Source organism: Plutella xylostella, chromosome Z (genome assembly GCF_932276165.1).
Source record: "Plutella xylostella chromosome Z, ilPluXylo3.1, whole genome shotgun sequence".
NCBI lineage: Eukaryota > Metazoa > Arthropoda > Insecta > Lepidoptera > Plutellidae > Plutella > Plutella xylostella.
Window position 1 is genome coordinate 6561786 of NC_064012.1, and position 234232 is coordinate 6796017.

General features: G+C 38.2%; 13 protein-coding genes across 20 annotated transcripts; 6 read left to right on the top strand and 7 right to left on the bottom strand.

The window, feature by feature from the left end:
• The first annotated feature begins 1623 nt into the window (after positions 1 to 1623).
• LOC105398054 (proton-coupled amino acid transporter-like protein CG1139) lies at positions 1624 to 41915 on the top strand. 2 transcript variants are annotated; one of them, XM_011570110.3, is made up of 8 exons: positions 1624 to 1796; positions 33077 to 33159; positions 35138 to 35269; positions 37405 to 37677; positions 37983 to 38340; positions 38626 to 38801; positions 39151 to 39326; positions 39606 to 41915. In XM_011570110.3, the coding sequence occupies exons 1-8, from the start codon at positions 1728 to 1730 to the stop codon at positions 39911 to 39913; spliced, it is 1575 nt and encodes a 524-aa protein (XP_011568412.3). In that variant the 5' UTR covers positions 1624 to 1727; the 3' UTR covers positions 39914 to 41915. The 2 variants fall into 2 exon arrangements, with proteins under 2 accessions (XP_011568412.3, XP_037977768.2); XM_038121840.2 differs by lacking the exon at positions 1624 to 1796 and adding an exon at positions 29402 to 29517.
• On the bottom strand, positions 41594 to 51366 carry LOC105398044 (E3 ubiquitin-protein ligase UHRF1). Its single transcript, XM_011570100.3, has 16 exons — positions 51091 to 51366; positions 50858 to 51017; positions 50363 to 50705; positions 50128 to 50271; positions 49715 to 49914; positions 49459 to 49559; positions 48954 to 49155; positions 48008 to 48096; positions 47455 to 47539; positions 46951 to 47077; positions 46076 to 46225; positions 45531 to 45669; positions 45006 to 45228; positions 44577 to 44800; positions 44280 to 44378; positions 41594 to 44095 (listed from the first exon to the last, which is right to left on the bottom strand). The coding sequence occupies exons 1-16, from the start codon at positions 51238 to 51240 to the stop codon at positions 43946 to 43948; spliced, it is 2586 nt and encodes an 861-aa protein (XP_011568402.3). The 5' UTR covers positions 51241 to 51366; the 3' UTR covers positions 41594 to 43945.
• Positions 51367 to 51811: 445 nt separating this feature from the next.
• Positions 51812 to 72415, top strand: LOC105398023 (ankyrin repeat domain-containing protein 11). 7 transcript variants are annotated; one of them, XM_038121807.2, is made up of 16 exons: positions 51812 to 51978; positions 52098 to 52260; positions 52338 to 52493; positions 52947 to 53204; positions 64692 to 64865; positions 65131 to 65329; positions 65558 to 65735; positions 66215 to 66422; positions 67604 to 67758; positions 68142 to 68264; positions 69594 to 69660; positions 69936 to 70105; positions 70440 to 70624; positions 70892 to 71000; positions 71359 to 71520; positions 71823 to 72415. In XM_038121807.2, exons 2-16 carry the CDS (start codon positions 52122 to 52124, stop codon positions 71994 to 71996), a joined length of 2457 nt encoding a protein of 818 aa, XP_037977735.2. In that variant the 5' UTR covers positions 51812 to 51978; positions 52098 to 52121; the 3' UTR covers positions 71997 to 72415. The 7 variants fall into 7 exon arrangements, with proteins under 7 accessions (XP_037977735.2, XP_037977736.2, XP_037977737.2 ...); XM_038121808.2 differs by having other exon boundaries at positions 65134 to 65329; XM_038121809.2 differs by lacking the exons at positions 51812 to 51978; positions 52098 to 52260; positions 52338 to 52493; positions 52947 to 53204 and adding an exon at positions 63576 to 63741 and having other exon boundaries at positions 71823 to 72414.
• A 645-nt stretch (positions 72416 to 73060) lies between these two features.
• LOC105398032 (surfeit locus protein 1) lies at positions 73061 to 75241 on the bottom strand. The gene is made up of 5 exons (XM_011570089.3): positions 74926 to 75241; positions 74554 to 74675; positions 74158 to 74352; positions 73770 to 73943; positions 73061 to 73435 (listed from the first exon to the last, which is right to left on the bottom strand). The coding sequence occupies exons 1-5, from the start codon at positions 75082 to 75084 to the stop codon at positions 73219 to 73221; spliced, it is 867 nt and encodes a 288-aa protein (XP_011568391.3). The 5' UTR covers positions 75085 to 75241; the 3' UTR covers positions 73061 to 73218.
• A 568-nt stretch (positions 75242 to 75809) lies between these two features.
• LOC105398014 (prostaglandin E synthase 2) lies at positions 75810 to 81031 on the top strand. The gene is made up of 5 exons (XM_011570066.3): positions 75810 to 76209; positions 77367 to 77576; positions 78377 to 78579; positions 78954 to 79166; positions 79877 to 81031. The coding sequence occupies exons 1-5, from the start codon at positions 75934 to 75936 to the stop codon at positions 80139 to 80141; spliced, it is 1167 nt and encodes a 388-aa protein (XP_011568368.2). The 5' UTR covers positions 75810 to 75933; the 3' UTR covers positions 80142 to 81031.
• A 745-nt stretch (positions 81032 to 81776) lies between these two features.
• LOC105380153 lies at positions 81777 to 85646 on the bottom strand. The gene is made up of 7 exons (XM_048632856.1): positions 85544 to 85646; positions 84582 to 84734; positions 84081 to 84211; positions 83490 to 83745; positions 83063 to 83247; positions 82432 to 82633; positions 81777 to 81907 (listed from the first exon to the last, which is right to left on the bottom strand). Exons 1-7 carry the CDS (start codon positions 85644 to 85646, stop codon positions 81786 to 81788), a joined length of 1152 nt encoding a protein of 383 aa, XP_048488813.1. The 3' UTR covers positions 81777 to 81785.
• A 3512-nt stretch (positions 85647 to 89158) lies between these two features.
• On the bottom strand, positions 89159 to 139569 carry LOC105380142 (dendritic arbor reduction protein 1). Its single transcript, XM_048632857.1, has 8 exons — positions 139434 to 139569; positions 136589 to 136663; positions 92439 to 92840; positions 91925 to 92053; positions 91466 to 91634; positions 91167 to 91226; positions 90728 to 90966; positions 89159 to 90422 (listed from the first exon to the last, which is right to left on the bottom strand). The coding sequence occupies exons 1-7, from the start codon at positions 139476 to 139478 to the stop codon at positions 90776 to 90778; spliced, it is 1071 nt and encodes a 356-aa protein (XP_048488814.1). The 5' UTR covers positions 139479 to 139569; the 3' UTR covers positions 89159 to 90422; positions 90728 to 90775.
• Positions 139570 to 149685: 10116 nt separating this feature from the next.
• On the top strand, positions 149686 to 155806 carry LOC105383041 (transposon Tf2-1 polyprotein). The gene is made up of 2 exons (XM_048632620.1): positions 149686 to 150052; positions 150594 to 155806. Exon 2 carries the CDS (start codon positions 150603 to 150605, stop codon positions 155235 to 155237), a length of 4635 nt encoding a protein of 1544 aa, XP_048488577.1. The 5' UTR covers positions 149686 to 150052; positions 150594 to 150602; the 3' UTR covers positions 155238 to 155806.
• Positions 155807 to 163861: 8055 nt separating this feature from the next.
• LOC105398003 lies at positions 163862 to 168251 on the top strand. Its single transcript, XM_011570055.3, has 2 exons — positions 163862 to 163973; positions 166601 to 168251. Exons 1-2 carry the CDS (start codon positions 163950 to 163952, stop codon positions 167813 to 167815), a joined length of 1239 nt encoding a protein of 412 aa, XP_011568357.3. The 5' UTR covers positions 163862 to 163949; the 3' UTR covers positions 167816 to 168251.
• A 795-nt stretch (positions 168252 to 169046) lies between these two features.
• On the bottom strand, positions 169047 to 175149 carry LOC105397996 (peroxidasin). Its single transcript, XM_011570041.3, has 7 exons — positions 174942 to 175149; positions 174206 to 174421; positions 173886 to 173957; positions 173090 to 173313; positions 172393 to 172677; positions 171935 to 172204; positions 169047 to 171843 (listed from the first exon to the last, which is right to left on the bottom strand). Exons 1-7 carry the CDS (start codon positions 175103 to 175105, stop codon positions 169130 to 169132), a joined length of 3945 nt encoding a protein of 1314 aa, XP_011568343.3. The 5' UTR covers positions 175106 to 175149; the 3' UTR covers positions 169047 to 169129.
• Positions 175150 to 175632: 483 nt separating this feature from the next.
• LOC105397987 (failed axon connections) lies at positions 175633 to 200722 on the bottom strand. The gene is made up of 6 exons (XM_011570030.3): positions 200176 to 200722; positions 185508 to 185643; positions 183568 to 183770; positions 181223 to 181360; positions 180627 to 180857; positions 175633 to 180276 (listed from the first exon to the last, which is right to left on the bottom strand). The coding sequence occupies exons 1-6, from the start codon at positions 200488 to 200490 to the stop codon at positions 180154 to 180156; spliced, it is 1146 nt and encodes a 381-aa protein (XP_011568332.2). The 5' UTR covers positions 200491 to 200722; the 3' UTR covers positions 175633 to 180153.
• A 6399-nt stretch (positions 200723 to 207121) lies between these two features.
• Positions 207122 to 219441, bottom strand: LOC105397969 (mediator of RNA polymerase II transcription subunit 23). The gene is made up of 16 exons (XM_038121974.2): positions 219224 to 219441; positions 217036 to 217280; positions 216643 to 216775; positions 215573 to 216528; positions 214931 to 215325; positions 214412 to 214586; positions 213310 to 213485; positions 212812 to 212930; positions 212019 to 212206; positions 211263 to 211446; positions 210766 to 210911; positions 210189 to 210412; positions 209603 to 209842; positions 208698 to 209142; positions 207963 to 208169; positions 207122 to 207692 (listed from the first exon to the last, which is right to left on the bottom strand). Exons 1-16 carry the CDS (start codon positions 219257 to 219259, stop codon positions 207554 to 207556), a joined length of 4008 nt encoding a protein of 1335 aa, XP_037977902.2. The 5' UTR covers positions 219260 to 219441; the 3' UTR covers positions 207122 to 207553.
• A 301-nt stretch (positions 219442 to 219742) lies between these two features.
• On the top strand, positions 219743 to 227464 carry LOC105380131. The gene is made up of 6 exons (XM_048632530.1): positions 219743 to 220009; positions 220818 to 220961; positions 221163 to 222278; positions 222365 to 222530; positions 222954 to 223152; positions 225059 to 227464. The coding sequence occupies exons 1-6, from the start codon at positions 219881 to 219883 to the stop codon at positions 225174 to 225176; spliced, it is 1872 nt and encodes a 623-aa protein (XP_048488487.1). The 5' UTR covers positions 219743 to 219880; the 3' UTR covers positions 225177 to 227464.
• Positions 227465 to 234232: the final 6768 nt, after the last annotated feature.

Sequence of the window (234232 nt, forward strand, 5' to 3'; positions counted from 1 at the left end):
CAGTGGTCTCAATGGCAAGAGGCACAAAAATATAGCCGCCCGCAATCAACTGGCCGTATTTGACGCACTTCTGTCGTGCAGCCGCCTCGGCAGCCGCACCCACCGTGCCAGCAGTGGACCCCACGTGGGACGGGGCAAATGTGCAGACGCATGTGGCGTCCCAGAGCAGGCACCGACCTTTTTCCCACGGTATCAAGGTGAGACCGTCCGGACGCCTCCCATCACTGCGACTCAACCCCGGCGGCTCAAGAACCGCCGGAATGTCAGCAGAAATGAGAGCCCTCCGAACGATATCATTTATTGAGTGATGCCGTGAGATTCTGCCTGCACTTCGGACACAATGTAGCCCATGGCGCCCCTGCACGTCAACGTTTGCACCACAAACACAGCGATGCGGCTGACAGACGTCACAGCCAAGACGAAGTGCCACCGCCACACGCAAGGAATTGTCATCTAACAAAGTCCCCAAGTGCGGCGATGGCAAAGCGTGAAGCCACAGCCCGGACTCAGGGCGGGATACAGCCAGCAGACGCGCACGCTCAGCCCCCGAGCTATGCCCTAGGAGTTTTGAGATATCTTTATTTCTTATTAAGTAAGGTGAGATCTTGGTTTCACTCAAATAGCTATTTCACTAAACTTAATCTAGTAATATAACTATATCACTAAACTTGGTCCGTTTTATAACTATATCCCTAGTGAGATAGTAATGAATTGCTTTCGTATAACTATGTTCCGGTATATAATCATATCCCTAGGGATATAACTATATTACGGCTATAACTATCTTACTGCGACATATACAAAGATACGGACTAAGTACAGACTTATACCTAAGTCTGTGGGACTAAGCCTAGTTTGGGGACTACTATTTAGAGTCCATGCAGAAATCGCTATAAGTGATAAGACCGCCTTTTGTGCCCTAATTAAGTTACAACTTGTTAATTCTATTTTAGTGTTCAAATAAAGAATATTCTATTTATCTATTTTTGTAAATAATTATTTACTTACGAGTACTTATATGTATATGTAACTTAAATGCTATGTAATATCCGTTACAAATCAGATTAGCAACGATTTGCTTTGCAATATATTTTTAAAATAGCAATAATGCCTTTACTGTTTACGTACAAACGACGAAGGTATGAAATTGAATTTTTTCAGATAAAATGTATAGTGTAGGTAGTTTTGTTTCAGTCGCTTAGAGTTAACTGAACTTAAGGATCACCTGTAAATGATATTTTATTTATTTACACAATATCAAGTACCTAGGTAACTAACATATCGAATCAAATACGAAGTAATTAGGTCTAGATACGATACAAATAAAACTCTTAAAACCGCGTCTGTGTCATCAACTCATCGCGTAGCGAGCTTCGTAAACAATAAACAAATCTATGAAGGACCGATGCACGTGCGGCACCTACACTTGCACGTTTGATGCATCTTCAGTACATAACTGTGTATATAATATAGTGTCGCAAGACTAATAAGTACCTACCTACAGCATGAGACGTGTTGGGGGCTGGGTTGGAGTCCCTGGCAGGCTGTAGGGCTGTCGGAACAGCTGAGCAGGTTGATCTGCGTGACGTCACACGCGCTCAGTTATAAACCGCGAAAGCGCGCCCGCGCACGCTCATTCGCACGCCTGCGCGCACACCGCGCACCTCGCCGCGCCGCTAACCAGTGCTTCCGTCTCTTGACCACACGAGTGCCAGTGTACTAACAAAATGCCGAAGAACATCCTCGCCGAGATGGGCTCCCAGGTGGGGCTCACCCCCGGACGACAGAACAAGAAGGTAAGCGGACGGGCGAAAGACTTTCCCTACTTCTGTTGATACGCTGAGCGACAAGAACATTTTCAATGTGAGTTAGCAAGAGTATGTTTAATGGGAAATGTACCCGACACGTATTTTCCCTGACAGTCGCGCCACTGTTTATTTTTGAGCAAAGCGCGATTTGCGAAGGATTGGTCAAGTGGCCGTGCCAGTTGCGCGCTGTGGTTCAGTAATTACAATTATACCCACTTTTATCAAAATTTTAAAGTTACAGGATACTTAATATAACTGTTTGTGCATACAAACCTTGGCATAGCATTTCAATTAAACATACTTATTACAAATCAATCAAGACTGATGCTCTTTGCGGTAGATTACAAAGATAGTGACGTTTATTACGGCCACCTTTCCCGTGCGGAACCCTAAAACTCCCGAAGCCCATTGAGCGACTAGACGCTCTCACGGCCAGATATAAATACACGAGCCAAATGTAACACTTCTCATACCTATACGATTCAGTAATGCTGCGATTTATCACGAAGATCCCGAAAATGTGTCCGATCCGAGTGCTGTGTTTACACTGCCCCTCAAGTATTTAAACGACTGGAAACTCTTGAAATATGTGCACGATATTACTTAATAACTAATGGTGGATTGCGATTTCGTATTTCGCAAAGTCGCGATCGGTTGGAGAGCCGCCAAATATCACGTTTTATGTTCGAATATGAGCTACGGCTGTCACCCGGACACCCGGAGCCGGCCTTCGGGCGGTCCTTGATTTATTCCTGACATTTCGCGAATTCCTTCAGTTTTCAGCGTCTCCGCATGAATGCGTTTAGATATATCGTAACATAGTAACACTCACGTGCAATGTAAAAGTTCAACCTTCCATTAACGTCACTCACTGAAACTTTTTCGTTGAATGCAAGTGCTTTAAAGTTTGTATACGGATACAACCAAGGCTTCTTATTGTCTACTATTGTGTTAATATAAATAAAATAGTGGTTTTAATTAATCGTCAAAGACCATAGCATGTCCATAATTTGGTTCAAGGATAATTACAAGTACAAATTCTTTAAAATCATTATCATACAGCAGTAGTCACTCCGCTAACAACTTGAAATACGTACTTACTTATGTTAGAAGAACAAACCAAACAGACTTTCGCATATTAGTACGGACAACTAGGCTTGTCTTCACTCTTTTGTCCCGGGGGATATTTTAAAAGTACCTACACTCACGAGCATTGCAAAAGTTCCAGTGACAGGACTGAACAAAATTACTCCTAAACGGAAACGTCTATCTATACCTAGGTAATATTGAAGTAAGGAAGTATCAAAACTACCAACTAAAAACGTAAATAGGTATTGTGTTCCAGTTTAGAATTCAATATTTTGAAAAATTTGGTTATTTCGTGGCGGCATTTTCTGGGTGAAACTTTTTCATGGCTTGCGAGTGTAAATTGTCTATCTACCTACCTGGATTCGGTATATTATGTATAGTGAACAACGTTCGTCATCCACCTAGCTAAAGCTAAGCCTTAGCTTACCTTAGCTAAGGCTAAGTTACTAGCTCAAACAGTGTTGAATAGGAATTTTCATGTACAACAACTAACTACAAATTAGAGCCTCATTCATTAGTACACCTAATAGGCACTACATTAAAGTGTAAATTGCGCTACCCAAATCGTTTCTTTGTAATTCATAAGTAGGAATTGTAAAAAACAGCATTACCATACCATACCGTATATTACAATAATTAGCTGATAAGCTGTCAGTAAAGACACAAAAAAAGACTAGACGCAATTTATATTATTTTTAATGGCTTGGTGGGAAACAAAAGCGGTTTAAAGATGTATGTGTCAAAAACGGATTTACTTTACAAACACCAGAGCCCGCGTTGTTTATGTTTACAAGTTATATTGTCTTAGATTAACAATAAACTAACAAGATGGAGAGTCAGTACAAACGAAACGTCTCGACAAATAACAACCCACTTCCACCACTGAACTTTTATTTTGATGTAGTTCGGTTTAGAAGATTTGTGACATTATTCATTGGTTACAAATAGTGGTCAGTATCAGTAGGTTGAACTTAAAACGATTTGGCAGAAAACAAAATGTGGGCAGTTTTTTTGATTGGGGCACCAAATACCCTGCAATATTAAAAATTACCTACCAATATGGCTGTTCTTAGGGCGGCTTTATTTAAATAGGTATACTTATGTATAAGCTTTCATAAAGAGTAATAGTGACGATTTAACAGTGGCCAAGTCGGAAGCAGGTCAACGAACCGGGCACAATTCTAAACACTCCGTACATTATATACTTAGAGTTTGATTTCAGAGGTCCCTAACTCCCAACATCTCGGGTACTCTAAGCTACCAACGGGAGTACACTGATAAAACTGCACCCTGTAACACGGTGTGCACACATGACAGTAGTCTGATCTGTGTCTGATCTGATGTAGTGGTGCGCCGAGGTGCCCGCTTCCTGCTCAGCAACCTTGGGCACCTCAAGGCGATGCCTTTCCATCTCATCTACTAGTAGATAGTTTTACGAGGTTCTTGCTATAAATCCAGTAGCGCTTTTTTATTGATCGGCAAAAATCTGTAATTTATATTAATGTTGGGTACACTGCATTTGTTCATACTTGGCATGGCATAAAAGGTAAACAATTTTAGTGTGTGTTTTAATCAAAATATTATGTAGTATTTCATTGGCTCCGATTAAAACCTAGTCATAAAATAAATTCAAATAAAAAGGCACACTAAAGATAGCTTACTTTTTATGAAAAAATTAAAGAAACTTTATGCAGCTTGGTATGATGACATTTTTTAAGGAAATAAAATTCAATATAATTTAATAAATCACTTCAGAAATTTATGTCCCGAAATGTTACATGAAGGAATAACCCTCTATAAGAGCACAGCATAGCCCCCCTACTCTTGAAAGGCAATGTATTGCTCCTGTTTTGCGTACTCAACATTAAAAAAATCATAATGGGGTACAGACTACAGACAGGCCGTTTTAGAAACGCGTAGATTACGGGAACGCGCGTCTTCGCCGCCTGCTGAGACGCTGCCGCTGAGCTGATAATTGCTGCGTTTTCATTGATGATGATGCTTAAAACGTGCGTATACCTATATACGCGTGATTAAATCTATACGTATGAGGTATGTGTCAGTAGTTTATTTATTTTACGGTTAGAGTAGGTTTCGGTAGTGGGACTAGTGGCAGTGGGTCGGATTCGCTAGATTTGCATTGACATTAGATTGAATATTTGAACGATTGTTTGTTCCCGTCACAGTCGGACGGTGGTGCGCCGTCATGGCTGGTTAGTTGCCATGTCGGTAATTATGCACGCATTCTTACGCTATACCAAGGTCTATAGAAATTTTTGTTTTTATCATTTGGAAATAATCTAAGGACATGTTGCAAAAATGCAAACAAATCCCAATCGATACATTTTTACGAAATTTTCAAGAAAAACTTTTTTTAACAAAGATACCTAACTCTCAGGGGATTACAGTCGTGAGCATATGTATTTATGTAACTATTTATGTATATGTATAACTCTCAGCAATATTATTGAATTTTTACAAAAAGGTGATGTTCAATCTTAGTAAAAGGTAAAGTCTAGAATGGGTAACTTCACCACACATGTGATGTGTCATGGCCGCCCACACCGCTCGTCTCGACTCCGCGCTAGTGCAAGTATGGTAATTAATAAAAATGTATGTACATGAGACGTTATGTATTTATTTAAGAGTTAGTATAAGTCAAAGAAAAACGGTTTTACAACCGAAAAGGTTTATAATTTTATATATGATAAAGTCGTATGTATTTGCTAGGGTAGATATGGCAAACAAAATGTTAGTCCTGCAGTGCTGTCCTTCTCATTTTAAATTGTTTTGCACTGCAAAAAATCATAGATTCAGTTTGAATAAAAATATTGTACGTATAAAGGATGATTCACACTAGTGATGTAACGAATGTGTGTTTTTGAACATTCGCGAATGCGAATGCGAATGCGAATATCTGATATCGATATTCGCGAATGCGAATGCGAATGCGAATATTCAGTTTGTGTTCAAATTTGGAGCCATTTGTATGGTTTGCTGTTCTAGGCGCATACCGAATCATACTAGCCAATACTAGACGCATTTTTTTTTTATGGGCAGTTCTTCTTTTTAACCTACATAATGGATAAAAAATTATCCCGAATTTGAAAAAAATAACTTTAGCTTTTTGGTGAACTCTAATAATTTTTATGATAGCTACATTTCTATTCTATCGAAAAAGGTGGTTGGCCGCGAAGTTTAAGTATTTTTTCAAGATTTTCAGAACATAATACGTGGATAAGGCAAAGAAAATTACACCTTCGTCACAGAATCTTTTATTTTATTTTAACGAAATAGTCTTCGTCGATTAAAATGAAACTTTTTTGATACGTTAATAAACAAAATACCATTTTAGAAAACATATGAAGGAATGGATTTTTAGTAATAACAAAATATTTATTAAGTAGTTATTACCACTCTGTCACAATTCCAGCTAAAATGAAGCTTGTTTTTGCTATAAATATTTTTTCGCTACTAATTACAGTCAAAAATTAACAGCATAGACGTTAACATCAATGACTAAATTTAATATGATTTTTCCAAAGTTGCACTATTTATAACAGAACATATAAACGACCAAAAATAAGTTGACTACCAGGAGACACCAATCGTTACAGAGTGGTAAACGATGTGACATAGTTGTTATTCTATTAAATATGCGGCAGCGTTTTGGAATAAAACAGTTTAATTTAAAAATAATAATTTAGTAACTTACTTATAAATCATTATGGTTTCAAGTTAGTCACAAAAATTACTGGAGATATCTTTATTATTAGTATAACTAATGAAATCACACTTGAGAACCTCTGGAGAGTGAAATATCCGTATTTCAGGAACTTAAAGGACAAATTTGTTCCAACTACATAAAATTGTGTTTATCTGCACAAATAATATTTTCGGCAACCTAAAATTTAAGTAACATAATGGAAAATTACGTAATTTGTTAAAGTTTTAACCAGCCATATTTCGAAAATACAGCAGTGGCTCTTAGAACTTGAAAAAAATACTCTTTCCTTTTTTAATTGCCTTAGAAGCTGGAAGGACTTTAATGTTATCATCAAACATCCGATAAATCACTCTCCACCATATTAAACAGTCTACCACATTCATCGTCTGTTCTTGAGAACAATAGCACGAAATTACCTTTTTCACAAACGAAACTTTTTATTAATGCAGCGCAAGTGTATTGGACGTTCCTTTCGCTTCTTACTTTAACCAAAACGTGTAGTTTCTCTTAAATTTTTCTTTGATGAATTTCCTCAGGTTGGAGTGTTTCGTAAGAATGTGACAGATTTGTCGTGTGACGGAGGGGTAAAATGTGTTGCAAAGTCGATTAGCATCTAAACAGTAACATAAAGTGTAATATTCACATGTTGATTGCAAAGTAATTGTTATTACCAATGAGTAAATAACAAAATAATAATTTAATTGTATTTTATTTTAACAATTACCTACGTGACGAAGTTGTCGCCGAATAAACACACGCACCTCCTGTCACACTTTGCGGGTGGCCGATACGCGGTGTCTGGATCTCAAAGGGGAAATCTTACCAAGGGGAAAAGGAGACCTTAAACTCTGATCGATGGCAATAAGGACGAGTGGCTCAAACAAATATTTTAAATGGCAACCTACGTGACAGAATGTAACTACTAAAACATTAGGTAGTAAGAGACAAATTTTCAATATTTCTTTAAATTATTTCTGAAATCATTTAAAAATATATATTTTGTTTTACTAAATAGGTAATATCTTCTGGTGTTTAAATAAATTTTTATATTTTATGTCGTCATATATATTTTTTGTAACATTATCGAATATGCGCAGGATGAAGTGGCGGGAGACAGCCAAGATTCGTATGAAATACACCTCTGTCACGCGGATTTACCACTCTGTAACGTAATTTTAAATACAAAAATATAAATTTATATTTTTGTAAACGTGCACAGCCGTTGTGTTTTTAGTACAATGCACGCTGAAATATAAATAAATAAATAAATATTTGTAAAACTCATGATTTTTTCTTCACAACTGATGGAGACTAAGTTATGTAGGTTAAAAAGAAGAACTGCCCTTATAAAGTAGTTACACTTTTTGGAGCATCCGTGGTCGAGCTAGCTTCAGTGATCGCAACTGATCACTGAGGTTAAGCAACACATGGCACGGTCAGTGATTGGATGGGTGACCGATTTCAAGTGGTTTTTTCTGGACGCTTCCTTGCTTCGAACGGCACTCGTTAAGCCTTATCAGAGGCCTTCGGGCAGCTTGGAAACATCTGACAGTCGGGTTTCCCACTTAACCGACAACTTTCTCAGCCCAAGCTTGCTTGTGTTGGGGTCCACCAACCTGCAGTAGGACAGCGTGGTGGACTAGGTCTAAACCCCTTCCTTCATTGGAAGGAGACTCGTGTCCCAGCAGTGGGGACGTGATGGGTCGTGACACTTTATTTAGCCCCGCAACTGTTATGACACATTGCGACTGTGTGCGGTACGATTTCTGAGTGTGTAATACCCAATAGGGTGAGAACCGTTACACACTCAGAAATCGTACCGCATACAGTGTGTTGTTTTTCGGACCCGATTAACTTTAAGGGTGGATTCTACGAGAAATTTCATCGAGAAAACATCCCCATATGTGGGGTCAAATCTCAATATTCTAGAAATGGTGACTCAGGTCGCCAGAAAACACTCAGGTGTTTTCTTCCTCATAAAAAAATCATATCTCGAGATTTAAACAGTCTACGGATATGAAATAAAATGTTTTTCTCTGCAAATAGTCATTTCTATCCAATAAAAATAATATCTACAACTGCTAAAATAGTACATATAATAACTTCAAAGCACATAATCTAATTTTTTTAATGCAAAAAAACATAAAAAAACTACATTTACTTGAATGATTTTGAAAATATCCCCCTTTGATAATAATTATTATTACGTGTATTTTTTAAAATTATTTGAAATAAGCTAAACAATGATACCAAAATCGTATCTCTACGTCGAGGCAGTCAAGAATTATTGCAAGTTCAAAACACACAGTATAGTACGTAGTCTCAATTTTGTTCCGAGATTTGCCGAGCGGATATTATGAACTCATCCGATAGATTTATCATTTATAAATAATACCAAGTTATAAAGTAAATACTGAAAATGTGATTAAGAAGGTTACTTGTAAGGTTATAAACGATTGAGTTTGTTAACGTACAATTTTTTTCAATTCGTTTTTTCTAATTCATACGACTTACTCACATTCGCAATACATTCGCACACATTTTTGCGAATGCGAATGCGAATGCGAATATCCAAAAAAATGCGAATATTCGCGAATGCGAATGCGAATGCGAATATTCGTTACATCACTAATTCACACTACACCGTGTCTCGACCGGGCCGTGACGGGGCACTTTTGTATGAAGTTTCATGCTTGACAAAGTCTTCATCATCATCATTACGACCCCCCTTCCAATGAAGGAAAGGTTTAGGCCTAGTCCTAGCTCTAGTCTATGGTAATTCTGTAGGCACTAGGCACCTTTATTTTAACAATGTAAAATGTTAAAATTCCAGTCTATGATTATTTACGTATTATATCTAATTTTTCAGCAACAATTTTTTTTTATAGTTAGTTTTTAGAATCGACTATGTTATTAATCATATCAATGTTTAAGTATCGTCTAGTTCACTTATTCAGCAACATTGAGCCATCATTTGCCCTCTTCCTGCACGCACTGACATTGAGTAGGTACCTGTAGGTACACACCACTTCAGACTCACTTCCCTGTCTTGAATCAAACTACTCGCAATCGCTCACGTGCTCTCCATCAAGTCTATTATTATTAATCGATCAACAGTGCAGTGCATTACAACAGCATAGTAAAATGAATAGGTACAACTTGCGATAACATTTTATTGTGAGAAGAGTATGTATGCAGGAACCGTTTTGTTAGGTTAAAAAACTACCTATGACACTCACTCAAACACATCCCGTAATACTGCACTGCAGGATATGAGCCTCCTCCATGACTTGAAGATTTTTGCCAGAATCTCCACGCTTGGCAGGCGGTTTGGGAATATCACATACTTACTTAATACTCCCAAGACCCGAAATCAGATATTTCACTATGAATATTTAAATCTCTGCCTCGGCCGGAAATCGAACCCGAGACCCTCTGCCAGAGTCCCAATCAGTCAGAGTCTATCAAGCTATCAATTCGATGTTGAGCTTCAACTTTTGACCGTGTTAAAATGATTGGACATATAATGTATTCTAGTCTAGGGGGTTATACTTACAGCATCTATGTACATATACTGATATTACAGAGACCTAACTAGTCAGTATCAATAACTAAGTGTGAGCACTTACATCAGGCAGGACTTACGCCACACGTGCTAACGTGAGCTAATTACCACTAAACAACCACAAACTTGAACAAACCGACTATGTATCATATCAACGACAGTGGCCGGCAGCAGTGGCCACTGATTTTTATAATCAAATTAACATTTGGCTTTAGTTGGGTTATTTTGTGATTAATATTTAGTTTTCGATCTAAGTACCGATGCTGTGTAAAGCGTGGAAAGATATAGTGGGGTTTCCAGGGAAAGTATCTTAAGCCCCAGTTTCATTATACTCGGTTAGATCATAACAAGGGATTAGTTCATCAATTATACGTCATCTTCATATTAATTTCTTGACAGATGTGTCAAAAGTCAAAAACTAATCCCTGGTTATGATCTAACCGAGTATGATGAAACTGGGGCAAAATCTTCAATTATACAATTTTGCTATTTTTTTGCAAAAAACTTATTTAGTCTCAAAAGAATCATATTGTAGGTACCATAGGTAGGTACTTGTGGTAGAAAAGTATATATGAGTAATAATTACCTTTATTCATTAGAAAAGTACTTATTGCAAAATCTAAGATACAGGTACTTAGCTGATTAAATTCTTTAACATTGTTACGTACTTACCTAATTCTTTTTCTAATTAAACCTTGATTTCTTCAAGATTATTTCAAGATGTTTTTATTAAGTAGCAAACAAAACTATTCTAGTTAAATATTATCTGAAAACACTTGAAAACTGGTTCTTGTAAACATATGTTTCAACTTTTCAAGTACATACTTATGTATATTCAATGAAATAGATAGTAATTATACCTACATGAAGTCCTATAGTAGCGAGTGTAGTAACTACTAGTACTTAAGGGAAAACAGGTGTAAAATTATAATAGGTACCTACTGGTAAAAGCTTAGCGAATACCTAATAATAAACTGCAAAGCGAATGTTATAATTTAAAAAAAAATTTGAATGTCAGCGTATTACAGATTGCTGTAATGTACCAAGTAATTAAAATACCCGAGGACGGACCGTACTCACTACGCTTTACATTGCAGTCTACGTAGACTGCAATGTTACGTAACAGCAGTCTGTACGCGCCTTTACATGAGGGTTAGTTTATACTGACGAAAAACGAACGAACGAGAGAGGCACGTTTAGGTTCGTTTTATTGTAGACTGACCCTCCTGAATAGTAGATGAATCAAAGTTAGCTTGTCGTGTAGAGAGCTAGTTATCCCATCAAAAGGACACCTAATTGGGCTTTGCAATCTGACTCGTCAATGATCAGATTGTCGTCTTTGTGTGCGTCGTTCCTTATTCACTTATTGTTGTGAGGTCTCGGCTATTGACGTATTGCGTTACGACGCTCATTGAGCGAATAAGCGTTTTGATCGCCTAAATTAATATAAAATGTTGAGTGTTCAATGGATATCTAAGTAGGAAGAGACATGTAAGTATTTTCATTTTGAAAGACTTTCACTGTGATCTCTTTTTGAGAGCTTTTCGGTGAAAGAAATATTAATTAGCAAGGATATGCTGTACACATATTGTACGTAAATATTATTATAACCGACCTACAGCGGCAGCGGTAAAAAATCACTTACTAAATACACGCGTGTGTATGTTGGTCAAGCCGGTCTGATGGCGTTTTTTTCCCATACAACCGGGTAGGAAGAGATAATTATTTTACAGTTGTTCCTTACGTCGAAAGGCGCAGACATGATTCGCCTGTGTATCACGTGCGTCTTAAGGTAGCCGGTCCCTGGTGTAGCAATTAGGTACCCTTTCGGCCTTTAGTAACTCACCTAGTCCGAAATGTTATAAGTCAATGTTCTCATACCTAATCTATTTACGAACAATAATACGTTTTAAACTTTTAGTTTAAACTCGTCTGTATGTTTTTTATTTTGTATTTAATTGTAAGTACCTATTAGCTTTACCTGCGAACTTCGCTTCGCCAAAAGCATACTACATTTCATTAAAATCTGTTTAGTAATTTTACTTCATAGGGTTACAAACATACAACCATCCAATTATACGTTAAAAAAAATACACTGCTTACACTCTAATCCTTTATCAAGACCAAAACGCAAGAGCATGCACCACAATACCTACCCACATTATGTATTTGCCTGAATTCCTTGACATATACTTACGCATAATCTATCGCATGGAGTTCTTGTTCAGAATTAAATAAATAATTAATGAATGAATAGAATGAACCTACATATAAGAATAATCCAAAAACCGTATCGTAGCAGTAAATCAACAGTGGAGCGAGCACGAGGCCAGTAAGGTGCTTATTTACTTACTTACTTATGTATTTATAAACTTAACTGTTACCAAAAAAAAAAGCTAGCTTAACGGGTGTTTAACCTTACGAGAATTGGGTGTGTCAAAATTGATATCAATGAGACATCCAGCATTGGTATTTTTAACATCCTAAAATATAGATAAAACAGATAAAGTTTACGGCTAAACATGAACATGCTTAAAGTATAATCTAGAGTTTGTTCCATGCAACTGCGGTAAGCATTAGTAAAGCTAATAATACTTTAAATGTTTAAGAAAATTTTGAATCATGAATGAAAAATATAATCTAACATACCTATCGGCATTCCGCTTAACAATACATTCGGCAATAACACAGCAATAAAAATAATGTTTTTTTTTTCACAAAATTAATACATTCTTGACGAAAGACAACTATAAATCGTAAAAACCTCATTCTGAAAGAAAAGGGCTCTTATATTCTAGGAGAAGAACGGGGGCAAGGAACGCAAGAATAATGATGACTATAAAGTCTATAAACATTGCACAATTTCGATAGCAGTCAGGCTGCGAATTAAACTTGTGAAACTTAAGCCGGTCTTAGTATCTACATATACCTAACAACCTTCTAGACTTTTCCCGTGAGTTTAAACTTTTTCACCTATTACTATATTATCTAACTATGTATATTAATATTGAACTGCTCAGCTTCAAAAGTCAGTATTATTCTTAGAATAACAAATAGATTTAAATTTATATATATAAAAAAGCTCATGGCGCTTCCCTGGCGTTTACTTCTTGGCACTAAATAACTTTTTTATGTTTTCTTCTATATCGTAGCGTGTCGGTGACGTAACTAGGGTTTGTCACTTCAGTAAGGCTCCTTTTCAATGACACCCCTGGGCTCTGTAATAGGGGCACTGAGGTCCATTTGTCTCTACGGCAGCCCAGCATTTTACCAATTTCATGATGCCTAGGGCTCAGAGATGCTTACTACTTCATAATAGCTCATATGCGCCTGCGCATAGTGAAAATATCGCGACACCCGACAGATTCCTGGACCGGTCGCACAACCGGTCGACGATAGAGTGGAAAATTTTCGCGCTTTCCTTCATTGCAGACACTTGCCGTGGCGTGTGGGGATCAACATCTCAGGCTGAAGCTAGTGGAATTCGCACTAAATTCTTACTTACAAATATATCACGAATAAATGTATAAATAGTATAATAGAGGTAAGTACATGCCGCTCCTGAGAGTCAGCAACGATATTTATGTTTAAATAAGGTTAACTTGTTATTAGTATAAAGCTGTCGGTTTTCCATGCAATAAATAAATAAAAATAAAATATTGTGAAGCAGGAATACTTAGCTACAGGTTACAGTAGCCATACCTACCTACATTTTTAAAACTTCGGTTTCGAATCAAAATATTTCATCAGTAGAATTTGGAAGTAAAACGCTACGGATGGACACTTATTTTCTTTGCTGACTGTACTTCACCTTATTGTGTTCTTTCATCAATTGGATTGAAAAGTACAAAGGCACATTACCTTTATAAATACGGGTGTAATTACCTTTCGTCAATGCCATGATATTTTGTGTACACGCGATCTATTCCATACTAATTGTAACAGATTCTAATAAACCCTACTTTGTTATGAGTTACCTATTGGTACTCAGTACCTACCTAATGATAATCGGTTAAGTAAATCTATTGCAAAAGTGTCTTGTTCATTAAATTTTTTTATCCGGCTTCATTTATACTTATTACTTACTTATGCTTGAAGACAACATATTTGAGTGTAAAGAATAAACACAACAACAACTCACATGATTTTCAATTATTGAAATGCTTCAACATGCTGTATTTAGTGATTTCACACATCTCAGATGTTGTTTTTACTAGAAGTACTTACTTATATCATGTCATGTTATATATTATTAGGTATGTATTTTATATTTTAATTTGGAGGTATATCGTATATATTTTGAGTAATACTTTTTTTAAGTAGGGGCATTTTTCAGCATGGTCACTCACTCTCTGCTAGGTATTCTGTAGATAACGGTTAAGTATGAATGTATGTATACAATCATGTCATATACAAACATGGAATTCAATTTTTATATACCTACCTACTTACATTATATCATTGAATTATTATTTTATTTTATGATTATTTTTTGTACCGACTTATACTTATAGTTTTATGCTATATGTTAAGTGAAACAATATTGGCGAAGCCTTGGACCACCTGTATTTATTTTATAACTCATAATAACATAAATATGCGAAGCCCGCGTGGTAATTAACGTCTGCGGCTAATCGTGGCCATTGTCTTTGGCTACCGAACGACACTATTGTATAATAAACAGCACTAGGTACGGAATGAACTGTACCATAAATCCATAATTAATAATAACATAAAATAATCTATCGAACGATCACTGTCTGCTGTTTTACGAACACAAATAAAACCACTAGTGTCAATTAATAAAGTTAAAACGAAATATAATGATTAATGATAGTACCTAAGTGGTAATTTATATAATACCTCCTAACTCACCATTATCACTCAACAATGTTTATAGGTAGTAGTTTAAAGTATGCAGGGAGCTTAGTGTACAACATTAACTTAAAACGAACTCTCAAAAAGCTATTTCCGTTATTTGATCAACTGATCAAGGTCTTAAATTTATCAAAGTAAGTAGATATAAATAAAGACGTGGAGCATCAACCGTCGAACGCAGGCATCCCGTATTTTTGGACCAAATGCAAAAATATGTCAGTTGAGAAGACGTAGCACGTATAAAATGCTGGCAAAGCTTAGAACGCCGGATTTAGAATGGCTAAGAATTGGTACAAGAATGGCGAATGTGTGGGCACGCCATTGCCAATAACTCTCACACTCTTCTGCTGCCTTGACTTTGACCACGCAAAACTTTCAAGCTATACGGAGCAATAAAGTTTGTTTGATAAATTATTATTTTTTGTCAAGATATGAGACACTTTCTTATTGTAAGTGAAAAATAACAAAGTTGTGACGTCAGTCCTTTGAACAGAATGTAGGAACACAGTAATAGGGAGGATACCTTCTTTTACTAAACATTCTAAACATTAATACACAAAAAAAAAAAAAATGATTATAGGTGAATGCTACTTTTCTATTCGTTTAAATATGGTGTAAGTAAATAGAATTTTATTTTTTATGCGAAGTAAAGTAAAGTATAGTATTATAAATATAATAATTATAGTAATCTTGGATAATTTACTAAAATAAATACTACAACAGGATATTTTACTGGATTCTATTATTTAGACTTCAATATAACACGTGTTTTATACGTGGACAACAATCTATTAAATAAATAAAGTAAACTTGACCGGAAAATTCCGTGCTAAATGTTGTATATCAACAACCACCACTATGTTTTCCTCATACTTTACGATAGGTAGGTATTTATTACAGGTAGACATAGTTTAGTCACATGTAAGTGAATACTTTATTGACATACTTATCCATTAATTGTATCTTCCGATAATATTATTTAATATTAAGTACCTACGTACATATCCTAGGTACCAATAGAATAAATTTTAAGTCAGTCATATTGGTATTTGCTATTATTAATTCCGAAAAAGGCATATTATATTTTTCAAGAATTTGATATTTTTTTACAAATTTAAATCTTAAAACTAAATGGTCGAAGCTTAAAACCCTATTCACACGCAGTTTAGTGGGATTGCAAAGTAAACGTACATTGCTGAAATGTATGAAAGATTCAAAAGTTTGACAAATATTATACACCAAGCCCAGCAATGTACGTGTCTACTTTACACTCGTATTAATCAATGTGTGAAGTGGCTTTATCCATACATATTTTAATTTCAAAAAATGCACCAATGACCTCCTATAATACTTCACGCGAACTTGCCTACGGTAATAATAACACACCAGTCACTGGACACCGCCGGCACAGTAAAGAATTATCCGTATCCCGCTCACATCACATCACAAGGTCTTCCGGCGACAACTAGGTTATCCTGTGTCTAGAACTGCAGATTTACTCATTGTACCGAAATAACTTATCTGGAGAGGCTACACGCCTAGTTAACCAACCCTAACAAGAATGCGCCAAATATAGATTTATCTTTGACGATTCGTCGCGGTGAAGGAAGCTTTCAAGCCATAAATTTTATGAGGACGTGATTGGATGATGCTATTCACAATCAATGGCGAAGTACTTACAATAGAGTACATAAGCCATGAAATCTACCTAATTACTCCTGAAATAACTGAAAACTGGATTTGTTGACGAATTTGCCTAATCTTTTTTGTGATGTGATCGTGAATGGTCACCCGAGTCCGCGTTTTATAAGAGAACCGTCCTGCTGTCTTGTGTGATAAAAATAATGTATTTGTCGTGAAAAGATCGTACCCTATATTTTGGTATGGAACCAAAATACCTCCTGAATAGAATACAAATTTCGTAAGGCGAACCGAAGCTCGCGGGCAGCAGCTAGTTAAACTGTCTGCGTCTGCGCCTGCGCAACCCGTCGTCAGATTCGCGGCGTCGATGAGTTCTGATTGGTCTCAAGGGCCATTCCGCAACCAAGTAGGATGTCAACTCTTCAGTTGACTGCCAATGTCAGGAGGGTGGCTGTCTCGGGTTATCATTCAATTAATGAGTTAAAATAGCATATTTATATATATAGGCAATAGATACCCGCAAGTCGTAGTTTTCTTTAGTGCACATATTTGATAATAAACAAAAACTACTCAGATGGAAATCGAAGCGTCGAATTCCGGGGCCTTAAACAGTCAGTTACTAAACGCTGTGCCATACGGAGATCTTGTAGTAAAACCTAAAATGTCGATGGATCAACTTTATTTGACCTAATAAATAAATAATGATGCAATGCCAAAAATCAAACTTGTTGACATTTAGACCATTTGTAAATTAGAAGAGAGAATTAATTATTTCAATCGTTCATCTATAATTTCGTGATTTCACGGCTTTTATACGTAGGACTTACATCAATTAAACACCCGCTTATACGCAATAATTACATAGTTAGAATCCATTTCCGTTTTCAAATCTGATAAGATTATTACATCCTTACTAGTCCTTACTATATAATATTATAAATGCGAAAGTAACTGTGTCTGTCTGTCTGTCTGCCTGTTACTCTTTCACGCCAAAACTACTGAACGGATTTGAATGAAATTTGGTATACATACGGTCTAGACCCTAAGAAAGAACATAGGCTACTTTTTATCCCGGAATTCCCACGGGAAAACTTTTTAAGGCGAAGCGAAGCGCGCGGGAACAGCTAGTATTTTATAATTTATATTACTATAAAAAAAAAAAAAAAAAAAGCTATTTATTATACCAATCATTTGCACTTAATTTAGGTAATTATTAAGATAAAGTAACATTCGTTATAATGGTGCAATGGATTCTAATAAAGTAGTCGCTCTGACACCTAAGGTAAGATAAAATCTTGAGATTTAGGTGTCAGTGCCCTCCAGTATTTGACAAATTTGTGGATAATGACATAACAAGCTCAAGATAATTTACAAAATTCATTAATTAAATTTTTCTTCCTGAAATTATACATTTAAATAATTTGAGTAAAAAATAAAATAAAATAAAAATAAAATTACAATAGTTGATGTTACATTACAATTACAATTTTAAAATTACAATTATTTCATCCTTAATAAAATAAAATTACTGTATTTATTCATTTATACATATTATAGTTAATAAGTAACTTAAGTTCTAGTTATCTAACATGCATAATGTTAGTTAAAGAAGGGAGGAGGAGGTGGGGGGGGGGGGATTAAATAATGAATAAGTAGGTATATGCGTAAATTGGATTATGTGTTTTTATTTATTTTTGGACAGCAAGTATGTTTTCCGTATCTGCATAGTTTTTTTCTAGCAACCATTTATTCAGAGTTAATTTACAGTTTATTTTGTTAAGTGGGTAAATAACTACGTGTTTACTTATTCTGTTATATAAAGAAGTGAACTAACCGCTGCAAAGCTTCGTCTAGCAAGTGCTGTATTGCTGGTAGGTAAATCGCAAATAAGGTCTTTTCTACGTTTTTTGGCCACTAAGTTGTTAAACGAGAGAGACGAATGCTTACGGAGGATAGTTTGCAAAATAAATAGCTGCCTGACTGTGAGAACTTTGCATTCTGCATATAATAGACTGGTGGGATGGTGGATGGGTTTGCGAGTCATAACCTTCAGGACTGCTCTCTGGGCACGTTCCAAACGTAACATGGCCGACTTATCGGCACCACCCCAAGCAGGGATACAATAGCTCAAGATCGATTGTGCAAGGGAAAGGTACACAGTCTTAAGTATATCTGGGTTTGCAACCTCTCTGAGTCTCCTAAAGATATATATGAGCTTACGCACACGTGAAACCAAAGAGGAGATGTGCTGATGCCAATTGAGTGAGCTGTCCAGTATGACACCAAGGTACTTAGTGAAAGGGACTCGGACCAAGTGAGGGCAACCACAGATTCCAGCCGGGCGGTCACACGAATGAACAGCCACGCTAAATTCATCTGATGACGGCTGGGATGAGACCCTGTGCGAAAATGTGATGTAAGTAGACTTCGATGGATTGAGTGTTAGGAGGTTATTCCGTAGCCACTTGCCAATCTCATCCAGTGCCGCCTCAGCTCTACTCTGAGTCTCAGGCCAGTCGTCACCATGAACGATAACTGCTGTATCATCCGCATATGTGACTATTTTTGAAAATGATAAGGGAAGATTACAGAGGCCGTTTATATAGATGAGAAATAAGGTCGGTCCCAAGACGCTTCCTTGAGGCACACCAAAGCTCAGGCATTCATCTTCGCTAATGTGTTGCTCAATTTTTACACGTTGAGAGCGATTAGAGAGATAGCTTCGGAAGATGTCAAGCGCAAGCCCTCTCACTCCAATATGTTCCAACTTAGACAGTAGGATAGGGACAGAGACAGTGTCAAAGGCTTTAGAGAGGTCGAGAAAGATCCCCACACACTTCTTGCCTGAATCAAGCTTGTTCACAATCTCATTGGTAACTGCAAGAACCGCGTCCTCAGTAGACAGCCCTCTGCGGAACCCAAATTGTCTATCGGATATTATTTTGTGTTTATCCAAAAAGTTAACAAGTCTTGAGTTTAATAACTTTTCTAGGACCTTAGAAACCGCAGGGAGTACTGAAATAGGCCTATAGTTAGTAACACTGTCTCTGTCCCCACTCTTGTAAATTGGATGAACAAGTGCCCTCTTGAAGCATTCCGGGAAAATTCCAGTCAGTAAACAGTTATTAAAAATGTGAGTGAGCGGGGTTAATAAGGATCGGCGTGCATGTTTCAAAACGGTCGTCGAGATCCCGTCACATCCAACAGCAGAGCTATTTCGCAGGCCCAGTATGATGCGTTCAACCTCCATTTCAGTAGCCATGACAATAGCCATAGAATCAACAACACTACCCCGAGAACATGCAGAAAAAAGGCCTGAAGATTGAATAGTTCCATGCTGTTGCACTTTTATGGCTAATTCTTTCCCTATGGTAGCGAAAAAGGTATTTACTTCATTCACTGCATCCTTAGGATTTTTGGAAGTTTTTAATAAATCTGTTGAGGGTGATGAGGTTTTATTTAAGTAAGCTATCTTTTTAATGGCATCCCATGTTGCCTTAGGATTATTTTTGGCAGCATCTAATTGTAGTCTTTGGAAATTAAGCTTTAGTTTTCTCAATAAGTTATTACAAAAGTTCCTGTAACGACAATATATTAGTCTTGCATTAGAGTCGGCTGGATTATTTTTAATATTTTTTTGTAATTTATCCCTATGTCTTATACACCTCAGGAGGCCGGGGGTAATCCAAGGTTTTAAAATACGTTTTTTTCTAGGAATTTTTACTATGACAGTATGATCTTTGACAATATCAGACACAATTTTAACCAAAGTATTTGCAGCTTCGTTAGGGTCTTTTATTCTAAATATGTGAGAGAAGTCCGCGACTTTTAAGTCGGTGATTACCGCTGCGGTATTTGTACGGGTGCCCATACCGGGTGGTTTTCTTAAATTGGCCTTTGAGTCAAAGACTAGATTGATAAGTACTGGGTCGTGATCAGTTATCTTAGTGTCAAGAACAAGAGTTGTATTGTCAATATAACGAGACCTAAGAGCAATGTGATCGAGACATGATCTATCGAGTCTGGTAGGCAGATAATGCGTGGGCATCAAAGCGTGAGATGCAAGCATCTCGAGGTATTCATCACAGTATTTGTCTTTATTATTCACTGCGATATCAATATTCATATCACCAATAACTATAACATTATGAACAGACTTTAAGGAATCCAGCACATTGTTAAGACTATCTATGAATTTGTTAACAGATCTATCAGATGCCGGGGAGCGATATACACCAACGACAGCTAAATCATTATTGTACATGAAAACCAGACAGTTTCCATCTAGTAAATCAGGTTCAACCACTAAATTAGAGGAGAGACTAGAGTGAATGTAGAAGACAACACCTTCATTTTGTGTTAGGAAATTTGATCGGAATGAACTGTAACCATCCAGATCAGGCAAGACATCAACTTTACTTAACCAACATTCCGAGAGGACAATAATATCACACAATACTTCCATTCTACTCAAGAACACTCTCAGGTCGTCAAAGTTAGCGTTAATGCTTCTGATATTTACATGCAAGATATTGAGTTGATTATTGCTAGGGCCTAAATGTGTCTTACAGTCTTCAGCAAGGCACCTGTAGAACTTTGTATCAAAAGAGGACTCAATGTCCTCAGTAGTATCGGTAATTACGTTCATTTAATGAGAGCCTTAAATGTTACAGTGACGCGGGACAAGTTGCACAGCCAAAGCCAGACCCTATATTTAAGCGAAACTATATTGTTCGGTTTGTGGTAGAAAACATCTAAAGTACAGGGAAAACACATTATCATAATAGTAAATATATTTGGTTGATGGGGTATGGACAAGTAATTATATTGATTATACATATACCAATGAGGGGAAAGGAACAGTGAATAGTTAGTAACTGGGTTAGGAACTTTAAGTGAAGTGTAGCAGTAATGAAGCAAAATATACATGCAATATATGACCCTATAGTTGCAGGATAGTCATTTAATGAGTTTTTTAAGGTCGGTTTCCGAATTAATTTGGAACTGGGGAGATCCTTCTCGTTTACGTAGGAATATCTTTCCATGCGAGGACCAGCAGAAATTGAAGTCGTGAGCCTTTGCGAAGTCTCTAGCTAGGAAGAACAACTTTTTTGCTTTCTGTGTTAAGCTCTCTGATATAAAAACAGGTTTAGTTGGTCCTTCTAGACCAAGGTGCTTCGTGTTCAGTTTATCAGTGCCTTTATTTGACTTGTTGAATGTTTTAGAGGCATGGATCACCTTATCCTTTATTATAGCGCTATTGAATTCAACAATTACAGGCTTGGTTTCAGGATTTTTGGTACTGATTCTAAAGATATCCCGTATATCAGCAGTCTCTATGGTGGTGTTAAGTGAAGTACCAGCATCCTTCACCATCTTTAACAGATCATCTTTTGTTTCCGGTTTTCTTACTGGTACATTTCTGAACTCAATACTTGTTGACTTGAACTTCCTTTCGAGATTCTCAATTTTATTCTCAAGCTGTAGTACGTAGTCCTGATTTTCATTTCTATCTTTTTCTAAACTATCAAGTTTGGCCTTAAGATCGTCATATTGTTTGGACAGAAAGTTAATAGATGCGAGTATTTCCTCATTTTTCTGTTTGACCTCAGTTATGTTGTTATTAAAGTTTCCTATGATTTTTTCAAATTTTTCATCTTGTTTCATTACTATGGCTTCTTGTTTATTCTCTAATTTACTTATTAGTTCTTCCATACGAGATGTGAGCATATTTAGTGTTTGTTCGCAGTCACAGTCTCTCTCCCTGGACCGTTTAGTATTTCTTTGTACGAAGTGAGTATCAATGTTTTGTAAGTTGCTAACATCAACATTACTCCGTGAGAATAATTGATTTCCTGGAGTACCCATATTGGAAGTTTCATCACGTGACGGTTTGATTTTGGTAGGTGTTCTCTGGACATTTGACATTTTTATAAGTTATTTTATCTTATAAAAATTGAAAAAGAAATATTGACCACTGTGAGGATTCGAACCGACGCCCTTCCGCAACTTAGGCGACGCCTCAACGCATGCGCTATATGTAATTAAGATATTGATGCGAAAATCTCGATATATTGGCAGGCTAATAGGAGGGACGATGTAAGTGTGACGTAGTGGTCTATCGGGTTTGAGTAGCGGCCACCTCACATTCACACTGATAACGCAAGTCTCTATTTCGTTTTAGCACTTTAAATCTTGTATACCATTTTCCAGAACCAATGATATGGGTGACACTTTAAAATTTTCCATTTAACGCATGAATACTATTGCAAAATGTGTCATTTTATTCACAACGACCACAGATAATATATATTTCTTGAGTACACACTTTGGTAAAATGGAACGTACTAGAGACGGGACACATCAAAGTCGACGTTCTGAAATCGATAAAATATTAGAATTTTTTACATTGCATTATAGTAACTCAACAGCTTTAAAACAAACTATGATGTTTTTAATCAGAGTGCATATCTCTCTCATGCTGCCTCTCAGAATAATAACAATTTTAATATATTTTATTAATAATCTAACTTCATGTAGTTCATCGATATCCTTCGTATAATTTGAGTGAAGTTTAATTTATGGTTTTATTATACAATTGTTGTTGGAAAATTTCGGTCTGTTTTTTGTCATTTTGTTTGTTATTTTTGTCAAAATGCCGAGAAAGGCTGTTTTAAACTCGGAATGTCGTGAGTTTGTAATTCATTTGAGTTTGGTTGATAGAACAAAAAGAATTATATTACAGGACTGTGACTATTTGGCTCGGATAGATTGTTTGCAAGATGAACTGATCATCAATGTCGGTGTTTAATCTGACACATACAAATTGACCCGTACAAATATCGATAGGTACAAGTCTATAGAATTTTTTTCTCGGACATCTCTAAAACTGCCAAACTCAAAACGTCATGAAAACGTCCCCCATATCATTGGTTCTGGAAAATGGTATAGTTCACTTATTTATATGCACTTTAGGACTGAGATTATTGAGTAGGCCGGCTTAAATACGTTGTATTACTGCACTTAGGTAGAACTTTTGTTGAAATTAATGTTTAAATCAATTAAAAGATAAACAAATTGAGAGCGACACATAAACACGTCTACTCGGTTGCGCGGCGCGCGGGGGGGGGTAATGGTAATTTAGGTAATGCCAGGTAAATATAACTCTACCCATGTATTATGTAACTAGGTATCTGCACCTCTGGCTCTCTCGAATGGAACCTTTATGCATATCCCCATGGTCATAATCGCACTGTTTATTTTCATGACTTCATAGATGGACTGTACTTACACAAGTACTTACTTATATTTAAAATGTTATCGTTGGATCAGGTAATTATTCCGCATTGTCGCCAGTATCCGTACTCCGTACAATATAATGCTGGGGCCGGAAGAACTCTGTATTCCACAGGAATACAGTAAAGTGTGATTCACACAGTATACAGCAAGTACAGTACGTTTGATGCATGATGGTAGGTACCTTATTTATAATATGGTATAAGTACAACTGTATTTAAACAATATAAAAAAAGACTTATTAAAAAAACGCTACTTTTTTATATATACTTAAGTGTAATGCTTATTTAAATAATAATAAATGAATAAATATGTGGGAACATCAAACATATACAAATTACTAGCTGTTCCCGCGCGCTTCGCTTCGCCTTAAAAAGTTTTCCCGTGGGAATCCCGGGATAAAAAGTAGCCTATGTTCTTTCCCAGGGTCTAGACCATATGTATACCAAATTTCATTCAAATCAGTTCAGTAGTTTTGGCGTGAAAGAGTAACAGACAGACAGACAGACAGACAGACAGACAGACACAGTTACTTTCGCATTTATAATATTAGTTAGGATGTAGGTACCACCACCACAGTGCACTGACACTGATCATTAGACATGCTGTAAGTAGATTACCAATTACCATAAGCTTTTGTAAAATCCGCTTTAAAATTACTTAAAGTGTAAGAAAAAAATACGTTGTTACGAACGTATTTCCAGACACAACACACAAAATTACTTATGCTTGAACAATATAATGCAAATTTCCGTCATAATATCAAAGTATTACTTACCTACTAGGTATTAACTTTTGTATCATGTTTGGGTAAAAATTTATGTTTTTATTTAATTTTAATACTTAACTGAATAGACCGTCCACGTTGTGGGCGGCACTCACGCGATTTTCAACCAGTTTGGTCCGGTTGCGTGAAATCCTTATTCGGAGATATTTAGCAATATACTCCAAGCAGCCAAGCACTGCAACAGTAATGCATTCAGAGATATATTATGTTACCTAGCTATATGACCTATACTATAGTAATGTGGTAAATTCATAATCACCGAGTTTACACGATACATAAAACTGGGTATACCTACTTAAGTGTTGTCTATGGACATTATGGTTCTATCTAGTATATTTCTACAGTGTTTAACATTCTGCTCGTACTCTCCGATCTAGGGGATGCAAAAGTCGGAGTGACATTCTATAGAGTAAGATAATGATGATGAGTACAAAAAAATATGTCCTGCCTAGTCGTTTGTTAGTTCGGATTGGTTTCCACATCTCGATCGCTTTGGGATCGTGGCGAGGACAGGAATACCCTGGACCCTCCGCAGCCGCCACTTATGATACGACAAATGGAGCCACTGCTTTTGAGAATATTCCGCAAAAACACATCAGCGGCCAGAGTATGGCAGGTGCCGTGTTTTCGAGGTTCCAGATTCCGTTATTTGCCAGTTTGCCACTAAATTTGGTAAGCAAGCTCACAGGCAGTCACTCTAGCTTATGAAACACTAACTGTATTACCACAAAAAACTTTAAACACTGTTTAACAAGTGGTTAAAACAAAATTTGACAGATTTTGTAGGCGTTTGACAGCACTAAACATCTGTTAAATACTGTCTAAGTTTTTGTGGTAGGTAAGGCCCTAAGGTTCGAAGCTGCAGTAACCTCGACTATATCGCGGTGTATTATGTATTAAATGTGCCGATTGCAAGCATACTATAATTTGTTCGTATTTTGTAAAGCAAGAGTAACCCTCCAGCTCCCAATGTCAACAAAATTGCGGTGCTTCCGACAGTGAATTTACTTTCGCGAGTTTTCCCGTATATGTAAATTTATATTATACACACTAGGTCCAGCCAGTGTCACAATATATTATTCTCAGGAAGCTAATGAAGGATTCGGTACTTACTTAAATAAATAAATAAAAGCACGGATCAATATTGTATCTACCAATCATTATAACGTACTTAAATGTCGATATCGAGCTTATTTAACTGGCTTTACGAAGAAACGGTATACACTTCTAAGTTAATAACTGTAATTATATACCTTCTTACCTAAATAATATAGTTATTTAAGTACTATTAGTTATTAGTTAGGTAAGTACCTGCAATATCTCTGGAGCGACAACAACAACAAAGAATATAATTATATTATTAAAATTATATTTAATGTGAATGTAATTTTTTGAATTATTTTTTCCTATACATATTCATAGTCATTCAAATCTCTCGTGGGTCCAACCTTGTCATTTCACGGTATTTATCGGTTATAATGGGGGCACAGCCATTTATGCAAATGATTTAATACAACAAAATACAGAATTAATGAGGTTGTTAAATACTAGTTTAAAGCCAAAACCGGTTCCTTACGATACTAGTTATTTAGTTTACCTAATTACGGATGACGTGATTATGTGATTTAGTTATTAATGCACCCATAACTGCACCTACAAGACTAGGTATAATGTATTATATAAAAGGAATGTATGTAATGTGTCAATTGGCGATTGAAATAAAATACACATAAATTACGTACCTTCACAAAGATATGGTGGTAGGTAATATAAAAACAAAATTACGTTTATGTTTACGTTGTATGGTAGGCTCCATGACATTCAGTTATTTACGTAGGTATACCAGTTATACAAAATATATTACCTATTTATATTTACTAATCAATGGAATATGCCTTCGTATTTCATGCTATATTCATATACTTATATATAAGTATTTTATTTTTATTATCAAAGTTAAAATTAGCAACTGAGGTGCTGCACGAAAACGGCTCGTCAAAACAAACTATTTATTTGAAAAGTAAATACCACAGTAAATAACGTACTATGTTAAGTATAGGTATATATTGTATATGTATCTACGTACTGTACATAATTTATACCTACCTTCAAGACGACTTAAAATGTAAATAAGTTCATTAACGCATACACTTCGTGCTTTATCGTTTAGAGTTAAAAAAAACCTTTGTGACAACATAGTCACTACAACAGATTTGGTATCCCGGATGTAAGTTAGGTAGGATGGAAAGAAACTTGATCAATTCATACATAGGTAACTACCTAATAAAAAATCAAAAAATATATAAATATCTAACCCGAGCTCTTCTTAGTGTGTCGGTGATAATCTCTAGGGTTGGACTAGGGGGGTGTACCACTGTAGTGAAAGAATTAGCCAGAGAGCGTACAGGCCAACTATAAAGTCGTGAAAACGGAAGTGGATCCTAACTAATTGTTTAAGATCGTATGTAATCGATCTGTTATACACTCGCGAGCAACCAAATCGACTCAAGCCTTCACGGCGCACATATACATTGATTTTCCTAAAACGATAAATGGTAAATATAAAAGTGATATGTCATTCGAAAGCTGAAGAATTAGGCTTTCAATTAAGATCAATACCATAAAAAAAAACTAAGCGCAGATTTAATAACGCATTTTAATTGCCCGTCAGTGTTAATTACCTCATTAGGAATCCACGCCTTGCGCTACCTGATCCCGCTATAAAACCTTTCCACATCCGGTGTACCTTATCAGTCGCTTGTTGCAAGTAGACCGGTACACATCTCGTTGCATTGTATTCCTTGTTTTCGCAAACCCATGGATACCACACCAGAAGAAGCTGCTCAAGTTGTTGCCTTGCTGCAACAAGGGTTAAGTCAGCGAGCAGTCGCTGCCCAGCTCCACTTGAGCCAGTCTGCTGTATCCCGAGTATACAGACGGTTCCAAGAGACTGGTGCCTTCAATCGAAGACCAAGAACGGGCCGCCACCGCTGCACTTCAGAGAGAGACGACCGCTTCATTGTCTCAACCTCGCTGCGCAATCGACACCTTACGGGCGTTGATGTGCAGCAAGAACTGAGACGTGTACGACAAGTGGCTGTCAGCGAGTGGACAGTGAGAAGACGCTTGAAGGAAGCCAACTTGACACCAAAAAGACCTGCATCAGGCCCCAAATTGACTGCAGGCCACCGACAAGCGCGTCTTCAGTTTGCTCGAGAGCATCTCGATTGGAGCATTGCGCAATGGCGGTCGGTCCTGTTTACTGATGAGTGCAGAGTGTGTCTGCATGGCAGTGACAGGAGAGGCCGGGTCTACCGGCGTCCGGGGGAACGATTTGCCCAATGTTGTTTCGCTGAAACAGTAGCATATGGCGGCGGTTCCTGCATGATGTGGGCTGGTATTTCTCTAGAGGGAAAAACCGCACTTGTTTTCGTGCCTGGAGGCGGCCGAGGAGGCGGGTTAACAGCTGATCGGTACATCACCGACATTCTACTCGGTCATGTTGTGCCCTATGCAGAATTTGTCGGTGAAGACTTCGTGCTAATGCACGACAATGCCCGCTGCCACACGGCACGAGTCAGTCGGCAGTTTCTGAGAGAGAAGGAATTGCGCACGATGGACTGGCCTGCGCTCAGTCCTGACCTGAATCCCATCGAACACTTATGGGACGAGCTCAAAAGAAGAGTTCGGGCCAGGAATCCAGTCCCTGCAAGCGTGGACGAGCTGAAGACAGCTTTATTAGAGGAGTGGGACGGCATTCCTCAGGAAACTGTCAAAAAGTTGATAAGGTCTATGAGAAACAGGCTGCAGGCTGTAATTAGGGCAAGAGGGGGCAATACAAAGTATTGATTTAAATAAATAAATTTTTATCTTAACATTTTTTGTTTAATTTGTATAATACGATACCCATACCCTTTTTTCCTAAATTCCCGTTTTTCCTACAATTGCGTTCAGACATCATTTATTTCAAAAATGATGAATGGATTTCAATAATAATGATATCAAATTAAAGCTGACATCTTAAGCTTTTAAATGACATGTCATTTTTATTATTTCTATTCATAATTTTACTTGTATTAATGTAGGTATGTTTGCGCCGTCAAGGCTTGAGTCGATTTGGTTGCTCGCGAGTGTATTTATTAAAGGACAAATCCGTTAAAAATTCATAATCAATCGGTATTTTATTTTTAAAATGTATGTAAAAGTAAGTAAATAACTAATGATCATAAAAAGTCTTAGCAAAATCGCACTCTTTGGTGTCAGGACTTTATAGTTTGACTGTAGGTAGAGTACGAGTAACAGTCAATACGTCACTCACGGGCATCATTTCCTATAGCTATGAGTTGGCCATACTTTATACTCTGAAAGAAAATGTAGATAAGTAAAATGTTATTATAATGATATCGCCCCCTATTTTTGGGCCGTGGTGAACATTTAAAGACCGTTTAGGTCCTCATGAAAATAATCTAAGCGATATTATTTTATTACATTATTATAGCAATTAAAACCTAGACGGAATGTTTGCTATCGTTTTATTTGCATATTTGTACGTATAATATACCTACTACCTAGCCAGCCTGAATACCTGAATACCTATATGTGTCGCATTGCCTTGGCAACGGAACCAAAACAAATACATAGTAGTGTAGTGTTTGAATTTCAGTGATGTGATTGCAAGTAATAGTATTACACGGCCATATACTACACAAGTTCAGCGACGAACTGAGTAAGATTGTATCTACTATGTAATTATACTCACTATAAGCACTGCACAGGACCTATCTATCACCCATAAACCATAAAGTTTATAAATACATCAAAGAAAATATTTTTTTATGTCGTACTATTAAAGGCACGGTCCACGGTAAATCTTGGTCATCCGTCACATTTACAAATAAATTTTGTAACACCCTGTATAATAATATTAAAAAAGTCTTGGCATTTTTTATTTAATTCACCAGGCAAGGATAAGATACACACACCCGTACCGTATTCTTAGTTGCGTCCTTAACGACAAGTTGACCTTTTTGCTATACATTGCATAAGTACATATATATAATTATTTTAGTATACTCACGACATGGCTCACGACTGTAATCTCCGAAGGGGTAGTCAGAGGTGACTCGCAAGCGAGCCACTCGCTTTTCGCTGTATATTTGTACTAACGTGGTACGTTGCGAGCCGTATCGCCATTTTGTATAACGTAACAAAAAATCAAACACCTATCCACTTTAAAGATACGAGTAAGTAATATACTTAAGTAGTATTCTTGGTAAAATCATTAAGATAATTTAAGGAACTGGTTTGTTTTAATAAAAGAGTCAAGGAGAGGACTAAGGATATGGTCAATACTTTCGTATAATGTTGCTGCCTCGAGACCAGTCATTGACCCCATTCAGTTTTTTGTTAACCAAGAAAGACCAGTGAGAATTGGCGTCATCGACAAAGATCATGACAAAATGTAGTATAAACTTATAACATAAATTATTCTCATTATAATTAAGTACCTATATATAAGATAGGGAAGTACATACTTACTAATACATAGGTACCTAATTACTTACCCTAAATTCAAAACCAAGGCAGAGTTGACTTTCTTATGTATAAGTACCTACTTACTTAATTTAATTCAAATACTTAGATTTATTTTGGGGTGGCCGAGATGACGTCACAGAGCATGGGTAATAAATATTTATAAATAATGTTTTGAACTTAATAATAAACAGTTGAACTGCGCAAATTAAAGATTCACATTTTAAAATCATAGTTTTTTTCCGTCAAAATATTTTATTTATGTGTAAGCATGAAAACTTCATTATATTGCTTACTTAATTTAGAACCAGTTATTCTTATTTTCGGATTTTTGATCCGTAGTTAATTAAAAAAAAAACGTAACTGTAGCTTTGTAGGATACGAGTCTCATAGAGACACCTATTTATGATTATTATTATTACATACTCACTTACCTTTGATAATAAAATTCTAGTCAAAGTCAAATTCACTGAAGAGATGCGAAGAAGTTTAAGTGGCAGCGGGCTACATAACTGACCGAATCTTAATCTTAACTAATAATATAAATGCGAAAGTAACTGTGTCTGTATGTATGTCTGTTACTCTTTCACGCCCAAACTACTGAACGGATTTGAATGAAATTTGGTTTTCATATGGTCTAGCTAGCTAGACTCTGAGAAAGAACATAGGCTACTTTTTATCCCGGAATTCCCAAGGGAAAACTTTTTAAGGCGAAGCTCGCGGGAACAGACATTACAAATAATTATTGTTTATTTGTGAGACCCTCTCGTGTAGGCTGTATGAGGAAGGCTAAGGACAGAGGGGTCACTATATGACGAAAAACTAAGTTTCAAAGTGCTGCTACGCGAACTACGACTGGTATCTCGTTATATTAAACGTGCCAATTGCACGACAGCTCTCGTTTGTTATACAGGGTGTTGCAAAAAGGGTATACTAAGCCGAAACCTACATGTGCACCATGGTATATCTAAGCCTGAATCTGAAAATTCGCGATTTATTTTTCCATTTTCCATAGAAACTTTGTTGGTCACGTGACTTTTTACTATGGGAAAATAATTTTTTTTTTCGCGAATTTCCAAATACTGATTTCAGATTCGGGCTTAGATATACCATGCTGCACATGTAGGTTTCGGCTTAGTATACCAATTTTGCAACACCCTGTAGAGTAAGCCTCCAGAGTACAACATTACACAGCGCTGAAAGGAGTATTCCTATGTGACCGTATTGGCAGATAATAATGATTGTATCACGATTCCTGTTACAGCTATTTTCAGCTGAAAAACTTTGTTGTTACTCTTCATTCACAAGTATAAGTACTAACATAATGGCTATTTCGGTCGTTAATGTCATCAGACTGTGTTGTTGGCGCCTTCCCTGTACTGGTTATAATATATACTCATATATTATATACATATAACAACAATGTTTTTTTGTGTCATTCTATGTTATACAGAGTAATGTGCATTTATCATGTTCTAGAGCGCCGCTTTCGTGGCATTTTGCCAAATATTTTTGCTTTAGTGCTATTGGCGAAAATTAATTAACATTGTTTCTGGTTGCGAAATAATTATGTTATGTAAAAAAGATAAGTGGTCATAGCTACCAAGCTTTGCGTCATTTGCGTATAGACGTTTTTTTTCATCTCGTCTCACTTTATACATATGTATATTCATGCATCTGGTGAATATTATCATTTGTAGTTACCCTGGTCTTTCTCGGTCGAAAGTTATTTTTTTAATAAAAGCTCGGAAGTGTCAGTTTGTTGTTTATTCCGAATAAATTATAGAAAAATTCGCAAATAGTTGGGGCAGAGCGGTAGTTCCAGACGATAAGTAGGACCCCTGAAATAAATCCTAGGGCCGTATACAGAAAGAAACCTGGAAATTTATAAGCGCTTACTTTTTCATACTTTGCCGAAACGGATATTCGCAACCAAAATATCGATACTAAAGTAAGCTCTTATCATATGTTTCCAACTTTCTTTCTGTAAATGGCCTAAATTGTGATCTTATTAAAACGCGTGAAAAAGTGTAAAAATCGTACCTTATACTCCTATTCTTTACCACCAGGAAAACAAGTTATTTTGGTGCTAAATTTTAAATAAATTCAGTTTTATTCAAGTTCTTATTTGTTTATGGTAAGGTGTATGTGATACGTATAAGTATACGATACCAGCATGTACATAGGTAAAATATACCTTAGTTATATGCATACCGTCTCCGTCTGCTATTATTACCCACCACCAACCATATACACAGCTCAACAAATACTCACAAGTAAATAATTACATTACTCGTTATTCTACATAGTTTTTAAATTCCTTATGTACGGCTTACAAAGAACGATGACGCAAATGAGTCACTTTCAGTAGTTCTTACTCAGGTTTGGCCTATTTTATACCAAATAAGTATTTTTTAAATTTAATTGAACAAATATTTAAAGTTTTGCGGAATGTATAGTATGTACTTACCTAAATGATGTCGATTCTGATGGCACTTTTAATATGATTGCTGTGAAAACCTTAAAATTAATTGTTTAAAATTCTACTCTAACTATATAGCTTTCGTAAATCTCATTTTCCAATGGAAAAATGCGTAGTTTGACATCGCTAAAATTAAAGTTTATCAGAATCTAGGTACATTTATTTCGTTTTGTACCGACTTCTAAGGGAAGAGGAGTTTCTCAATTCCTCTATACATATAGGTATATTATTTGTTTTTCATCGCAACAACAATCATTTGCTATTGTTTCAGAACGATGCCGTGGAATGGGGGAGGCGAGAGAGCGGTCCGATGGTCAACCCCTCGTTCGAGCCAGACGACTTCCTTCCACAAAGGTACCTACGCAATGTAACTATAAAAAATATAGTATGTATATGTCGCAGGCATCTGGTTTAATCTCCTTTTTGATTGAACCACTAGCCCGTTCATTGAATGGCGCTACTCAATTGTACGACTAGGCCGAACGTTGATTGTACAAGCGTCACAAAACGTCCAACTAGTTAGCTGACTTAAAATCAGTCAGGTGGTGAATAAAACAAATATGGCGTCTTTCTAACAGCTAACAGCTGACACAAAAACACCTAAGTACATTAGCTTTAAAGTGCGTTATTTGTGTTAAAATAGTGTGACAACATGGATTTACCTATTAGTACGCCGCGGGCGGATAGTTTCAAAGAAAAAATTGTGGCGAAACTGGATAATTATGAACAACAATATGAAGGTACGTTTATTGTTATTGTTTAGTTAATTTGTGAGACAAGAGCTTTGTAACATAGTCTTTTTGTTGACTCTTGTCTGGTCATGTTCACCCTAACCAGACATTACAAAGTTGCTATACTATATCCCATTCAACGACTTCGCTGAATGACGTTCAGTCAAGACGTCGAACGTTACAATCAACGACTTGACGAGTTGTCCTTTAGTCATACAACTGAATAGCGCCATCCAATGAACGGGCTAGTGGTTCAATCAAAAAGGAGATTAAACCAGATGCCTGCGACATATACATCAGCATATTGTTTAAAAGTATATAAGTACATAATTAATTATGTAGGTCGAAGTGGCTACAGTGTATCAGTGGTACACAGTGAAACAGTGATCCACTGTTGCAATTACCCTATATTATGTAAGTGTACCTAAGCACTAAAGGAACACCCATATGGATTCGGGATAAAAGTAGCATAAAACTTTAGCACTGCATCATACAACATTACATTAACATAAACAGAAAATACTGTTTAATTCGTTACAAAACAAACATAGGTAGGTACTAGGTACACATAATATCTTTCCATATAAGCTCCGATAATACCCATATAAGTATATGTAGTATATGTAGATACTGTAGCAATATTAGTAAGTTAATATGGTATATGTATGTAGGATAACCAGAAAAATCCTCCTTACAGAAACTTCCACGCCATGTACCTAAATAAGCGAATATACGCCGCGCCGGTTTCCTCGCGATATTTTACATAAACGTAACTTCTTAGTATTCATCATCATCATCATATCAGCCATAGGACGTCGAATATAGGCCTCCTCCAATGATTTCCACCTTGTCCGATCGGAGGGTTAATAAACTAGCCCGCATCCAGTGCTAGTTTACTAACATTTTATTTACATAAATTCCAAACGGACTTAAATCAACCTGTACCACTGGATTTAAAGCCAAACCATTAGTTTTTTGAGAAGGGGCGCTTTTCAGGTTTCAGGATCTGTGGTGCAGTTGTGAAGTGTGACTGGTGTGAAATTGACTGTTTTTTTTATATAAGTAGTCATTGTCGTGTGTGTTTATTTTACTTAATAACACTACGCCAAGTCCTGTTATTACAACTAAAAACAAAGTACAATTATGTAATTAAGACGCCAATCACGGATAGGTAGTTTTGTAAGTGACCCATTTTAAAACGGCCCTTTTCCTCGCATGCCCTAGAAAAACGATAAATCAATAGGCATGTAGACATAGATTGCCTACACTACTTCATTCCAGGTAAGAAAATCTAAATATAGAATGATACTTGTATTGAATGAAATCAATAATACCAATTTCACGACGGTTTCCTAGCAATGGCGTGTGAGCTCGCGAGTCGCGGGGCTGAGCGGTTGGGCGACGTTTGAAGAAAAAACTTTTTTAAACTTTTCTTTCTGTCAACATGAGTTTAGCTCAAAAATAAATAAAAATATTTTAACTTGTGTTCATTTATAGACATAATGGCTGTCGAGTTGAGTATCGTAAAACTTTATTTTCCGTGATTTCTGTTTAACATATTGTGTGTTTTTTTGTTTATGTTTTCTTCTGTTTTTTCTCAGCCTGTCACCGGTGAAGGATGAGAAGAGGCCAGGAGCTGACAAGGGCATTTTCCTGGTGAACATGAAGGAGAAAGACATGCAGGAGGAGGAATATGAACCCTACGACAACAGAGAAGTGGACCACCCTACCACGTAAGTTTACTGTTGCCTGCATTACATAATGAAGTTCAGCTTTGAAAGTGAAAGAGTCATAAGTTTTGATTTTGTTTGATAAAGCGAAATGTTGGAACTGAGTTAGATTTCTCAAAAAGCATCAGTATTTTAAACATTAACTATAATGTAAAAAATGAATTTATTTAGAAAGTAGTTAGTTAAAACTACTTACAAGTGATTTTAAAAGAATGTAAAAAAAGTTTGGTGGGAGCTTAGAGATCATTATCAATCAGTTAGGAAAATATGGCCTTTACCTACTTAACTAAAATGTAAGGAACAGCTGTTTTACGAAAACGGCTTAGTGTTTCGAGTAGCTACATTCACCGGACCGAAACTGATAAAATTCCATACTGTCTGCATATCTCTGTTTTTTGGTAACTATGTAGAAGGTATAAACCTACTTAATAGGTATCTCTTCCTAGGGCGTAAATTTTCCTCACTTAGCTTATTTTTATACTTGTAAAAAATCCCAATATACACTCACGGGCAATGAAATAGTTCCACTCACAAATAGCCGACACCAAATTACCCCAATTTTTTCCAACATTTAATTTAAAATGTGAACATGCGAAAGTCCATCTGATTGTAAATAATGAAAGTCCATCTGATTGTAAATAATTACATTTGTATATTGTGCAATAAAAGCATAAATAAATAAATAATATCCTGAAGCTCTGTTAAATGTACTTACTTCAATGATGCAGAAGACGTCATAAAGCTAAGAGCTTTTTCCGTTTATGAGTGTTTTGGTGTTTTTCTCAGTGGAATCTTTTCATTGCCCGTGAGTGTAATAACTTATTCTGGGTCATTCTGCTACATCTCAAGTATATATAATATATGTGTAATTGTGTAGGTAGGCTCATCAAAGACTCATTAAACACATCAAGTACGGAAATTTTTAATGAATTCATATGCCCATTGCATATTATGGAATCTTCTATTTAGTGTGTCAACATGGTAATCTATGCGACGACCGAATGGTGTAGCGGTTAGTGAACCTTACTGCTATGCTGAAGGTCCCGGGTTCGATTATAGATAGGTATTACTCCTATTACTTACTCGTGTCTTGAGTGTTAATATGCATCTATCTATGTATCTGGATATATCAGTTGTCCAATACCCATATTACTAGCTCTGCCTAGTTTGGGTCTATACGTTAAGAAGTTACAAGGTAAGTTAGATAGGTAAGTACATTGTCCTAGGACCCTATAGGTTATTAAAGTATTTGCTATGTCTAAGTACCTATATTTTTAAGTAGGAAACTTATACCTTGATATTGGTTAGGACTTACTTAATGCTTACCCTACAATCTTATAGGTTTGTACAGTCTAACGTACAGATATTACCTTAACTGGTTAGTTCAGGTTTGATCTAGAAATAATATTTGTACATAAACTAGGTAAGTAATTAAGTAAGTAGATACATTTATTATTGCTATATCTGCTTGCCAACCTACTTCAATCTTGGTTTAATTGCTCAATCCATTAAGAATCGGTATTATACGGGTTAAAATGATTGATAGACTTTAAAAATGCGTTCAGTTTGACAATACCTGTACGAGATAGCTCTTAGCGATAAGGCCGCCTATTGTGCGTGCATGTTAATTCCTATTGTACCTAATTAATAATTCCTAAATACCTACTTAGTTACATATTTAATTTTGGACTAAAAGTTTTTACGACTTAAGTTCATTTTAAATTTAGTAGGTGTACCTAAGTACCTACTTAAAAGATCCTCAGCTTAGTGAGCAAATAAATACATTTCGATTCTTGCCAAAAGAAAGCTGGACATGAGGACATTCCATCATCTACCTACCTACCGTTCAGCTTGCTGCCAGTTGCTGCGCCACTTCCCAGGAATCACGTATCCAGATCACATAGGGTACTAAAATGACGAGCGATCGCCTTGGCCTTGACAAACGGCGATAGGTATCAAGGAAAACGTCTCAACTTTCCGCAAAATGGCTCTCCGAGATATCTACGCTTCCTAGTAGGTAAAATAATGTAGTTAGGTAAAGTATTTAGCAATTAAATTGCCGTATTGTCTGTTGCTAGGTTTTCCTTGTCTTGGCCGACAAAAAATCATTGGCTAACGCTTTTCATTTGTTTCAACAGGAACACAGAGACGCTACTGCATCTGCTGAAGGGCAGCTTAGGCACAGGCATCCTGGCCATGCCGCACGCCTTCTCCAAGTCTGGCTACGTGGTGGGCACGATCGGCACCATCGTGATCGGCGTGCTGTGCACCTACTGCATACACATCTTGCTGGACTCCTGCTATGCGCTCTGCAAGCGGCGGAAAGTGCCGTCGCTGACGTATACCTCTGCTGCTGAGGCCGCTCTGTCTGAGGGCCCTGATTGGTGCAAGGCGATGGCTCCGTATGCTGCGTAAGTTGTGGTTGATTCGTTTGTGGAATAGTGATAGTGGATACTGTTCGAATACCTCAATCATTCTAGTAACTTCAAAGTGAACATCTGGCAAAATTCATTAGTGCCTGCTCTAAACAGAGTTCAAGGAAGGATCTCATAAATTCTCTGTCACGGAAAATTCAACTCTAGATTAAATTTTGCACACGGTCTATCTCAATATTTCTACAAACCTTGGCACATACCATTGCTAATTTGATATCACTAGTCATTTCACAATCAATTACGCTGTTGCACTAAATTAATCAACAACTAATTTGTTACAGGCACGTAGTGAACGCTTTCCTGCTAATATACCAAATTGGCACATGTTGTGTGTACGTAGTATTCGTGGCTGAGAACCTTCAGTCGGTGTTGAAACACTTCGGGGTGGAAGTGACGGTGTTCCAAGTGATGCTGGGAGTGCTCCTGCCCTTGATCCTGATCAACTGGGTGCGGGACCTGAAGTACTTGGCGCCGTTTTCGGCCATAGCGAATGCCGTGACGATCGTGGGTTTCGGCATCATCCTGTACTATATCTTCCGCGAGATGCCCACGGTGGAGGGCAAGGTACCGGCCGGCAAGATCACAGAGTTCCCGCTCTTCTTCGGGACAGTACTGTTCGCGCTGGAAGCGATTGGAGTGGTGAGTTGTTGGTTGTTTTATTCTGCTAATCATTGCACAGCGTGCTCATTTATGGAAAGTTGAATAGAATGCAAGATTAAATAACGCACGTAAGAAGGAATAATTCCGTTGAGTTAGCGTATCAGTTCTGACCTTCTTCTTTCCTATAAAAGTAGTCAATAAAGGTTTTGGAATCGTTCTACTTACCCCACAATACATCCCCTATCGAGGGATTGATAGCGAGGGTGGGATAGATATCTATCCCCCACCACAAAATCCCACTCTAACAATCCAAATCCTCACCAGATCCTGCCCCTGGAGAACGAGATGAAGACGCCAAAGAGCTTCGTGGGCAAGTTCGGGGTGCTGAACCGGGCCATGGTGACCATCATCGTTCTTTATGTCGGCATGGGCCTGTTCGGATACCTGCAGTACGGCGACCAGGCCGCCGGGAGCATCACGCTCAACTTGCCATCGGAGACGTAAGTGCTGTTGTTGGAACTTTATTGATTGATGATTGATTGAGGAGCAAGTTCCTGAACTACCTACCTATACTACATTGTCGGAGAGCCCAATGAGATGCAGATATTATCAAACATGTAACAGGACAACACGGTTTACTTGCCACTTGCACCGATCAACGATGCATAAGCATAAATAGCGCTGAACGCTGATATGACAGGGTCTAATTCATGATAATTTGCTACTAAGCTGCTCACCTTTTAAAAATGTATCATTGTCACCTGTAGCAATTTCCTATCCTTTCGTATGTTTACCTCTGTATTCCATCTTACCAAAATTTTCACGCTGACCCTTTTTCACTGTTTCCAGGCTCGGCAGCGTGGTCCAGTGTCTATTGGCCTTCGCGATCTTCATCACGCACGGGCTCGCCTGCTACGTGGCCATCGACATCCTGTGGAACGAGTACATCGGCATCCGGCTGCTGAGCAGCAAACACCGCATCATCTGGGAGTACTCGCTGCGGACTGTCATCGTTCTTGTTACTTGTAAGTATGATGCTAATGTGTTAAATTTTGAAGCTTGCCTGTTGGAGGTGTTTAGAGCGGGGGTATGGGTAAGAGTGTGAGAGAGTCAGTTTGTACGTACCTGCGTAAAATTTCCCTCCACACGGCTCCAATCTAGCCAAGAAGTATTGTCCTGTTGACTTTTGATGTTTTTATTTCTTTATTTATATGTACTTATGTATAATAATAACAACCCGTAATATAGTCCCTGACTGCATGGTTATTGACATGTCCTATAATGAAACTCCTTCTGTCCTACAGTCGGTCTGGCCGCGGCCGTGCCTGAGCTGGACCTGTTCATCTCGCTGTTCGGAGCCCTGTGTCTCTCCGCTCTGGGGCTCGCGTTCCCGGCGTTCATCCAGAGCTGCACCTACTGGTACTACGTCAGCGACTCCGAACGCATCCGTATGCTGATAAAGAACATCATCGTCGTGATCTTCGGCGTGCTCGGTCTCATCGTCGGCACCTACACGTCGCTCGACGGCATCATACGCAAGTTTTCCGCCGGCGAGGATCTCGCCAACGTCACTGAGAGCATCCTAGAAGCCACCACCTCCAGCGTGCCCTGAATGCGCGCAGCCGTCATCGCGGCCACGGGACTTTTGTGCAAAGGCCGTGGCCACATAGTGCCATTGCAGTTTCTTTATTAACCGTCCTTGGCTAAGTAAAACACTACAGTATTGGTTAGCGACAGCGTTTTGAACAACTAGAGATGGCATTTATAAGTGTGTGCAAAGTTTTAGATATAAAATCGTCTTTCAATGTTATTGAGCTTTTGCTTCTGTGTTCTATAAGGATTTGGCCTAGTTTTCGATGTCTAGCCATCTCTAGTTACCGCACTTTTGTAGACAATAAGGAGAAAGTTGTAGACATGCCATGCCATACTCCACGGACAATAATAAGACGCTATATTTATGTAAGTACAATAGGATTTTATTATTATCGACTCACAAGTGAAGTTATTATTTTTAATCAGACTATTGATTTTAGGTAAGTTTTAATGATGATGAATTTTGTTTTGTGTTAATTTTATTTTTTAAGTTAGGTAATTAAGTTAAGTCAAGTCGACGCGTTTACGTGTTCGCAAATGTGAGAATAAGTGTACGTTGCACGAGGGTGAAATGATCTTAGTGAGAATATCAGAATATAAACTATTAAGCTGATAGTCACAAGACGCGTGTTACGGAAGGGAAGGCATATGTTGAACAGAATGCTTTCATGAAGACTATTTATTAGCTTTTTGTTGGTTGTTAGTACTCTTTAGGCTAAAGTTTTATTACTGAGTAGTTAGCATAATTTGTCATAGTTCCAATCCTATTACAGTGAGAATGAAGTACATCAAGTTTATCATAGCATTTTATAATAGATTATTTATCTAATTATTAGTACATAATGTCATGAAATTGTTGTATTACTTTGTGTTTTATGAAGCGTTGACGATGATTTAAATATGTTATACGTGAACTTAACAATTCCTAGAAGTGCTTGCAAGATAAACACGTAACTATTAACTATACAAACATGATACAAACTAACAAAGTTACGAACAGTAGGGCTTTTGGCAGGTCCATAAGTTCGTTATTAGTTCTGCTCAGATTGAAATACTCTGGACAAGCACTTCAAAAGTAAAATGACTTTAACCTAATTAATTTTTGTTTTATGAGTACAATAATATTAAAAATAATAATTTATGAGACAGATATCGTTTTACCTCGCAAACTGTTACCGTTAACAGATTGAGGAAACACACAACCAACTACCCTCTTACTTATAAAGTGAGGATAAGGACTTATGTAATTATGTATATCTAATAGCGAAATTAAAATGTATCACAGGAGAAATTTAATTATACACTAATGAAATTATTTATACATAACATTAATTAATTTATAATGTTTATTTAAATTCACAAATGGCATTAATTGTTTATGGTGTTATAAATTGAGTTCTGATTAATTTGAAATCCGTGTAACCTGCCATATGCCATCAAGATAGGAATAGGTAATTTTAGTCGTTAAATGCAACAAACAATAGTAAGATGTACAAACTTTATTTATTATTACTATTTACATATAACAAAACAAGAGGAACAGAAATAGCGAGTTTTATGACCGGCTTTTATTTATAATATAATATGACTATATTCATAGCCTGACTGCAAATCAAGATAAAATAATATTTTTTTTGGCATCTAGGTACTATTACTTTCCCATAATGTTTTCTATATTAAATCATAATTTTTATTTACAATTTCGAATCATTTTTTTATTTTGAATACCGTAAGTACCTTTTATTTTGATACCAATAATTTTAGTTGCAGTGATAAAGTAATGCGATTGTTATGAATTTACAATGCGTAGTCAGGCTTAACTTTAAGACAACTACATACCGACATGTTTTGATTAATCTGTGATGTTAAAATATTAATGGAGTTGTTTTATTTCTTAGTTTTTATTTTGGTTAACTATTTTGGAAAATGTCTAGTTTTTGATGTGTTTACACGTCAGTGATACTGTGCTCAGAGCAAGTTTGGGGTGCAATCCCATTTAATAAATTATACTATTGTATTATTATGTGCGTTTTTGTTCATTAACCCCAAAAAAAATTATACTTTCCTTACGCTGTGTGAAACTTTAAGCTAATGACGTTATGGTATTAGTAATGACGCTAATGATATTAAATAATAATGCATTGCTTTTACAGTATACGTAAGAGACAGACATAGATTTAATGTCGATATATTTATTAATTATAAAATAAAAGAGTTTGTGTAGTATGTAATATAAACCAATTTATTAAATCATGTAAATCAACTGGTAACCGATCTTAAAATAGCAAGTTAAAAAAACACTATACACTCTCACATTATAAAAATCCAAATATGTACCTAAATTAGGGAACATTACACATTTATTTAATTTATGTATGGTGAGGTAATCATTGCTGTTACAGATATAAAACTATTACCTATTACTAAATCCATAACGACAACAAACACTAAATAATTAATTATTACGGAATGTTAAGTGAACACATAGGTACATAATGAGTAGCTTCATGAATCATTTATGTATGTATTTAATCAAATGTAACTACGAGTATTTAACTTTATTCGAATACCTACTTACTTTTTATTTACTGTAAGGAGTATTCTAAACCTATTTGGTCTGCAAAATCATCGATCTGCTCTCATATTGGTTAGTACATAAGCGGCGATTAGATTAAGACTACATGTAGTGCACTACCTCATGTAGTTTCCTACGTAAGGACAAGTGTCATCACATGTAGCCATGTAGGACACTACATATCGGAGATTGGCGGGTCCTAACCGTCCTACATCCCAACTTAGGACAGGTGTAATCACATGTAGTCATGTAGTACACTACATATCGGAGATTGCGGGTCCCAACCGTCCTACATCCTAGGTAGAACCAACTTAGGACAGGTGTAATCACATGTAGTCATGTAGTGCGCTCAGTCGCCGGCCAACGTTCGATGCGTGCGGGTGTGTGTGTGTGCGTTGTTTTGCGGTGAAAAAATGTCGTCACAGAAAGAAAAAGACGTTTTGACAAAAATTCATCCATTCTCAAGTAATTTCTAAAATCTTCGGGCTAGAATGTTCATATGTAAAAGTTTATTTCTTAGAAGTAAATATTTTTTAACCCAGAATTTGCTTCCCTTATTTATTCCTGCTACTGCCGCAAGGGCAACACCAAGTTTTTGATATTTGGATAGCGATGTTGCCATGACGTTCGAAGAGACCACTCGTTACGGATACCGCTTGCCGACTGAAATTGGCATCCTACATAGGCCAGTGTCCAGAACGTCCTAACTTATAGGACGCCAATTTGTAGTGCACTATATGTAGTCTAGTCTAATCGCCGCTATAGATGCACTCGCCATTTTAAGCAGGAAAGTGGGTGTTGCCGTTTGATAACCCACCATTGCGTACTTATTAATAATATTATTTTAAGCCTCTATATTACTTTGAGGTTGTATTAGTACATGAGTGAGTCAGTATCATAAATTAACCACTACTAAAATACTTATTATCAAATCAAACACAAAACTTAACCATTCAATTGACTAAAAATACATAATTTTAAAGACACTCAGCTAAAAAACTTAATTAAAATGAGTGTTTTTATTAACCCTTATTTGTATAAATACAAATCACGTCAGTCAATGATAAAATAATTAATAATTCAGTTGACCGTACAAAGTTGACAGGCTCGCTAATTCAATCATTCATAATCTTACATTACACACAGAAAATGGATAAAAATACTTAAAAATATATTTAAAATTCACAACAACAAAATGAATGCTCGAGTCAACAATAATTTTCACGGGCTTTTATTAAACACAGCAGTGTTTAAATGTGGCGCCGACCTACCGCTACACATCAAATAACTACCGCCGATCAGGGGAGTCACTGTCACTCGCAAAATATGAGCTTCTTTTGCAGTATAATATATGTATATCGCCATCAGGTTTTCGCGACGCTGAATAAACTAACACCATTAACAGAAACATTGAATATACAGAGCGCAGGAAAATTCAACTATTACTATTACGGACAACTCACAGAATCATAAGTATTACTTCCGGCCAGCGTCATACCCTGGCATGATGGTTTGCAGGGCTGCCTTCATCTCACTGTTAGGCTCGAGGTCCACTTTACTGAGGTCGCCTCTGCAAGCCGGGCACGTCTTGTTGCCGGTTGATTTGAATGCCAGCTTTATGCACCCCTGGAAAAAATATTATGTTTCTAATTTGACAATGATACTTTAATTATTCTGTTCTACGCGGGATTGATACCTAACTACCTTTAAAATGGAACTTTAGTACACATCTTCTCAAGTTCTAACCGCCTTCAAAAGCTTCGACCATTGGTTTAGTAGGGATCATGCAGAGAATTAGAATATTTCTCACCATGCAGAAGTTATGGAGACACGGAGTAGTAACTGGGTTCGCTGGCACGTCTTGACATATGATGCAGAGGAACACTGTCGTCACATTCTCCACAAACGCCTGAAACACAACATATTCCCATAAGATTTGGATTCACTGAGGTGAAATTAAATAAAGAAATCATCATCAAACAGACGGTCGGAGGACATAGCCGCCCTCAATCACACTTCCACTAACCCATTATTGATGATTTTCAGATTCAGATCTTTCAGTCATTTATATTCTAAGGTCAAGACATAAAATACATTGTAGTGTTACCGTTTTCCCGCTAGTCTTGCAGATTTCGACGCACCCCTCCCACAGCTTGGCGTTGACAGAGTCTGCCTTGATGGCCTCCAACTCTTCATTGCTCAAGACATTCTCAACCTCATCCTGTGAAACCTTGTTTTTCTTCGCTTTGGGGCTTCCTTTGGCTGCCTTCTCGAAGATACTTGGAGTCTTTACCTTAGGACTTTCGGTTATGCTGGTATCACCTTTCTTAGCTGAAAAGAAGTGTGTCCTTATTATTGTATATGAAGTTATACTACTATGTTGAGGTAGCCTTAGTAAGTTCAATGGAGTTAGTTCAAGCGGATTATGGTTGCAACTAGTTTATTTTATTATATTCACGATTGTTCACTGCTGCATCTACACTTTTTACCCAACCCGTCCAAGAGATCAAGCTAATATTTCAACAACTACAATTACCTTTCCCTCGTTTCTTTTGTTCGGGCGTGGCCTGATCTGCCTTCTTCCTCTTCTTGGTCGGTGGCGAGGCTTCCTCCGCAGACTTCTCTTCCTCCGAGTCGCTCGAGTGGTTGCTCTCTCGCAGGGCCCGCTTCTTGCCGCCCTTGCCCTTCGCCTTGGCCTTACTGCCTTTCTCCTTTAGGGCCTTCTTCTCGGCCTCCGCTTCGAGGTAACCATCGGGGTACTAGAAGTAAAATGAGTTGAGTATAGTATTCTAGTTATTGTAATAGGCTATTAAAAAGCGGATCACCATAGATAAAAAAAACTCACGAATAATACTGCCGGGCTTACGGGGTAGGCAGGCAGATATGCATAGCTCTGCATTTAATTTTGTTCACAGTCACACTGGCAGTGTTATTTTAGTCCCAATATAAAAGGCAGCCAGCCTAATGCTGGCATCTATGGAGTTCATCCAAGTCCCGTAAATCGTTCTCGTGCTTCAGCAGCATAATAGCATTATCAATATTATCATCAACGGCTACTCACAACAATAGCATACTCCTTGGCGCCCTCCTCCCAAGGCGCGGGGTTGGGGTCGTCGCGGCGCAGCAAGTACTTCCACACGCGGAAGCCAGACTTGCCCGTCTCCGGGTAGTATTTCACCACCTTGTATATGCCGTCGTATCTGACATGCAAATAATAAAAAATTACGAATGACTTATTGTACAATATTAGACGAAGTTCGACTTCTACTATTTTAAATAGCTTGTATTGATCAAAAGTGATGAGCCCAATTCATTAGCATTGTTTAGAACCATTATTTGAAGTTCTATCTTGTGTTAGCGACTCTTTATAGTTATAGCGATATATCAATTCAAATCAATTCTTGTTTTGTATGGCACTTGTACTGTGAGTGAATCGCACAGTAAAAAAATCAGACAACTGACTAAGAAAGTGACAAAATTGTATCGCGTATCAGACAATAGAATTTAAAATAAAGCAGTAGGTACTTAGACAAGTGAAATCAGTACCATTTAACGGCTTTAACTCTAAATCACCACCAGATTAATCTACGGCTCTTTAGCTCATACCTGATGCCTTCCTTGGGCGCATACTCGGGGAAGTGCTTCATCATCTTGAAGGAGCGCACGACCCGCACGGGCCGGCCGTCGCGCCACGCCGCGCCCGCGTCGCCGCCCTCCTCGCTCACTGTCTTCACTGCGCAGTTGCGCGCTAGCGCTCTGTAGGGGAAAATAGGGATGAATATAATTATACACACACACATACATCTTGTTCAACCAGTGGGGCTACCACCACCGACCACGATCCATAAGCAGCGGCGCTCGCCTTTTAAACATTTGTCAGATCCAGATCAGACCCATACAAGTTGCACCAGATTTGACAACCGAGCGACGATGTTAGCTTATGGAATTTTAATATGCTTATGTTCGGTGGCAGTACGGTAACAGTAAGAGTTAACTTCGAGACTGGACTGGGCCTTGAAGAGGCCTCGCCTTCAGAACCCTTCCTTCATTGCGGAATGAGCTTCTCACAGCAGAGCTACGGGTTCAATTTCCAGCATGACATGTTTCAAGGAGTTCTTTGGAACTTATGTTCAAACCTAGCAAACTATTACGTGAAAGAAAACATCGTGAGGATAGCTGCTCATCAATCTGAACCGACCAGCGGTAGTCCAAGCTTAACAAGGTAGTTTATTATAAGGTAGGTCCCTATTACATTGGGACTAACATACCACTCTGGCGAAAAGTAGGTGCAGCAATGCACCTCTGCCTACCCCGCAAGGGAGTACATTAGTACAAGGCGTGAGTGTGTGTGTTGTGTTTTTAGAACTTAGGTTAGTTGATATGCACAAAGGTCCTATTAGAGTGAGCCAGGAGCAGAAGTGCCCGCTCCTGACTCACTCTACTTGACATTTTTGCAGAGAGTAGAATAGAAGGGTGCATACTTGTTCTCCCTAGTAAGCGTCTGGTCGCAGGACTGCTCGGCCGTGCGCTTGTTCCCGGAGAGGTCGCGGCCGCCGCTGCCCGTGTACGTGAACTCATCGCCGTTGTCGTAGTCGTCTTCGTAGCCGCCTGCAATGCACAGTACACATTCATTTGATATGTTGATAATACAGAATCTATTGTCTTTGCCCGCATGGGCAATGTATGTACTGTAATTGGGGTAGGTACAAAAAGGAGTCTCCAGGAGTGAAGTATACATGGTTCCTTATATGTATACCCAACCCAGCCTGAGCAGTTAAGAGTTAGGTATGATGACTGGGTTTGTTTCAATCATGGATACCAGCGATTGTTATGTTTCGCTAGTATTACTTCAACCTTTGGTTAGGTTATTTGATAAAATATTGATGTGGATTATTAAGTATTGTTGGATGATGGCCTTGTGGCGCTCCCTGGGAGAGGCCTATGCCCGCTAATCGCCTCACGAGCTGATGGCTGATTCCACTAACCAGACAGTACGATGCTGTAGGCTCCCTCGACGTCCCGACCGTGGATACCGGACACGGGCGGCCTGTGCACGCCAGACTCTGATAACTGTAACAAAATATGGTCATGATGATGTGGTCATTTTGACCTACATAAGTACCTATAGTAAGAAGTAAGTATAGACCAGCAGGATAGCATGAACCTGATCGAGCAATTCAACCCGACGTGTTAATGTATGTAGGTACGAAACATAAAATCACTTTAAATCGCAATAAGAACATAGTTTTATTTGATCAGCTGCTGAGCCTCAAAATAAATCGATAATAAGTACGACTGTAGGTAAGACATCAATACGAAGCAATTTCTGATAGGCAATTTAATAGATAGATGGATATAACTTTTTTTTAACATTAACAGGATACGTTTACATACTATATACTATATTTAGCAACTTAGGACTTCTTATTATACCAACAGTATAAGATATACAGAAAAATGTTTTGTGTTAGAAATGGTCGATTTAGCTAACAGTTGATCACTAAATTATAAGTTATAAAAAACTCGTAAAACCCTCACCTGAATCCTAAATCGCCAACACATGCCAACTTCAATACCAGGAATGGGACCGAAGTGATTGGCTGGCATTGCGCAGGTTTTCGTCTTACCTGAAAACAGAAGTTGTCGGTATTAGGCTGAGTTTAAATAGCGAAATTTATGATAAATAATTAACTCAATCTTAGACTATTTTTTGTTCAGAAACTATAAAATGGGTACATAGGTATTGATTGAATAAATCAGATTTTTTTCAAATATAGCATTGGCAAGATTGGCATTGGACATTACAATGATTTATATCATTGTAATGTCCAATGCCAATCTTGCCAATATAATCCCTCGCGATTGCTCGCTAGCAATGAAAAAGTTCAACCTGGCATTCGTTCCATAATGTCACTGGGTAATTTTCATCGCTCGGGAGCGTAGGTGCAGGAGTACACAGCAAAAAATAGGTAGGTACATCAGTAAGCTTTGCGGTACAAAATGTAAATCGCATTCGCACAGTCGTCTTTGATAGAAAGTATTTAGGAGAAAAGCGCGTCGCAGAGCTTGATAACTTGATATAGACCTAGGAGCATACACGAAACAGTCTCAGTCGCTGGCTGCCCATGGTGCGCCGGATATAAGGAACAGGTGATCGAGAAGGCTCTTTCTGAGCCAAACACCAACAAGAAACTACATATAAAGTATTTTATGTAGTTAAAATTACGCTCATTTTACCGCCACAAAAAGACCAGCCACTCAGCACCAGCTACATGTATGTATGTATTTATGTATTATGATTTTAATGTACTATAATTATAAAGTACAGCCATTTATGTAGGAACATGTGTATACTTTATCTAAGCTGAGATCAGCAACTTTATAATTAATTATACTTACAATCAATACACATTATATTATGCATTTATTTCCCAAGAAAACAAACACATGATAATTTAAGCATACTTAACAAATCAAAACTTACCAACACAGGCCATGCCCCGGCCCCAATCCCTGTTGGTCTTCGAAGCATTGGTTTTCTTGGTCTGCTTGGCCGCGCCTGGCGCCACTATGACGTCGTCTCGCTTGCACGACGGGCAGTACCAGTCCTCATCAGGCAGCTCGCTCAGCGGAGGCGACAGGCAATGCATGTGGTAACCGTTGTTGCATTCGTCACAGAGTATTATCTGCAATGTTATGGATTGTTAACGGATTAAATTTCAGTTACAGCATAGACTAATTTGTATTATTACTATGGTTGCAGTGATAAATGTTGAGAGTTGGTGTTACTGTACTATAGCCTCGTCATACTTGCAGGGTAGGCAAATGTGTATTACTATGAACACTCACTTTTCACCAGTGTTATGTGATTCCCAATGTGATAGAGTGTGAGCAATTTGCCATTATTTGCGAATCCGGCAGTTCACGCATTTAACAGAGCTTAATACATTAGGAGAAGGAAAAAGATGTTGATGAAAAAGATAAAATACCTTTTCTGGTTCATTTTTTCCGAAACATAAATAGCAGCCACATTCTTTACAGGGCACCTCTTCGTTATCTCGACATTTCAAGCAATTCAATGGATAAGTTTCTGAAATTAAAACATGAATGAGTTTTAAATATAGCTTTTACGACCATTTCTAAAAGATCTAAAAAAAATAAAAATTAAGTATACATATAGGTAGAACAAGCATTATGTTTGTATGTATAACTGATATCTTACTATTGTATTTGGTGGGTACTTACTTCTTTCCGTGGGTGTTACCATCATCTTCCTGTACTCTTCAGATCGGTCAGGAAGAGGGGTTTCTTCTATAGCAAATATCTTGTCATGAACCCTGACCTTGGTGTCATTCTGAGGTACTGCATCAGGTCCCAAATACAAAGTGCCAATCAGTTCATGGCTTGTCCTTAACTTTTTAATTTCGTCCACTTTGAAATCATACCTAAAATGTTTAAGACATTAGTATTTAATTAAACCCGTTGACATAGCATCTTGCTAAAGGTATGGTATGCCATGCATTGTAAGATTCAAATAAATTATTTCATACAATTTTATCCTAATAGTAATGAATGAGAAGGAAAACTAAATATTAAATGGTTGCAAAGAATATGAGGTAAATACTACTAGTAAACTGCTTAAAACATGAGTTGCTAACCAATATCCTTTTTCTAAAGCACTCTCGGTATTGTGGTTTATCATGACCGTTCTTCCAACTTCCAAGTCGTTGATATCTATTTCATGTCTTGACCGTGGCCGTATTTCTTTTAATTTGCAGTAATATTTGCTTTCAGGATCTTCCCTGAAATTAAAAATACAACAATAATTGTTATAAATGATTAGCTATGTATAGATTTCATATAAATATTGTAAATAATTAAAATGGTGCATACTCAGCATCCAAATGAACTGTGTAAAGCAGGCCACATTCAGGACTATTTTTTTCTTCCAAGTGTCTCTGTGTGTTTTGTATTTGTTTTTTCCGTGTACTTAGCTTTGCCATTTTACTAAAATACTCAGCTATCCCTTTCTTCTTAGGGGGAGATTTGGAGGAGCTTTGAGATGGAGGCTCATTTTCTGAGTCTTCTTTAGTATTAACTGTTTCTTCTATAGGCTCAGGAGGTATGTAACTGGGGTCTTTCACAATTCTTACTATTTTACCCTCAAACCAGGCCCCTTGCTCTCTGTCTTTCATATCTATTAAATCTCCTATTGAATACAGTCTACTCTGGGCATCTAAAATAAAATAATAAGAATATTTATATTATGTATATCATACTAATAAAGAAGAGGATTAAGTATTACACCATTATAATGCTTTATTACTATATTTTTTATACCAGAATCCCCCTGGGAAAGAAATAGTATTGTAAGATATGAATAAGTACCTTCATAAATGATGCCATCGTCTTTCTTATTTTTCTTGTCATTCTGTTTCTTGTCTTTAGACTTATGTGTGGGCTCTTCAATGGGTTCAGCTCGAACCATAAGTTGAATGACATCATTCAGTTTGATGTTGTAGTCATGGAATGTGTATCCATTCTCCAACTAAAATGTTAAAACACAGTATCAGCATATCACAGTTATGTTACATCATCCAGTACATAATTATTATATTTACCAGCTTTCCTCCATATAATAAACGCTGTAGTTTTGGTTCCACATTGAATTTATCCCGAATTATCTTCCGGAATTGTTCAATTTTAGTCAGCTTAGATTCTACGACAACAATTGCTTCGGGTTTACCGATAAGCCTCACTCGGACGTGCATTGTTTCGACTATTTAATTTAACGATGGTCAATGTAATAAACGCAATATTAGTAAAATAAGCAAAAAATATTTAAAATCGGCACACACAACACAATGAAGTCATGAGTTTTGACAACTGGCTTGGCGCGTAAATTATTTTTTTCTAGCCAAAGGCAAAGAAACAGCAAATGCAAAAATCCTGAAAGGGGATAAATAAACAAAATCTTAAAATAAACATCTTTAATGTGAAGGAGGAGAATCAAGATACTGCTGAGCCGCTATTTATTTAAATAATTATTTTCTATCTACAAGGCATGCATTATTATACCTATTTCTTTATTTTCTGTCTAGTCGCCTAGGTATGAAAATATTGCTAGCGCAAGGCACGTGATATTGTGTGAATCTTCGATGATCTTATTCTTGTTAAATCTTGTTATTGTATTAAGTTTAGATAAATATTATAGTGATGCCAACCACTATGTGTTTGCCAAAAATAATCAGTAAACCCATACTTTGTAACTTTCATTTTAATCTATGAACTGGCTGTATAGCGTTAATCTTTTGCTTTGGTTCGCTGTAAAAAAAACAACAACAAAAAAAACAACGGAGTAAATGTCCTTCTGCAATAAAGTTGCTGTCTCTAACTTATTTATTGAATTATAGAATGAAAATAAGTGTTTTTAACTGGTTAGCTATCTAAGATTGCTAGCCAATCACTTATCTTTCAAATCGTTCATATAAACAATCGCCCTGCATAAGGTAACCGTAAATTTTGGCTTGTTATTAAGATTGGCGCGTACTTGATTCATGTACTCATTGACAATGTTTTTGTGTTTTGTTATCCATCGTGAATGAACGTGGAGTTTGTTTGGTTATAGAATCAGAGAGGTAATGCCAGAAAGATGCCGTCGACTTCAAGGTCGCGGGGTTCGAGCGGAGGGCCGCACGGCTCCCCGCGGACCTCCCTGGCCTCCGGGCCCATGTCCGAGCGACAGCAACTGGCCCTCGTCATGCAGCTAACATCGCAGAAACCAGTGCCAAGTATGTACACCGTAGTCACGACGACTTGTTGTCAATAATACAGGTAAACATTGATTCCCGCCTTTTTTGTTCAAAAGCTGCTACAACTCCCACTGAAGAGAGGAAACGCAACAGACAGCAGAGGAATGAACGAGGTGAAACCCCCCTGCACGTCGCCGCCATCAAGGGAGACCACGATCAGGTGAAGAAGCTTCTGGATCAAGGTCAAGATCCCGATCTCCCTGATTTTGCTGGTATGTTTTCCATGATTTTATACTGACTAAGTAACTTGTTTAAGATATAGCCATCCTTGTTAGTTATAGCCAATAAATTAAAAAAACCTATTTTATCCATACAAAAAATAAAAATATAACAAATCCAAAAGTGTATTTGTTTACGAAGGTTCAAACATAGTTATACACCCCAACAAATCCAACAAATGGGTTGATAATTATGATATTCTTAGTATAAAATAAACACATTGCCCTGGGATTCATCCCCAAGATTCAGATCAAACCTTTACCACTGTATGAACACTGAGCCATACCAGCCACAATTGATGTGTACAGTTTTTATGCACAAACAAGAGAAATCATCATCATCATTGGCAACTGCACCTTGACACATGATTGTTACAGTGGCTGTGGTAGTGTGTAAATCATACAAACGAACCATTATTTTTTCACAACTAATAATAACACCTCTAGGTTGGACTGCTCTACACGAAGCCTGCAGCTACGGGTGGCACCAGGTTGTGGAGGTACTCGTTGAAGGAGGTGCTAATGTCAACGCAAAGGGCCTCGATGATGACACACCTTTGCATGACGCATCAACATCAGGGAACTTAAAGATGGTCCAATATTTGATAGACCACGGTGCAGACCCTTTTGTAAAGAACACAAAAGGCAAAATGCCTGCTGACTATGCTGCTCCACATATCCAGACCTACTTGCAGTCATTAAAAGGTTGGTATTACATGTATAACTCTGATCTTGTTACTTCTTGAAGCTATAAAGTAAGTCATACACTAAAGGTAAACATCTACCTTTCGGCATTGTATGCAACGGACACACAGCAGTCAGTATACTGTGTATAGAAAATCAGACAAATTCACTTCATTCGCTTTGCAGATGCCATTTCTTGATAGATTTATGAAAATATTTATATTTGTGTACCTAATGATCACAGCTTGACCATTGTACCTTTATTATTTACACAGCTTCATACTAAAAAAACTAACATGTATAAAAAAAAGTTGGTCCACATTACTCTTTGTAAAAATATATCAATTTGCCCCATTCAATATTATAATCATAATGTGAAAATTGTAAATATGTAGTGAGTGAAGTAACTCAATTTCCGACAGTTGAAATTGAAAAGTAATAAAAGTCCGCCTGATGGAAACAAACTTAAAAAAATTTACTAAAATCAAAATTGGTTGTGCAAAAACTCTTGGAAGCTCTTGACCTAAAGATTCCTTCAAAACGAGCAGTAATGTGCTGCACTGGCAGTTTGTTCCTCTGTATTATTATGTCCAAGAGTTTATGATAGGATACAGCTGGAACAGGCGAAATAATTGATTTTTTGCTGTGGGCAATGCAGTGGTCGTTATTATAATAAATACATATTTGCTCTTAGAATATCCTTGTTTAAAATAAATTTGCTGTAGATGACTGTAAACCTGTGCTGTAGACAAAGAAAGGTTTGAGATAACATCAGAATAATAAATAGGAACGCACCCAACTCTTTACAGAATCTGTGAACGCATCCGCATCGTCCATACACGCCATCGAATGTCATTGTTTTTTTTTTAAATTACAACGTTCCGTTTCACCTACCGTAATATTATTCTAAGCATAATATCAACTATAGGTTGCTGATTGCTGTGCTATACTGCTACAAGGCGGGCGAAATAACTAGACACCTGGGTTAAATGACATTTGTCTTTAGTACTGAGTGCAAAAAAAGTAATATCGATATTAAAAAAAAATCCTCTTTGCTATCAGTATTTTTATAACTAAGCTCGGCTACAAAAATAATGGACCTCGCCATACTGCGCAGTTTTAATGAACTAATTTTGGTTCTACCTTTTTTGGCATAAGATTTTTTTGCCTAATCTCGTATTGCATAGTAACGTTTGGTCAAAGTCTCGTTACGCCGAAAATCGTATGGCATAAATCTCGTTTAGTAAAAAGTTATTTCGCATAACATTGTTTAGCCTAATAATGGTATGGCCAAATCTTGAATAGCCCAATAATGCTATGGCATAGGTTTATTAGGTTTATATACAAAGTAATAATATTCGTTTGGCTTTAACTTTGACGGAGCGTCTCCCTACATAGCGCAACACTGGTGCCTTGTATTGTTTCCGCTGTTTGGAAAACGCTCCGCTCCGCTTCGCTGCGCTCCGCTTTGGTTTTGATGAACATGTGCACCTAACACGCTCCTCCTCGCTTTGCTCGTCGTCGCACCTATTTTTAGGTTTCGATCTCATGTGGTTTGTAATAATTATATTGGTCGTTAACTTTCGATTTTTTGATCATACAATATCGTGATTTTCGGGATGTAGGAGAAAAATACCACAATTTGTACATTTACTACGTACTTAATATATTATTTATTAAGATAACATTACGAGAAACAAGATTATACATAGGTATAGACGAACAAAAATTTGAGCAAACGAAACTTAGGTGTTTAAAGATTGTGCATAAAGAGTTTTAGACGAAACGAGCCTTATGCCACATAAGTCTTGGCAAAGTGATGGTTCGGCCAAAAAAGTTTAGACCATACGAGTTATGCGAAATGAGTTTTGGTCAATAAAGATTATGCGAGATGAGCGGAACCCACTAATTTTATAAAGAAAATTGTTGCGAGAACGTAAACATAATATACATGTAGCGCCCCGATATTTGAAATTATTCTGGTTATCTAAAAACATACTTACTTACAGTGAAACTATAAAGTCCTGAAATTAATGTTTGAGGAACTAAAATTTTCAGGAGCCTGGCACCATTAGAAAAGAAACATAAAAGTCATAACAATTGTTTATGTCAATAGGCGGTTAGCTGTTTTTTTGAATTTTCTTATTAATTATAAGGATAATCTAGATAAAAGCAACAATTTACGCTTGGTTGCAATTAGGAAGATGAAGAAAAATATTCGTAGTCAAGCTAGTGAAGTTATTTATCGAGTTTTTATACAATGTTTAGCGGAACATCAAGCTGGACACATTTTGTCGAATTTGGAGGATGTTAACGCTCGTTCAGCGTGTATGACGGGTATGTAGCATTGTACAAATTGTAATAACTCATTTTTTATTAGTACCAACGCTTCATTTATCGATAAACCTAGGTTTAGAGCCCAAGTCGAACATTGTTTACATACCACTGATTGTAGCTTTCATCTGGTTTCAGTTGAGTCAAACCTTAACATTTTGATACTTGAAGATATATTTTTTGTTTACTTACTAAATTCACATTGTGTGAATTTGGGGGGCTTTGTGTAACTCAAAAAGATTTTTTTATTTTATTTTATAGTTATATCGGACCAGCGTGCCAAAGAGGGCAAAATATGGAATATTTCTAACTCCTGGAAGAAACAGAACTGGCCGTCCAAAAAGAGAAATTGATGTCTTTACTATGTGTGCCCTTCGTCAACAGATCCAGTTTTTTTATACAGTTGTAATAACGTTATCTAAATAAATATTTATTGGTTTCACTATTATAGCCTTCATATTAACACCTTCTAGCTTGTATAAGAGCTTTTTTGTGGATGGTAGTTAAGTTGTTTTTAAAATACATAAATAGGTAGGAAGCTAACAGGCAAAATTTCAAGTATCAAAGTCAGTTATGTTTCGCTATATAGGGTTGCTACATGAAAGATAGCAGTGCCCTCATTTAATTTCAGGACTTTATAGTTTCACTGTACCTGACTTTTGTTATATTGTAATAAATATGTATAAATATTTGTTTATACAGAGGGTGTTGCAAAAAGGGTATTATACTAAGCCGAAACCAGCATGTGCAGCATGTTATGTCTAAGCCCGAATCCGAAATTCAAAATTCGCGAAAAAAAAACATTCTCCATAATAAAAAGGCACTTGACCAACTAAGTTTCTATGGAAAATGAATAAAAAAAAATACGAATTTCAAAGTTGTGATTTCAGTTTTGGGCCCAGACACAACATGCTTTTTGCAACACCCTGTATAAGTATTCAAGTTGATACCTACTTGTTAAAGTAGTACTTAACAAAAATTATGCGATAAAAAATATTTATTGTTAGGTAATCGTCTGATAATTCTTATGCTAACGCTACAAAAGGACGAGAGCGGGGCCTCGCGCGGGGAAAGGGGAGAGGGGTAGATTTTTGGGCCAGGTGTCTAGAAACTTTGCACTTTATATTTCTTTTCAAGTTTGATGCCTACTTGTAAAGCAATTAATAATGATTTAATGACATATTTTGGCGAAATAAAATGTGAATTTGCATGAGGAATATTTCTGCCGTATCATCATTATATTACTGCAAAACAATGAATCGAAGAAATAGTTATACAAAAATACCCTCAATTTATAAATCTTTCCGAACCATTCGTGAATTGATTCATTCCTGTAACTTTCGAATTATTTATTTTATTATAATTTACTTACAATGAACCCATCATCAAGTGTGTCCTGCCCGCACTGCCCGGGTTCAACCCGTACCTTTATGTATCCACTTGGGCTTAAAATTCATATCGGCAGGATGCACAAAGATGTCCTTAAACAACCTGGTACTTCATCTACAGGTAATCATAATAAGCTTAACGATTGATGACAATTGAGGAGTAGGTACTTATTAAATCACACTCCAAAAGGTGCGGTGCTAGATACTTTGCTGCGGGTAAACTAAGAGCAATCATACTTATGTAAATACTTGTGACTACTGATGATGGACGCTGTTTCTGTTTAGCGATAACGCAACGTTCCAACCCACAAAATTATCGAAAAAGAGATACGTACACACGAATATCATGCCAAACTTTCAACAAAGATCAGTATTTTAATTTTACCGCTTTTAGTTAATTTACAATTTAAAAATGTCAAGCTACAAAATTAAATGATATAAGTCCGAGTAGTCAATACGAATCCTTCAACCAACCCAAACACGAAAAAACACGCACTCACGCCTCGTACTAATGTACTCCCTTGCGGGGTAGGCAGAGGTGCATTGCTGCACCCACTTTTCGCCAGAGTGTTATGTCAGGGTGTCCACTTTCTGGAAAGTAAGGGATAGTCAGGGAAAAGTCAGGGAAGCTCAAGGTGGTCATGGAAAGTCAGGGAAATTGATGGGCCACCTGGAAAGTCAGGGAAAAATGACTAGTAAAGCATATATTTTTGCAAATTGTAGTTCTTTCTTGTACTAGTTATTAATTTTCTTCTTATTTTTTAAACGTAAAATATGTACGTTATAAAATAAAATCTCCAGAAAGCCAGATTCCAGATTCAGTTCATAGTTTGTTCAATAATAAAATGATGATCCCTTAATTAAATTTCTTTCAAAAGAGTTTGACTCAGCTTGCCATTCTGAACAACTTTTGTTTTAAGAGTTGTGATGAAATATAAGTCCCCACACAACGTGTTGGTGCAGACGCGCTGTATCGGCGATCATTCAACTCATCAATTCTCATAATTTGCTACGGCAGCGGGAGCGCATGCAGAAGCGTTTCCTCCACGCGGCACCTAATGATTTTTTTTTTTAATGTCGCGCCCATACGAAAATATTTGTTTATACAAGTTTTATACACAAATTAAAAAGTTTATTTTATCTACCTGCTTCCAAACTCTCATTTAACAAAAAAAATATGAGGAGGCGTATTTCTTCAAAGCACTCTGTACTAATCCTACCATCATAAGTCATAAGTGTGCTTAAATGACGGTCGAATGGCGTAGTGGTTAGTGGCCCTGACTGCTATGTCGAAGGTCCCGGGTTCGATTCCCGGCTGGGGCAGATATTTGTACTCGGGTCTTGAGTGTTGATATTTATATTTAATATTTATTTATCTATGTATTTGTGTAGATATATATATATATATATATATATATCAGCTGTCCGATACCCATAACACAGGCTCTGCCTAGCTTGGGGTCGGATAGCCGTATGTGAGATGTCCCCACATATTTATTTATTAAATAAAATTAACTAGGTCTAACCAACGTCTTTTGCAATAATAACCAGTGGATCCCGCTTGGGTTTCCAAACTTTAAATGACTTTTTTCAAAAGTAAAATGAAATTTTGAAAGTAAAAAAAAAACATATAGTTACCTATTTCTCAATTTTGTAAATACAAAAAAGAAATACATATTATGGCAAAATAAAAGTATTCAAACTTTGTTGTAGAAAAAATTTAGTAGGTACTTATTTATCATTGCTTTCTATACATAATGTTGCAATAGTAGTGACTCAGGGGATCACTCGAAACAACTTTTGTTCTACGTGTTTTTAAAATTCGCGTTTTTTTTCTCATATATCTTCACCTGTTTAACAAAGTTTGTGTGGAAAATCTTTTTTTTTGGAATTTCATGTTGTTCAAAATCATCTGCCTGAGTCACTTTCTCTCTCTGCTTAATATACACTTTTTACAGCCAAATATTTTATGCAGTCGAAGTTTTTTTAATAAGTGTCGCAAATGAACGGAAAACTTTCAAATCAAGCTTTTGGTTATTTTTATCTCTGGTCAGGGAAAAATTCTGAAATGGTCAGGGAAAGTCAGGGAAAAGTCAGGGAATTTTTTGGAGGATTCTGAGTGGACACCCTGTATGTTGGTCCCAATGTAATAGGGGGCGGGCCTATTGCCATTTTACGGGCACATCCAAGACCTGAGAACAAATATCTGTGTTTAAACAAATATCTGCCCCAGCCGGGAATCGAACCCGGGACCATCGGCTCAGTAGTAAGGGTCACTAACCACTACGCCATTCGGTCACCCAAACACGAGATAGTAGGTATATACCGTTGAGGAGTTCCCCTGGACTGCCTTCCGTTTCCATCATCAGATCTGCTCCGGGTCACAATCATATCTTTTTGTATTAAAAAGTATTTAGGTTAGCACCTATTCTGCATTCTAGTGAAAATTAGGATTTTCACTAGAATGCAGAATAGGTGCGAAAATTGAAATTTAGGTTTACCCTGTTTTTACAATTTTATAACACACTTGGGGTTAATATAAAAAAAAAATTAGAACCAACCCTGAGGCAACTCTATATATACAAAGTCCTGGCCCTGAGGTGAGCCCAATGCCATCAATAAAAGAATGGGCTATGTCCGAAAAAATTCAATAACGCTCATAATGGGAGATTTTCTTTTGACGTTTAAAAGCTCCAAAATCGAAACATAGATGGCATCCGGCCTGTCGTTTTTTATGAGCTACATTCTTCTGAGGGGACGGAAGATGTCATAAAAGCCGTCTTAAACTAGTTAACACTTAATTTTATGCATAATAAACAGCTAGTTATTGCATATGGTTGAATGGGAGATTTTCTTTTGACGTTTAAAAGTTCCAAAATCGACTAATAGATGGCATCCGGCCTGTCGTTTTTTATGAGCTGCATACTTCTGAGGGGACGGAAGATGTCATTAATGGTACAAAGCTGTCTTAAACTAGTTAACACTTAATATTATTCATAATATAATAGCTAGTTATTGCATATGGTTGAATTCACATCCATTGGGTTTTTGTATTGGCTGAAAGGACTGGAATCCATGCCGGCTAAAAAAACATGCAGTGCTGTTGACTGTTGTTTTACTAGCGCCATCTATAATCGGTTATAGTCTATGGTTGAAAATCTCCCATTTTTCTGATGATAAAAAAGTCTCTGATTTTTCTATGCGTAAGTAATGGAAGATTTTCTTTTGACGTTTAATAGTTCCAAAATCGACCAATAGATGGCATCTGGCTTGTGGTTTTTTATGAGCTGCATTCTTCTGAGGGGACGGAAGATGTCATAAATGGTAAAAAGCTGTCTTAAACTAGTTAACACTTAATATTATGCATAATATAATATTAACAGCTAGTTATTGCATATGGTTGAATTAACATCCATAACATTGGGTTTTTAAATTGGCTAAAAAGAACTGGAATCCATGCCGGCAAAAAAAAGGCAGTGCTGTTGAGTATGAAGTTTTACTAGCGCCATCTATAATCGGTTTTTGTCTATGGTTGAAAATCTCCCAATTTATAAAAATAAAAACCTTTCAAGTTTTACAAAACGGGGATATGACGGCACTTCAGGACTTTATCCATCATTGTTGAATTTTTTCGGACATACCCCATCAAAATTCGTCCATAACTAGCAAAAATATTGGTAGACATACGTAAAATAAAAAAGAACCTCCTCCTTTTTCGAACTCGGTTAAAAACACCATAGTTCTATGTAAGTAGCACCATAGTCTAAATTGTTCCAACCTGCAAAGCTGTCATGTTAATCTGTAAATACCAAGTACAGTTCCCCAAAATTGATAATGCACATAGAAATCTTCGTCATTGTTCGGCAACGGTCGTATTCCCGAGCGTTAGAAAACTATTATGTATTTAGAGTGGTTAAGTCAATTTTCTTCATGAAATTTTAGTAGAATTATGTAATTGGTGCTAAAAGACATAATTGATTTATCAGTAACGAAATTTGATTCGATAATTCATAATATTCCATAATATTAAAATTTACTTCGAAAATGTTACAGTAGGTACTTTTCAAGTATCTTACTGAAGCTGATGTAAAGATGGATGAAAGAAGGTTTGAATAACACAAGGTTTATATTATAAGGAGAAATGGATTTCAAACACAGGTTTATATAAAAAAAATTAAATCTCAGTTCAAAAGTATTTACAGCACTGATTATTTCACATTAATAAAATTGTTTACATTAAAATCTCAGTTCAAAAGTATTTACAGCGCTGATCATTCACAATAATATTATAATTACAAACTTGGTCTTTTGGGTGTGGCTTTATTGCCAAAGTGAAGTCTATCAATGTGACGCATATTTTATTCTGAATCAAATCATTTATTAAATAAAATACAAAATTTATCAAACGTTAAACATAAAATCCACCCTAGCTTCGTCAAAAATAAAATACAAAAAAAAATAATAATAAAACAAACAAACAAACAAAACACAACTTACTTAGCTAAATAAACCACCCCAGGACGCACCCGACCCAAAAGTCCCCATAACGCTAGCTGCGTTGCCGCGCTGCACGGCAAGGGAGATCCTCTGTGCCAGGTACGCCCCAGAGCGGTAGTCAAAACCGCGGCTCCTCAAGCGTCGCCCAATCTCCCTGACGAACTGCCTCCCCTGTTCCCCCCAAAGGATTTTTTTTATTCTTAAATGTGCCTCATAATATGGCATCGTCAAAAATAATTAAAGTTGAAATTAAATTCACATTTGAAAAAATAACAAGAACGATGTGTAATTGCAGCTCTTTATAATTTCACAAAAGTAATATTGATCTTGACCTTGAGACCCTTGACTGATCGGTGACAGCCACCGACCGCCCAAATTGTTTTCGATTATGTGTCACATGATATTGACTACTATTTCTTTCGAACAAGGATCAAAATGCAAGTGCTTTGTTTAAGGCTGATTCTTGTGTTTCCGGGAATACGACAGTTTGCGAAGATTTGCATGCGCATTATTAATATGGGAGAACTGTAAATACTTATTTATTTATTTTATTTTATTTATTTATACAAAACATTGTGTAACATAGTTAGGTTTTTAAATTAACTTAGTGCAATTTTATAGTGTACAAAAATATTATCCGTACAATATATTCCAAAATAATAATTTTCATCTAAAAATCTCCGTGTAACGGAACAAATCGATGTTGTCACGTTGAGTGAAGTTCGTGCGAACGCCTGCGCCTGCTGCGTCTGTCCGGAGCACAGGGGTATAATCGTGACAGTTCTGACATTGCGAAAAAGAGACGCTTAGCTACATTAAGCGTAAGAAAGAAACGTTAAGCTGTAAATGTTTTTTGTCCTTTTTGCTGTGGCGCCTGTTTACGTCAGTTCTCTGTGCCAAACAATGAAACAAATGAAAAATCTGTGCCAAACAAAGGCTGACAGTTACAACAAAATTTTCTAAATGCTATTTATTTTTGATTTGCTAGTGATTTGTGGGTGTTTATTAAGTTTATTAGACTATTATCATCACTTAGCGAGTGTGTGACATGGGTGGGTGGATTTTGTTCGGTTGTACAGAGCATATTGAACGAAAACACGATGGAATGATGGATGAGATATATTTTCACATGTAAGTAGATACTATCAAGTTTAACAAGCTTACATTCATCATAGTACTATCTATTGGCTCGATTTTAATATAAAACGATACTAATTTTAATACTGTTAGGTCTTTTAGTATCAGTTTTAAGTAAAAATTACGAGGTACCATATCATAACAAATCACATGGTGTTGCAAGTTATTGAAAATTTATTTTACCCACAAATATTATAGTATGCAAAGAAAATACTAGAAATTGTAACGGACTCGGGTTGGGTTTACAAATGGGGCGCACGAATTCGGTTTTTGTGAAGATTGTATTTTGTAGAAGTCATTCTCCTCTTTCAAAAGAGGTGCCTCTCATTGTGAGGAAACGTTCGTTTCTTTTTTTTCTTCCATGTGTGATTTCTTCTGTATAGTATAAAGTTTATTGTATTGATACGAAATACGTGTTTCCTTTAAAAAAAACCCCATCACATATTTGGCCCACGATTATAATGCTCATGCTCATCCATTTATCTCTTTCATAGGTTTCCGAAAGAAAAAAAAATATCAAGAAAATGGATAGACATTACCGGTCGCACAAATTGGGAACCAAGGAAACATACAAAAATTGTGTTCGGCACATTTTGAAGAGGATTGTTTCGATTGGACGAAGACAATGAATTATACAATCCACTCATTTTGTGTATATTAAATAATTATATTGAAATCAAATAAGTATGAGTAAAGTTTTTTTTCTTATATCGTCGGTTGACAGGAAAAACTCACTAAGGCTGATTTTTCAATATTCAGATAAATGTTATCTGGGTAATACAAACATTGAGAAACATTGAGACGCAACAGCATCAAAATTATTTCCCAGCAAAACTTTTGTCTGGCTATTGAAAAATTAGCCTTTTGTGTCTTTTTCCTATCAACCGACGATATACTCAAGTTTTGTTTTTGTTATTATGATAAGTTAAATTTCCCCATATTTAGGTTTTATTTTTTTGTCGGCAACATCTATGGTTTGAGTGAGAAAGAGAATAGTGCACACGGCGATTGCGAATCTATTTGTAGTTGATCTGAGGTCCGGAGCAGTGTCCGGCTCCGCTTTCGTTACTAACTTCGGGGCAGTGAAAATTGGATTTTTGACGGTATCGTTTCAACAAATTCGCAAGAAAAAAGTGGTAAAATCACAACTAAAGGTGTCTTCTGGCGTGAAATGCAAAGGAGGACGCCCTTGCATAACAAAGGCGAGTGTTTTTATCATGGTGAAGCCTGGCGTTAAAGTTCAATGCTCGCCCAAAATGCAAGGGCAGTAATGTCTGTTTATAACCAAATCGGATATCATTGACCCATCTGACGTGACAATATCATTTGGAAGTGAAATAATGGGCTGACCGAGTGGTAAATAGACATCAGCATTCAATATAGTGCTCATAAAGTATGCAGTGCAACGTACTGAATCGTCACAAGAGTGTTGGTTGTTTTTTTTAGCTAGATGTAGGCGTGGGCCTTTTTGTTATTTGTAGATCATACGCAGGATTTATTGCTTTTTGTAAGGATGTTACTCTCCTATTTCTATGTTTAACCCGTTTTCTACCGCAAAACGTCACATATAATTCATAGTACCTAATTCCTACTCCCGTCTTTTAAATGATATACTGAGAAGCATGTAATTCTTGTACAATAAAGCTATCTATGTGCATAATTTAAACGATTGTAATCTCATTGTATCCACACTATGGTACTTAATACATACATGAATAGTTTATTGGAACATGCCAGGAAACTAAATGATTTCCTTCTCACTAGTTAGAGATATCTATTCATATCCACTTCTTGTCTTGCCTCATTACATTTTCCATTTGCTCTCACTCCCAAACGGCTCTGTATACATATACAGGCTTAAAATTGAATTTCTTGAGTTTAATTTAGAAACTCATTTGTAGGAACTTTTTTTTTATTTCTATATAATCATGCCAAGAAGTAAAAGGAGTGGCCAGCGTAGAAAACCTATTGCACTTGGTAAGGAATAAAGAGTAGTATACAGAGCTGACCTCAGCACTCGAAGAAGAAGATGAAGTAAACAGACAAACAGAAATGGATTATAAAAAATAAGTTATCATGGAAATGCAGTAGCAAAACAAGTGAACAAACATCTTAGTAGCTCATTTTATCAACTGTACTAATGCATTTACAGATAACGCAAAAGGCACAAACGTCGCGCGGGCGAGGGATGATAGTGGCAAGAAAGGCGGCAATGCGAGTGCTACTGGCGGCATGGAGGGAGGCAAGCGCAGCAGCATGGATGGCCTAGCACAGGACCACGAGAAAGACGGGGCAGCGCCGGAGAAAGCCACCGAGGGTAAAGATGGTCAGTACTGTTCAGCTTTTAATTTAAATGGGTGTCTTTTTGTGAGAATTCTTTATAGCAGTGTTGTATAACTGAACGGGTCTGAATAGGCATTCAGTGTGTCGCATATTGCATTTGTTACTGTGAATTAGGAGGTGATGTTTTGATAAACTGTAATAAAAAAAACACCATATTATAGGTACAATGTTATTTATTTATTTATTTCAACTGGAACACCAATGTTTTATTTTTGTTATTCTTGTTTCTAAACAATGACTTCCAATAGAAGGTCACAACAACCAGCTGAGCAGCGGAGTAGTCTCCTCATCTCAAGATGAGGCTGGCCCGTCGAAGAGGCCCTTATACGAGGATGGCGATGCTGAAGCCGAAGAAGACGGGAATAAAAAGAAGAAACGCAAAGACAATGAAGAAAAGGAGCCAATGGCTAAGCCAGCAGCCCCCGTGGCCAGGGGATCCACTGGAAGGTAAAAGTCAATAATTTACCTATTTTATAATGTATATCCTGCACACACATACTTTTATATCCTGTAATATTATGGCGTCATGATGAGCCTCTGCACAGGTGAATGGATTGTGTAATAGCAACAAGAAACTGCTTATTTCCACAGAGAAAACTAGTGTGTTATCTTGCCAACACGTCTGTTTTGGACCTCATAGGATACGATTACTACATACATGTGTATTTCCTTTAGGATCCTAACTGGAACAAAGCCGCCTGGTCCGGCGAGCAAGACAGGGGCCACGCCGCTTGGCAAGAGTGCTAGTCAAGGGAGCAGCAAAGGATCCTCAGTGTCGTCAAACAAGAATACACAAGCTAGTCAGAAGGGCAGCGGCTCCGGAGGCAAGGCCAGCTCTCAGGGTGCACACCAGGTAAGATACTAAACATATGGTTGCACAGTAGTGCAACTGTATCTGTTATGATTGGAAATATATGTTTTTTTTACTAAGATGCTTCAAGACTATGATGCAGGCATCGGGAATGGGTAATGTCTCCATTGGTCCATTGTATGGTCATATTATCTTAGTCTACCTTAAAGTTCTGTCTGGTTTCATAGAATAGAACTTCTGAAACACTTTGAGTTTCAGCATATAAATATACCTACTTAAAAAAAGAACACAGGTTCTTTTTATAGATGTAGGATAATTTGTAATGCCTGCTTTATGTGTTATCCTATTCAGTGAAGTATTCAAATGGAAAATATTCACCGTTAAAACTATAATAATGAGTCCCTAAAACAGAAAGAGCCCCATATCCGAACGGAGAGTAGTTTGTAAAAATTTACGTTCATCAGAAAATTTTATATTTATACGATGATTAAAAACTTTTGACTTTGACTTAACATCTCCAGGGCAAGTCGAGCGGCGGCGGCAAAGGCTCGTCCCACTCGTCGGCCAAGCCGGACCGCAAGTCGCCCGTGGCCAGCCCCAAGCCGAGTCAGGCCAAGGACGACGACGACGAGAAGAGCGAGTCCTCGGAGCCCAAGGTGCCTCCGCTGAAGATTGTGATACCAGGCGGCGCGGGCGGCGCGGCCGGTCGCAGCGATCAGGAAGGAGAAGGTATATAGAATATTGTAGAATCCTACTATAATATTATAAATATGAAATTTTGTGAGTATGTGTGTTTGTTACTTCTTCACGTCAAAACGGCGGAACCGATTTTAACCAAATTTAGCACGAAGTTAGCTGATACCCTGGATTAAAACATAGTCTACTTTTTATCCCGGAATTCCCACAGGAAAACCTTTTTAAGACGAAGTGCAGCTCGCGGGAACAGCTAGTTGTACGTTGTACATAATATGTACACCAACTGCAGCTGCAGCTACACGGGTTCATTATCGATGGAGATAAATCGCGGACCGCCATAAATTCAGCGCTGTGATGGGTGAAACGCGCATTAATCGACGACGAGTTTATCGACGTTGATAACAAACCCGTGTTGCCCTACCAGGATCTTGCATGTACGACTATCGGCTGTGAAAATTAATTTATGAATTGTCTTTTGTTCCATACTTACTATGAGCTTGTTTCTTAAAGTGTCTCACAGCCATGTCTTAGTTTTAATTGATTGCATGGTTGTTTATGGCAGATAAAGGTCAGGCTATGAAACGACTTTATTAGCTGGCAAACAACTACAATGTATAATAATCGTTTTGGGTCGACGGGTCAAAGTCATAAACTTTGTACGTATTAGCTTAGTTAATTACAGACTTGCTCCACGATATTCATGATAGTAAAAGTATTATCTGTGTACAAAAAGTATATTAGGTACAGTGGATATGTCACTCGGGCTCCTTTCATGGTTCCCATTTTAATCTTTGGGGTACTCTTCCACCAGACATATTCTATTCTATTCTCTGTGGGGGTGTCAGTACCTGCACCTGGTTCTCTCGAGTGGAACCTTTGTGCATATCCCCAAGGTCTAAACTGCCTTCCTAAGCTTGGACCATTTTCCCACCACGCTGGTCCACTGCGGTTATTATTATTATTAATATCTAGATTTGAATGAAATTTGGTATACATACGGTCTAGACCCTGGGAAAGAACATAGGCTACTTTTTATCCCGGAATTCCCACGGGAAAACTTTTTAAGGCGAAGCGAAGCGCGCGGGAACAGCTAGTATTTTATATAGGTTTTACAGTAAATGTCCCATAAAACTGTTTATATACAGTTTGTCTGTGGGATCGCAGTCTCTTTAATCTCCTAAAACCTCATCATCATAATATTATTAATTTCCCAGGCGGCAGTGGTCAGCGGGGCAGCGGCAAGGGCCGCGGCGGCTGCGCCACGCTGCCCTACGTCATCCCCTGCACCAGCACGGACGCGGGGCAGGCTTCAGACAGTTCTGATGGCAACTCGGATGATAAACGCTCCGGGGAAGGCGGTGGTGGGAAGGTAAGTTGACCACAAATTAAAATTCAGTTAATAGTTCACTGCGTGGTTACGCAAATAAAACTAGAGATTCTAAAAGGATTTCTACTTGATGGATGACAATGCGCAAGAGGATGCAGCAATGCACTGCAAAAGCTTCTTTATACAATAAAGCCGAACGTCCACTGCCGGCTTAACTAAGTTAGTTTGCATTGTTGAGCCAGTTTCTCATATATGTGCATCCACCGCAACCTATGCATTATGTATGAAAAACTGGCTTAACTATGCGAACTAACTTAGTTTAGCCGGCAGTGGAAGATCGGCTGTTTATGGCACGCGAAATAGCCTATGTGGCGGCCTATTATATTTAGCCTACATTTTATGTAATAATAAATGAATTTCCTCAGACGGCAGTCCGCGTGCTACGCTCGCACCGCGCGACGGACGACAAGGGCGACAAGGAGCGCGCGTCGCCGCAGACCGGGCCGTCCGCGCTGCACGCCAACAAGTCGCCGCCGCCCGCCGCACAGGTACCCACTCTGTACACACACAGACAGCGCGACGGGCGACAAGGAGCCGCAGACCGGGCCGTCCGCGCTGCACGCCAACAAGTCGCCGCCGCCCGCCGCACAGGTACCCACTCTGTACACACACAGACAGCGCGACGGGCGACAAGGAGCCGCAGACCGGGCCGTCCGCGCTGCACGCCAACAAGTCGCCGCCGCCCGCCGCACAGGTACCCACTCTGTACACACACAGACAGCGCGACGGGCGACAAGGAGGCGCAGACCGGGCCGTCCGCGCTGCACGCCAACAAGTCGCCGCCGCCCGCCGCACAGGTACCCACTCTGTACACACACAGACAGCGCGACGGGCGACAAGGAGCCGCAGACCGGGCCGTCCGCGCTGCACGCCAACAAGTCGCCGCCCCCCGCCGCACAGGTACCCACTCTGTACACACACAGACAGCGCGACGGGCGACAAGGAGCCGCAGACCGGGCCGTCCGCGCTGCACGCCAACAAGTCGCCGCCGCCCGCCGCACAGGTACCCACTCTGTACACACACAGACAGCGCGACGGGCGACAAGGAGCCGCAGACCGGGCCGTCCGCGCTGCACGCCAACAAGTCGCCGCCGCCCGCCGCACAGGTACCCACTCTGTACACACACAGACAGCGCGACGGGCGACAAGGAGCCGCAGACCGGGCCGTCCGCGCTGCACGCCAACAAGTCGCCGCCGCCCGCCGCACAGGTACCCACTCTGTACACACACAGACAGCGCGACGGGCGACAAGGAGCCGCAGACCGGGCCGTCCGCGCTGCACGCCAACAAGTCGCCGCCGCCCGCCGCACAGGTACCCACTCTGTACACACACAGACAGCGCGACGGGCGACAAGGAGCCGCAGACCGGGCCGTCCGCGCTGCACGCCAACAAGTCGCCGCCGCCCGCCGCACAGGTACCCAGTCTGTACACACACACAGACACACACAAATCTTCTTGGCGTGTCGGTGACAAACACCAGAGGTATAGACTATGTTTTATCAGCGTCGTGAAAGGATTGGCCAGTAAGATTAGCGCCTGTCTCTGACTGCCCAGATTGCGTTGGACGTTTTTATATACATACATGACATGCTCTCTCGACAATGATCGCAAACACGCACACAAAGTACCTAGCTATGACAAGATCGTGCTATAGTCTTTTATTATCTTGAGTTTTACAGTGCTGAAATGGTCGACATAATCGGATAAAGCGATTAGCATAATGTATTCATATCTTATCCATACATTAAGAATATCAAGATCATCAACAAATGTGTACTCGTAATTCATGTTGTAAGTTTGTGTTTATGTTTCGCAGGGCTGTGACCACGACCACCCGACGTCGACTGTCTCCAGCAGCAGCACCAGCTCGCGCTCCGATTCCGGTAATATAGATTTACCTGTATGCCGCCAGACAGATGACAATGAAACTGTACTGTTAAATACTCTTGGCAGAACTTATTGTGCTAATTTTCACAGCTTTCGTCTAATCTATACAAACTATCCAGCCTATTCCAACCTCGTGAAACATCCGCTATGAGCATATCTTTAGTTTTAGATTTTCTCTATAAGTTTTATTACAATTACATTCGGCTTACTACTTCGGAATACCACTTTTGCTACATCGCGTATAAAATATCGATAAAATGCTTTCCCCCAGGCGCCCAAGGCGCATCAGTGGAGCTGCACCCGCGCAAGCGCAAGATCAAGGCGTCAAAGGACAGCCACCGCGGCGACCCGCCCAAGTCGGCCGTCGACACGATCGCCGAGAACACGCCCAACATCGCCAACTCCAACCCCTACCAGATGTATCTGCATATAAAGAAACAGGTAATTTGTACACGAAAATGCAAAACAAGAATTTAGTAAGGATCACTGCCTTCTTCGTCTATTAGGTACATACGATTTATTCATTGTCTGAGACACTTTTTGGTAGCTGTGAAGTCCTATTCTGGAGCGGCATATTCTACCAGTAAGTACTGCATGTGGGGCTCGTGGCATCTCCTTCTCCTATCTGCCGGTGTCCTAAACCAGGCTTAATCGTATCAGTTTGTGCATAACTGTGCAGCACTGTTTATAGCCCCTTGTTAAATAATTTACAATCCAATCATAATCAGTTTACACCAAATTCCCTCTTACTAACCCTCTCTTAACCCCTTACCAGATCGACCGCCGCCAGAAGAGCCTGTTCCCCGTGAAGCCGAAGCCTCCGAAAGACTTCAACAAGTACCTGATGAACCGGTGCACGTACACGCTGCAGGGCAACGTGAACCCCGAGCCGCAGATCGAGCTGCCGCCGTCGCTGCCGCCGCAGATGAAGGAAGAGTTTCTGGCGCAGGAGAAGGAGAGGTGAGATGCAAGGGTGATTGGAGTGAGAGAGTAGGGGAATGAGTGAGAAAGGGATTGAATGGATGGGAGTTGTAATCTTGAAGTGATGTCTAAGGACAATATCGTCGCATAGGAGGTCAACTAAACCCACAAATTTTGTGAAAAATTTGTTAGGTATACCAAAGACAATATTATGGACACAGTGGCCTGATGCTGTATGAATATTACCTTATTTATTTAATTTACTAGAATTTTACCATATTTATTTATACTGAACCTCTCCCGCAGACACCGCGTGAGGGTGCAGCACCTGGTGGAGAAGGAGAAGCTGGTGCTGGCCGTGGAGCAGGAGATCCTGCGCGTGCACGGCCGCGCCGAGCGCGCCGTCGCCAACCAGGTACCAAAGAAGACCTAAATGAGACCTATCTCATCATCATCACGACCTATCACGTCCCCACTGCTGGGGCACGGGTCTCCTTCCAATGAAGCAAGGGTTTCTAGGCCTAGTCCACGCTGGCCTAGTGCGGGTCGGTGGACCGATTGTATCAACCGCAAAACAATCCGTCGTATAAGTTCGTAATACTACCAATAATCGTGTACCTACTGCTGGACATAGAATCGGCAGAATTGACAACCCTGTCTTCATCCAACCACCACCACATCTACAAAACAAAAAGCAATGCTATTCATTTGTTCAAAAACAACTGCCTTCCCCATCCACCCACAACCAATATCTAACAATCTTCTACCCACAGGCACTACCATTCTCCGTGTGCACAATCCTGCGAGATTCGGAAGTGTACAACGTGCTAGCGCCGGAGCAAGAGGAGAAGCGTAACGCTCAGCGGTCGCGCTGCAACGGACGCCAGATCAACTCGTGGCTGCAGGAGGTCGACGACAAGTGGGAGAAGATCAAGGTTTGTTTTCTTTTGTGCTGGTTTTTTAAGACAAGGTAGAAGGTAGGTGATGGAATGGTAGACTTTTTGGCCTGTCGAATACAAAAGACAACTGCGCTACGTTTTCCGGTGCGTTGTTTCCACTACGTAGTTAAAGTCTTCAAGTGCTTGATATCTATAGACTACAAAGGGAATTTAAACCATTAGCAACTGTGGGAAGCCTTAAAAGTTCAGCTGTCTGGTAGCATAATGTGAAACAATTAATTGAACATTAACTTTGCCACCCTATAATCCCGAACCTAACCACTCCCATAACATTCCAGGAAGGCACCTTACGCCGTCAGCACACGGAGGCCGAAGCTTTACACGCCGTGCAACACATGTCCTGGGAGTGGCGGCTCAAGGAGCTCGGCCTGTGCGACTACAAGACCACGCCCCGCATTGACCCCACGCATGTACCACAACTGCACGTGGCGAATTTTGACTTGCCCGCTTGAATCTTTCAGTTGTTGTATTTTGTGTTTGTAGATGGGACATTTTGTGTTTTTGTGGGAGTCTAGGGGTGATACAGTGCAAGAGGTGGTGTATTTATAGCGCTCGTTTGACAAAAAGAAGTTTTACATTTCATATTTTTATTTAATTCATAAGGGCAATTACAGAGTGTATAATTGCATGTGCTAATAGATCATCGCTGAATGAATATTTTATTGTCCTATCATATTTATATCATGGTCCCATTAGCATTGTAGACTTCTTGAACTGTATTACCTCTATTACAATTAACTACCATTATTAGATAGTACACTATTGGCTTACAACTCAAGCGGTGCATACTAAATTATTATTTTGACGACTTGATTATTTATTCCTTACGTTACGGATTGTGATGTGTGGTACGGTGGCCTGCGCCTAAAAGTATACAGGCGGAGTTTTCTACGATTTATTTTGGTCTTTACCTAGTATTGATTCAAAGTTCAAAACCTAAAATATATTTTCGATAAGATAGAACATTTTGCATTAACAGCTATGAGAATATATGTTGTTAGTTTAATTTCAGAATAAAGTACTCTGAGGGAGGGGTACTTTATAAAAATCGTAGATACTACATGCAGGCTTGCGATGTTCAAATTTTCTAGCGTCTAAAATGACACGAATTTCTAATTTAGACTTGTACTGACATATATTGCATAAAAGAGATTTCGATTGATTATTAGAAGCTATCTTTTACTGTACAATTTATTGTGGGTCTTGTACTATTTAGTTTTTTGGACTAAGATGATTATTTAAATATTTTTTCATTTTAATATGTATATATAGACTTCAAATTATGTAAAAGTTTAGTTTTAGTTATATTAAGATTAGGTGCAATTTATTGCCTTTCAAATCATGCTGATCTGACGGCAGTTATTGCCCATTTTAAATACCTTATAAATGTTTAATTGAGATGTTAATGAACCATAGAAAATAAATAACTACACGTATTAAAATCTATACTTTAAATATTGTGAATTACTAATTGAACAATTTTATCTCCGTGTTGTATTTGAATAAAACATTGTCATGATCTCAATAACTCTTTTTATTTAGACAAGTACTTATATATTATTTACAAGAAAATTCTACAAAAAGCTGATAATACCATTAAAATAACACATAATATCTGCAAATCTACTTACACATTTACTTACAACAAACAACTACAACAGTTAGCTTAACTATTCACAGCAAGGGCAGCTTCCTGATGAAGTAGCGATGCCACATGACGGAAGTAAACGCGGACAGAGAGAGCCACGTGACGATGTAGGACATGTGCTCGTTGCGCAGCGTGACCCGGGTCTGGTTGGGCACGGGCCAGCCGGGCGGCGGGTCGGGGATGCCCCGCGCGTCCAGCCACACCGGCTCGCAGCCGATCGTGGCTGCCATCTGATCGAGGTCCCTGAAATAAGAACATGTTATGCTGGTGCTGTTTGGTAAAGTGGTGGTGGTAGAGAGTTGAAAGAAAGAGATGTGTGAATGTTGAAGGTGGATTTTCATTATTTCTTATCAATTAAATTAAAAAAACTGTTGAATATTATCATATTCTGGTCTGGATACATTGATAGGTTTCATAATAGAATCAACTAGTACATAGTAGGCAGATCAAGAAGAGTGGAAATGGCAAACTTAGAGTTGGACACATTTCAGCTCACTGGACTGTCTATTCACCATAACTGTTAAGATAAGGTGTGTATCAGGATATACATCATGTACTTCTCTATATATTATCTTACCTTGTAAACCAAGCTCCTTTCTCAGGATTATTCTTTGGCATGAATGGTGGTCGCTTCTCCGTGAGTCTCACAATGCCTGTCAGCTCCACCTCTCCCTTGATAAAGGAAGCTGAGTGTTGTTCTTTAGCCTTCATCGTCTGCGGTACCCAGCCACGGTTAATTAGTATCACCTGTCTGGAACAATAACAATCAGAAAATGAGTGTATGAATACAGCAAGTATATCCATCCATATTTGTAGGTATTTCCCCAAGAGCCTTAAAACTTAAAAGGAATGTGCTGCAGATATCATGTTTAAAGAAGAAAGACACACAAGAGCACACCAATAAAGTTTAAGTAACAATCAGCAGTTGCCATAGCATAGACATCATGAAAATTAAGTATAATTACCCAGTTTCTTTCAGCTTGAATGGTGTGATGACCAGCCAACCCTGATTCTTCTTAGGGTCGGACATGAGGGACCCTGGGCGGGCAGGGCCTTCTGACTCTATTAGGGCTCTTGGCCCAATTGTAAACTCTTTGTCATGTAAGAATACCCCTCGAACTTTGACAGGCACATACTCCATACCATCAAGATCAGATAAACTGAAAAGAATGTAGGTGGGCATTATATAACAATGTTATTGTACAGTAGAACCTCTTTAGATATCTCAAACTTCAGGAAGAAGCCAAACATATTGAGTTATAGAGTACAGAGTACCTTCTATAATAATCATTAAATAAGCCCCAAAACAGAAAAAACTGAAGGGTGATCATAGTTTACACCTACATACATGATAAACTTACTCATGAGGCAATTCAACGGGAGCTGCATTTGCTTTTGCACTCATAATATCTATCAATTCCAGCTTCCATCTCAGCCTGTACATCTGCCAGCAACCTAGACCAAAAGATGTGACTGGAATAACCTGAAATAAAAAATTACACATAATGACTGTATGAGCTGCAGCTTCAAGTAGATCTCAATTTTTTAAAAATTATTTAGGTAAATGGGTGTCAGCTGGTGTGTTCATTGTTGAATGCCGACCAATGGTTTTATAATTTTGTAAATAATTAACAAAAGCATTAAAAATTAAGCATGTGATGCAAATGGTTAGATTATGTATTGCACAATAACAACAGATGTGATTAAAATGGGAATATGAAAGTCTCACTCACTAAAAGCACCCATTTTATAACTTCCACAGGGGGTTTGTTGCGTTGTGTTCGGGACACAATGTTATACACATTTGAACTGTTTCGGACACGAAGAGCCGAATTATTAGAGCAAAATTTAATTGTGGTTTGTCGAGTAGTGGAACACAATATCCTAAACATTGTGGTTACTGGAAATCGACAGTAAGCAGAAGACAAATCTCGAGAATATCGCTTGTTCAAATGATTCGATTACACTTTGGTTTTGGAAATGAAAAATAACAAGAAATACTGCCCTGTTTTGCGCCTGGTCGTTCTTTTTATTCGGGCTTTTTTTCCACAGCTGGCGGGTCAACAGACTCACCAAACTGTCAATGTCATTATTTTACAATTTGCATTCTGTGTGTACACAGATTATGACTGTTACTTAGAATAATAACGAATTAAGTTGCCGACACACCATCGGACGCGGCTGACGGACGCGGCTGTCAGCCGCGACTGATAAGTGAGCACGGACTTTTGGGACATTTCGTGCCAGATCACTCTCGGACGTCTGAAAGCTGAAGGTCAGTCCAAGGTTACGTCCACGACTTACGACGCCAACACACTATCAGACGCGGCTTACGGACGCGGCTGTTAGCCGCGACTTAAAGGTATCTAGGTAAGGAATGTACATACACTACGCTGTTCAAACTATCGAACGTAAGTCACGGACGTAACCTTGGGCTGATCTTCAGCTTTCAGACGTCCGAGAGCGATCTGGCACGAAATGACCCAAAAGACCGTGCACACTTATCAGTCGCGGCTGACAGCCGAGCCGCGTCCGTCAGCCGCGTCCGATAATTTGTCGGCGCCTTAATTTTCCTGAAAAAGTATGTCTGTGATTAACGTCAAACAAATTTTGACAATTGCTATTCTCAAATTGTCTTTTTTGAGAAAATCAACAAATCGGGAAATCAGGAAAGTAAAAAAGCTAAAATAAAATAGAGCTATTTTCGTTTTGCGCCGATCAAGCACCGAATACCTTGCAAAATGTGGCGTCCGTCTTTTACCTTATTCAGAAAAGTGATCCTAACTTCAACGAAGGAAACCTCCGCCGTTTCACGTGTGTTTTATTCGTCAAGAGGCCGGGCACCAAGGTCAACCGCGAAGCTAACGTTGGTTAGCGCCAGTGTGGGAATCCTCTTGGGGGCTGGATACGGCGGCTACACCCATTATAAGGTCAACTCGAAGAAAACCCAGCTACCCGTCGAGAATGAACAGTACATATTCCTGCCCAAAGCACCAGAGTACAAACCACATTACAGGGTAAGTAAATAAACAAAAGTATAACCCTTTGCCATCCATAAACCTTTCAGCATTCTCCTGTGTATTTTGGGTAAGTATTAAAATAAATGCATTAGTATGGGAAATCATGTTTAGTTTTGTATTGAAGATGCGGTCTTGACTTACAATTTGTCATTACTAATGAAAGACAACAAAACCTTTAAATATATACAAATATAAAATACATTAAGTGTAGACCTCCGAAACCTGCATTGCAGTCATTAATAATAAATACTTGCCACCTGATATACATTACAAAGAAGCTATTGTGTATCTCAGTGATATTACATAAGCATAAAAAGATTACTTTAATATTCATTTCTGGTGTAAGTCGTGACATGCACCTTAGATAATACCTATGTGATAAAGCAAGAAGTAAAGGTGGATATTAAATTGACCCATATCCACTCTGACCTTTATTATCATTCTCTGACTTGATAAACACAAGGATCTTGGTTTTTTGCTGATTTAGTTTGCCATTTCTGATAACGCTCTTACCTATTTTTATAAATAAAAAAGCTTACAATCTTATTATGATTTGAGTTTGAGATTAAATAAATGTCCCCACACTCCATAGATCTACATGAATGTTATCCTTACAATACAACCAAAATATACATATGTAGATACCAATACAAAAAAAAAATCAGTAAATTTATACAGTATAGTCATTGAAAAATAATTGTACAGCCCAACTATAAAGTTGTGAAAATGGAAGTGGATCCTAACTAATTGTTCAAGATCGTATTTAATGGGTCCGTTATATTTACTAAAGCACAAATCCCTTAAAAATCCATAATCAATCAGTATTTTTATTTTTAAAGTGTATGTAAAAGTAAGTAAATAACTGATGATCATAAAAAGTCTTAGTGAAATCGCTCTCTTTGATGTCAGGACTTTATAGTTTGACTGTAGGTACATTTTAGGTAAAACTTGCAATGATACACCATTATGGAAACATTCCATCACTTCACAATTTTTTAAACATTCTTCCCAAGTTCTTAACCTGCTGTAGGGGGAAACTACATATAATTTCAGACACACAAAGGGCTGAGTACTGTGGCGTTAGTAGTAAGAGATCTACATATTACACACATGTATCAATAATAGATCCTCATAATAATCTGTATTGTTAACAGGTGGTCAACGACGCAGACAACAGCAACTTGGAGTTGATTTTCTTCCAATACCGCACATGCCCGTTCTGCTGCAAGGTGCGGGCGTACCTGGACTCGCGCGGGCTGAGCTATGACGTGGTGGAAGTGGACGCCGTGCTGCGCCAGGCCATCAAGTGGTCTGAGTACAAGAAGGTGCCGATACTGCTGGCTAAGGTCGATGGTGGTTATCAGGTAAGAGATTGCTGTGGTGATATGGTTCTCATAGAATTATTAGAAAAGAATATAATATGGTTCGTGATGAGACTACATAGTACTTAATCATCTATTCAATAAGTCATTCCTCCACCCAATTATGGTGACGTTGAAAAAAACGCTTTTGGCGATAGAGCTCCTAAATGTGTGATTCCAACTGTATATTTATGTTATGTTTGATTAATTATTGGATAGTCCCAAATGTCTTATTTATGTGCTCACACATCACTCACGTCTAACCTCTTAGGCTGGCCATACACGGACAGCTTGAGCAGTTTGCCAGTGACCAACATACACGAACTGCTCGAGCAGTCAAATTCAACTGCTTCAAGCTGCCATTGATAACTGCTTGCAGCAGTTGTTATTGTACTTATGCGCGTCACAATCGATGTTGTCGTCCATTGTAACAAATGAAGCGTGCGGACGGGAAGCGTCCCCGACGTGGAATGAAGAGCGCGGGGCCCGGAGGCCGGAGGTAACTACGCGAGACCAGTCGACAGCTCGAGCAGTCAGTGTATGCCTGGCGACTGCTTGACCGCACGATGAAATTTCACCGTGCTGCCGACTGCCCGAAGCAGTCGTAACTGCTCGAGCGGTTCCGTGTATGTGTTTACGTAGAAGACTGTAGTTTGCTGTGCAGTCGCAGCTTCAAGCAGTCTATCCTGACTGCTTCAAGCTGTCCGTGTATGGCCAGCCTTACAATCTGTGTCCTGACAAAACGAAGCAGCATCAACTGGCTCATAACAGTTCTAATCAAACCCATCTCTCAATTCTCCCAGCAACTGATGGACAGCACGGCCATAATCTCGGTGCTCGAGACCCATCTCCGCGACCGCACCGCTCAGATCAAGGAGCTGATCCGGTTCTATCCGGCCACGCGCTACACCGCCGACGACGGCAAGCAGACCACCGAGATCTCCAACAAGTACTTCATCATGCACAACCAGCCCATGAACAATGAGGCTGTGAGGAACGCTGAGATGTGAGTTTATTTACTGTAATTTTACTATTTATTACTTTGATTTTGGGGAGTTGGTTCAGTTGGGGACAAACATAAAGGATAGATTAGAGTTTGTTATGTTTCAATCAGACAAAATCCCATTTGGTCACAATTACATAAAGCAATAAAAACAAAATAAAAAAAATATACTAGGTTGTTCAAAGTTACCAAACTCCCTTACTGATTCAGTAATAGAGCTTTTTACTAGTCCGTCATCTTCTTCCGTTTTGTCAAGGCTATTACCCCGAAAAAAACCTCTATCTGCTGCTGTTTGACATCAATTTGCTATGCAACCTAAATACACATATCTTTCATTATCCGGTTTATTTAATACCATGCTATCCACGTCATTACAGCGAGGAGCGCGAATGGCGCAAGTGGGCGGACTCGGTCCTGGTGCACATGCTGTCGCCCAACGTGTACCGCACCCCGGGCGAGGCCCTGGACACCTTCAAGTGGTTCGAAGAAGCCGGCGGCTGGCGCGACGCCTTCCCGGCCTGGGAGTGCGCGCTGATGGTCTATGTTGGCGCGGCCGCCATGTTCTTTATCGCTAAGCGGCTGAAGACTAGGTTTGTTTGATTTTATTTTGTTTTTTGTGGTTATCGGTATTTGGATGTGTTATGCAATTTGTTTGGGTTATTTTAATTGAATATGCAAAGACTTTTTGAGGTAGCTTTTACAGTCACGCTTATATCCGTTACTGACGATTAATTTAGTCACTATACCTTTTGTCGGGCCAGTGCTGCATCAGTGTGACTGAGGCAGAATGCAGTTTTAGACAAAGGTAACACGATAATTCTAGTATTAGTTCAGTCCATAAGTATGGTCTATATTAGACGATAATCCTCCTATCATTCTGAGCAGACTGTCAAGCCTAATTTCGCCACTGATGTCAGAATTATCGTGTAGCCTTTATTACTACTTGTTATAGATTGATTAATTTCTATAAGATTGAATAAGACAAGCTTGAATTTGCGTATTGCTTCAATATTTTTCTTGAATCATAATTGCGATCGTACTTTGAACTGGCTTCAACTATTTGCGAATTATTTCATCATATTTATCAAATAATTCCTTCGAGGACTTAAGCTCTTGCGAAAAAGTATTATAAGTTTTGGAGGCACACACGTTTAACTATAACACACCCACTCATGCATTAATTGATAAATTCGTAATAACTCTCTGGTCCACCTAGCATGCGAGATACAAACGCGGATAAAATCTGTAGCGAACATGTTCCAAAGCTGCTATTCTTACCAAATGTCAACCAACTCCACAGACACCACCTGAAAGACGACGTGAGGCTGTCCCTGTACGACGCCGCCAACAAGTGGACCCGAGAGCTCAGCAAGAAGGGCACCAAGTTCCACGGCGGAGACCAGCCCAACCTGGCCGATGTCAGCGTGTTCGGGGTGCTCAGCAGCATAGAGGGCTGCCAGGCCTTCAACGACCTCAGGGAGCACACACAGATCGGCCAGTGGTACGATGATATCAAAGAAGTGATACAAAGGCGAAGGGGTCAAGTTATACCGGTTAAGAATTAGACGGATTTTTATTCGTTATTTATTGACCACGCAGTTTATGTTCGACTTTTTAGAGAAAGGGTACTTTTTGTGACACATTAGTATTTTTATGCCAGCAATGCTCAATCGTTTTGCCGTTTTGTAAGTTTAATTGTAATGTAATCACTAAATTAAGGCTTACACCTTGAGATGTAACCTGATGTGCACATAATCACTTTGCAATTCGCAATAATAGTAGAACTGTTCCTTTGAAAATATATACGTAGAATATAGATTAATCTCGCTTCTGATGAACTTATTGGCAAATTAGATAGGTAGTTGAGAATTTTATTGAATTATTTTGTATGTAAATATAAACATTATCTCTTTATTTACAAGTGCTTGTTTAACTTAGAGGATTGCGTCCATAACTTATTTGCTAACGTTGAATTTATTAAGGAGATTATTGTTGTTCGTGATTGTATTAATATTTGTTGGAAAGGAAGGCGTATATTATGTAGACAGCGATTTGAGCATGTGAATAAAGAACACACAAAAGCACATTGTACCTATGATTTTATATGAAAATGATGAAATTAATTAACGGTAATGCTCACCCTTCAGTTGGTAAATACGTAATGTGTGCTTGTCTTATATCACTATTGAAACATATTAGTATCAAACTTTGGGCATTTTATGTACCTCCGAATGGTACTACACAGAATGCTATTATTTACCATGTCATGCTCATATTATTATATAATACAGGATTCATACCGACTATCTCCATCGATTGCTTCTGTTCTCTTAGAACATATTCTTTCTGTTACTAGATTCATAAATACGTTTGTTGTTTAGTTATTACTTATTAATTATGTTGTAGATGTAGATCGTTATTTTACACACTTTGAATAAATAGTTCTTAATGTCTTTATTGGCTTTTCATTTAGTAATTATTATATTTTATAACTAGGTACTTACTTCCTATTTATACTAATAATTATGTCAACACAAATAATTAGTTACATTAGTTTTTGGCTAACTTTCAAATATATTTTTAGGTAACTAATAATTTGAATCTATGATTCGAAAGTCTAGCCAAAAACGTTCAACAAGATAAGTCAACAAATAGAAACATTTGCAATACATAATTATTCGAAATTGGAATATTTCCATCCTAACACATACTGTAAAGCTTATAAAAAACTAAGCCCTGTTTTAGATTTGGAATGATCTGCTTGATGCTCAATCACAATATACAATCGCTCTATTTAATATTTATGACATAGGTGCTATGTAACCAATAAAATGTTAGTACTAGTAGTGGTCCTAACAAAATAGGGTGATAGAGGACATCATTACCAGTAATGAATTATACTAAAGTATGCCCTTTACTTCACTGGTAATGTGGACCTTTAAAACCCTGTTTCGTTAGGACGACGACTTACAGGGCCACCCTCTATAAGAGCTGTGATTCGGGGTTGGTATCTAACAGAGGACATAAGGTAAGGCTGTTTTTAACAGCATGCTGATTACCTACTTCACGCATGCGGGATTGCACGCCATTTTCATATTCCGGGCGTTACAAATTACAATGAATACTTGTATGAATGCGTGCCGGGCAATCCCGCCTGCGTGATCAAGTCCGCATGCTGTTTAAAACAGCCGAAGCTCGTATCAGCATGATTAGCAGGCGACCTGCGTGTAAGCGAGCGAGAAGCCCCGGTTGGCGATGTCGGGCGGCGCGGTGGCGGTGGCGCCCTCGTTGGCGTTGGTCACAACGTACAGGACGAATGGCTTCACGTTGGCTGCAACATACATACAGTAGGTTAAGGTCTGAGGAGACGGCGGCGTGACGTCAACGAGATAATAGCGTGCTGCCGTTTAAAATATTTATACTGCAGAAGGCCTAGCAGGGCGCAAGACGTGGGAAAAGTTTTCCGTCGCACTCGCTCTCGAAGCCGTGCGGTGTGAGTGAGCGCGACGCAAAAGTTTTGTCACGTCTTGGAGTGCGTGTCTTGCGGCCCGTGCTAGGCCTTCTGGAAGCTCCTTGTGGCATCTCGATTGCTGTTCTATGTGTTAAAACACGCAGCGACAGCGTTGCGCTGGCGTCGCGTCATCATCATATTTTATTGGGCATTAAAGTTATAGGGTGATATAGGTAGGTATGAATTACTGCAGTACATCTAGGGTTTATCCTGAAGAATCACATTACTTTCCCTGGATAGAATACGCTAAATAATATGAAAGAACAATGTACTGTAAAGATATCGCTTCCTAGATGGGTTAGGTTCAGTACCACGGAAATACACTGAGTACAACCACTACTCACAAACAACAGGCACGAATCCGATCCCGCAGAAGCGGTCGGTCCCGACGGGCACTTGCGTGGCGGCCACCACGGGGTCAGGAATCACCACGAAGTCTGTGGTGCAGGCCCCGTTGTTGGCGGCCCCGAGCGCCGTGCCCAGCACCGTGGCGTCTGCGCCCTCCACGTCGCCGGTTACCGTGAACGAGTAGGGGTCGCCCGCCGCCTAGGGGAGGTAGAATTATCAGGAGAAAGGTACAGAAGTAGTGATGATAGTAAACTGGATAGAAGTTATTCAAGATTCTATCAGGGTATCTCGACCCTACCATAGGATACTATAGCAACTGCTGAATAGACTTCTCCAAAAGCGTGTTTTTGGAGAAGTCTATTCATGATAAAGATATTGATATTTAGAGATTCCGGAATCGTTTGAAAGTCGCCACTTCTAACTATAGTGACTCCATGATCATGATCACAATATCACATCGAGTCTTCAGTTCCTTTTGTCCATATTGTACCAGATTCCCTTTTTCCATTACTTTCTGGATTTAGCTAGCTTGGCCAGTAACGAAGTTGGGTAGCGCTGTTGTGCGTAGGTTATTAGTAAACACGACGAAACTAAACGGTTACAATAACTGCAGTCACTACGGCATACCTGCGCATACTGTATAGAGCAGTAGCCGGCCTCCATCCGGATGCAGATGCCGTAGTTAAGGTTGACCATCTGTCGGGTGCCGGTGACCAGCGACGTGGACAGCGCCTGGTTGGCCGCCGTTCCGTAGTTGAAGCTCGTGATGGTTCCCGAGGTGCCCGTGTAGTATTGGAGACAGCCGTTTGGAGCTGCCAAGGACGGTTAAGGTGGTTATGGTGCGTGGGAAAGACATTTTGATTGGCATCCTGGAACTTCACAGTGCAGGTGTACTTCCTTAGCTGGCTAGTTCAGTCTGCGTACAAGGAAGGTGGCGCCGAAGACAGAGTGTTGAGGCGCTTCTTCATAGTAGTTTTTGGATCACCATCAAGTCAATTCTTGACAGCGGTAAAAAACATTCTGGGAAACCTAACTATGTTCCTACTAAACTCACCAATGCCTGGACAGTCGCAGCCCAACTGCGTGAGTTTAATATTCCACCGTCTAGAAAACACTGTGGCGGCTGTGGCGGTGATGGTGATGGTGATCGGAGTGTTGCCAGCGAAATCCACGAAGAGCGTCTGTCCGGTGTTGTCTCCGCAGATGACGGGCACCACCGTGTTCCCCCCCGTGATGGTGACCGCGTCCGAGATGCAGTTGCCGTCGCCGTCCGGCTGCGCTAGCACCATGTCTAGGAAGTCTATGCGGAGCTGGAAATACACGTGTTTTGTAGAATTATTGAGTAATATTGGCAGAGTCAGAAGTAAACTCATCGCTGCTCAACCATGAAGGAGGCTACTTCATAAGGAGCCTACCTCTGTGTAGGTGTAAAAGATAATTTTCTTGGAAAAGTATTAAATCGTTACCATCCTTATGTAGGTAGGTAGTTATGTAGAGATCATCTAAGCGGAAAGGTCTCGACTCTCGAATCATACTACTCGTACTATCAGTGTAAAAATGTAATAGAAACCTGCCTGCTTAGCACCGGGACAACAGTAAAGTTGCAAGACCAAAATATCCCTACATATTAAGTTTCAAACCTCACCTGGCACACTTGCGCGTTGCAGCGGTGCACGATGAGCGAGCAAGTGGAGCCGCCGGAATAGGCCGCCGGGTAGCCGGGGCTCGTGAAGTACGTGTTGTTCACGTTCGAGGTAGACCCGCACGTCCGGGACACTGCCGGGGCAAGGGGTTAGAGCACACGGCAAAGGGAGACGAGGCCTTGTTAGCTCGGCGTTTTCTGCCGTGCAAGGTGTAAGTATAGCTGGATCTTGATATGCGGTCTCGCTTGAAGTTGTGAAGAAACTCATTATGTCTAAGAGGATGGTTAGGGATTTTTGATGATGATAATTGATACCTTCATGATCTTTTCAAATTCTAAGTAGTGAAACTTTTAAATCGAGGCATTTAATCCCGGGTGGCTCTGCTGTGATTTCGCAGTAGGTAGCTGTGGCTGGAAAGTACCATGCTGGCTGATAGACTAGATAGTTCTTTCATTTGGTAAAGTCAAATTGTACCAGATTAACAAACTCCATTCCTCACTCACCGATGCAGCACCGGCCCCTCCTGTTGGCGCAGAAGCCGGTGATGGTGCCCCCCAGGTCGTTGCACTCGCGCCGCGCCAGGCAGGTCCCGTTGAGGGTGCTCGCGCTAGAGCACTCGGTGTTCGCGAACCGAACGATGCTCACGAACGGGAACACTGTGAGGAGATGGGTGTTAGGCTGGGTATACTGACCAACGTTACGGACTGTAATGTAAGATTTCCAGCGAGCATGTGACAGCCCGAGTGGAGCACCCAAAGCAAGCAACCAGGGCTCGACGGTTTCCCCGTAACACTACGTACCTACTGACTGCACGAATGGTCGCTGTGCATTTACAATCACACCTCGTAACGTTAACCTTTAGGGTGCGGTATTAAAACACGGCTAAAGGGGGAAAATATAGTGCAACAAATTAAATGTTGTGACATCCTTGATTTGGTCATTTATACTGCTAAAAATTACTTAGGTATGGTCACCCGTCCCTGCACAAAATCCAGACCTAGCAGCCTAGCTTGAGTTTGCAGCACTTTTGAAACAAAGAAGGATTTTGATTATACGAGTATAAATAAGTATTTGTAAAAATAATGTGAATAAATTGAGGAAGAAATTCATGTCTTAATTTTTTTTATTATTTTAGATACGAAACCTAGTTAGTTATTCGATGATGAATTAATGTATGCCACATACTTACTTGGAGTTGCTAAAATAAAACTACCTAAGTTGTATAAACATTTTCACGCATCAGCTAGCATTTAATAGATCGCTAAAGATGATGAATGAGAGAGATCACACACGAAAACAGACAGCAAACAAAAACATATTATTCTTAGTACATGTTATTTTCAGCAGACGTAAAATTACCAATTATTTTGATCAGATCACGCATCAGCAGATATCGAGAGAATACGAACTTGGTTTGTACAAGTATTATACAAACGCATAAAGACATCGCCAATAAAATACTCACAAATCCTGCCCTGTCTCTCTGAATCCTGGCCATCTTCTAGATCCTCGATGTCATTATGGTGACCCTCGAGTAAGGCCACCCCCGCCGCCACCGCCACAGTCATCGCCAAGAGATACCAGCAACCAATATGTGTCATCTTGAACCGCAGTCAAAATGACTTCACTGACCACTAAACCGAGAAAAAGGTTAACAAATGACGACTACAGTTGACAACTTCTATATATAAAGTGGGTAACGGTTGTCTGTTTGTCTAAATAGTTAAAGCTAAGACCGTTGGTCGTTTAGCGGCTCTCGCGACCTCTGCTTAAATAGGTGATAGTTTACACAAATATGAATTTTCAGACATATTTGGTAAAGGTAAGTAGCAATAATGACGTGTTTACCAAACCAAGTGTGGACGGGCTATCCAATCCAATGTTATTTACAATTGGTTTTACCTTAAGGTTACACAAATATAACTAACTACTGTATGAGATTTGGTTTCTCTCATTCTCTTCTTCCCTATCTTAGTTTTCTAGAGGTGTTAGGTTGGAAACGGAATTCTACATCTGACCTATGTACAATGTAGGTACCTATACTGATACAGAATTAGGTATGAAGGTCTGTCTTACCTGTCTAAACCACCAAGTCGAGGGCCGAGGCCTTTGATTTGGATATTTTTCTTCTTAGCACATTCGGTGAGTATCAATAGAGCTGGACTTGTCTGTCTCTGAGATATAAGTTTTCAGCACTTGCTGAATGCCTATGCCCACGGTTCTGGTTACATTTGATAAGTTGCTCGAGAAGGCTCTATTTATGAACCCGGTAGATTGGTAGAGATAGTCATGTGAAGTGAGAATTTCATATCACATCAATAAAAAAAAATCTCTTACGATGAAAATAAAAATGGGCAAGCAAACAGGAGTCTTAAAAAGGGCCAAGGCTCAGTCGGGTGGTGATTCGAAACGATTACGACTCTCCAGGGCAACGATATTTCTTATCGAATGCGTGAAGTGTTTCTTACATGCTGAAGCTGATGTCTGAGTCATCACGAGCCATCACGCCCCCACTGCTAGGGCACGGGTGTTCTTCCGATGGCAATGGTATATCGAGGTATTAGGGTGTACATTATGGTACTTAAAGGTACTTATATAGAAAGGAAATATAATTTTGAGCGTGATTGGTATGTTATTTATTTTTTATATAATTTACAATAAAGTGGGTAATTTAACATTAAAATATAGAGAGGCAATTTTACAGCTATAAACACTAGGTACTTGTTCATGAAATTGTAATCTTAAAAGTAATACCTATGCTTAACAATAGATAGCACAAAGTTACTAGTGACTATGTAAAGATGGCAATCATGACATGATATTATAATGGAATAAAGTAATACACTTTTTGTAAACTTTAGCCTAAGTACTATATTCACTTCATAAAATATGATATTATGATGATGGTTTATTTTCTGTAAGATAGGTACCAAAATTCTTCAATAATAATATAAATATCGTAACAATATGGATATCTAAACACCCAATGTACAGTTAACAAATCATATTGCTTACCACCCCGAGTATAACAGTTGATTCCAAGAGTTGCAGGACATTGATAGGACAACTTCTGTGATTAATCTTTGAAACGCCAGCGCGAGCGCCGTGGGCAGAAGCGCGGATCCTTCCTGAATTTAGAAGCATTAGGTATATAATCTTCTATGGCCATTACTGAAGTCCCCGAATAGTGTGTCTCATTATGATTACCCATCATAGGTAGGTACAAGCGAATATTATTCTTCAGCCTATCTACATTAATAGTTTCACCTGTGACTGCGAGCATCAAACTCGGGGGGTGGTAACTGATATGAATAGTTGATTTTAGATATAGGTACATTTTATTAAGTTAATAATAGGTATAAAATATTGGTAATGAGATACGGTATTGAAATCGGCCATAAGAACTTATAACCGACTTTTATGTACTTACGAGAAATAGGTTGTAAACAACATTTTCACAACGGTAAAGGTTCTGAATCTTTCACAGACCGTAAAAGCAGGTGACTGCAGGGCATGGGCCTCTTCTTTAATGGAGAGGTTTTGACAATTATCTCCAGACTGGCTAGGCGTTTTGGAGATAAATATAGATACTATATCAATATAAATACAAAATAATCCTTACCAACCGCGCCGCTAGACTAGTTAAAATATTGTTTTAGCATTCATTAGCACACGCCCTTAATTATCATAATTTATTTTGAAATAAAAACAAAGATTTTCATTCGCCATACTTGCATTAAATTAAAATTGTAAATTACACCAAAATTAATTATATTTAACTGCGGTGCGGCGGCAGTTTCATTGAATTTATAAAGTATTAAATACAGTTGTTACGTATACATGGTAAGAATATAAGACCATCTTATTCATTTATAATAAGAATATAAATATGTACTTAAAAATCAAAAAGACACGCTGAAAAGTAGAAACTGGGAATCGCAATGGTGGTTCATAGGGTATTTTCAATGGTTAGAAAAAACTTGCGTCTCTTTTTAGATTTACTGTGCGCACTTAATACTTATGGTAGATTATTTAAATAAGAAATATGGCATAGACGCATTTATGTTAAAGATATGTGATTTATAATTTAATTTATAATTAAATAAGGCACACGATAAAAAGCTTAATCTAAATTGTAAGTAAGTACATACATTTGAAGTTTATAAAAAAGGAGAATGCTCATTAACAAAATATTTACGATTATTTCTGTTGAGTTTATCATAGTTATTACTATCCAAAAGATTGTAGGTACACAGTGATATACGAAGAATATCACATATTATTTAAAAAAAATATAAAATTCACAAACATTTAAAACATAACATATTACGTAGGTAGAAGGTTTTCGTTATGGCAACATAAAGTCCATTGTTAAGATATGATGTACCTACTAGCATTTAATTTACACGGAAATTTATAAATAGGTTAGATTTTTTTTTTTAAGTTGGACCCTTTATACAGTTTCAGAGATTTGGTAAATATTTGAAATGAGAATTTTCCTTTCTTAGTATTAAATCGAGACTAGAATGCTGGCTGTGGCATAATTGTTTTAAAAACATAAAATATGGTTTTTATAAAAATATGTGGCTCTATACCAATAAAAATATATCAGGTAGTCAAGTACGAGCCATAGGGGCCTCGTAACATTTAAATTAATAACTAGGTAGGCGCTAAATGATATTTTTCTATAAATCGCTATATAGATTGTAAGGATAACTATAATATCTTGGATATTCCTTGCTCTCTTATCATTATCATATAAATAAAATTATATAATATCTACAGAATACTAAGATCTTCGTGGCGACGGGTGACACGGTGAGCAAATACTGATTCATGTATTCGAAAAGTAAAAGTATAATTAAAACTTATTTATATATGTATACAGGGTGTTGCAAAAAGGGTATACTAAGCCGAAACCAGCATGTGCAGCATTTTATATCTAAGCCCGAAACGGAAATCAGTATTTCAAAATTCGTGAAAAAAAAAAATTTAGCATAGAAACTTAGTTGGTCACGTGACTTTTTTACCATGGAATTATTTTTTTCACGAATTTTGAAATTCTGATTTCAGATTCGGGCTTAGATATAACATGCTGGTTTCGGCTTAGTATACCGTTTTTGCGCCTGTATATTAAAAAAAACACAGATATACGACGCTACATATGCACTGAATCCTTTTCGGTGTGAGGAGAGGAGTTCTTTCCTTACAATGTCTAAATTCATGTCACTTGGAAACTTTCAATTATGCAACTCTAATGGTACGAGTAGTAAATTGTGCATGACTGAAAACGTTTCTTTAATTATACATACCTACATAGTTAGTTACTATGTATTGTAACGGAAGAACTGCAAATTGCATAGTAAGTAATTACTTAAGTTAAGTAACGCAATTGCATTGCTATCACCCGTCCACTAAGCGGATTTTAATCTTACACAAGATTTAAATTGGACTTATGTCCGTAAATATGGCGACGCCATGGTAATCATTTAATAAAATATAAAAGTAGGTAGGTACCTAGGTAAAGCGATCTCCTTGGTAAGGCTGATATAAGTGATGCGATTTTTACAATACTTATCTTATTTATATTACAATAAATAATTTAAATTATGGCTAACTGATATTTTTGAACCTCACTCGAGAATTAATTAAATTCAACGGATTATCGGATTGATTCGTTAATTATCTGCATTTTTATATGGTAGTTGAAGATTCAAGAAGTCTATCATTTATTTTAAGTTTTATGTAAGTACCTAAGTATATGAAAATAACTCCTCGAGTTGTCGAAGCTCTCACCAGAAACTTATTAAGCTACTTCACAGCAAAAGTCTTCATCATAAAATCCGAAAAAAGTTTCTATTTACTTAATATTTATCCTCTCAATGTTCATAAAATATAGTCGACTAAATTCAATATAAATTTACGGCTAAGGCCACGGCATTATGGTGAAGGCACTAAAGTATAGACGACTAGTCTCAGGCTATAAAATAAGGCAGTACACAAGTCTATTACTATTATACGAGTGGGCAATATAAGGCACAACAGATGCTGCTTCTATCTAACTTACGGGGAGATACGATGTGATGATGATTGCTTAGAGGAGGTGCTATTTTTGTAATAAGTAATGTCTAAAAAGGCACAACATTATAAATTACGAAGGCATTTTAATTCACAGTGAGGGCGGGGGAGGGTGAAGGCACGTTCGGGTCACATTGCCCAGTGCTTGGGCAATTTGGGGCATTCTTCTCGGAGTGGCGGTCACAGCATCACAGCACGCTGTACAGGGTGTCCATCAGGTTAGCATCCAGGTCGCACTCCAGAAAAATGCTTTCATTGCATTCCTCCTGTAAGATAGTAAATCTCAAGTTTATAACTATCGAAGTGTTCCAAATTGGATAGAAAGAAATGTCCCCCAAATTAATTTGGAGTTAAATTCCTTGAAAGAAATCAACAGAACAATAATAAATTAGATAAGTAAATAATAATAAAATATAATAATATCTTTGATGATTCTGTCTGTTGATCCAAACGAAAGGTTTAATGTCTCCTTTAATAAATAAAGTACTTTATGTATGGCACGGTATGAAAGTCATGTTGTTGCTACGTAAATACTGTCCGCCTGTCTCCATTTCACCCGCTGCTCCAATACCTGAGCTGAGTCCTGCGCGGGCGGCTGGTCGCCGCCCCGTCTCGCGTGTCATTTGCTGGTCTTCGGGAGGTGCCGCTTCATGTGCAGCGCCAGGTGGTCGCTCCTGGCGAAGGAACGCTCGCAGACCGCGCACTTGAACGGCTTGGCGCCGGTGTGCTTGCGGTAGTGCCGCGTCAGCTCGTCGGACCGCGCGAACCGCCACTCGCACTCCGGCCACTGGCACGTGTATGGCTTCTCCCCTGTTGGTTAGTCGCCTGGGTTAGTGGTAGTAGGCAAACTGGTATGCGAGTCAACAGTGTGATAAGATTGGAAGGGAATTCGCATTGCTACAAGTTGGAGCGTTCGCAAAGGCAAGTTGACAACTAACTTAGTTTAATGGTAACTTGGGTTTTATGATTAATGCTATATAGGTTAGGAAGTACAGTAAGAAAATTACTACCTGTGTGTATCCTCTGATGAGCCTTCAGGTGGGAACTTTTTGTATAAACTTTCGAACAACCTGAAAACAATAAAGGTGGACATTAATTCGGTGATAAGCAGTCATAGGTTCTAGATATTTATCTTAGCGTGTCATGTCGGTGACTAGCACTGAAGCTGAACCGGGGTAGGTCCCCGTGGTGTAAGGATAAGCCAGTGTATCTGTAGGTACGAGTATATAGCGCCAGTGACAGACTGCTCCCTGTACACTGCTATTACGTCGTTTAAGAAGAATAGCCAAAACAATCTTTAACTACTTACCTAAAAAGTCACAATGGTGGACTCTCCGCTTCTCGAGCTCGGGGTTGTTCCGCCGGTTGTACTTCACGTGCGACATGAGCGGGGGCGCCAGGCGGGAGTGCGGGTGCGGGGGCGGGTGCGCGGGGTGAGAGGGGTGCGGCATCGGCGGCGGCGGCAGCGGCGGCGGCAGCTGCTGGAAAAATTACAATAGGTACATGTCATTGTTAGGTTTACTGCTGGAACCAAGTATAGTGACGCCGTGCTGCAGGCTCTACGATAGTGACGGTTGTAGGCATGACACGGCGGTACTTATGCAAATCAGTGCCAAACAGCACTCTAATTTTCTCTCGTATGTTTCGGTCGTCTTATTAAGTTTACATGTGATTACGAGGGTTAGTTATGGTACTAAGTTTAAAAATTTCATCTTTTCAATATCCTCGACTATGCAAATATAAATGCAACATCTACATTGGGACAAACCTGCTGTTGCTGCTGCTGCTGCTGCTGTTGCGGATGGTGATGCGGGTGCGGATGCGGCGCGCGCTGCAGCGGCGGCGGCGCGTGGTACGGCGGCGGCGGCGTGCGGCGCGCGCTCTGCAACATGTGACACTACTCCAGCTGTGTTACACGCACTCAAACAAATACAGACAAAGACAGGCAAGTGGCAAAACAAAGAAAATTGGACTGGTAATTAAGTCAAAATGTTGCGCAGTCGGCAAAGTTTTCCACTGTTTATGTTAGTATGTTTTGATAATTTAAAAGAACGAAAAAGCTTTTTTGAGTTTATATCTCTTGTAATTCGTCGTCGTGACCAAACGACCATTGCAGGTGCTGTATTGCATATTGCAGGTATCTTAATTGGTAAGCTATTCAATAGCTTTTTGGTTTGCGAAAACTATCAAAACTTACTCTGGACAACAAATGAAAACAAAACGCTCAGCAGAGATGGTACCATCTGACGCCAGCTCGCTCAGCCTCGCGGTCTCGGGTTTACCTGCATGGTGTTCCCGGGGCTGCCCTGGTCGGAGCCGGGCGGCGTCAGCGGCGACATGTAGACCAGCCGCGACGGCGGGTACTTGTGGTAGGCGGGCTGCGGCGGCGGCGGCGCGTAGGCGGGCGGCCGCTGCTCCGTCTTGATCTCCAGCGGGCTGAGCATGGGCGTGGCGCACTCCTCCAGCAGCTCCGCCGCCTCCAGCTTGACGTGCGTGGCCCCCAGTGGAGCCAGCATGTTGGCGTTCTCCGGGTCGATGTTGCGGATGGAGGAGGCGATGTCCTCCCACAGCGCGGGGCGCAGGAAGCCATCGTCGCGCGAGGAGCCCCCGTCGAAGAACTCCATGTGAACGGGCGCCAGCGATGCGCCCTCTTGCTTGCACAGCAGCGACTCTAGCTCCGATGTCTGGAATGATCAGTTGTTGCTGTTAGTTGAGTTCAAGCTGGTGGATATTTCGATTGTTATAGCTAGGATAATACTAACTAGTTATATTCAGTTTTATGTCCCTGTTTACTGCTAAATATGACGGTCCATTATTACCATGATTGGCACTCGTGGAATTTATTGCTGTAGTTTAACCAATTAAATAATATTTGTCATAAACCCAAATTGAACACACAGCGCCGTAGCGAGAGCCGGTTTCGTGATCACAATGAGCCAATGAGAATTGGTGTTACTAAATTGATTATCCCCATTCATATTTATCATCGTGTCGTGTCTCGGGAGTTCTCGGAGCGAGTCATAAGTCAGATCGGGCGATCAGTCTCCGGGGACGGCGAAAAATGTCGGACAGATTGTTGATAAGCAGACGACACTCAACTTTACGACGCAGTTATGCGATTGTTCTGCCTAATGCTTGGAATATGTAAAGGTACAGAAGCTTAAGGAGGTAGACACAGTTTGTTTAAGAAATATATCTTCCTACTAAGCTATTTTGTGTATACTTATTTTTAAATCGAGCTCTACAACCCCTCAATATACAATTATATTATACCGTTTGTTTAGGTAAAATGTAGTTTGAGCAATAAAATTCATAATTTGCAAATATTTTAATAATCTAATAACTTTTACTAATTTCTAAGTGTATTGGAATACTATTATGTTTCAGATAGTATCTACATAGAAGTATATATAGACATGAATACAAATTAATTTAACATAAGCTGTGAGCAACTGCTTAAAATAATTAGGTATTCGGAATTTCAGTCAGTCGTAATAACAGCTCTATCCGAGCCCTCAGCTTTCGCCCCACATTCGCCCAGAGCGTAAAAGCGTCTGCACGCTGATGCGCTTTACTTGCGCATTAGCATACAGTACGGCCCACGCGCGCGCAGGTGACGGCGACGCGCACGCGCATTCTTGAACCACGAGACTGTGTTGCCAGACTGACGATAATAGATGAGACATTGATTTCACTTCAGTAAGCTCTCACATTGATAAGGAAAGATAACGGGCTTAAGGCGTACCCTGTGGTGCCGTATAGCATATTCTAATAAGTATTTAAGACGTAAATACACGAGCAGCAGCCAGCGCAGCGTAATGAGAACCTTTGGATCGGGTGCAAAACAGGGTGCTCTTTTTCAACTGTTAAAAAATCTCTTCATGTAAATAAATTGATATGAATAAACAGTCTTGAACATTAAATACACGAGTAAATAATAAATTATATTTTATATCCCATTAATTTTTAAGTTTATATTGGATTTTAATCTTTGTATGTTAAGAATTACATAGGTAGTAGGACCATTGTAGTTTTGAAAAATATCGCAATATATTTTTATACCAATATGGTCTGACAACACTGATCTGTCTATACAACTTATTTATACCAAAACATTTGTATAAGTCACTCAATCTTTTGATTATTCACTGACGGACAGATACGGTTTTAATCTGATAGGGCTTTAAATTGAGATGATCAAAATGTATGGCGTGAATTTAAATTATTTTTTTGTTATACAGTTCTACATACATAAGTCATAACATAACGCATAAGTCTCATAACAAACGGTAGAGTTAGCTGACAGCGATGTTAGTATTATAATTTCTAACACCTAACAAAATGTCCCTAAACTGCGGTTGGCTGGTTAATACCAGCCAACCGCAGTTTAGGCACATTTTAATATCACTAATGTGATAGTTATCCTATATTTCGATTGGCTATCGATGCTATCCGTGCAGATAATCCCATGTATGTTGTATGTGTGTAAGATATCTGTTTACATGAGTCATGCTTACTAACCATTCATATTAATTACCTACTTATTGCGACGTCATCAAGTTGATACACAAATATACATAATACGAATACATAAATATGTAATTGTTTGGAAATCACCGGTCCATCCCCGGGATCACAGATTATAAAATATAAACTGTAAATAAAAATTACAGATTATGTGTGATTTATTAATAGCCTTGTTTATTATTAAAATGGCGTAAAACGTGTAATCGAATGAGATAACAAGTGAACAAAGGCTCTTTATCAGGAGGTGTTACCGAAGTAATCTGTAGTAGTGGGTGGGGCGTTGCTTATCTAACCAGGTAATTAACAAGATTCTAAACGTAATTATTGGAGAAATGGCATCCACACACAACTACGTACCTAACTCGTAGTATAGTTAATAGTAGAGGTAGAAGATAAAGGTGGGTATATAACGACAAAACAAAAACATTATGGTTAACAAAATGATTTCTAGCTTTTTATATCATTTATATTTGTAAAAAACGTACCTCATAACTACTAATATGGGTATTTTTTTCGTTGTTAAAAAATAAGGTGAAATTTAGTTGAAATATCAAGTAAAATAATTTTCATTTCATCCCTTATTATTCATTTTCATGTGGCGTGGACGCGGTACGGCAACAGACACTAAAACCCGCCATAACAATTGACTTTCTATTGTTACGAGCCAATAAAAGCTAATTGCCTCGCCATAACATGATATGAAGTTGGAGCCAAAAGATGCTGGTTGGCAGACTCAGGGCCAAATAATATTCTGGATCCAAGTGTTAAGTAATCTGTAAAATTAGGACTTACTAAATAATTGAAACCTCACCTGAAGGATATTAAATGCACTAAAAAACATACTGCAGTGTTACTTTCTGTACTCTTTTAGTTTCTAAGTAAGTTAGTGCATAATAATATGTCCGAGCTTTAATCATTATGTTATAATTAAAAAGTTCAATGTATTAATTACTTTATTTGCTTGTTTTCGTTTTGCTTACATTTTAAACTATCTTATATATCTTACGTTTTTCCTACTTTTTCAACTTGCAAACAAAACGAACCAACATGCTTTCGCTTTTACAATTCAACTAGACTTAGGCACAGATAAAACTAGGTCTACCGAAGCCCTAGAAGCAGCAGCATCGAGCACCGCCTAGCAACCTGTCGCCGGGTGTATGTCGCAAGCCAGCGGCCGGACTGCGCGAATTCCCGCGATGACCTTTGCGCGTTTCACAAGCGACTCCTCAGAGCTTGGGCAACGCGCCATAGACAATGCACGCTGCAGAAGCGGATAAGGAATTACACTGAAAAAGGTTAGAAAATAAAACAGTACCGAATAGGTGATTTTGCAGACTGTCTATGGGGCTAAGCATAACAACGCGGACTCGGGTGTGCCATCTGAAGGGATCTACAAGATTTACCAAGCTACAGCCAACTTGCTATGCGCTATGTAAGTATATGTGCATTTCATAGGTACTTAAGTAAATAAGAGTTATGTAACAGCATCTAAGTTTTGAATTCTTCATTAACATCTGAAAATTGGATGGATTTTTATTCATTTGTTTAATTCCCAGAAACAGGTCAATGTAAGTGAACTGTAAAAAAATCATACTATACTTATAATTTAATTTGGTAATAATTTAAGTTTATAATTTTTTATGATCTGTTCAAAGTCAACGAAATGATGTAAATGTAAAATAAGTTAATTATAACGATAATACGTAGAGTAGATACCAAATATTACCAATAATTAGGCGAGGCATCGTTTGTAACCCTCGTTAGTAGAAAAATGTTTTACTATTGTGTAAATACTCGTAACTCATTTAAGTATGTATATTATATATAATTTCATGATAGCACCTGTAAAATTCAGAGACAGAGTTTGCGTTTTCATTAGAATTTTTCAATAAATGTACAGTTAATTTAGAAAATATCGAGGGCTTGTGCGAGCTTTACAACGAACGGGGAAGTAAAACATCACGATGAAAACCTGAAAAACGACTTATGAAAATCTAAAGGAATGCCCAAGAGGACCAGCGTGGGGGAAAATGTTACAAGTTTAATTTGAGTCGGGTCATTATATTCCCACTTTCAACGATTTTGTACTGTGTATTATCAGCGCCGAGCTCATCTGAATGGAGCTTCCGACTAACACCAGAAACCGTACCATCACAATAATAATTAATAACAATCCAAACAGAGCAGCACACTTGTCAAACATCCGCGAGTCCATAGAAGTTGATCCATAAAAGTTAGTAAGATTTGATAAGCGAGCGACGTTGCTTATGGATTGTTTCGGTGGTGGTAACCCTCAAGCTCGGTACAATAAATATAGGAGAACATTACAAGTAAAAGTATTACTGAAATCTTTGATTTTATAATCAAAGGAGTAAAATATGCGGTTTAAAGTAAAGTGGTCATGTCTAGGTACTCCGTGTACTTGCTCTGTGTACGCGAATAGCATCTATATACACTGTACCTATACTACCTATGTATTTGATTTACCCATATAAACGACTCTACCATTCTGAGATCTATGTCTGTATACCCACAGTTTCTATCATTGCAACTTTGTATTGGGCTTTGTTGGAAGTTAATAGATAGCATTCAGCTAACGCCCTAAAGATGATTAAATATAATCGTGGATATTGCATTAAGTTTAATAAAGTCAAGCGGATGGTGCAGTAGTAAGGGACTATCTGACTGTGTTCTGTGTGCCGAGAGTCTCGGGCTCTGTTCCCGGCTAGGGCAGATTTACTTATTTATTTTTAAAAGCTCTACAGCGAGCTTTGCTTATCCGTGGTTTATCCGGTATCTAAATGTTTCTTTTTATACTATCGCTGTTTCTCTTACTTTCTGTTTAGAATATTACTCACTGAAAAGTTCACATGTAGAGAGGACATCTCCTCATTGCCAGCGCAGCGGAAATAATAAAAGAACAAAGTCAATTGTTATATAGGTACCCATTATGGGACCTCGGCAGTATCGTTGGTACCTACTATACCTGTATGTTGTATGTACTTAATGCTATACATAAATAATGAGGTGACGTTGCGAAATTTTGCCATTGTGCGACATAAAACAGGTCACCCACATCGCACATCGCGTCTCTTCCCCCCGCGCACATTTCAGACCCCTCAGACCCCCAGAGACTTTTCATTAATTTGTTATGAAAACTACATGTTATTTTACTGGTAGCTTAGTTCTTATAATTGATATGAAACTTTATTTAAAACACCCGTGGTTTTTCAAGCTTGCTGATATAGTTGTTAAAAGTGAGCATCCCACCCACACATCCAAATAGGTCTGTTATTTGTTCTAAAATTGTTCGAATTACTGTTTCAATCTATCGGGTATCAACAAAATAATGTTACTTACTCAAAATAGATACCGAATAATAAACTAATAGCTCGTTACCCGCCCCAGAAATTTGACCTTTTCAATAATGAATTTATTATGAAAATTATAATCTATAACATGTCTAACGTTATTGTGGCCCGTTACTTCCATTGTTTAAAGATTGTTTACATTGACAATACAATGAATGTAAGTTTTAGTTCCAGGTCCAGGACATAGATGAAAATCATCATAAATATACATAACTACAAGACAGAGTGTGTTCGGCACATGGACTTGCAAACTTTTTAATTTTAATCTAAGTTAAAAGCTAAGTTATGAAGCTAGTTTACTTGGTAAAAGGAGAGTTTTTTTTTACGGCGGAACTAGCTTATTCCGCGAGCTTCTCTGTTTGCCTTTTATGACGTTTTCCCGTGGGAATTCCGGGATGAAATAATTGTCTTTGATGTTTTAATACCTGGTGTCAGATACTCTACACATATTTTTAATTGTATCGCCCCACTTGAAGACAAACTTTAAGGATAAATCTGTACATACCTAGGTAATTTCCTAAAATCATCATTAATTCATCACAAACTCATAGCGTGTACAATAAAATATCACGGAATTCCAAAAGCCTTATATAAATCTTATAAACGTTTTACAATCAGTAACGACTTCGGGGCTGAAATAATTCAGAGTTATATAATTGGTACGCTAGTCGTCATTGGGCGGGCGGTCGAGTCGGGTCGATAGTTCCGTCCCCGCCCACCGGCCAGGGCGGGCGGGGGTGAAGAGAGGGGGTAAGGGGGGCATTGGCCTCATGCTGCGATGGTTCAGATTAAAGTAGTAATGTTGGTCACACAAGATCTGGGCTACGATCCAAATCGAAAATGAATTTTATTGGTACCATCTATAGTATAGATATATATATATATCTATATATAAATATCTACGTAGAATACGTAGTTTTCTACTGACTGGATCGTAAGGGTGATTGTTTCTCAACTAAGTATGTGAAGGCAATGTCAAGAGTGGCATTGTAAGCCGAGAAAAGAGTGTGATTTCTAAGACTGTTCTGCCCTTACTAAAAAGTCCATATCATAGCACCGTATAAGTTATAGTCTATAGGTTATTAGTTAAGTATAATGTACTATTAAATCTGTATGGTACTTAATGTACCTATTTATTTCTGTAGATAATACTTTTATTTTATATATATTATGAATTTTGTATGAAATGAAATACACAATAAAGTAAGTACCTCCACGTTAAATTTCTTAAATACATAGTAGTTAGTACATAATTACGATATACATTGTACAAACATTTATAGAACTCAACTCAATATTAATTAGACCTATTACAATGTGAACGACTTCATATAGTTAATTTTAAGTGCATTCTTGACTGCAATTAGCTAAATGATATATTTGAAACATTCAGTTTTTCGCCTTACGGAAACGCAGAAAAAGCGAGTTAAACATTATTACATGATTCCGAAATTTCCGAATGCATGCGTTTAGACAGCTGCTTGTAATTAGCACTCTCATTAATTACGTAATTAAATTAAATGCTCAGAAATACATTAACAAAGGAAGCGTCATGAAAATGTACTGAAATATTTTATCGTTCTGACCAAAACTGAAAGGATGATGTAGGGTTTTGACTATAAAATTATACATTATAGCTTCTGAAGGCAAAATAAAAGTTTACAGGAGTTAAAATGTAAACTCATGAATTTCCTAAAGTTCTTCAGAAAGACCACCTGAGTCTCCACCTTTCGGCTTACTATACCACTTTAGCAGCTTCTGTATAAACTATCCTAACTAATATTATAAATGCGAAAGTAACTGTGTCTGTCTGTCTGTCTGTCTGTCTGTCTGTGTGTTACTCTTTCACGCCAAAACTACTGAACGGATTTGAATGAAATTTGGTATACATATGGTATAGACCCTGGGAAAGAACATAGGCTACTTTTTATCCCGGAATTCCCACGGGAAATTTTTTTAAGGCGAAGCGAAGCTCGCGGGAACAGCTAGTAACTTATATTTTTATTTTAAAATTATGAGTAACACAACAGTTCTCGTGTGTCCGGAACCAGGCCGACAGATATTTATTATTTAAGTTACTTAATATTAATTTTTTAGATTTAGGAGCCATGCAATATATTCTCGCAAGCCCACACTCTGAAAATTGCAAGCTACTATTAAGCTTTGTTAGATTTAGTTTAAGGTTAAGAAATAGTGTAAGCTGGTTGTTATCTTGTATTAGGGTATGATGGGACTGACATGTTTTCTATAGAAAACAAAGTCCCTAAATAAAAATAGATTTAAAAAAAAACAGTTCTCAGCGTCTAGTTTCTCATTTGAGTGAATCTACCTAATCAGTACATTGAGTATATTTTTTCAGACACCATATCCCCATCGATCTCTATTTCGCAGTGTTTAGGCTTCCTTGGGCGGCCTATGTTCACCGATGACATTTCAGCAAATCATAGCGCTGCATTCGGACTCTTTAAATTGTTCATAACTAAACACTCTCAAGTCAGAAACTGGGCTGTACTCTCTCCACTCAGGGATGAAGAGGACGTGGTAAGCCAGAGTTACGTCGATCGGTACCAAAAATATGATCGCTAGTTTCGGCCCTAAAAAAGGAAGGAAGAGCGTAATTTGAGGAATGTTGACTTTCCCATAATTTAGGGGTAACGCGGAGGGTGACCGTGGGTTCTGCACATATTTGGGTAAAAAATTACTTTGTACAAACACATCTTTACTTATTAATAGAGGTGACTCGTGTTTTTGTTTTGTAAATATTGTTAACAATGAAAAATACTTTGTTGGAAATGGCGCATTATTGATGTAAATGTTTTATTTAAAATATTGTTTCTATCTTTTTAGTTAGTAGGTAGTACAGGAATGAATTGAAAATGGAGTAGGTACAAGTACAATTATAATTCTGTCCACCGCAATCACTAATCTCACAGAACCGCTCGTTACAGATGGGAGATAGCACTGAGTGATACAGTCAGGATTTAGTTATTTCCTGCGTTGCTCAGTACTCACGTCATTTCATATTATAATCGCTCACGTTTACTATTGTGTAAAGTTTGGCCTACAATTTAGAAGAATGTAAATTTGCAAGAATATTTTTATGATACATGGTGCATATTCAAATATACAGAGGCACCTAAGTAATTGAGTAAGATACTGCACCATAGTAACTTGTTTTACAGTACTTATAGAATAGTATAATTGTATTATTTATATACAGTGAAGATATATTTTAAAACATACGTAGCTTTAACTTTATTTATTTCATACACCAAGTCATGCATTAAGCATACTTTAAACTTACTCTAACTTTTAAGAGAATAGACATTCATCATAAAATTCAACCAATACAATAAGATACATACCTACCATAAGACGACCGAATGGCGTAGTGGTTAGTGACCCTGACTACTGAGCCGATGGGTTCAATTCCCGGCTGGGGCAGATATTTGTTTAAACACAGATATTTGTTCTCGGGTCTTGGATGTGCCCGTAAAATGGCAATAGGCCCGCCCCCTATTACATTGGGACTAACATAACAATCTGGCGAAAAGTGGGTGCAGCAATGCACCTCTGCCTACCCCGCAAGGGAGTACATTAGTACAAGGCGTGAGTGCGTGTTTTTTTTTTTTGTACCTACCATAAGGTTGACGACTAGTAAAAACCTCGTCCACCACAGACACCCCTAAGACTGGGGGAGGGTAAACCGGGGAGAGATGACCGCGATATGGCGTAGTTATAATAATAAAAACATATTAGTATCATCGCATGTTGGCGGTGTCGTGACCAGCCGGTTTACACCTGGGCTGCCCTCTCACCCCACCGGGCTGGCCATAAAATGTGCTCGTAACTTTTATCATCCCCCGATGTACTGGGGAACTCATAACCCAACCAAATATAGCCCTTATGACGGATGAGAAAGAACGGTAAAAAGTCAAAGGTATGACGATGGTTTAGCCCTCACTGTACGTATAGTGTTGGGGGTCAAGCCTTGTAAGTCATCTTGCTAATGTGATAAATTATCGGCTGTCTGTTTGATGTGAAACGTCTGTTAGCGCAGAGTTATGATTTTTGCTATAAAATTTCACTGTAAGTTTGTACTGTCATCACCATCAAACAGAAGATGTGCCAGTTTGTACTTACGAGTATTGTAAAATTTGTTTTATTTCGTCATATTATTTTCTAGGTTTTTTGGTCCTTAGGGGCCGTCCATTAATCACGTGAGGTCGTTTTTCTCATTTTTTGACCCCCCCCTCCCCCCTGGTGATATTTGGTGAGGTTTGGGACCAACCCCCCCTCCCCCCCCCCTGGATCACGTGTATTTTTTTGGAAGTCTATGTAAAGGCAATTTTTAACTAGAAAAAAAATAGGTCATACTACAATTCGTTAAAATTTTTGCGCCGTCTAAAATATCGGTTCAGAAATACCAAATTTTTGACAAAAAATTAATACACGTGATGTCTAACGAGAACCCCCCCTCCCCCCTCGTGATGTTTCGTGAGGTTTTCAGTACCCCCTCCCCCCCCCCTTTGAGCCTCACGTGATTAATGGACGGCCCCTTAGGTGCACAAAAGATAGTTTTTTTCCGTTTTCAGGTTCACGTCGACATCAACACGACGTGACGGCACTATACCCCTGACTGGTAGATAATCTTTAAACAATACGAGCTTAAGTAATATAATTGCATTTGTCCATTCATTAGTGTGACCGTGATCGCGTGTGTGCCACGCGTCCCCGCTTACCCCCGCTCGTTTACTACCCATTACCCCATCACTTACCCCTTACTAGTTACCCCCGTGAAAGCATATGGGCCTGCATTTTTAACTTTTTAATTTAATGATCTGCAACCACTAATGGATTGTATGGTGTGATTTTGTTAAAGGGTTATTTCCTGGCTGTAGCTGCGGTTAAATGACAATGGGCGTTTTGGGACCTATGTCCAATAAAGATGAGTCATACTTCGTTGGATAGCTCTTTTCAAGTGAGCAAAAAAATATTATGACGACAAATCCGTATAAGTTGTCCATTTTGAAATATATTCGTCGGTAGGAAGTATTTTTCTATGGCGTTGCACTCTCTCTCCTGATGACAGTTAGGGCGTAATACACGTAAACACGTATTATTAAAATGGGAGAAATTATAATGAATAATGATCATTTTGTTAAAAAAAATTAAAATTAATGTGAAAAAATAACAAAAACATTAAAATTACAGAAATAAAATATAAAAACTTTCAAGGTACTATTATTCTAATTGGACAGTAGATCAGGACTAGCGCTTCCGTTATTCATATTCTGCAAAAAAATACCTTTTCAACGACGTATCACTCATTTCTATTGGTGATGGTCCTAGCTTCCATATATTTGTGCCCAATCTCTTTTTTACAGTTTATTTTTAATTTTTGTACGGACAGACAATAATGTAAGTGTATAATTGTCTTGATGGATAATTATTTTATAGAATCTTATCTACTCGTATTCTTAATTATACGAGATATAATCCGTGCCAAGGAAAGTCGAAGAAAAATCCAGTAAATATTCGATCACTTGATACCCCCTTTTGACTTACTCTTGCAACATCCTGTAGACTTTTGACAACGTTGCAAAAACTAAAGATTTTTGGCTTGAAAACATTTTTTCAAATTTGTTCATGTCCTCTTTAACCTCCTAAATATCTTGGATAGAGCAGCATGGCCTAGGTACTTACTTACCACATTTAAAAAAAATATTATCTGCTGTACTCTTTATAATAGAAACTAAAATATTAAGGTTTAGTCATAATGTTACCTAGCACGCTAAGGTCAAGCACCTTTTATTATCAAAGTAGTTTAATTTATTATTTAATCATGTTGATTAGATACTTAATTTATCTTTACTGTCTATAACTAGAGACAAGCGAGAATTATTTAAATATTATCAGAGTTCCCAATGATAAAATTGAAGTATAATTATTTACTTTACAATTCAGATTTAATGCTGTGTATCATGCACATAATGACGGAATTAAAATTGATATAATGTAGAAATTAATTAAATTCGCCATAATTTTTAAAACCGTGGTGTTTATAAATTTATTGGGTAAGCTGTACCTGATGACCAATACAATATAATTGATCTTCTTCCATAAATCGTTATCGTATAATCCTTCTACCTGAATCTAAATCCACAGAAACATACAAAATCTACCCTTACGACAAAACAGCCCGCGTGGCCGCGTCGGACGCCACAAACAATTAAAAATGGAACAATTAACATCCGAAGACGGCAGCAATCTGGCGGGAAGGGGGTCATTGGAACCCGCTAATTAGCTAATGGACTGCCCCCCCCTTACCCCCCCTTCGGGGTAATGGATCGGGACACGCGCCACGTCACCCACTGTCCGTCTCGGATTTCGTATGCCGTCGTTTATTGGTTTGTGGCACGAAGCGCGTACTTACCATGACGCGTCCTTGCGCTTGCCTGTGCTTGGTAAGTTGGAAAGAGTCATACCTATCTCTGGTGGTGGCACTTGACAACTATAATTCATAGTACTTCTTCTTCTTCTCCTAAGACAGAAAGAGTCACTTATCCAAACGGAGAGTAGTTTGTAAAAATTGTAGTTTGTACGTGGTTTGTACGATGAATAAAAACATTTGACTTTGACGTACTTACTTAAGTATTTAAATAAAAGATTTATTTGAATAAAATGGCTAAAGAAATTGTGTGGCCGACCCAAATATCCATAGATGACATATTTATATTTCAGTTTTTTTGAAATAATACTTACCTAAGTACCACATTAATAAAGTATTAGTACCTAGCTAGCAAGTGGATATAAGTATAAGAACCTATATCTCGATAATTACAGGTTTTTCTCAAAATCCACAGCATATACAACGTGCAACGCTCATACTCTACATGACATACACTCACTGGCATTAAAAAAGCTCCACTCACAAGATACCGACAACAAACGACCTCAATTTTTTCAAACATTAAACTAAAAATTTGAACAGAATATTACCGTTTTTAGTTGGTAATACCCTGATGCTCTGTTTAATGTACTTCAATATTTCAGAAGGCGTCATTAAGCTAGCCTTTTTCGTTTAGAATTAATTTGGTGTTTTTCTCAGTGGAACATTTTCATTGCCCGTGAGTGTACAATATAGCTAGCAAGTTATACATAAATAAAACTGACTGAAAAATTCAAACCATGACCGTGGCAGTAGCGCAGGAAAAGGGAAATCACATTGCGCGCGCAAAAATCGAATTTCAGCGGTTTGAAGTCCCGCCCGCCCTTGCTGTGATTGGTCGAGGCGGGCGGGGGCGGGCGGGGCGGCCGCCGGAAACCGCACGTGCCATACACACGGTAAATTGTCTATGGATTTATTGGAAAATTATTCTAAGGTTACCTGCTGAGGTCTTTTATGACGCCGCGGCGTGAGCGTCGCCTTGTATGAAAGGATTTGTGAGATATAAACGCAGTACCTAAGTGATTAAAGTGAATTTAGCTCTTTCATGATTTTGGTCATTCAGGTTATTTGTTAGGGTAAAATAACTCTACTCTATAACATATTTTAAATTTGTAGTTATTTGTTTACTACAAATTTACTACTTAGTCCTGAGGCTGGTTCTAGATTCAGAGTTTCAGTGAATAAAATCCTTTTCCAGGCTTACGATGATTTTTTAATGAAAACAGCAGTCATATTTATAATAGACCAAATCCTCGGATCCTATCCGTACCCACAAATAAATTATATAACCCGGACTCGTGTACTCAATGCTTAGTGGGAGTAATTCTGGCCAATCTCCGCAGTTTTAAGTTTTCAACAATTTTAGTCTACCTTAATAAGTATGCATAATAGTGAGTGAAATGATGACAAACACGATGATAATGGCGGGTTGTTGTATGAATGGACATCGTGACGGAATGCCGGCACGCTCGCGGCTCGCGCCGTGGCCGCGGGTCCGAAGCGACTCCACCTGTTCCTAATTAACTTTAACCACTCGAGAGCAATGATAAAATTCCACCAACAAAATGAAAAATTGAAAAATAATTCAATGAAAAAATGTACCTTTATACTATTAAAATGCACTGTTAAATTTACGTTAATATTGCAGATTAATTTGGATAAAAAGTAGCCAAACGAAAGTAGAATGTGTAATCCAGGTGTCCCATGTCCCATTCGTCTAAATCTTTAGTTCAGGCCTGACAGAGTAACAAATATGAATCGATCCATACCTTAGGCAAGTAAACCCTGATCCATAGTTACAATATTTTAAAAAAAGCAATCAAAAACTAATAGGATAATTAATTATGTAAGACACAAATTCTTAAAAATTATGAATGAATGAAAGCAGCTGGAACCGCAAGAACTCACACAGGCCTAAACGAACAGATTAAACAAGTTTATCTGACACACAATGCACACACTCACACCATACAGTCACCAAGAAAAGTTCGTACCAAATACAATACGGAACCTTTAATTTTTATAATGTTTACCATTTTCTATGTTTACCTTAAACAGGTAGTGTAAGAATGAACCCTAAGTTTAGCAGTTTCATGAGGCAACAGCGCATTTTTTTTTAATATACGACACAGAACATCTTATAGACCCATATTATACAACGAAAACTAAAATGAAAACTCTGGCTTATAAGCGGTTCTAATCTAAACCAGTACGATTAATCAACGTTTTATTGAAAGGGGGATAGAATGTATCTGCTAGTCCGTTTCAAGTAAATCGTTGCATGTTGTCTCTGACTGTACTGGCACAGAGTCTTCAAATGGCGAGCGCGACGCTTGAAATTGCTATTTACCCGTTACTTGTCTCAATGAATGCTATGCGAGACCACGCTCCACAACCACCTATATCCTACACCTATCTGCATTCTAAATTAAAACTTACTACCCAACCCGTGAGAGTTATAATCGCTTGCATGAGTAGGCACACTTTTTGTAGATTGAAAGCCTGTGACCCCGTGTCAGGAAGTAGTACATGTTTGTAGTTATCTTTTAAAAGCCTTGCCGGGACTCGAACCCGAGACGCCTACGGCCGGAAGCGGTGATTGTTATCTCCTGTCGTATTATATTTTCTGCGCACGATTTCATCGTTAGACGTGATTGTGCATTTTTTTTATTTATTTGTTTCGTCTTGGCTAAATGGTAGTACGTTTTTCTGGTAAAATGTAAGTATAAGTACTTATTTAACATTTTTGGCAGGGTAATAGGCTCTTAGTATTAAGTATTGGATGGTAAAGAACGACACAATCAATGCAAAAATGCATTGAAAAACCAATGGACCTTTTTCATTATTATGATACTAAATTGTTGAACTCTGATGTTTTTGGGTAAGAAATCGTGAAATTTATGCATCAATAAAAAGCTTGCTCAGAAGTAACACGTTGTCCGTCGCGTCGTCAGACAGAACTGGTTGTTAGAGTGTCTAATTTCATCGATGGACTCACGGGCGAGACATCGGCAGTTCACCGAAATCGAAGCAAATTCTGATCGGTGTTCGATGAAAATGTATGTGTATCGATATCTGGATTTATAAACATCAGTACTATTGCATACATAGATAGGTAAGTATACCTATCTAATTCCATATTCCAATCTGAGGAGTAAACCCTAAAAAGAGCAACATTGAAATCGAAAGCATCAGTTTTTTGGAATCCGTGGCCTGATATTTCGGTCACCCGTGTGTCCCCAGTTTTAGTGAATGAATGTAAATGATGTCACAAGTATGTGTGTGGCTGCTAACGGACGCATTTTATTTATTATTATTGATAGTCACTGTTGATGGTTCACCGAAAATATCTATTTCAGCCGAAAAAACGAAGTTGTCACCGCTGCGTGATATTGTTAAAATTCGCATAAATTACTCTATTTTTTTAATTTATTTTGATTCATTCGTCTGCAAATTGGTTGTATTTATTCTTAACAGTACATTTATTTATGAAAGTGGGGTGTGGCACACACATTACAGTAACCACCAAATGTATACTTATTTATAAAAACATGATCGGACAAGGAATCAAATTGAGTCTGTCACAATGTTGCCGGTATTCTCAGTACCTAATAAAAGTATAATCAAATGTTTAATGCTCATAGTTTTAAATCACTTATTCGTCGTTCAAAACACTAATACGGTAATTTTCAATCGGATTGTTTTTGTATTACGTATACATGACTGTATGTATGAGTTTTATGATCATTTATTTATTTATTTATTAGGTTCACCAACATCAGTTACATTATACAATCACTGTTTTAAAACTAGACTTAAAACTAAATGCACTGATAATTATAGGTGTACACTACATGTAAAATTAAGGCTTATTCTAAACTGACATACGCATCATTAAACATAATATTGGGTGCGCAAAACCATTTCAAATTATTCAACCTAATATTACCAAATTCAGATATTTTTATTTATAAAATACACATACAGGTATATTAGTAGCTAGCTAAAATTGGGGCCTCAGAGAGAGTCATGTTAAAATCTATTGTTAATGAATAAAACGAAAAAGTGTAGAATTTTCTTAATTTTTGAGTTCAATCGGTCGCCATGACATCATAAACATATAAGTAACGGGACGGCGGCCGAGGAAAACACTTCTACGAACAAATCCGGTTGTTATGGAGTTTCATTCAAGTTTTTAAAGAGAAAAAGTATGGAATTAAGTTGTGCCTTTTGTGCCAACTTAACACAATTTGTACAAGTAAAAGATTGGTGTCAAAAGTTAAGCTTGGTTTCGACCAAAGGTGAAAATAAACCTTAGATTACGTAGTTATCTATAGTAATTAATAGATTTAATTAGATATAAACTGCAATAAATTTCGTATATAGACAGTAAAATAACATAATTAATTAATTAAGGTATTACAAGCGTCGATAACGCACCCATGCTGGGGGCTCAGTCATATGTTTTTTTGTCGAACACAAAACTACTCTGCATCAATCGCGCGACCCGTACTATCGTGTCAGTAACTAACTCTCACTACATGGGGGTCAATCTACCTTGAGAAAAACTAGAGGTACCATACATTGCGCTTTTTCAGCTAACGACAACTCTTTCAAACGTGCCGATTGGAAGACATTTATCGTTCATTCTAGAGAGACCCTCCAGGCCACTCGAGCGGCTCTGGTCAACACTCAACACTCCACCAGCCGTCGCCTGGAGCACCCTCCACGACACTCCACTAGTTTATCAAAGCCCCACTTGGACAGATTTTCTCACGAGTAGGCTATCACTTAGCCGACTTAGCAGGTACCGATAGAGACTGATTTGCGAGTTGTGTTGAAGTTTATGCGGGTTTTAATTCTGGGCCGTAGGAGTGATTTTTGAATTGCAAGTGTTTGAATTAGGTAAATGGCGTTCAGTGTACTGCGTGGTTTAATTTCAGTTTGTAGTAGATTATTTGCAAAAAAAAGTAAAATACAGTTTTTTTTTATGCACAGCTCAATTAATGGCTATCGAAAAACGATTCATAAGCCTCCAGTGCAATATTGTCCGGTAGATAATAAGTTCAATTTTATTATGATACACTCACGTGCAATGAAAAAGTTTCACCTGGAATTGACGTTCTATAATAATGTTACTGGAACTTTTTCCATTACTTAACCATAGAGAGTATTTTAGATTACCTAAGTATAAGTAGTTATTATTTACCTACGAGCATTAACAAATTATCATGCATGTTAAACCTGCACATATCCACATCATCATAGCTAGCAATGGCGACGAAGAATCTAGTACTTAAATATCTAAATAACTAATTAAGTAGGTAACTAACAAGATGTGAAATTTGGCAGACAACACACAACTACTCATCTTACCACAAGGGAATTAAACCTGCTGCTGTTGGCATAACTGTTACACACAATAAATAGACAAACATGTGACAGACAGTGTTCTAACTTCAAACACGGAATTCGACTTGACTTTAGATATTTTATAATAGTGAGTATATTTTCCAAACAACTTTTGAAATTATCAACTACATAAGTAAGTATATATTTATGAATTGTGTTGTAGATACGTATGTTTGTTGTAAAATACACAATAAAGTTTTGACTGTCTTCTAAGTTACTTTATGATTTTGGGGACTGCATTGTACATAAATAATGAAACAAAATCCTTACAATCCTCGATTATTAACTAGAAACTTCCCCTAACGATATAATATAACCCAAGGAATACTTAATGAATTAGTTTATTTAATGTTTAATTTATTTTAACCAGTCTCTCTATAATTATTCAATAATTTTTTACACCCGCAACTTTTATCACTGTAAACTCTTTGTCGCTGCATATCCACGTTAAGGTCAGCATGTGAAAACAGTTTTATACCTACCTACCTCGCGTATACACCAGTGTAAGGAGATTCATTACTTTCCTAAATGAGTTTTTCCTAGAGGCGAGCGGTTCCGCCCACGCGCGGCACTCGCCGACAGAAGTGCTTCTCTGAGTGAATGGCGGGTGACTCACGCATATTCAATAACTAGTTTTTTGGACAACTTACTGCCAGATTCACACCCGAAATCATAAAGTTGTACTGCTCTTGGGGACGGAATCCGGCGCTGTGATTGGCTGAATTGTCGTTGATTAGGAATGAAGTTTATACTTAGTGCGATTTGAGCAAGTGAGAAACTGGGGTTTAATAAATAATTCTTCAATAGTTCATCAATGGCTGGCTTGCACAGGACATTTGGTATCTAAGTATATTTTGTGAGTGTAGTTAGTAGGTACTACCTATATGTAAATTTATACTGAATTAGTTTTTTTAAAGCTAAAAATGTGTCTTTTTCCATTTTCCCCGTCCCGATTCCGATCATAGTTAGCTATCTAGTGTCTCTATAAGTTCAATGTTCTACATAATGCATAATCGGGTAGTACTTATACATTGAAAAACATAATTTTAGTTTGTATTATTCTTTTGTTTTGTGTCAGCGATTGTACTTTTATTATTTGTTACAATGTTAAATTTGACATCGTTTTGAAATAAAATGTATTATTAATCAATTTTGAAATCTTTTTACCGTTTTTTATGTATTTTATAGTGATGATTAGCATGGTTTCCGTTCGGCGTCTTAAGAACTATAAAAATACATTATATGCATAATGCTTCATTTAAAAATAAATAAGTATTGTGTAAAATGGCTTTTACAGTATCTATAGTTGTATGTACTTTATCTTCATGTGGGTACCCTCACTTATAAGTTTGTTTGACTAGTATATGGTATGTCCGTATGCTTATTAATACATTAACTGTATGGTACAAAATATGTATAATAATTATGTTTGTCGTTTCACTCACACGTTTTGAACTACTTGACATTTTCTAAAGTGTTTGATCAGTGTGTCTTCGAGCAAATAGCCGAGGCCAAATCCTTGCTAAGTTATTAAATTTGAAATATACCTATTTTATTGGTACTTATATGTAAATTACAATAATACACTAACTTAATAGTGTCACAGAATTTAAAAAAAAATACTCAATTAATCCGCCGCGGGTCACAATTATTTTAACACTAGCTGTTCCCGCGAGCTTCGCTTCGCCTTAAAAAGTTTTCCCGTGGGAATTCCGGGATAAAAAGCCTATGTTCTTTCTCAGGGTCTAGACCATATGTATACCAAATTTCATTTAAATCCGTTCAGTAGTTTTGACGAGAAAGAGTAACAGACAGACAGACAGACATACACAGTTACTTTCGCATTTATAATATTAGTTAGGAGTTTCAGTGTTTATTCAGCCTTCTTGGCGCTTTCCGCTTTAGGTACAAATAGGTACGTCGAATACGCTGACACCATGACCAAATGCATTTAATTAGAACTTACTCAGTAATTTCCAATAAATTGGTAGCAAATTAATTAATGGCTTCCTTCATATTGATTCATGTTTATCGCTGTTCAATAAAATAAGGACCTAGATGTTTTATGTGCGGGAGATGTTTATCGGGACTCATAAAACAATGGAGGGTGTCAGCGACGGCACTCAAAGGAAAATGTGTTGCTTCATAGTGTTAATAGGTCATGAAAATAGCCGATACCAGAGTCGCGAGCACAAGTTTCCTCCGTTAACGTTGCGTATCGTCAACTGTCATTGTCAAAATGTAAGGCAAAGTTAGTTCCAAAAGAACCATTTGTTTTTTCCATATGTTAGGTGGAATTTCACCAAACGCTAAACGTATTTAGTAGCCAGCGTATGACAATACGTCTCTTAGTTAGTACAAAATGTATTTAAAATTTGATTTAAATACGTTTAGCGTTTGGTAAAAGTGAACCTTCGTGTAAAAAAAAAAAAACATGCACTCACGCCTTGTACTAATGTACTCCCTTGCGGGGTAGGCAGAGGTGCATTGCTGCACCCACTTTTCGCCAGAGTGTTAGTAGAGTGCCTTCGTGTAGATTCGAAAATAGTATCAAATCCTGTGCTCGCTGCACAGAAAAAGAAAGCGTTTTCAGTGTATTGGTAGGTGCAGTACCTGTGTGATCCTGTCTGACCAATAATTAGATTAGGCTAATTTATAATTGACCTCAGCTAGAGATAGCCAAAGAGAGGGTTGGGCTGTACATACATATTACATTTTACCTACGTACGGTGGCCTGCGCCTAAAAGTATACAGGCGGAGTTTTTAAAATAGCGATCCCTGTTGATGAAGGGACCAGCTACATCAGTTATAAATCCAAGGACGTGTTGTGTGTGATGTGTATAGCAGTGGTGTTTATGTAGATGTGCTTGAGCAGCATGTGAGCTTGAGATCGCTATTTTAAAAACTCCGCCTGTATACTTTTAGGTGTAGGCCACCGTACCTAGTAGCCACCTGACCAGTACAATAATAGTAATGATAGCCGAGCAAAATGGCGGTAGTCCATAATAGTGAAATTGCAAGAAGCGAGCCATAGTGACCTGGGGGGCCACTCTATATGACGGCGACTCTATCTACACGTGCCTGAACTCTACCTATTGCACGAAAGCTCTGGTTCCTTAATTTATATAGTACTAGAGGTTCCCGCGGGCTTCGCTTCGCCTTAAAAGTTTTCCCGTGGGAATTCCGGGATAAAAAGTAGCCTATGTTCTTTCCCAGGGTCTAGACCGTATGTATACCAAATTTCACTCAAATCCGTTCAGTAGTTTTGGCGTGAAAGAGTAACAGACAGACAGACAGACAGACAGACAGACAGACACAGTTACTTTCGCATTTATAATATTAGTAAGGATAGTAAGGATAGAGTAACCCTCTTGCGCGGTAGAAAGTGGCTAGTAAAGTACCACGCGAGAGCAACTCGACCCATCATATGATTGTGTTGTCTTTCAATTTAGATTTATATGCCTCTTTGTATGTAGGTATTAGTATTAGTAGGATAGGAACTATCTTAGGGAAAATATTATAAGTTTTGTGTTGTTGGTTATTGAATGTGCCGATTGAATTCTAATGCGACGTAATCTTATGGTATAGGCTTAAGTTTAGGAAGTTGCAGCATGTTAGTACAGGGTGGTTGGAATCAAGAATCATAACTAGTATTATAAATGCGAAAGTAACTGTGTCTGTCTGTCTGTCTGTTACTCTTTCACGCCAAAACTACTGAACGGATTTAAATGAAATTTGGTATACATACGGTCTAGACCCTGGGAAAGAACATAGGCTACTTTTTATCCCGGAATTCCCATGGGAAAACTTTTCAAGGCGAAGCGAAGCGCGCGGGAACAACTAGTTTTCGAAAAACCGGCCAAGTGCGAGTCGGGCTCGCGCACAAAGGGTTCCGTAGCAGCAAATCAAAATTACAGTTAAATCAACCTATCTCAAAAACTATAAGAGATACTTTGATCAAACCAAAAATCGTTGAAAGAGTTAATTAGCATGCATCACCTCTATTTTTTTTAGAATTTTATACCCCGTAGTTATAAAAATAGAGGGGGGGGGACATACTTTTTACGACTTTGAGAGCTGATATCTCAAAAACCGTTCACTTTAAGAAAAATGTTTTTTAGAAAACTTTATATCATTTTAAAAGACCTTTCCATTGATACCCCACACGGGTATGTACATCGAAAAAAAAAATTTCATCCCTCAGTTACATGTATGGGGGGCCCCACCCCCAATTCTTTTTTTTACTATTTAGTGTCATATTTTTGTAGCGGTTCATACAACACATATTCCCATCAAATTTCATCACTGTAGTACTTATAGTTTCCGAGTAAATCGGCTGTGACAGACGGACAGACGGACAGACGGACAGACGGACATGACGAAACTATAAGGGTTCCGTTTTTGCCATTTTGGCTACGGAACCCTAATAAAAAGGGAAAGGTGCCTAGATTTTTGGTAGGAAATTAAAATCTATCTGTACCTAATTATACTGTTTGGTAAGACAGGCAGCAATCGATTTAATTATTTTTAAAAGTTCCTCCGTCAACTGAAAGTTTCTGACGTTGGTATGTATGTATGTTGGGCGTAAAAGTCAAATTAATGACACATTTTGAACACATAAAATCTGATTTAACGATTACGACGGAATAGTAGATCGTAATTTACGATCTAAGTACTATTTGAAAACGGTGGTTTTAATGTTAATGATCTCTACGGTTCAGTTTGATGCAATAATTTGACTTTAACAATATACATACAAATATCAACATTTAATTGTAGTCTACATTTAAGTATACACAAAATTAACAAATGAGAGTTGTCGTGCAATTGGTACGTTTAATTCTACTAGGTAGAGTCGTGGTTAGAGAGCAACGCTCAAAACTTCATATTCTGTCGAGCAAGAGTAGCCACCCAGGGGGTTTACTCTAAATCGACGAACGAATTAACAAGAATTGTCAAAAATCGGTAAGCTTAATACGACGAGCTAGATAGAGTAAGAGTTTGTACACAAATCTGCGATGTGACGTCGCATCTCAAAAAACTGCGACAGTAATCAAGCATTTGCCCTGAAAAATTTACAAACCGTCGCATTTTTGTGTTTGACAAGCCCTTATGGCCTTAGAGCAGAGTGCGTTGCAATAAAATTCTCGTTCGTTCGTTCGTTCGTCAATTTAGAGAGTGACCCCTTACACTCGCCAAGTGAAGTGAGAGTAGCCTGCTAATACAAATCCAGAGTACTTTCGCAGTCACCAATAAACCTTCAGAACCGGTCGCGGGACGTTTTCCCGCTTCGCTTGTTTATTAATCTGTGGTCTCTCTACGCGCCTATTTTACAGATGGCCAATTGATTAGATTTAAACACTGGAATCCCAACGGAATGGAATGTTCTAAGGTATGGCTATGGTTATGATCGTGGACACAAAAATTAACCGGTTGAGTACTAAAATTTCCGTAACAATTTCCTAATTTTCCTACATTTGCAATGTTTTGACTGTAACATTTTAAGGATCGACACACCTGCGATTTTGACGTGCAATTAGCCTCAACGTAACAGCACGAATTATTCTAGATTATACACTAAAATCTATTACATTAGACCCTGATTAGACCTCATGTCATATCACACGGGCTAGAAAAGGATAGCTATATTTTTAACAGGCCCCTTCGAATACGCCTCCTATGTTAAACACAAAACAAATATATTTGCAATGCAAATGCAACTCTAACTCCTCGTCCGTATGAGTCATTGTACCGGTGGCTTCCAATGGCACGATTGTAATCGCCTTGTTTATATTTTATGTAAGCTTATTAGACACTATACGGGGTGTTAAGAAAATGCGGGAAAAGTTGGTTATAATACATGTGAAAAATTAGTGTATTTTTATGACTCACGGTAAGAGCGGCATTATAAAATTGTATAGGTATGTTTATTTATTTATTTGTAAGTTACAAAAACAGATTGTTACTAACACATTCTTATAAATTCATGCTTGTGGATCTTAATGTAAATAACAGTCCAAAACTATGTAACAAAAACATGCTAGAGTAGTTTGCTACACAAACATTTATTTAGGTTAGTAATTATATTTTACATGTACACAGGTGCCTGTCTTTTCAGTCCCTAAATTAAGTGATAATTTAATTAATTAAATCAAGGTTTGAATGATAGATTTATTTATTTATTTACATATTTATTTATTAAAAATTATATTTCTAACGCTGCGACAGGTGGAATTAGGTATCACTGAATACGTACAGCATAACTTCCAGGACATCATCAGACGCCATTTTCCGATCACAACCAGTACGGACATTTTTACTGAATTGCATATATGTAGTTACATAGTCATAGTTAGTAAGCTTAAGTGACAGTGGGCTGGTCACATCTGTCGATGAACCGATGACCGATGGGGTAAACGTGTTCTGGAGTGGAGGCCGCAACTAGGCAAACGTAGTCTGGGATGCCCTCCGGCTAGATGGGGTGACGACTTACGAAAGGTGGCTGGATATGATTGGATGCGGAAAGCTAAAGATCGCATCCAGTGGCGGGCTTTGGGAGAGGCCTACGTCCAGCAGTGGACTGCTATAGGCTGATGATGACATAGTCATAGTATTACTAAACACCCTGTGTCTCTCCTGCAGCTCCGTCATAAAGCGACTGTGATGATGTAACGGAGCAGGTCCGCTTCATTTAGCTAAAAGATTGAGGCTGGACTGGAATCGGCTCTACTAAAATTGTAATAAACATTAAACATACCTACTAGCCCACATAAACTGTTAGCCAATCAGAGTGTTGGAGCCCAAAGGCTTGTTTTTTTTAATTTTGACTATGGAATATGAGATTTGCGCAGTAAATTTTGATATTGATACATTATGCCTATAAATAAATAGACTTAACCTTTGATTCGGTGCTGAAAAAATGACACCGTTGTTCTTTTAGTAAGTACCTATATTATGGTAAAGTACCTGCATTTAAGGGTCAATGTGGCAATGATAAGGTGTAAGATAACTTTATGGAATTAGTGACTTAAAAATGTGCCATATTGTTTATCTTTGAAATATATCGGTTTGACTAAACGCGACACATGTATGTTTACAAAAGATTATCGAACACAGAGATATGAAGGTAACGACAAGTTAAAAGTTGCCATAGGAAAGTTGTTTTAACAATTATTTTATTTAAAAAAATCAACAAATATTAATAGTATAATTAAAATAACTGCTTAAAATGTATTCAGTATATTTTTTCCTTTATGATTTTATTATATTTTAATGACACTCTATGATTGTATTGTATATTTATTCAGAAACAAATTACATTGTGTTTAAATTTCCATAAAAATATATTTAAGATCTATGAGTTATATAATAGGTTTACTCTTATAATATTCATAATGTTGATTAATTCTCCTTCATAATACTAATTATATGTAAGTGTATTCTATTGTATTGTATAAGTCATATTGATGATAGAGCAAAAGCTATTGCTTCGACACGAGTGGATAAAATCCCAATACGGTTTATTTATTTTACTTTAAGTAAATGTAGGTTAGCAAATAAAGGCTTGGTAAAAAGTACAAATTTTATCGCGATCCATGCTTGCAGAAAATAAAGATAACACGAAATTAGGTGACACAGGCATGTGCAAATACTGCAATATTTCATTGAATACTAACATTCATAATTTTTAGGTTATTAAAAAAAACTAGTTAAATACTTTCGTTTTACGGCTTTAGCGGACTTTTTGAAGAGTAACTGCTGCTAAAAACGTGTGTTGTGTATAATAATCACAAAGGTTTGTTTGACTACCCATAAATTTATGTATAAAAACAATAGCAAACCGATCCATCCTAACTAATCCTAACTAACATTATAAATGCGAAAGTAACTGTGTCTGCCTGTCTGTCTGTCTGTTACTCTATCACGCCAAAACTACTGAACGGATTTGAATGAAATTTGGTATACATTCGGTCTAGACCCTGGGAAAGAACATAGGCTACTTTTTATCCCGGAATTCCCACGGGAAATCTTTTAAGGCGAAGCGAAGCTCGCTGGAACACCTAGTTATTTATAAAAACGTTTTAAAACTAAGCAATAAGCATACAGAGACAGTAGAACCATAATTCCAACATATTAGCAATGCAGTAACTACTATCAGATCACAAAATATCTCAAGCATACCACAATCAGCACCTCGCTCAATTTTAAATGACGGTTTCAAATAAATTTCTATGTATGTAGGTATGTAGCGGTACGCTAGTGTGAAACAAGAAAGCCTTGTAGTCGGCAAATAGCAGAGAAACTGGTCCGAGCTATATCTAAGCATATAGAGAGAAACTTTGCTACTATACCGTATCAACGCAATGTCATTATCTACACGCCGCTCGATTTCTAACGTGAAGCCCTTCAAATATACAGGGTGGAAAAATAATGCACCCTGAAGGGGAAGAACCTTATCAATAATGATCAAATGAGCTAATATTGCAGAAAGGAATCTTTCCTCCTTTTTAAAAGAAACAAAACTACTGCACGCTAATGTGCTCGTTATTTTTTTCACTATTGTATAATCACATCTCTATTTAACACAGCATTATAATTTGAATAATTTATTACTTGTAAAGTAAAAGATACGATGACATGAACATATCTTTGTCCAGTCCTTTCAAACTCACCAGCTACCATTATGTATACTCGTATATAAAGATGCAGATGGAATAATACTTTACTGGCTGTTCCCGCGAGCTTCGCTTCGTCTTATAAAGTTTTTCCGTGGGAATTCCGGAATAAATAGTAGCCTATGTTCTTTCCCAGGGTCTAGACCATCTTTATACCAAATTTCATTATAATCTGTTCATTAGTTTTGGCGTGAAAGAGTAACAGACAGACAGACAGACACAGTTACTTTCGGATTTATAATATTAGTAAGGATAGTAAGGATTAAAATTGCTTGAAGTACAACATAAAATCTAAATGAAGAAACATCCGCGATAAAAATAAAAATAATATTGAAATATACGAGAACATTGTATAAGTATTTACAGTAAAGAGGTAAAACCTCATTAGATCATAATTTAGTGGTTGGGGGTTAGCTTATATAATTTCCAAAAGTCGTAGAACAATTGTTAAACTACGCCACCTGACTATATTTAAACAAATTGTTAAAATTTTACTGGCTGTCCACGACACAGGCCTAGCCTAGTGTGGTAGCCCTTGCTATATCACCACCTTTAAATTGTTCCAAAACACTGCAACCTATACTTTTTGTATCATAATCTTAAATTTAAATAAATATTTTTCATTTTTAAAATATTGTTGTTGAGGATGACCCCCAGGGTCACCTCCTTCCTGGTTGCTATACCACATTTTTTTGCAACACCCTGTAGTTACTCCGTTTTGTACAGTATCAGACAGCAAAGCATCAAAACTAAAATAATGTTTTTTCTTAGTACATAGTAGTTGCCCTATAAAAGTCAGGGACCTGTTTTACAATGTGGATATGGAGAATGGCTGTGGATAAAGTACATGCTGTCACTGTCTAACTTTTATGCCACAGGTAGCCATTATCCAGGCATTGTGAAATAGGCCCTTATAATTTTCAATCGCTGAAATTAGCCGGTCAGTTAGTCAGTACCTGTATAAAACTATATACTCAGAATAAGAAAAAAAAGAATTAAGTAATCCGATAAAGCAGATTTTTTGTCCACATGGTGAATCATGCATACCAATAATAAACTGAGCTATTATTTGAAACTGGTATTAGAGCCTCAGACCTCTTAGTATATAGGTATCTTCTCCTACTGGAGGCAGGTGACTCACCGCCCAAAATAACAATATGTAAAACTATTAGCTAAGTAATTGCAATTTTTATACACATAATTTTATGTTTAATATATTCAATTCGAGAGGATGACTCACTATTGATCGTTAAATTTCGTCCTAATAGAATCGTTATTGTAATTTTAGTGTATATATAAATTATCTATAGTATGTGAAAATGCCGAAATTTTCACCGTATCATAAATGACAGGAACACTAGTAACGCAGTAACTATTTTAGTTTAAAAATAAATTCATAGTAATTAAGTAGTAAGTAAATAGTATGAAACTTACGTACTCAAGTGTAATGAACTCATGATAACTCGATAAGTGATGATTGGATACGGTGGGTGGCGTCTTCGGCACAGTTTTTAAGTAGTCATTAAAAGAATGACGCGCCACGCAGTCTACGCCACGCGAGTGGGCGCGCGACCGGTACTGTCGGGGGCTCATGTAGCTTCATACTGGTCATATACTACCATGAGTGATGAGGCCGTGAGTGTACGTAAGTATAATTACCTATCTTACTTGTGTTGTGATTATGAAAAATGGTCTAGCAATGTGGAGTTTACGTGCTAGTACCTTATGGGCACACGTATACGTATAAAACATTTCATTATTCAAATTAAATTGAATTGAAAAGTTGATTGTACGTACTAACTTATACAGGGTGTTGCAAAATTGGGATACTAAGCTGAAACCTACATGTGCAGCATGGTATATCTAAGCCCAAAACTGAAATCAGAACTTGGAAATTCGCGATTTTTTTTTTAAATTTTCATAGTAAAAAGTCACGTGACCAACAAAGTGGAAAAAGAATTATTTTTTTTCGCGAATTTTCAAATTCTGATTTCAGTTTCGGGCTTAGATATACCATGCTGCACATGTAGGTTTCGGCTTAGTATCCCAATTTTGCAACACCCTGTATATGTATGTATAATAACATTAATATGTATTTATAACACCATATTTAAACACGTGCTAAAATATACAATGTCATTTGAATGCTGAAAGACCTGAAATATTTCTGAAAACTACTTACCTTAAAAAAACAATGGTTAAAAAAAGTTTTAGAGCAACCTGTAATTAAGTATTTAGGTACCTCTATTAAATTAAACAGTTTGAAACTAATAGCAGTGCTTTGGGGCTAGGTTGAAGGTTCCATATTTGGGCGAGTGGACTGTTGATGTTGACCCAACAACGACCGTCCAAGAACTTTCAAATTCCCAGGCCCCACTAATCCCAAATCTACATAAACAGATTATATTTTTATCGATCTGCCTCAGATTACAACAATACGAAGATTAATACTAAGTTAAATCATTAAAAATTACCATTCAAACGGGAAGTCGAATTTGAATGAACCTTCGACAGAGAACAATGTTGTCATAGCTCAAATTTCATACCACACACAGTATTGTTTCTAACGACAGTAGGTAATTACTAGCGAATCTAGAGGCAGTGTTAGTTGAAGTTTGAGGTACCTACATAGGCCAATGAGGTACCTACACGTAGGCCGAGGCGCGGGGCGTGCAGGGGTTGATAGCGTGTGGCTGTGGCGGCGACGGCGGCGGCGGCGGCGGCGGTTAGGGTCGTGACAATTGCACGGAATTCGTGAAGTGAGCCGATGTCTGCCTGATACCGGTTACTCTTGACTTGACGGGTCAAACATTCTAAATCTTAAGTCTCCGCCATCGTCATGACGCAATAATGCCAATGTGTAATATAATATGCTCTTAGAACTGGATTTTGCGACTCACCTACTGTACTCAGCGCGCGCTTAACCATTATTTTTTTACTATCCGGAAAGAACTGTTATTGTGTTTTGAACTTTTGACAGAGATGGTCTCTTGATTACATAGGTAACACTCGAGTCCGCGTTATCCTACGTTTAGTGTGGATCTTGAAATTATTGCAACTATCCTATTCAAAACCTAACTACCAACTGCTACTACTGTTATGAACGTTTTCTAGTGGTTCAGGTTTGCGAATGTAGGTACTCTATGTACTAAAATCTAGTTCTCTAAACTATCAAATTCTATTTATTATCGTCAGGCCTCGATTAGATGGCAGCATTACCGTATACAGAATGTCGGAAAGCGACACTTTGTACCCACATATTTTATGTCGCATTCCGCGTTTAACAGCCGATCTGTTGCCTAATTCTTGCTTAACACAATGGACACCCTCCAATAAATAAAGAATGGCGACGTAAAAGTTTTTAGAGATAGTGTTGGGCAGTGGTGTTGGCTTTTACGCGGATATTTCACAACTTGACTAAGAACTTACCGTATCGAGTGTGTGTAAATTACCGAACGGGCCTCGCTCGCGTCTAAACGGCTTTTAACTCAGTAGAGGAGGTAAAGAAAGACACTCATTATTAATTATTGTTCTTCTCTAAGTATTTTGTATGCTTTGGCATCATAAATCTCAACAGTGTTCTGGAAAAGGAGTAAGCTACTAATTAGGTTAATAAATATTAAGCTCAATCAAAATGTCCTGATAGGAAAGTAGTTAGTTATGAAAATTAAAGCATGAAAAAGGCTATGATTCTAGTTTTGTTATTTACTTAGGTAAGTAATATGCTTATTTTCTGTAAGAATTTTTATGTGGTTGGTAATAGCTTCCTAGTCCTTCCTCATTATGTCCAGATTGTCCAGTAACACAACAACGTGCATTGATTACTTTCGATGTTTCGATAGAGTTTTGTCGGCAGCTGTAGTTCTGTAGCCGCTAGGCGGGGCTGATTGGCCAGATCTGTTTATCGGGCACATTAACCTGTGGTGTGCGGTCCGCTTGACCAACATTCGGAGACGGTGGACAAGAAACGTTTAGACCGGTCGTGTATTCGGTTATAAACGTTGTTTAATACAAATTACGAGCAAGCGAGACTGAAAGAGTGAGAATAAAGTCAATTGTTCTCATATGTAGTGCCATTTTCATTACCTATCAGCCCCAGGTCAATATTACTAATTTCCTAGTAGGTAACTGAAGGCTTTGTAGGTTTAATGAGTGCACGCAATATTGTGCTTGTAGGGCTAGTAATAAAACTAACAAGTAGAATAGTTACGAAACTGCAGGCTGTCGGCAGGCACCTCTAACCTTCCTCCAAGTCTACATTCTCGATCACTTTCATCGTAGCGCAGGCGCAGGTGAACCCCGCCCGCGCCCCGCCCCCGCCCCCCTCGCCCCTCGCGGTTACGGTGCGTTCAATAACTTGCACTCGGGTGGGTCCGACGATGTCCATCTTTGTCAAACGCACTGTAGTATCGTACTCGTATACTACTCGGTCACTGAAGTGAGATTTCGAACTCGGCAGTGCCGGCCCGTTTTGTTTGCAATGAACCGGGTACATTGTCGACTCTTTGATGTGATGATTAAGGCTAAGAGGGACAAGTCGGGCGATGTTGATGGCTTACAGTGAAATAGTTAACGAAACCCTTTTACGGCTGATCGGGTGGTCCGTTCAGTTGCCTGGCGAAAGCTTTATTGTTAGAGCGAGGTTGTGTTTAGCAGTAAAGGAATTGAGTGAGGACGCCATAATTGAGTTTATACGATGTTCTTAATTAATTAACAACTATTAATTATTACTCAAGTATTTGATAGTAGGTAAGTACTTTTAATATTTAATGGCGAAAGCTTTATTACCTATTAGGGTTACAAAGGTACAACAGTAATTATTAGATTAACTAAAAACCTTCTTTTTAATGTTATTTTGAAAGCTCTATTGTAAATCACTCTGTATCGATTTAACCCAGAAACTTATTTTAAATAATTTTGCAATTCTGAGTAAACTGACAAAAGTATACACATAAAACATTCCGTCGCAGGTCTGTCCGATAAGTTGTTAAGTAAATAGTATAGATACCTAAACCAAGGCAAAATACACAACGGCTATCGACTACAGTGATAAGGTAAGTAAAGGTGACTTCAGTTGACACTGTTCCTAGAATGATCATCACTTTTCTATACGAGTAATCAATCAGACTATTCTGGTCGGAGTGGTCAACTAAGGTCAAACTAAGTTAAATAATTAAAGTAAATCTTAATATATTAATATTGTTTCAAATAAAGGTTACTTAGGTAAACCAAGCTAGCTAAAACCTGAAAGCTACGTAGATATCTAGGTGATACGCAGTACAGATTAGTTTTCATAGTTTTTCAGATTCTAGTAGGTTAGTTCTATAAATTGTGTGGTTTTAAATAAATTAGGTTGGGTCAGTGTTATTATTAATATATTTACATTATCATACGCTCGTATAGCCCGCCTAACCTACACTACACATTGTTCGGTTTTTTATGTTTTATATAATTTGTACCTAACTGTTTTGTTTGTATAAAATTTCATTTGTACGTAAGTAATTAAGCACTATAAGAAGTAGGTACCTACGTTCTTAAAACTCTTGCGTATTAGAAATCTTGATGAGGCCAAAAGCCACCACGTGCGAGCACAAGCAAGATATTAATCCCCAGACTTCCGGTAGGTAGGGCAAAACACCCAGTAACTGACCATGTGCCAGTAACTGACCACCTTCCTCTTCAACTCCAATAAATAAGAAATATAACCAAGCAGGGCCATCTAGTGAACATCCAGTCTATTTTGTGGTTCATTGAGAGCATTACTGATACAAAAGATTTTGCCAGCCGCCAACAGATGGATAGTGAGCGATCGAAAAAGTTCAGTTGGCGCGCGAACCGAGTAAATTGCAGTTGTGACTAACGTATTTGTTAAGGTAAGTGGATTTTTTGATCGTAAATTTTACCATTAAATAAATTGAAATCTATGAAAGAAATAAATATACCATATAGATTTAAATATAAAGATTACGTTTTTGATTAGATTCAGCTTGTTATTTCCCGTTTGATTGTTTTTAATGGGGTTGACAGTTACTGGACGACAAAACAGCGATTTTCCAATAACTGACCACCTATGTCGGTTATTGGGATTTTTGGTTGAAGCTGAATTTAGGCAAAATAAGAACGTAATATTAAAGCTCATATGTGCCATTTTCTTGTGTCAAAATATGAGCATTCTATCTTCACTCCTTCCATTTACTGACATAGGTGGTCAGTTATTGGGTAAATTGGTGGTCAGTTACTGGTATTATTATATACGACATATTTTTTCAGCTTTCAGCGAGATGAAGAAGCGCCAAGATAGCAAAAAAAGTATAGGAAAGGCAAATCCACTTGTCTGAGACAAACTAGGATCAACAAGACATTCCAAAATAATTCAGGGTGACATGCAAGCACCTTTTAAAATATAGGGAATTCAAACACAAAGTCCAAGTTTGTTCCAGATTTGGTATTAGCTGATGAGGAAGATAAAAACGCTAGTGGAGCATATTATCAGCCTAGGATAATGTGGATTCTCCAGGATAAAGACAGATGTCACCATTTTTCCTTAAAGATAATCCTTGGAGCTGTCCCTTCAAGAATGCAAGACCAGAAGACAAATAGCTTTCACCATCTCACTCTATGAAAAGATACTCAAATGCAATCTTCAGAACAGCTGAAGGCGTACCTAACAAATGCCAGCGCTTGTGAACCAGATGAAATTGGTTCCCCGAGCACAAAGCACTTGGCGAACAAGAACTCAATGACGCTATTAATGACCCAACCCGAATATACGTTACCGACGAAACGCGCCTCCACATTTGTCCAAAGACAGGCAAAGCCACTTCAGCAAAATAGGAAAAAGAAAGCATCACTACAATGCTAGCACCCTCAGCCGGTGCACCAACACGCCCTGCAATGGCATTATGAACAGCCAACGGATTTCAAACAGAACGGTCAAATTGGCACACAAGAAATGGGGCATTCTTCTATAAGTTGTTACCACAACAAACACCCCAGCCATTTGGAACCGATACCACAACTATCCGGAATCAACTGGCAACGCTATACCATCATTGGCTTACACATTAGTCCAGCAGCGGAAAATGCAGAAAGTACAGCGATGTTCTGCTTTAGTGACGCCTCTTCAACGAGGCAAAGATTCCCTGTCCCCCTTGCAGAAATGACTACTCCTGTCTTTGGCCAAATACTTACCTACGAAAGCATGTTTCAACAGCATCATAAATATTCCAGTTGAATCCTCAACAAAGTCATTGAAATTCCGTTCGTTAAGGCATTCATCTTTGTATCCTGAAAAACTAACCCCCAATATCTGATTCGGTCATAATTACAATGGCTAGCCTCAATGACTCTTTTAGCCGCACTGAAAGTCTCTGGGTGCGGTTTCAGCAATAATGAAAACCATCTGTCTCTTGTCCTACATCCCTGAAAGGACCGGCGGGGAAAGGGCCTACTTTCCCGACGGGGAATTTATGTTTTCCCAGGCCGACAATACAATCCGCCACGATTCCTCCTCCTCATCAGTTGATACCGAATATGGAAAAGACCCGCTTTAGCGCTTGGATTCGTTACTTTATATTTAAGATAATGCTCGTTTCTGGCACCATGAATGCTTCATGGGCCTGTCCCACTGATCCTGGCTTGTTCCGGACAAACAAAATCGCCCTTTCTATGACTTATCTGAAGGTACTATATTGGGGCCTCTTAATCTCCCTGAAAGCTGTAAATTTAAAATCCGTGTTCACTATGTGCATGTGTGTTTATTCCTTTGTTTTTAATATTTAACAAAAATGCATAAACTTGTGTTTTTAATAAATAAATGGTTGATTATTAGGATAAAATATCATTAAAATTATGCATTAAGCTGATGAATTAATTTAATGCACTTTTCAGTTAAGAAACCTTGAGCAAAAGTGATGTGTCACACATTAAAAGAGACCAGAGGATCGGTACTATTACATGAAGTAATCAAATAAATAAATAATAATAAGATTTAATGATAATTCCATTTTTAAACCATTTTAAATTGGTGGTCAGTTACTGGCATCGAGTGTGGTCAGTTACTAGATTTTAGTGGTCAGTTACTGGGAAAATCACTACTTTTTGTTTGCAAAAATGTATAAAAAAATGAGTAACTTCTACATGTTTAATATTTACTCAGGAATGTAGCTCTGTTATTCTAGTTTTTAAAACAGAAATCGGATTTAATAAGCGATAAGAATTGAGCCCGCTACAGACAAATTACTGGAACACCTCCCTTAAGGTGGTCAGTTACTGGGTGTTTTGCCCTACCTGTTTGTTTGTTTGTGTTGTGTACTTGTCGAAATGATAAGTAGGTGGTGGGCAGTGGGCTACTATCGGCCAGGTTTCTATCGCGCATCGGAGGAATCTTCGAAAGTCGTCGTGCTGTCTGCAGTGAACAATGGCTGCCACGTGCACAGGCGCACGCGCACGTCACGTCATCGTGCGATATTGTGCAATATTTTGCGCCAGGTTTTGACACTAGAAAGAAAAGTTTTCAAAGTCCCGTTTCTTACAAACAGATAGGAAGTTGGAGCTCTCGTTTTGGATAAATCATAATTCAAGACCATAAATATCACTTCTTATTCAGCTAGCTAAGTCCATCCATATAAGTTATCAAATATGTAAAATTTAGGGTTTCACAAAGTTATAAAATTATCGAAACACTGTGCAGCGCTAGTCTGTGCTAGTTTATGTTCACGGGGATGTTTTCGACTAGTCCCGGCGGACGCTGCCAAATAGTTGCCAGTTGCGGAACTCGGTCGTTGGGTTGTAGTGGGTGTCAGATTCGTTCGGGAATGTATATTCCTAACCTAGCCTTCGAGTTTGACCGTGTTTTTATGATGAGATTAAACTTCTGAAAGCTACTAATACTTCGTATTTTTGTGTAGAATTAAAAGGGACGATTATTCTAGCTATACAAAAAACGAACGAAAACAATACAATGCCGCTGCTTTTTGCGTAACGAACGTATATGAACGTAAGTAGATATATTTTATCGTGCGTGATTTCTCTACAACCAGAGATACTTATAAGCAACGACCACACACGCATTCACGCAACAACAGTAGCCAGCGCTTCACCGTCCACACTCAGCTTCACAGGCGGCTCGGCCCGCTCGGTGCGTGGCAGTGTAACGGTGCCAGCGCCTCGGGCGACCAGCGTGCTTTCTACCCCGCGGCTCGGTCACATTCCGACGACACATCGAGCGAGTGAGGGCCCGCTATTGCCCGCAACCAGGAAACTCGCCATTTTTAGGCACTTTTCTGACAGTGACTACTTGACAACTATGCGGGTTGCTAAGAATAGCAGGAAGTTTTTTAGGATGCAGTGGTTTTGCAGGGTTAGGCCGGGTTACGAACATTTATACTGAGCTTTTTCTGTAAGTAACTTTACTTAGACACGGGTGCTCTTATTTCTAAAAGTCATTTATTAGACGATAATTATGTACTTGGTCTCTCTGTGGTGTTAAATGGTTTGAATAGTAAATGGACGCGTTTTGATTAAAAGCTTTTAATTTAAAGTAAAATGAGTGGATGACAAAGTTTAAGTAAGGTATTCAATAACATGATGTTTTTTTTTAATCAGGGCATGCTTACGTGCTGGTTGTACTTACTTATAGATAAAAAATATAGGAAAGTGGTTTAAAATCGTATATAGAAAATCGTAAAAAACCTAAGTACAATGATTGTGTAAGTAGTTCGGAGCTGGTGAATTCCGCGATTCCACTGCGGGCCCTTCCCAAGTGGTAAAGGAGAAAGATTTTTTTAAACTATAAATCTTTGTATCGTAAACGTAACGCCAATATTGTTCTCCTATTAAATCCAGCATTTTCTAGTGGGTTATTGTTTTATGAGTTATAGGATCTCCTGCATATTGGCAGGACTGCTGGAGATGATACAGAAACCCGTTTATGATGTCAAGAGATTATCAGTCAAGAGTTCATTTCAGTGATCATCTAGTTACTCCTCTAAAAAAAACTGGTAAGTAATGTAAAACTTAAAACTTTTCAACAATACCATTCTGCAACATGAAACGTTTTGCGACGAGGAAAGCAGAAGTGACCAATCAGGAAGCAGCCCCTGTGGGTCACGGTCACCTGTTCCCCCCACACCCGCGGGGGAAGGGGGGGTACCTGCGCAGGCGCAGACCGACGTACCTAACCTAAATACCCGCGTTTACAGATTATACTTACTTACTGCAGATCTGCAGATCTATGTGAGGGCATTTTACTTCAGGTATCACGATTTAGACGCCTAATGAATGTACACAGGTGACTAAAATAACAAAATAGTAGCTTAAGAATAACGTTAGATATATTATACTAAGTATATATTGCTTAGTTTAAAATATTGTCATAGAAATATATATTTTCAAGAATAAGCTTTTAAACACCTGTAAGAACGACATGAGTACAAATATACAACAGGAAAAGTCATAAGAAATAGTCGAATGCGTACTTTACTCACGTCCTTATAGGTTCAATTCAAAAGTGACCTAAAGTCTGTACCTATAGGTACAACTTGGACTAGTCATCGACCACAAACTCCCATTCTTGGCACCATATTCCAATATTTACTTAAAGATAACTCTGATAACGAACCTGTGTTATCGTCGATGGTGTCTCTTTAACTGTAACTAACTGTAGGCAACTAGTATTTTAAAGTGTTATGATTTACTTCAGCATAAGTAAAGATCTACATATTTTGATAAAATTTAATACACTCACGAGCAATGAAAAAGTTCCAGTGACTTAGCATCAAATTACTCCTAAATGGAAATTTAGTTACATTGCTTGCCGCGGATTAGAATATTACCATTTGAAAACGTTAATATTGTTTCAAATTTTAGACACAATAAGTATTTTTTTTAAATGTGGCCAAAGGTAGGCGTTTTACGGCTGAAACTTTTTTATTGCTCGCAATGATACTGTAATTTTAAGAAAACTATCAGTGTAAAATGTTTTTACTTATTATTTTAATCTCTAACATACGCAGTTTGTGAGGTGAGGGTGCGTTTAAATTCTTATTCTCTAACGTTTCTTATACCTTGGTTGGAATTAATTATGTTAGAATACATGATGTTAATTTAGCAGTGTTTATTGACATGAGACCCTATTTTTACTCGGTGTTTATCATGTAAAAATAAATTTCATATCACATGAAGTAAGTATTCAAATTCAAATCTCATTATTTTACTGTGATTTAAAAAGCAATTGACTAAATGCTAAGTATTATGTCCTTAACATGAATCTTAGATATAGAGAGAACAATTTTCCAGATCCAGGTCCCACACTTTTCCAAGTTTCACTATTCGTTTTACTATTCTAAAACATCTATCTTATGCTCTATAAATTACCGATTATTTCCGATGTTATTCGACAACAATTAGGTAAACGATATTCTAATTCAGATAGATAGATAAACAAATTGATTTGAAGCGTAAAAACGTAGAGGGAGAGGGAATATGGTGTGTGATAAGGACAGCAATATGTCGCCGGATTCACGGTCCACCTCGCGCGCACAATGATCGACTTCAATACACAATCGATTATATTCCTCATACGATTCTTACGTAACTGAATTACTAGTTTGTTTGGCGGTGACACTAACTTTTTAGTTTTTTTTTAGTTTACGCTATATAACGCTATGGGAATATTTATCTATCATTGTATTGTTGATATTTGACTTAATGAGCTAAGAAAAGAAAATCAGTTAAAATGGAATTAGCCAGTAAGGGTTAAAATTTATATTTGCAACTACAAAACAGCAAGTTTGCTTTTAAATAAGTAAAAACTTATTAAAAATACCTAAACTGTAACTTTACAAATTATAAGTTGTTGATGTTAATTGAATATTTATTATTAGGCTTAAGTTATATGTATATAGTATTTCATTAATTTGCTTACTTTGTATATTAAAAAAAAGTATAAGTTAATTGACTCTATGGCCATAACTTTAATACATTTTAATATTATTATTTCGTTGAGTTGTGAAATAAAAGTGGTTTACTTAGAATTACTCCTGAGTTGCCCCTTTATACCTATACCGCTTTTCCAACATCCCTATTAGTACTGGTCAGATAAAAGTTAATGAGAAATCATTCAGATATGCTGTCGCATCTGATTGTTTTTATGCAGTCAGTGACGCTATAATTTTATTCCTAAGATAACACTCAGATGATTCAGATGCCTAATGAAAAATTTAAAACAGCCCTAATATTATTATACTTAGGGTCTGTTCCACAATGTCTGGTTAGTGGCTACCTGACGGATAAAATACATGCTGTCACTTTCTGTTATTATTTTTTAGACAGTGACAGCATGTATTTTATCCGACAGGTAGCGACTAACCAGACATTGTGGAACAGGGGCTTAGTGAATATACAGATCTAGCATTCAAACAACTTAACCCTATTAAAACACTAATTAATAAAATAATATGAAGTAAACTGAGATTCATGTTATAATAATGAACGTGATATAAATCATAAGGATAGCGTAAAATGATCGCAGGACTGCGCAAGAGCATCCTCCGGGCAATTATAGTGAGGAAATAGAACAATGGCCGTGTCACAGCCTGCGCAGATGTAATGGTGCGTTAAATATACATATTTTAGACACGGTAGCGATAGCATAATCAATAAAAAATATATATCAACATTGGCAACGTAATTTTTATTACAAAAAAACACGAACATTATAAATATTCTTAAAAAATATACACATAGTCATGGAACTAATATCCCAAAACCACCATTGCATGCATTTATTACGTACTGAGAATATATAGGTAGGTACCTAATAAATTTCTTCAAAGTTATAAAACTAAGAAAACCAGGCTCTTCCACCATATAGCCAAGGCCGCCAAGATTGCACCAATTTTCCACGATGTCCTAAAGTTTTTCACAATTTTCGAAGTAGATGATGATGACGTTAATGTGTGTTTTGCTATCCCTACCCAATGATTCGATGGAGGGAGACAGTATCGATACAGAGTGCACGTATATTATAGTGTGTAATGACCACCGACCGTCGCCTCGCTTCACCGAACGCGGCCCAATAATGATGAATAAAGATTCGCTTCCTGACTGCCAACCATACACACATATGTAGATACTCATGGTATACTAACTATACTCTTGTTTTGGAAACCGTTTTTGGGACATTTAATACATTATATACTAACGGAGCGAAGCTTCATCACGACCCTTCACGTCCCCACTGCTGGTGCACGGGTCTCCTTCCAATGAAGGAAGGGTTTGCGCCTAGTCCAGTACGCTGGCCTAGTGCGGGTTGGTGGACCGACAGAGCGAAGCGCGAGGACGATATTATTCTGAAGTTTCTGGACTAAAGATGCAGCAATCGTCCAAGACTACTACTATTAGCACTTGCAATGCTACGAACACACGTGCATCGGTCCTTCATAGATTTGTTTTTTGTTTACGAAGCTCGCTACGCGATGAGTTGATGACACAGACGTGGTTTTAAGAGTTTTATTTAGACCATACGAGTTATGCGAAATGAGTTTTGGTCAATAAAGATTATGCCAGATGAGCGGAACCCCCTCAAGGGCATATTATGCAAAAATATTTCATTAGAGACACCCAGATGTGGGTACTAAAACCCTCACAGGGAATAGAATAGAATAAAATAGAACATCATACCACAATACCGACATGATTTGCTTGACATAGACGTAGACGTAAGTTGTACCTATGATGAGTACCTATATCAATATTATTCATGTAAAAAAGCTTTTGCACGTGTCATTTGCTTATTTCTCCTCCCAGTAGCAATGCAAGTCATTCATTATTTCTTTCATCATGTTTAATATATAGTTAGAGAATATTGTTAGTAATGTCTCTTACTTTTAAAGCCTACAATTAAATTTTTTATAGGCCTGCTCTTTGGGTTCCGCTCATCTGGCATAATCTTTATTGACCAAAACTCATTTCGCATAACTCGTATGGTCTAAACTTTTTTGGCCGAACCATCACTTTGCCAAGACTTATGTGGCATAAGGCTCGTTTCGTCTAAAACTCTTTAGGCACAATCTTTAAACACCTAAGTTTCGTTTGCTCAAATTTATGTTCGTCTATACCTATGTATAATCTTGTTTCTCCTAATGTTATCTTAATAAATAATATATTAAGTATGTAGTAAATGTACAAATTGTGGTATTTTTCTCCTACATCCCGAAAATCACGATATTGTATGATCAAAAAATCGAAAGTTAACGACCAATATAATTATTACAAACCCCATGAGATCGAAACCTAAAAATAGGTGCGACGACGAGCAAAGCGAGGAGGAGCGTGTTAGGTGCACATGTTCATCAAAACCAAAGCGGAGCGCAGCGAAGCGGAGCGGAGCGTTTTCCAAACAGCGGAAACAATACAAGGCAACAGTTTGCGCTATGTAGGGAGAAGCTCCGTCAAAGTTAAAGCCAAACGAATATTATTACTTTGTATAAACCTATGCCATAGCATTATTAGGCTATTCAAGTTTTGGCCATACCATTATTAGGCTAAGCAATGTTATGCGAAATAACTTTTTACTAAACGAGAGTTATGCCATACGATTTTCGGCGTAACGAGACTTTGACCAAACGTTACTATGCAATACGAGTTTAGGCAAAAAAATCTTATGCCAAAAAAGGTAGAACCCTGCTCTTTATTCCTACGGGGAAGCTTGTCAAGACCGTGAGGCGCATCGGACGGCTTGTTAACTAATTAACTTATTATAACTCTTTTTACTTACATTCTAAAACTATCTTTGTTTTGTAGTTATAGGAAATTAATTGAGTTACTGTGTATAAAATACTATGCGTATAATTAATTAACTTTTACATTGAAGAAACAGAAAAACAGGATGCTCCGAATAGGCATGTTATATGATTGATTCGCTGTCACAGTTTTGCGTGGCGAAGCTGGAAACATATACTAAGAAAGTACTTATTTTGTTGATTTTTTTCATACATTGCGTGTCTGATAACTGCTTGATTTGCATTGATTATGAACGTCTGGCCGCGATCGTTAGTGATAGTGATAGTGGAGTGGTTATGACACCACGTTTGTATTATGTGTACTTAACACTTATACCACTAAGATGGTTCTTGAGTATTCATCGTTGAAAAGATGCTTAGAACCTATTCAGATAATATTAGTAATCACAGACATGATAGTTTTCAATATGTATGGTAATAGGCCTAAATTAAGGGTAAGGGTTAGTAAGGTTATATAATTACACTGTTTTTTACATAACATAAACTGTTTTTTTATTTACAATTACAAAATAAATGAATTAAAATGACTTAATGATTTATTCCGTCAATGTTTGTATAAATACATTTAAAAAACACAGTAAAACAAACTACCTACGTGTGACAACACTGTCTAAATAATGGCAGACAGTAAACCAGTGTTTAGCACAAATCACTTTTTCTCGTAAAAACGTGCGAATTACTAAAACGTTCTGTCCGAAAAAAGTGATCTGCAACGCCCATATACATAAATCGTAATTCATACTTTACTATCGAACGCAACGAACGAGAAAAATGCGTTTCGCGCAGACGCAAAAACTGCAAGAATTCCAGCGACCGCCCGCCGCTTATCACTGTTTTCCTGCACAAGTGTGGTTTTCGACGATTCCGACTTATTACCAACAAAAAATGTATTTGAACGTTTGTTACAAATGGTTCAAGTCTTCCGAGGAAAAAAGCAGCACGCGTTATCAGTGGCTTCGCACGTGGGGTTCCGTGGGACGTGATGGAACCCCTCGTCTGCATGGAACCCTGAGTACTGGCCAAGTTCATGTCTCACTCTACTGTGTTTTAATTCGCTTCGTTGGATCGTTGATTATCTGAATCACAGTTGCTATGTAGAAAAAGTACTATATTTTTTGCTCGATAATCATCGTTTAACATTATTACATCCCAGTAACGATACCAAAGCCTTTTCAGAGTTCTTCAGTTAAGTATAAAGATGTATTTGCCGACGGTTGAAGGATTTTAAGCATTTCTAACATAAATTATAATTTCAGTTACACGTCAGTTGTAAAGATAAAGTCATAAAAAAAACAATATTACAACCTACAAATAACTCAAGCGAATGTAAGGAAATCTAAAGTAATCGTAAGTTCGATAGTACTTTAAGTTAAACCTTTTTAAGAAAGTGGAATAAAGGCATTTATTTATGGTTGATAATGGCTACGGGCCCACTCGCGCCCGGCTACGCCTTTACTAGATGCATATGCATGCGCTATCAGTATATTAAATTGATTGACGTACGCAATGAGTTGCTTGTTAATTTTTCTTATAACTAACTTTTTGCGCCAATTCGCATAATTTCTAATTAGAAAATATTTCATGATAAGTTAACAGGGGGGTTACAATAAACAACCCAGTGCAATCAAATTTTACGACACAAAAAAATAGAGTTGTGGATGAACTTCACTACGCTATACTCTCACGACAGGCCGAGTGTTTAATTAAACCTTTGCAAGTACCAATTAATTATTTTTAGTTAAGGAATTTACTTGAATAAATTATTATCAGCATAAACTGTTTATACTCAATTACTCATTTCAAAAAGACACGGCGCGGGTCGCGTGAAAAGCGGATGGCTTGGTGGCGACTGGCGAGTAACCTCTGTCTACCCCTTCGAGGGTTGGCCATGAGCATAAAGTATGTGTACGTAAAAATTATATTCTTTTTTTTATTTTTGACTAGTCGCTAATGTCACTCTCCTGACTTTGTCGATCATATATTAGTCACTATGAATTAGGACTTTTGTTTTTATTAGAACAGAATTATTCTAAGGGTCTGTTATTATTTTTTAGACAGTGACAGCATGTATTTTATCCGACAGGTAGCGACTAACCAGACATTGTGAAACAGGGGCTAAGCCTAATTTCTTATAAAATAACCTAGAGAGCAGTATTTTCTATAGCTACTATTCCATGTGTAAGAATCAGAAAAAACAACGATTATTGTAATTTAATGTACAATGTAATAATTAGAGTGACCATACCACATAAAACTTGTTATAGAAATCAGTTTTAAGGCCTTATAGTTAAAAAAAAGTATTTCTGACTGCAGTTGGTAATTATTTATTAACTATCCCCCTTTGTTATGCCCTTTTAACTTTACAAATATGAGGATCACAAAGAGTATGGAGGGTCAGCACCCTGCCACAAACATCCCCTCATTTTACACCTAACACGTAAATTTAATGTATCCCATTTGACCCCTGCCCAATAATATAGTAATTACTTAATGGTGTTTACAATCATGATTATAATACTTCGTATGATTCACAATATTTAAATTTATAAAAATCTTCTTTTAGCACATTTTTTGTTTAAAGTTAACGAAGGCCGATCCTGTCTTCTTCTCTTATAATTTTTTACATTATACGTAGGAACATTTACATATAATTTTAACAAACACCAAACTATCCCTATAAAGGTTAGGATAGTTTGGTGTTAGTTTGTTCCATGTTGCCTTGTAAAAAAATAAATATTGTGGGAAAATTTGAGTTTATTTCTTCTTAAACACGGCCAGATGATAAATTAATAGACAGCTTTTACAAACGTAAAAACTGTACATGATTTTCCAAACGTATTCAATTTCTTAATTAATAACTCAGCGAACAATTATTGCGTGCGTTAATTTGGCGCTCCTTGAAAGAGATCTGTGTCCAGTTGTTCACGATTACTGACTGGTGATGGTCAAAAGCTAATACCAGGGTTACACCTACCGAGTAGAGTGGCGAGACAGTACCCTCGTCTGAGTACTCCTTCAATTGCTAGCCGTTCATTGGCTGAGGACCGGCCGAGGATACCGTTTCGCCTCTCTACTCGGTAGGTATAATCAGGTATCAACTACATCTGCAGCAACTGTGCCGATTATTGCTGTGTCAGATTATTGACTGATGGTGATGATTGTGATGATGAAGAGCTAGGCATGAGCACTGACCTGCATCTGCAGCCACGGGTCCGGCAAGCCGGCGGAGAAGGCCACGCCTCCCCAGCTACCAGCACCAGGTACTATCTGGAACATTGTAAGCATTTGCGAACTTCAATTTGTTTGATAAACTCACGGGCATTTAAAAGGTTCCACTTTACATTGCCGTTCTATTATGACAATGGAACTTTTTCATGTACCAAAGTATACTTTACTATATTTTATTTGTTTTAGTACAAGTACAAACTGGGATGCGCGAAAGGATACTACTCGCGGTGACCAATTTAAGAATCCTTTGTAACGATAAGACGAAGAAACAAGTGCAAGTTGTATGTCAACTGGCCTAAAGACGGATGTGGTCAGAAGTGGGAGGCCGAGGACGTATTGCTGATTTTTCTAATTCACTAAATTATTGTGTGTATATTATGAATTTCTTTTAGCAGCATATTGCAAAGAGCGTTTATAAAAGATTAACAATTAAATTAAAGCTACAAAGGTAAGATAAGTTAAATCATGAGCATTTTACTTTTCCTGAAACTTGATAACTTTTATTAGCAAATACATTAGCCAAAGAAATGCAAATATCTCGTATATTAGTAAATCTCTCACTATGATTATTTTTATCAAGCTTTGGAAAAAACATAATTCCATAAAATTTATTTCCTTATCAACATTGAAATATCATAAAGTACCTACGTTTTTTTTCACATTTGAGGAAATCAAATTGAGCAGAATTGAAGTAAGACATGCAGTGATGAGATTTTCTGATTTGTAACTAAGCCGGATTTAAATTTATGGCTTATGTAGTATTGTTTTAACGATATTCGCTTAGCTTTTTCTGTGAAATAGGTATGTACACTAACATTTAAAATAAAACATATTTTACCTTCAGGGTTTGTTTCTATTTAATTGATAAAAAATAACTTCAACTCTTTTCAAGGTAAATTATTATCTAGCTGGTAATTCGTTTTGTTTTTCCACATAATGCGACAGCTACATAATATCTTAAATTTTTAAGAAAATTATTAATATCACAATCTACTTTCTTAATATTTGAACTGTGATTCAATCATCATTGTATTAAAATAAAATGAAGTTTCGCGCACCCGTTGAATTCTTTTGTATGACGGAAAGCGTCCGACGCGACGGCGGCCGGCGGGCGGCGCGACGGGTGCGTCCAACTTGGTTATTACTATTTTTCAGTTAAAATATTTTACATTAATGCTATTTTATGTTATTGTCAGAGAATAAACGATGTAATTATTAATTAATATATATGTGTTTAAGTACATTACGATAGGATTTATTGGGCTAGCAAAAGACTAGGCCAGAATGTTCAAAAATTATACCATACTTACCTACTGAATATTTCATTATGGACGTATGGACTATATGCAATTCATGTTATGTTAATAGACAATACAATTATTGTCTACTAGAGTCTACTTACACTGATTTCCTCTCTTTGTGATAATACTAATTTAAGTTAATTGATGGTATTTATTGTACATACCTTTGTTGTTTTCTATGATATTATTGGTAAAATTAAATTATGTATGTTATAAAGTTTTTTATACTTTCCTATTAAGAAATTATTACAATTTTTTATATAATAAACGTTCATTAATGTTATTAAGTTGACACTGTTGGAAAGCGAAAACAGAAAAAATGTTTCAGTTTCAATTGAAAGAACAACTCCATATTAAGATGATTCATTAGTTTCTCATAGCATAATTTTATGGCAATTAGTAATTTATACTGATGTAGGTATATTCCCCGTTATTATAGTTTATTTATTGACTACACATTGCATTAGATAAATAAAAAGGGTGTTTTTTTGGCGGAAACGTTAGTGTTAATTTTCAAAATATGAGTATGAGTCATGAAAAGTTTACTTTACTGCTTGCAGCATGCATTTATATTTATTTATAATGTGATTAAATCTTCATAGGTACCTACATAGATGAAAGTAGATAATATGATTTCTTAAAACATAATTGTCCTCACTTGTAATGTAAAATGTAGCTACATAAGTAGTGATTACATTATCTTCTTAAAAAGACTTTTAATCGTAAACTTGGAAAATCCTATAAAAATATTGTTCTTAACCCAAATTCAACTTTAACACATACTTTTCTAGAGCCAGAACATAACATCTCAATCAAGTGGCAATTAAAATGACAAGCGATTTTTGTTGATAAATAATTTGTTATCACTAATTGTAATTTATTATTCGTTTGATGAAGATTGTAATAGCGGTGTCCCAATTTGCTATGTATTAAATAAATATACACAATGTATGTCGGTATATTGCAAAGCTTGCCGCAAAAGCTTTTTCGCGCGTCGGCAGCGACCGCGGCGCCTAACTTGGGAGCTTTTATTCAATCATAACTTTTTACAATCCTGATTGTTACATTGTTTAAATTATTGCAACAGTATATAATCTTAATGTTTATAATAATTACTGTTTTTACTTACTATACGTGGAAGTAATTTTGCAATATTGTTTTGAATAAAGACAAGTTTTTCAGTTATTTAAACTGCTTTCAAGTATTGCGATAGTTTGTCATTCAATATGATTGCTTTTCGTGCCACAGTCAGATTGCTGAATATTTAGCGCTAATCACACTCATACCAAAACATCACAGCATTCAAACTGAACCCGGAAAAATCAGCAACACTGTCTCATCACCTCATCCGCACAAACTTTACGTCCCTTCAACGACGAAAGAAAGTTGCAAACCTTTTTAAGGCTAACAAACACTTTCGCAGTACTTAGGTAATTTAGGCACTAGCACGGTGGGTCACTGGGCACTGGGGAGGTCACGTCACGGTGTTGAGGTCAGGTGGTGATTACCTGGTCTCCCACAGAGTCCTCTGGTCGGCACAGGCAGGGCTCCATACCAGCCGGCGCGGGACGGGCGCACGGCTGCGCTGCGGGGCGGCGCGGGCTACACTGCGCGCTCAATGAAAGTTGAGTTGATAAATGATAACGGACTGGGCGTCGCCGCCGCCGCGAGTCCACTCGCTATCTGTAGCGTACAATGGCGGTGTACATTGCTCGGGTGCCGAGCACGGTAGAGACATGTGGTGGAGCTCGCCCGTCAATGCATACTTGTGCTTGTAAAAAGTGGATGCGGATTTAGTTAAATTAGTTTATTATAATTGTATTTTAACGTATAAGTTGTTAATAAATGGTAACAAATAATAAATAACTAATATTATGACTATCTACTAATTAAACAATTGAATTTGAATTTGCATTTAAATGAGATTAGCTTCTGCAGAAAACCAGTGCTGTAGTGTGCCTTTTTGGTCACATGCATAGCAAATGCTGAGCCTACCCTTTTCTCAAGTCTATGGCAAAACTATTGTGAATTCTTTGTAAACTCAAGTGTATTTTTATACATTCAAGATAAATGAAAAAGTTTCATTAAGAAAATTCAGCAAAAAAATATCAGCATATATTATAAAAAAAAAGATAATTATCAAATTACACTTTCTAAATATTTTAATCAAAATCCTAAAGTTTGTTTATAAAAATTGGGTCATTCGGTTTTGACATTTTGTAAGTGTAACTTTTTTATTTCTCATGAATGTATTTATGTAATAAGTGATTCTTTTTTTCATAAATGACACTACGATTGGAAATCTACCCAAAATTATACTAGGTATTCACTACAGTTACCGAAAACCTACTCAATTATATTTTCCTATTTCTGCCAAGAAGACTGTCAGCAATACTACATATTTTGTAACAGCCCTTATACAAATTGATATTTCTTCCCGATTCTGAACTACATATTTACAATGTTATATTTCGTAAAGTACATGTATCTCAGTTGAAGTAAACTCATTCCCTTTCAATATTCCCTTACAAGCGTTACAATAAACGCACATTAAGGAAAATTATAATGTAAGTGTTGGCATAACAAATAAAATTTTCAGGTTTACCAGTTCCTCGCTAGGAAATATAATTATGATTAAACACTTTTTAGGTACACCAAATACATACATTCACAAATGGCAAATTAAATTATCAATAATTTGTGTGCAGTTGGTTATAACACACAACCGTAAAAAATCAAACTATTATTCATAAGTTATATTCTGAAGAAGATAGATGTAATATTAATCCTGAATATGATTTTTAATACTTCTAACCAAAGAACTGGCACAACTTATTTGATTTTTGAGAAATAGGTGCCTGCGGATAAGCCTAGCAGGCCTAGGAATCACAGGACTATAAAAAACGTCCTAAATATCCAAAGCTGTTGTTAAAATATCAAGTTCAATATTCAGTTACTAAATTAATACCTAAATAAGTCTCTCATCAGTAGCTCGTCGCGTCGTAAGCTTATGACTAACAAAAATGTTTCTCAAAACACTTAATTGATCATACCGTTGAAATGTATCATTATTATGGTAAGTAATTAAATTCTCTTACCTGTTAATCATTGGGTTAATTAAATATATTTTTGTCCGTGTTCGTAAACCAAAAAGACTCAAAGTTTATCAATATTGAGAATAAAAAACGTATTTTCAAAGTTTATAAAATGTTATTCAGAATGAGCTATAGGCTCTTTTCGTCTTACTATAGGTACCCTTTTTTATTTAACACCCTGTATACCAATGTGCACCGTGCATGTCCCGTGGTGCCTGTACGTCAGCGTTGTATGCGAGACACATGAATTCAGTTAAGATCAGCAAGTATCTGTAGGCGCCGACTCTCGACACGACAAAGTATTCACCCACGAGCATAAAAAAAATTCCAGTAGAATTGTATCAAATTACTTCACTTATCCTAAAGGGCTTTCAAACAAAAGCTATGATTGTTTAGCCCTCGTTACCTACACAAAAGGATTTTCCGTGGGAATCCCAAGGAAAAAAACAAAAACCATCCATCCATCACATTTACAAACTTTCACGTTACAATATAATGTGATAAGGTTGTAGGATCATACTATGAAAAACTTTTTACTTATACCAACATTTGTTTAAATCTTTGATAATTACAATAACATTTCTAATTTAGATTAATTTGTACTTAGCAACTAGAAAAATAATATTATGAAATATAATATTCAATGGACAACATTTCAAAAAACTAAAGCTGCTATAAATCGAAAACCATTTCGAGATTTAACTCTAAAGGCCACAAAAAAAATGTTTTTGTATTTTTTGGATGTATCATTTTCGAGAAAATCATAAAATAGTAAAAAAGTGCTGATGACGTCATGCATCAGGTGCGATGCATTTTGATGATCAAACCCAATAGATTTAAAAACAAAGTAACTGTCACTTTCATTTTTGATTGACGTTGACGTTTTATCGTGACGTTGTTGTTTATTTGGGTCATTTTCATTAATTCTGTTCTGACACTTTCGTACTATTTTTTTTATTTTTTATTAAGAGATGACCTCTATATAATATGTCCCAGAGCATGCCACCGCCTACACAGCTGAAAAAATGCTTCTGCTTATTTTTTTACATGATAAGTACCTACTTTCCATCGTCAGAAATATCAATGTCATTTGAAAATGACCCATTTGTTGGTTGGCATGTAAACAAAGTTTAAATGTCACTTGTCAGTGTCATTTATGTTTTTTTTCGAAACTCAGGCAATAGACAAAAATAAAAATTGAGCCTAATATGTGACGTCACTTCCGGTTTTAAAATAATTAACTTTGAAGTTAAAAATAACATGCAAAAATTAATGTATATACAAAATAAAAAAATACGGGTCCACTAATTTTTTATAAACTTTCCGAATAGCTAATAAAAATATAGGGTAAAGAAAATGAAATGTTGTCCATTCTTATTATCATTATTATTGTATTGAGGGGACGCAAATAGGTTATACATATTGTTGAAGATATTTCAGCCTTTCATTAGTTATGTTTCAGTTTTTCGAATCACACAAGTGGAGACCTCTACACCGGGTAGGCAGAACTACGGCATGCGGCAACCTACCTATATACCTTATAGTTTACTCGGTACTCTAAGCGATGGAGCCACTAGTACTTTTATTATAAAACATTGTGATATCTGCGATACCAGGAACAATAAGTATACTTCTCTAAAGAAAAGCTGAGTTAAAACTCATTATTATAAATAATATTCTGAAACTGAAAAAAATATCGTTATTTAAATTGATGAAATGAGGTGGATTACTTATATCTATACCGGTTCCTTGTTCTAGCTATACACGGGCCGGACTACTCGGCTATGCACGGATTCTCGACTCTATCTCGTTCCATTAAATCTTAAAGCTAGAGTGACCCTCCAGTGACTGACAGTTTCTTACCGACATGTTTTTCCGACGTTACTTTGTGGTTGGGCTGGTCACATCTGTCGAAGAACCGATGACCGATGGGGTAAACGTGTTCTGGAGTGGAGGCCAAACGTATTGTGGGACACCCTCCGGCTTGATGGGGTGACGACTTGCGAAAGGTGGCTGGTTATGATTGGATGCGGAAAGCTAAAGATCGCATCCAGTGGCGTGCCTATGGAAGAGGCCTACGTCCAGCAGTGACTGTTATAAGCTGATGATGATGATAATGATGACTTTGTCGTTATTTACTGACACTGTCATTACTCTACCTCCTAAGAAAATATAATAATATGTAGCGGTCTACTCTATCTACCAACATTATGCATAATTCCCAGCTGTAACTAACATTTAACATATTCCACCGCACTAGTCCACTGCGGGTTGGTTCAAGCTAGTGCTGCTAAATCTTGATGCAGTTTTCCATGATGTTCCTTCACTGACTGTTACCACAGTTTATTTCTACTGTCCTGTGGACAGCTTAAGGTCATGACTTTTTAATTTGATTGACATTGCATGTACTATGGATCTTGTTATCTGAAAATAAATGTATTATTATTATTATTACACAGTTCGCCGCTCATTGGGTGATAACGCAGCGTCCACCTGCAGTCCGCCTACGCCTGACGACAACAAGCGGGCGTCGCGTCGTGCGATGTGGCGGTGTGGAGTGGGTGCCGCTGCCGGGTGGCTCTAATGAGCTGTGACCGTAAGGGCCTGTTTCATAATGTCTGGATAATGGCTTCCTGGGGGATAAAAGACATGCTATCACTATCTTTAACTATGTTTTAGACAATGACAGCATGTCTTTAATACCACAGGTAGTCACTATCCAAACATTATGAAACAGGCCAAAAGTATTGAGTATTTATTGAAAATCGCAATTTCTTTTTAGTATAGTTATTGACACGGTCGCAAGAGATAAGATTAAATAACAACGTCAAAATAACTTTACCCTTTATTAAATTACGGCCAAGAATGATACGGAAGGCCTCATTTCGATGTTCATGATTGAGGGTCTACTGCAAACATGCGACTGTTATTTACCGTACCTTCCAATGTGATTAACTAAAATGCATAGGTACCTCTATCTTAATATATAGTATACTGGTTGGTTGGTAGAAAATGCTCTTAGCATTAAGCCCACCTTTTGTACATTTATTTTATATTTGTGCAATAAAGAATTAAATAAAATAAAGAAATAAAATATACTCTACAAGTATGTAGGACTGAGATAAAATGATTATTTTCCCCCTTTCTCGTTAAATTTATCGTCGATAGATAAGGTAAATTTTGATTATGTAAATTTTGATTATTACACCAATTTGTTTTCATTTATAATCTGGAATAATCCTGAATCCTAAACTTCAATGTTCTTCTGTACGGTAAACATGTACTCGGGGAAACTGTAGAACTTGTCGTATCACTAAACTTGTCATCGAATGGGAGTAGGGCATCTGTTTTTGTTTTTGGTCCGGCTTAAGATTCTGGACACGTAATCTTGATTGCGTATTATGTACCTATGTAAGTACCTACGTTGTTACTGACCTGTCACTTACACCATTATATTATGTACTATAATACTCACACCATGCATTTGTTTGTTACTACGTTAGATATTTATTGTACTACCTGTTTAATAAATGATGAATTAACTCGGTTAATCAAGATTCATACATTTATTCAAAGTAGAATATAATGCATTTATGCATTGCAGTTAATATTTAAAAAAACCTTAACTTTTACAACCTCAGCCGGATTCATTCAATGCGGTTTGGGTGAAACCGCCAGTACTAGATGGAGTTGACTGCATACAAAAAGTGTAGGGTGCTTAATTTAGTACAACCTATCTAAGTACTCCCGTATTATACGAGTACATGTAAGACCTAATTCAAGGCTTTTGACCTATTTACATATTTTGCTACTGTTGTTAAATATTAATGTCGCAGTTATGCAACTGCTGCTGCTCTGTCCAGCATGGGGCAGGACATATCACATTCATAGTGTCACACATACTACCTACATAGGTACTTACATGAAACGCCGGCCGGTTACGGATGCCCACTTACAATTTGGCCCTTCTTCTTCTTCATTAGGTAATGGTATGACTTTTGACGCACATAGAATTATTTATCAGTCTAGTATATAAGTGACCTACTTACTTGCGAAAATTGGTTTGCCCTCGACATACCTACCTACCTTTGATAGTTTTCCCCAGGCAAGGCCGTCTGTATCAAATTTTCTTCAAACTTATTAAACTACGGTAATAAGTTACATTGCATAGTTTCATAGCTGCTTGATCACTCGCGACTCGCGAGCAATGGAGAAGTTCCAAATTATTAAAGTTTTTTTTTATTATTGTGTTCCTATTTCAAATTAAAATAGGGCCATTTAGATTATTTGGCCTTTTACCACATTTAATTAATGTCTTGGTGTGGACGAGTACTTACTTATTAGTAGTGTTGCCACGAATAGTGATTTGGCCGAATACCGAATACCGAATATTCGGCCGGCGCTCTCAGCCGAATACCGAATATTCGGCCACCGAATATTCGGCAGGTGATCCAGTATAATTCAATAAGTTAAAGTTTTATTTAAAAAGTGTTCTTCTTAATCTTACGGCAGATCCGTATAACAGGTTGACCACCAGTTGTACCAACTCGAATCAGTAGCCAAACCTTATATATTTTGTTAAAAAATACCTGTGTCTCAGTAGCAGGTATTGTATATTTTATGAAGAAAAGCGCAACTGTCATAAGCGCGATGTTGTATTCAGGTTTTCGCAATTAATTATTGTTTGATAGTTAAATGTTTCGATTAAATTGATTTTTTTATTCCTTTTTGTAAGATATTTGCTACTTTTTTAAGTATTCGGTATTCGGCCGAATACTACTTACTATTCGGCCGAATACCGAATACTGAAAAAACTGGCCGAATAGGCCGAATACCGAATAGTTGCCGAATATTCGTGGCATCTCTACTTATTAGTACCTAAATAGGTATGATTATTGCTGACTTATATATTTGCTCTGGAAATTTAATCTGAATACATATAAGTAATTGAAACTGTTCGCTCTAGTAGCTATTAGTGTTAGTAAACTCACCTAAATACACTTTTATCGTCCGTGACAAGATATATTATTTAACTCTAGTGGTGTTAAAGCTGTATGTTTCCGAGTAGCTGAAACGATTTAAAACAGAATTTTTAGTTTGTGTATTTTATTAAAATCGGCTCAGTCAAAATAATTTATCTCATTTTAAGTACTTAATGGACTTTTTTTAATTGTTCGTAACTTCTAAGTTGGTTAGGTTAGGTACTATTTAATAAAATTATATCGGGCTCTTACGGTGAAGAACAACGTCGTGAGGAGACCTGCACATCTAGATTATGTACCCTAAGTGCATTGTACTCATTACAAAATATCGATAAGGCTCGCGACCTATCAAGTGAGTGCAAATGTACAGCGAAAGTATTTATCTTCTGCTGACTAGCCCTTCTATATACATGAACAGTTTTGTTCTATCATCCAATAACGTAGTAATTTGTATCATGCAAAACCGTTCTCATTGGACGACAGATTAGTAGGAGGGATCAAATATGTTTGTTTTATTTGGTTGAGTTTTAAGCACAAATACTGTGATGAATGCGGTCACTAGCAGAATACTAAATAAGAGATTACTTTATAGACCACAATAATGCAGACATACAAATAACCTACCTCATTATGCAACTTCCTCATAAAACTACTAACATAAATGCCTAGCTTTGGGCACTTTCTTGTCTAAGTTTAGACAGTAAAACAAGTTTTTAGAATCTACATAATTATTTAATAACAATTGTTTTTGGCTATCTCCTTCTATTTTCATCCAAAGAATATTACATAAGTCTAATTTCTTTAGCTCGCACGGCTTAGAGGGATTACTCCGACTAATTATAATTATAATATTAATAGTGCGAGGATTTGTGTGATGAAGAGGCAACACAGATTTTATCGCATCTTACTCTACAGTAGTAAGTAATGGCGTACTGTTTCACGAGGGTAACTCCTGAATTAAAAGGTCACAAGTCATTTTTGTTGTAAGTGCCTAACTACATAACTCACAGTGAGAGGTTGCAAACCGTTTCGAAGAGAACTAAGCTACTATATTTAAGTGTATCCTTCCTACCACAATATACCTACCTCATTTCTTGTTTGTAAACCGAAAATACATTCATGACACGGCCACTCTTCAGTGTTTGTTTAAATTTGCATTCGCAAATTCGGAGTGGACCCCCCGGTACGAGTAATTATAGCCTAAGGAGGAGAGTTCACCGGACCACAACTCTCTATTAATAAAACCGGAATAAGTATAACTTGAACTAATTACTTACACAATAAGTTGACGGTGATGTAGGCACTTAGTAATAGAATATCGGGTTAGTTAATAGAATATTAGTTAAAAGAGTTAAACATAATAATTAATTACCTAATAGTAATCTACCAGCTGCGTGAGACGCAATGAATGAAAACTGTGGCATGGGACGCCCTCTAGACCGATAAACCGACATAGAGACAGTCTAGAAATACCATGATCAATTTTGTTTGAGCCTGGACCTTATCCATTAGGGGAAAAGGCCTGCATAATGATTATCGTACCAACAGGCATATTTAGTCTATGAAAATCAATCGATATGTGCTGAAATATTTTGTGCAAGTGATCGGTTAATTAATGAAACGTCAATTATTATAAATAAATCAGCACCATAAATTATATTGTTAATAAAATACCTAGGTAATACAAAGGAATAGGTATTACCATAGTTGTGTTTGGGCTCCAGCTGTTAAAATATCATATTCGAATTGAGAGCAAGTACAGAAAACGGGGTGCTATACAAATACAAAGTCAGAGGTAGTACCTAGGTATACCACTAGACATGGGTACCTGCCTTAAGCTCTCAGCCTGTAGTGAAAGTTCTAGGATGTCTAGACCGGGTGGGAAATGCCATCGAGGCGAGTTCCTGTTCGCTCCACGCATTGCTTTAAAATTGATGCACCTTTGCCCTTCGCCGGTTTGTTACGTAGATAATAAAGTTACATCGATAATAATAGTTATTTTTAACTGACTATAGTTATATTTGTTGATTTAGTAATGCCTTTCTGTTTTCGTCCAGCCATCTGAAAAAAAGAGGTAATTTATTGGTTATAGTAATTAATCAGATTTAATGATAGATACTTAGGTATATAGTAGGTAGGTGTAATTATTACAAAATTTTGGTACCGAAGTACCTATCAGAATTAATATAATAATTTATACTTATAAGGAAGAAAGTAGCAGTGTCGCGGATGTTTTAGGGATGAAGCTGAAAGTCAAAATACTTAGTAACTTTTATAACACAACAATCGTGGCAGATATCTATTACATTATTTTACAGATGCAATACATACAGGCAGTAGCAGTTTATAAGTACGTACCTATCAAGCAAATGATAGAAGGTATAAACTATGAGTAGATACTATAGGAAACTTCCCACAAACTCGATCCGGTTAACTGTACGTATATCCACTCGTAATAGCCCACGTTCCGTCGGGTATGTGCCGTAGCAAGTACGCACTTACATAACCAGCCATAGCGCGGTTGGAGCCTACTGAAGATATCCGATCTTCCTACCAAGCCGAAGGGTCATGGGGAATGTTATCTATCGTATCCGCGGTTTTTAATGTTATCTAAAATTAACATCTCACGAGGGTTATCTCATAACAAGTCGAAATTCGAATACCAACGTGGACCTATATTTAAACCTACCAATTTTCATTGAAAGTTATAACTGTTTTGTTTGTTACGGCATTTTAAACTCGCACGCCTAGGTATGTCTAATTAATTCTGCAGTAAAAAAAAGATTTGTTTAGCTTCTTGTTAGCATTTCATTTCATTCACAAACACATTGTCACCGTGGCTGTGGTGGTGAAAACATTAGCTGTGAGTCGGGTGACAAAGTCCTCGGTCGGGTGCCGTACAATCGACATAATATATTATGTCAGTTATTTCACATCGTATCCCTAAGGTACGGTCTGGTTTTTCTCGCACCCGAGAATCACTCAATTAATACCGATAGACGTACTATAGACCAATAATGTTCTATTATGTCATTTTTGTTAAAGTTCACATCTTTTTGCCTAAACCGCTCAACTCAGTCATGAAAAGGCCCGTTACGGTCGCTTCCTTATTCTGAGTTCCGCGTCCGCGAGTGGTTCGGTCCAAGTCGAGGTTCAAACCCCACGCGTAAACGTGAAAGCTATTAACAGATGCAATTAAACAAAACTAAACATGAAGAATGAGAGACGGTACAAGGAAATACGGTTTTGTGGTTCAGACTTGGCTCGGTAAGACCTGTAACATAACCGGGCAGTTGTTAAATATAAACAACTAATTACTTCTATGTAAGTATACAAAACAAAGGCTAGTATTATAATAGGGGTGTTAGTCCCAGCACCGGACTCCCACCATTGAACCTTTAAGAGCATATATCATATCACCCCCCCGCGCGACTGTCGTAGAAGTTAGACGTGTATCACGAGTCTCATAAATCTCAAATTAAAAATATAATTACGTTAAATTCACAACACAAGCAAAAAATAATCTATTGCTAGTTATCTTAAAGATCTATTTAACAAGTGCGTAACTACAAACCCGGGTACGCGTGTGTAGAAGACGGAGTGATCGTGCGTCCCTGTCGGCCTACTGTGACCTGAACCTCACGATCCGCGACTAGCGACTCACATAACTTGCTCGCTATTGTAAGATATCTGTTAAAAATGTTATGTTAATTTATTAATAAGAGAGATTAAGATCATTATTTTACTTATTTTAATTCATTGTGTATTGTGATTTGTAACTTCCGTTTCATATTTAAATTAAACCTTAGTTTGACTGTAGTTGTAGAGCATGATGCGATAGATGGCGCCACTGGGAAAACTCGACGATAGCACGTGTCGGTAAAGTGGAACGTAGAGTTCCGGAGTTAACCTCTGGGAGTGGCGCCATATCTCGCATCACTTTTGGTTCAGCCGACAAGCAGAGCAGACGCTAAATAAATCAAAGGTGTGTCAGTGAAAGTCAGTGTTTTATTCCTGGATCTGCTATACTTCAGAAGCGGGATAGCAAAGGTATGTACAAAAAACAATTATCCATTTTATTTTTTGCTTGTTATTTTGCTGGGTGAATTTTATTTTTTTTACCTTTGTATTTCTACGCCCTGAATCGGTCATTCGGTTGATACCAGCATTTGATCAGGGCATTCCCTGCTAGTGCCGGTATCATCCTGCGTGTTTCTAATTGTTCAGAATTTGATCAAGGCACTCCCCGATAATTCTTCTAAACTTTGGACATCTTTCTTATTATTTGGTATTTTGTGGGGGCATTCCTTCACTGTAAAGAGTGTTTTATATGTGCATGACATATCATAATCAAATATCTAATGTAATTAAGCCTGAAATCATAGAAAATGAGAAATGAAAATAAAAGAGGGTAGTCAAAAAAAAAAAATACCAGTAGATAGCAAATATTGTGTCGGGGGTTACAAAGGGGGTGCAAAATTTGGTTATTTTTGCGCTAGGACGCATAGTTTTCGAGATATTTTACATTTTCTAAAAACCGCTAATATTAATTGTGAGATAGCTGATACACATTCCTTTTTCTTTGTCCGAGGTTACGGAGATGGAAGGACGAAGCAGTCGCGCTCGTAGCCGTACCATCCGCCAATTAGCTACGCCCCCTAGAGAGGGTGGACGCGGAAGGTGTAACGGCAGATCGCGCAGTCCTCCAAGCAGACCCAGAGGAAGACGTGAAGAGGAGCATCCGGGCACCAGCCACCGGCAGCGACGAAGCTGCGATCATGTGGGCCACCACGTAGATCGCTATCGCAGTCGATCGCGCCTTTCTCATGGTGCTGATCACAATGATCAAACCAGCGAACGTCGAGGAAGCAACCGGCACGACTCCAGGTGCCATCCACATCGGCCGTCACGCAGTCGGGAGAGAAGCACCAGGAGTAGAAGATCGCGCAGCCACTCGAAACGCCCCCGCTTCAAAGAGCAAGTCAGGTCAGAGCAGCCACCATTAACTATTAATGATTTAAGTGCAATAATGAATTCTATAGCTTCTTCCAAGCAACCCAGCTATCATACTAATGTCGTGCCAAGCTTTGATCCGTCATTACCGAGCCATCGCATTGACCTATGGTTAAATAAAGTAAATCAATGCGCATATTTGTATGGATGGGATGATAAACAAGTAATTCATTTTGCTTTACAAAAGTTAGCCGGCAATGCGAGGACTTGGTACGATAGCCTACCGACAATGGTGTTCACGTGGAAGGAGTGGCAAGATAAATTGCTGTCAGCTTTTCCATGGGAGCAAAATTACGGAAGGTTACTAGATGACATGACAAAACGTAAATATAGAATAGGTGAATCTGTAGAGAATTATTATTATGAGAAGATGTCCTTACTTAACCAGTGCCAAATCACTGGGAGACATGCTGTTGATTGCATTGTATACGGATTAACAGATAGGACTCTTCGTACTACAGCACAATCTTTAAGATGTAAAGAACCGGAAGAATTGCTCGAGTTCTTAACTAGCAGTAAAGAGTTTTACACTTCTTATAAACAAACGGACTCGCGAAATAAAACCGATAATAACAATTCAAACAATAAAACATCTCAATTATGCTTTAATTGTCACGAAAGAGGCCATGTTCATTACAATTGCAAAAAACCAATAATCAAATGCACAAAATGCAATAAAATCGGTCACAACGCTGAAAATTGTCGAAGCCAACCGCGCATTCAGGAAAATACCAAAAGTACTATGGCAATAACTGGTAAAACTAATAATAACAAGTATTATAAATCGGTGCTCATTGATGACAGGGAATTCCAGGCATTTGTCGACCTTGGGAGTGAGGTTACGATAATTCAAGCTAGTAAACTAGAACATTTGAACAAAAACATAAATCATAGCAACATTAAGTCGATAAAATCATTTGGTAATATGATTATACCAACGTTAGGGCAAATAAATATTAAAATTTCTATTGATGATGTTGTGGGTCAAGTTGATGCCGTTGTTGTGGATGATAGTTACTTAAATGTACCCATATTAATCGGACAAGACTTCACTGATCAAAATCATGTTCTCATCGTAAAGGATAGTCAGGCCCTAAAGTTTCACAGCTTACATACTGAACTGCCAACTTTTACGGAATCGAATGTAACGAAACGCGTCTCTCTTTGCTCTACCAAGGACATCAACGTATTAAATCAATGTTTGATAGAAGTTAGTACTGAACCATGTTACACCGGAGATTTAATTGTAGAAACTAACGTAATTGGACAAGATGGTTCAGAAGTAGTGATTAAGGGCGGTATTTATTCATTTGACGCGAATGGAAGAGGGAATGTTATCGGATTTAGATGTGGTAGTGTAGCAAATTTGCAAAACGGCACTACTGTTGCACGTGGTCAACCGTTTACGGAAATACCGAGTTGTTATCGAATTGAAAGGGAACTATGTTGTGATACCTCAAATTTACCCATAGAGCAGATTAAAATAGGTAGCGACATTGCTATCGAAGACAAAGGACGGTTGGTAACTTTGCTTAACGATTATAGGACATGTTTTGCAATGAATCTAAGAGAATTGGGTTGTTCGAAAGATACTGAAATCAAAATTGAATTGAATGACAATAAACCTGTAGTTTATAGACCGTATCGGCTACCAAATGTTGAAAGACAGGTGGTACGCGATATGGTAAATGAATTATTAGATACAAAAATTATACAGGAATCTACCTCGGACTATGCCAGCCCAGTTCTTTTGGTAAAGAAAAAAAATGGTAAATATCGGTTGTGCATCGATTACCGATCGTTAAATAACAAAACCGTTAAGGAACGTTACCCGATGCCGATCATCGACGAACAGATTAGCAGGTTAGCGGGTCAAAAATATTTTAGTGCGCTTGACCTTGCAAGTGGCTACTATCAAGTGCCAGTAGCTTTAGAGTCTCAACACTTAACTGCGTTTGTGACTCCGGACGGACAATACGAATTTAAGCGTATGCCGTTCGGATTAGCAAACGCCCCAGCGGTTTTTCAACGATTAATTAATAAAGTGCTAGGGGCAGCTCGTTTCACTGACGCATTGACGTATATGGATGACGTGCTAATTCCGTCAGCCACAGTTGACGAAGGATTAGATAAGCTGAGAAAAATATTAGATATTTTTTCAAAAGCCAATCTAACACTCAATTTAGAAAAATGTCTATTCTTATCAGAAAATTTGGACTACTTAGGCTACGAAATTTCTGTTGCCGGAGTCCGCCCGGGAACAAAAAAGATCGAAAGCGTACAACAATTCCCTGAGCCACAAAACCAACATCAAGTTCGTCAGTTCTACGGCTTAGTTAGCTATTTCAGGAAATTTATCTATAATTTCGCGAGTATAGCTCAGCCCTTGTCTTATTTACTTAAAAAAGATGTGCCCTTCAGATGGCAAGATGACCAAAAACACGCGTTTGAATCCCTTAAGGAAAAATTAAGCTCTAGGCCAATATTGTCAATTTATGATCCAAACGCGAAATACACAGAGGTTCATACAGATGCCAGCAAGCATGGGTTAGCTGGCATACTGTTGCAAAAGGCCAATGATACGGACCAAATGAGGGTTGTAGCATATTACAGTCGTCAAACCTCTCCAGAGGAAAAACATTTTCACGCATACGAGCTAGAAACCCTTGCTGTAGTGGACTCCCTCAAAAAGTTTAGAGTTTACCTATTAGGGACACCATTTAAGGTGATCACAGACTGCCGAGCTCTACGCACTACGTTAACGAAACGAGATTTGATTCCACGAATTGCGAGATGGTGGCTTCAGCTCCAAGAGTTTCAATACGAAATAGAGTATAGGCCGGGCACTAAAATGTCGCATGTGGATGCCCTTAGCAGAAATTTAACAGATTCAACTACTGAAAAAGAGATCTCACTTCACAATGACTTTTTGCCAAATGTTATGCAAATAGAGGTAGACAATTGGTTATTAACGCTGCAACTAGGGGACCACGAGTTGAATCGTATTAGAAAAATTTTGACGGATAATGACAGTTTAACCGAAGTGAAATCCATTAAACGTGAATATGTGATTAAAAACAATCAACTATTTAAATACGTCGACGAAAATCGTAAAGAACTTAGGTGGGTAGTGCCTAAAGGGGCAAGATGGCAGATATGTAAGCTTAATCATGACGATATCGGGCATTTTGCGTTTGAAAAGACTTACGAACGAATTAAGAAAACTTATTGGTTCCCAAAGATGCGACGGTTCATTTTCAAATATGTTAAAGCTTGTTTGAATTGTGCGTATTACAAAGAAGCTGGAAATTCAAAAGAAGGGCTGTTAAATCCCATTGAAAAGGTTCCAACTCCTTTCCATACGCTACATATAGACCATCTCGGCCCTTTCGTACGCAGTAAAAATGGTAACGCGTATTTATTTGTGATCGTGGATTCATTCACAAAATATGTTTTTGTGCGACCGGTAAGAGATACAAAGACTAAAAATGTCATTAAGGTCTTAAATGATTTAATTTATACATTCCGCATACCAAACCGTATAATTTGTGATAGGGGAAGTTGCTTTACATCACATCTCTTTCAAGAGTATTGCAATGAAAAAAAGATAAAATTAATATACAATGCTGTAGCTTGCCCACGGGCGAACGGGCAAGTCGAAAGATATAATCGCACGATACTAAAATCATTAGGCACCCAAACTCATAACGTGGATGATAACGCTTGGGATGACTTTGTTGGCGTAGTACAATGGGGGATAAACAACACAGTCAATAAAACCATTCGGAAGACCCCCGCGGAAGTATTATTTGGGATAGATATGAACTGTGAAATGAGCGGGCAATTTGATCACATCTTACAAGTAACTCGTGCTAACATTGAAATAGGACAAATTAGACAGGAAGCTAATGCAAGCATAGAAAAACAGCAAAAGAAACAAAAAGAAAATTATGATAGAGGACGTAAGCCTGCGATCATTTATAAGGAAGGCGATTTAGTAAAAATTACAAAAATTAGCCATGTAAATGATGGGAAAAGTAAAAAGTTAATTGAAAAATATATAGGCCCTTTTAAGGTAGATAGAGTGCTAGGCAGCGACAGATATCGCATAAGTAACATAAAGGGATTCAAAAGTAAGTCTCGTAAGGGTTATAAAGCTACAGTTGCAGCGGATCGAATGAAACCGTGGATCCACATAGCTGCTTTAGATTTAGAGAAATAAGAATGTTATGTTTTGTTGTGTCAGTTTAAGAATGAAGAATAATACCTACAATAAGATAATAATAGATTAACAGTTAGCTTTTAAGATTTATATGTATTACCTATATGAATTTATATTTCATGATTACTATGTATCAGAAAATAAGTATGATTACTTCCCAAGATAACCATAGATTAACAGTTAGCTTTTAAGATTTATATGTATTACCTATAAGAATGTATATTTTATGATTATTATGTATCAGTAAATAAGTATGATTACTTCCCAATTAAGTGTTTTATTTAGATAGATCTTACTGGCACACAAATTGATTTCAGTTGCTGCGGATACTGCGGCCTATTACTGCGGATACTGCGGACCATTGCTGCGGACACTGCGGCTAATTCCTGCGGACACTGCGGGCATGAGAGGTGCAGACTGCGGCCTCTGCGGTCAAACGCTGCGGACACTGCAGCCACTGCAAGGAAGTGCTGCGGTCACTGCAGCCACACACCCTGCGGTCACTGCAGACTGATTTGTGTAGCGGATACTGCTAGGAAAACCTGCAGTTACTGCTTGTAAATAGTTTTGTAGAGAGCGGATACTGCAATTGCATAATATGTAATATTGATTAGAATAAGTGTTGATGATGTATTTAGATATTTTCTCCTAAACTAATTATAATTAATGGTATAAGATAATAAATGTAATTCCGAGTGTAAGATAATAAATTAGAATTTACGTGTATGAGGACATTACACGCGTCAGGATGGACGAGTGTAAGATATCTGTTAAAAATGTTATGTTAATTTATTAATAAGAGAGATTAAGATCATTATTTTACTTATTTTAATTCATTGTGTATTGTGATTTGTAACTTCCGTTTCATATTTAAATTAAACCTTAGTTTGACTGTAGTTGTAGAGCATGATGCGATAGATGGCGCCACTGGGAAAACTCGACGATAGCACGTGTCGGTAAAGTGGAACGTAGAGTTCCGGAGTTAACCTCTGGGAGTGGCGCCATATCTCGCATCACTTTTGGTTCAGCCGACAAGCAGAGCAGACGCTAAATAAATCAAAGGTGTGTCAGTGAAAGTCAGTGTTTTATTCCTGGATCTGCTATACTATACAACGATGCTCCGATCTCCATCATCGTCTCACTCATCGCTGGCTGAAGCCCCAAAATCCTCATCAGTCCCGGACATATCGCAACTCCAGGACGATGGGAAAGTCATAAAAACAAGGAAGCGGAAGCAGCCGGAACCCGATAGCGAAATGGCAGGTACTCTCAAAACCTTTATGGAGTCTATGAGTGTATCAATGGAAGCTATGAACAAAAGTATAAACGAGGTAATTAAAGTTGAGCTTAAAAACTTGTCTGCCACTACATCCGATATAAAAAATGAATTAAACCTACTTCGATCTGAGAATGCCGAAATCAAGAACAAGTTAGCAGCAATGGATGCCAAACAATGCGAAACCTCCAGCGTCTTATCGGACATGCAAAACTCGCTTGAATTCACTTCGGATCGGGTTGATAAACTACACAAGCGGGTAGACTCTGCCGAGAGCCACATCAAACATGAACAACACATACAGCTTGAAGTATCCGAATTGCAGCAAAAACTTAAAGGTATGCAGCTCGAGCTTGAGAAAAACCAGCAGCGGGACAGAATGTTTAACCTGGAGATATCAGGACTACCGGAACATAAAACTGAGAACCTCGAAAACATTCTCATCAATGTGGCCAAATACGCCAACGTACCTCTCACCGTGTCCGACATCGAGCACGTGAACCGCGTGCAGCCGCAGCGCCCCGTCCCCGGCCGCCCCCGCGTCGTCGTCGCTAAACTCAAAAATCGACTAATTAAAGACAACATCATCGCAGGCGTAAAGAGTAAACGTGGCATCACAACTGCAGACGTCTGCCTGCCGGGCGAGCGAAGGCCGCTATACATAAATGAACATCTGACGCCATTTTATAAAAACCTACTTAAAACATGCAAGGATTATGCGGCAAAAAACCAAATTCAATTTGTGTGGGTCAGAAATTGTCGAATATACATACGCAAAAACGAAAAATCACCCCACATACAAATACACTCGGAGGAAGATCTCAAACTGCTGCGTTCAACTTAAATATAATAATGTATACCTACTTTATCACTAACCTACTACTGTTAAAACTAGGGTCCCGACAAATACTCTCCCCACCTCAATTATCCAAAATTTACCTACCTATATTATATATACATATGTGCTTATTAATTATACACTGCATCTGCCCACAATCTTATACGAATACGAAACATAAATATATAATGCACCTTTATACACCAAATTATAATAACATCACTGACTGTCAATCGCAACCCAAATATGTCGCTACGCTCTTATCTATAATAATATATGTTAATCTATATCAAATACCTATTTTACTATCACTCACGGTTGAATTAAAACTAAAGCATACATTAATACTTTACTTTTACTGGGACTTATTACACAACACCTCGTTAAATTTTACCTACAATACAAATCTATACCTAAGCTTTATTATAAATGTAACCTTATGTCTCGAGTCATTAAACCCTCATTGCATTAAACAACCGTCTAACAAGCTAACCATTTTGGCAGACTGTTTACGGCGTACAAGTTCTTATCGCACGGTCCACCGTCCTCGTTGTTTGAATACAAATAATATAATACCACTAGAATACTACCGACTGATTTTTACTTATAAATACCTACGTATGGATTTGAATATATCCCATCTAGTTTAACGATATACTATCAAAACGTTCGGGGACTGCGGACGAAATGTCATCAACTGCATTCTTCCATTTTATGTAATAATTTTGATATAATTGCGCTAACCGAAACATGGCTACATAACGGTATTTTTGATGCAGAACTCTGTGATGGCCGATACGACGTTTTTCGTTTAGATAGAAATCTTACTGAGACACAAAAGCGCTCTGGCGGCGGCGTAATGATTTGCGTGAAGCAGGGCCTGGGAGCGTATCTGGGTGGTGCGTGCGACCCAGCTGAAGCCTTATGGGTAACAATTCCATCAAATAACTTAAACTGCACCTCTAACTCAAACCTTCACATAGCTTGTACCTACATACCAGGCGATACGAAAACGCAACCGAGAGATATAGAAATTATTTTGAACCTAGCAACTGAAATTACTACTAAGTATGACAATGACTACTTTCTTTTACTGGGCGATTTTAACTTACCTTGTATCACCTGGAGTGGCGAAATACCTACTTTTCTAAAACGTGGACCGGTTGAAGTACAAAAGGCCGCAATTAGCTTAACTAACACTTTGGGTATCTTGGGGCTATCTCAGCATAGCAACATCCGTAACTCTTCTGATAACACATTAGACCTGGTTTTCAGCAATTTTCCTTTAGAACTACATACATCTTCCGACAACCCTCTTATAATGGAAGACGTTTTTCATCCATCCTTATTACTAGAAGCCACTGACATTTCTTCTACTCCTCTTCAATCAAATGTAATCACCAAACATAAATTCTTTAAAGGAGATTATAGTTCTATTATAAAATATCTTAATGATATACCTTGGAGGGAAATACTGAGCACTGAATCGGTAGATAAAGACGTTCAAATACTGTACGATCACCTTTATAAGTGTATTGACGAATTCGTGCCGAAAGTGTCCACTTACAAACCTAATACCTATCCTGTTTGGTACACCAGTGCTTTATTAAGAATAATAAAAGAGAAATCCAAAGCCCATGCTCGCTGGAAACGTTTTAAAAATAGATTAGACTACAACGAATTTGCTCTGCTCCGAAAGAGACAACGTAAAACCGAAGTCGAATGTAAAAATAAATATATCCGTGAAATGGAAATTAATATAAAGAAAAATTCTAAATGCTTTTGGTCTTTTATAAAAAATATGCGAAATAGCCCTAGGTTCCCTAAAGTCGTAACATTCAGAGACAAAAAGTATACGGAAGGCCCAGATATCTGTGGTGCATTTAATAGCTTTTTCTATAGTGTGTTTGTTGAGGGTGCTGACAGCTACCCGGATATTCAGTTACCCCCACCACAAATGGGATCCAGTTCACCATGTCATTCACTATCATTAACTCACGACGAAATAACTAAATGTCTAAAGTCCCTTGATATCCATACAGGTGCTGGAAGTGATTGCATACCCCCAGTTTTTATTGTTAGGAGTCTACCAGCAATAGTGACTCCCCTTTATATTATTTTAAATAGGTCTCTAAAAGAAGGTATTTTCCCAATCAAGTGGAAAGAAGCTTACATTTCCCCCATTCATAAAAAAGGATCGAAACTCAAAGTAGACCACTATAGGCCAATATCCAAGTTGAATATTTTTGGGAAAATATTTGAAAAATTGGTGTATGGTAGTCTTTACACATCCCTGTCCCGCAGTATACCTACGGAGCAACACGGGTTTTTACAAGGTCGATCAACAACAACAAATCTGTCTCTATTCATGAATTTCGTTCACAAAGCAATGGATGATCATAGCCAAGTTGACGTGGTGTACACAGACTTCGAAAAGGCTTTCGATCGTGTGGACCACGTCATACTGCTGCGTAAGTTACAGCACCTTGGCATACACGGCGATCTCCTTCGATGGGTGGAGTCATACCTCTCAAACAGATCTCAGGCCGTTGTCGTGGGAGGTTACAAATCTGACTTTGTGCAAATCCCCTCCGGAGTTCCCCAGGGATCTCATTTAGGGCCACTCTTTTACAACGTCTATCTGTACGATATCTACACATGCTTTTTACACTCGAAATTCCTTATGTACGCAGATGACACAAAGATTTTCTTGGACATTAAAACTGAAGCTAACTGTCATAACTTACAGGCCGATTTGAATCGATTGTCAGTATACTACGAAACAAATAGGATTAAAGTCAATGTTGATAAATGTCAAACTATATCATTTTCTCGTAAACGTGCCCCGATTAAATTTCATTATAGCCTACAAAATACTATTATAGACAAAACAGATTTGGTGAGAGATTTAGGTGTATACTTCGACAGTAAACTATTAATGGATCAACACATAGATATAATCACAGACAAAGCTTACAAAAACCTGGGCTTTGTTATACGAGCATGTAAGCCTATCAAAGATATTGACAGTATCAAAATGGTATATAACGCCTATGTCCGTAGCATTCTCGAATATGCCTCCTGTATCTGGACTCCCCAGTATATCACGTACGATCATCAAATAGAAAGGATCCAGAAAAAGTTTACTAACCATCTTAACTACAAGTCCCGGAAGTATTTTGATTCCTATGAGAGTAGCTGTGATCACTTCAATATGCAGACCCTTAATAATCGTCGTATCGTATCGGATATGATGTTCCTTCACGACGTGCTGCGCAGCCGCGTGGACTGCCCGCCGCTGCTGCGGGAGGTGGGGCTGGCGGCGCCCGCGCGCCGCACGCGCCACACTCCGCTGCTGCATGTTCCGCTTTGTCGGACTAACTACGCACAGAACACGGTGTTGACTAGAATTACCCGGACATATAATAAACACTTCAGTGAATTAGACTTATTTGACCTTTCCAAACCGTCCTTTAAAAACAAAGTTAACTCTCTTGTGAGCAGAAAATTATAGATTACCTATAATGCATATTATGTACCTAATATATGGATAAAGTAGTTATATGTTATATTGCATTTATTTATATATATATTTTTATAAAAATCATATTATATAATATTTACCCCCCCCCCCCCTTTCCCACCTATCCTATAAGCAAGCTGCGATTAATTTTACCTAACCTATGTTTGTAACTAGTAATTAAAAGAATAAGATGTAAAACCTAGGCACGTAGTACCTACACTAATTTGTTAAATTAAAATTAATAATAAAACTAACTTCTACACATAATAAATATATAAGTACAGTAATATTAGAGGAAATCTGTAATTGGCCTTACTGTTATGTTTTTACCTTGTATTTGTACCATTGTAACGCTGTTGATTTTCCTAAATAAATAAATAAATAAATAAATAAATATACTCTTAAACCTGACGGCCTAAATTCCCTGCATAACCTTCACATAGATAGGCTAGTAAATAACTTATTCATTACAAAAAGAGGTTAGTATAACAATATATCATGCATACAATACAATATTATAATTTGTATGACACCCGAGTCCGCGTTGTTCTATGTTAGTAGGTGTCTAATAGGTCAAGAAAATATTGTTTGTTTTTCAGAAAATACACTCCCGTACAATGAAAAAGTTCCACGTGCCATTGACGTTATAATGTCACTAGAACTTTTTCATTGCTCGTGAGTATATTTCTTTTTACTTTTCAATAATTACATGCTTTAATCGCGGTTCGTGAAATGCTACCTGCAAAAGTAATCCCACTCTAAATGTAGATACACAGATAAATAGGTAACTCAAAGTATGTCGCCGACATTACTGACCCCCGATGTGCTAACTTTAGAGGCTGTAAAAAGAAAAGTCACAAGTCTAGCTAATGCAGCTAACGACGGCGTCTGAAACACATTATGTAAACATGGCGGCCGCTGAATGACTTCAGTCAACAATTCAACACCGTGCATGTAACTGCTCAGCTACAGACTACAGAGTATATTCATATTATCTCTTCCATGTTGTCTGGTGGATATTGCTTTAAGCAACAAGGCCGCTTTTTTGTACTGTTTTGTTTTTTAGTTTATAAGGTTTTGGCCCCTATAAAGAGTATCGTAATGTTTACCACTTATTAAGGCAACGGGCCACTCTATCTTATGAACAACGATGTTTTGGAAGACTGCTAACAACTACTGTATTTCAGAGTGAGCTCTCGTTCTTTCGTTTTTGTAAAATTAGAGTAACCCATCCGGGCACTGAGGAGCTACGGTTATTTATGCTCTTGCTCGAATTCGAAGAGCTGTAGCTGTCATACATTCTGTACAATGCAACAAAACAGACCATTTGGAATACGGCAGCCAATCGTAATATTTGTCTTCTATTTTAAAGAATATTTTATGTATGTATAATTGTATATACCCAGTGATATGTCGTATATTGCTACGAGAAGCTACCTAAAACCTACTGCTATGATTATGACGAGTATTGCACTTGGGCCTAGAAAGTATTATCAAAACTTGCCATAAACATACATATTTCCCTAATTACAGATTCATAAACTCGTAACTATAATTATATTATAGTTATATTAGTTTAATGGCAGTATACTGTGAATTTGCCCCAGTGAACTTCGTCGACTTGGCCCGTAACATTACGTGTGTTATTTAACACACCGAATACAGACGTCGTCCTTAATTGGACACCGTGTTATTGTGTAACAAAGTAACTTTCCTGTTTATTTATTTTATTTATTATTAAGTATGACGCACAGTATTAGTCAGGATTCAGGATCTGAACGTATTTCTCATATTGCAACTATGCGACAAAGGTATTATGAAAAGTGAAAGTTTGTTTATTTTTATTTTGTGATAAGGCGTCGCACGCGCATGATGGTAGTAATAATGATAAATGACAATTATGATAAGGGCAATCAGCGCATCAGCATACATACATACGTGACCTCACTGGGTATACATAGAGTAGGCAGTGCATCATAGGTGCTTGAGCGTTGAACGAGTAGATGGCCAAATAAAGAAACAATATGAAAATTGCGCTATAAGTAGTAAAGAGTTTAGGAATGGGTAGGTTCCGTCTACTTAAGGGTATCCCATTACGTGTAAGCATGAGTTCTATAGAAATCATAGATTTTACCGGTAAATGCATATCCTGAAACGTGACCAGCGCGACAGCGTGCAGTGTGGTGGAAAATAGGTCCAAGCTTTGGAAGAAGGCACTTATTTAAAATACATAACCACGAATGTTCCATTGGGGCGAGCCAGGTGAAGGAACATCCCAACACTTAGATATACTAGAATCAACATTAATCTGAAATCATTTGTGCTAATAATGCTCGTTTAGATCTGTAAGAATCCCCGGGAAGCTATGGCATGAATTACACTAATTTCTTACATCATCATGAATGTAACCTACAATTGAGAGAATAAGTGCAATAAGTACTATAGTAATCAAGTAAAGAAAATAAATAAATACTACTACTATTGCACCCATGTGAAATTAAGATAGAAACCCAAATCTATTTATTTTGGCTCTGTCGCAGTTGGGGGGTTGTGGTTGGGTTGAACAACATAAAACGCAAACATTTTTAGCCAATTAATACAATTAGGACACAAACATAAAATCAATACATCCAAAAAACCCATAGCATACAAACATAAATTAAAGGTACACGTGGTATAAATAAATATGAAATTTTAAATTACAAATAATTAGAGCATGCACTACGCCTCCTTCAGCACCCGGCGGAGCCCCCGCGACCCCGGACCTCACCACACGTCCCGGGCACAGCACCGCTTCCCGAGAAAGTGAACTGGTTCCGTTTATCTATTTACGGAATTGCGAGTATTGTGATACGTTATCCGTTTTAATGGCACTCGCGACAAGTGGCGTGTAGTGGGCCCAGCTGGTCTCCCACGCTTCCTGGCGGCCCTACATGGCGGAGGCTCGCGTCGTGAAAGTGATTGCCTCAGCGCCCCCCTCCGGGGTGCCGCAGCGCCATATATATACGGAAACTCTAACTAAAATGATAAAGTTAAACAGTCTCGGCGTGTCGAGGATCGCCTCTCCCGCCCACCATGCGAGGGATCAAGAGCTCAGTGGTCAGTGTCGCATTTCGGTTTCAAAATAACGGTCAAAATTCTCTTCCTATTTTCGAAGTTCAAGAGTGTTCCGGTGTCGGGGTTGGGTCTCGGGGTTGGGGTTGGGGTCGTGGTTCTTTGCGTTTCGTCTCTCGGCTTTATCCGTGCGGCTTCTCGAGAAGCTTTGTGTGACAATAACAAACATTGGTTTAAAGATAAACAAATTTGCATTTAACGATTCGTATTTGCACTTTTGTGTTTGCTTTTAAATTATAATTTAACTCTTTCATGAAGATCAGAAATGATACTTATAAAGTGCTTTTTGATGTTTTAATAACATACAATTTTATTAACTTTCTGATGGCAAAAAACAGATAGATGGCACTGTAAAAGCTCTTTTTAACCGACTTCGAAAAAAGCTATTTAGCCTAAAAGCTGGTGCATTTGTGTCTAATAAAATACATATGTGCTTATAGTAACAATCTATACGCGGACATACAAAACCGCAAGTATTCCAGTAATAACCGCAAAACGTCAGCTCCGTGTAACAGATTTAAAAAAACGTCGTACTCTTTATTCTCTGCAGATATTTGTGCATCTAGCTCGCTCGAATAGAACCTTTGTGGATATCACATAAAATCACAAAACTTGTCTCGCGTCATAGAATTGTGGTAATTATTGGTAAAAAGCTATAAAACTACCGGAGGGCGCAGCGGTTTAAAAACCTTCCGTTGTGCCGAAGGGAAGTCCATAGTTTTGATTCCTAGAACAAGAGCACTGTTTACTTTCACGTATTATGTTACAAAATTACAAATAAGATAGCAACGATTATTAATTATCTATTTTTAATTTGGTGCAAAGCAAAAACAATTTCGTAAACTTAATTAATGTACCTAGTAGGTATTGATTGATTTATAAGTGATACGTACATATTGTTTAATATGCCAATGTTAAAGAGGAAAGGATTAAATTCAATAAGCGTTTTATGATCGTATCGATAATTCGGATTTTAACGATGACTTCCGGATTTCTGATAATTGCACAACCATCTCTATGATAGTTCTAATTGTCGGTCGATGTTCACTCGAGTACCATCGATGGGCAGAACGATCTACATACATAGTTACTTACATTGCATAACTTAAATTACTATATAAAAGTAATACCTATGTATTATATCAAGTGGGATTAATCGCCAATTTAAGAGATTGTAATGTATATCCGGATTATGTAAATATGCAGAACGAAGTAACCTGGTTGGTGATGTTTTGTTTGTCTATTTACCTATTTCATTCACAGACGAAATTGTAGAACAGAATATAACCAAAAACCATTAAAATTAGGCAGTTATAATGGTTTTTTGGTTATATTCTGTTTGTTTTAAATTTTCAATGAATAATTACTAACATATAATTTTATTAAAATTTAATATACTTAATTTGAATCGAATCTAAGCTAAATTACCGATATGAAATATCTGGGTCGATAAATCAAAAAAAGAATGATTTTTATTTCTTCAAAAAAATGGCAATTGTTACACTAATTGTGACATTATGCTAATAGCCGCAGTTAGGTTTAACAACGGCGATCTGGTTGGACCGTAGCGTATTCTAATGCGGTAATAACGCCAACTATTAGCGATATGATCTCCGCGAAGCATCTTTATTACGGTTACAAAACTGGTGCCTTCGTTTCGAAACCGTCTTAAAAGGTGTTTCTATTCATGCGGTCACCCCGATTGTCCGGCGATGTCCTTTGTGACATAACAATGAAAGTGACATTATCCTCTGACATATTGCGAAATTTAATGTGGTATTGAATATGGTGCGCAGGCACCGGTCACCTGTCCGCCTGCCGCCGCGGCCACGGCTCACTTACACAACTGTTGCACAACAAACCATGTATTATTATACATTATCGCCCTCAGTACAGGCCACGCTAATGAGCGAAATGCATTTTCAAAGCGGATTTCTCTGTCTTTTTTACATAACAACCCCCTGACACGACACTACAATGTAATGGTCGCCGGAATCTGTCCGTGTTACTCGCACTTCAGTAGGTCACACACGCGTGAACCGGTTTAGGCTGCTCCAAAAAGCACGAGGTGATATAATTTCAGCGGGTCGCGCGGATTCGGGCGCGGATGTGGGGCGGCGGGGGCGCGGGGCGCGGGGTGGGGGGCGGGGGGCGGTGAAAGCTGCGAGTCCCGCACTTCCTGGCGCAGCCTGCGCCCGCGGGTCCGCTCGTGACTAGACATCCACTTCACTTTCCTTTTGATACATCAACAAACAACCTTACGTAACCGGTCATAATTTGATAGTTATGTATAATGAATTACGCTGTTCAAAACTAACAAGTGCTCGCTGTAGGTTGTAACTTGTTATTGTAAGCTGCGATGTCTGGAGTTCATGTGAATTAAACTGAATGGCTTTTTCGAGAGCGTTCAACGATCACATGGTTTAACTGTAGGCCCGTCGGTTATAGAACAATGGATTGTTATTGTATTATCTTTAAAATCATAGTTATAATTATAAGGCTAGCGTTATGTAACAATTATGATCTTAACCGCCTTGCGTTCCAGGGAGCTTTGCGTAACAACTTGATAATGGCACTTATTTTATTAAAGAGGATCATTTTCTTTGTTTCAGGTTACCCTTGGGGTACTACTGTGTGTAGCTGCCGTATGGGGCAAGGCGCTAATTCAGCAAAATCAGCAATTGACTCAGCAGCAGTTGGAACAGAAGTCTCCGAGCAGCGATGCGGCGCAGCGGCGGGTGGGGTATGACTACCCGGCGCCGGACCACGCCGTGAGCCCCTTCCAGGACCAGCTGGACCTGCACGACCACCACGACGACCACCACGACCACCACGAGGAGCACGTCGAACACCACGTGGACCATCACGAGGAGCATCATGACGACCACCACGTGGAGCACCACGACCATCACGACCACCACGACCATCACGACCCCGGCTACTGGAAGAAGAAACTCATCTGGAAACCCGGATGGAAGAAAATCTGGAAGCCAGCCAAGAAACAGATATGGAAGCCGTCATGGAAAAAAATCTGGAAACCGATATGGGTCCAAATCAAGGTTCCCGCCTGGAAAGACATCAAGGTACCCGACTGGAAAAAGATATACAAACCCGAATGGAAACCCATCAAAGTTCCGGCATGGAAGGAGGTGAAGGTACCCGACTGGAAGAAGATCACAGTCCCCGTGTACAAGGACATCGTGGTGCCGGGCTGGAAGGACATACAGGTGCCGGCGTGGAAGAAGGTCTGGATACCAGAGTGGGTCAAGGTCGGAGTACCTGGAGAAAAATACTTAGGAAAAGATCACGAAGGATGGGAATACACATCACATGACTTATGGAAGAAAAAACTCATATGGAAGCCGATTTGGAAGAAATACTGGAAGCCAGCTAAGAAACAGATCTGGATCCCCGACAAGAAGTTGGTCTGGAAGGACGAATGGAAACAAATCTGGAGAACAGAAAAGAAACAGATCTGGATCGACGACAAGAAACTCGTATGGAAGGAAGCGTGGCAGCAAATCTGGAAGCCTTCGAAGAAGCTTATTTGGGTTCCGGACAAGAAGCTGGAGTGGAAGGAGGCGTGGAAGCAGATCTGGGTTCCCGACTGGAAAGAGATTTGGGTGCCGGGAGTGAAGAAGATCTGGCGGCCGGTGTGGATATCGGAGTGGTTCCCGTCGCCGGACCACCACGAGCACGTGCATGAGTCGCACGGCTGGGACCGCAGCGACAGTAAGGGCGCCGCTAGCGAGCCCAAGCCCGCCGTGGCCGCCGCGCCGCAGCCCGCGAGCAAGCCGCAGCAAACCACCTGGCAGTTCCCCAAATGACCCGAACCACCGACCCAGTTCACTCTTGTAAATACTATTTAAGGATTGGATCGAAGACATCCGGCCGCGACCGGACCGCCGCGGCGTCGCTTCGCAGCTCATCCACCGTCTTAGGTAATACTCACTTTTGATACCTTTATGTCCTGCGTTGCGAAAAATTATGCGATAGTCTTTCTATAACCACCAATCGACCGGAACCAAAAGTCATTATAATAGTTACCATTACTATAAGTCTGAGTAAGTTACGCGTGTGCTCCGCGCCAAGTGAATCCCATCAGAAAAGCCTGTTGGGACGACTGTATTCACTGATGTTTGTGTATATTGTTGATGTTTTGTTGTTATGTTAAGTTTTTATTAAGTTGTTGTTACAATTACTTGGATTAAGTAACTTTAAGCGCAACCAATGAAATAAAATATGGTGTGTATTTAAATAAAATGTACAGTGTTTATTTTTACCCGCAGAACGTAGGAAACGTTGACTTTATTTATAGGATTATAGGTACTAGAAACAGCTTATACATTGAGCACCCAAACCAAACCAGATCATACAGCATAGGTACTATACAGCACACATTATAAAATGGACTAGGTACTTACCTACTTTTTATTTTTATCGAAGAAGAGGGACATTGTGACTTTTAACTAACTTTTAGCCAGAAATGAACCTTTCAGCAGGATAATAAATTTAGATACAAGGGGAAATGAAATTGGAATAGCAAGGGAAAATAACATTGATTAAAATATAATGCACCTATTCACAAAAGTACATATAATAACTTTCGCAAAAAAAAACACTTTGTCGTAATCCTCGAAATACAATCGCAAAGTTGCAATAAATACTATTTATGTATGTCATTCAAAATAAAAAAAATCCGCAATCGCTAAGCAAACTTAAAAAAGCACGCTCTACTTTAATCTTTTCGCTTAGCCATAGACGGGTAAAAACACATTGAAATCTGTCCATCCTCACCATCAAACATAGTACAACGCGGACTCGGTTGGACCATTCATCCTCAATGCCATCAACAATATAAAAACCACATTTCCTCTTTCATAAAAGCATCGCCCAGGAAGCCTACCCAGCCCTCATCAATAACCGCAAGGTAACGTCTAAGATCGTCGGTCCAGTATATGCATGTTCCTTTAAATGTATGTTCAGTAACAGCTCGATTCAAAATCTATAGGTGCTGAAGCCATGCCACTACACGCATAAAATAAAACTCATTATGTGTACAATTTTATATCATTTTTATATATTTTTTGTTAATAAAATCCATAAGTATGATGCAAGAACCCAGATGAAAGTCCAAAATCTCACACATTCCTGTCGTCCACCTCGTTACTGCACGTTTCACAATCGGTCCAGGGCGTGAAGTCTATACCAGGTATATCCTCACACGCCATCAGCCCGCCCTGCAGCTCCGGCAGAAGGAACACATTTTCCGCTACCGTGTCTATGTTGTCCCCATTGTCACACAGAATCCGGGCAAAACTCGTCTGTTTTATCTGCTCCAGTTGCTGAGGGGTGAACACCGACGGGTTTTCATACCAGAACCGGTCGCCGGCGCGGAGCCGCTGGAACTGCTCCAGCAACAAGCACCTGAATAGAGGCCCCACCTTCCCGCCCTCCACCTGGTCCTCCAAGATACCCCCCACCCACACGTCAATGTTTAGAGGAGTTCCGTAGAGCTCCTTCAGCTTTTCCCGCACCCCAGCATCAGAAATCTCACCCCGCAAATCGTCGAAGGTTTCCACAGTCGACATGTTGCAGATCTGACGCCACTTCACGTAAGGCGGGATTGCGTGGTCTCGACCTCTTTGCACATTGATTGCTGCTAAATCTAAAGCAACTGCGTGAGCCGTGTGGAACAGTTGCTCAGTTAGCTCGGAGTTCAGGTTCTGCGTCGGAGTTTTCAGTTTAGCTGGCGTGGTGAACATTCCCCGGAACAACGGGTCCACTCCACCTTCGTCGATCAGTCTGTATGGAGCGAAGAATGCGTGACGCAACTGCAGGTGCCCCTGGGGTATCGGCTCGAAGTTCTCATCATAGCGATGCAGCACCGGATTGATCATCGAGTGGCCGAACCTAAGAGCAGCTGTCGAAAACACATTAGATATCGATGGATTCAGATTACTATCGTAACCTTTGTATTGCCCTAGTTTTTCATACCCTTCAGGCCCAATAACCAGAGGTAGCCATTGCTCGTAAGTTATAAACTGCATCTGAGCCCCGACAATGCTTCTAGCTTGTTGGTAAGTTTTATTCCCGTGCCAGTCGGGGTTCAGCGTTTTTAAAATGGATGCTATTCTATTGTGTTCCCTCACAAATATGGTGTGCATGGCGGCGAGGCCGATCTGTTCGTTGGCGCGGATGTCGCCGGCCACGAAGCAGTTGCGGTTGCTGGTGTCCACGTCGCGGTTTATGCGGCAGTCCATGCCGTTCACTCCGATGGTAGGCAACAACGGCTTCTTCCCAGGGAAACTAGCCCCGACCCTCAGCAACCCCTCGTTGGGAGTCATGTCCCGGAGGTCCTCTGCTACGATCCTTTCGAATCCGTATACTTGCGATGCATCAATAAACGACGTTAACTGATTGATTTGTTCCCTCGGTTGGAGACTTCCAAAGAGCACGGAAGTCATGCCGGATCCACATACGGAGCTGGTTCTAACGAAGTCTATGCATCGTCTGTTCGTAACTCTGGGGTCGTTAGGCGGCACATCTATAGGGAAGCATGGCGCAGCATAGTCGCATGTTTTCTTGCAGTCGACTCCGTCCCAAGTTTGAGAGCTCACCGATGGCAACTGGTGATCCAGATCGTGATCCAGCCATTGTCCCCACTGCATGGTCATATGGGTTATCTCCACATCCTCAGTGATTTCCTTGGTAGTTATAATTTTGGTAGAAACGAGCCTGGCACTTGGTAACTTGTAGTTATTGTATAGGATATCCTTGTTCCAGCCAACCGGTTCGCTGAAGCCGTTCTCGTAGATAGGGGGAAGAATTCTCCGGAATCCAGTCAGTGAGGATCCCCACATGGGATGAGCAAAGTTGTTGCAAGATCCATCGATACTACGATAGTGATTATGATAAGACAAATCCGAGCAGTTTTTCTGTTCCCTATGGGCGGTGCACCCTGATAGACGCGCTATCACATCCAAGTGCTTTGTTGAAAGTAAATTTTGGTAGTCGAAGGGTGCAGTAGCATTAGCTTTCAATCCAGATTCAATGTAAGTCTTTACTTTAGACAACGTGCGTTCATATATTTCAGCTGCTCGAGCTATATCACGCGCCGGTGCATTCGGATACTTCGATATTTTGAACAGATCGTGAACTCCAACATTACCGCTGTTATTGTGGAACAGATGCTCTATGGTTCTCGCTATTGCCTGATCCACATCTCTAGCAGCTTCCGTTAATGCCATGTTAACGTATTCGTCACTGGGTATTCTCTTATTCTTAACAGTTAAGAATATAGACGCGGTATCTCTGCCATATTCGTTGAAAGCTGAACACTCGTATGTACCCGCATCAGCCAGGGTTAGGTTGTTGATAATTAAATTACCAATGTTAGTGATGTAAATTCTATTATCTCTAATGGATGAATCTTCCTCATAAAAGCGTGTTCCATCTTTACGCCACTCTACAGTGGCTGCAGGTTCGCTTTCAATTTCACAAAATAATTGCACTGTGGTCTCTTTGTAAGCCTCGGTGTCTGTTGGTTTAAGAATGATGTGAGGTTTGATGACGGCCACTTCATTCACAACCAGCTCTGCCGTAACCTCTTTGAATCCTTCAGAGTTCGTGGCTCGGCAGTGATATAGGCCACTGTCGTCATATGATACTTCTAGGATTGTAAGGTTTTGATTGTAATTCCTCAATATAATATTATCGCTTGCAAGAAGTTCTGACGTGTGTCTGTACCATTGTATTTCTGGTGTAGGTATGCCTTCAGCTTTACAGCTGATCTCGACGCGATCTCCAAATACTACAGTCTGATCTGACGGAGTCACAGTGAACACTGGAGCCACTGTAAAAATATATTGGATATTATTTTACATAGGTAGACAAGTAACATAAGAGAAGGAATCAATTATAAAGGTAGTAAAAATATAACTTACTGAGAACTTCCAGTTTGGCGGATGCCGAGGCCTCTCCGTGGATATTCTCGGCCCGGCACGTGTACTGGCCTGCATCAGCCGTTTCCACGTTCTCAATATAAATTGAGCCATTTTTCTTCAAGCTAGTACGTTCATTCAACAAGAGCCTTTCGCCGTTGAAGTGCCACGACAAGTGCGGGACCGGGTTCCCTATCGCCTTGCAGTCGAACATGACGGACTCGCCAGCTTTCACCTTCGATTCAGAGGGTACGGCTACCAATATAGGTTTATCTGAAAAAATTAATATGATCATTGAAGAGAGAGATAAGAGAAGAATTATTGACTATTGGTACCTAGTGTTTATGATTGATTTCAGAGCTCTACGATACAATTTTAATTTCCGAATGGCATCACATTTACTGGCTCAATAGCGCACATCCAAAAAAAATATAAATTTGAATTGCTCCATTAACGCTCACCTCCATTACTGACGACCATCATCTTGGCGGGCTTGGACCTGGCTCTCCCGACGGGGTTCCGCGCCACGCACTCGAAGTACCCGAGGTCGGCCTGCTCGGCTCCGTGCACCATCAGACTGCCGTTGCCCATCACCTCGTACCGCTGGGACTGGAGAGGAATCTCCGCAGAGTCATGAAGCCAGACTATCTCGGGTTCTGGTTCGCCGGCCACCATACAGGTGAACATGGCGTCTTCGCCGTATTTCACGATCACGTCTTGCGGCTCTGTCATGATTTCTGGTTGGCCTGGAATGGGGAAAATAGAGAGACGGTAATTATAAAGTAAATAATTATTTATGAGAGTAGATTGTTTATCAGTACGAATATGTAGGTAGAGAAGGTCCGTGGAGGCGGAAATGAAGAGGGCAGGTCTATCGTGGGCCCAAGTGAAGGAGGCGGCTCAAGATAGGGAAGCGTGGCGAAGAATGTCTGTAGCCCTAAGCTCCACAGGGGAGTAACAGGACTATAAGTAAGTAAGTAGTAATATGTAGGTAGGTACGTATAGGCAAGGTAGACTCATTGACTCCTAGATCAATATAATTACCACTTAGGTACTCAAACTCGAACGTAGTTATAACCACATCATAAATGAGGAAAGCCGAACCCAGAGTGCTGTAGCGCATTTTAGGCGAGACCTATTTTCATCATGAATACGCACGGCAATGGAAATCCTTCAGCTCAATACTCGCAAGCGCGGCGCCGGCGACGGCCGCTGGCGCGTGGCACGTGGCGTCTAACCGCAGGCCTGTCCGAGCCAGCTGCAGCAGCCAGAGCAGCGCGCAGTCACACACGAGCGCGTTGCCGTCGAGCCGCAGCGCCCGCAGCCGTCGCCCGGGGAAGGAGCCCGAGGGGAGAGACTCCAAGAGGTTGTGGTGTAGGTAGCTGTGGGTGAGGGGTTTGGTGGTTGGTTTTATCAGCACAGTACTTACAGATGTATCATCATCATCTTCAATCTTTGTCAACTCACTGCAGGTTATAGGCCTTCTCCATAATATTATACGGTCCTGTGCTACACTCATCCAGTTTGGTCCAGTTACTCTACTTACGGACCAACGGTCGGCGGTCTACCGACTGATCGATACAGATGTACAAGTATATTAATTTATATTCAAACTTATGGTTATTAGTTAACAGATGATCAATAATTATACGCTTATATGTACCTACACGCAATAAACGCTTCGTAAGAATAACAAATAGTTAGGTAGTAGATATTTGATTAATATACCAATATTTATTTATTTATTTAATAACTTAAAACCTATCATTACAGCTACTCCAATGCGATAGGCAAGCAAACAGTTTTTAGTTAAAATTAAACATTAACATTAATATAGCTATAGGTAGGTACTTAGTTATCTAAACAGTATTTTAAACTACTAAAAGGTATTTTAAAGTACTAAGGTGCACTCCTCTAAATTACTAGGTTGTAGGTACATGTAGGAAATACTTACAGTCGGTCGAGCATTGGCAAATTATGGAAAGTTGCAGGGCTTATGTGTTTGATTTCATTCACGTGCAAGTACCTGGAAATAGAATTAGAACAATGTCACTGGAGCATTCAGTAGGTACAGATATTATTAAATGCCACGTAACTCCATAGGTAGTTAAAATTATATTGGGAATTAATTAACCATATCGTTGGAAGACAGCCAGACTTGACGACTAGTGAGTTTTTAGTGGTAATATATCTAAATTAGCTACTTACTTATACCTAAAGCTGACTGCACTATCTATCTACTCCACCTAACCTAGTTAAACAAACATCACTTACAGTTGCTTCAAATGCGGCAGTCCGTCGAACACATCTTCGTCTATGTGCCTGATGTGGTTCCTGTAAAGGTACAGGTAGACCAGGCTTCCCAACCCCCGGAACGCCCCGGAGCGGAGAGCCGGGAGCTGGTTGTCATTGAGCAGGAGTGATCGGAGGGGCGCGATGTGGCTGAACACCCCTGGAGGGAGACTCGAGATGCGGTTGAAGCGGACGTCTCTGGAATAGCAATGTTTTTGGAATAAGATATCAATCGTTTTATTGCTAATCAGGGTTCTTCTCCTTCAGGTGCCATCTGCATTATGGCCACTTGGGCCCGGGAAGTCGCAGCTCGGAATTGGGGTTCACCTCACATTAATTCCCAATACCTACATACTTTGAACGATCTTTCTCACTTGGTTCCACTGTACATACCTACCTAATTTAATTTCAGTTACAGATACTGCTGTAGCCAACTATAATATGCACATCGTTTTATGGTTGTAGCCTATGCTGACCAGCACAAAAGCTGGTATTTCTAACTCGTCGTTTGTTGTCAGAAGTGGACACCTAATTCATTTAAAATCATTCCCAGTCATCATTCTTTCGGTTTTCAACTATACCTGTATACCTTAGCGGTTCAAAATGATCATACCTAGTTGGAATCTACTCGTAGGTTCTTCAGTTCCGAAGATAAAGAATTGCGGCCACTAGCCATCTTTCTATGGAACAATGATCATAACAATATCTCGGTACTTACAGTGTGAGCACATCCTTGGCAACTTTGGGCACGGCCAGCAGTCCTTGGTTGAGGCACCTCACGATTTTCTTGTCACACTCACATTTTAGAGGGCAGTATTTCTGTGGCAGTGAGCTGACTGATCCGAGGATTAGGAAGGAGACTAGGGGGGTGAGAACACGCATGTTGCCCCGGCGGGAGCAGAGAGCGGAGTGAGCGCGGTGGGTTCAAGGAGCCGATATCTCGGCACTTATCTCCGCTCAGTATGTCACTCATTTGTTATTTTAACTTGTTGCCGTCCTAAATGATGATAACCTTTCCGCTATCGCCACTTCCGGAAGACCCTTTCGGGTTGAAAATTATTAGACCCACATCATTGTTTTGTATTACGTTAGTATTACTTATGTAGGCTTATAGTCTTGTAGATATTGTACGAGAACAATACTGATACCTAGTGTTGTCTAAATCCTAATTTATCTGGATTACTAATTCAGGGTACCTACGAAAGGTCTGATATTAAGAAAAACTAATTCGCTCAGCATTTCCTTCTGCCTGTTTAATGACGAAGTTTTGGAGAGCTGACTTTAGATCGGTCCGTATAGAGCAATCGTGGTGCAGCAGCGTCCCAAGACTTCGCTATTTGGTCTAGCAAGAGTGTCCCCCCGACCATCATCGGCAGTGCAGGCGCAAGGAAACACGTTGCAACATTTTATTTTATTGGTATACATACTTTAATGGCGATAGATTAATATTACATTGAATCTTAAACTAACACTGCATGCATGCACACAAGCTCGGTTGTCGGTACTAGTCGGTAGTCGGTACAATACGGCGAGCCATTTCAATCTCTATACTATTACTTAAGATTATATTCATATTGACACAATAATTGAAAGTACAAGAAAATGAGATACCATCTACAGACAAAGAGTAATAATCTTAAAATTGTTCACTACTTCAATTTATTTAAATTTAAATTATATTATAAACATACTTTCAAAGTACCTATAGTACGTAATTAACGTTTAGACAATTATGAATAATTTGTATAGTTATAGTACTTACTTACAACAATACAACTGCTTCAGATGTAATGTTAAGTTAAATCTTATTTTATAAATCTGAAGTTATATAAAATGCAGTGGGGTTGTCCCACAGACTCAAAACTTTACTTTAATTTTTATTATTAGATATTAGTTAAGTAGTACTTATTGAATATCGATACTTGGGGCTGTCATCTAATAGAGATTCAGAAACAGGGGCCATCAGAAAGCCAAGCAAAGTCAGTTAATATCCGTAGTATCGGGACTCACAGCCCCAGAACAATAATTTACTGTGTTATCATTCGATAAGATACAAAATTACGTTAAGTGAGCCTTTCAAGTGTGATAGTTATATTGGTTAAAATATGCTTATTCTAATCTTACTGCTTTAGGTATATTATAGTATGCAATGCAATTAAACACGACTTTGAGGATGCAAGATGTGCTGCTTCAATCTTTGTTCTAACACTACATTATTGAAAGTTTGATGTGTAGTGTTTTTATTAGTGCATTTGTTGGTAACCATTTGGTCAAGGCACGATATTATTTCATCATCAATATCTAATTGCATTGCAAAAGGTAATGTATTTATTTAAATGGTAGGTATGCTATACTACTCGGGAGGTTTCGCCGTGGGGTGCTGATGACAAGACCCGTGCCTGCCCCGCTATCTTCTACTCCTAACACTGAAACAGGCTCCGCGGTGGTATGTTGAGCACAACTATCTGTTTATATCATGGTATATGAATCACTCGACGTATGATTTAAAAATGGTGGTGCAATGAAATGGAATCTACCTACTAACTATGATGATCTCTAAATGTAGGAAGCAGATGGTTTGATTTTTGATGATGTTTATGAATTCGCAGTGATGGTGGTGACGATGGCGGGTGGATGACGTAATGCGGGCGCGAGGCCGGCGACAAGGAGCGCGGCCCGGGGGGCTCTGCTGCTCCTACTCACTACTTAACTATCAACTAATACCATGCGGGAATGTTTTGATCAACAAACGCTTTGCAATACTTATCCTATACATTTCTGTCTTACATAGTTTCAATTACTTCTCTAATTCCTTAAGTTTTCTCTAGTGGCAGTGATGGTCAGCGGTTATACGGGAGGGACTTATGTCAACCTTGCCCCAAAAAACCAAACAAAAAACACTTATAATTTTGATAAATACCTAAAATTATGTACACTGTTAAGTGTTTACTATTTAACAAACTACTGTTTACAACCTTCTCCCACAAGCCTCCTTAACCTACAGTAAATTCAATACATTATGTGAATTTACCATGGCCTACTACGGCAATTAAAATTATCTCTAATGTTACATCTCAAACATGTTATACTCAATCTATTGGCCTTACACAGGAATATTTATCCTAACACAAGAAAGATAATATTTATTAAAACACTACTTTGCGTTAAACTTGAAAGATTCAAAAAGCTTTATTTATTTTTAAAATTTATGCAACACTGCTGAGCTTAACCAGAAACTAGGAAAAGTCTACGCCTAAGAAACTTAATTTAAGCCTGTTTCAGTGAAAACCTATACACAGTAGGTAATTCAAACACTTCATAGAGCCTATTTTCCAGGAGATTCATCTTTATAGTCTAGAAGTTAAACCTGTTAGCTTGCTCGCAGTACTCAAGTAAAAATACAATGCTTTAGATATTCCCCTCCTCTACTCATACGCAAACACCCCCTGAACTACAGGACATTACTTTACATATTCACCGACATTCAATAATTACAGGGTAAAAATGACACCCACCCGAAAATAAAAGCACGAGATCAAATACCAATTTTCTCGTATAAACGGACCATCTGAGTTTTATCATTCTCCTTTTAACATTAGTCGCCTTTTACGACACCCTGAGTGTAAGGGGTTGGTGCTATTCTATTCTGCCGGCCACCACACGGCTTATGGATGGTTAAATTATTTCGTACATTTCGCGAGGGTATCATTTAGATACACCCTGTATAGATATTTCCATTGCTATTCTCGTCAGATGTCATACTAATATGTAAAGTAATTGCGTACAGCAGTGGCCAGGGTTGGTGAAAATGTTTAATGAATGAAATGAAGTGATGACGAGACTTGTGAAGTAATGATGTGATATAACATGTTATGATTGTAATGACAAGTGAATGATAATGATCTTGGTGAAGTCTTTTGATGAGTCCACAGCTGTACGCCAACGGTGATGAAATGATCGATAGATACATAAAGCAGTAAGTGTGAACTTATTTTAAATGAGAACAAAGAAAACTTTGAGTCTTCTGACATGAAAATGCGTTGTTCTAAGTTTGAGTATGTTTGAGCTGCAATATTGTGCCTAAAACCTATATGATAAGTTGGTAAGAGAGCCAAGTTATACTAATACGATGGTGGCACGTAGGATTGCCCTATGAATGCGGAATGTTGATGATATTATGAGTTCATACATTCACGTGCAATGAAGTGCAAATTAGTCGCTGCAGTGAACTACCAATTCCAGGATAATTACTAATATGTCCTATGTGCAATGCAATAGGTAATTTATGCGATATGATGGCCTAATAATTTCAATGTCATAATGTGCCGGCGAAATGTGGGTTGAAATACAGTGAAAGCTTTATTGTAGCACTATTTTGTGAAAATAGTGATTTTAATACGAAATTTTCGTGAATTATTTCAATTTAAAGCGGTATTCTCTGCAAGTCGTGAAGAAATATCACTCGACCATTGCACTTCATGGCCATGACTAAATCTTAAAAATACATTATCAAAATTTTTATGGACTATGAATCACACAATAACATGAAAAACAGTCTTGCAGGCTTTTTCGTTTATCAAAAATTTGTAAAATGTAAATTTTCTTTTTATAAACCCATAAAGAGGATTCCCAAAACAGTCTACAAGCACAACTCTTGGGTCTAAATCTAGACTTGTGCTTTAATCTTTTATCAAAAACTCCACCAAGTTAGCTCTACAGGTTTTCCGTCAGGGTTCCGTCTGCAAGAACAGTTCAAGTCCGAAACTTCAGTTTTTGTCATAAATTTTCGTCGTGCTTCATAAATACGTGATTTCGAAAGCATGGTCTCTATATTAATTTTTTCAATTTAGTATTAAGTTTTGCATTTCTGACATTGTAATTAATTGAATTTGAGAAGTGAGGGAACCCTAACTTCGCGCCTGACATTCTACTAATTTCCAATTTAGTTTGACAAATACTTCTAGTTTTAATAATGCCTATTCCATAGGAGAATAGCCAAGTGTGCTTAAAATTTAACTATAATTTTAATATTTAATTGTATCTACTATGGTTTATTGAGTATTGGGGGAAAAATATAGTATCAATTGATGTTAAATTCTGCGGGTTATAAATGTTCCCAGGACTAATTGATTGTCAGTGTCGTTTAACTAACACTGGTACAATTATGTTTATAGTGTATATTTTATTATAATTATAACTAAACATACAATTGCTCCTAAACATCAACTACGCTAATGGACATACACTTTTAAGACATTACTATGCTGCTTGAATATTACGCTATACTAAAATCGTTGCCTCTTTCCATAAAATCGTAGAATCCAAAGATAAAATCTCATAAAGCTACTAAATGCCGTAAGTAGTATGTCCACGTTGAGAGAATCGCCCCTTTCTTTCCTTATATTCCTAACGAGTAAAATTATGATTATACCGGTTGAGTACATATTCATATTATATATTAATTATTGAATATAAATGTTTACTATTTAATACCTTAACTACGTATATTAGATGCAATGGATCAAAATAAAATTAATGTTTAAAAATGAATTTAAATGAAATGAATTGAATATAAAATGTAATAAAATCAACTAACTACAATAATAAGTCTCAACGTTTTTTAAGTAAAGCATTAGAAATCATTAACAATAATGTCACACGCGGACTTACACGATAATGTCACAATGTAATATTAATGTTAAAACAATCAACGTATAGCGGGACGCACATACCGCTTGCGACAACTCAAATTAAGGGAAAGACAAATGGATTTACACATTTATGCTTAGGTATAAATATGTTGGTACTGTCTGCATACCAACTCGACTACATGTGAATAATTCCTCATTGAGTAGATGTATTGATTAGACTACGTTACATTAGCGGTTACATGGTGAGAGTGTCGACGCACGCCTCGAATCTCTGTTCGTTTACTTCTCTTTCTCCTTCTCCTTGTCGGCCTCCTTCTCCTTCTCGTTCTCCTTCTCGTTTTCCTTCTCCTTCTCCTTCACCGGCTCCTTCTCGGCCTCTTTCTCCTTTTCCTTCTCTTCGGCCTGGAACACCAATAGTCAGTATTTAAGACACAAATATTTTGAAATCTATAAATATGTAAATATATTTTTGAGAAAATATCATAAGCTGGCACGAAGTCAAAGAAAGAAGAGTGGATATCTCTCTTCGGGCCCTATATCCTTGATTAGGGATCCCAGAACCAGACGAAGAGAAGAGGAATTCAAACTGTATAAACTAAACGGCAATGGTCGTGTTGTACAAGGAATTAAAAGAACTGGCTTATTATGACAGACCGCGGTGGCGGGAACTACACCAAAAAGAGCAAGGCTCTTCAATTTAAGAAGAAGAAACTAAAGTTGTGTGCCAAACACCAAACCAAACAGCAACCCACCTTTCCCTTCTCGGGTTCCTCCGGCTCGGGCTCCTTCGGCTTGGGCAGATGGGGGTTGAGGTCGAGCGTGGTGCAGATCTCCTCCCAGTCGGGGAAGGCGCGCTCCTTGACGCGGTTCACCAGCGCGCCGAGGTTGGGGAACACGTCCGTGATGGCGTCGCGCAGCGGCTGCGACACCGCCTTGTCGATGAAGCGGAGTTGCGCCAGGTTGGCGAACGCGACGATGTCCAGCTGTGGAGGTGACGGTTGAGATTGTAGATGTTTCACAATGACGGTAGAACTGGTCCACTGATTAAAAGTGGCCCAGCGTGCTACGAGTATGAAGAGAGCTATGCTTGTGGTTTCTCTGATAGATCTTATCAGAAGTGAGGCCGAAGACCGAGTGTTGTGGCGCTCCTTGAGAAAGGCTATGTCCAGCAGTGGATGATTATTTTCTGATGATGTTTTTTTGCTTTGACACCATTTTATGAAAGAGTGTTCAAACGAGAGTGTTTTCTATTATCTCTTGCATGTCGACGTAAACCGATGCTTAAACCAAAGTTACTTTTAATCTTATGTCCAGATACAGTGGTCTTCCAAATACCGCAGGTCCTTACCAGAGTGGGTTCTTCGCCGAAGAAGTATGGCCTGTCAGAGAGCAGGTCAGACAGGGCCCGCAGGTCGTTCTTGCCGAACTCCATGATCTCGTCCTGGGTGTGAACGCCGATGCCGTGCGCCTTCGCCTTCTTCAGACCCTGGAAACAAAGCACCAAGTTTTGTCAGCATGTTTTCACTGGTCAGATTTAATCGGCCCAGCAATCGGACTCGACATTCGACCGAAGGTGAAATGAAATCTTGGCATATTTTATGACTCTGGAATCAAACTACTACGAGTGTCAAACTTCTACATAGGTACGACTCTATCTTACAGTAGAAAAGCCGCTATACAGAACCCTATCTCCATATTCTTCCGGAAAATCTAAAACGAAACTAACAAGAGGAAGGAGGAAGCTCGATGATATACAATTTGATCAAACGGTAACTTTGTTGATAGACAGTTATGGAATATCCTGTAACTGTAAGTACGCTCTTCATTTTCCGGTCAGCGGGGGGAGTTTTATTCAATTCCGATCACCCTGTTTCGGGCTAAATTATTACTCCTTTGTTCTTTGTCATCCCCTTCGCTGAATTGTATTAAATAACCATTCAGTCCTATTTGTGATGTTAGAGTTTTAATGAGTTATTGTCTGTTGTTTAATATTGATTAAATGCTGTAAGTACAAGTGAAAATAGATGACGTGGTGCACTGAAACAAATTGGAAAATAGTCGATAGTCTGCAACAGCTTTAAATATTGGTTACGTATTTAATAACGATACGATTTAGCAGCCTATTATAATAATGACATACTCGTTGGTATACATTATGCTACGCCACCTGCTCTCATTCCGAACAATATTACAGTAACCTAGGCCTTCGTTAATATTTTAACAAGGTTGTGTAATCAAGTGCTAGGGGAAAATGGCCACTTCAAAAGCTCCGACGGTATAATTAAGTGTTGTCGATGTTGTAGGGTGGAAAGTGATGGATGAGGCTCGATTAGATATTTTAAGAGTAAAATACAGCAGAAAGTACATAGGGAATGTAACAATCAACTGGATGTTTTAAATTCAACTCACGAACAAAACAGACAACACCGACTCCGCCCAACTCGAGCAAGGAAATTAATTAGTCTCAATTTGAGATGCAGTTTCGCTAACTTACCCACTACAAACTGCCTGTTAAATACGATACAACGAGGTATTAAAAGCGAAGTTCGGAACGTCAGAAACAAACTATTTTTAATTAGTTTGAAAAACATCCAGTTATTTTTAAATTATTTTCATTAGTGTACGATATTGGATATTCCAGTGCTTGTTTGAGTTGTTCGTACAGTTTATTTTATTTACCGGCGGATATCGGATATTCCTGTGAATTGTTTGTAAATAATGAGAAATTTATTTTCAACCGCCGCGATGTTATCATGTCTTTGTTATTTTTCTAATAAGGGTAATAAAACGAACAGCAACATGGAATGAAACATGATATTCCAATGACTACACACTAACGAGTTCAAAGATGTCTGAAGAAATGTTGTAATATGTAACTCGATACGCACACATTGAACAAGTGCAGTAGTTGAGTACTTGGTTTACGGGCAGCTACTTCGGATAATCAGGCGCGGCGCTGCAGTTGGAACGACCGAACACGCAATCCGACTCAATAGTCACATCATAATGATCAGGGCCAACCCTGGCCAACCTCATTCATGTCTTAAGTGCCGCAATCAGAGCTTTTTCGATAATGAAGAAAGAAAAAAAACAATCGCTGGGCGCTCGGTGCGTGAACTGTTGCTCCGAGTTGATTGATGTATTGATGACAAAGTCATTGTGCCAGTTAAATGCAGTGTTTTGTCGTGGAGTTGTGGCCCGGCGCTTCTTGGTAGCTGGTAGAGTAGTTGATACATATTTAAACTGTATGTATATTATTGTATAGGTACAGTCATTATTCCACAACGACGGGTAAATGAGTTAGAAGTGAATATATTTGGACGCCCACCGGCCCTTTGTGCCAGACACTCAAGATAGCCGGCCACTAGTGACGCAGGGACAAGGTAGTGATTTGAGGATTATGATATTTGTGACGCACCTATGGATAGGTATATCCAGCATATGGAGCGCCTTATACGACAGCATACGACAAAATATGGCAAAAGGTATCCGTGGCGCTTGCTCTCGGAGGCGTGCGATGTTCTTTGTTCCAGCAGATGGTGATGACGCATCACACTCACACAACTCTTACCACCTAAAGACATTCAGATACCTCAACAAAAACAAAGAAAGCCCCCACCATGCGTCCAGAAGTGAACTTCTAACCACCTAAAGACTTCCAAATATCCCAACAAAAACAAAAGAAGCGCTCACCTTGCGTCCAGAAGTGAACTTGTAGCAGAAGTTGAGCAGCGAGTTGGGCACGCGGGTGTTGAGCGCGCTCTGCAGGTTCACCTGGTAGCCCTTGAGCACGCTCTCGGGGTACTTGGCGCGCCACCACAGGATCACCCACGACAGGTGGTTCTCGATCATCGAGATCATAGCGTGCGAGATCACGCGCTGTTCCGGAGTCAAGCCTGGAAGACGAATTATGGGTTAGTTCTTGATTATACTGTGATACTGTGGAGTTTGACTAGAAAGTTAAGTAAATGGTTAAAATATAAGTATACGAACTAAATCAATATCAACAGGTTTAAATCTTAAATAAATCCGTACCAAGCAGCAGTATATAAGTGTTGCCTCTCTGAGGGCCACGAGATGAATGGGCGCCTGCGCGAACGAGAAGCGCTTACAATGACGTAGAAAAACATTTTCTACCTTAGAATAAAATGTAATTTTCCAGTGAAAATTTTATTAATTTCTATCATGTTTTATTACTAAGCTTATATTTTTATTAAAAATTCTTAGAATAAAGAGCTTTATTAAAGTAATTCTTTGAAGTAGAATGGCAATTAAAATATGAAAATGGTTTTTCTCTCTTAATTAGTCTCTTGTACTTTTTAAATCCCCTTATTCTTCATTTACAATGCAAGATGGTAGGTGTTAAAAACTATATTTTTTTAAACAATGACAGACAATCACGCCTCTACTGTAATCCGTTAAGTAGGTACGTGTATTTACTGACCCATCTTTAAAAATCCGATTTATTATGAGTAAGCTTTATATTTGAATTCGTTGAAATTATAAAATATCATATTCGCACGCCGCGCGGTGTTACTGTTCATGTGAAACATAATATGTGACCACAATACGTAAATGTGAACATGAAATTCAATATAATTAACTGTACATTATTAATATCAGCATTGTGGAATTATATACTATCGAAGTAATAACATTATTTTAATGTATTCAGCAAGGTAATGGAGTTAAAACACATCCAACCCTTAGACACTGGACAACCGACAGAGGTCGTGTGAGAATATTATTGGCTGATGATACAACTTACAACTAACTGTGGTATAAGTTCGAGAACGAATACGGCACAGTTTAAACGATATACCGGTATTATTCTGTAAGTATATTATATTTTGTTCTGATCTTAATTTGTCATTGTTACCCACCGTTTGTATTCTTCCCCTCAGAATCAATACTTTCACGACTATCACGAGTAACGAAAAAGTACCAGCGGCATAGAACGGCAATAAAAAACTATACTTAATAAGTTCAGTACATTAAAACGAAGCAAGAAGCGAAAAATATGCTGTAACAGGGTTGTTGCAAAGACAGACAAATAAAAATAATCAATAACAGATAATCCGAAAGGTTTTAATGAACACGAAAATGGAAATTCTTAATCCGCACGGATTTACACGAACGTAAGCTTAAATAAAAGCTACAGAGAGAATAAGTGGATTAAAAAATACACAAATGAAAAATTAAATCGCGCGCCAGCGCCCGATCCACCGTGCATACTTGATTACTCCCCAGCGCACTGATATTGAATTTGTCGGATGCAAATCTAGACGGAGAGCGCAAAGAATACTAAATAAAGTTTTCGTCTGCATATTTGTGTTGCAGGGTGCACTAGACAGGAGGGTGTGTGGGGGGGAGATTCGGAACCGAAACTCTCAAGCAGTGGAGTTGAAGTACCGAGTCAACAGGTTGAGGAAGCCGGCCGCGCATATAGCGGAGGCTAAGAAACCAGACGACAGGAGATAAAACTTTGTAGTATTAAAGAAACCTAAAATGTGTTTCAAGACTTGTAAAATTAATCAGCTATGAAAACCCATAAAACACGGACGACTCTTAAAACCTTACGATTGACGTCATACCTAAATAATGGATGGACACAGCGAATCCTGGTAACTTACCGGCGTCCAAGTCCTTGCCGAACTTGTCGGAGAGCTCCTTGATGATGAAGGAGCTGTCAGCGATCTCTTCACCGTTCAACTCGACAAACGGAAGCTGCCCCTTCTTGGATCGGAACTTCGCCTTATGATCCACGTTCTGCAACAACGTACATTTTTATTCACAAACCTAGTTTCCATAATTAGTTTCAGTTCAATAGTTGATGAGAGTATTGTTCAGAGTACCGAGAGCTGGCGAGTGGGCGTGTTCGGAATATAGAATCAACTCACAATTGTTAGCAGGCAATATGATTAAATAGGTGGGTAGTTCGCTAATGCCTCACATAGCAAACGCTAGCAGCAATTGCAGCCCGGGCAGAGCTAAAGGGGGCGCAACACCCTCCTCCCACGTGTAACAGGAATCTGTTTAATATCGCATAGCACAGTGATATTCATATTTCCATTTCAATTCCTGAAATAGACTATTTCAGTATTGCTGAAAGCCTCTCTGAATGCACGAGCAATATTTCCAGAAATAAAATCAAACTAGCAAATCTGCGAATTATGTCAATTAACCGAAAATAGAAATAGATCGCGAGGGTAGGTTATTTGCGATATTATTTTAGGGCGGGACAATATTAAACTAGCACGTTTATTGATTTCAATATAGAATTTCAAAATTCAGTGTCGTGTTTGTCTTGAAATAACTAAATACATTATGTTTAGGCTAACATGTTATGGAAATCATGGTGGATGTCAATAAATGACCGGACAATTGATTACGGGGGGGGAGGGATTTCCTATATTCTCTTCTCGATAGATAAGTATGATTAATCTGTTTCTAGCTTCTTGGTTTTTCAAAATGGCCTAGCAGTACGCTTGAAGCAAGCGCGTTAACCACGACCTACATGATTTCAAAATGTGTCACGCAACCGCTAAAGGTGCGTAAGGTTCGCTCGCGACATGTTCAGATGGCTCACGCCAAGTTCACTCAAAAACTATGATTAGAAACTATCTTTATTTCGTTGAATGAAATGTACCGAATCCATTACAACTTTCGTTACTTTTTTGCTTTAAGCTAGTAGAGTAGCCCTCCAGGTATCGTATTCACGCCATCCCAGTGTTAGCGTTACCGAAGCTGACAAATTATCGTAAACAATCAATATCGCATAATAGTAAACCTGCAATTTATCATTTTAATTGGAGCTTTATTATTATTATGTATAGTAACTTTAATTTCCTAATGCAAAGGACCGCACACTGTCACGCCAAAATGCAAGTAACAAAGCTCGTGGTAATTCCTATCATTTCATCAAGGTGCTAAAGTGTCTGGTTCTGACATCAATTAATGGAAGCGGGCACCTCGTTGAACGCTGGCATATAATCATAATGGGTTGGTAACAGCCCGTCGGTAGCACGATACGGCCGAAGCCTCCCCAGACGGCGGCGGCAGCATATAGGATGCACGCTGTTAAATAGATGCGCTTTGACGTTGACGCAATATTCCGTGGAGGCAGGGAGGGGGTGTCGGGTGGAGGCTCCGCGTTGCCATGGCGACGGGCGGCGGGCGCCGGGCTTGCGCACCCGGCAGCTGTATTGATTTCGATTAGCGAGGTTCAGCGGCCGGCTATCACCACCCTGCCTCCTCCCGCTGCAGCTCCTCTCACACTTGACACAAAAGCTACATATCTCACACTCGACCGCCCGGTGGAATCACCTCCCGGTGACAAAGCGAGCGTTTCATGAAGTTACTAACTTTTCTAGCTACATTAATAATACTAGATTAAATAGCGCATGTTTGCTTCAAACTTTCTGGCGCATCAAAGGCAGAGTTTTAATATTATATATCCGACATGGAGAAGTTTAAATGAAACTACATCCGAGCTCGCGGAAGGACTTTACGATATAGGTTTGTGGAAAGGATATTCCGGCTTTGAGTCAGACGAGCCTTTGAGTATTTCATAATTTAACTTTAATATTTGCAAAGCGAGACGAAACTCCATTTATCAAAGCAGAGAGATGACGATAAAATTGACTATTAAATATTATAATAATCTACCTCAATAAATATGTGTGTTCCTATTTATCACTGCATGTAAGCGGGCAACTTTCAAACACCAATATACCGATCAACCAACTAGTTAACTAGATACTATGCGAACTACTGAACAAATTGAGTTCAGCAATACTCTAGAACTTCGTGTTTGAATTCCATCCATTTTCAATACTAACGAGCTATTCAGCGTAATATGATGGTTGTATCAATATTGAATTAGAAAATTTACCCTGAACATTGAGAGAGTTGAAACAGTTTGATTTGCGCAATAACTGACCAAGATGAACGCTAAAATATATACATGTATATTAAATACTGTACTACGTAAGGTACTCGTAATGAATGACGATGATGCGGAAAAGTTGGGTTCACATCCAATGTACGCATACGTAATTTGATAAAAAATGGTTGCCACCTTATAGTCAATAGCCGAAAGGTGAAAATAGTGGCTATTTGCGTCAACCCAACGTTGGATTTGTTGTTTTTTAAAACACTATGACTAAACTAACGACTCATAACTCTGCTTGTATCCTACTTGTGAACACAATTAATTTAAAGAACACAAGAGATAATGATGTCGCGCATACCAATGAAAGGGGTTGGAGGGGTGACAAAAAATTGCATACAATATATTTATTTAGAAGTTTTTTTTATTTCATTAATTTGTTTGTGCATTTTGTATCTCATGGTGTTTAAAGTACAGGTAGAAAAAATAAGAACAAGACATTTTGAAACTAATTATGAAAATAATTATCGCAATAAGATTCCTTAGCAGGAACAATACAATGAAAGTTTTCGCATCAGCAATAGTGACTAGTTTTGTATTTCAAAGAAACAACGCCAGCAGAAGATTAAAGCTTTATTTTAAGATTTTAACTCACGTTTACAAACCTCTAAAAATAATAAGAGGCTAGAATATTAAACCTGAATTTTGAAATATACCAGGCAGGTATGTATTAAAATGTCATGGTAAAGATATTATTATTATGTCACCAGACGATAGGATTTCTCTGGAAGAGGTGTCGCAGTGAAACCATCAGATCGTGAAGAGTCGTTCAACCATACATCGGTGCCTTATTTATAGGGTTCCTTACTCTCTTACTGAGGAACCCGCACCACGAAGTTCACACACCAAATTTGGTTAAATAATTCCGATTATCATGTTTATACAATGCATACTTGGAGAACCCTTATAGTCCTAGGTACAGCGTGGAAATATTATATTTATGTAGTACGCTAATCATGATAATGTTCATGAACAAGGTACATGAGACAATGTTTTAAAAACAAATGAAAACATTCGCGTATTTTTTTAATAACTGTAGCATAGCTGTAATTTGTAACTTCCGCAATGCCGACATAACAGGAAATAAAGCCAAAAGTAAACAAAAGTTTCTAAATTAAGTAAGACATTTAGGAAAACTTATAAAGTAGTACTAACTTTCTTATATTTCAATTGTTTATTAATTACAATTACAAACTTATAAAGACGACGTAAATATCGCTCGCATTAATTTTGATTGTCAGAATATAAATAAAAGTTTGGTTATCACTTTTTTTTCGACTACCCTCGCGATTTAGAGTTAAAAAAAACTTAACGGAACCCACCTGAAAGATGAACGGTTCAATACCACAGTACTTAATTCACTTAAGGCGCCGTCAGAGCGTAAATTGATGTGGTTTTACCTTCCTAACCCACTCACGCTAAACACGATCGCCCCATCCCGCCTGCGGTGGCCGGGGCGTTGGAGGTAAAAGCAACTTGGCACACCTCTAAATATAAATAATGAAACCTAAACTAATTGAATCGAAACATGTATTTATAATACACCTAATACAGATACATAATAATATCTTCGTGAAAGATTAAAACCCTACGATCCAACTACAACATATTTGCGATGGGAGTGGAGACGTATTTTTTATGTATTACTATCCGTCACCGTCTATCCTGTATCCGAAAATATGTAAGTATAAAAAAGATGGTGAAATCAACAAACTTTTTCCAATTCTTCAATACTTTTAATATAAGTAGCAATAATAAGTACCTACCTACTTCGATACAATATAAATGATATACTTATAGGTGTATAGGAGTGATGGAACGGACACAGGGTCGCACATTTTGAATATTCATAGCATCATGCATGTCGTCCATAATGTAATAAACGCGCCATGTTTGCTGCATGTTCCGCAAATAATGCAGGAATAATGAGGCGATGCGCCATATGCGTTTGTGACAATGTAATCACAACGACCACTGTGTAAAGCATTGGCATACCTAATACGTGTTGGAGGGTAACTCTTGCTTTGCAAAAAATGAAAGAACCAGAGTTGCTGTCATGCAAACAGGGGGCCTTATCGCGAAATCCAAACATTTACGAAGTACCCTAATTAGTGTCAAATTCAATACAATTTGCATCAGAAAGTCCTTGTAAAAATAAGTTCGCAATAGGTACTCTTAATTTCACTAGATAGATACATAATTATCATAGCAGCGTTCCAAAACTAAAATTTTCATAAGTTAGAGTGAGTGGAACAGAAAACAACAGAGAATATCTATGGTAGACACTCTGCAACTGCAGACATTCTGAGTAATGGTCGAGAGCGCGAGTACACATTCATTTGCGACAAAATCCCTATAAAGCCCGCACTTTAAATACTAGAGCGCGGTAGTGTCTACTTTTTACATATTTTATGGTGATGCCGGGATCCGCCGCACCACTTAGGGGAACTCACTTAGTTTATGGTTTTCTTTTGTTTAAAAATAAGAAAGTAGACAGATTTCAGTATTTAAATTCTGCTAATGGTTTCAATGCGAAAGAAACGTGCCGGTTGGTTAGATACAGACTACAGTTGAGAAAATCGATTATAGATTGTTTTATAAACTGTCGCACGAAGAAGCTATGAATGTATGAATACTTTTAACGTAAGTAGATTTTTTCGATTTTTTAATAATTATGTTTGTACATAGCGAGCCGTACCAGTTCCAGTTTTTTTAATTCAACTCAATACATCCACCCGCTTCTGTACAAACGACAAAGTGATCTTATAAGGCTTACGTTTACTGTTTTGTGTACGGAACCCAAAAAATAATAGATCTAAAAAAATAAGAACGCAATTCGAATCCTTTTAAACAGGGTATTTACACTTAACTACAAAACCCAAAAAGTTTAACTTTTAATCACAGTTGTAAAAAAAAGTTCGGAAGTTTAAATTCATGTGTTTTATTCAAACTTTTTCCGTGTTCTCTCCTAAAATAACGATAACAATGCTACATTTTCAAAGCGGTATTAAAAAGTTAAGTTTCAGGTTGAATTTGTAGCCATTAAAAAGTTATCAACTTATCACAGTTGAAATGGTTTCACAAAAATAATAAAAGCACTGAAATATCAATTTACGATCTTATTTCTTTATACAATATATGTAGAGTCTTAGCCATCGAATCAATATGCTTGCTCCAGCACTATACGTACTGACAGAGTCTTATCTAGCTCATTACGGGCTAATTGCATACAATCCTTTGTATAAGCTTATAGCTTCGATCTAACTCTAAAAGCGAATCAAATCAGTACAGCTTCGGGCCATTTTCATGTAATTAGCTGAAACCACAACAATGGAACATCGAAATAGCGTAAATCGCTTCGTTCCATTTTCGCAGTCGACAGGGCTATGCATAAACCCCATTTCCATCCAATCCAATTAGGAAATTTGAGGTGGGACATTTATTGAAATGAATGTCTGTGGCCTTTGACCACGGCTAGGAGATCACCGTAATTAGCTCTTTATATAATTTTGTGCTACCTAATATTCAACTGAGTATACTCAGTATCCTTGTCAAAATGAAGATAGGTATATCGTAAATTTAGAAAGTTATATTTAGACACACCACGACATAGCAGGGATTGAGCTTAGGATTTTTGAGTGCATGCATACTTTAGTAAGCATTGTCTTTTGCTACGTAGGTCTTACCTAAAAAAAATGGTCTACAGTTACAAATATTAACGGTTCATAGTCAGAAAGTACCGTTTAATACATCAATGTAGACTCGTAGACTCGTATAGTCTGTCGCGCGTCAATGTGCCTAGCCAGGTGTCCCTGATGGGAGCGCGGCGGCGTCCTGTTAGCACACTGACACACTCAATGAGCCAGGTAACAGGGGCAGCCCGCGCTCGTTCACCAATCACTAACTGAGTGCAACGGTGTGCTCGTCTGCTCACTTGATCGGCAAATTCAATCTTTCAACGGTTAAAATCAAAACGGTCGCGGGGATGCGTAGTAAATTTCGTGTCCGTGCAAACGCAAACTTAGCGGGAAAATAAAGGAGCGTGAGCGTCTTTTGTGATGAGGGCGCGTGGTGAGGTTAGCTATTGTGCGTCTGGTCATTTTTGGCTCCGTATTTAATGGTCTTATTCTTAATTTTGTGTAATGGTGTTATAAACCATCACATAAATACTACGACCTACTGGTGACTGGTCTAATGGCGGCCACTGACATATCACGAACGCTTTAATTACCTAGACGCCAGAGTTAAAAAGCCGTCCATGAAGCAAGACTCCATTGGGATTAATTTACTAAGAAGATGTCCCCCCTGAAGCGTTCCTCCCACGCTAGGTTCGCCTCCCAGTGGACTCCTCTTAACGGCTATCTGTTCCTCGGCAGATATGACAAGCTCACTACAGCTGTAGCAATTTTCAGATATTAATTAACATCGATGTCGGCAACCTTACGGAATTTTGAGTGATGACCCCATTTCTCGTAAGATCAATCTGAGAAACTCCGATCATATACCTACTATATCTGTCTTCATGGCTGTCTGCAGTTTTTTTTTGTTTTGCATCATACATGATCAATGGCTGGATGCATTATTTTGTTGGAGACTTTTATCTTCAGTTCAGCCTTGTGTAATAACCGAACAGAATATCTAGTAATTATTAATGTACCGTCCATTTGCGGGAAGCGAGGCCCGAGAGCTTACATCTCTTTGAATGTAGATAGCATAGTATAGATGTAGTTGGTATAAGTAGATGTGTTGGTAGTTAGGCTAGGTCGATCCCGGGCCGGGCGGCGGGCAGCGGCACTTTACACTAGTGTGCGTTACCTGGCGTGGCGCAGACAAGGGGCCACTCCATTATCTCACGATAACTAATCCTCGCCCTCTTCACTTCCCCCCTATCCCTTTAAGCCGTAAAAAACATTTTTCATACATCGTTGTTAATCTAGTACTGGTAAATCTATTCAAAACTTAATTCGACCATAGTGATAGAGTAGCACGTCCGGACGCCCCCATATCGACATCAGAACAATTAATTGATGTAACTTTTTAACTGGCATAGCGCTCAATGACGACAGTGTCGAAGGAATGTAATAGAAAGGTCACATAGGATTGCTTATGTTGTAAGTTATAAGTGGGGGCGGCTTGCGAGACGGGGGTCGGCGGCCGCGAGGGCTTCGACCCAGCGAGCGGCGGCGGCGGCGGCGGCGCATGCGTAGCCCGCGCGGCCCGGCCATCGACCAGCACCCCCCTGCGCCCGCACCCCTGCGCCGCCACCCCACCCCACACACCACACACATAATCATACTAATATCTAGCGATTATGACAGCCGCCTGCTTCATTGATATGTCAGGCGAAATACTTATTTGGAAAGGCTGTCCAAGTATCCTCAAGGCTCGGGAGTCGATGGAAATTATTTAATGTATGAATGAAGTTGTTAATGAATATGATTTAACCATCCATTAAGCTCGTCCATAATATTTAAGTATTAGTGTTTGTTTAGATTCATCATTTTTCAAGCATGTGTTCACTTTTTATTCCAGCATTTTCCCACGGGATATTTTTTATAAACGAGAATTGAAATTTGAGTCACTGCGTAAAATACCCTTCCACAGGTATCCTTTTATTGGATTTATGTAGGTCTGATAAAAGACGGGCGATTAAATCCTTTCTGATTTATAGTACTTCTTAGATTCGGAATAGTTACAAAAAAGTTATATCTTGGCTTATTTCTTTCTGCCAACAGAAGATATTCTTCTCCTAGTATTGTAGTAGTTCCTAAATTATATTTACTATCATAACAATCATGATCATTACCTAACAAAGTAAAAAAAATAGTAAATGAAACCATGCATCGACTATTGGTTAAAGTCTCAATTGTGAACAAAGGGAGTCCTTAGATGAGTTAAGTAGGATTACTTTGGTACTTGGTTGCCTTTTGAGACTTTACGTGGGCCTGGCAGACGCTTGCAAAAGCTACAAGGCTACAAGTACCTAAGTGAAGAATTTCTTCCTCAAAGCAAAAGCAAAATTAATGAGCAGAAAATATTTTTATTTCTTGTTACATTTACTATGTACCTATCTATATAGATGAGCTATTATAAATACGCTTTTTCATACAAAATTCTCTAGGTACAAAAATACGGAGTAAGGATGAAAGGCAGGAAAATAAATGTTAGCTTATTCACGTTTAGATTAGTTCGTAATCTGAAGTTGCCATGGCAAAAGGGAGCTTTGATGCTTTGAAATGAAAATAACTGACGAACCTGTCACCAATGTACAATCTTTAAAAATATATTGAGGATTTAATTGGCTAGGACTAGAGTTGTTGCCAAGGCTGACTAACAAAATTACTTTTCGAAGAATTACTTCCTTAAGTTAGGCTTACTTAATGACTCGTGAAAGGATCAATTAGGAAGTTTTCTTTCAGCGGATTATGGATTAAAAATTCAGTAGCTCGTAGTCTACTTTCTTTATGAAAGTTACTGTCTGAACCTGAACAAATCCAAAATAACCATCACCGTCATAATGAATATACCCATTAAAATATGAATGACTGCAGCCGTTAGTCATAAAATATGAAATTGAAAGTTATTTAGGAAGCTTAAAGCGTAAATAAATGATAAGGGTATTCATTAACGCATCGTAAAGCTGAGCCAGTTCGATAAGGCGACATTCCGGGAGATAGCAGCGACACATCGCCGGGGACGACTACCTGCTCGGGGGTGGACTGTTATTACATTCGGGACTCTTTTATTTACATTGCGCTTTGGTCACTACCTCACAATTCATCAATCACCGATTCATCGACGATATTCGGACGAATCGCGCGGAGTTCAAACAGTTATATTGTTTTGAATAGCGCCGAGCATATTATAAGAAAGAGAAGGAGGCTTCAATAAGAAGTTTTAGGTAGTGATGCGTATGTTTTTGTTAGTTTTCGCGTGCGGTTGCTTTGCTGGCCGGCGCACGTCACCGCCACACTCGGGAAAGTGCACGCAGCATACCGCTGCTGCATTATTTCATACCTCAGTGGGCCGACTCAATGCAGTTTCTCGTGCTCATTACAGTACGTGTGCGGCCTATGCATAAACTATAATCAATAGGTATACTCAAGCAACTATTCAACTACACTTTAAGACAGATGGTGAACATACAACTCACGTCGGAAACTCATTCTAAACTAGCGCGCTGTAACTGTAAACAAATTAAGATTATCGAATCAGGGCATAACCACGTTACGCACATGTTCCGTCGAGCGTAACTTGGTAAAATAACTTGGACGTTTGAAGAACATAGTTGAGGATAATTTACTGTCTATATTTCGAGTTGTATTAGGGACAGGCACATTAGCACACTCACAAAAATAACATCGCCGATACAAGACCAAACTCCTAAAAGCATTGTCACTCAGATTTAGCTACAATTTGCCACGTACAAGCTTTAGGTAGCAATTCAAACAAATCAATGTGTGCTAGTTGCCCGTATGGGCCGTCCGCCTAGCCGTTGAATTTCCGGCGTCCCATCCGGACTCTCCATTCTATCCCTAATTGCAAAATCGGCTCTACGTGACAGGTTGTACTTAACGGTGTGAAAGACAGCTACTTATTCCATTGAGGCAACTATCGAATATGAATTAAAGAGTGTAGGGTGGAGTGGCTGGTTGAGCTCGTGGCGCGCTTCCGGCCCGGGTGCGCGCGCGCAAGCGGCATTCCGCCACCAAATACGCCAAGCGCAGCCACCAGCAGAATAATAAACATTTGTGAGTATTGTTACGAATACCAGTGCAGCTACTCGTATGACAATGCCAGGAATGCCTTCCCAACTGCCATCGATAACATTCGACCCGTCTTCATGTTTTATTGTCTCATGTCAGCGACAACTAATGAAACAGAATATATGATTTTGTTTTGCTCCAACTTTGTTCGCATGGAATTTATTACCGGCATAAAATGAAATGTGAGGAGTGTGTGTGACTTTTTGTAGTTAGGTACGCCTAATTATGTTGATCGGTCAGTTTTCACATTTACGATGACAGCTTCTGTTTTAGACATATATACGACGCGGACTCGAATGTCTAACGATTTTAGATAATGGGTATTATAAAAAATGCTTTGTTAAAAATAATCCTCCGAGTATTCCGATGCATTCAGTACTAAAAGTAGGTACATGTAACTTGTGCTTACATACTAATACACTATTAAATAAAGAACAATGGTCATTTAAGATTGATAAACTGTTCGAGCTTGGAATTATTTATCATCAAGAGCTCAGTAAGTACCCGCATCAGTGTGACCGTCCGCTTTGTAGAATAAATTAATGTACCGATTAAAGGAGTAAATAGCCTCTCCATCGTATACTAGAAGAATAATAAAACAGAAGACAATTACTAGCTAGGTAGGTGTCATTCTTAAGAGGAGAGTATACCTTCGCGAATCTAGCGAAATAGGTATTTAGGGAAACATTTTCTATCGCTTGTACTCGGGTGTCACGAAAACGTTTAACACTAACTAAATATCAACCAATCTCTTTGATTTTGATGTCAATAGCTTCAGCATAATATATTCTAGGTTTATAGCTATCGCTTTAAAAAACGGTTTTCAAACGGTTTGATTCAACAAAGTATTTATCCTAAAAATTACGTTATTTGAGGTGCCTATAAGTTTGAATCTACAGAAAATTTAGAAAAAATAAAAAGTATAAACCTTAAGTGTCAATAACATACTAAAAAGTCATGGAGATTGGATAATATTTAGTATTAGTAAAACGTTATCTTTTTGAATGGACGAGCAAGTGGTATACTTCCCTCTAAAGGCTTCATTTCTTCGAACACAAACAAAATAGCCACTAAATAAAACTTCGAAGGCCGGCCGGTTCGAAACTATTTTACTTTTTTACCGAAAGTTGGTAAGGGATATTATTAGGCTGCTTGATACATTAGAGTTTCTACTATACTTAAAGTTTTATATACGTATAAACAGTAGTTAATTAAGGCTAAGTGAGACTAAATTGACGAGAGTCGCTCAAGCGTAATGAAGGGCGCAAGAACGAACGTTTTATGAGATGAAATTACTGTAGTTGTCTCTATTCAAATAAAAAAAAACTTTGTACTGTTACCTAAGTTTTATTCATTTTATAGTACACACAGTGCTTAAATGTAACTGTGTATAGTTTGTTTCAAGCAAGTTCAAGGTACTTGGTTGTTGCTCTAAATTCTTTGAACTAACTATCTACCTAATCTCACTAAATATATAACTCGAAGCTAGTAGCTTCCATAGTAGAAGCAGATAGGTAACAGTTACATACTAAAGCATTGTTAAAAACGGCTGATAGAAAATCAACCGATCCCAATAATAACAGTGCCGGATGTAATTACAATATGCCTCACTAAAAAGTCAGATTATATCTTGCCCCATATTGTGCTTTATGTATGGGCAGAAAATGTAGGCAATATTCCATTCGACGTGGGTTCGACAGGACGTTTCCCGATCCGACAGTCTGCCAGCCTCCTGTTCCAACGAACGCTTGCTTGACAGATATCGGGCATGTGTAATTGATTCATGTTTTCGTGAATAGTATTGTAGAGTTTATATTGAAGTCTCGTAACTCGAACTCAATAATATTTTTAGTAAATGTTTCAGGTTTATTACGAATAAATAAAATGCAGATTATTAATCTGTATCTATTCTTTTTACTGTATTTCACCCTACAGTACATCTATAAAGAAATTGGAAAGGAACCCCAATGAATTCAAGTATTTTACTTTTAGCATGTATTTCATCATCACCATGAGCCTATAGCAGTCCACTGCTGGACGTAGGCCTCTCCCAAAGCACGCCACTGGATGCGATCTTTAGTTTTCCGCATCCAATCATATCCAGCCACCTTTCGAAAATCGTCACCCCATTTAGCCGGAGGGCGTCCCACACTACGTTTGTCTAGTCGCGGCCTCCACTCCAGAACACGTTTACCCCATCGGTCATCGGTTCTTCGACAGATGTGACCAGCCCACTGCCACTTAAGCTAACTAACTCGGTGAGCTATGTCGGTGACTTTAGTTCTCTGTCGGATTACTTCGTTCCGGATGCGATCTTTCAGAGAGACTCCAAGCATAGCTCTTTCCATAGCTCGCTGAGTGACCTTCAGTTTGTGAATTAGTCCCACTGTAAGTGTCTACGTTTCAGCCTCATAGGTCATAACCGGTAGGACACACTGATCAAAGACTTTCGTCTTGAGATTTTGTGGTATGGGCGAAAAGAAGTTTGCCAAATGCTGTCCAGCCCAACTGTATTCTTCTATTGACCTCTGATTGGAAGTTGTTTCTACCCAGCTGCAGAGTCTGTTTTAGGTAGACATATTGTTGAACAACTTCTAGGCTCATGCCATCCACGGTTATTGGACACGGGAGAACGTGGCTATTATACATAACCTTAGTTTTATCCAGGTTCATCCCGAAGCCAACCTGGCGTGAAGCTTTGATTAGGCTGTTCAGCATTTGTTGAAGTTCCTGCAGAAATTCAGCTATAATGACGATGTCGTCGGCAAATCGAAGGTGCGAGATGTATTCGCCGTTGATGTTTATGCCTTGTCCTTTCCAGTCCAGAGTTTTAAAGACATCTTCCAATGCATTGCTAAACAGTTTCGGGGAAATTACGTCCCCCTGTCTCACGCCTCTTTGCATATGGATAGGTCTTGTCTGATGGTTCTGTACTTGGACAGTCATTATGGCGTCATATAGACATTTCAGCACCTCAATGTATCGCCAGTCTATTTGGCACCTCTGCAAGCGAGGAAGCATGTATTTAACTTTTAATAAATGATTGTCAATCAAGAATCGATATTTTTTTCTGGTTCATGGAACCCCTGCTTTGAGTCTAGAATAGAATATATATAATTATCTATTTATTTTTAGGGTTCCATACCTCAAACGGAAAATAGGAACCCTTATAGAATCAGTTTGTTGTCTGTCTGATTCTGTTTGTCACCACCCTTTTTCTCAGAAAAAGATAGCTAATATTTCACATAGATTTAAAAATTATGGCCTAAATGGTATAAGATTTTTAATAGGTTTTCAGATTTGTTAGGAAACCTAACAAATCTATTCTCATTTTAATATGATATGATAATATATGTATTATAATTTGTAATTTCGGCCTTTTTGGTCTAGTTGCAAACTTGGCAGCTGTTCTAATTTACATATGAGACATATTTATTCTGTAGAGGTAAAAATTTATGTGAAGAAAGTTCCACTCAAGGGAGCTGTACATGCTGGATATTATACCCCATAAGTCTATCAGAATAATTCACTTTTGCCAGTGTCTCCACAAACAAAACTTCATCATTATAATGCGATGATTTTTGCAGCAAAACCCTTCCTCTATTGAAAGGAGACTCATGTCCCAGCAGTGGAGATGTAACGTTTTTGATGGTGAATCTTGCTCATAGGTAAGTAGTAAACATTGCTAAATCCAATCAAGAGTACAGAAAAGAAGGGGCTCATTGATACCGAGTCTGAAGGCAAAAGTTTTAATCTTAGTGTTTTCAAACCTAACATTTTTTCAGAGAAAATTAATATTTACGGAAACAATCATTTGATGAGTCGAATTTTAAACAAAGAATTTTAGGTTTTACAGCACCAAAAATAGAATTTGGGCCTTCAGAATCAACATCAATGAGGCCTTTCTTTTCCTGTACCCTACAAATGTAGACTGAAGTAAATTAGAATGAGATAAAATACATAGGTGATTGCTAAGTGATATACATGCTGGAAGTGAAATCTACTTAAACTAAGCAAATTCACACAATCTAGGTACTTGGAAAATGTTAGATCCATACTCCCAAAGCCTAAGTAATAGTTAATAACAAAGACTTAATTTTTTAAATATATTTATGGTTAATTTTTAAAAATTTCAGATGTGGAGAAAAGTATGATTCTGAATATAAATATTCAATATCAATAGCATTTGTGCATATACAACTAATGTTATGGTAAATAAATTTTATTTGAAAAGTATAAATGTAATCTTTCATATCTTCTCTGGAAACTGAAGCTTAATGTTGCTAATGGGAAGAATAATTATGCACGCACAGCGATTACTAAACATACTTACCTGAAGATCACATAGAAACGTCAGTTACATTTGGTAGGTAGGTAGTTTACCCATAAAAGAAAGTACCCGCATAAATTTTACAAAAAAATAAACTGGTCATGAACATGAATAATATTTGAACAAAACGATAAAACTAAAGTTAAATGCAACTGCCGCTGTTCTAACTTCGAAACTGACAAGGGAGAAACGCAAGCATGACATTAACTACACAGAAAGTCCACAAAGTTAAGTTAAAGTTTTAAGAAACTTACCTCGTACTTGATGCCTGCCAAGCGGAGCCATGTTTCAACCTTCAGGCAGTACGGGGAAGTCGACGGCAGCATCGGCGTTCGCGAAAACTGGTACAAGTAAACGATGTCTTGCTCGAAAGATATCTTGTGCACAGTGGGCTTCGGCGGAGCTACTTCTGACTTCTTCTCCTCGGCCTTCTCTTCTCCCTTCTCGGGTTCTTTGGGAGTTTCTTCCTTTTCTTTTGTCCCACCATTGTCTACCGGTGGAGCGTCCTCTTTCTCCTTTTGTTCCTTATCAGGGTTCGCGGGAACGTTATTTATAACTTCGGTCGCCATTGCTAATAATTAAGCACAGTTCTTATTAAAAAACAACACGAACTTTAATTCACAACAGTTTTTAAAAGGGCACCCTGTAAAAAATTAACACTGTAATAAAACCGGCGGGTAAGGTAACGAAAGAGGACTGCCCGCTTGACGCCGAACGAGCGAATGAAATTCAAATATACATGAATGATGAGCGTGAGAGCGACGGCTGTAGTTTCTACTCTTTCTACCGGTGTCGTTGCCTGGCAACGATTGTCGATTCCTTTCAAAATGGCGTCTACTAGCTCATAAAACCGGATGCTACAGTGAATCCTTTGTCTGCCTTTCAGTAAATATTGTTTGATATAAAGTTATAACACGTTCAAAAAATAATATTAATATTAATACGTATTAATGATATATGTGAACCCTTAATATTAATTGTTATAATAAAAGAGTACAATAGGAAAGTCTCAATCCGGAAATTAAGTTTACCGCATATGTTTGTGTACAATAAAAGTAAATAACTGCTCCTGGAATGAAGACGTGCTGTGTGTGACCACATTAAAAAAAATAATTGGTCATTTTTTATTATGATCGAAAGTGGTGCTGATCATGTCTTTGACAATTATTTTCTTTTTTGTGATTATAATTATGTATGCTCTTGGTGTATCTATAATAATAATAAATAAATCATATATTTCTCCTGAGAGCGGTGGTAGCTCAATCGGGTAAGCGCCCGCTTCTCACGCCAGAGATGCGGGTTCGAATCCCGGCGCTGACATGTACCAATGAGTTCTTTTAACTTAAGTACAATGTATACCATCGCTCTTACGGTGAAGGAAAACATCGTGAGAAAACCTGCATATCTAGATCTAGCACATCTAGATATGGGAACCCACCAACCCTCAGTGGACCAGCGTGGTGGAGAAATGGTCCAAGCTTAGGAAGGCAGTTTAGACCTTGGGGATATGCACAACGGTTCCATTCGAGAGAGCCAGGTGCAGGTATGTACACCCCCACAGAGAATAGAATAGAATATATATTTCTCCTGTCACTTGCGAGGAAAAAACTGTTAGTAAATAATATAATGTTACAACCAAAAAAGAGGTTTATGAACCGGAAATGGAAAATCAGGTATCCTAACTAATATTATAAATGCGAAAGTAACTGTGTCTGTCTGTCTGTCTGTCTGTCTGTCTGTTACTCTTTCACGCCAAAACTACTGAACGGATTTGAATGAAATTTGGTATACATACGGTCTAGACCCTGGGAAAGAATATAGGCTACTTTTTATCCCGTAATTCCCACGGGAAAACTTTTTAAGGCGAAGCGAAGCGCGCGGGAACAGCTAGTATAAAATAAAATGACTTTTTACTTTCTGAAGTTATTTCTCATTTCCATGCTATAAGACACCTGTGTTTTAGGGCTGATTTTTCAATAGTCATATAAATGTTATAGATCTAACGAATAAAATGATTTATTTCACTAATATCAACGTTCAGACGCGACAGTATCAGAAATTATTCCCCAGGTATCTTATTATTCCTACTTCACTTCGCAAAAACTGTAATAGGTACCTATAACGTTTTTGTATATTAAAATAATTGTTTGAAAATCTCGTAATTTAGTTTTTTTGTCAAGTCTATTTTGTTTTTTTCTTTTTTGTAATTGATAATCCTAAGAACTCAGCCTAATACTGTTGATAAATATACTAAATTTTTAACGCAAACAAAAAGACAAAAAAAAATATACCTATATTAAAAAGTTGGCCTTACTCCAGTCAAAATATGTATTATACCTACTTTTGACGAGCGTTAAGGCACACGTTAAGGTACTTTCCATAAGCATAAATGTAGTATTCAGGTAAAAAGCTAATTAGAAAGGTTTATTTCTATTCCTACAATTCACTCATAACAATAAATTAAATTATCAATCTCGAAAAACAAAACAAAATATATAATGGTATATTATAATATTTATAATGTATAATTAAATATTTCACTGCAAGTATGCAAAAGTCGATTTTCAGCACTGTTTTTGAGAAATTATCAAAGTAGTTAAAGTTTTTGTATAAATCATTATAAAACAACTAAAATATTTAATGGATCCTAAGTATATAATTTAATCTCAATTAATTATGTTGTTTATTCAGGGTACATACCCTTACATAAAATGCCTTAAAAAGTACAGAGTTCCGAAGCTGGCAACATTGGCGCATAGCCGTTATGTTGGCAGCAATGGTTTTCAGTGTTGCCACAATATGTATGATAAGCTACCCCAAAAATTCGATATTTTTTTATGACTGTATCTCGTTAAATTAAGCAAATGTTTCGGAATGACATTAAAAAATGGTTAAGTTTATCTATAAAGTAGCTAAGTTGGCAACATTACAGGCTTGACATAGGGTAGCCAACATAATAATATCGCCATACATCCTGTTCTATGAAATGCATTCTATGTTCTATGGAAAGTTGAGGCTTTTGTATAATTTTTGTACAAGGAAATAATGATTAAGTTTTCATTTCCGCACAGAGTACATTAATGCATTTCCGTTTTCTTCATCTTTTTACCAGGATGGTGATGTGATTGTGATGTTGCAATGCAAGGGCCAGCCTCTACCCTCGCTGTTGGTCCCATAGAAACTCCATAGTCCATAGAAATAAGCATTTGTGTTATTATATAATATAAGAGCCTATCTTATCTTAATAGTTCTAGTTTTTCGCGTAGGATTCACTTTGCCATAACTCAAATCCGTTCGAGTCTTCCGTCCCCTCGACGTAACACTGCCCGCATTCTTGTTTTCACTCTCAACCAAGGACTTTGAATACAATATCCTTGCTCTCAACTGCTGTTTGGGAGCTATTACACTTTTATACCTGGCCAAACTACCTAGGTAACATTAACAAACCACCTATCCATTCTTTTATAGATTGCCGGAAAATACCGATAAATCTTGAGATAAGATGTGTAGCGCTGGAGACCCAGTAGATGGCGCTACACTGGCACATAACAATATGTAGGTAAGGCCATAGACATAGACACTAATATTAGTCTATCTATGGTAAGGGCGCAGTGCCTAAAAGCTCCGTACACCTTTCTATTCTGAAAGGAAATGTTGTAAGTACCTATTGCGTTCCCAAGATGAAAACCATCATAAGTTTTTTCCAAACAGAAAAGTACCTAGGTAAGTACTTACTTACCAAAATGTGTGTACGGTGACACACGGAATATTATACCTACCTAATTATTATTAGTAATTGTCCAGAGAAAGCTATTCATTGCAAAGAGGTATTTAAAATAATGTAGAACAAACAAGACAAGTAGGTAGACATAAAGATTTATTGATTTATTAAAATGACAATGTACAAAATAAGTACATCAATGTTAAGATCTTTAGGTACATACATTTCGTTCGTAAGTAATAAATTAGGCAGCGTATCACGCTATCGTGTGTGAATATTATCGCTTTAGTGACGCTTAACCATGTAATATTTGCCATTGAGCACATTCATGACGTTAATTTTTTGATCAAAAAATAAATTATTTCTTATTCTTTATCCTTAATTTATTTTTCCTGCAACGATAGCGTGGGTCGATGCGTTAATTTACCTATATATTTGAAAGATAATACAAATAATTTGATCAAGCATAATTTACATCACAACACAGTAAGTAATGGGTGGTTATTTTTATAAAATTATTATTATTATTACCTAAGTCAATAGGTACTATAGCTTGCATAAATTATAATTAAGTTCATAATAAAAATAAAAATCTTCTTGTAAATATGTACTTAGCTAATTAACACATAATGACTGACGACATCCGATTAGCTTAGTGAAAATTAAATTACTACCGCGTGGTAAATAAGTAGGTCTACTTTGATATTACATATGTATAAGACAAGAGTGCTTGTGATGTGTTATAATTACATGTAATATGATAGATCAATTAGAAAACTTATGCGGTTTTCCATAAAAAGAAGACAAAAGTAAAACATGTGCTCTGTAAATACCATTAAAAACTCCCAATTAACCTGGATTGAACTTTTTTTTGTGGTTAGTAATACCGATACATTTTAATCACAATAATTAATAATATATAAATTACATGCAACAACAAGGTGAAGTCAAATTTGACCGATAAAAATAATAATTTATTTTTATTATTGATATTGGGAGAAAGTGAATTGATAAAAAAGTATAACGAAAATAGGGTTAATAAATACCTACTAAAAGATAAGTTAAAATACCAAACTTTTTCTAAGCCTCGATGGTAAAAAATATGGATTAAGTTTCTTTGTAGTTTTGATATTGTTAGCTACTTTTATCAGTAGTTCTTAGCACTATATGACAAATTACCAGTTTTTAACTAGCTTAGCTTATTATAATGTAAGTATTGAAATAGAAGTAATGCTATATAATTATTATAGTTATTAGGTAGTATAATTATCTTACTTATTACTTTAGTCTTATTACTATCAAAAAACGGCACGAACCCATAATAAAATGTAAATTTTAACACTTAATCATATTCAATTCCTCATCCATATTTCAATGAGGGCCTTCGGAATAGAAAGCACCTTTAAAGACCTATTCATGAGTGACATAACTGCCGAGCCTCTGCCCGAATAGCAAAATCACTAACCGACTATTATATCGCTTCGGTCAAAATAGGCCCTAATCATTATTTCATAAAAATAAATTACATTAACCTAACTAGATCAAGCCATAAAAAGTGCATAAATAACAAAATATATAAATTAGGAAGTGTTTACTTCAAGAAGAAATATTAAATAGAGTCATCTGTTTATAAGTAGGTATTGCTATCAATTGAAACCTTGCAAATACATACAGTTACATCATCATAATAATATTATTATTTTGTTTAAAAAACTACATAATAAAAATCTTTATTATGTAGTTTAAAAAAGTTTGATCAACTAAGATTAAGTTACCCTTATTACTGAATTAAGAAATACATACATCTTTTTGGCATAAAGTAATTTGGCCTAAAATGTCCATAATAGCTTTAGTCCATATTACCTAATGTTATGCGTTCCGAGTAGGTAATGTGAGTAAAAAAATGACTACTTCTGTAATTTTTCACAAAAAAAAGATATTGCGACCAATAAAAAAGGTTTTCAATTAGTTATTGCTTATTTCTATTAGTCTTTAGCTGGAATGCCGTATCTCCTTTGTAGTTGTGTTATTTATTGTTAACTACAGGGTTTACGCTTATATTGCTTCACTACATAGTAAGTGCATATAAAACAAAGTTCCCGATGTCCCTATCTATGCTAGAGAAAGGTTGCCAGTTTTATGTGTACTGAACACTCCATACCGTTTTGACGACAACTGGACATACTGTGTATACGGATAAAAAACAGGGATATTACATAACATCAATAATGCGTCTTGTTAAAAAAACTACCATAAATACGTTATTGCTAAAGTTGATTAAATATAATATTAAATAGTCACTTTCCAAAATAATATTATCATTTTTGAGTAGATAATGAGAAACATGAACTTAAGGCCTGCTCAATGACAATCTTATAATCACAGCACTGTCGGTCATACTTGACGTTCTCAGTTTAGAACTGGCAGACCGGCATGTCTATAAATGGGTACTGACCAACGTTACGAAGTGTAATGTAACATGTCGCACAACGAGCATTCGTGCAGTCAGTACGAATGTAGTGTTACGGGGAAACCAGCGAGATTTTAGAACACAGCGTTGCGTAACATGCTGGCTGGGAATGTTACAATACAGTCCGTAACGTTGGTCAGTAGCCACCTTTACAATAAAATTGTAGCCCCCAGTGTAGTACCACTGGAAAGCTTAACTTATGGTCAATGAAGAGAGACAATTCGCACGCAAATTCATCGTTTTATAAAGTACCACTAACCATGTAGAAATATGTTCCGTCATGACTTCATGACGTCATCTTGTTCGAAAGTCATCGCGTTCATACGGGAATAATCTCATACTTAAATTAAGGTGCATTCAAATAATGCTCGGCATGTTTAACGTGGCATTAATGTGTACTGGACATACCGAGCAATACCCTTTTAATAAAAACCCTTTGTAGCCCAAGGATTAATCTTAATCTAAGAGCCGTATTACTAATTCCAGTGGACGATAAACTTACCCCATATTACTAGAATTATATGCGCCCGCGCAACTGAGCGGACCGGCCGCTAACGCCATGCGAATTCATGGTGAGCGACCAAACTGCTAAGAGCCTTTACGACAGCAAAGAGCCTTTAAGTCCAAGACTACTACTAAATACTACTGGAAAACGTTACCCAATCGTTTAAGACTCAAAGAGTCTATAAGCACAACACTACTACCACTGGAAAACGTTACCCAATAATTCAATAATTTAACCACTACAGTCCACGCGTCTACTCCGAGCTGGAGGTCGTGCTAGACGGCGTGTAACTGTAGTAGTTTGAGTGCTAGGCGGTGTTGATCTGTTCCACGTTGAGGTGCGTGATGAAGCGCAAACGCGTCCCTACTGCTGGGGCACGGGTCTCCTTTCAATGAGGGAAGTGTTTTAGGCCTAGTCCACCACGCTGGCCTAGTGCGGGTTGGTGGACGCCAACACAAGCAAGCTTGTGCTGAGAGAGTTATCGGGTAAGTGGGCTACCCTCTGAATAAAATCCTTAAGTAGCCCAAGGATCAATCTTAATCTAATAGCCGTATTACTAATTCCAGTGGCTACATAGCTTACCCCATATTACTAAGGCTAGAATTATATGCGCCCGCGCAACCTAGCGCTAACGCCATGTAATTTCATAGGCAGCAGCCAAACCGCTTACTGCCAGTTTCTATAACTATATCTATCTATAACTGGTAGTTACTTTCATACGATTTTGTCAGATTGTAACTTTTCATTATGTCAAAATCGTATGAAAGTAACTACCATTTATGGATAGATAGAGTTATAGAAACCGGCAGTTAGAGTGTTTAAGCCCAACACTGGACAACGTTACCAAATAATTCAATATTTTAACCACTACAGTCCACGCGTCTATTCCGAGCTGGAGCTCGTACTAGACGGCGTGTAACTGTAGTAGTCTGCGTGCTAGGCGGTGTTGATCTGTTCCACGTTGAGGTGAGTGATGAAGCGCAGGCGCATCTGAAGCGCGGGGCGGAGGCGGCGGATCACCAGCTCTACTTCGGACTTCATGGTGTCGCCCACGAACATGTACTTGATGTGGTAGCTGAGGTGGTGGTTAGGGAAGTTGTTGGTTTTGGATGGTTAAACATGGTATATTATAATATTATGTATGTAATAAGATATATTATAGTGTTAAGTTCAACATAATGTGAAGGGCGAGGTCTTGAGTGCTATCCACGAACATGCAAACTTAGCATGGGATGCTCGACCTTGTGGTGATTGGGTGGAGGGCAAGGACAGAGTGTTGTAGCGCTCCATGGGAGAGTTCAAAAAAGATAGAGAGAACAAAAAATAACAATTCAAAAAAGGATACAGCAGATCGCAGATCGGATCTATGTACTGCAAATGCGTCTGTGCTTTATCCACTTGCGCTAGAAGCTCGTACAACGCCAGGGTGATGTCCCGGACGGCGCGAGACAGGTCCGAGTTGAACCGCTGGAGGAACGGACCCACGAGGTGGCACAGGTATAGCAGTTGGGCTTCTGTGTGTATCTCGGGGGATAGCTTGTCTTTCACGAACCTGGAATTGTGGAAATAGATCTTGGTTTAGGTTTTTTGGGTTAGGCCACGTTCAGATGACAAGCGCTCAACGCGCGTTTTGTTAACGCGCGTTTACAACTACATACATTTTATTCAGGCTGTACACATGCTAACGCGCGTCACGCGGATTAAAATGTATGTAGTTGTAAACGCGCGTCATCAAAACGCGCGTTGAGCGCTTGTCATCTGAACGTAGCCTTAGGGGTTGTGTGTGGGAAGGATAGTATGTATGGTGAGATGATGGGAATAGTTTCTGGTATAGTGTCTGCGAATGCTTTGATGGTTGGGGTTATGTCTGAGGGTTTAGTATGAATGTTGAGATGATGGAAATGTTGACAAACCGTTCGTCAGTTCGCTTCTTAAAAGCATTGTAATAAAAAAATATATGATATATTATGACAAAGTTCTAGTTACAACGCTGTTTTGTTGTAATTTACAAACACACTGTCTTAAATGGATCTTGAAACGTCTAAATTAAATATTTATAATATATGATCATTATACTCACTGAGGCACCTGCATGATCTGCCCGGGGCCGGCGTGGTACCATATAGCGTGGGCCAGCGCAAGCGTCAGGCTGTACTTATTCTCCAACATCACCTCGTTCGTCTCGTCAAAGTTGAACAGATCAAACGGCGAATGCGTGTACTGCCACTCCGCCATTTCTGTACTAGTGATTAACTCGAATATTCTATCATGAACCACCATCCAGTACGGGTCAGGGAGAGCGGCCATGATGAGACCTATAGCGTTGATCCACAGTTGTATCTGAGTTGGTGGGACGACGACGAAGCCTTTAGTGATGATGTCTAGGAGGCAGCCACCGACGAATTGTGGCTCCTGTGGCAGTGACATGAGTTCTACGCAGGTGACATATAGCGCGTGGGCTGAGGGATTCGGGAACTCGTTGAACCTCCAGTCTGTGTTCGGGAAGTGCGAGTTGCCTGTCATCGCTGCGGTGCAGTTAAGGATATAATTCATGAGTATAAAGTGATCGCTTTAGTCATAATTAAGATGAGATAGGTAATCAGATCAAAAAGCTCAATTATTTGAGTTCTGATGAAAGAGGAATCGAACTCGCGATCAAGGAACCTTTAAAATACATAAATGAAATTAATAAATAAAGACAAATTACATCATTACAGACACAGATAGCCATCTAAACACCCCAGGACATCTTAACATATCGGTGACAAACACAAGAGCGCGTCAAGGGGTCACCGCGGTGAAAGGAAAAGCCAATCAGAATAGCCTAATTCTCTGAATGCCCAGGGTACGCCAGACGTTGTAGGTATATGAAATACAGTTGATACATCAATAGGTCGAGGAGTCTCGAAACATACAGGTCAAGCTAAAAACACCCATTATTTCCAGCCTCTTTTAAAAACCAAAACATTAAATTGCAAAGGATACTGCCAACCATGCGTTTGACGAGCGTCAAGAAGTAGTTCAGCTCCGGCACCCAGGCCACAGCCTCCGTGTCCACTTCTGCCAAGTAACCCTGGAACGCATCAGTAGTGGCCCACCCCGGCGGCCGGATGTCCTTGAGCGAACCCAGGACTGCGTACACTAGCTTCTTCTTTAGCAACGGCTTGTCTCGGAGCTTGGTCTCGTAGTAGTGTAGGGTGTTGTATAGGAATGTCACTGGGCGGTCTGGAATGTGAAATAATTATATGATTTTAGGAGTTAAATATCTAACGTAAATTTAATAATAAACCCTAGTACCGATTTGACAGAAGACGCTCGTCATTTGTATCATGGGCTTATCCTATTGAAAGGGAACATTTTTATGACAGTTCGTTTGGGACGAACGTGACCCAACTCAGCGTAATGCACCAATAGGGCCTCAGATTAGGTGTGCACGAGGCTTTAACGATGTTACCTCTTCAAATATAAAGCATTTATTCCCGCTAATGAAGATTTATTAACAGCTAATGAAGAGTCAACTTTCTCAATTACAAACTGAGACACACAGATTTATATAGCAGTCAAAACCTACCATGAAACTTGTACAAATATCCCAGGTGTTCCAACAGCTGTTCCAGATTCTTGCAGGCGAGCGGTATCTCGAGATGGCGATGCACGATGATGTCCAGCACGGGGATGAACCGCAGACACACGTTGCTAAGGTAGACCGGGATGGGGCCCACGAATGCACCGCTTGTTTCTTCCGGGGCGAACTTTTCCGGGTACTTTCTGTGGAACGCCAGGTGCTTCTCGTACCTTTGGGGAGAGGGGGAATGATTTTGGTTACAGTAATTAGACTAAATTAGTGGTTTACTTGTGTAAGCTGAGTTAGCATAGCATAAATAATTTGTCTATGTATCTTTTAGAAAAACTGCCCATTACCAAAAAAATATATACATGCTTAACTATATGAAAAACTATAGTAATAAATACCGTGTTCACTAACGTTTTAAACACCTCTTGAACGTTTCTTAATTATTGTAAGTTAAAATTTATGTTTATAAAATAATTATTTTCCCTCCTCGTCTTACATTGCAAGACATGAAGCGAAACGTGTATACTTATGGCCTTATGGCCTATTTAAACTGTAATTAAATAACATTTTTTACCAATTATTCTGCTTCCAGTGCTCGGGAGAGTTCTCCTTGACGAAGTCCTGTACTCTGTTCCTCAGCTCGGAGCCCTTCAGCAGCAGCAGCTGGATGATGAACAGGCACACCTGGCTCTCGTTGCCGTCGGGGTTCGGTCGTAGGACCTGTGGGATTCCCAGTCAAGATTAATATTGCTAGACAAATATCATGTTACTAATACTGGCTTAATTGGCAAAAGAAAGGAAGGAAGCCCTAGAATCCTCGGAGGAGTAGAGGGAATGAAGAATAAGGTGAAGATGAATAAAGTAAGTAGATTGTAGCTGTTATATTTGATGTAATATATAAAACGCAAGAACTAGATTTTTACGTCATACAATCGGTACGTTTCATACAACAAGATAGAGTCGTGGTATGCGTATCAGTATCAGCGCCCCAAAGAGTCCAAAGCTTAGTTTTTCAAAAGCAAGAGTGACCTATACCCTATACCCTTAAATGTACCCAAAAAAAACACTTACCAAACACAACACGAGCTTGTCAATAGTGACGATGTTGTACTTCCATATGATGTCATTGATGGCGTCGACACACTTGTGAATGTGCGGGCCGCCCGCCGGCGGGTTGGTCACTTCGAACACGAGGTAGTCGCAGAACTTGCGAAGGTGGGCGGATAGGGCGCGTGCGCCTATGCGTTCGAGGATCCTGAGGGCAAACAAGATTGGTTATGAAGGTGCTATGTACACTCGCTAGCAATGAAGAAGTTCCATCCACTAATTAAGGTGCTATGTCACTGGAACTTTTCCATTGCTCACGAGTGTGTTATAATTATAAATATATAATGCTGTCCAATGTCACCAACCTGCCTTTCATATTGTAGGACCACTACCTACTGCTGCGCTTAGGTTTTCAGGTGTTATATGTGTCCCAAAATAATACATTTAATTAAGGCTGCGTCCCCATATGGCAAACTTCTGGTGCCGACTGTGTATCGGCTTATTATGCCAAGTCTTCACAGTTTGCTAGTTAAGTATGCGTTAAGTCTACGGCTACACACCGACGAACTGTTCACCTCCTGCCTACAGCCGCAGTAACATCAAGCCTACAGCCAACAACTTATAATTATTGATGGCGGAAAGGAGACCTAAATTAAAGACGCGCGACTAAAACGTTTCTATGCGAACCAGCGATGGTACACCTCACTCGTGTGATGATCGCCATTCGCGTTCTATTAGGACGCTATTTACTTAGGCTCAAAACTACGCCAACAAACTCACTTGAAAGCAATGGGGCATATCCTGTTAGTCTCGAAGATCATCTTCCACAGCAGGCACAGGAACAGCGGCGTGCCCGGCACGGAGAAGTGCGTCACGATGTCGTTGTCGTTCGCCATCGACGTCCACTTGCGGTACTCCTCCTCCACGGATTTCTTTAGCGCTTGCTTGTTCTCTTTGGGTGCTGGGTTCTGGGGAAGGATACGGGGTTTTAAGTGATGTTGGCGTGTCGGTGATAAATTGTGGAACTGGTCTATGATTGGTGAAAGGGTACGCCAGAACAGGTTATGATACGTCACTCGGAACCAACCATTCAAGCTTTTGAGTAAAGTTTCAAATTAATCGTCATCATGATGCAAAACTCATAAAGTTTCCGCTAGCGGCGCCACTTACTATGCGAAAAAGAGAGTTCGAGTGAAAACTAGAAGGCCACCGCAGACGTAGTCGTCTCGTGCTCACATTGCGGCGTACAGTAGACGGCGAGCTACAAGAACTGAGTTGGACAGAAGCCAGGACAGTTGCTGCCTAGTAAAGTATTGTAATAAGTGCACAATGCACATACCTGTTTTGTGTCAGAATTTTAAAGAATGTAAGCAAAGTATATTTATATCTCTTTCTTTTAATTTTAAACTGTATTTGATTGTGTTTATATTAATGTTTTGTTATGTGCCTAACAAGTGTTGAGCATATCTGTAATTGGTACATGTTATAGATAAGTACCTCTCGAATCTTTTTTTGTAAGTGTATTGTAACATGTACTGCTGATGTGCCTTAAATAAATAAAATAAAAAAATACCTGTTGGAAGAACTCGACGAGCACGGGCGGGAAGCACTGCAGCGTGTGTTGGTTCCACATGTGGGGCGTGTTGGTCATGATGGTGGTGAGTAGCTCCTTCACCGTCGACCCGTCGCTTCCTACGAAACAAACAGAGGATTATTATCATGATGACATACATTACAATTGTAAACTACGAAACGGCGCGGCGACGCATGCTAAGATTAACGCACCGTTACGTATGCAAAACCCACCAGCAAAGCCATCACTGCTGGACATCTACCACAGTTGCAGAAAAGTACTTTCATCCAGGGTAACATCACCCTTCTAACAAAATGTGAGTTGTTCGTGAGGAGTTTATAATTACAAGGCAGTATCGATTACCCTCGTCGACACACTAACAAGAAGAAGATACCCTACTGTCTTCCCTTTTCTTTTCTGCTACCGACTGATACAAATATCTCATCCAGCCAAGCAATTTCATAGATCCATAAACAGTTCCCACACAATTGCACTCACCAGCGCCAGTCATATAGATCCCGCGTGCGAGAGTGAGCACGAGCACTCGGTTGAGCTCCTCGCTCTCGGACGACACGTGGGTCTTGGGCTCGGACACCTCGCGCACTCGCGACAGTTGAAGCTGCACGCCCGAGCTGCCGAGGCTGGTTATGAGGCGCAGGGCTGTGCTCTCGAAACTGGAGAGGAAAGAGAAAAATTACGTGACTATTTTTTTTATTGTTTTTCATCACCAAATGGAACAACGATGGAGATTATTGACTGTGTGTGATTGGGCGTAATAACAACAGTTCTTAGTATACCATAGATGGCTCTGTCGGTAAAGGAAAACATTGTAAGGTAACCTAAATACTAGAGATGCCACGAATATTCGGCAAGTATTCGGTATTCGGCCTATTCGGCCAGTTTTTTCAGTATTCGGTATTCGGCCGAATACCGAATACTTAAAAAAGTAGCAAATATCTTACAAAGAGAATTAAAAATCTAAACATTTAACTATCAAACAATCATTAATTGCGAAAACCTGAATGCAACATCATATTTAAAACTAATTAAAGGCAAATTGTTATAAATAAAGACAAGTTTTTCGACATTTATTCGTAAGAGACGATTGCGCTTTTCTTCATAAAATATACAATACCTGCTACTGAGACACAAGTATTTTTTAACAAAATAGTATATGAGAGGTTTGGCTACTGATTCGAGTTGGTTGACCACCAGTTATACGGATCTGCTGATGATAAAAATAACACTCTTTATATAAAACTTCCATTTATTGAATTATACTGGATCACCTGCCGAATATTCGGTATTCGGCTGAGCACGCCGGCCGAATATTCGGTATTCGGCCAAATCACTATTCGTGGCATCACTACTAAATACCTAGTAGACATCTATATGTGTGGAAGCACCAACGAGCAGAGGCCCAGCGTAGTGAGAAATGGTAAAAGCTAAGCAAAGGAGTTTAGACCTTGAGTATAGGATAAAATTTCGATGAAGCAGTGCACACATTGTGTGTTATGTATGCCACTCAATGCCACTGCAAATTAAAACCTTACAACACATTTACCTCGAACGATACAATCGCAAAACCCCAAACACTCACCACAGTTGCAACTGCATCTGATTGGCCTGCGGGTAAGCCGCCAAGGAGTGTATGTTAGACAGCAGCGTGACCCGGTAGTGAGGCTGGATGTGGTGGATCCGGTACGAGAACATGTCCAGAAGGTTGTGCAGGATGCCCCACGCGTAGGCTTTGAACACGTTCGGGAGCAGCTGGTCTGCGGGTTAGGAAAGATTAAGATCAATGAGTGATGTTTGGACAAATAATCAAATAAGGTAAAGTTTTGCATAATCGCCGACGACTGAGTAAGCGGTTATAATGCCAGTAGTTTAATATGCCAATTGTTCAGAGCACAGTTTGGTAGTTTTCCGTTCACTCTCACTCTAAGCACTTTTCAGCGGTAAGCGCGCTTAGTAATAAGTGAGCGGTTTGCCTACTGGGAAGTCAGCCTTCACCGTGTGAATAATTTAATTTTCATTATAAAACCAATTACAGATGTACGGCACATCCCTACGGACCATGTCATTGTTGTTTTGTCATTCTTCTAACAACTATACTCACTTATAAATCCCTTGATGCCGAGCGACTCGATCTCCGTGTAGACTAGCAGCCGACTGTAGGTCTCCACTAACGCCGGCGCCATCATGCCCCCGCCAGAGATATTCGTCTTGTTCTGCGCCAGCTTAGCCACGTGCGTCACTATCGAATGTATCAGAGACATCTTGCAATGCAACGTTAGACTGTCCAGAATGCACATGGATAAAGGTGCAGTAGGTAACGGGGTAGCGGGATTCCCATTGGACAAGGCTTTCTGGCTGCCGAATAGGGTCTCAATGATGATGCCCATCGGACGTGCGTAGTATTCTTGGTTGGTTGAGTACGCGTTGCAGAGCAAGGCTATGCGGTAGTCTGCGCCCATCAGAGTGGGCGTGTTGTTCATTAGGTGCTGGAGGAACCTGGAAATAATAAGTTTGTTGCACTGATGCAGATGTTGAACTTTGATTATCTTTGATAACATCTTGCTGGTACTTAAAGGTTGGTATTGTATTAATCGAAAGCTGTACTTCATTCACAAGTCTGTATTGCATTACTATTTTCTTCATAAGCATTACCCTAAATATTTAAGAAAGTCGTAGCAATTCAGCAGAATTAATTATAATTTAAGATACCTATGTACAAAAAATAAACTTGATGAATACATACTCATACTGCAGCAACAAATTGTCAGGCCTCGGAATACTAGTGTGCTCCGTCTCGGCTTTCTTCAGCAGATGCATGTAGATGCACACCACCGCCATCTGGTGCGTGCAGTGGGCGCGGGTGAAGTCCGGCACCGGCAGGGGTTCCTTCTCCGGGTATAACAAGCCGTGCAGCTTGATGATCGGCATAAAGTTTGATAGAGGGTTCCTCTGGATACTGCCCGAGATGAACTGCAGCAGCACCCACATGAGGTGGTCTCGGCCCTTCAGCATCTCTCGGCCTACGAGTTTGGAGTGCAGGCAGATAACGATGTTGGGGAACGACGCGAAGCCGAACAGGATCAAGTAGATGACCTGAGACGAGAGGTGCAGCCAGCACCAGTGGGTCGAGAACATTTCATCCGTCTCTGTCTCTTGCTCGCTCTTCTCCATGGCGATGATCATGAGCTCGACTAATTGCTCCTCGAGGGCCACGCAGCGCTGCTTGTGCTGCTTCTGCAGGCCTAGCATGGAGCACACCATGTCGCGCGAGTACGGCTGCTGCAGAACATGCCTCAGGAGCTCTATCTGCGGTTTGAGGAGCTCCTCGTTGTATGGCAGGTTTCCCTTCAGAGAGAACTTGAGCGTGGTCGGGTCCAGCCGCCACGGGTTCACCAGGTGGTCGGCGTAGCCCGAGAACTCCACCACGGGCAACATGTTCGAGTGCCCGATTATGGACACCATCTGAGCGCACGGCTTGAAGCTCTCGGCGAAACTGTACATAAGCTTCGACAGCATCCAGTGAGACCAGTAAGTGCGGCATGGGTATTCTTTCTGTATTTCAGTCACTATGAAGTACGCTGGTAGAAGGGAGGCGTTCCGATCAAAAATGTACTCTACTACACTGCACAGAGCTTTCATTTGGGGAAGCACGCTCGAGTTTAGGTGGACAGGCAATGTAAATGCCTTTTCTCTGCAACCCTAGAATTAATGTATTTTATAGATTATTTTTCTATGTATAAAAACAAATGTTGGAATTTCGATGAAAGTCATTGACAGATTTGACTGCTGACTGAATAAAATAAAGTTCAGTACCTTCATGATCTCCCTCACTCCTTTATAATCCACGCCTCCGACAACTCTTCTGATTAGGTAAAAGCTTTGGATCCAGAAATCTGCATTCTGATATTCTAGTTTCTCATTCGATAGTATACAGTCACAGAGCATTCTGAAATAAAATACATGATTATATCAGTGATTAAACCTATGATGTTTATAGTATAAGTATATTTATATCAGTTCCATCAGTAAGAAAATGAATGGTAAAATCTTAAAAAAAAACATTTACATAAAATTTTATTTCAGTTTGAAATAACTTGGACATAGGCAATTATAGTTCATTAACATGTACTTTTATTAATAAGGGATACTGTAAGAACATGTATTCACTATACCACAGGACAGTCTATCATTACATTCATTACAAACCTGGCTTGTATGATGTTAGTGTTGACTAAATTCTCCAATAGTGTTAACAGTTGCTTCATTTTGTATCTATTAGTCAGGTCGGCTGCCATGGTGAGGTACTGGCGGATCGGTGCCTCTTGGTTTTCCGTGCTCAGAGATGTCATCACAGCACACAGCTTCTTCTGGTATTCTGCATTCCGTTCATTCTCCTCCTCTGTCTTGTGGACTAAGAAGCAGCTGAATGCTTCTTCTACAGACACCACACTCTGTAATAATGTAATAAACGAATGAGCTATATTCTTTGCAAATCTCAGGCTCTTTCAGCCAACATAGGTAACATCCATATTTCTCATTATCTTCTCTCTAGGATAGATGGGCTACTATTTCTGTTTTGTTTAATGAACCTAAGTATACTGATTCAGCATGAGAACCTAAGTATACTGATTCATCATGAGAACCTAAGTATACCGATTCATCAAGATTGTGACCTTGAGCTGTAATGTAATGTCGAAATAGGAGCTTTGTCCCTGATAAGTGTGTTAACAGGATTTTATCATCATCATCATAAACTGTACTGTAATGGCCGATTTCAATTATAAGTGAAATCACAGAAGTCCTGTAACCTGTAGCACTTTAATCTTGTATATTTATCCTCAGGTCAATCAAAGATGCTTTTTAATGGGTTATCAGATCATTATCAGCCAAAATGATGATGTTATCAGTCAACAGTAGGCATCTTCATATTTCATACCAATTCCCGGGTTTGCCAGCTTAATTTTGTGAAGGATTTTGAGAAAGGATCTCCTTTATGAGCACCATAGTGGAGCGGTGGTAGCTCAGTAGGGTAAGCGCCCGCTTCTCACGCAAGAGATGCGGGTTCGAATCCCGGCGCTGACATGTAGGTACCAATGAGATCTTTTAACTTAAGTACAATGTATACCATCGCTCTTACGGTGAAGGAAAACATCGTGAGGAAACCTGCATATCTAGATTGAGCACATATAGATATGTGAACTCACCAACCCCCAGTGGATCAGCGTGGTGGGAAATGGTCCAAGTTTAGGAAGGCAGTTTAGACCTAGGGGATATGCACAAAGGTTCCACTCGAGAGAGCCAGGTGCAGGTACTTACACCCCCACAGAGAATAGAATAGAATAGAATAGAGCACCATAGTATAATTTCATATGGAAAGTGGATGGTAAATGGAGCCTAGGAAAATTGCTTATGATTACGACTTTTAAAGGAAGTTCATAGTTGCCGAGAAAAATAATACTTAAATTTATAATTTATTTCAAACTAGCTGTTCCCGCGCGCTTTGCTTCACCTTAAAAAGTTTTCCCGTGGGAATTCCGGGATGAAAAGTAGCCTATGTTCTATCCCAGGGTCTAGACCGAATGTATACCAAATTTCATTCAAATCCGTTCAGTAGTTTTGGCATGAAAGAGTAACAGACAGACAGACAGACAGACAGTTACTTTCGCATTTATAATATTAGTTAGGATCCTTGTTATTAATGCAATTTTTCATTTTACAATACCACACAGAACCAAAGCAGGATCCAGAGAGATTCCAGAATATTAAACATGAATTTTGAATGATATGCAATGACGATTGAGGCATTGTGTTTCAGCCTATGTGCGGAGGGTTAATGCCTGCATTTGGCCATTGCAAGCATTTAAGTTTCACACCTAGAATCTTCCTAGTGGCTATATTATGTATTTATAAACAATGAAAATCTATCATATGAACAGATGAATATGCAGTAGCTTATATGAAAAAAAATGAATACAAAGAAAATGTGCAGGGCAGTGGGTGCACTACCATATACCAATGACAGTGGGGAGCCTGGCCTGTTATTATAGATAGCCTATAGCATAATGGTGATGAAATGAATAAAGTATCTCTTCCAACAAGCTGTCTAGGTTATATGGCCTGTGTGTAGTTCCCAGCCTCCAATTCCATATTTTTGTACTTAAAAAATTAAGCATTATTTTTTAAAGTCATCCTAGTTGTAAGACCACTTGTACCATATTCTTGGAAAGTATTGGTTTGGTCGTCGGCACTCCCTCCTCATAGCCCACCCACCTGCTCCACGTATGAAAATCAACGTCCCCAGATTTACCATGAAAGTTTCCTGCTAATTGCTAATATCGTATAAACAGGTATATTATTATGAAAGCTTTTAAAAGGGAAATGCTTAGATGCTTACCAAAATATCATTAACAATATTGGCTACGTCTGCCATTTTCGCAGGCACTAAAGTAGTATTCAATTAAGGCTTATGTTAACACAAAATATTGCAGATAAACATAATTGCATCAAAAAGCGGTTTTTGCCGAGTAAATCCAAGATATTTAATTTATCACAGGCAAAAATGTGATGTAAAAACTAAACACAACACAACTTTGTTTTTTTTCAGAGTTTTTTTCTTTTCAACGGAAAATGCTAAGGACATTATCCCATACAGCCTGGACTTATTTTTTGTTCAGTCTTATATGTTATTTACTTTGCTTTTGCTTCTCATTTTTGGTAACTCGCTATTTGGCTGAGCTATTTGGTGATTTGTATTTCTACCTTATTGACTTTACATTACTACGTTCTAGTGATTTATTTATCTTTGATGATTATTATCTCCGAATATTAACGGCTAGCTTATTTATAATATTACTCTATGGTTACCAGAGAGCACAGTTGTGCTTCAAAAAAATTTTTTTTTGTCTATGGCAAATTGTGACCGACCCATGTACGGGGCTGGAGTTTAGCGTAGTGTATTTTGTTAATTTTGGTGTAATTTTTCATTAAAATAGTGTAATTATTGGCCTACAACTATGTTTTAATACGAACCTCTCGTGGAAAATGTTCGGTGATGGAGTCACCACCTTCATTCTCAACACATTCTGAAGTACCTCTTCTTAGCGAAGATAGTGGTCTGTTCATTACAAGTGGGTCGTTCTCTAGCGATTCAGCAAGTGGATGGCATCACATCACATCCGAGGTAATTATTTTGCAATTATTAATACCTGTGCGATGCTAATTTTGACGTGCTGTGATTGTGGTGTCCATTTCTGAATTGCTGTGCTTTACTTATGTGTGTTTACATTAATACCACATGCAAGTCTCCTCTTCCAGAAAGCAAAATTAGATCTAATGTATGAGATGAGCATTTAATGGAAAAATTATAAATGTATGCATGATTTATGTACCTAATTCCTTTATATCCATTTGTCTTATCCATATAAATGTGTGTGTATGTAACTAATATAAGTGTCTTTACCTGCTAATTATCTTAGTGCCATTACTATACGAAAATACTACAAAATCATAACAACTATGCACCATTAGTTACACCCCATTAAAATATAATATTATGTCTCATGCACCGGTAGGCATTTTGAAAATGAATGTGATACTGCACTTCCATACAAAAACTTCTGCTTTGAATGACATGCACAGTAAATGAACCAATAGCCTGAGGTCTACCAGAGATGTTCAAGGTGCTGCTATCGGTAGACTTCATTTTGATGGTATTTTCCTAACTCACAGCTTTTTGAGTTTACATAAGAATATATATGCGTTAATTATTACAATAGAAAGTCAATAATAGTGTAACAAGTCCAATAAAATCAATAAATGTAGTTTTGGCACATTATTGGCATACTTATTTTCTGGTTTTCATATATCTGCCTGATGTGATTATTGTGTGTTCAAAATGAGATGTTATAATATACTTATCCTATTCTATTTTATATGTATTTACTGATATGGTTAAGGTTAATGTCACTAATATAAACTAACCATTGCAGTTACAAGAAAGTGACTATGATGAAAGATCATTGTCATTTTGTGAATCGACCCCCGAGCGAATGTGTGGTGGTAACTTCAACACTGTGAAGAAAGGGCCTGGCAAAGTTATAGTGACAACTATTGAACCACCTCCAGAATTTCAGGTTTGTATTGTATACCTACCCCATCTTAGAGCTTTGCATCACCCTTGAACTTTTGAGTCCCAGTTATCACAATATAAAGTGAGACACAACAGATTTTCTATTGTCCGATTTCAAATCTGTCCTCTTTGTAAATATGATGATTTTAGATTATTATCTCACACCACTCACACACACACTTATCAAGCTAGCTTTTGTTGACAGGACAGTCCAGTTCCTGTGGTGAGCATCCACAAGTGTGACTCTGTAGAGGGTCCGCTCTGCACGGATGACACGTACGAGTGCGTGGTGGGCGGCGGCGTGTTCGCGCGCTCGCTGAAGCCGGAGCGCGGGCTCGCGCGCTACGCGTCGCCGCGCCTCCCCCCCCGCTCCCCGCACCGCCGCGTCTCCTCGCGCCTCTCCTCGTCCCACAACTCCCTCGTCACGCAGTTCCAGGCCGACGACTCCTCCTTCATCACGCAGGCCATCTCGCACGACACGCTCTCCTCCAACACGTGCGACATCACCGACATGTACAATGTGCCCCTCGACAGCGACATCTACGCCGTGCCCATCGACATGGTCAAACCCATCACCAATCTGAGGCACAAGAACAACAAACAACGCGCGGCTAAGAAGCGAAAGAGCGTCTCCCACCCCACGGGCATGAACCACCCTCCAGAACGAAATCACAAGTCCACTAAAGACTCGTGTAGCACTAGGACTAAAGAAACCAAACCTAAGAGACATAGCTTTCAAATTAGCACCGCTAAGAAAAACATGAGTGAGTCGGAGGCGGAGCGCGACTCGCTGCACATGACGCTGCGCGAGATGCGCAAGTACCTGCACACGCTGTACTCCAGCTCCAGCGAGTCGGAGCGGGGGGCGGCGCGCGCGGGCGCGGGGGCAGGCGCGCGGGACGACGCCACCGACGTCAACGGCAACGGCAAGCTTGCCTACAAGGAGCCCAAGCCCTGCCCCCGCGAGACCAACAACAACACCAACAAGAAGACCACCAAGAACACGCTGGTCGCCACTAAAGGCAAGCACAAGGAGAGCGATGCGGACTGCAAAAGCAAAGTGTCGGTTTCGAGTGGAGGCACCAAGAGCCGCATGGCGCCGGTGAAGCTGTTGTCGTTGAACTTGAAGCAGAGTTTCTGCAATTTGTTCCGCTGGCGGCGCGGGGGCGGGGGCGAGGCGGAGGGGGCGGCGGGCGCGGGGCCGGCGCGGCGCGCGCTGCCTCCCCTCCCGCCGCCGCTGCCCTCCCCGCCACCCGCGCGCGCCGCCGCCGCCGACGACCCCGTCACCGACTTCGCCACCTCCATACAGAAGGTCAAAGACGTAAGCACCATCCTTTGCTACCTCTTACCACTACTTATTACTTATTTGCCTAAGCATGAATGAATCAATGAGCACTTCACTTGCAGTACGGCTGGTACTGGGGCCCGATCTCGGTGGAGCACGCGGAGAAGATCCTGTCCAACGAGCCGGACGGGTCGTTCATAGTGCGCGACAGCAGCGACGACCACTACATCTTCACGCTCACCTTCAAGCTCAACGGCTTGCGGCATGTGCGCATTGAACATGATCAGGGTATGTGCTTGTTTATGAAGATATCTTATTGTCAGACTTTCTGTACAAACTAAGCAGAAGACCTAGGTCGGGGCGCAAGACGCGCATGCCAAGACGTATTAAAGAAGTAATAAAAGTATTGCTTCGAGCTCACTCACATGAATCCCATCGGGTGGTAACGAAAGCGTGTGCGCCGGACAACTTGTCACGTCTTAATGTGTGCGTCTTGCGCCCCGTACTAGGCTAGCTGGTCCCATAAAATGCCTGCTCAGTTACTAGAGCTTGACTATGATTTAAGAGACTTACGTGTTAATAATATTATGACCTTTTCATCTACCATTTTTTGCTCATTGCCAAGTAAGTATTATCTGACATATATGCCTTACTGGAACAAACTATCATGCTTTCGGTCCTCCCTTTCTATATACTCCTTACCCCCACCAGGTAACTTCTGCTTCGGCGGGTGCGCGATGTTCAAGGCGCAGACGATCGTGGAGTTCATCGAGAACGCGGTGGAAACTTCTCGCAGCGGGCGCTACCTGTTCTTCCTTAACCTGCGCCCAGTGCTAGGCCCTGTCAGGGTGCAGCTGCTCTATCCCGTGTCCAGGTTCAAGCGGGTGCAGAGTCTGCAGCACATGTGCAGGTGATGGCTTGTTCTAGTGTCACTTAGGTTTTCCCAAGAGCTTTGATAAAAGTGCATAATATAAACTTTCATCTTAAATGACACTATCTTTTAAAAAAAACTGCATCAAAATCCTTTGTGTATTTTTCAAGATATAAGTATACATACTAGTGATGTAACGAATGTGTGTTTTTGGATATTCGCGAATGCGAATGCGAATGCGAATATCTGATATCGATATTCGCGAATGCGAATGCGAATATTCAGTTTGTGTTCAAATTTGGAGCCATTTGTATGGTTTAGTGGCAGTCTCGTACTGAACGAGGTACGTTACTTTATAGGCGCATCCCGAATCAGACTACCCAATACTAGTCGCAGTTTTTTGTAAAAGTAGTAACACTATAGTTAGCTCCGTAACTGTTACGACACACTGCGACTGTGTGCAGTTACTGTGGACGACTCGACTTACACGAAACATTTAAACGTCGATTGAACCAATGCATTATCCGAAACTTAACCATTTCTAAGATATTTAATATATATTTTTTTACATTATCAGCTTATAAGCTTTTAAATAAGATATTTCAATATCAAATGGATTTAGGTATCACTAAGATATGGCCAAAACAACCAGAGAAGGCGGAGAAAACTCAATAGGGGTTTCCATACTAAAGTCAACAGGACTGAAAACAATCACACTTTTAGTTTTCCTATTGAATTTTGTCCGCCTCTGCTGGTTGTTTTGGTCATATCTTGGTGATACCTAAATCTATTTTTTATTTATTTATTGAAATACCTCATTTGACAGCCTATAAGTTGATAATGTTTTTAAGTTGCAGTGCACAAAAAATTGACATGTGATATTCTTTTTTAATTTAACTAACTTTTTTAATTTCCTATTACGTTTTGAATAAAAAAAATATTATGTTTAATTATTTTAAGGAGTATTTTGTGTCTAATTTAAGTCAAATAATGCACATTTGATTATTTTAATTAAGGTGTCACTTATGCAAAACAACTAAAAAAAATGAAATATGGCTAGTTTTTTATTTTTATTTTCGGTTTTAAGCATTACATTTTGTCAATTTAAAAAATAACCTAAATATTAATTATCTTAGAAATGGTTAAGTTTCGGATTATGCATTATAGGGTTCAACCGACTCAAAATGTTCAGGTCACCTCCTGAAACGATCAGGTCTACTTGCAAATAACCCAGTATACTGTCAAAATACGCTTTTTGTTTGTTTATGTCTTATGAAACAATTAACATCTAAAGTTTCATTTTCCAAAGTAAATAAATAATACCAAATGATAAAGTACCTTAGACTGGAAATGCGATTAAGAGGAGATTTTGTTAACCTACCATTATTATCAAATAGTTTTCGTTATTATTAATGAAAACTTCTTGAATCCTAACTAATCCTAACTAATATTATAAATGCGAAAGTAACTGTGTCTGTCTGTCTGTCTGTCTGTCTGTCTGTTACTCTTTCACGCCAAAAGTACTGAACGGATTTGAATGAAATTTGGTATACATATGGTCTAGACCCTGAGAAAGAACATAGGCTACTTTTTATCCCGGAATTCCCACGGGAAAACTTTTTAAGGCGAAGCGAAGCTCGCGGGAACAGCTATATAATATAATAAGTTCTTATGAACTGACATTCGCAAAACATTCGCACAAAATCTTGCGAATGCGAATGCGAATGCGAATATCCAAAAAAATGCGAATATTCGCGAATGCGAATGCGAATGCGAATATTCGTTACATCACTAATACATACCTACAGATAATGACTTAGCAACTTTGTAAGGTATTGATTTTGAACAACTTTGTGTCGAATTTTTACATGGCGATTGTACTTTTACTGACACCCTGTGTTGTGTTACCCGTTAACTTTTAAACTATTATTGTATATCTTTCCAGATTTGTGATATTAAAATACGTGCGGCGAGACTTGATAAGCGGGCTCCCACTGCCGCGCCGCCTTGTGGACTACCTCAGCGCTACGCACTACTACTCCGAGCTCTTGTCCGAGATCTAGACCCAGGGGACGCCCCCACACCATGGGTAAAGTACAAACTACTGTCTACACAACTTCTCAAATCTTTAATGTATAAGTACGTGGTTTAACAAGTATTTTGTGTTAGTACGATTTTATTGATGGGATTTTAATATCCCTGACTGTAAACTGTAAAGGGTGTATGTTAAAGCCTTAACACATAGGGCCAGTAGCAAATTGTGGGTCCGGTTTTATACTTGAATGCTCGAGGTACTGGTACTCTATAGACGTATCGTAATGTTTGGACAGGCCAATGTTCTGATTGTAAAGTAATAAAGTGAACTGGTAATAGAAAGAACGACAGACTGGGAACTAAGGGTATGATTTTAAATGTACGGCTGATTCTTGAAGCATTTGTTAAGGAAATATGTAAAAGTGCTTACAATATCTACATAAGTTTTAGGCTGTGGATTATTAAATTTTTCGTAAATTAAATTTAGGGATTACGACATTTGATTCGTGTTCTTTTGTATGTTTAGGCTGATCTGATCCACGAGATAACTTCTAAAGTAGTTTGTAAAGTATATGTTATTGAAAATAAATGTAGAAATCACGGGAATACATTTAATCACAATAACTGTTTTGTAGTCGATTTTGGAGCTTATTAAAGAAGCATTATATTATTATCTCGGGTGTAAATGATACTCTACATACTCGCTAGTGATCTACTTTAACCACGAAACGAAAAAGATTTCAAAATTGCGCAGTACCTAAAAGTACAATACGGCAGATCGAAAAAGTAACATATCCAATATGACAATAAAATAACCTATAAATGTTGTGGTTAATTATTTTGGGAGGGTGTCTTTTACAGCCTGTATATACAACCATTCATAATCATGATCATAAACACTGGTTCACCATTACAGTGGTGTGCATATTGAATGGTACAGAAAATTAAATAAGACCACATTCAGTTTCAGCACTATAGTCCGGGAGATTTGGGTATTGATTTATTTCGTATCTCCTTGAATGTAGGTCAGACCAAAGAGCGTAATTACATTAAACTCACTCGGGTCATAACGCGGCGCGTAGTTCATTGCAATAATTAAATCTCTATTGGATATTTGATGAACTTGCCTCAACTCGAGTAAGGCGAGGTCTCAGCTCTTTCGTGTATAATATGATTGGGTTTAAGTTATGTAATTATGTTAACATATTTAACACGGTAGTATTTCTGCAAGTTCACAAAGAAACCATGTTAAAAAATATGATTTAAACTTTTACGATACAATCGGCTTAGTCAGTCCTGGACACTGGGAAATGTTTTCTTCCTCAGAATACCCACGTGGAACATGACATAGTGGGTTGTATCGGTGACAATATTAAATAGGTTTCAACTATTTCCGATTTATCTAATAGTATAATAGGCGTCAACATTCTAAACAAAACCTTGGCCGGTGTCTGCTTTGTATTCTTGTGATATTAACGAAACGCTTTGGCTCTTTAATAGCATCCATCTAGTTATTATATAAAGCGAAACTGTGGTAGCTCCTACTAGCCTTAGAAACAGAGAATGGCGTATTATTTTTCTAGACATGCGATATCGCGAATGTATTTGCCTATTCACTCAAGTGATATGACGGTTCAAGATGAAAGAGAAAGACAGTGGTTCCTCAGAACCATTTTCTTTTTCTTCAATTGGAACTTGTTGTTTGTTCTATGCCTACTATAGTAAATAAAGTTGTATACATTTCGTACAAACTATTATTAGCATGGCGAATGTGATTGGTGATTGCTCACGGCAATGCTACTTGCCAAGCCGTGGTTCCATGTAACAAACAAATATAACAAATGTGCCTACATATAGAAATAATATCTGACTGATTGCAGTTGTAAACATTTACAAGTGTTGATGTGTTCATCGGATGCGCCATTCTCTCTCACTCTTGCAATAGTACTTACACATATTATTTGTGACAATAACACACATTGCGGTGGTAACCCTCGCGTGGCTAGTGTACAAATTAGTTAAGCTTAGCGATAGCTTAGACTATAATATATTGATAAATTATTACCAACGTAGAAATGTGTTAGGTTATCACGCTCACTAACATAACTAAACTTTTCCATTGTTGACTCACATAAAAAAATACATTTCACTGATATTTTTACTTCAGTTTTGTTTTGTTTATTGCATGGCACTACTGCTAAATGGCAATACATAATATTATACGTCTGTAATTCAAACAACCTCACCCATAAGTAAAGCAGAACTTATGTAAAGAGACTAACCTAACAGACATTATATTTTTCTTTTTTTTACATTATCCGTTTGTTTTATTAATTTCATACACGATTTGTTATTTATTATGCACTAATCATTTTAGTAAAATATGACAAGTAATCCAAGTTGATATCGAATCATTTTAAAGCAATAAAGTATATGAGTGACTGCCACTAATTCCTACTTTCGACTTAGTCTTTAAATCATTCTAGACAGTTAGAACAGATCCTCGCGTCTTATGATCATTTCAGTATTGTTACACTGACAATAATTTATGTATGTACGTTTGAATAATAAAAGAAGGCGCTTGTACGCAAATGGAAAGCGTACAAATTTGAAAGTATGGCTAAAGATTGGTTATGTTATAGTAGATGAGTCACACCACCCGCCGCATCCTGCATCAGTATACCTAAATGTACACACTGACGTTGGCTTATTCCCCACGTTACAGCATCTTGCGCTGAGATGCAGATAATATTTTTTTAAATCGTAAGCAACTACAAACATAATGGACATATCACGTACTTATTTGGTAGATGATAAGAAATATTTATTCTATATAATACATGTTATACCTAGAACTTGTGTATTAGCTCATTAGAAAATTCGCTATAATAATAATTGAGATATTTACGAACTTCTCTATGCGTAATGGAATAGTTATTACATTGTCGCCACTACAAAAATTTAATTTCATAATTTTATTGACAGTATAAAGGTTCTTTAAAATTGTAATAACTGTTAGCTGTTTGGGTTAATTAATATAAAATCGTACCATATACCAGAAGTAAAAAAATAAAACATTTATGAATTTCTATCAAAAAATATAAATAATACTATATAATACGTAAGAAACCAAGGCCTGAACTGATTTTAATAATTTTGATGCTAATAACTGAAAATTTGAATTTTAGTAGTAATGTTTATTTGACTTTTATGACACTGCCTGATTTTTCTCTTATTATTATAAAGATGTATTTGGCTGCTACTCATATTGTAAACTCATACGAAGCAAAGGAAAATATTGTTTGGCTTTTAAAAAAAACTATCTCATAAATTAATAATATTAGACATTAGTAACGTTTCTGGATAATTATTTGTGAAAGACAAAATTGACATCGAAATACAAATAAAAAATCTTATTGTTTAAAAATAAAATATAAATAATTTGGAAATCTTTAGACATTTGAGAAATGATTATAAAAGTATTGTATTAAAAAGAGTCGTTTTATTATCATTGTCGTTATGCTTACGCGTTCATTAATCATTTTAAGGAATTGATTTCTGTTGGTTTCATAAATATTGAAAGCTCTAAAGTAACGCACATAAGTACAAATAGATCTTGCCAATATTAAGTAATGATTAGCTATTAATATCGCAGTATAGAAGAATTACAATGTATGTATGAGGATTTTAGACGTGTTGTTTGTGCTGTAATTAGAATATGATGTTATGATCGGCTTGAGTAGCACTGGCCAGTTCTAGTGCCAGCTACCGCATATGTAGGGAGTGGGCAGCTGTCACCAGGATTGGCTGGCGGACCAACAGTAGGTACATAGTATCGGTCTGTCGATCAAAAAAATAACGTAAAACGGTCCTCGTGCTGTTTGAATACATTACACTCGAGCCCCGTCTGAGCAGTGCTGTGGACAGGCCGGTACTAGAGAGATAACGGATTGAATTATTCTAAAACTTAGACTGGTGATCTTCTAAGCTTGTGATCGGAAATAATACAAAACATAGTAATACTTAAGTATAAATAAAATACTTTGTAACTACATTTGTAAACTGTTTTGTAATGTTAATATTATAATGCAATACCATAAAGCTTCTAAACTAAGTGGATATCAATTATTACCCAGTACAGACACATAAGTACATACATATTTTATATAACGTCGTATACTTGCGTAAAGTTATATTTGCATGGGCCTATAGTGATGGGAGTGCCCGAGATTGACCCCGTACAGCGATCCTTGATACCCTGCGCTTGCGCCACCTATTTATTGACGTTGCCTTCAGTGTGTCAAACTTCACGATCGCTATTGGTGTATTCCATATTTTACTATTTATATGCGAAAGACTGTGTTTGTTAATTTGTCCACATTGTACGTTGCACCGGAGCGACAGCAGACCTGTGGTTTGCAAGCAGAATGTATAAACAATAAAACTATAAACTCACCCCTCATTATTTTATTTGTTATAATTATGGATATTAATTGGAATTATATTTGCAAGAGAAGGTGCACTCAACATTATGCAATAAAATCATTATATCACACTAGAGATAATATGAAAATAACATAAAAGCATAATGGCGTTTCCATTTTCGCCAAGACTGATTAGATTTTTTTTATATATTATAAGCGTGTCTGTAATATCCTAGTGTAACACGTACAGTAAAGATATTTTATTACAAGCTGTCGGAAATCTTTGTGTTATGGATGTCATTTCAGCTAAGTACGGTGATATGCGTCGGTACGTACGTACGGTAACAACGTAATGGATCTCTGTTAGGTATATTAGAATATCATTGGTAATAGTATAAACTTATCCTGAGAAAATGTACACTAAAAGATGAATCTATCTCCCGGAGAGGATAACAGGTACAAGGCTAACAGGTAAGTACCTTTATCTACGAATTCGAATATCATATTATTACTATATATTACAAAAGAGTTGATCTAGCTAGCGCTCCGAACGTTATACTAGCCGTAACATGAAAATTTCCGACGTGTTTAATGAAATAGAAGCACTGTTATAAACAATCTCATTATTTTGAAATTATTATAAACTTTAATACTTAAATTCTATCATTTAGTTTAGGTTGAGGCTCCGAATTTAAAATAAACATTATGTTGTTGTATTCATGTATAAATGTTGTAACAATGTTTTATTATTTATTAAATAGCATTGAGATTTATTTTGAAGATGCAGTTGTATTTGTTTCATATAACATGACTGTTTTCTGAATCAACTGAATTTATTTAATACATAGGTAGTGTGGCAAACTTTTAGATACTCTGTTAGCGTTGTGATTCATGATATCATAAATAAAATTATTTAAACAACTACCAGCCTTTTTAATCCGTTATTTAAATTTTTCACTCATACCACCACGCCAGTTCAGTCTGGGCGGGCGAATAAATAAACTGCAAAGACCTGCCTCTAAATTTATAGAATTGCCTTACAATTTACAGAATTGCGATAGTACCTCATTATTATTGTAAAATTTTAAACAAACACGGTCTCTATTGAGTCCAATCAGGCTAGCATATGATTAGGGCCGAGCGATTGCTTTATCAGAAGTTGATATTTTATTTATTTGTAGGTACATGGTGTGCCTTCGTCAGAGGGCAACTGTGCACTATGAGTACTAGTCGGCAATAATATGTATTATGATATTTGTCATATCTATGAGATTCTATTTCTGGGGTGTCTAGTGGTTTACCTACCGCTAGGTGGTAGGTGCACTTAAATTCACACATACCGCCCACGCTCAGTTATGAAACTGTGAAAACTTACAGCCATGCAAAGGCTACACGCGACAACGAAAGCTTGGCGACTAGACGCGACGACGGCTACGACCGCGAATTTTCACATATTTATTATGCAATGTTTTTCATAGATTGCGTCAGAGTCGCGATGGCAAAAAAAATGAGAAAATTCGCGGCCGTAGCCTGTTGTCGCGTCTAGTCGCCGGGCTCGCTGTCGCACGTGTCGTCTAATATAGCTTTGGCAATATTTCTACATTGCTTTAAAATAAATCTCACTGTTACTGCTGATATGGTATTATTTAAGTATCCCTGAAGTGTGTGTTTCATTAGGAGCTGTATTGAAGTAGTTGTAATGATTTTATTAAAAATAAGAATTATATGTTGTAGGTATTCCTGTGAATGATTATGTGCAATATGTGTGTAATTAATTTCAATATCTTATCTTGTTATTAATGTTATTAAATAAATAATTAATGCTTTATATTTTATTATCATTAATTTGTTACTCCCAAAGGATAAATTATAGTTTTTAAATAAATGTTAAGCGTATAGTTGGTATCTATTAATAATTCACCCAAGTGGAAGTAATAAGTACTTTTTATATAAAATTATATTAAGACTGTAGCTTCACTAAATGCAAATATCAACTATGGTGAGTTCCACTGCGATGCGACATGAAGAAGAAGTGCCTTAAAAACCGAAGATAAGGTTTTTTACTGAAATTATCCAAAATTTAAACTATAATATAACTGAAACTATGTTATATTTTTATTTTATTTTAAAAACAATACAAAATGTTTTCATTAAATTTCACTAAAATATAAAAATCTGTGAAGGTTAGTACTTCCCTTTCATGTGGCATCGCCGTGGGACACCTGTACACGGGAGCCGATGGCGTGGAGGTTGACAAATCTGTCGTGAGATGTGCTCTCGGGTTTGATGACCGCTGCTCCACCGTTGCTCTCTTATTTCCACATGATTTGCCTATAGAAACATGAGAAACCAAATACTTGCAGTATTCTTTTCATTTAAAATTACCGTGGGATTTTATCAGCGATTGACCTGTAGTTAATCGGTAAACTATAAATACGGTATGGTATCTATACTCTCTTACTATACATTGTGCTACATACTGGCTAAAAATACTTATAAACATATTATTATACACAACCCATAGTAACGCTTGAAATTTGTTGTCGCCAACCCCTCCGATGATGATTGACCCACACGATTTTCAAAATACCCTACGCTTAATCTTGACTTAATACATGTGTAAGTACCAACATTTATTACTTAGTTACTAAGTATTATTTTTATTTATTGTATTGTATATTTTCTAAATGATGCTATCTCATGTCTCTATAGGCAATTCATGAGGAATTATAAAAATTTATAACAACGGCCATTTTGGCATGTCCCTCAACTTCTTTATTTATTTGCAGGGATTTCTTTCCTTATATTGAAAAAAAATGCCTTTTAACTGAAAATATAACTTATTGACTATATTTAAAACTAAAATGTAATTAAATCCTGCTTAAACTGAATTTTACAAAAATATTTTAACAAGTCGCGACCCACGATTTTGCCCTGTCCCCAGCATAAAATGCAACTTTAAGCTCAATTTATCCAAAATTTTACTAAGTAGCCGAACTTTTGGAGTGGTTTTTACGAAAGAGCTACTAAATAATTATCGTTTGAAATCATAAAAAGTGCGAATAATAGCCCTTTTATATTTTTAAATCGAAAACAATTGCGGCCTTGATTTTGATACTTCCGGAAATGTCGGTTTTGTTACCGCACTTTTTCCAAAAGAAAATTTACTAAATGCTTATTTTTCGGTTTTAAAATATGGCAATACTAAGATATTAGAGATTGCCGGCTTAAAAAATTGAAAAAGTCCTCCGTGGGTTGCTCAGTGAGACTGTCTTTATTACCGGTCGAGCTGTGACCAAATTTGTCGTCAGGTTTGTTACTACCGTAATCAATTATTTATTAACACATTTCTTTCGATAAATTAATATTAAAAGGCATGGTTAATGCTAAACAAATTGTGGTATTTGGTTTATCACTGCTAGTAACTGAACGGCTAATATATTTTTTCAAAGGTTAGGTGGGCGTGTTTTGTTACTTCGGTTTTGTTACTGAGGGTACGGTAACATATAGATGGAACGAAAAAGTAACAAAATCGACAGGTTTACATGGCGACTTTTATAACGGAAGTCGGATTGCTATGACTGTTTATTTATTGTTTTTTTTTGTTATAAATGTGTTTTTTCGAGCGATATAACGTTTTTTAGAGTTAAAGTTTATTATGAAGATGTTTGAAGTGAATTTCATGTAAAATTGGGCCCATGTTTTAGATTCATCATGTTCAAATTTTGTGCTGGTGCCATGTAAACCAAGCCCAACAATTTTGTTACCGTCCGTTTTGTAGCTGTCCCTGCATTTTGTTCAAAGATTTTGTACTATTTTGTTTAAAACTCTTTACTTTTATAATTTATTTGGTTCTAATTATTTAATATTATTTATTCCCCAACCTATGTAAAAGTTATTAATGTGATGTTGTTTAAATTACGCCTCAGGCATTAAAAATAATTCTTGATTTGTTGACTGTGGTAACAAAACTGAGACATTATTGAATTTTTAACTGATTTCTAAAGAATATACGTCTTTTTTCCCTTGATAATGACATTTAAGAAGACTGTGGCTTTCCTTTAAATACGTTAAATTGAAAGAATACCTAAAGCTTAATTAATTATTTAAGCCCCAAGAATGGTAACAAAACAGAAATTAATTCATACTAACCGCCACATTTTTTGATTTTATTAAATAAGTACTAATAATACCGTAAGTACACAATAGATTTTAATAACTATAGATTATAGTGGTGTTATTTCATTTACTCAAAATATATTACAACACCTAAAAATAAAAACATAACATTTTCATCCGTTGTTATAAATTTTTATAATTCCTCTCATACGCTATACTTATAAAAAATTGTCGTAATATTAATAATGATCCATGAAGCTTATTGACCACATTGTTGACAAATTGTCTAAATCACCATGACCCCAGCTGGTTCTCGAGATGCGAGAGCAAATGAAAAAGCATCGGTATTTAGTCCTTTACCATGTATTTATGCAAACAATAAAAGTATACTGAGCTCCATGAGTTGTTTTATTTCGCGTTGTATCCCATGATGTTGGTGACTGATATATTATATGCCTCTTATCTCATAGGGGCCGTCGGCCGTCTCAACAGGCGAGGAAATCACTACGACTTGAAGTTTTGCCGCACTCGCCGTGTGGGAT

Coding starts and splice junctions, on each gene's coding strand:
- LOC105398044 (XM_011570100.3), bottom strand. CDS start 51,240: ATGCACGTCCGAGTGAGGCTTATCGGTAAACCCGAAGCAATTGTTGTC. Junction 50,272..50,362: donor ACAGTTCATTTGGATGCTGA/GTATGCACCATT, acceptor TTTTAATTTCAG/GGAAGATCCTGAAAGCAAAT. Junction 49,560..49,714: donor GGTAACACCCACGGAAAGAA/GTAAGTACCCAC, acceptor TTTTAATTTCAG/AAACTTATCCATTGAATTGC.
- LOC105397987 (XM_011570030.3), bottom strand. CDS start 200,490: ATGGCGACCGAAGTTATAAATAACGTTCCCGCGAACCCTGATAAGGAA. Junction 181,361..183,567: donor AGTTCACTTCTGGACGCAAG/GTGAGCGCTTCT, acceptor CTTTGTTTCCAG/GGTCTGAAGAAGGCGAAGGC. Junction 180,858..181,222: donor TCGGCGAAGAACCCACTCTG/GTAAGGACCTGC, acceptor TCACCTCCACAG/CTGGACATCGTCGCGTTCGC.
- LOC105398003 (XM_011570055.3), top strand. CDS start 163,950: ATGCGAGGGATCAAGAGCTCAGTG. Junction 163,974..166,600: donor GAGGGATCAAGAGCTCAGTG/GTCAGTGTCGCA, acceptor TCTTTGTTTCAG/GTTACCCTTGGGGTACTACT.
- LOC105398054 (XM_011570110.3), top strand. CDS start 1,728: ATGCCGAAGAACATCCTCGCCGAGATGGGCTCCCAGGTGGGGCTCACC. Junction 37,678..37,982: donor GCGATGGCTCCGTATGCTGC/GTAAGTTGTGGT, acceptor AATTTGTTACAG/GCACGTAGTGAACGCTTTCC. Junction 38,802..39,150: donor CTCAACTTGCCATCGGAGAC/GTAAGTGCTGTT, acceptor CACTGTTTCCAG/GCTCGGCAGCGTGGTCCAGT.
- LOC105398014 (XM_011570066.3), top strand. CDS start 75,934: ATGTGGCGTCCGTCTTTTACCTTATTCAGAAAAGTGATCCTAACTTCA. Junction 77,577..78,376: donor AGGTCGATGGTGGTTATCAG/GTAAGAGATTGC, acceptor CAATTCTCCCAG/CAACTGATGGACAGCACGGC. Junction 79,167..79,876: donor GCTAAGCGGCTGAAGACTAG/GTTTGTTTGATT, acceptor CCAACTCCACAG/ACACCACCTGAAAGACGACG.
- LOC105380131 (XM_048632530.1), top strand. CDS start 219,881: ATGGAGTCACCACCTTCATTCTCAACACATTCTGAAGTACCTCTTCTT. Junction 222,531..222,953: donor GCGCATTGAACATGATCAGG/GTATGTGCTTGT, acceptor TACCCCCACCAG/GTAACTTCTGCTTCGGCGGG. Junction 223,153..225,058: donor AGTCTGCAGCACATGTGCAG/GTGATGGCTTGT, acceptor ATATCTTTCCAG/ATTTGTGATATTAAAATACG.
- LOC105383041 (XM_048632620.1), top strand. CDS start 150,603: ATGGAAGGACGAAGCAGTCGCGCTCGTAGCCGTACCATCCGCCAATTA.
- LOC105397996 (XM_011570041.3), bottom strand. CDS start 175,105: ATGCGTGTTCTCACCCCCCTAGTCTCCTTCCTAATCCTCGGATCAGTC. Junction 173,314..173,885: donor TTGCCAATGCTCGACCGACT/GTAAGTATTTCC, acceptor CCTCACCCACAG/CTACCTACACCACAACCTCT. Junction 172,678..173,089: donor GCTGAAGGATTTCCATTGCC/GTGCGTATTCAT, acceptor TCCCCATTCCAG/GCCAACCAGAAATCATGACA.
- LOC105380153 (XM_048632856.1), bottom strand. CDS start 85,646: ATGACTGTGGCGGTGGCGGCGGGGGTGGCCTTACTCGAGGGTCACCAT. Junction 84,735..85,543: donor AGAGAGACAGGGCAGGATTT/GTGAGTATTTTA, acceptor ATCTCCTCACAG/TGTTCCCGTTCGTGAGCATC. Junction 82,634..83,062: donor GCTCTATACAGTATGCGCAG/GTATGCCGTAGT, acceptor TACCTCCCCTAG/GCGGCGGGCGACCCCTACTC.
- LOC105380142 (XM_048632857.1), bottom strand. CDS start 139,478: ATGGAGCCCTGCCTGTGCCGACCAGAGGACTCTGTGGGAGACCAG. Junction 92,841..136,588: donor ACCCGTGGCTGCAGATGCAG/GTCAGTGCTCAT, acceptor TGATCATTCCAG/ACATCGGAGCTAGAGTCGCT. Junction 91,227..91,465: donor CCACCATTGTGACTTTTTAG/GTAAGTAGTTAA, acceptor TATTGTTTTCAG/GTTGTTCGAAAGTTTATACA.
- LOC105398032 (XM_011570089.3), bottom strand. CDS start 75,084: ATGTTTAGGATATTGTGTTCCACTACTCGACAAACCACAATTAAATTT. Junction 74,676..74,925: donor TTATAAAATGGGTGCTTTTA/GTGAGTGAGACT, acceptor TTTTTATTTCAG/GTTATTCCAGTCACATCTTT. Junction 73,436..73,769: donor AAAGGAGCTTGGTTTACAAG/GTAAGATAATAT, acceptor TTCTTATTTCAG/GGACCTCGATCAGATGGCAG.
- LOC105397969 (XM_038121974.2), bottom strand. CDS start 219,259: ATGGCAGACGTAGCCAATATTGTTAATGATATTTTG. Junction 211,447..212,018: donor ATATGCCCCATTGCTTTCAA/GTGAGTTTGTTG, acceptor GTTTGCCCTCAG/GATCCTCGAACGCATAGGCG. Junction 209,843..210,188: donor ATATTTGTACAAGTTTCATG/GTAGGTTTTGAC, acceptor TTCACATTCCAG/ACCGCCCAGTGACATTCCTA.
- LOC105398023 (XM_038121807.2), top strand. CDS start 52,122: ATGCCGTCGACTTCAAGGTCGCGGGGTTCGAGCGGAGGGCCGCACGGC. Junction 68,265..69,593: donor CGCCGCCGCCCGCCGCACAG/GTACCCACTCTG, acceptor TATGTTTCGCAG/GGCTGTGACCACGACCACCC. Junction 70,106..70,439: donor ATCTGCATATAAAGAAACAG/GTAATTTGTACA, acceptor ACCCCTTACCAG/ATCGACCGCCGCCAGAAGAG.